The sequence below is a fragment of the Rhinolophus sinicus genome, chromosome X (genome assembly GCF_036562045.2).
Source record: "Rhinolophus sinicus isolate RSC01 chromosome X, ASM3656204v1, whole genome shotgun sequence".
NCBI classification, from domain to species: domain Eukaryota; kingdom Metazoa; phylum Chordata; class Mammalia; order Chiroptera; family Rhinolophidae; genus Rhinolophus; species Rhinolophus sinicus.
The window spans coordinates 73579632-73815033 of record NC_133768.1 but is presented as its reverse complement, the minus strand read 5'-3'; the positions used below and the strand labels follow the sequence as shown (position 1 = coordinate 73815033).

Genomic DNA, 235402 nt, shown 5'->3' with positions numbered 1-235402 from the left:
GTGAGAGGCCTCCTTATCACCTATTGGTGATGAAAGCCCCGACCCCATGCTAGGCCTTTCTGAAACCACCTTGGTGGGGGATTTGGGAACCTCCTTATAGCCTGGCAAGGTGGAAATCATGGCTTCCCACTAGGTCTTTGCTGGCATGGGGCGGGCCTGGCAGGTTTTCTTTGTGGTGTTTGTTGCCATAAACTGGTTATTGTCTGTAAGTTTTCCGTCTTGTTAGGCTGTCTCTTTTCTGCTCTTTTGCCTAAAGAGAGCTGGACTTTCTTAGGGCTTTTTTGTCTGCGGCCATTGGCATTTCTGGGTTCCCTGCCTCTCCAGCATCCAGTCCAGGATATATGAGGCAAAAAGAAAATCCAGGGAACTCACCACTGTTGTTCCTCAGGTCCTGAGGACCCTAGCTTTCCTCTCTCCATCTGTCTTATTTGTCAAATATATAATTTCCAGTGTTGTTATTTGACAGCCTGCATTTTTATTTTCTAAATCTGGCAACCCTACTCAAATCCATGTAGCTAGTTGAGGCAGTAAAGATGACTTGGGAATTTTGGATGAATTTTCAACCACAGGAGTGGAACAATAAGAAGGTTCTGCTTCACCCCTATTAACTCAGAAAATCGGGTTGTTGTTGTCATTGTTGTTGGTTTTTTGTTGTTGTTTTTTTGAGGGAATTAAGCTCAACAATTTTCTTGCACATTTGTATTAATCAAACTTTTACTGTGCTTCTAGAACCTTGACAAACTTCCTTTCCCATGTATTATATTTACCAGTGACTTTGAGTTTGTGCTAAGGCGGCCCTCTGCTGTCTGCAGAGAGAAGGGCAACGCCATAAATCTAGAGGCTGTGGCAAATTTCTCAGCAATTGAACAAGGTGGATCAGGAGTTCATAAATTCCATTCCATTGCGAGAGTAGCCAGCCAATCCCCAATGTTGGGGAGATGTAATGCCTTAACTCTGTTTAACTTCATGATACTCATTCCTTCTTTCCTCACAGAAATGTGTAATGACATAGTTTGAAAATAAAGGTTATGTCAAACTGCATTTTGGACATTTAGTGACAAAGTCTCCCCTTAACCCCCACATAGGGGTACTGGGAGCCACCTTGGGGCTTCGCTGAGGCAGACCTGGGCATGGCAGCTGGTACCATTTGCCAGAGAAAGGAAAACACTCACAGGGGCCAAGCTGGGGTATGGAGTTGTGCTAGCCTGGGGCCCTGCAAGACCTTTACTCCACCATATAAAGAGGGAAGTAAAATAAGTATTAGTGCTTGGGGCCAGCTAGACCTCAGGCTCTGGAGGGGGGCTGGTGTCCCATCAGCACTGCTTTGTGCTCCATGCAGGCCTTCGCTGATCAGAGTCCTGAGTAGGGGCATGAAGGGAGGCAGTGGGACCTGAGAAGGACACCACAGCACAGCTACTCTCCCCGCTGAAACTTTTCTCTCCCTCCCTCCAACCCACGAGAACAAAGTCACAATTGGTACCTTATTTGTTCCCTGGCAGGAAGGAAGGAAGAGAAGGAACACTGGGTGGCCGGAACTTTATCAGGTACTTTACATAATTTACATAATTTAATATCCACAACAGTGCTAATACTAATAATAGTAATACCTACCATTGATTGAGGGTTGATTTATGCTCATTTTAAACAGCTCACACCATTTTAACCAGCACCATTTTAAACAGCTCACATGAGTTGTTTCATTTAATCTTCACAACAATGCCACAAGCTCGGCACTGTTATCACCCTTTCTTAGACCACCTAGCGAAAAGTGGTAGAGCTGGGATTTGAACTCAAGTTCAATTCCAAAGCCCATGCTCTTAGTGACTACAGTGCACTTTTGATACATAATAGAGCTGACTTTTGAACCTGGGTCTGTGAAGAACTTTCAAACCTAAGGTGCCTGGGTGAGGAAATTGATAGAAGTTGTTTGCCAAAAGCCACAGGCCTGTGCTCAAGGGGACATGAGTGTACGTGCACACACACACACACACACACACACACACACACACACACTGGAGAGAGCATTAAGCGAGTTACAGTGGGTCTCAAGCTGTCGATGTCCTTCTGCTACACCAGCCAGGGAAGAGCCACAGAGGCAAGAGCTACTCTAGTGTGGAGAGTTGTGGCTGAAAGGGGGCAAGAAGGGACTTCTGGGGTGCTGGTAATGTTGTACTGGGATCTGGTTGCTAGGTATGTTTGTGAAAATTCACTGAGCTATAAAATTATTAAATGTGCACTTTCTTATGTGTTTTATGTCAATAAAAAGTTTTGTTTTTCAAAGACATACTGAGTTCTGGGAAGATGGAGTAGATGTACCTTTTTTGCCCGTTCCTTCTGCTAAGTACCACCAAAAACTCTGGACAGTATAAATAAAACGACCATAGAAGACTCTGAAAAGTGGAGAGAAGGGAGATCGACTAGGGGTTTCAGACTCAAGGAGCAACATGGTGGTGAGTTCCCTGGGTTTTCTTCTTGTCTCATATATTCCAGACTTGGCTGAAGAAGCCCACAACCCGGAAACACCAGTGGGTGCAGAACAAAAAAGCCCCAGCAAAAGTCCTCTCTCTCAAGGAAAGGGGCAGCCTAGGAAGACAGAAAATTGTAGCTATTTATCTCTCTACTGTCGCTAAGCACCACAGAAAAAACTATGGCCCGACCCCCACCAGCAAAGGCCTGAGTAGGGTGCAGAGACTTCAACTACAGGCTGTAAAGAGACCTCCCCAAGCTCCCACCTGTACCCCCTGCCACGGAGTGTCAGAGCAGGCCTAGTAGGGAGCTGGGACTTTTTTCCCTGCTGAGTGGTAATGAGGACCCCCCTTCAGGGGTATCAGTGGAGAACACATGGGGACCTTGGACTTCTCCCTCCACTAGGCAGTAATGAGGTGACCCTCCCCTTCCTAGATGGTTGGTGTCAGGAGTTCTAGTGGGGAGTTAAGACTTTCATGGTCACCCAGCAGTAATGCGGCCACACCCTCCCCATCCTGTGCTGTCTGGGGAGGCCACCTGGGGAGCAGCAAGGAGCCTACCCCTGCCAGCCAGGAGGTATCAGTAGAGGCCCAGTGGAGGCTGGGACTCCCGTGCCCTCCTAGCAGTAGCAGGGAGGTTCCTTATTTGGTTGTCAATGGGGGCTGAGTGGGGACCTGTACTTTGACCCCCAGCTGGCGGTCATGAGGTGGTGCCCCACGCCTCCTTCCCATGCTGGAATGATGTCCGAGGGAGCCAGCTGAAACACACGGCTTAAGTAAGATCCAAAATGATTTGACCAGACACTTCAGCAAAGGGGACATAAAGGATGGCAAATAAGCACATGAAAAAAATCATCAGCCATTAGGGAAATGCAAATAAACCACAAAGAGAGATTGCTACACATCTATCAGAGTGACACAACAAAAACCAAAAAACAAAACAGTGATGCCACCAAAGGCTGGTGAGGATGTGGAGAAACTGGACCATTCATTCATTGCTGTTGGAAATGTGAAATAGTATGGCCACTGTGGAACCAGTTTGGCAGTTTCTTTAAAAAAGAAAATGCAACTACCATACAACTCAGCAACTGAATTTCTGGGCATTTATTTCAGAGAAACAAAAGCTTCACACAAAAACCTGCACATCAATGTTCATAGCAGCTTTATTCATAATAGCCCCAAACTGGAAACACATATGCCCTTCAATAGGTGAATGATTACACAAACTGGTACATATAGACCATGGAATTCTACTTTCACTAAAAAGGAACAAGCTATTCATACATGAACTTGGATGAATCGCCCGAGAATTAAGCTATGTTTTGAAAAAAGCCAATCCCAAAACGTTACATCCTCTATGATCCTTGAAATGACAAAATTATGGAAATGAAGAACAGATTAGTAGTTGCCAGGGGTTAAGGAGGGGGCAGGAGTAAGAGGGAAGTGGCTGTAGCTGTACAAGGGCAACCAAGGGCTCTTGGTGGTGATGGTACTGCTTGTCTCTTATCTGTATCTGCAAGATGTTACCATTGGGAGAAGCTGGGTAAAGGGCATATTAGATCTCTCTGTATTATTTTTCACAACTGTATGTAAATCTGTACTTATCTCAAAGTAAACACTTTAATTTAAACAGAGGCATAGGGACTCTGTTCTGTTCTCTGAAGCCCTTGCCACCCTTTTCAATGAGGCCTTGATTGGCATTCCCTATCTGGATTGCTGATGTAGCCTTCTAAGTCTAACCTTGGACCCTGTTAAACTGTTACTGCAGATTTTCTTTAGTTAGCCTGCTGATGCTGCTCTTGCTTCACTCACGCATACCTTCCAAATACACCAAAATAATCATCATTGTGATGGGGCAGCAGATTATAGGTTAAGGCTTTTTACACACATTTCCCAAATTATCTGTAATGCTATTATAAACTGTCCATAATTTTACAAAGACCCACAATTCTTTCTTTTAGAGCCTTCTTTGTTGGGTTCTATTTACCTTTTCTTTTAGGTAACCTATAACCCAGATTTTCATCTTGTGCATTTAAAACCCTTTTTACCTTTCCTCCTTGTTCCCTAGCTTTGCTCCTGTTCCATAATGTCCCCCATTTTTCGTTGTCCTTTTGAGTCAAACACCCAGGATTCTGAAGGCCGGTCTGTAGAGCCCCACCGCTCCATGACCATCTGGAGAAGGTATGTCTGCAAAAATGTATTGATGACCTCAATCTATCTGTCACAGCAGCCCAGCTCCAGCGAGAGCTGTTGTTCACAATCTTAGCTGTAGAGGGTGCAGCTCACGGGCCCATGTGGGAATCGAACCAATGACCTCAGCGTTAGGAGCATGGCGCTCCAACCACCTGAGCCACTGGGTGGGCCCCTCTGTTGCATTTTCCTCCAAACTATACTGCAAATTGGTCTTCTTCTCTTTACCAGCACTTCTGCCACTATGGCCGCCTTCATCTCTCCCTTGGACGACTGCCTGGCTTCCTACTAACTGGTCTCCCTTCCTTCAGTCTTGCCCCCACTCAATCCATTCTTCACATTACTGCCAGTCTATTTTAACTGCATGAATCTGACCCTTTCAGTACCATCCTTAAAAACTCTCACTGGCTCCTCTTTGCTTCCAGGATAAGGTTCAAACTCCTGGGCGAGCCCAGTAGCTCAGGTGGTTGGAGCGCTGTGCTCCTAACGCCAAAGTTGCCGGTGCTACCAGGAGCCAGCGTGAGCGGCCTTGCAGCGGGTGAGAGCTGCCGTGAGCTGCCATGAGCTGCTGCGAGTGGCCGACCGACGACCGGTGACAGACTGCCTCAGCTGGGGGCAGCGCAAGGCTCATAATACCAACATGGGCCAGGGAGCTATGTCCTATACAACTAGACTGAGAAACACCGGCTTGAACCGTAGTGAGGGGGGAGCGGAAGAAGGGGAAAACAAAGTTCAAATTGCTTAGTATGTCTTACAAGTAGGGTTACCATATAAGAGGGTGACCAAACAAGGACACTGTTGAGAGTGAAAGGTGGTGTTATTAATAAGTACGCTGGGACAATAGGCCTCTGATCACTCTACTTATAAGATCCTTCATGATCTGGTCTCTCCAGCCCCATCCCTCTTCGCAGCTCCCCATCCTACACACACACACACACACACACACACACACACACACACACGAGCCCCAGATGTATTCTTTTGGGTGTCTAGGTGTCATGCAGGTGTCATGCAGCGTCTCAGTTCCTGCTCCCCACATAATAACACAGGACATGGTGAGGCCAAAAAGGAACACCCACGGAGCCATAGGTAGGGGAGTCATACCACTGGCAGCCGGGCAAGACAAGCGAAGTAGGAGCCACACTATCTGCAACATGCCATCATCCCCTTTTCTGCCTGCCAACCAGCCGACCAACCAATGCAATCATGGCAATTACAACAGTAGCCAATTGGCCAACCAGTTACAGCCAACGGCCAACCACCACCGGAGCCAGCACCCCCCCATGTGAGGCCGAGAGCCTGGAAACTGCTCTCTGGGACTCTGTCCCCTCATTCCACCCCTCCAGGGTCTTGCCTCACAATCTACGTGACAAGCATCTTCCGTGAGGGGCCCTGTGTGGTACTAGCTTATAGGCACCTATGGGTGGAAAGAAATAGTGGTCTTGGAACCAACAATGGCAAATTCCTTCCATCTGGGAGGATACATGCCAGCTTTTTGTCCTGGGAAAGGAGGGTCGCTGACACTGGCACCTTTCCCGGTTTGTGGTACCAGACCTTTATGGCAGTGCTTGGGGTTCCTTGCGTAGTTTCAACATGTAACAGAACAGGGGACCCCATAATAGGCCATAGTGAGAGCACATGGGTTCCCCGCAAAATCATCCCGGCATCAGGACCTCCATATACCACAATCACTTGCGGTGGTCATGGTGATTATAACTTCATAGATCTGCCGCCCCACATAGGGTGTAAGAATGGCAACCAAGGATCCAAAAGCACTTGCAGGGGCAGTATCCAAAACCAGATCTCTAATGCTGGTTGTAAAACGCTCGTCATCCGGCCTCCGCATATTAGGGTTGAACATAGCATGTCTCATACCCATTTCACAGATGATCTGAGTAAGTTCTGTATACGATTGCTATTTACTCACAGTGTCTGGCAGCTCGCCAGCCTGTCCCCATACTGTGCGTACTGCAGCAGTGAGCCACTCCATTAGAGTGTGGTTGCCCTGGTCGTGGGCCAACCTATGGCAGTTCTGTAACCTTTGTCGCAGGGACAGATGCACTGTCACGAAGGCTAGCTTTTCCATCTCACCTGGGGAGCAGAGAATGCTGTCTGCTCCCTCATCCCATAAACGTAATAGCCAAGCAGAGACTGGCTCTCCAGGGCACTGTCTGTACCGCCTCCCCAGCTCCTGCAACTCAGTGGGAGTGTAAGGGGTGTAGGCTGTGAACTCAGTCACAGCTGGGCTGCCGGCAGCAATGCCCCCCGGGGCTTAAAGGTTGCTCATGTTTTACCCTTTGCTTCAAGATTGGCTGGGCTTGGCGGTTGGGAGCTACACTGTCTCCACTTGCTTCCTCTACCTCTGCCTCAGAGTCTCCACTGTGGGGCCCCTCTTCTAACAGGCGGTCCTGAGCTTCCAGCACTTCCTACCGGGACACCTGGTCCCACACCTGGGCTATTTCATCAAGTGCGTCTTCCGTGTTACATGTTACGACACAAGGCAGTGAGGAACATCCAGCCCACATGGCTGGCTGTACCCTTCACGTCCTCCGGCAACCGCTCAGCCAGAGCCTGCAGGGCCCTCTCCACGCTGGCTGGAGAGCCATCCATGTCCTCCCACCCCTCCTCGGGTGTCCAACTTCTAAGAACAGTAGCCACCGGGCACCACACACTGTGTGGGGGCCACACATCCTCCTGCCCAGAGTCAGACGCCATTCCTACCTGGCCGGAATCCTGCTCACCGTGCCAGGTGTCTGAGTGGGTGGAGGCCTCGGTGCAAGATGTCCGCAACCCTCAGAGCCTACAGCAGCAGCAGACTACCAAGAGGAAGGTGACGCCTTCTATGGCCAAGAAGGTGGTGTGCCAGCTGGAGGCTAGAGTCTCCCAGGCAGACCATGCCTCCCATTCCTGGCGCAGCTCCTCACGGGCCTTCTGAAACTGAGCTTTCATACGTATAAACTGCTCCATTACCTTACAGAGAGTTTCGGCCGACACCAAACCCTGCTCACTGTGCCATGTGTTATGCAGGGTGTCACACGGGGTCTCAGCTCCCGTTCACCACATAAGAACGCAGGACGTGGTGAGGCCAAAAAGGAACACCCACGGAGCCATAGACAGGGGAGTCATACCACTATACTCTTGCTGGCGGCCGGGCGAGACAGACGAAGCAGGAGCCACACCATCCACAACCCGCCATCCCCTTTTCTGCCTGCCAACCAGCCAACCAACCAACGCAGTCATGGCAGTTACATCAGCAGCCAATTGGCCAACCATCTACAACCAATGGGCAACCACCACCCGAACCAGCAGCCCCCCACATGAGGCCGAGAGCCTGGAAACTGCTCTCTGGGACTCTGTCCCACACTAGGTAAGCATGTGCTATTCTACCCTTCTCTCCACTCCCTCTTTGGCTAACTTCTAAAGAACTGTTTCAAGAGCCAGTTTCCTCCAGGAAGCCTTCCATGACTTCCAACAGTGGCCTAGGTGTCCCTTCCTATGCTCCCATCAGACCTTGCTCGTCCCTCATTATAGGCCTTATGACACCAAGTTGTAATGTCCTGTTTCCCCCTCTAGAGGAGAGCACCTCAGTTTATTCACTTACACTTTGTGCACTTTCTTGTCTGCTGAGTGAGAATTGAGCACAGTGTTGTCACCCTGGCTGCTGGGGACGTTAAGGGGAAGAAGAGGGGACCTGGAGGACCTACAGGTGCTGAGGCTGCTGCTCACACCACTCCTCAAGCCCCAAGCCACTTCCCCCAAATATCCCTTCCCTTTATTCTCTGCTTGGCTTCCCCTAATGGCAGATGGGCAGTAGTGACAGGTCCCCAAGGACTAGGTACTGGGTGCAGGAAAGGGACCGGAGGGGAAGTGCTCTTAGCCAGGCTTCAATATCTGGGCAGCCCTCCCCTCATGATTCTCCCCTACCTTGCTGCAGCTCCTCCCACACACCACAAAGTCCCCACCCACTGTGTCATCAGAGACCCTACCCCACGAACTTTGAGGATGATGACAAAAGTTGGGCAGTGTGCCTCCAGGCTGATTTACTCGTATAAGTTGGAGGTTCGGAAACCTCTGCTCAGTGAAATAGATTAGTCACGCCTGGCTGCCCTGTCTTGTTTTATAGTCAAACCCTGAATCAAAACCACAAGATGTGAGTGAGTTCATGGAACTATATGGGTGAAGCAACAAGACCCAGCTGCAGCAGCGAGTGTAGACTGTGGCAGTGGAGACTTCAAGAATGTAAGAATTGAGCCAGTTGAAAAAACAAAGTGGGATGGAGAGGAATGGGAGTAAGGTCTACAGTTTCAGATATTTTTGCTTCAAAATGAGCTTCCCCTCCCTCTGTTTTTAATGTTATAGTTGGTAGCTGAGATACTGGAGGAAATATATTGGGGAAAAGAGCTCGGGAAAGGGAAAAGATGGAAAAGAATCTGACTCTTGTAACCAGTAGAGATCTTCTAGTTTCCCTTAGGACATAGGGCAGGGACAGTATGCTGTCACCAAGGGACATGCAATAGGTCAGCAACAAAGTATCACACCCACATGGACTGAGCAGGAGCAAGGGGCCAGTCAGCCTTCTGAGGCTCTGGGGCTGGTAAGGTTACCAAGGACTGGGATGGAAAAAGCTACCTTGCCCCCTTGTCTCTCCTTCCCTTTCACTCTGCAAGCAAAAATCCAAGGGAACATCCTCCAGGAGAAGAGGGCCTAAGAAACTTCATGGCAAGATGTACTCTGGAACCTCAAAGGCTGAGGGCATCCAGGCTTCCATTAGGAGAGTGGGAGAGAGGGGAATGGAAGGTGGTGGTCAGGAAGTGTCTTCTTCCTCATGGCCCTTGCTGCATGAGTCAGGAAAGCAGTCTCAGGAAGGGCGAGACAGTAGCAATCTGTCCAGGCCCTGCGACCCCTTTACTTTGCAATCTTGAGGGCCACGTGGAGAAGCAACTGGACAATCGTTATCACGGGTCTTCTGGGTCAAATTCAACTTTCTGAAGCTTTAAGGACCATCCCTTCTTCATATTACCCACTATATCCCTCACTACCACCACCAATTTGGATTCCATACTCAAAAGAAATGGTGACCTCCTTCCCCCATTGGAATGCAGCAAATATGACTGTAAGTCACTTTCCCGTTATGAGACTATGGCAAACTTTCAGAAACTGACTACACTGGCATTTCCTTCAGATTTGACCATTGACTTCTGGCCTTACTTCTCATTTAAATCTACCTTACATTCAATCTTATCCCTGAAGTAACAGGTTTTTTACATAGGTTTGTCTTAACAGCGTAAGGTCTGAGGCAGCTAATATCGCCTGCCCCAGCACAAAGATCCCAGAACAACCTGAGAACCAATGTTAAGGCCTGACCCTAACCCCCACATGCGTTTAGTACACGGGACCCAAATATGCCCGTTAACATATTAGCTCCCCTGCACTTGTCTCACAAAGACTTAGACTTTGAAAAAGGTGATTTAGAAGAAATGCTTTGAACCCAAATTCTATTGAACATCAAGCTTTATCTGTCATAATTTGGAATGGAATATGCTTTATTCTTAAGGAGTCTCAGACTGGCGAAAAAGATCTGCAGGAGAAAAACAGGCCTCAAATCATGGCGGAAAACGAAAGCAGGAGGGGAAGTCTTCAGCTGTAGAACCCTTTGCCTTTAAGCCATGACTATCATGACAGAAGCCACCTGTTTCAAGCAGCATTGTCCAGGGGCCAGTGAATGGTTCTGAGGGGAGGGAGAACGCCATGCGTGTTTTTGAATAACCACCTGCAAAATGCCGAGCCTTTCAAAAAGCCTTACCTGAGAGCCACCATTTGGCAAAAGGCAGCAAATGACTAGTAGGCATGTAATTGGTCAATCCTCAGTCTGGAAATGAGGTGTGAATGAACTTTGGGGTGTGTTCCCATCCCATGGTTGTGTTCATTCTAATCTTCCCTTCTCCCGTTTGTAGCTATGGAGAGGACAGTATAGATGGCCCTGGTGGTGACATCAGTTACGTGATATAGAGGACTCCAAAGACACGTGGCCCTCCTAGAACTGAACCTGTTTTTGTCATATTATGCACTGGGTGCAAAAGGTCGTCATGGGCAATGAAAATGAACCCTGGCCAAGGCAAAACAAGGGCAAACCAGAGGCAGAGGAAGCCAGGGCTCAGGGTTCCAGGAGCCAATCAACTGAAGAAGCATCTGGCTAAAGGCTGGAGGTTCAGACGAAAGGGTGACAGGCTGGCTCCATTTCCTGGCTGAGTGTAATGGCTATTCATAAATAGAGCACTTACTCCCTCAGGGGTCTCTAGTCTGAGTGGTGGGCCCTGGGCGGTAGTGCAGAGCTTCCTTCCTCATCCTCACTTTGAGTTTGTGGGGGAGCTGCCCAGAAGCCAGACTACTTTCCTGAGGCCTCTTCCCTCTCCCCCACAATTAAGAGCTTAGTCAGAGCGAAACGGTGGAAGGGCAGGTCACGGGGAGACAATGTTTTGTCTTAATTGCAAGCTTTTTATATGATTCTTAATAACCCTCAGGTTAAGGACTACATGATACTAATGTGCACATTAAATAAGCCCTTTAGCAGAAAATGCTTCTATTCCGAATCTGGAAGGACTAACAGCCCCAATTTGAGAAGAAATAAATCTTTTATAAGGGCATTTATAAGCTTCGGGACTTGAAAAGTTTACCCTTGGTCCAAATAATCTTCCTTGTTTCTGGTGGGGGGAGGTGAGGTGAGGGGATGTGAAATAAAACGTGGTGATGCCTTTTGTTCAAGTGATCCTATGCTCTCACGCACGGGTAGCTTCACCTGTGCTCATCCCTGCAACTCCATTGGCTTTCGTGCAGCCTCCTCAAACCCCACGTGTTCCTGCTGCTGTTCCCCAGTCAAGAATCATTAACCACTTGCCAGCCAGGACACCTGGGTCTCTCCCACTGGAGAAAAAAAGAATGGCCTTGGAGGTGCTTGTGACATTTTGCTGAGTGTCACAGGGAATTGAATACTGACCTTCCCCCAGGGTTAGGGATCAGAGGTCGGGACTGAGGGCCTCTTGAATGATCTCAAAACCTTATCCAAGGACCTGGATTACCCAAGGGGGGCGGGGCACAGTATGTTTTATGTCAAAATCTTCTGACATGGCAAACCCTGATCAACTGATTCAATACTTCAGGAAATAGCATTATCAGCAAATTACAACATTGATGCTCCATGTCAGCTTCTCCCAGAACAAAGATTTGGGGTGAGAGAGGACTAGAGGGTTAGAGCCACACTTTTCATATCTCACTTCCGTCCCTTCTGAATCACTTCTTCAAAAGACTCATTGTAAAACAGATATCCCAATATTCAACATAAAGCAAAAACAAACCAGAACCAGGCTTCAAAGATAAGGGAGCACTCTTCACAAAGCCCCAGAAGCATGTAGCTTCCCCAAATAAAAGCCCTTATTTGGTGAAACGCAAAGAAACTCACTTAAAACTTTGGAATGCACTATAATTCATTCTTAAGTTTTGCACATTTACCTTCCCCAGATATTTATTTAGAAGGGCTGAAATTAAATACCAAATGTATGTCAACTACTGATGTAGGGAAATTTTACCATATTTGGCAAAATTGGTTCAAAATGAATTATATAAACTATTCTTTTCCAATAAGAAAATACCTAATTGCTCTCCCCAGGAATAAGAACCAGACATCCAGCAGGCATTATACAGCCTGTAATTCAGGTATATTGCATAGAATTACAGTATATATATAGTTCTACATAAACCCCAGAAATCTTAAGTTGGATAAAACTGCTGCCAATATCTTATCTTGGCTTAATAATGTGGCTAAGAGTTTGGAAATAAAGAATAAGTATCATTGGGCAGCAAGACACCTAAACGAAACCTTTGGCAGACAGAGCAGTACAAATATGATATAGACCCACGGTCACACAACACAAATACTTTATTAGTTTCCTCTACAAGAGCTAGTGACATCAATCTTTTTAACAGAAACCTCAGGTCATTTGAGAGGCCAAACAGATCCAAGGAAGAAAAATGCAAATTAAATATTTAAATTAATCAAAAGGCACTACAATACCACCTAGAACCTTCTACCATGGTGGTAGTGGGCTAAGGAAGATTAAGCTACAGCGAAATAACCTTGTGTAAATGTTAAAGAATACATAGCAAGAAATGAGGTTTGCTTTCCAGAAGACTTTAGTACAATGTTCATTTGGGCCCAAGAAGATATTTGGCCAGGAAAAGGTCAAGATGGTTGAAGGTCAAGCCAAACAGAGAAGGAATAGGTACAAAAGCCTCTAAGCAGAAGTCTCCAAGCAGAGGGTTATGGATCAGGTTTTTTCCTCCAGAAGCATCCGCTGCACTGTGTGCTATCTTTCGTCAGCTCCCCCCTGCCCCCTCCACCACCCACCAAGAGCTGCCTGCCTTAAAGGGGCTCAGTTACCAAAGCTGGGTTCTGGGCTGCCTACAGCTCTTGTAATTTAGCATAGACCTTAGAGAACTTGTCACATGTTGTTTGTGTGTGTGTGTGTGTGAGCGACGGGGGGTGGGGTGGGGGGGCATTAGGTTGGATTTGCTGCTAGTAGTTCTGAACCAAGGAAACCCTAAAGTATTCACATGTGAAATAGTCTGAACTTCCCCCAAAACATTCAAACACCCCCAATACAACACCCTTCAAAGTCTGAAATGTTGCAGCCACTGAGCTGTAGTTAGAGCTGCAAGGCTCACAAAATCAAAGAAGCCAGAATAAGACAATGCAGGTAGGAAACCTGAGCAGTTAGTCTCAATCTGTTTTTCCCTGATTTTGGAGAAACACTAATATACCTGATATGGGATGTAGAAAGCTACTGGAGCAAGCTGGGTCTTCTGCTGAGTTTTTCATCAAATACCAAGGGAAAACAAGGAGTGGTGTTCATTTTATTTTTTAAAAGCCTCAGGAGTTATTCTATTATAAAGGGACATGGCTGAACAGATAGGAAACAGATTCCCCATTGTGAGTTCTCCGGATGGCTTCTGCAAGGATCATGGAGATGTCAATCACCTAGAAAGGCAAGAAAAGCACCAGGTTAGTATCACAGACACAGATGACAGGACAGTTTGCACACCGCTGAGCAGTTAATGAGAGTTCTTCCTCTTAAGACTGCTGCACTGTGCTGTTTCCCCTCGTGAGCTGGCACCCATTCCTCATAACATTTTAAATATAACCACATAGGATAGTCAAAATGCTAATGGATGAAAAGTTCTAACTCAGACTCACCAAGATGATGGCACGTTGGCATCTAAAAATTCTTAGGAATGAAAAAAATATATATTTAAGTTGAAAAAAAATCCTTAAGAATGGGGCATCAACCCTCCAATTCTATATATGTCAGAAAGCTAATAGATTACTATACACATAATTAAACAAAGGCCTTGTCTTTAAAATATATTCAGCATTCAAAATTGAGTGTTTAACAATTACTTGGAGAATTACTTTAAAGCAGTGGTCCCAGGACCTCTGGTTTTGCAGGTCTTGAATGGAGCAAAGTAATCTGCATTTTAACAAGAACACTAGGTAATTAAGTTAGGTTGTTTTCAGAGCAACTTTGAGAGACTCTGGAGTTCTAAGGAGTATACCATCAGTTTAAAGGTTTCACATTATGTCTTATTTTACTATAAGACTGGGTCTTTACTATAATATAATTAATATAATATAATATAATATAATAAATATAATACTGGGTCTTATATTAATTTTTGCTCCATAAGACTCATTAGAAGTGATTGTCTGGCTAGGTCTTATTTTTGGGGAAACATGGTAGAGCAATCTGAATTTTTAAACACACGTTTTTGTTTTACTTTTGGATCATAGGTCCTGATGACAGACTAAACCCTTAAGAACAAAGCAGGAAATCTGGTAATTCGACATATGTAACCACCTCCTGAATGCTTCGGTGGAGTTTTGTTTTGCAAGAATCTTGCCCTCACCTGTATTTTGGAGCAATGCTTCATCTTATCCTCCTGAGGTATGGTGTTGGTGACTACTACTGCTTCAAAGCATGCGCTGTTAATGCGAGAAATGGCTGGGCCAGAAAAGATGCCATGGGTCAAGATAGCATAAACTCTGGTGGCTCCAGCTGAGAGAAGTCTATAGGAAAAAGCAGAGTTGATTTGGGTTCATCTTGTCACTATAGAATCTGAGTTAGGAAGGAGCAGTGTATTAATCAGCTTGGCTGCCATGCCACAGTCCATAGCTTAAACAGAATTTTATTTCTCATACTTCTGGAGGCTGCAACGTCCAAGATCAAGGTGGTGGCAAGGCAGGTGTCTCTTGGCTTGTTGGCTCCTATCATCTCCCTGTGTATTCACACAACCACTCTGACCTCTTTGTGTGTACACATGCATGGGGAGAAGGGGGGCAGTGAGCTTTTTGGTCTTTTATTAAGGGCACCAATCGCATCATAAGGACCCCACCCTGATGACCTCATCTAAACTTAAATATTTCTCAAAGGTCCTATCTCCAAATACCATTGCATTGGGGGTTAGGGCTTCAATGTATAAATTTCAGGGGGCCACAACTGAATCCATACCAAGGAGAGAGAAATGGACTAAGAACTTATCTGAATAGGTTTGGATTCATGTAAAAGAGCTGTAGCAGACTGCTACATTCAACAAAATCTATTTCCTCTTCTCCCTGGGCATACAGCTGGACTACATTTCCCAGCCTCCCTTGCATAGTTAGGTGTGGCCATGTGACTTAATTCTGGCTATCAAAATGTGGGCACCACTTCCTGGCTGAGCTTATAAAATTATTCCATAGGTGAGCAATCTTTCCATGCTCTTTTCCCTTTTTGGATGGCCAAAATGGAAGTAAATGTCTTTGAAAGGATTCTTGGAAGCCATATTTTAAAGGATTCTTGGAAGGCACTGATGCAGTGCCAGAAGACTGAAAGAGGAATACTTGCATTGGAGTACGCCATGAACAAGAAACTGTATCATGTTAAGCCACTGACATTTCAGGGAGTTGATGTGGTATAGCAATTAGCATTACCTTACTAATACTAGAGCAAAAGGAATTTTATGAATACTCCAAGATCCAAATCAGGCCTCATTCAGCACACAAATACTTTTTTGGCACCCATTATATGCCAGGCCCTGTGCAAGGCACACTTGGAGGTTAAAAAAAAAAGTTATGAGAATATGAGAAACAGTGCTGTCTATAGTGGCTTGGATTGTAAGCACTTAAATTTTAAAGGGGGGACTGATGGAATCTAGTCTTAGGTTTTAGGAAGATTTGCAAGTGGAATGGCAAAATGAAAAATGAAAGATGGACTGAGGAGGTAGGAGACCTGTGACTGGCAGCAGAGAGAACAGAAGGGAGGCATTTTAGAACAGTGCATGCAAGAGATGGAAAGTAATTTGAATGAAGTTAGGAGTCTTACTTACTAAGAAGTAAGACTAGTGTTTTAGGCTTAGGTAAAATATAAACATGAGAATACAGAGGGTGCCAAAAAAAATGTATACACATTTTAAGAAAGGAAAACTGTATTAAAATTGTAATACTCAATACATACTGATAACAAAAGATGAATACAAGTCACGTTTGACTTCTGCAATTACAAGAGATGCTCAAAGTGGTTACCATCAGTGTCCAGACACTTCTGATTACAGTGAACTACTGCTTGAGCAACGCTGACCAGTGTCCACTTGTATACATTTTTTTGGCACCCCCAGTATATTTTTGTCTGCTTAGGCCTGTGGATTTCTACCTTAACTTCTTTAAAAAAAACTATCAAAAGTAGAGTATTCAGAGTGATGAAAAAATTTTGGAAATATAGTGGTGATAGCTGTACAGCAGTATGAATGTAACTAATGCCATTGAACCGTACAGTTAAAATGGTTAAAATGGCCAACTTTATGTTATATATCATTTAGCAAAATAAAAAGACAAAAAAACTAAGGAAATCTGGTGGGGGGAGAAAGAGCACTCATCAATTTATACATACTGCGATTCAAGCCTCGGGTGATGAAAAACTCCCAAAGCTAGATATCATCTCAATTCAGTTCCCAAAAGAATCAGCCGGCTTAAGGCACTCAGACAGCTGTCAGCTTTTACTTCTAACCACCAGCCCCACTGCTCAGCACTCACTTGTCAGCTGCATGGCAGATTGTGCCACAAGTGTCAGCCATGTCATCCACTAGGATGGCCACCCGGTCCTTCACGTCTCCCACCAGCACCATGCGGTCCACTTCGTTGGCCTTCTTCCGTTCTTTGTGAATCAAGGCAAAGTCCACATTCAATCGGTCGGCAATAGAGGTCACTCTGCAAAAGCAGGTATTCACAGTTAAAACCTGGGGAGAGTGGCTCCTAAGACAAAAGAAATGAACTGAAGAATGTGCTTGTTTTCTGAGGGAGAAAACATGAAACCCAACAGTTCCCAGGGCTGGAAGAAAACAACTATAATTTATTGACATCACAACTGGCTTTTATAGACTAATGCCTCCATATCCTGAGAGCAATTTATGAATATAAATTAGAATCCATTCTGCCTTACAGTAGGGGATAGACATATGCGCTCACCAGTTCCAGGAAGCAGCATAATGCTAAGGCACGTTCATTTAATGAATTCGCAGCAGAAGGGAAGAGAGAGAAGATTTGGTTAACTAATGCCAGCAGTGCAGACTGTCCCAGTTTGACATGCGGATGGGTTGAGAAGTGCGACTGAACCTGGCAGAAGAGGAGGAGTAGCCAGCCTGTTCCAATGCCTGTGCCCTCATCACACTCCCTCCAGTGATCCACCAACTGTCAATGTCAACTGTACCTGGGCACCAAGCTTGGGAGTTCCTTTAATGACGGCTAAAAAGAAAGTTATACCAATTAACTGGGCAAACGGGGCACCTCACTGTACAGCCAAAGTATCTCCAAATCAAAATAGGTTTTCTTTTTTTTTTTAATTACAAGAAAATACAAAGCAGACCAGGTGAGACAGAAGACAAATCTGTCTGGTGTCAGAGTACCACATGATTCACGCAAACAGAAATACATTCAGTAAATGACATTGTGGCCCCAGTGACATGTACATCCGTGCCCGACTGTGCCGTCCTCGTGTGTGACGAGGCCTGTACTTTGGGGCTTTGTTTTGAATGTACTGGTCCAACCAGAGCACTCTGTCCTATTTCCCTTCTGACAATGGTCACGTATCTGAGTTTGTGCTAGACAGGGGAGAACGTGTGACCACATAATAGAGAACACACAAGATTTGAGCCACAACCCAGTAGACACTGTACCCTGATCTAAATAAGCCACACCCTGTGCTCTCCATTACTACCTCGTGGGCACATAACATCTAGTCACCAATCTGCTTGGAATGATGATTCATCCAAGAGAAAGGCACGGTTACTTCAAGCATCCCAATCCATGCTTAACAGCAACAAACTTAGTGATCGACAAAGCATAAAGGACTAGAAAAAGTCACTACCTGTGCCCTTGAGGGGAGAAACCATGTACAAGTCACAACTGCACAGGGATCTGAACTCCAAATCCTGCCAACACAGAAGTGAGGGCCACTCACTTTGAAAATACTCCATCACTATAAGAAAATTATAAACCAAAAAACCCACATCATCTGCTAAAGGCAATTTTTCTGTACCCAACTTTGGAAAGAAAATCCTGCTTGTTTATTTCAGATGTGACTGTTTTCTAAGTCCCATAGCAAGATGTGAAAATAATGCACAAGTTAAGACAAGTATGACAACCACTATTAGGGGAATCTTTTTTAGGCTGTCTCTAGTATTACAGATGGTAACCAGCGATTACATAGCCTGACAAAGCCATACGTCTGGCTGGATAATGGAACTCAAAGTTCTCAGCTTATCAGTACTGTTGAAGTTACTGAAATAAAGAGATTGTTGAGAAACAGTCATTGAAGATTTGAATGGCTTGTAGAGAGATCTGAATTAGCTTTTCCTAATCATCTGTGTTTTGTAGCTTTTCATTCTATTTCCACAACAAGTAGAGCATGTGTCACTTTTGAATGCATTACTGAGTGACCCACTAAGGAAATAAAAAGCTCTTAGCACCATGTGAGCTGTAAAATATTGCAACTGGTAATCCCTGGCAGTTTGTTTAAAATGTTAAGGTCTGGGCTTTAAATAAAATTATCACGCCTTATTTTCCTTCCTGCTTAATACTTTAATCCAAAGGATCAAAATGATCTAACCAACAACAGCATTAAGAGGTATGTAAAAGTTACTTGTCCACTATTATCATGTGGTTTGACAGCAGGTGCTGCTCATTAGAAAACCAAATTTCCTCCCCCATTTCCCTATAGGTTCCCAGCAGTATTGTTAGGTCTGCGGGGCCAAGTTACTAATGGGTCACAGTCAGGCCAACAATAGGTACCAAACTATTTAGGGCCCCTCTGCTGCTGCCTTGTCTTTCAGGTAGTTACTCGGGCCAGGAAAGAGAAGTGAGTAAAACTATATCCAGCCTGTGTCCCAGCTACTGGTACATCCATTCTGAAGTACTACTTAAAATCTGTCACTTGGATAGAAAAGCATCGCTTTCTGACAACTGTCTGAAAGATTTTTCCAGTACAGAATAATACAAATTTCAGCCCCAATTCAGATCTCTTTTATTTTCTTTCTTTTGCCTGGTTGCACTGGCGAGAACTTCCAATACTATATTGAAAAGCAGAGGTGATAGGGGTCAGCCATGTCATGTTCCTGAACATAGAGCAAAGGGCTTCAGGTTTTCACCACTAATTATGAGATTAGCTGAGGGTTTGTCATATATGGCCTTTATTATATTGAGGTATTTTCCTTCTATACCTATTTTATTAAGCATTTTAATCATAAATGGATGCTGTATCTTGTCAAATGCTTGAAACCTATGTCACTTTACTAACCACTGTCACCCCAATAAACTTAAAAAAAAACAGGTAAAAAAACAACCTCTTACCTCTTAGCTCCCCCAGCATCAGGCGAGACAATAGTGCAGTTCCTCCACTCAGATATGTTCTCCCTTATCCACTTCAGGACAGCGGGCTCTGCGTACAAATTATCCACAGGGATATCAAAAAATCCCTGTAGGAAGGAGCTGGGTCAGTTTTGCTTTGTGTTCCTTCTCTTCCATTTATAAATGACTAACACAAAGAAAATAGTGACTTGTCCAAAGAATACCTTCCTGCACCATTCAGACTGAGTAGAGGGCATACTCAGTGTGGGAGGCTAAAAATGGCCTCCTCAAATCCAGGCTATGCAAGAGAGCCCAGGCACGATGGGCAACGCCAGCCCCTGGTAACCCACAACTGACCACAGCCACATGAGTGAACCCTTGGGAAAAAGGTCCATGTAAAGCCAAGACCAGAACTACCCAGCCAATGTGCAGACTCACAAGGTAATAAATACTTACTACTTCATGCTAATAAATGTTGGCCTGGCTTCAGGAGCAAAAGCTAACTGGTAAACCAGTTAGAGATGCTACGGCATATAAACTTAGTGGAAGATATTTATAATGAATAACAGTAACTAGAAGCCAGATCTGTGTTCTAATACCATGTTTCCCCGAAAATAAGACCTACCCCGAAGATAAGCACCAGTTAAGATCTCAGCATGAAGGACGCATTTAGTAAGTTATGACAACATTCCAGAAGATGACATGACTGTAATTGAATAAATATAGATTGTTGTACATGAAAAAAATAAGACGTCCCCTGAAAATAAGCCCTAATGGAGCAAAAATTAATATAAGACCCCGTCTTATTTTTGGGGAAACACGGTACTAGTTGCTATAGATTAGTTGTGTTCCTCTTCTGTGAAATGGGTATAATCATTTGCCCTATATAACTCACTGGAATGCCGTAAGCCTCCAATGGTAACGATTTGAAAGTCTCTTTAAAATGTATAAACATAAGGTGGCATTCTGTTCCCCTTACTCTGAGTTTATGCTAGAAAGTAGGTTGCAATATCTGTGCCTCTAAATTTAATGATGACATTAACAGCTCCCATTTATTTGGTTCCTGTCATCAGCCAGGTATTATACTATGAATTTAATATCTTACTTAATACTCACAGTAACAAAGCAGTGTATATTCATAACTCAAATAATCTGCCCAAGGTTATAAAGCTAGTAATCATCAGAGCCAGTATTCAAACTAGGTCGGAACCCAAAGCCTACTCTGCCCGGAATATATGACTGCCTCCCTTTCCAACCACCCCAAATGACTAAGACCATAAACTAAGCTTAAAGTGAGAATGTTTAAAAGGTCTAGTTTGAGCTGTACTTGAGCAGTTTTTTCTTCTCTGCAGTCTTCAGCATTATCAGTCCTCTCCTCCCCCCTTTCTAACTCCTAAAAATCTCTAAGCTAATATTTAACTTCTACTGATGATACCTGAATTTGAGAAGCATGCAGGTCCATGGTGATAATATGATCTGCGCCTGCTACAGAGAGCATATTTGCAACAAGCTTGGCTGAGATTGGAGCACGGCTCTAAATGGAGGGGAGAAAAAAAAATCCAAAAAGCCAATTAGAGAAAGAACTCCTTTGCTGAAGCAGCCTTTATTTACTGTGCACCTACTTACCATGTTTAAGGCACTGTGCCACGCAGAAAATCCAGAGAAAGTGACATGGCCACTGACTGAGTAGATCACAATCTAGTATAAATACTAGGTTGAACATCACTTTTCCAACTCAGGATACGTATTTAGTATAAGGAAATACCTTCCTACCTTTCATTTTCTTAACTTAATGTACATATTTTCAGTCTATTCAAGTGTTTCCAGTGCTCCATTTAAATTAGGCAGACTTACGTCTTTTTTGAAAGAATTTTCTTAAAATCTCTTTTAACACATATATAGTCAAAACTGTATAACATCTAACATGTCAATATTTGAAGATACCAGAGTTTATGTTGTAAATTATCATCTGGAGGTCAACCTTCTAGTGACCTCAAGCCCCTTAAGTAACAGGTAAACACATCTGCTGTACTGTAAAATGGCAAAGCCCATGCCCTTTACTCTACACTCTGTAGGAGCACCGTACTCTATTGGGATAAAACATCTGGCCTTCTCCCAGGCACTGTATGTAAAATTGGGCACTGATGACAATAGAAAATAGACTTGCAAAGTTTTACGTATATGCCTTATCCTCTAATATGTACCAGATAAACAAGGTGAGGTGTATGTGTGTGCGTGTGTATAATGAGACCAAGTATTCATGTAACAGACTTCAAGTTTTATGAAGAGGTCACAACGACAACCCCAAAAGGGTCCCAGAGGATCTACCACAGTTAAAAAAAAATTCTGTTCCATGGAAGCTGGTACTTAAGTCTCACTGATACAATTGAAAAACAGCAGTGAGCTAATAAAGTCATATACGTATGACTGGAATAAAATATACAGACTGCAAATGTGTTGCTTTATACCAGTTACATATTGACTGTTTTGAAAATTCGGTAATTCCTACCAGAATGCGAGAAATAATACTCTCCAAATGTATATCTGATGCTGAAGGGATTGTTTGGAACTTTGGCCAGTGCTCATGCTTCCCCTGATTTAAGAAAACAAAAAACAAACTTGTTTCATAAAGGAGATTATGCTCCTACCTTATCCTTCTTATCCTGCCGGGCGTAAGGGAAGCACGGTATCACGGCCGTGACGCGGCTGGCTGAAGCAATCTTGCAGGCATTGATCATAATCAAAAGCTCCATCAGATTGTCGTTAATTTCACCACAGCCGCTCTGAACAATGTAGACATCCTCTCCTCGTACACTTTCGCCAATTTCCACGCTACAACCAGGAAAGGAAGGACAATAAAAACAATCGATTTGAAAGCACTATATGAACTATACTTCCACACACAGTCAAGCCAAAAAAGCATAGCTTCCCTACTAGTACGCTATGAAGGGGTTACACCTGCATGTGGACGTTGATCCCCTCAGACGTCAGGAGGCTCCCTGGAGGAGCCCTTGTACCAGAAGCAGTCTACTGCCCCAGTTTACTCCAGTGCACTACACAAATATTACCTATTTTTATATGGGACACAACATGAAAAAGACTGGCTAAAGTACTCACAAGAAATTGAAACACAATTTCAGTTAGGCGGCTTATATCTCATTTCAGGTACATAACATGTGAATGCAAATTTGATACAGCATCTGTGACTGTCACAATCCACATATAACAAAAGTAGAAAGATCGTATAAGGAATGAATCACTACGGTTCTATAATGATGCCTTCCACAGAAGATCGCACCACACTTACCATATGGGCCAGTTCACTCAAAAAAAAAAAAAAAAAAAAAAAAAAGTTCCTATGCCAGTCACTGCGGTAGGCGCCAGGGATACAATGGAGAGTAAAACAGATGTGGTCCTTGCCCTCATTCTAAGCTAACTGTACTCTGGCCCAATCAGTAAGTCTTGTTTTTAAAAAATTCCACAGGAAGTTACTATAACTATGGAGTACAGCTATCTTTTATCACAAAATGAAAGTTTTCGTATCTATACTCAGATCCTTACCAAGAATAACTAATGATTAAAAAAATAAACTCTGTGACACCTCAAAACAACACCATCTTCCCTATGAATCCTCTAGGTGAGGGGTATTTGTGGGTGCACATAGGTGCATGCGTATGTAATATGTGTAGATGAGATGTAAACCAGAATGGTTGATGACACCTATTGACCAAGAGAAAAATTTCTTCAACAAGAGATAATTCCATTGCCAGAAGAAGCTGATAATTATTGTTTAATTATTAGGCGATAATTGTTATTTAATATTTATTCCTTTCCAAGCCAAGTAACAATGGTAAGGATGCTACATTTGAAAAGAATGGGGTTAGTTTATATTATGAAGCAAGAAAAATAAAGGCAAATGGTAAAAAAAAAAAATCAAACCAGAAACCAATTAGAACAGGGAAGCTGAGATTACTGGTAGCTAGAACAAAAAGGAAAACACATTAGTTTGTGATATCTGGAGACAAACCTTCATGCACTAAATTCAAGAAATATTTTATACTAGAGATCCTTATGTTAAAAGTGCCTTATTTGATCAAATCAATAATTTAAGTTCCTACGTCAAGAAACTAGAAAATGGGAAATGTAAAACCCAAAGTAAGCAGAAAGGAGAAAATAACCATAAGGGTAGAAATCAATGAAATTGAAAAGAGTAGAGCAATAAGAAAAGCCAATGAAACCAAAAGCTGGTTCTTGGGGGAAGGGGACTCAATAAAATTGATAAACCTCCAGGAAGACTGACCTAAAACAGCTTCACTGGAGAATTCTACCAGTTAAAGAATGAACATGAATTCTGCACAATCCTTTCCAGAAAACAGATGAGGAGGGATTGTTTTCCAAATCATTTTATGAGGCTGGTATTACCCAGATACCAAAGCAGAGAGAGGCAATATAAAAAGGAAAACTACAGAGGGGGAGAAGGGTAGGTGTGGTTACAAGAGGGTAACAGGAAGGATCCTTGCCATAGAAAACTTTTTGTATCTTGACTGCATCAGTGTCAATATCCTGCTTGATGCGTTATACCATAGCTGTGCAAGAAAACTGTAGTCTGGAAAAACTACTTTGGGACTTTGGGAAAACTGGGTAATGGGTACAACTGGCTCTCCATATTATTTCTTAAAATTGCATGTGAATTTACAATTCATTCTTCCCACTACTTGGAATGTTCTTCCTATACCTCGCTCGTTCATTTCTCAGGTCTCCAATCAAAATATCCTCCCTGACCATCTTATTAAAAGTGACTTGCCTAATAGACATATGAAAAAATGCTCAACATCACTAATCATCAGAGAAATGCAAATCAAAACCACAATGAGATATCACCTCACCCCAGTCAGAATGGCGATCATCAACAAGACAAATAGTAACAAGTGTTGGAGAGGCTGTGGAGAAAAAGGAACCCTCATACACTGTTGGTGGGAATGCAGACTGGTGCAGCCGCTATGGAAGGCAGTGTGGAGGTTCCTCAAAAAATTACGAATAGAACTGCCATATGACCCAGCAATCCCTCTCCTGGGTATCTACCCAAAAAATCTGAAAACATTTAGAGATAAAGACACGTGTGCTCCAATGTTCATTGCAGCTTTGTTTACGGTGGCCAAGACATGGAAACAACCAAAACGTCCTTTGATAGATGAATGGATAAAGAAGTTGTGGTATATATACACGATGGAATACTATTCGGCAGTAAGAAAAGATGATATAGGAACATTTGTGACAACATGGATGGATCTTTAGAGAGTAATGCTGAGCGAAACAAGTCAGACAGAAAAAGCAGAGAACCATGTGATTTCACTGATATGTGGTATATAAACCAAAAACAACAAAAGAACAAGACAAACAAATGAGAAACAGAAACTCATAGACACAGACAATGGTTTAGTGGTTACCAGAGGGTAAGGGGGGCGGGGGGTGGGGGGTTGGAGATGAGGGTAAGGGGGATCGAATATATGGTGATGGAAGGAGAACTGACTCTGGGTGATGAACACACAATGGGAATTATAGATGATGTAATACAGAATTGTACACCTGAAATCTATGTAATTTTACTAATAATTGTCACCCCAATAAATTTAATAAAATAAAATTAAAACAAACAAACAAAAAAAAAAGTGACTTGCCTGAGAACCTATCAGATTAAAAGTGACTTAAAAATAAATACGAACCAATAGCACTGTATGGACTTTCTTTGCATACCAATTTGAGCAAACTGTAAAACTAAAAACAAAAAAACACATTTATGAGACAAGGAAATTTAAACATTAGTTATTTGATATGAAAAGATTACTGTTAGTATTTTTAGGCAAGAAAATGGTATTGTGTCTACTAAAACATATATGGGTGACATAATACCTGGGTTTGCTTCAAAATAATTCAATTGCAGGCAGGTGTATGGAGAGGGAATAGGTGAAACACAATTAGCCATAAACTGCCATAAACTAGATTGGGTGATGGGTACATGGGGGATAGGGTAGGTGGGATTATGCTATTCTCTCTACTTCTGCATGTTTGGAATGTTCCACAATAAAATTAAATAACATGACCCTCCCCACTTATTCTTTCATCACCCTAGTTATTCCCTTCGGAACACTTATCACAATTTCTTATCACCTTATTTTTTTCATGCACTTCTTTATTGCCTGTCTCCTCCACCAGAATGCAAGCTCCACGAAGACAGGGACCAGATCTGTAATGTTCATCTGTCTCCCAGCCAGCGAGTGTCAATATCACACAAAGAGTGAATGAACGAATGTCCCTCAGGGTTAGGCTGCCTCTTGGATCCACTCACTTTAGACAGAATGTCTGAACCATCTGCAGGCTTGCTTACTGTGAAAATTTAGAAGATTGACTTTTATAGTCCCTCATGCTAGAGGCACGTGGGTCCAACATGTTTCCTCAAAAGGTTTTGACAAATCTGTTCATACCCTTTTACAGATACTCAGCTGACAGATAAGATACTTATTCTGTGGTAGAACCACAACTTGATGGGCCCAATAGGAGGTGACAGCTACAAAGAATTTTATGGTGGGATCCTGAAATAGCAATACTGAGCAATATAATGAACAATATAGCAATTTTGTGGACCCAGCTGAACTGACCAGCCTTGAGAAACAACCGAGTCTGTCAGCAACGTCAACTATGCCAAATGCCAAAATTGCTTTCTGAAGACAGTCTTCATAATTCAAATGGATGGGCTGGAGGGAGCCAAGAAGGGCTTTCTAGAAGAGCGGCTTGCATGTTTCCCAAAGTGTAGGCCCTAGAATGGTGCTGCCCCACATGGGAGTCACTGACCTCACGTGGTTACTGAGCACATGAAATGTGGCTAGTGTGACTGAGGAACTGAATTGAGACGTACTGCAAGTGTAAAATATACACTTTGTTTTTTGACGATCTAGTTGGCTTTATTAAGCCATCAGGAATCAGCCAGCATCCCATCTAGCATCTAGAAGGGCACTCCCTAAAATACATACCTTCCTGCTAACACAGTATATATAAAAGGAAAACTATCTCAAATTTTATATTGATTACATGTTAAAACTGTAATATTTTGGATATACTGGGATAAATATATTATTAAAATTAAAAAAAGCAAAAGTAGAAAGGACGAAATAACCCTTCATGGAGGTGAGTGTATTCTGCAAGGTACTCGTTGTGGTAGGCCCAATGACAAGAGGCAGTGGTAGCTTAGAGGGACTAACACTCCCTGCCCTTTTAAGAGATTACAGGATAAAAGGGTCCCTCCTATGTATTATGGTGCACAACTCTAGGGTCCTGACCAAGTACCTCAAATATTTGAGCCACTTCAAAACTCAAAGAAAATTTGAACCTCACCCACAGTCATCCCCCACACGTCACTTCCTTGACCGAGATCTTCATTCCCCTGGGGGAGAACAAAAGTCAGGCATGTTGATTTCTAATAAAAAGTCAACTGTGTCCTCTAATAAAAAGTCATCTGGTACTGGAAGCCTGTGGCTCTTCTTTCAGTCAAGTACACAGACAGTCACTTGCCAGAGTCAGGTTGTTTGATTAGGAGCTAGGGAACGGCAGTTTGACAATTGAGCCAAGACAACATGTAGCAAGGGATGGGCTAATTGACCATTCTCCAGTTTTCCTGTTATCAAGTAAGACTAGGAAACAACAGACTTAGTCCATGATGGCTTATCTGTCTTTATAAACGCTTCAACTATCAGATTCAATACAAAAACTACTAACAAAATTCCTTATATCGTCCATTATGTTACTCAATATAATTATTTAAGGATCCTTACCCATGAAATTCTTAGAATTTTGTGCCTGAAAGTTTCTAAAGAGTTTTATGAAAATAAAAACTACATAATCCATTGCATATGCCTTTATCCCTTTGGCTGCCAGAAAGGGATACAGTTAAAGTAACACTAAACTTCAGTAATCACTTTATGCCAAATTCTTGGCACAATTACTATCATACTTTGTTCTATAAGGTTTCTAGAGTATCTACTTAATGAACCTTTTGCATGTTGACTATCATGAAACACACTTCAAATCCTTTCTTGAAAGCAGGTAAGGTATTATAAAATTATCACTGCCAAGTTCAACAACAGAGAGAATTTGCTAAATACATAGCTTTAACAGAGGTGTTCCTTTAAAAATTATATTCATTCTAACTTTACATAAGGTTTGAAAAATAATTCTTAAAAAAATCACCAGTTACCACCCACCACAATCACTAGTGCCATTTCTGTGTTATCACCTGATGATAATTAACCAACAGTTCAGCCATTTCCCAAAGCCAAACCTAGACTAAAACTTCCCCTCAAGCACAGAAGCAGCATGTTACCACCAGGAATCCATCTAATAACTTGAAAAAGTTATTTAACGAAGTGGTGCAAGTAAACAAGGATAGTGCTTGTTCTACTGTGTGTAATTCTAAATTCACTAATACAGACCAATCTTTCCCTCCATTAGCATTTTTTTTTAGGATTATATGATACAGATGTTCACAAAGCCTTTAAAAGCCCATGAACTACCCTCAGGTCATACAGCTTGGTCAATCAACTGTTCAATGAACCCTCAAGAAATCTTAATATTATTATTATAGCTTCCTCTAAGAGATACGTTAGGCAGTGATTGATGGTACAACACTTATGCCTACCTAAAACCTGTTTGCTCTTAACATAATATATCAGGAAGAAAGGCCTGGTTTAGTTATTTGAAGGATAACAGGCCTTGTTCTCTCCCTCTAGCTAATGGTGTGTTCTCCAAATGGCTTTGGGCCAATCATTCTCCCAGCCGTTCTGGAGAGGCCAGGTGACTGGCTTTGTCCATCCAATGAGAAAACTAACTTCTCCTTTACCCTTTCCTTTAGCATCAGGCATAAGTGCATTGAATGAGCACAGAATGTTAAAAAACACAAAAAGGAAATAAAGTAAATCTAAAATGCAGGTGGTATTCTTAAGAAAATATTAAGAATTTAGACAGAGATGTTGGCATGTGCAAAACACATGGGATTAATTAATGAAAGGACATAGTTCTTAGGAAAATCCTAGGCAACCAAAATTAAGTTTTCCCCTCTCAGCTTATTGAGAGTAACCAAATAAACCGAAGTTTGAAGAGAATCAAGTCAAAAATTTTTGTAATTCAAGAGTTTTAAAAGCCCAATGAGATACTGTATCAACAAAAATGTTAAAGCACAGTAATACCCAGATTTGGGAAAGTTACTTAACCTCTGAATCTTAGTTCCTTCACTTGTAAAATGGGGATAGTGAGAGTAACTCCTCATAGCAGTATTGAGATGGTTAAATATGCTGTGTATAAAGTGTTTAGCATCTGAACTAGCATATCGTAAGCATTCACTATTCATTAATTATTATTAATATCGTTGTTATTGCTGGTGAGAATGGAAATTGGTTCAACTTTTCTGGAGAGCAATTTGGCACTAGGTATTCAAAAGCCTAAAAAATGGTATATACCCTTTAAGCTTAACGTATTCCCCTTCTAGGGATTTACCCTAAGAAAATATTCAGAAATAGGGAGCATTTGAGATCTTGCTCTCCGGCATATGCAGTTAGTCAGTTTGGCTCAAACTCTTATAAAAATTATCTAAAAAAAAAAGAAAGAAAATAATCAGAAACGGTCAAAGATTTATGTTCAGGATTTTCATATTAAAAGCATTAGATAAAAAATACCTAATAATACGGACTAGGTTATCTGAAATTATGGTAAAACCATTAAGACAAACTAACTACTGTTTAAAAGCTGTTTCACACCATGTCGACTAAATATTAAGGGGAGAAACTATTCAAACTATATTGTAAGTGAAGAAAGCTATACACACGTCTCACATTTTTGAAAAAGTCTATGAGCACACACACAAACACCTGGAAGGTCATACATCAAATGTGAACAGTCGGGCGGTGGAATTTTTGGGATGTCTTTTTTCCATATCATCTGCAGTGCCACCACCATCCCTTCTTACCAACATTTACTGTACATTTATTGCATCAGACGGTATTCTAAGAGCTTCAGTCCTATCTCAGTTCATCCTCACAAGAACTCCATGGGTAGTTACTACTTTACAGATGAGATCACTGAGGCAAAGAAAGCCTCAGGATACAATTCTAGGTTCTCTGAGACCAGAGCCTACGTTTTTAAACTCTCTTAAACTATTATATTTGTGTGTGTGAAACGTACCACTTATACGTATGCATGTTTCCCAAATAACTGGACAGCAAAGGATGATCCTGATGACTTCAAAAGAAAAGGCACTTTGCTCACGAGAGCATCAACTCCTGAGATTCTGCCAAATTGTAGCAAATAGCAGAACTGTCTCACTTGAGGATGGGCTCTGCAGTCCCCCATCTGATGACCCACAGTACCCACTGAGCTGCCCTGTCCACGACCTGTAGATCTCAAGAGTCACACAGAGCAGCAGTTACCATTTCTGCAGTGCAGAAAAGCCAAAGGTTGGCGGGAGGGGCAAGCTCCATAGGCAACATATTCGATTATGAGGATTTCAGAACATCTAAGGAACCAGAAAGCTACTGATTTAAGCCACAAACAAGGAAACCTAACCAGTCAGCAATTTTCCACATTGGGCTTAATCTTCCCCAATGTTTCCAAGCATGTTACTGTCCAGTTTTTTAAAAATGAAATCAGCCTAATATCTCAGTAGATTGGGATTGCTGATAAATTCAGATAAACCAATCAGTAGAAAACTAAGTTGTCCTTCCCCTCTGCTCTCCCAATATAGCCTCAGGTTCTGGTGTGTTTTGTTATGCAGAGGGTGAAGGGTTAACACAAGGAAAAAGAGTCTTTGTATTTTTCCTAGAAGCACAGGAAAAGCATTTAATAACCACAGTTCTCTAAAGGGACCAAAAAAAAAAAAAAAAACACCCTCTAAATGAAAATCATTCTCCTCCCCTAGCTATACGCCACTTGCAAAGTCTGGTCCTGTTTTGTCTCCTTTATTACAGCCTATGAGTCATAATGGTGTGGTCAAAGCTGAAGTCGGCAGCTTTGCTAGCCTCTTTCGACTAAGGTATTGCCTGGTTACAGATGGCATCAGTGTTTGCACTATCGTTTGCATCACAACCAGCGGCACAATAATCAAGCATTCAAAAGGAAACTGCCCATTCCAGATGAATGCTTTTTCTTTTATCAGCAGTGTCTAAAAAGTATAAGGGGAGTTACACTTTGGTAATAATTTTAAAGAAAGAAAAATGGAAATAAAAGCATTTATGAAAACATGTTCAAAGCAATCTTATTTAACTGATCATTAAGTTTGGTGCAAGTTTTCCCCTTCACAGATGACGGTATCTGTAAGATTTTGAGCACTGCTCTGATTTGGTCAACAGGGTTAACGACAAAAGACAAAGTAGGCCTATCAGAACCAGAAGATTCTATGTTTAGGTGGAAGGGGTACTGAAAAGCTCAGATAACCAAGTTATCTCTAAGATGGCCTCAAGGTGCAGGAAGACGGTGGGAGTGGGGTGGGGGAAGCAAGTTTAATTAGAAGGGCAAGGAAAAAAAAATTGAGTTGCAACGCACTATGCGATCCAGGTCTTCTACTCTGTTATCTTCCCTCAATTAACTTAACATTCAAAACTGTTTCCTAAATTTCCCATCTGGCACCAAGAGAAGTGGGTAAGTTCAGGACAGACTTTGCCAAAAAATATGCTTTTGTATTATCTGTACTAGTAGCTGCACTGGGGAAGGTCAAGGATTCCAGGATTAAGGTTCCCTAAGATTTTCTGGATGGCTCAAGCTGAGATGCTGGCAATCAGGATGCAGTTAATGCATCACACTAGCTGATCAACTAGATTTAACATTAAGTATGGCTCCAAGGCTAAGATTCTGAAGATGTGAAAAGCCAACGCTAGTCAATCTGAGGAAGTGTTCAGTAATACTTTTGGCGCCCTCAGTACATAACGTTAATTTCACTCAAAACCAAACCCAGCACAATTTCGAATTGAAAAGATGCTTCTTAGATTCTAGAAGAAACACCAGGAGGGCTCAGTTGTAGGACTGACACCCGTACAAGCTGGTTCAAGAGCTGAAGCGGCACCTGTCCAGCCTGAGTAGTTCAACAGTGAAGCCACAAGGCCACGTGTCCCCACAGCCGCGACTAAGCGTCCTTCCCCTCCTGTCGCTCTAGGCAGCCAATATCCCTAGGCTGGGTCCTCCAGCCCCTGCCTTCAGACCCAGAAGCTTCGCCTCAAGCTCCATATTGACTCCAACCCTCAACACGGTGAGAACCAATGTGACCCTTCCGCGAGAGGTGAAATAACGGATACAGCCGGTAGAGCACGCTCCCCAGAGTTGCCCCTTCCCCCACACGCGGTCCCCCAGAACTCACGCGGCGGCCCCATCCCCCTACCCTCTGCGTCCCAATCGTCGCCCCCGTCGCCAGGCAGGTGAGGCCGGTCATGGTCCCAGCTTCGCTCTTACCAGGTCTCCTGGTTGCTGAATTTCTTAGTCACCACCTTGCCTAGCTCCAGGCCCAGGCGGTCAGCAATTTTCTGGGATAAGTCCTGGTGAGAACTGCCGCTGAAGATTTTGATATTCGGCATCTTGGCCAACTACCCTAGACACTCTGCCCAGTGATCACTGCCGCTGCCGAGATGCAAACCGAGGTCGGCTCAGAGACTCAGTACTAACCGCTTGGCGTTGCTACTCCGCCATCTTACATTCCCGCCCCGCGCGCGGCTCTAAATTGTTCAGTGCCAAGGAGGCGGGGCCACCAGGCAAGTCCACACCCCGATTAGCTGAGCGGCAGAGAGGGGCGGGTCCTCACTGTAGCTTCGCCGGCCTCTGACACTCTCAGGTATTGGCTGGAAGCCATGAAAGGGGCGAGGCTAATAGCCCCGCCCCCTGGAGCTTGGCAGTCGGGGAGAACTCGGAAAGAGCGCCCAAGCGTTGGGCACTTGACTGGGGTTGGAGGGATGCCGGTGACGCGGAGGGCTAGATTGTTCCGCAAGCGGGAAACCACCCACGGTTTTTTTTTTCTTTCTTCAGCGCCAGAACGTAAGTCTACCTCTGGTTTAGTTTCTTTTTAAGAAAATCTATTTAATGCAATATGTAGATGATGTATTACAGAAATGTACACTTGAAACCTATATAAATTTACTAACCAGTGTCACCCCAGTACATTTATAAATAAATAAATAAATAAATAAATAAATAAATAAATAAATAAATAAATAAAATCTGTTTATCAAGATGGCAGCCACAGATCATCAGAATGAAGGGGAGATTTCTGAACATGAGTTTGCATGTTTCTGGACATGAATGATTTTTATCTCTGTATAAGGACCAGTCCGAATTAATGCACGTTTCCATCACAGAGACACCCATAGCATAGGTGCATCCAAAGGGTTTGTTTGCCCTTTGTAGTCGCACAGCCTCTCCTGTGCCTGGATGGCAAGTCCCAAGGGGAAAGTGATAGGGCACACCACCTGCATCATCCAGACACTGCAAGAGAAAAGCTGTGTTTTATTTCTACTGCTGGGACCAAGTATGTTCAAACAAGTGAAGGAGTATGGCTTTGTCAAAATATCTGGGCAATAAAGGTCTGATTTATCTAACCCTTGGAAAGGAAAGAAAATCTAGTATACTTACGGGACTTTGGATAAAGAGCCCTGAATGAATCAGAAAACCTGGTTTTTGGTCCTGTCTGCCTCATGTGAGCCTCAGCAGCAGCATCTGCTTATTGCTAATGTGGCCTTTTGTACCATGCTTTGTTATTTGTATGATACTTGCTAATTGGACCAAAGAGAGCCTTTATTCTTATACCACATTTTTGTTAGGTATATTCCAACCATGGGTTACAAGAGAGAAACCATACAATTTTAGAATCATACAAACTTACTTATGAACACTGTAGTGCTCATAATTACAAACTGTAAAAAGAGAAGAGACTTCAGAAATCATCTGGTCTACTAGCTGCATTTTACATACGGTGAACCTGAGACCCAGAAATGGGAAGGGATTTGTTTAAGTGGCAAGGGCCGAAAATACTCAAAGCAGCACCCTATCTTTCTCTTCCTGCCATTTTCAGCAGTGTCCATGGAGGACCTCTCCTTTTGACCTGTTTTCATACTTTCACAAGTTCAGAAATTTAATGTAGGCCCAGATGTGTAGGAATATGTGGAGAAGGAAGTAAACTCCAAGGCAGAATGTTGGTAGTCCTCCATCACAGTTCCTTTGTCAAATATTAATGTGCACTTTATTGCATACAAGGCAGTGTGCTAGGCATGGAGAGGACTATAAATTATTAGCCCCTGAAGAATTTGTAAAGATTTATTGAATACTGTTTATGGGCCAGGCCAGGTTCTGGGCACTGAGAATATAGCAGTAAACAATCAAAAACCCCTCATGGAGTTTACATTCTGAAACAACAAGCATGTACAAAAAGAAAACATGTACTATGTCAAATGGTGATAAATGCTATGGAGAAAAATCAGGCAAGGAAGTGGGATAATGTGCCATGGTGGTGGTGGAAGGTGGGAGGAGTATAATTTTAAGTAGGGTGGTAAAAGAAGGTCTATCTGGGAAGGTAACATTTTAGCAAAGACCTGAAGGAGGTAAAGGAATGAGCCATCAGGTTATCTAATTAGATTATCTAATAATCAACTCATTAGATTAAAACTAAAATGTCCCCTTAGAGCAAACACTAGGTAATCTGATCACCAAATTCCACAATGTAAATATGTGTGCAAATAATATTGTTATCCTTGTTCCTTTTTCCTTTCTGGAATGGTAACCAATATCAGGACAAGGGGGTAGGAGCTTACTCTTTAGGGGTAGATGGGCCTTAGACAATATCTACAGTAAGGTAGTCCTGAGGAGAAAGTTTAAAGAGACTTGAATTAAAATAATTTAGAAAAAAAGTGCCCTCAGACCCTTAAGGATGGATGAATGAAGACAAATTAAATCATCAGAAAAGGGACAATATATATGGGATCCTAAGAGGCGAGGATTTGAAAAGGAATGTGGCTGATTTATATGTAAATGGTGGTGGGTTCTGTAAGTTTGATATAATTGAAAAGAAATGTGCTGAGATCCTTCCATATGCCAGAACCTCTGGAAGGTGGGCACACAGGGAATGAATACTATACAATCCTTTCCCCCTAGCAGGCAAGACAGGTACTTACAAAATATGGGGGTGTGAGAAATGCAATCACATTGAGAGGATTTGGGAAGGGTCCTACAGGAAATGGGCCTCAGATTGCAACCTGGGGATAGAGAGCAGAGAGGATTTTAACAAAGGCGGAGGCAGGCAAATGTGGGGAGAGGTGAGGTGAGGGAAGGTGTGTTGAGAGCTCAAACAGGACAGGCAACTAACTAGAAGCCTAGGAAGGTCAAGTTTATGTGTCAACGTGGCTAGGCTGTGGTCTCAGTTATTGAACCAAACATTAATCTAGGCGTTGCTGTGAAGGTATTTTGTAAATGTAATTAACATTCATAATGGTTGTCTTTCTGTAGAAATTTTCCTAGACAATTTGGTTGGGTCTGATTCAATTGGTTGGAAGATCTTAGGAGCTGAACTTAGGTTTCCCTGAGGAAGAAGGAATTCCACTTGTGGGCTGCAGTTTCAGCTGTTGTCTGATAATTCCAGCCTGTCCTTCCTGATTGCCTTTCCCATGGATTTCAGACTTGCCTAGCCAACCCCCACAATGGTGTAAGCCAATTCCTTACAATAAATCCCTTAATATGCATCTCCTACTCTGGCTGTTTCTCCGGTTCACCCTGACCCACACAAAACCAGATTGTGGAGAGCTTTGAATGCCAGTTTCAGGGTGCTGAGGGTAAGGGCTAGAGTCCTGAGAGGCGGAAACCTGGTCCTTAAGCTAGAGAGAAAGGGGGTGGGAAATTATTTTGCATAAATTATTTTGTTCTAGAAAAGGCTGAAGAATGCCCTCTTGCCAGTATTTCATATTTCCAATTAACTCCAAAGCTCAGGGCCACTGGGAGAATTTTGTGAACACCCTCCCCATTGGAAGGGCTCCGTCAATCCCCTTTCCCCAGAGGGCAGGTCTGGTTTTGCCTCCTTCTGAGATCCCAGGCATTATAGGAGATTCTACATCCACCCATTTGTCAGTCATTTCTTCTGTAGGTATTTCTTGGGCAGCAACTATGGGCAAAGTACAGTGCTCAGACTTCAGATTACAGAAGTAAATAAAACACGCCCTTTTCCTCAGGAAGCTTTATAATGAAGACTTGTAAACGATACTGTAACAGAAGACAGAGAAAAAGAAGTCTTCATTCTCTCCTCCCACTCCTTGCAGGACTAGAAATAAGTAATTGCAGCAAAATCTCCCTTTGCTGGGCCGTCCACTTCAATCCCAGGGCACTGGGTTTATAATAGCATCATCTTTGACTACCTGGGTCTCCCTGTCACCTTCAAGCAAACTTTCCTGCTCCTTCTGGGTATTAGCATTTCTTTAAAAATATTTTCTCTTTTCTATCTCCCGCCTGTGTTCCAATTTTTCCCTCTGCACTCTTGTGTGACCTGTCCTCATTGTTCATATCCCTGACCTCACTGTTTCAGCCAATAGAAGTTCAATGCCAAACTGATGGTCAGTGGGTGTCTTACTTTTGTAAGCACACCAGAGGGTTTTCAAAGGCCAGAAAGGGCATCACATTTGTAGACTGCCTGATGTGCTGCAGCCCATGCTGAGCTCACCAGCTCAGGAGTTGGCCCTTCCATTGGGCTCTGGACTTCCAAACTCTCCTTTTCTGTCTTCAGCGAGCATGCAAGCTCTTTGAGGGTAGAGACCAAGCATCTCTCACAGCCCCATAGACCCAGCCTTGGGGTGGATGCATTTTAAATGCTTAAGGATTGAACTGAAAATCTGTATTGACACTGAAGATAAATTCCGAGGTGACTCGTAATGGCTTTTCAAAAGGATGCAATGTAGGATTCCTTTGAAAGATCAAAGGACACATATGTAATCCATGGTTTTATTAACATAACTTTCTTAAGACAAGATTTATCTCATAAAACAAAGTTTGCTTGTTTTACCTTAAGTAGGATTTGGCTGGACCCTTTGGACATGTTTCATTCTCCTAGGGTTCCCGTGAGTTTGTTTCCTGTGGATGTAGGCTTTATTATACAAGGTTGGTATCCCAGGAGTCTAGAATCATCTAGAGATTTAAGAGACGGGAGATTTCAGCCCTCTTGACAGAAGGGGATTTGATGAAAACCACATGGCCAAGTGGTCTCTATGGTTTGTTGTGGAGTCTAACTTTTATGAGCTAGGGAGTTCTCCCAGTTTAATTACTGACTGGGGAATGTTTGGGTGATGCTAGAAGTACTTACCTTTGTTTAAAAGATCCTTAAATGGAAGAATGTGTACTTTTAAAAAGCTAATAGGCCCTCTAGTTCAACCCACTCACTTCATATAGCAAGAAACTGATACTCAGAGAGGGGAAGTGAATGCCCAAGGTCACACACAGCTAGTTCTTGGATGAGCTGCATGTGGAACCAAAGTCTACTGGCTCCTGGTGTAGGGCTCCTGCTTGCAGCTTGTTACAGAGCCAAGCTAGCGTGGGCTCAGGGCTGCAGAAACTGCAAGTGAAATCAATGTCTCTTCCATTGTTTAGCATGGGGGAAATCTGTCCATTTTCTATTTGGTTCTTTGAATTTTTTCAGGTCCCTAGAGGCATTGTACATTCCCGTTGTGCCAGATTAGGAAAGAGGTGGGAATGCTTGTCCTTGCTCTCCCTTTCCTACCAATTCCTCTGTCCTTGGTGGCCAAGAGTCCTGCCATTGCCATATATATTTTTTTTTCCCGTTAAATCATAATAGGAAGCAGGAGTTGTAGTCACTTCCAAGAAACTGCAAATGGCTTGCCCATGCCGCAAATTTATCCTCAAATTTATATGAAGTAGGGGTGGCAGGCTGAGGGATCAAGTGATTAGGTTTCTAGAGAAGGCAAAGAGAACATATTACCTCAGTGGCTTGGACACTCCCCATTGTCATAATCCCATAATTGAGAGAAGGGATTTCCAACAGCCAAGGTCACACAGCATGCATACCAATTAAAAGATGAGATTCATTGCATTCTGTATTGGATATGACTATATCTAACTTTTCAGGAAGCCCTCAGCTGCAGCACAAATTGCTTTATTTGGTAATCAGAAGGCTCAAAACCTAACATAGGTCCATATTATTGGTCAGTTTTTTCTTGCGGAGAGGAAGAGAAGGACAAGGTCATTTTGAAGAGTGGGCAGGCCTAGAGGGTTGTCACTATTGTCATGCAGGGAGTCATGCAGGGTCTCTGGTCCCGTTCCCCACATAAGAACGCAGGACATGGTGAGGCCAAAAAGGAAGACCCACAGAGCCATAGAAAGGGGAGTCATACCACTATAGTCTCACTGGCGGCTGGGTTGGAGACACAGGAGGCAGGAGCTACGCGATCTGCAACCTGCCGTTCTCTTTTCTGCCAACCAACCAACCCCACTTGCTAGCAGCAACCCACCATGCTAACTGCAATCTGCGCTTGCTAGCTCAGCCACCGTCTTCTTGCTAGCCCCCATTTTTGGTGCTAGTGTAGCCACGGCAGTTATATTAGTAGCCAATGGCTCACTGGTTACAGCTGACGGCCAACTAGCCACAGCTGATGGCCATCCAATCACAGTTGATGGCCATTTACTACCTGAGCCAGCACCTTTCCACGTGAGGCCGAGAGTCTGGAAACTGCACTCCTGGCTCTGTCCCCAAAGTCCACCCCTACAGGGTCTTGCCTCACAATCTACATGACAAGCGTCTTCTGCAAAGGGCCCTGTGTGAGGAGCCTGGGGGTGAATGCAATATCCTGGACACAGCCAGGCTCTCTGGGCACAGCCAGGGTTTCTCAGGGCACCACCAGTCCTTCTGGGCACAGCCAGACTTCCTGGGCTTCTTAGGGTACCACCTGTCTTCCCGGACACAGCCAGGGCCTCTGAGGGCACTGCCACTCTCTCTGGGCACAGCCAGGGTTTCTCAGGGTACTGCCACTCTTTCTGGGCAACAGCCAGACTTCCCGGGCACAGCCAGGGTTTCTCAGGGTACCACCAGTCTTTCTGGGCATAGCCAGTCTTTCTGGGCAACAGCCAGAGTTTCTCACATATTCTCGACGACGGCCGGTCGAGACACAAAAGCAAACATCCGCCAGTTCCACTACATGGTGGTACGTTCCCAAGCAAAGAGTCATGCAGTCCGTCAAATCAGGGATGGAGCCCATTCCCCATAGTCCACAGTCATTCACCAGGGCTGTGCATTAGCCTCACAATGTGTACCCTCTCTGCAGGGCGAGGGCTCCAAGTTCTCCCCAACCTGGGGGTGAGGGTCTCAGCAAGCACTTCCCAGCCCACAGGGCTGCAACAACCTTCACTTTCTCCGAACTATGCTGGTTGGGGAACTGTCCATATCTTCCCACCCCTCCACGGGGGTGCAGCTGTCTGGCAGCTGCTCCTCCTGGTCTTCCTGAGACTGAGCTTTCATACCTATAAACTGCTCCACCGCCCTTTGGAAAGCTCTGGCCGGCACGGTACCCTGCTCGCGCCATATGTCATGCAGGGTGGCATGTGGGGTCTCAGCTCCTGCTCCCCACATAAGAATGCAGGATACGGTGAGGCCAAAAAGAAACACCCACAGAGCCATAGATAGGGGAGTCATACCACTATAATCTCGCTGGCGGCTGGGTTGGAGACACAGGAAGCAGGAGCCACACTATCTGCAACCTGCCGTCCACTTCTCTCTGCCAACCAACCTCACTTGCTAACTGCGATCCGCTCTTGCTAGCTCAGCCAGCATCTTCTTGCTAGCCCCTACTTTTCTGCTAGCGTAGCCACGGCAGTTATATTAGTGGCCAATGTCTCACTGGTTACACCTGACGGCCAACTAGCCACAGCTGATGGCCATCCAATCACAGTTGATGGCCATTTACTACCTGAGCCAGCACCTTTCCACGTGAGGCCGAGAGTCTGGAAACTGCATTCCTGGCTCTGTTCCCACAGTCATTCTGCCATGATGCTAAGAGCTGAACCACCCCGTCCCCTGAGGGTCTTTGAAAATAATTTCTCCTGCTGCCCTGGGCCTGTTGCCATGGGTTGGCAAACCGCTAGTGTGGGAGTGGGATGCATGAGAACTAAACACTGGGCACAGTGGATAGAACTCGAAGCTGTCATTGGGAAGCTGGCTGAGTTTGGAGTTCAAAGCCCTTTCCTGAGAGCTAAGCCTAAATGTTGAAGAAATAGCTGAAGTTCAAGCCTCCCTCAATTACAGCTGCTTCCAGCAAGAATGATGAAAATGAAGTGAGAGGAGGATGTCAGAGAAGCAAGTCAGGCTATTGGCTGAAGGCCAAGAAGAGCCTTGGGTCCACCTGACTGTGTTCACCCCAGGATGGGGGTTATCCACTGAGGTAGCAGGCAGGCTTCCCAATTTCGAAAGACGGGCTTGCGCAGGAGAGCTTGCATATACCTTCTGAGGGGAAGTGACCAGAAGATGGTTTTGACTGAGAATAATCGATATTTGAAGAAAACAGCCCTCCAAGTTTCCAGTTCCAGGTTCCTGGTGCAAGCTTCATTAGTTTCTGTGGACCAGCTGCAAATGGGGCAGTTTTATTTGTAGTTGTTAAGCTTGTACAGCTAGGACTCAGAATTTTTTTAAACTTTTTTTTTTATTTAAACGTGGTTTTCCAGGACCCATCAGCTTGGAGTCAAGTAGTTGTTTCAATCTAGTTGTGGAGGGCGCACCTCACAGTGGCCCATGTGGGGATCGAACCGGCAACTTTGTTGTTAAGGGTACCATGCTCTAACCAACTAAGCTAACCGGCCACCCAGGAACTCAGAATTTTTATAGCTGGCTTTCCAGCACCACCTCATTAATCCTCAGAAGCACAGAGGGAGGCCAGAGACTCAGTCATCTTCATTTTCGAGAACAGGCCCAAAGAGGTGAAATGATTTGTACCCGATCATATGGCAAGGCAGTGGCTGGGCTGAAAATAGAACTGAGCCCTGATTCTGGGGGGAGCTGCTCATCCTAGCCTCCACGTCTCCCTGCTTTGCTTCTCATTACAGATGCAGAAATCTCCGGCTTGGAGAGAATCTGGCTCCCTCTGTGTGTGGCCGGGGCTGACCCTATGCCAAAGTGTGTAACAGGCCACAGTGGGATGGGGGAGGGGTTGGAGCCTTTGCTAACACTACCCCATCTCCTCCTAACATTCCTTCCTGGCACCCCATCATGCCAGGTCTCCTAGTGCATATCCCTGAATTAGTGCCTGACCTCCACCTGTGCCCAGAGCCATGGAAGTAGGCCAGTCCTAGATGTCCTCTCCTTGGGACCCAGGCCACCAGTTAGACCCTGAGCATGTCCCGCATTTCCACCAAAATATGTCTGGTGATAGAAGAGAGTGAACCTGGATGCTGGGAGGCGGGTTGGGAATGTAGCCAGAAGTATCAGACACGAGTCTCAAGTGTCTGTGAAATGATATGTATTATTTACAAGGCATGAAACTTCTGCATTCCTCTTTATAGGTGTACATAAAATTATTTAATGTATCACCCACATATTTTCCTCCCAAATTTTTGAAAAAAATACAAATGCACCAGTATGGGCAACATCGTAACCGTGGCTTTTTGCGTCTGCTGGCACACAACCACATTCTCTGGGAGACTCCAGTTTGAGGAAACTGTGGTGGGGGCCCATAATTGTGATGGCGGCTTTTTGGACACAACTGCTCTACCCACAAATTTCCATATACATATACTGCTCCTTCCCCGGCTCCCAGATATGTGTGGCACTAGGGCAGTCCAGTGAAGAAAGGTGGCGGGGAAGGTTTCAGGTGGGCTTGCAGTATCCTGTACCTCACATCCCAATGTTCCCAACGACCTGTTACAACCCATGTACTGCCTGAACCCCAAGCAACAATTACAAGCCATCTTCTCATGAGTGTGGCTGCATCCATGCCTGTTTCCAGGGGAAGTGCTTCAAAGGTAGGGCTGGACTGAGTACTGTAGAGTAGCAGTAGAAAGTCTGGGCTGGGTTTGAAAACTCACCAGCTTACCACTTACCAGCTGTGTGACCTCGGGCTAGTGACTTAACCTCTCTAGGCTTCAGTTTTCTCCTCTGAGAAGTGTATCTGATCATAGTATCTCTCTCAAAGGATTGTTTAAGAAGATTAAATGAGATCATGCACGTAAAGTACTTAACAGTGCCTGACATATGGCAAGTGCTCATATACAGTTGTTTTTGCATATTTAAGGGCAGGGATCAAATGTTGAAGGCTCCCAACATAGTACAAATGCATATTCCTTTTAGTCAAAGCCGTGAAAATAAGAATGAGGAATCAACACCCAGAGGGAAAGACAGACATAGACAGGAGGGAAGGGAAGCTAAAATTGAGCTCATTCCTAAGTGATAGGTCCCGAACCTGCAGCTGGAAATGTCAGCGTGGGTGCCAGAGCACATCCCCGTGATGCTGGGAGCATGGGTAGCACCCAAGGCCTGGGTGTGTGGGTGTTTGGTATGGGTGGGAAGGAGTCGCTAAAACACTGAAGTGAAACAAGCAGTTCTGTTCCTGTGAGAAGGAGGGCTTCCATAATTTCCACCTAACAGTGGCTTCCAGCAGGTCGGGGCATTGGAACCCAGAGACCTACTTGGAATCCAGGACATTTTGCCAGGGCCCAAGACTGAACCCTCAAAGGTCATTTCCTCCCACTCCATGAAGAACCTCCTCCTGACTCCAGACACACACCCACAGCCTGGCTTCCAGCCTACAGAATGGGGAATGGGATGCAGTTATTCCTCCCATCCGAAGTCACTGCTTGGAGAAATTTAGCCTAAGACATAAATTCATGGCCTCTTCGCAATGCTGGCAGCTGATTCTCCCCTGCCCCTTTGGCAGTACAAGTTCTGGCTGAGGCAGTTTTTTTTTTTCAATTCATTGCTGATGAAATTGCCCATTATCCACAGTGCTTTGACAACAGCTTGAAAAAATGTGACTGTGCCAGCACCACAGGCATCCTGGGGCCCATGCCAATAGCATTAACCCATTTCCCTTAATTGGCTGAAATCAGAAAAGCAGGAGTCAGGCTCTGGGGACGTGTGTCTAGTATGGGGTGGCCGGAGAGTATCAGCTTCAAGCTCTGGCTCAGGCCAAAGATGGCGAGGAAAATGCTGGTGGGGAGATGGCCTCCTCCAGTGCTCTTGGTTACTGCAGAGAATGGCCCTGGGTCCACAGAAAAGGAGACCATTGGTCACCTCAGAAGAGTTTCCAAAGCTTTTGGAAATGTGTTGGTAAAACTCAGCTGAGTCAGCGGGACGCTGGATTACAGACCTGACTCCTCCGTTGCTGGGAGGTGCCAGGCTGCCTGGCCTTGTCCAACTGCACTGCCCTGGATTAACCATTCCCAGAGGAGAGAGGGCCCTTTTCACAAGGTCCAGGGGTCCAAGAGGGCTGTTTCTTGACAGTCATCTCATTCAACACTCATTTATTCAACAAATATTTACTGAAGACCTACTATGTGCTGGGTACTGTGTGAGTGGGTACCCTGTGTACAAAACCAAATAAGCATGCTTTCTGACTGTAAGGTGCTACTAGTGTAGTGCAGGACCAGGGTCCAAGATTCTGGACTGCTCAGTTGGGTCATTCTGAGGGGTACCAGGCCTCACTGTGCACTAGCACTGCCTTTTACTGAGTCCCAGCCTTGTGGGACAGGGTCCCTGGTGGGCAGCTTGCAGAAGAACTCTGCCAGCAGGGCTAGGCCTGTCACCTCTGTTGGTGTCCCGCACGCAGAGCAGAGCTCTGGTGTGGTACTGGGGAAAACGCAGAGCAGCCCAGCCTGACTGCATTGTCTCTGGCTCCTCCTCTGTGCTTTGCTTCTAAACCGGTTTAGCCACGACCTTTGCAAACATGAGAAAAAAAGAGTCTGTGCTCAATCTTTGGGAGGAAGTGACTCCTCAGGGCCACTGTGCATGGTTGTGTGGTTTCTGCACCCAGCCAATGAGGCCACTGGGGCTGAGTGGAGCTGAAATGACCAAGCCATGTGCGCACAGGGCTAGCATCACCCAGGGGTACTTTTATCAAAATCATAACGGAGGGATGGCAGCAGAGAACCTTTTTCTAGTTGGCACAAAGGCACCTCATAAATTAGTAGGCACCTGGGATTACCAGAAGGAAATAAAAGAACAGAGAAACAAAATGCCAGAGAAGTCAACCCTGCTTAGAGTCCTGCTGTTTCTATCTTATCCACCTCCCACACCCCCAATAAATTGTCAGAGGCCGTTGCAAGGGACTTGCTAGCTTAAACCACAAGGCAGTTGGGCTATACTCTGAGGCGACTGGGCACACTTCAGAAGGAGAGGTCCTATTTCCCAATTCTAAACTTACAGCTGGCCTAAAACCCTGTCTCCTGACTCCCAGGCCATCCAGTGCAGTTGGCACAGAGCACATTGTGTTTCTGCCCCCACTCCACCCACTTGCCCTCTTCAGCTCTGAGGTCACAGCCATGGTGACCAGGTAAGCCAGATGCCACAGGGTCAAGAGAAAGGATTCAAGAGTATCCAACTCCTGTGAGCAACAGGAGAGGAGTAGAGGGGAGGCGGGAGGGGCAGAGTCCTCATCACCCACTGGGACCCAGGTACATGGGAGGAGAGGTGCAGGGCAAGCATTCAGAGGGCCGCCACCAACCAACAATTCAAGGACACAAGGGCACACCCACAAAGAGGCACCGCCAAGACTTATTGGGATAGTAAGATGAATAGATTTAATCATTCTTGTTTGAAAAACAAGACATAAATTAGTATATATATATATATATATATAATTTATATATTTTATGTAGTATATATACTATATACAGACATTAGAAAATGTGTCCTCTCCGTGAGGTTAAGGGAGAGGTGAAGGATAGTGGTAGAATGACACATAGGTTGAGCCTGAGTGGCGAAGGTGCAGGATCAAGAAGTTGGGAGGAGAGGAAGACCACATCAGCACTCAGGCTTGCAGTGGTCAAGGGGGAAGGGTTCCCCACTGGCTGCATCTCTGGCCCACTAAACAACTTGGTCCTATGGGAGGAGAGGCAAGGAAGGGGGGAGCTGGCTTCTGCAGAAGGAACTCCCCTAATCCTTGACAGGAGAAATCACCACTCAGGGGTCTTTATTGCACTAGGGGATACCAAGGATGGGCGGGGGTTAAGCACAGTGTACATCTTTATAAAACTCACATAAGAATGGGAGATTTCACATGGGCCTCTCACATAGTGACGACGAGAGGAAGACACAGGGCATGAGTGTATGGGAAATGGGGAGGTATGGAGAGGTGGACAAGAAGCAATCTATACAGAAGAAACATTGGCTTTCTTTGTTCCCTACAATGGGACAATTGATAGGGACTCCGTGTCTTCACTCCTAGGAAGGTTGTAGGGGGGTGGTGACAGCAGCAGTAGATGTGTGTCAAGGAGGATGCTAAACAGTGTGAATTCCCTTCCAGATGAGTCCGGAGAGAGAGAAAGGTGCAGACTGCACCGGGTAAGGCGCTCAGCTTCTTTTCTTAAGAGAGACAAATCCACAGGGTCAATACACAGCCAAAAGCATATACTCAGGATTAACATATCACGCTAGCTTCCAGAAGTTTAAGATATAGTCATCAACACCCCCCATCCCCTACCCTTCCCCCCACCCCCCACCCCCCACCCCCAATCCATAGCTAAGTCGAACTCCTAAGGACAGTCTGTCTGGTAGAGAGATGTTGAGAGAGGAGCTGCATACCTGCAGCCACAGCCCCTGCACTACGCTGGGCTGGGCCAGGCGGGCTCCAAGGCCTGCTCTGGGTCTCCCCAGGGCAGACATTTCCACCAGGTACCTTATCCAAAACGAGTGGGGTGGTCCCAGATACTTGCTCCCTAGTGGACTGAGCTGCCCTGCCCATCAGTGAGGGGCAGGGCACTTTGGGGATGGCTGGTGTGGAGCTACTAGGCCTGGGGGCGAGGGCTCCAGAGGCTGCCAGCCTGTTGGGCCGGCTGCAAACAGCCCCGTGTGGCTGTTTTCTGCAGGATTACCACCTGGGCATGGGCCCTCTGGGGTGGCTTTGCCAAGTGAATGTGAGACCAGGGTGGGTGGGCACATCTGGGCTGAGTGCCCTCTCCCCTCCACTTAGCACTGTGGCCTGCTGCTACTGCTAATGCTCCCTGGAGGGGAACAGATGCCAAGAGGAGCTCAGGGACCTTGGGCCTGCCTGCTTTAGGCCCTGGCTTCCCTGTCCCCAAAAATGGAGCAGGAAGTTTGCCTGATGTCACCTCTCAGCCCTAGAGAACAGATAAAATACAGCTCTGTGGCCGGCGTAGTGAGGTGGAGCCTGGGCCCTCACAGTGACACCTAAAGGCCAGGGAAGAGGTGAGGACACCCAGGGCTGCAGAGGCCCCAAGTCCTCAGGGACAGCCTCAATGCAGGGAGTCTTCGCTCCCTGGAGACTGAAGACTCTTGGACCCTGACTGGCCCAGCAGAGACATACACTCACCACAGGATACAAGGACCACAAAGCTCAAACCTGGGGCCAAGGATGGGGAAGAGGGAGGCCTGGGCACATGCCCTACTTAATAAGGGTTTTTAAGGAGCGGGTGAATGTGCTCATAACAGTCGCTGAAGTTGGGGAGCCTGGTGGGTGTTCCAGGGCCACCCCTATAGCTGCTGCCACCTGCTGCTCCTGCTCCTGCTGCTGCTGCTGCTTCTGCTGCTGTTGCTGCTGCTGCTGCTGTTGCTGCTGCTGCTGCTGCTGCTGCTGCTGCTGCTGCTGCTGCTGCTGCTGCTGCTGCTGCTGCTGGTTAAGGTTCCGGGCTGTGGACTCCTCAGCGGCACGCAGCAGGAAGGTGTAGTTCCTCACCACCTCTTCTACCTTGGCCAGCAACTCTTGGCGTTGGGCCTCTGAACGCACGATGAACACCAGCCGCACGAAGGTCTCAATGAGGCTGCTCAGCACCTGGAAACTGCCTGTGATGGCTGCCAGCATGTGAGTTGGGCTCTTGTCCACGTTAGCCACACGGCGACAGGAGGCCCGGAGCTCCTTGAACTTGAGAGCCAGCTCAAGCTTGTACTCAGAGATCTGGGAGACATACGGCTTGGGGGCACGGGCCTCAGGGCTGGCTACACACTGCCGCAGGACTGTCAGCAGCTCGTTGGTGTCCAGCCGGGCAGCCAGGAAGCCGTCAGGCAGGCCATAGGCGTGGGCCCGCAGGGCATTGATCTTGGCCAGGCTCCCCTCGAAGGTAGACACCCGCAGGTCAATCTCCTGGGTGCGGGAGGCCTCAGGGCTGCTGCTGCTGCAGGTGGCAGCATCCAGCACCTGCAGGGTCCTACTCACTACAGGCACCACCTGCTCATCCAGCTTCATGCCGGGCAGAATCTTCATGGGGATGGAGTAGGAGAGCTCATCTTTGCCATCACTGGTGTCATCCGCCATGTCGCACTTGCGGTAGTAGAAGCAGTAGCGGATGGAGCAGCATTTGCTGCTGCTCTCACTGTCCTCATCCAGCTCAGCAGGCTTCCGGTACACCTCTTCTGGCAATGAGAACACGGCCATCTGCCTGGGGCCTTTGGTCTCAGGGGCAACCTGGACATATGAGGGGTCTCCCAGGGTTGGGGACTCCAGAGGCTTGCTTTTGGGACCCAAGACTAGGGGGAGGCCTGCCTCTACCTCCTTGGCCTCCCTGGGCAGCATGCCTAAGGGTGGATGTGGATAGACGTCTGAGGTCAGCGAGGCCCTGTCACCTTGGTCCAGCTCACTGATACTGTAGCGGCGCATCAGTTTCCTGTAGTTGGGAGCTCCCAGACACTCGCCCCCCGAGGCACACGTGGTCAGGCACGAAACACCACTCTCAGGGTCCGATCGGCACTCTCGGGATTCCAGGCTGGTGGAGCGGATGCGTCGGACATTGGTGGGACTGCTGAGGCTCAAGTCTGGGCCAGCCTCAGGCTGCCTCTGGGTAGGGGGGATCCTGTCCCTCTCCCTCCCCCGTAGGCCATGCACTGGTGTCTGGGGGGCCTGTGGCCGGCCCCCCCGGCAGATGCGTTTACAATCACAGCTGCGCCTCTGTTCGCGGGACATGCCAGGCCCCTGTTGCACGGGGCTGCTGCGTAGCTGACAGCTGCAGCGTCCTGGTGCTGGGGGTTGCAGGTACTCAGTGCCCGGCAGCTCCCCCTGGTTTGGTGGCTTTAGGAGTTCCTCAAGGAACTCCAGCTCATACTGCTTTACCTTCTGCAGCTGGGCCTGCCGTTCATCAGTCTCCTTCTTCTGGCGGGTTGGGAAGGTGGCAGAGAATAAACTGCGTAGCCGGAAAGGACCTCGAGATGATTTGGGCTTTGTGGGGCCTTCAGAGGTCAGGTGGGCTCCATCCAGGGTCGTTTCAAGCTTCCTAGAGGGCATGGTGCTCACCTGCCGACCAGCAACTTGGGACCTCAGTGGGCTCTGGCCTTGAGGATGGCAGCTGGGGCTCTGGCCTCGCAGCTGGCAGCTGGGGCTGTGTCCTCGAGAGTGGCAACTGGGGCTCTGCAGAGCCATGGGGTAGGCAGCCCGGGGGACCAGGCTGCTCTCCTCGAGCTTGCTGCTTTGGGGCGTGCTCTCCAGCTGTCCCTTCTCCCCCTGGCCAGAGACAGTGCCCTGCTTGTGCAGGGAAGACTTAGCACCCTCTGGCCCACCCTTGCCTGCCACCTCCCCTGTAGCTTGCTTGCTCACTGACTCTCGACTCGCTCGCAAAAGACAGCTTTTGGGAGGGAAACTTTGAACAGGCAGCCTGTCCCCTTGTGGGGAGAGATGCAGGCTGTCAGCCCGGCTGCCTGTGGGTGCTCTGGAGCTGGAAGAGACCTCTGGGCTCAGCTGCTGCTGGGAATTCCGTGAGGTCTCTGGAGCACTGGGGCTCATTTTGAACTTCAGATTCTTAGTGGCACTGCCATTCATCATGCTGACTTCCGGCCTCCCCACGCTGGCTTCCAGCCTTCTCTCCCCACTGCTCGGGGGGTTCCCCAAGGCCCCACCTGGGGTGGGTAGACTCTTGGTGTGAACCACCTGTGGTAGGGCGGTTGAGATGATAGCTGGGGTTACACTGCCCTTTGGGTCCAGGATAAGCTTGGGGCTCAACCTGACTTCTTTTGGCAGGTTCTCCCTTAGCTCAGAGACCTGCTCTTCACTGAGGGATGCTGTGGCTGCCCTCAGTGACATCTCTAGACTTGCCCTAGTGTGGCCAGGCCCTTTGTTCTCAGGAACTGGGGACAGCAGGCTCAGACTCTTCTGCTCATTAAGCTGTGGGGACAGTGCTGGGTGCACTGCCAGGGCATATGTTCGCTCTCGCTGTGGCTGGGCCTCTGACTGGGGCAGCTTCCTGCGAGCGCCAGGGGGACCAGGACTCTGGCCTGGGACAGCTGGATGGAGGGATGGGTTGGGATCCGTGCGCCCAAGAGAGTAAGGGGCTGTGAGAACGGCCTGGGCTGCACAGCTCTGGATCCGAAAGGGCAGGTCCTTGCGGGCCAGGAGACTGTCCTTATTGAGGTGCTGGGCCAAGAAGTAGGTGGTGTTTTGGTGTTGCTTCATGGCAGACATCATCTCCGACATATCCGTGAGCTCTGAAGAGTTGGTTTCATGGCCTGAGTCCAGCGATGATTCGGGGGTGATTGTGGCCAGCACAATCAGACCTGGAGGAACAGGGACAGGGCTTGCTGCACTGAACTCAGATCAAGTCCTTTCCCAACCACATACAGAGAGTTTATGGGGGCCAACATTAGCTAGTAGTGCAAGCTAGGGTAAACCAGGCAGGCCTGTGGGGACTGCAGGGCTGAAGGTGAGAGGAGTAGAGGGGAGAGGACAAAGAAAGTCAAGCTGGGAGAAGGGTTATGAAAGGCTGGAATCCGAAAGAGAAACAAAGGAGGCATAGAGAAGATCTGGGCAGTTTGATGGCAAATTAACATGCAAATCACATGCAAAACAACATGCTAATCATCATTATTTTTAGATTCCACAGCTAGGAAATTTTTGTTAATTGTCCTGAAAAGGGCTGGCAAAGAGAGGTCCTCTCGATCTGGGCCTCCTCATCTGGCCAGGCCTGCCTACAGTCCCTGCAGCTGAGCACATTTGGCTGAGCTTGTCCTCCCTCTGGCTGCCACATGAGCCTCTAGGCTGGGCGCAGTTAGTTCTTGGAGCTCCAGACTCTGAACAAAGAGAAATGCCAGCTGTGGGGGTGGAACACATGGGTGCTGTCTCACACCAAGGATGCCTTTACATACAGAAAAGGCAGGGGTTGGTACTCACCCTGGTCAGCCAGGCTCCCTCTGACCCCAACCTCTTCACCCTCTCTGTCCACACTTTCCACCTCACATGCCTTCTCATTCACCTCACTCCTCCCTATTCCTTTTCTGTCGCTGTATCACTGACCTCTTCCTTGTAAGGGGTATGTGTATGGAGGTATGTATGTATGACTATGGGTGCATGTCTAACACGTGTTTGTCTATAAGATGTATGTATGTGTGTCTGTAACAGGGAATAGCATGCATGTTGTATGGTTCTCACACCAAATAATAATAATAGCTACCACGTACTGAGTCCTTCCTATGTGCTAGGCAGTGCTTAAGTGCTTTGCATGAATGATCTCATTTAATCTTCACAACAACCATATGTGATATGACTATTGTTATCAAACCCATTTAAGATGACAAAAGTGAGGCTCAGAGAGGCCTTGCCAAAGGTCACACTGAAAGTGAGTGAAGAAGCCAGGACTTGGGTGTGTATGACTCAGAGCCCATGCTCTTACGCAGGATAAACACCTCTGCCTTAAGCAGTAACGGCTCCTGGCTACACTGATCGCAGGTCACTAGGTGGTTACTTGGTCGTTTTGTTTCTCTTCCAGTCATGTGCATGCTGGATGTCTTCTATATCTCTCCCAATTTTGCTCTGATCCTCTCTCCTGGTCTGGCTCTGTAGCCACCATGGCCCTAATCACTGGGGTCCATCTGGAAGACATTTCCAGAGATGGAATGGCGAGAGCCAGAGCTCTAGCTGGTGCTGAGTAGCAGACCCCTGTCACAGACTCGTTGCTCCCTGATCCTCTCTGAACTGCCTCTGGCCCATCCACTGCTCTGAGACACCACAGTGACTTTGATCTCTGCTTCAGAAGAAGCAGTGTCACCTGCTGGCCCTGCCTGGAAGGGGAGGCAAGAGAGGGCGGAGGAACGGGCTATTACCTGCAGTCTGTGGGGGTGGGGGGTGTGGTCCATCCTCTGAGGCTGCCAGGGCTTCCAGAGCCTGCAGAGTGGACACCAGGGCATCATCTAGCTCCTGGGCATGATCTCGGACTGTCCGGGTCTGCACACTGTCAATCAATGTCACCGGAATTTCATCGTACAGGAACCCACGCAAGTGACGTCCTTGCTCCTGGCTTTGGACAGCCCGGCGCTTGGGGTCATCCTCATCAGAACTGTTGTCTCGGAAACCGGGAGGTGGGGCAGCAATGGCAGGCAACAGTGAAGTGCTCTCATCTTCCTCCTCCTCCTCCTCCTCACTCCCAGGGGGTGGGAGGGACATCAAGTCTACTATGTTGTCACGAGAGGATCCAGACCTCCCACCTTTGCGAGGACCCAGCTGATCCCGGATTTTGGCTTTGCAAGAGTCACAGTAGAAATTCAGGGCTTCAGCCCCAAGAGAATTGTCCAGGGTATAGGACCGGGCCCTGCTGGCACAAGGCTCGTGGTCTAGGCTGGCTACATCAAAGTCATCAGGGACCATATCGTAACCTTGGCCAGAGCTTTTGGATGTGGGGTCAGACTTGGTCCGGGGCCTGGTCTCCTCAAAGAAGATTAAGTTCTCATTGACATCTGTCCGGCTTTCTTGCTCCTTCCTTTGTTCCCGCATGTGGAGGTAGCAAAAGCTGACAAGCTCAGAGTCGGCAGGCGGGGGCGTGCAGCGGCTCGACTTCCTGGGGCTGGTGCCCACGCCGCCCACATAACTACTCTCCTTTTTCCCCAGGTGGCCCCCAGTGACAGGGCGGTGGGCGCTGTGCATGTAATCTAAACCCAGAAAGAGAATCAACAGATAAGCCCTGGTGCTGAGGACTGTGGCTGAGCTCTTTTGGCATCTCTGGCCTGGGTCTCTGGTGCACAGTTGGGTGGCAGATACTGAGAGAGAGAGAGCCTTACCTGGCTGCTACGGATTAGGGGAAGGGGAGTCAATTGGCCACATTGTTGCCAACCCTGCAAGTAGAATGAGTAGAATAGAACGGCCTGAGCTGCTAATAGCCCCATCACCTCTGAAAGGGGAAAAGGTATGGGGTGAGGTGGGATGGGGCAAACACCTTCGTATCTAGACACAGCTGGACTCTTACATGGGTATGTCTGGTCTGAGAGTCAGCTGTAAGCGTGCTTAAAGAAGTGAGATTTATTTTATGTCCTTGTAACTGTCCCTGCTCCCACAGTGCTCTTTATTTCCAACCTTCAGTACTCTGTCACTCTTGTGTTATGTAGGATGTCTTCTAGCAGAAGGAAATAAATCTGACAAATTACTAGTGCTTTAGTGGGAAAGTGTAAAACAGGCTATGTACAATGTCTGAGAGTTTGCATTTCAAAGAAGACTGTTGGTAGAGGGACCCTAAAATAATAAAGCAATACTAGTAGAATTCTGGGCATCTGAAAGTGTAGAGATATGCTGGCATATGTATATATGGGGGAAAGGATGGGGGAGCATTCTTACAATTCTTCAAATCACATTATTTCTCTGTATTCATCATGCAGGGCCAGCCTGCCTACTTGCTACACATACATGTAGTAAAATAATCTAGCCAATAGCTTTTAATGATGGTAGGTCTGTGCCTCTGAGAATTGTCCATATCAAATGCTTCATTTCTGAATGGTGTCCCTCTCTTATCTGTGAGAATATGCTCAGACAATGCCAAATCACTTTGCTATCAGCAAATAGACATGTGGCAAGCCAGCACAAATTTAGGCTAAGGTCATCACACATAATCCCATTTACTCCTCACAACAACCCAGTGAGGTAGGTGCTATCATTACCCCCATTTACAGAGGAAGAAACTGATCGAGTTGATTATGTGATTTACCCAAGGTCACATGAGTCATAAATGGCAGCCTGGGGGACCACAAAGCCCATGTTTTTAACCATTATCCTATAGTTCATCATGGTGGTCAAAATATTGGAAAACAAAACTTCAAAATGCCTTTCTTTCAAATTCCAGTTTGCCCTCTGTGGGTTAATGTGTCAGCATTGCTTTTCACTATAGTTTACAGCCAGCACGAAATCATGGTGTTGGCACTTAACAGAGCCCCAAAATATATGAAGCAAAAACTGATTGAATTGAAAGGAAAAATACACAATCCAATAGCAATAGTTGGAGACTTCAATGCCCCACTTTCAATAATGGATAGAACAATTTGGCAGAAGATCAACAAAGAAATAGAGGACTTGAACAACACTGTAAACCCGTAAATCTATAGAACATGCCACCTAACAGCAGAATATACATTCATCTCAAGTGCACCTAGAATTTTCTCCAGGATAGACTACATGTTATATCATAAAATAAGCCTCAATAAATTTAAAAGCAATGGAATCTTTTTTTTTTTAGCACAACAGAATTAAATTAAAAATCAGTAACAGAAGGAAATCTGGGACATTCGTATACATGTGGAAATTAAATGAAACATTCTAAATAACCAATGGGCCGAGGAAGAAATCAGAAGGGAACTTGGAAAATATTTTGAGGTGAAGGAAAATGAAGATACAACATACCAAAACTTATGGGATCTAACTAAATTAGTGTTAAGAGACAAATTTATAGCTGCAAATGCTTACATTAAAAATGAAGAAAGATTTCACATCAATAACCTAACCTTCCACCTTAAGAGACTTGAAAAAGAAGAGAAAACTAAACCCAAAGAAAGCAGAAGGAAAGAAATAGTATAGAAGATAGAAAAAGAGAGAATCAATGAAACTAAAAGTTGGTTCTTTGAGAGGGAAAGGTCAAGGATGCCTGGAGTCAGCCTCAATTACCTTACAGGAAACGCTCGTTCCACTTTCAATTTCACACAGGGTTTCTCTGTAACTCGCCATCAGGGCAGAATGGTCAGGTTTGGTGCTGACCTCTGGCATGGAAGGCCCAAGACAGGCCAGTTTCAGGAGGACCTTGAATCACCTGGCCAAGCCCTGACCTGGGAGGGAGAGATCTGTGGACAGCCAGTGAGGCTGTGTGAAGTTCCTTTCTCTGTGCTCTTCCAGGCCCAAGGACAGCTTGCCATATATAAGGATTGTAAAAGAACCTTCTCCCTGTACAAATTATAGTTGTGTCATGTGATTTATGACAGTAAAGTGTCTCTTTTGAGCTGCCAGTAAAAAAAAAAAAAAAAGTTGGTTCTTTGAAAAGATCAATGAAATTGACACACATTTAACTGTACAGATAAAGCAAAAACAGAGAAGGTTCAAATTATTAAAATCAGGAATGAAAAAAGGGCCATCACTACTGATTCTATACGGAATTGATTATAAGGGAATATCATAAATAACTTTATGCCAAAAATCTAGATGCAATGATAACCTAGATGAAATGAACACATTTCTAGAAATATATAATCAAAACTGACTCAAGAAGATGGAAAATCTGAATGGGCCAATAACAGGAAAATATATTGAATTAGTAATTAAAAATCCCCCCCCCCAAAAAAAAAAAAAATAAAGCTCAAGTCCAGATGGTTTTACTGGTGAATTTTTCCAAATGCTCAAAGAATTGTTTATACTTATTCTTCACAAACCCTTCTAAAAAATAGAAGAGGAAGTAACGCTTCTCAACTCATTCTATGAGGCCAATATTACCCTGATACTAAAACCAGACAAAGACATCACTAGAAAACTATAGAGCAATATTTCTTATGAATATAGATGCAAAGTTTCTCAACAAAATACTAGCAATTGGAATCTAGTCACATCTAAAAAGAATTATACACCATGACCAAATGTGATTTATCGTAGCAATGCAAGGTTGGTTTAACATCTGAAAATCAATTAATGTAATATACCACATTAATAGCATAGAAGACAAAAACCATATGATCATCTCAATGGACACGGAAAAATCATTTGTGAAAATCTACCACCCTTTCATGAAAAAAATCAACAAGCTAGAAATAAAAGGGAACTTCCTCTACACGAGAAAAGTTATCTATGAAAAACCCAAAGTTAACATCATACTTAATGGTGAAAGACTGAAAGCTTTCCCAAGATCAGAAAAAAAGTCCAGGATTTCTGTTTTCACCACTTTTATTCCACATTGTACTAGAAGGTCTAGCCAGGACAATTAGACAGTAAAATGAAATATAAGGCATCCAGATTGGAAAGGAAGAAGTAAAAGCATCTCTATTTGCAGATGACATGATCTTGTACATAAAAATCTCAAGCAATCCACTAACAATAAACTATTAGAAATAAACAAGCTCAGCAAGGTTACAGGATGAAAGCTAAATATACAAAAGTCAATTGTATTTTTATACACTAGCAAAGAACAATCTGATAATAAAAATAAGAAACAATTTTACTTACAGTAGCACCAAAAATAATAAGATATTTAGGCACACGTTTAACAAAAGAATCACAAGACTTGTATACTGGAAACTACAAAATATTTGTGAAAGAAATTAAAGAAGGATTTAAATAACTGGAAAGACATTCTATGTTCATGGATTGGAAAGCTTCATATTGTTAAGATGGCAATACTTCCCAAATTGATCTACAGATTCAACACAGTCTCTATCAGAATCTCAGCTGACATTGTAGAAATTGACAAGCTGATTCAAAAATTCATATGGAATCACAAGGAACCCAGAATATCCAAACATTTTTTTAAAAACAACAAATTAGGAGGATTCACACTTTGCTATTTCAAAGCTTACAACAAAGCAATGGTAATCAAGACAGTGTGGAACTGGCATAAGGATAGACATATAGATTAACAGAATGGAATTGAGAGTCCAGAAATAAACCCTCATATTTATGGTCAAATAGCCTAATTTAAAAATTGGCAAAGGATTTGAATAGACATATCACCAAAGAAGATATACAAATGATCAAGAAGCCCCCGAAAAGATGCTCAACATCATCAACCAAGATGATGCAAATCAAAACCACAATGAGATACATTTCATGTCCACTACAATAGATGTAATAAAAAAGATAGACAATAACAAGGGTTGATGAGGATATAGTGAAATTGTACCCGCCAACCTTGTTGATGGGAATGTGAAATGGTGCAGTCATTTTGTAAAACAGTTTGGCAGTTTCTTAAAGTTAAACATAGAGTTACCATTTGACTAGCAATTCCACTCCTAGGTATATCCCAAAAAGAAATGAAAACATACATCCCTACATAAACTTGCACATTAATGTTTATAATGTTATTATTTAGAATAGCCAAAAGTTGGAAACAACCCAAATGTCCATCAATTGATGAATGGATATTACTTGTCATGAAAAGAAATGAAGCACTGGTATGTGCTACAACATGGATGACCTTTGAAAACATTATGCTTAAGTGAAAAAAAGCAAGCCACAAAAAGACCATATATATTGTATGATTCCATTTATCTGAAATGTCCAGAATAGGCAAAGCTCTAGAGACAGAAAGTTGATCAGTGGTTAGTTAGGGCTGGCATGTGATTAGGAAGGGAATAGGGAATGAGTATTAATGGGTACAGAGTTTGTTTTAGGAGGGGCAAAAATGTTCTAAAATTAAGTTGTGGCAATGATTGTACAACCCTGTGAATATATTAAATAGACTTAAAAACACTAAGTTGTGAACTTTAAATGGGTGAATTTTATGGCTTGGAAATTACATCTAACTAAAGCTGTTTATTCAAAAGAAACACAGTACTGGGCACATGATGAACTCTCCATCATTATAAAAAGAGCAAAAATGTGTTCTGCACTTGAAAGGACTTTATGGGTTTTACCTCACATGATCATGTCAATCCCTCACAAGGTAAGTAATATTATCTTCAATGTACAGATGAGGAAACAGAGACTCAGTTTGTGGAACTTGCTCATGATCATACAGCTAAAATACAGCAGAGTAGGGACTGGAACACAAGTTTTTGACTTCAGATCCCAAGCCCTTGCTTGCTTTCCATAGACCACATTGCCCCTCTAAATATAGTCAATGTAACGATACTGGGTGGGTTCAATTTAGGCCTTGGTGGCTATATCTAGGGAACTGTGGATCAGCTGGGGGAATAGTATGTAATGATCCTCTGAGGCTTAGGGAAAACGTGCTCCAGGGGAGCACTGAGCCAGGAGCTCGAATTATCAGTTCCGGAGGACTCTACTGCTAGACATTGCTCACAGGTCTGGGCGATGCACTGGGTGCTAATTACCTATGAGACAGCTGAACAATCTCAATTGGCTGCCACTAGAGGTGGCTCCTAGGGACATGTCCAATAAGGAGGTGTTGACTCCTCTCAGAAAAAGGCTGGAGGTGTAAGGGTGGCTTCCCTCCCTGCAAGATGGAAACATCTCCCAACACCAGGCTGTCAAGGCCAAGTGATGCGCAGCCCACCACTTGGTACTGTGATTTCCAGATCTGAGGAGCAGCAGGGGGCCATGCAGAGGAGAAATGTCCCAGGAGAATCCTAAATCTCCATACAGAAGGTTAGTAATACCAGTAAAGCCAGGTGCGGTGGGCTGCTAGCTGGGACAGCATTCCTCGCAGATTGTGAATCCGCTGTAAACTGCTCATCAGTTTTTGCCAGGGAGATGCCCTAGTATCCCTCTGTACTCATTCACTCAGAAGATTGACTTTAAAAAAAAAATGGTTGCAAAGAACAGGATGGTGATCCAACTGGAGCTATATTAAATTCTTTCTTTTCTCTTTCTTTCTTTCTTTCTTTCTTTCTTTCTTTCTTTCTTTCTTTCTTTCTTTCTTTCTTTCTTTCTTTCTTTCTTTCCTTCCTTCCTTCCTTCCTTCCTTCCTTCCTTCCTTCCTTCCTTCCTTCCTCCCTCCCTCCCTCCCTCCCTCTCCCTCTCCCTCCCCCCCTCACACACACACACACACACACACACACACACACACACACACACACACAGTCAACACAACTTTGATGCAACTGAGTTTCTATTGGCCTTGCTGTATTCTACAGTCCAATGATCATTACTGGCCCCAAGGTCAAACTACCTAGAACCTCATGTCCTTTCTGAATCATCAAAAAAAGTCTATTATGTTCAGTCTAGCTTTAGGACTCTGTGCATGTTGCTGGGTTTTAACTACATGAAAATCAGTAAGCCATGCATTGGAATATATAATGGCCATTAACCAGAATGTTCCATTCACCAAACCAAACTCTGTTTTCTAACAATAGGAGAGAATATAGAGTGAGTTCTTCCTCCAACTGTTATCTCAGTTGGGGCCTCCAAAGCCTTATTTCCCTGGATCCCCCAGGATATAGGGAGCCCAAGGCTGCAGAGAGATAGCAGCTGCCTCTGGATTTCCTATCTCCCCAGTACAGGTGGAGAGTTGGCATTTGTCTGAGACTTTCTCTAAGTTGTTCCCTCAAGACCAGGTGTTGTTCTGTTGAATTGCCTCTATCTAAATGTAAAGGCTTTTACTGCATTGGCATTATCCCTTTAATTGTCTGTCTGTATTCTTCCCACTAGATTGTAAGCTCTGTGAGGCCAAGGACCAGGCCTGTTATTCACAGTTCGACCTGCAGTGCCTGGCACATAATGAGTACTTCAGAAATAGTTGTTGAGTGAATAAGTGAAATACCTACTTTGGAAAAACTAATAAAGCCCAACAAATAATCTCTTCCCTTCCATGTCCCCATTTCACTCTTTCTCCAGGTCTCAGAGGAGAGGTGATGCTTTCTCTTTTCCAGTTGCAGGTTTAACAGCACCCTTTAGGCCCAGTCGGCTGAGCATTGAGTTGGGCTAGCTGGTAGCCAGCAGCTGCTATAGGACAAGAATATACATCTGGCTAGAGACCAGGCTATGAGAGACCAGGGCTGGAGCTTTAGCCCCTGAAGGAAAAGCCCAGATGAGGTTGGAAGGATGATTGCTCCCTATATATAAGCTTTTCCTAAACCACAGTTGGCACTGGGGCTTCTGTTCTGGGATAAAAGTAGGGGCTGATGGAGGAATCCGATCTCAGCTTTGTATCTGGAACTCATGGCCCCTCGCTGTAACCTGGGTGGAGGTCTCCTCAGTGGTGCCGCTTGCTGTCCACCTTTCCCATCCTTGGGGCCATGAGATAAGATATTCTCAACAGCCCCCCAACAGGCAAAGCCACGAGGCTTACGCTGCCCCACCCACCAAGAGCACTGGATAGCTGCTGTCAACCCAGAAACTAAAAGCCAAGTACTGGGCCCAGTCATTGGCCCAAGCCCCTAGGGAGGTCAAGCACTATAAACAGCGGGACACTACGGTGGTCCATCTGGCTCCTGCGTGGAGACAGGCCCTGTGCTAGAGGCAGCCTGAGCCCCCACAACTGCAGGCCCAAGGACTGAATCTCTCAGGAGTCAGGGAGGGGCTCTAAAGCCATGCCTAGCATTTATAGAAGAAGCCTCCTTTCCAGACTGCAATACCTCCAAGAGAATCCAATAAAATTGATTTGCTTTTATTAGGTTGGTGCAAAAGTACTTGCGGTTTAAAAGGTTAAAAATAATAGCAAAAACCGCAATAGAAAAGCAAAATGGATGCAACATGCAATGTGTTCAGTAAGACTGAGGGGACACAGTAAGCCCGTGTCCCTCATGTGGTGCTACTATCCCCACAGCAAGGGGAATACTTAATGACAGCACTGGCAAGGGTGCTGATAGGGTGACAGAAACCGTTTGGAAGGCAGGGTGGGACTATAGAGCCACCCCAGGGACCTTCTTAAAATGGACCCCCGCAAATAACCTTCACTTCCACATCTGGTCCTCAGCTGGGCTCCTGGCTCTTCCTTCTGCCTTCCCTTTCTCCTTTCTCCTTTCTCCGTCTCTATCCTGCTCAGTAAGAGGTATAATTTACTTGGGTGTGATGACAGAAAGGAAGTCCACAGGTGACACTGACAATGCTAATGCTGGCTTTACCATCATTTGGCCATCACAGGCGGTACCTATGGCCACTCACTTCGCAGCCATTTGCCTGGAGATGTGTGGCAATTTGGCCCTCTGGGTTCTTTCTATTCCAAGTCAGTTCTTTTGCTTCTCTATGTGGCCTACTTCATATGCCTCAGGGCCACCTATCCTTTCCCAAATCTGTGTTTGGTGGATTGTCTTCTAATTCCTGCAGAAAATGTTATGAAATGTAAATATGGCCTTGTTAGGATGTTCGTGATGAAGAGATCATGAGGTGAGAGGGTATGTGTGGGTACATAGCCCACTGGGTGCTAGGATATCTATCGGGTATGTGCTTCTACTCTCAAACTACTGGATCTAGATCAGATGTGATAGCAAGACAGCCTTGAAGAGAAAATAAATAGTTCAGCAGCAAGGCAAGTGGATGAAGGGTCTTCAGCATGTGAGGAGGGCAACTATTGGGTGGTAAGTCTCAGCTTCCCCCCATGATGTTTGGGTGCTAGGGTGGGGGGAGCACTTACTGTGTGTACTCGAGCCTTAGGTCTAATACGTATACCAGGAGTACCTGTTTTTTTCGGTCTCTTCCTCCTCCTCCCACTTTGGTCCAAGGCAGGAATACCTGGACTGGGCTAATTTCTCCCAAGGCCCCTGCTTGTGCCATCATCAAGACAGCTCTGAGGGGTGGCTGCACTGAGCTGTTTGGGGGCTGTACTTGACTTTGTTCTTAGTGGTGTTCCCTCTTATCTCCAAGCCTCCTGCTGGACTATACTCTGAGCCTGCACAGTCTTTCCTACCCCAGCCTTCTGTGGCTTCTTACTTCAGGCAGCTGTCAACCCTCCATGATGAACAAAAGAAAGGTTTTATCTTTATTTTCAACCTCTACTTCAACTAAGCCAGAACACCCATGCATCTCTTCTAGATCAATGTACCTCTAAAGCGTTGCCTTAGATTCAGTGTGATTCCTTAATTGGTTCTATTTATCGCTTGTTTGCTATTTTTATCTTACAATCGTTCACTGACTCAATCACAATGTGTTGTCACAGGCATCCTTTGTGGGACAAGCCCATCTGAAGGCCAGCTGTCTTTCCTACTGGCTTGTGCCAACTGGGACGCAGTGGTACAGGGCTGGCTCCTGGTAAACCAGGCGCTGGCAGAATGAAGTGAGAACTAAGACAGCGGAGCTCCTCCCTCCATGTCTCCAGGGTCCAAAGGGCCTCCGGCACATTGAAAACCGAGGCTGAGCCCTACCTGCCTTGATCATTGGAGGTGGAAGAGGCTGGCTGGTGGGCCTGGAGAAGACCATCTTCCTGGAATCCAGCAGGAGGCGGCAGTACCCCGCAATCAGGCAAGCAAAGTTGGTGGCTTCAGGCCACTCCATCAACAGCACCAGAGGCTAGGAGAGAGGTGGGAAAAAAACATGAGGACACAGAAAGAAAGGATACAGATTCAATTCTCTGGAGAATGATAGTGAAGAAAAGATGACTTGCATGGTTATAGGAACCATAGTTTATGAACCAAAAATTGAGGCACATGGCCTCAGAAATTTCTTCTGATTTAAGAATTTATTTATTTATTTACTTTTCCCCCCTTTTTCCACCTCCCCCCTCCACTACGGTTCAAGCCGTTGTTTCTCAATCTAGTTGTGTAGGACACAGCTCGTTGGCCCATGCTGGTATTATGAGCCTTGCGCTGCCCCCAGCTGAGACAGTCAGTCGCCGATCCTCGGTCGACCGCTCACAGCAGCCCACGGCAGCTCATGCCGACCTTCGACTGCTCACGGCAGCCCAGCTCCAGGGAGAGCCGTTGTTCATAATCTTAGCTGTAGAGGGCGCAGCTCACTGGCCCACGTGGGAATCGAACTGGCGACCTCGGTGTTAGGAGCATGGTGCTCCAACCACCTGAGCCACCGGGCTTGCCTATGTATTACTTTTTGAAGTTGAATTGAGTTACAGTGGCAATGTGTAGTATGACGTTTGCTCAAAAGATGGTGTTAATCAAATGAATGCTAGCATCACCACGCAGCAGGCAGGACAGTCAAAGAAAATGGAGGAAGCATGGTTGTCATTCGAGGAGTGCAAGCCCATTTTGAAGTGGTATTTGAAATTCGAGAACGTTATGGAAGTACAACAACAATGGAGGTGTGAGTCTGCAACAGAACCTCCAACACGCCAACAATTGCACGTATTCATGATACGTTTGAGACACATGGTGCTGTGTGTGTGATGTGCACAAGGGAAGATCTGGGAGGTCTCACACAGCAACAAGTCCTGCTGCTTCTGCTTTGGTGTTGGAACAGTTTACATGTTCGCCACAGAAGTCTACCGAACAGTGTTAGCCGTAATCAGGTAATCAGAAGTGTCTGGATGCTGATGGTAACCACTTTGAGCACCTCTTGTAATCGCAGAAGTCAAACCTGATTTGTATTCATCTTTTATTATTGGTATATATTGAGTATTACAATTTTAATGCAGTTTTTTTTCCTTTCTTAAAATGTGTATACATATTTTTGGCTCCCTCTGTATTAAGGCGCATTGTGAAACTTCAAGAGGGAGACTTCAGTATTCCAACTTTTCTAAATTACTTGATTAAAAAAATCTATTTTCATAGAACATCTCATGGTGTTCTCAGGATTTTTTTTTAACCCACTTTGGGAAATACTAGCATACTCTGTTGACTTCTGTTCCTGACCTTAAATCAGTCAAATTAATCCTGGGATTAGATAGTTGACTGCTTCAGAGACCTGGCAATGATACATCAAAAATGATGTAATAAAAATTAAAAAATCAGCACCTTTTCAATAAATCTTCCCAATATCTGTATTGTAATTTTAAAAGTATGCCTTGTAAATAAGTATGGATCAGATGGAAGTCAGCCATGGGAGCATTCTCCTGGGATAGGGCAGTCACCTCCAGATCAAGACCACTGAAGACTGGCTGAAGAGGGAGTCGTGGGGCCACAGGTCTCCTTGACTTTTGAGGGTTCCCAGACTGGGAATTAAGAGCTAAAAGAGTCAGAAGGAGGGAATGAGTCCCTTCTCTGACCGGTGAGAAGTCCAAGTGAGAGGTGATTATGGCCTCCACTAGGGTACTGGCAGTAAAAAGGGACATCATGATGACTTGATGGAACTTGGTCACCAACTAGACTAGCCTCTTTTAGCTGGACCATCACCTTGGGAACCATTCTGAATCCATAGCAGCTCAGTTTTTGGCTAAAGTTGCACCCGTTTTGTTTGCTATCTCCTAGGATCCCGACACATAGCTTGAATTGAATATTTTGCAGTTCATGAAAACCAGGGATTGGCAACCTTTTTCAATAAAGGGCTAGACAGTAAGTGTTTCAGGCCTTGCGGGCCATATAGACTCTGTTGCAACAAGTCTGCCATTGTAGTGTGCAAACAGCCATAGATAATCCATAAACGAAACAAATGGATGTGACGGTGTTCCAACAACACTTTATTTACAGAAACAGGATTGGCTCTGGTTTGGCTCATGGGTCATAGTTTGCCACCTGATCAAGAAGTGAAGGTTCTTTCCAGCTAAATACAGTAGTTTGTGTTCATTTTCACATCTCTCAGCTTGTTTCATTTGCCAACGGTAATCTCCGTCTCCTTTGGAAATTCTTCTCTTGGCTTCTGTTTCTGTGACGTGATACTGTGTTCTGCTTCTGTAATCTCTGGCTATCTCCATCTTGCTGTTTGGCAGGCTCTTCTTGCACAACCTCCCCACCTGATCCATACCTCAGGCTCAGTCCTCTACCCTTAGTTCTTCATCATCAGGGCATCAACTTTCAACTCTGTGCTGGGGATTCCCAAATTACCATCTCCAGTCTATTTCCACCTTGAGCTCTTTTCCTATTTCAGAACTTGTACAGTGCTTATGTCTACATCACACAATCTTGTGCTGAATTGAATCCTATCTTGAATTGTTTAATAGTTACCATACATCCAATTATACTGCGTGCCACAGTGAGGCATTTGGATTCTGCCTCTTCGGCAATGAGTTAGTGATGCTCCTATGGAGGTCAGGCAATACCATCAGCAAGAAAAGGAATGGTCTGTACCCAAGGACCAATGGCTCCTTTCTCCAGTGAAAAAGGGGCCTAACTGAGATGTTATCTTTAGTCATTATTAGGAAGGAGCTGAGGGGATGTCTGTACCTCCAGTTGATGGATGTTTCTGGATGTTTCTCAGTCATAACAGAATGGTTAATCTTGTGTATAACAAGGTAGACAGAGGGGAATGAAATGGAATGGGAGGGGGGAGAGAATGACATACCCCCTTCTGCCTCATTACCTGCCACCAATGGCAGAAGGATACACCAAGGTTTGGGAGTGAGTAGCTGCGACCACCATATTATGAGGGCCAAAGACTCGCTAGGCTTGCCTCAGGAGCCGTCACAGACATCGTGGCCATTCCTGCTGCCACTGCTTTATTTCAGGCCCTCATTATCTTCCTTCAAGGCCAAAACTCTGAAGGTATGTGTGAATGGGTGACAAGTGTACTGAGATCCTGAACCCTGCAGCCTTCAGGTCCTGTTGCCTCTGCCCACAAGCTGCCTTATCTGTTTATTCCAGTGTGCCATACAAATCATGACATTTTTTTTGTAATATGGAAAAGGTGGGGACACACTTACCTCATGACCTCCAGATAGCCTCCTGATTGGCCTCCCTGTCCCCAGTCTCTATCCACTTCACCTCCATATTGCTGCTTGAGTCATGTTCTAAAATACGACTCTCCCTGTCACTTAAAATCTTATATAGCTCATCACCTAAAACCCACTGCCTTCCAACCCACACAGACCCTTCAGGACCTGGACCCAACTTATGGCTCCAAGCATAACTCCCACAAACTCTGCCTGTGCCCTCCTTCCATCACAGTCCCTCATCTTATGCTGTAGCAATGGCACATTATTTACAGTTTGCCAGAGATGCCACGTTCTTGTACCCCTTCATACCTTAACCTCTGTTGGTCCCTCTAGCTGAAATGCTCCCACACCCCGCTCTGTCCACCCAGCAAGGTGCTACACACTGGCTAGATGGCTCATGGGCAGCATTACCCACTGAAAGATGCAGCCACTCATCCCAGAACAGGGTAACACATTTCCTGACCTCATGACACTTACAATCTAGCAGGAAATAAGACATAAACCAAATAATCATAAAAATGAATATGACTGCAAGGTGTGATAAGTGCTATGAAGGCAAAGTACAGACAGCTATCAGAACATAGAATGTCCTGGATCTGTGTGTGGGTGGGTGAGAATGTGAGCATGTGTAAATAATTTGGTTCCAGATGATGGAGAGAGCTTCTTTGAGGAAATGGCATTGGCTGACGAATAGAATGAAGGACCATTTGACCAAAGTACAGGCTGACTGCTGGACAAACTGATGGACTAGCTGGCTGCAGGGCAGTCTGACCCACTCCTGCCCTGGCTGACAAGCTGGCTTCAGGACAGAAGAATGCCTAACAACCTAATAGCCTGACATCCTGACCGGTTAAGCTGTCTGGCTGGCTGGTCGGCTGGCTAATGGACAGATTGGAGGCTGTGTGACTAACTGGCTGATTAAATTAACTGTCTGGCTTCAGTTTCCCCTCTTATCTCTTAACCCAATATAACCCGATATCAGTAATAAAGCAGCATGAAAGCAAAATCCTGTGTTCAGAGAGGGCCAAGCACATTCCCAGCTGGCTCAGCACAGCAGGTCAGGAACCTCTCCTCTGCATCACTGCACAGCCAACTGGGCCCCAGCACAGGCCAAATGCAGCTTGGAGAAGGAACACAAATTCACTTTTGGCCAGAAGGGGTAAAACTCAAATCAGACGTAGGCGATCAAAGAGATTGGATTAGTTTTCTTAGAACCTTTCAAAACCAACATTTTCTTTTAAATAGGATTTTAATGATCATTATGTCTAATGTAATGCTTATCCCTACAGGAAGCACTAGAGCAATAACGCTCAAAAGAGAATAGGAGACACACTGGGCCACAAGGGATCCCTTGGGACATTCCTTTGATGGCTTCTTTTCTCCCCTTGTGTACTTCCTTGGTAATGGGGTATGGTAATGGCCCAGTGCTGTCTCAGTACCAGACTGCTGTCTCTTGGAGTAAGAAAGATATTTGCACACTCCTTCGCATGTGCTCCACTAAAAACAAATAAGCTGAGTGAAAACTGTAACTAAGCATGTCCCAGGCCATCTTCAAATGGAGAAGGAGAATAGGAGAATGGAGTTGGAGGCATGGCCAGCCAGCTATGAAAAGGTACAGCGGAGAATAGTTTGACATGCTCCAGCCCCATCTGCTTCCTGGGGTGCTCTGGGAGCTTGAAGGCACCTAGTACTTTTTCTAGGATGCCAACTAAAAATGAGACTAGTCCTGAGGTAGTCTCTGCTTACCCTAGCATCCCTGAAAACAGGAAAAGGATGGATATCCAAGGGCCTTGAGGGGGCAAGGGGACCACCAGTACATTTGGGTTCTTGCCTCCATGGCATTGGGAAAGGCTAATTGGGCATAGCCAGACAATTTGGGGGTAAGACAAAATATCTTTTTTTTTTTTAATTTTATTTTATTAAATTTATTGGGGTGACAATTGTTAGTAAAATTACATAGATTTCAGGTGTACAATTCTGTATTACATCATCTATAAATCCCATTGTGTGTTCATCACCCAGAGTCAGTTCTCCTTCCATCACCATATATTCGATCTCTTTAAGGCAGTGGTTCTCAGGTCAAATGCACATCTGAATTACCTGTGAAGTTTTACAAACCTATATACTCCAGCCTCACCTCCAAACATTCTGATTTAAATGGTCTGAGAGGAAGGGCCTGGGTACCCGGTGGTTTTTAAATCTCCCACAATTCTACTATGCAGCCAGAGCTGAGAACTACTGCTTTAAGTGAATAATCTTAGTTTTACCAGGTCTTTCCAGAAAATTCCCAGACCAGAGTGGCATATCTAGGGAGAAATGGGCCAAGTCTGGCTTCTAACCTCCATGCTCCTTGTTAAGGAAATTCAGACACTCTTTTTTCATGTACCCTCTGCAGTGTGTGCTTGTAAACATTTAACAACCAATTCTCTGAAGTCCTGATTTGTAGTGTTTGACAATTTCCCCAGTGTACATACTCCAACCATAGCCACTTTCAAGTTATCATTGAGATGTCACTGAATACAGAGTTGATAGAGATGTGTCTAACTCGCTCTTATGCAGCTGTGCAAGGTGGCTACAGCATGACACTAACCCTAAAGATAGACTTCTATCTTTAAAGCCCAGGGAAGCCATTCTCCAGTAAGGAGCTTCCCGGACCCTGTGCTGTGAAATCCTTCCCATTGTGCACACATATGCAGAGAGGCACCACTCAGCAACCACAGATATTGCCTATATCAACTGCCCCCAGGAAGTTTCCTTAATTCTCTGTATTCTGACATGTTCTTGGTACCTATCCTACGGTAACCCCTTCAATATGCCATAAATTGGCAAACTACTGTCTCTCCTACAAGACAGTAAGTTTCTTGAGGTCAAGGATGTTTTTCCCTGTTTTATTTTTCTTTTCTTTTTCATCTTTGTATCTCCCAATGGATTTAGCATGCTTCCTAGCAACAGTAAGTTCATACTAAGTGATAGAGTGGTGGTAGGAAAAGAGGAAGACTGAGGGAGAAAAAAGATCCAGGTTTCCATCTGACAGCCGATTTATCTGAGAAAGATATAAATACTGCCCTGTCCATTACATAGGGCACTTGTAACTACTGATGCAAACAGCAGACATCTCTGATTATAGATGGATCTGATTTTGTGTAACAAAAGTTGGGCATAAACATAATATTTATCAATCAAATCATATCTTTAATGAGATCTTCCTACTTGAAGGAATCTCACCATATATTAGTTTCCTATTGCTTCTATACAAATTAACACATACATAGTGGCTTAAACCATATATATCTATTCTCTTTACAGTTCTGGAGGTGAGAAGTCTGACATGAGTCTCACTAGGGTAAAATCAAAGGTAGGCAGGGATGTGTCCCTTTGCGTTCTGGAGGCTCTAGGGGAGAATGGGGTTTCTAGCTTCTCAAGGCCACTCACATTCTTTGGCTTATGGCACCTTCCTCTATCTTCAAGGCCATCAGGGTTGGGCTGAGTCCTTACATCACATTGCTCTGACCTCTTCTGCCTCCCTCTTCCACTTAAAAGAACGCTTGTGATTACAAGGTGTGATCATAAAACACAGTGAATGTTTAGATTAAAAATATTATTACAGTAAAAGACACATTGCCATTAATCCCCCTCAAAATACTCCCTCTCACTTCGAACACACTTATCCCATCGTTCTTGACACTTTCTGAAGCAGTTCTGGAAGTTCTCTTTCGTGAGTGTGTTTACTTGCACTATTGTGGCTGCCTCGACATGCTGAATGGATTCAAAACCTTTACCTTTCATGGTCATTTTGACTTTGGGGAAGAGCCAGAAGTCGCACGGTGCCAGATCTGGTGAATAAGGTGCATGAGGACACACCATAATGTTTTTATTTGACGGAAATCGCCATACCAGAAGCGATGTGTGACACAGAGCCTTTCTCGTTGTGATCGCAAAATACGGTGAGTGCTGCTGCCGAGTGCCATCCAATGGAAAGACAGGGATCTTCAATACAGGTAACAGCACGTTGAACCTTAGTAACAGCATGTGTGACATGTTTCAACTTGTTCAGTGCAGTCAGTTGGGTGTGAGCTACGGTTGAGAGAAAGTGTGCTTTAAAGTGTGCCGTAAATCATCCTCCATCATGACAACGCTGCGTGTTACACATGGCTTCTGGTATATAACAGTTTCTGTCAAATAAAAACATTATTGTGTGTCCTCATCTACCTTATTCACTGGATATGGCACCGTGAGACTTCTGGCTCTTCCCCAAAGTCAAAATGATTCAGGACATCAAGGCAGCCAGGACAGCACAACTAAAGACACTAACGAAAGAGGACTTCCAGAGCTGCTTCAGAAAGTGGCAAGAAAGATGGGATAAGTGTGTTAAAAGTGAGGGGGATTTAACGGCAATGTGTCTTATACTGTAATACATTTTTAAAACATTCACTGTACTGTTTGATCACACCTCATACACTGGACGCACCTGGATAATTCAGGCTAATCTCCCTATTTTAAGATCAGCCGATTAGGAATCTTACTTCCATCTGCAACCTTAATTCCTCCCTGCCATATAACATAGCATATTCATAGGTTCTGGGGGTTAGGGCATGAGCATCTTTGGGTGGCCATTATTCTGCCTGCTGCACATAACTCTTTTTACAAAGTAGAAACATTATAATGCAAAGTGGATAATTCTCTTGTGTTTTTTTCATATGTATTTTAGTAGTTGCTTAAAGTAGGGCCTACCTGAATCATCTGCCACCTCATGGTTGCATCATCTACCTAACCATTCGCTGTTTCCCACTCAGCAAAGTGCAACCTTCTCCTATCCCCCTCCATTCATCAACAAGATCTTCCATTTATATCCTAATGTAGTCTCTCACCTCTCTACCCACCCATGATGTGGACCCTCTCTGTGCTGCATGTATAGTGCCATTCTTCAGTGCACTCAGGCTACATGCAGCAGGCAATAGAGGCTATGTGTGCACCATGTGTGCAAGAAAGGAATGTATGTAGGGATATGCATGCCCACTCTTAATGTCTGTACATGTTTCACATTCATCTTTCTTTTTCATTACCACTGCTGTTCCTCCAGGTCAGGCCCTTTTTTTATCACTTCACTCCTGCTCTAGCACCATGATCCCCTCCTTACCTCCCTGGTTTCACATTAGCCTTGCTCCCATCCATCAGGCACACTGGTCCAAATCAGCTTTCATTTTATCACTTCTCTGCTCCAGGGCCTACAGTGGATTCCCACTATTCTATCACATTGAATCTAAATTCCTCAGACTGGCCTTCAAAGCTTATAACTGGCTCGTTCTGCCCACCCCCATTCTCTCCAATCTCCTTTCTTGTTATTCTCTCCAGCCAAGCAAGTATGCTTATCGACCTGCACATATGGCTTGCTTATTTCCATGCTTGCTCTCTGCCTGTGAATACATCCCACTTTTCTCTGCTAAGCCATACCTATCACTTTAAAATCCAGCTTAAAAACAATCTCCTGTGGGAAGCCAGTTCTGGTTAACCCCTTCCTGTTCTTTCATTCCATGTTTCATGCTATACTTATCTACAAAATTTAATTGATATTAAATTTCTTTATTGCTGTTTTGCTTTTTTAAAAAATAACAGATCTCATTGTTGGGTATTTATGTCAGGCATTGTGCTAAGACATTTTACGTGCATTTTCTCATTTAATCCTAGATGACAACCTTTTGAGATAGGTACTCCATTTTGCAGTTGAGGAAATCAGTGCTCAGAGAGGTTAAGATACTTTGTCAAGGTCACACAGCTAGGAAGTGGTACAGCTGGGATTTGAACATGCTTTATCTGATTCCAGAGCTCTACACAAGTTCTGATGTTGTGTTATCAAGGCAGTTCATATGTCTTTGTGAGTCTAAGTCTCCCCAGTAAGAGTGTAGCCCTCCAGGGCAGCATTCATGCCCACAACTGTGGCTAGATTGCTCCTGGAAATAAGAACAGTGCTCCTCACTCAGGCAACACTGATCCTGTTTGGTCTGCTTCCTCCCAAAGCTCTAGACCCAGAGGTGAGTAGTTCTCAAACCTGGCTGTACTACAGAATCACCCGGGGAACTGGAAAATAAATAAATCCTGATGCCCAGGCTATACCTCGATCAATTAAATCACAATCTCTGGGAGTAGGACCCAAGCATTTGTATTTTTCAAAAGCTCTCGAGGAAATTATATTCTGCAGCCAATGTCACAGAGCAAAGAAGATTCAGTTGGCAAGATGTTTCTCTGTTTTAAACCCTTTTTATTTCTCAGGAAGCCACATCTCCCGCGCATGTCTTGTCTTTCCTCCCCCTTCCCTACCTACCTATTTGGCTTTTTACCCAACAACATCTGAGGAGGGCAGAAATCATTGGTTGAGGAAGTGGCCACAAGCCAATTAAATATCAGCTCCAGGCAGGTTCCTAAACCAATGGCAATCCTGTGAATCGCAGGTGGAAAAATTAACATATTAAAGCTTTCTGGGTTTCACAAAGACAAAAATAAATTAAATAATTTGCTCTTTTAGAAACAGCAAACACTAAACCTCTTAATGTGCTAACAACATCTCCCACTGGGAAATCCTTTAAGGAAGAAAAGTTGCACCTCCTCTAATAGCTTTCACCAGCTGGCAGACCTGCTCCCCACCCACACTGGTCACTGGGTATCCAAACAGGAGAGCCGTGGAGGAGGTGGTTGACCATGGCTGCCAGACTCTGCACAAGTTTCTTGCCAGGCTGAAGGAGCTGATCTATGGGAAATGTTCTAAGGTTCTGGAAGAGGTGGACTCTGGGAGTTGAAATTGGGACTACGTTCTACCTGCTCACCACTTCCCCAGGCCCCCTTGGTTCTGGCCACATACTCAGACATCCCCTTCTCCATGATTCCAAGCGGGTGTGCCTATGGCAGGGCTCCCCAAATGGTGTGCACATATCCTTTCAGCCTCTGGGGCAGCCAGGCAGCGCCTGGGGTGTCCAGGGTATCTGGGGACTGGTCCATTTACTGCAGTATTCCACATGAATGTAATTTCTTATGTGTGCTATGACACAAGAAAGATTTGGAAATGATGGCCTGGGTGTAGCTCCAAGTTCTCCAGTTCCTCTGCTCTTTGCTAAAAACCTCTTACGGGTTGCTTGGACACTCCCTAGCTTTCCCTAGCAATGGCTGACCTTAATACGTGGCCAAGAAGATACCAGATCCCACAGGGTTGAGAAGGGAAAGAAAGATGAGCCCAAAGGGGTTCAGGGTCTGAACCACTTCAGAACAACTGAACCTCACCTGATAGGCTCAAACGCCCTTTCTCAAGTTTACTTCTTTCTTTGTCCCCAAGGCCTGTCCCTGGAGAGAAGTGGGTCCCAAAGCTGGGCTTACCTTGGCATCCATGATGCTGGTCTCCACCCGTGCCACGCCCTGGTTCTCCCGGAACAGCTGGATCTTGCTGATCTTGCTGAACTCGGACAGCACAGTGGTAAGGTTGGTTTTGAGGTCAATAACATGGCTAATACCATGACGGGGTCCCACTAGGAGAGTCGTGGCTGACTGCTTCTCGTCCTGGTGCCCAAGTGTGGTGGGCAGCATTCATAGGAAGGCAGAGGAGATGGGGAGAGGAAGCAGGAGGAGAGAATAGAAAACAGGCATTGGACCAGTTTTGCTGGGAGGTCTGGAAACATCTGGGGCTCAGTGTCAGGGCAGAAGGACAGCCTTCAGGGGAAAATGATCTGGGATGCTCCTGTTCTCAGGTCAGGGCCCCAGATCATCAGTCCAAATGGGCACGTTAGCCTCAGCAGCAGCTTGAGTGAAGTGAACAGCAGCAGGGCTGGCTCTAGCAAAATCATGAAGTAAGCGAGCTTTGTTTCCGGGCCTTTACAGCACCATATTCCTATCGCATCCCAAGGACTTTCCATTTGTGGCTGCAGGCCACTCAAGGCCTCCACTCAATGCTCTGCCTGAACAGGTGGCATCCTGTGTTTGGTCTTTATCCCTCGCTGGACCAACAGCCACTCAAACTTGCACTTCTCACTGGGTGCCAAAAGCTAAAGTGAAAAAGAATACTCTGCCTAAGGTGTTAAGGGTTGATTGGGTACTTCATGTGGGGCGGGGGAGGTGGGTCTCCCTCCCTAAGAAGATATTTTCCCTTAATAGACACAACAGCAGTCTTAACCCAAAGGAATGGCCTATAAGAATTTCAACAGTGGCAGAAGTGTGGTGGGGGGGGAGTGGACGGAGGGGATAGTGGGCTGTCAGTGATCCTCAAATCCCAGTATGTAAATGGCTACCTCTGCACCAAATGGACGGAATTCCCTTAAGTGGTCCCGATAGGCTCCTTGGCTCCATCAGGCCTGAGTCTTCTGTGGGCCTATTCCCTGGTATCAGCATCATCTGGAGGAACGTGTTCCATCTGCTATAGGTTCTTTGATAGGCAGCTTTCCACTGGTGTGCCCACGCGCATGAACACAACAGCATGTTTCCCAGAGCCTGACAAGCACCTGGATCCAGTCAGCATGGTGTTGTGACTTTCCTTTCACCACAGCTTGCCAGGGGAAACTAGCCTGGGGCACAGTCTTAGGGGGGCCAGCACTCCCTCCCACTCCGCAGAGGGGTGTTGTTGCAATGGAGGCCCTGGGCAGACAGGGGGAAGTATGCTAACTCAGGAAGCCTTGGGTTGGGGCTGAAGCGGTATAAGGAAGGGCGATGAAACAGAGCAGGGGTCAGCAAACGCAGGCCCATGGCAAAGCTGGCCCACCATCAGTTTTTGGAGGCCCACGAACTAAGAATGGTTTTTCCATTTTTAAATGGTTGGAAAACGATTAAAGGAACCATATTTGTGACACGTGAAAATCACATGAAATTCAAATTTCAGGGTCCATAAATAGGGATAGCGGAACACAGCCACACTCATTTGTTTATACATTTGTCTGTGGCTTCTTCCATGCTACAATGGCAGGACTGAATATTTGTGACATGTGCACGGCCTGCCTGCAAAGCCTAATATATGTACTACCTGGCCCTTTATGGAAAAAGTTTGCCAACCCCTGAAATGGAGGAGAGGGGACACAAAAGGGTCATGGAGGGATACTGAAAACAAATATCGCCTCCTACTTTACGATTTTACCAGAGGCAGGACCAGAGCACCGTAGGAGGGGAGAGAGAGAAGGAGGAGGAAGAGGAGGGAAGGACTTTAGAAATATTTGCCGAGAGAGAATGCCCCCCTAAAGCTCTAATGGAATCCCTCCTGCTCTCCACCCAAGGACAACACACACAGAGGGCTCCCTCCCCCCCCACACTCCCACTGCCCTCACTGACCAGGCCCACAGTGTTGAACAAAACGCCAGTGAAGGTTGGAAGTTCATTCAGAATTCGAAGATACTGGAGCTTTGCCTGTATTGCAGAGCCCTGTAGAAACAACCCACCCAGAAATACGACAAACTTGAGACGCACAAAAGCAAACCATGTTCTCAGGAGGGAGTGTCATGATCTTAGGACAGGCACTAGTCAGCAAGCCACACTGTGGGAGTGTGAGGAGACCCAGGAAGGTTCTAGTTTGGACAGCTCTTGCCTCTAGCATTCCCTTTCCCTTTCTAAACCCTGCTTCTTCCTCCTGACCCTCGTTCCTTGAGAATTCAGCTTGCTTATTTTGTTCTTGGGTTAACTCCAACACTTTCCCCAACTGTGACACCCCACCTCATCTATACCTCTCTCCTGAGATCCCCTACAGCCACTAGATACTGGCCATCCCCAACTGGGGGTCCCTCTCAATACCTTTAATCCTGAGCACCCCTAAGTCCAACCTAGGAGTCACACTGGACTCCTCCCTCATCCTCTTACCTGAGAGGGCCACCAGTCACCAAATTATCTTGATTCCACCTTTTAAGTGTCTCTCCAAGCTATCCACCCCTTTTCTCTAGCCCCACGCTCATTGCCTTGATGCCCCCCGACATATGTCAGGGTGGCAGCCAGGTTACCTTCAGTATGACACTCCTTTCCCTCAACCTCTGCACACTGCTTAGTGGGAGCACCCTAAAACATTAGATTAATCACATCAGCTGTCTGCTTAAACCCTTCAATGGTTCCCGCTGCCTACAGGGTGAAATATAACTCCTTTCCCAGGCACACAAGACTCTCCATGAATTGGCTCCTGCCAACCTCTCCAGCCTCCTCTCTTGCACCCACTGCCCCCCACCCCAGTGCCACAGGAATGTTCCTTGAACATTCTCTCCTGGCTTATGCTGAACTATTTGCATTTCTTTCCATGTACCATGTTCTCTCATATCCCCAGGCCTTTGGCCAGACAGATTTCCCTGCCTGGGAAAGTCTTCCTCCCCCCAGCTCATCGAGCCAAACTCTTATCTGTCTGTCAAGACCCAGCTCTGGTGTCAAATGCACGATTCCTGGTCTTTTCCAGCTCCCTCTGGCGGGGTTGGGTGTTCCTTCTGCATGCTTCCAGAGCACGCACGCCTGTCGCACTGTGTTGTGACTATGTGTTTCCCCACTAGCCTGTGCCTGACTCGAGGGCGGAGACCAGGACTTCTTTATCTTTGTATCTCCAGCCCGAACACTGGGGGGCCTCCAAAAGTGTTTGCTGAGGAGACGGTTGGGAGCACTGATATTCTCCTCTGGGAAGAAAACAATTTGATTAAATATACACAGCAAGGTAGGAATGGTTTAACTCTGGAAAAATCTGCATCCTAAAAGGAGAAGCTATTTGGTAATGCAAGGAATCTGGAATGGGTGAAATATATGGGGTGATTATGTCCTGTGTCTACATCTGCATGCTGATTCCAGTGCCTCTCAACACCCTCCTGACTCCTGGGCACAAGCAGACTGAGCCTTACAAACTCCAGGGCTGGGGGAGCAGGGAGTGGGAGTCCTTCAGAGGGCACCTGAGAAAGTGCTGGAGAGCATAGCAGTGACCTGAGCCTTCCATGCCACCCAATCACCCATTCTCCGGGTCAGGCTTTGTTGCACTGGGCTAGGCTTTTATCTGCCAGAATTCCCTGTCCCAGGACTAATGAATTAGAAAGCTAATGAGGAACAGACCAGTCATTTCTATGGAAAACATGTACCTCCTCGGGGTCCAGTGATGTCCACAATGGCAGGTGTTCAACCAGCACTGACTAAATGGCTGAAATGACCCGAGAATTTTCTCCACCTGCATGTTGGCCCCTTTGCTTTGAGGACCCTGGGCTCACTCAGTGATTGGCCACTGAGCTGTCTGTCGGGGAGATTCAGGCTTGGGGGTAACCCCTTTCTGCAATCGTCCCTCATATCTGTCCAAGCTGGATGTATACCCAAGTTGAACACAGTGGGGAGCTTCTCCAGAAGACCAGAGCTGCGGGGGAATCATGCAGGAGCCCCCATGGCCACTAGTGCCTGAGCAGGGTGTCCAATAGCCTACTTTGGGTACCTTGGTGCTGCTGGAAGGATATGTTTGGTGGGCCTTAAGTTGCTGAGAGAGAGATTTTCGGAGGTTCTTCTCTTTGATGCCCTGCAGGAGGGAGGGGGGAAGAAAGGGTTCCAGGCCCCACTCCTTCCTAAAAGCACAAGAAAAGAACTTAGTGAGAGAGACAAACTGGGATAGAGAAAGGAAGATAGTAAGAGAAACTGAATGAACCTGAGAGGCAGAGATGCAGGAATAGAGCCTGGGAGAAAGAGAAAGAGAAACAGGGATGGGGGCAGGAGAATTACATTGGCCACAGTACCCTAGTAGAAGCTGTAGCTCAAGTACATCATGGTCTTGGTATGAGACACTCCAGTTGTCACCCCCATCCCAGACCTACATTCCTGAAAAGCATAGCATAGTTCAACCATTGCATCTTTTCCCTACACAGCTTTAGAAGGGCTCCCATCCCAAGGGCCCCAGCACAACTCACTCTACATTCTTGAGAGAAATCTTCTGACTAGGTCGAGTGGCTGAGACAGTGATATAGATGTGAAGGGCAGCAAGGCCCAAAAGCATCTCCGGCTTGGGGTCCATTCCGAAGCGTTCTCGGATAACATCATTTCGACTCTGTGAGAGAGGGCAGTCCAAACCTGTCAATTAAAGGAGATGTTCCCTCCCTACCCCACCCTTTTCTACTCCCTTCCATTCCAGAAAAACATCCTGTATCAGTAAATCATCCTAGGTCAAGGGGAAGAGGAAAATCCTGCCTTTGGGGAAGAGGTAACAGAGAAACCTTGGGTCTCAGAGACACTATTCATGTCATTCAGCGGATATTGGACAGCCTTCTTCCCAGTGATGGGTGCACACAGAGGCAAGGCACAAGTGGGCCGAACATCTAGGTCACTGCAAAAGTGAGACATAGCAACACTCTCTTTCTTTCCTCTTGTTACAAGAGACCCTCCCTGCCTTTTCTTGGCGGGGGGGGACCTATACTCACACACACACACCCAGCCATACAGGGTTGCTCTACTAGCTCAGATGGAAACAAAGGAAGAGAGACCTTGGGAGGGGCTTTCTATAGGGCTCTGGCCCAGAAACCTAGGGTGAGAGATGGATTGCAGGGATGGAGCAAATATTTTGTTCTTTGGGCTCTGAAGATCAAAAGCTGTGGTGAGTCACTCTTCCTTATGCTATCCTAAAAGGAGTTACTGGCCAAGGGTATGACAATCCCCAAACCCTGAGGGTCAGAGTCTCAGCTATCATTGATTCAGCCTTGGTTAGACCAGTTGCCCATTGTATTGAGGTGAATGAGCTAAGGGACTAGAGAGCCATGGTGGTATTACTACAGTATAGGAAAGAGTGGAAAAGGAAGGTTTCATCAATGATCATCTATGCAGAAAATCCAATGGAATCTAAAAGTAAAAGAAAAACTACTAGAACTAATGAGTTAGCAAGGTTGCAGGATATAAGAACAATGTACAAAAACAAATTATATTTCTACATGCTTGCAACAATCAGAAATTCAAATTAAAAATCAAAACCATTTACCAAAGCATCACAAATATGAAATAATTAAGGATAAATCTGTCAAAATATGTGAAAGACCTGTACACTGAAAACTAGAAAACATTGCTGAAAAAATTAAAGAAGACCTAAATAAATGTAAACGTGTACTGTGTTCATGGGTTTGAAGACTCAATATTATTAAGATGTCAGTTCTCCCCAAATGGATCTATAGATTTAACACAATTCCAATCAGAATCACAGCAAGTTTTTGGTAGAAACTGACAAGCGAATTCACACGGAAACGCAAAGGACCGAAAATGGCCAAAACAGCTCTGAAAAAGAAGAACAAAGTTGGAGGACAAACACTACCTGATTTTAAGACTTGCTATGAAGCGATAGTAATCAAAAGAGTGTGATGTTGCCATAAAGCTAGACAGGTAGATCAATGGAACAGAAGAGAGAGTTCAGAAATAGACCCACACATACATAGACAACTGATTTTTGACAAAGGTGCAAAGGAAAATCAGTGAAGAAAGGATAGTCTTCAACAAATGGTGCTGGAACAACTAAATATTCACATGTAAAAAACCCAACTTTGATCAATACCCTGTACCACACATAAAAGTTAACTCAAAATGGATCACAGACCTAAATGTAAAGCCTAAAATGATAAAACTTCCAGAAAAAAACAGGAGAAAATCTTTGTGACTATGGGTTAGGCAAATCTAGATATGATACCACAAGTACAATTCATAAAAGAACAAATTGACAAATTTGACTTTATCAAAATTCAAACTTTTGTTCTGTGAAAGACATTGTTTAGAGACTGAAAAGACAAGCCAGAGAGGCTGGGAGAAAATAACTGCAAATAACATAACCAACAAACAACTTGTATCCACAATACGTAAATAACTCCCAAAACTGGATAACAAGAAAACAAACAACCCCAATAAAAAAGTGGGCAAGATGTGAACAGAAACTTAACCAAAAAAAGATGCAGGATGGCAAATAGGCACATGAAAAGGTGTTTAACATCGTTAGTCATTAGGGAAATGCAAATGAAAACCACAATGAAATACCACTGTATGCTATTAGAATGACTTAAAAAAATGCTGATAATACCAAGTGCTGATGAAGATGTGGAGAAACTGGGACTCTCATACATGCCTGGTGGGAATGTAAAATGGTACAGCCACTTTGGAAAACAGTATTGGAGTTTCTGTAAAAAATTAAAGAAAGATAGATCTACCGTATGATCAAACCATTCCATTCTTAGGTATTTACCCAAGGGAAAAAAAAGTATATGTCATACAAAGACTTGTACGTGGATATTCATAAAAGCTTTTTTTTTTTTTTTTTGGAGTAGCCAAAACCTGAAAACAACCCAAATTTCCATCAGCAGGTGAACTGATAAACACATTTTGGTACATCCATACCATGGAATAAAAAGGAATGAACTAGTGATACACACAACAACATGAATGGATCTCAAAATCATTATGACGAGTGAAAGAAGCCAGACCAAAATAAGTGTACATACTATATGATTTCGTTTATATAAAACTCTAGAAAAGGCAAAGTACTCTATAGTGACAGACAGCAGGTCAGTAGTTGCCTAGGAATAGGGAGACAAATTACAAAGGAGCCTGAGGAAACCTTTGGGGGTGATGGATATGTTCAGTATCTTGATTGTGGTGATGGTTTCATCGGTATAAACATATGTCAAAACTTATCAAATTGTACACTTTATACGTGAAGTTTTTTATGTGTCAATTAGGCCTCAATAAAGCTGCTTAGTATAAAAAAAGAGGGAATACAGCCATGAATATTCCAATAACTATATATGGTGCCAGATAGGTACTAGACTTATCAAGATGAGCACTTCATAAGGTATATAAATGTTGAATAACTATGTTGTACACCTGAAACTAACATTGTATGTGAATTGTATCAAAAATAAATTTAAAAAATAATCTAAAAATGATTTAAGAAAAGGAAGAAAAAATACAGCTGAAATCAATATCATCACAAAGGGGAGAGAGAGGGTGGACATGTTTTGTCACCAAATTCCAAAACATTTGAACCAGGATGACCACCAGAAGCTTGAATGAAGAAATGTAGGGCAAATAAAATAAGAACTAAACTTATAAAATTCATAGAGAAACCACAACTCATTGCCCCGTAGAGTGCTGATAAAGGAACCCAAGGCTGTTTGAGAAATGTTCCTAACATTTTAGGTTGTCAGAAGGGGCAGCAAGGACAACCATGATGTCCCATAGCACAGCTCCAGGTGTCACCATCAGAGACATTGTCAGAGATGAGTTTGGAGAGTATTACCCCCTCTCTCATCAAGCACTCTATATGTCCTATTGGCACCTAAAACTCAACACATCTCAAAATGAACTCATCTTTTCCCCAAATCCATTCCACTACCTATATACCCTACCTTGGGCAATGATATCACATTTACCACTCGAGTCAAAGCCCATCGATTCTCCTTTTAAATATCTCTTGAATCCCATCCCTCCTCCATCACTGCCTTGATTCCAGCCCCCACCATTTCTCCTCTGGATAACTGCAATAGCTCCCTAGCTGGTGTACTTCCTCAGCAGTCTGCAGTCTTTTAACATTGCTCATCTAACCAGGCCACTCTCCTTTCAGCATTTCTGTGCCCCCACTCTACAGCAGGAGTTCTTTAGCTGCACATTAGAATCACATGAGGAATTTAGAAAATGTCACTGTTTGGACCTCATTCCCATAGATTTTGATTTATTTGGTCTTGGGTGGGACAGAACATTTTTTCCCCCCGCAAAGCTTCCCAGGTAATTCTAATGTGCCCTAAAGTAGTGGTTCTCAAACTCCATCAGGCATCATAATCCGCTAGAAGAGTTGTTAAAACAGACTTTTGGGCCCTACCTGCAGTTTCTGATTCAGTAAGACTAGGCTGGGGCTCAAGCATTTGCATTTCTAACAACTTTCAGGTTGCTGCTGCTGGTCCAGGGACCACACTTTAAGAACCACTGCCCTAAATAATTTTAAAGCCTGTACTTGTCATGACCTATCAAGACCTTCACCACCTGCTTCCTGTCTTTCCCATTTTATTTCCTATTGCTCCTTACCTCACATTCTCCACTTCAGCCATAATAAATCACTCGCAGCTCTCTCATCATGTTGTGCTGTTTCATGCCATGAAGCCTTTGTAGATACAAGTCCCTTTGCTTAGAATGTGCCTGTTCCACTACATCTGTGCACATAGCAAATATCTACTTATTCTTCAAAGCTAAGAGCATGTGTGCATCACTCCCTCTGTGAAGCCTTCATTATCCCCTTCCATGGAGAGTTGGCAAACTGCTTCCTGGGTGTCCCTACTGACAATTGCACCCTGTCATCATCATACTGCCTATCACACTATCTTATATTTATTTATGTACACATCTATGAGCTCTAGCAAGTCAGACAATTCTTTGTTCACCTTGATTGATAGCACTGAGCACAGGGCCTGGCCCAGAGTAAGTGCTCAGCAAATGTCTCTGGATGAACTGAATTGGGAATCATTTTCTCACTAGGCACTGGGGGTTGGGTCCCCCTGTTTCCCAAACTGACTTGTTAAACCTTGGGATCCTGTGATAGTGCTGGAACTACTGGTGTTTGCTCCTGAAAACTGATGAAATCTGTCTAGACAAACAGACAGGACTTTGAACCACAGCCAGCTCAGGTCACCAGACCAACCAAATTGGCCATGGACTACAATGGTAACAGAAAATGAAAGGGCCTTCAGAGCTACTTGGAGGTTGGAAAAACTTACATAGTGTCTTCATTGTGATGGCAGAACAGCCTGCCTGCTTGTTTGTCCATTGGTCTGTCTGTCTATGTATCCCCAATCAGACTCTACCTGGATGTACAGGTACTCGAAAGCAGCGGGATCCCGACGTAGCAGCTCCACCGGGTCTTTGGGAAAGAAACTTATTCGGAAGAGGCATTTCATTCCTTGATAGTGTGTCCGCTGCACCACCTGAATCCCAGGGATGAGAGGTTGGAGGCAAAAAGATCTGGGAATCAACAGCTGTGCTGGTGGGAGCCAGCTCAGTGGCTCCTCAAAGGGAGGCTTGAGCAAGGGTGCTGTTTACCATTCTGTCTCCCGGCTGGCCAATGCCTACTACCCTCACAGAAAAGTCATGAGGACCCAGGTATTTTCTGCCCTTCTGACATAAGGGACCAGAATTTTTGAATCACTTATCCAGGACATGGCTGTTATCAACAGTTGGGTCTAAGGCCCAAGATACTAGGTAGAAAGAGAGGGCTCCTGGGAACTTCTCTGGCTCTTTTCTTGCTGTGGGACCAATGCCTTTACCTTGCAGAGGGGCCCAGCCTCAAGCAGAATAAGTTGCTGATTAGAAGCTAAATCAAAGATTTAAAATCCCATTTGGAGGTATAGATAAAACAAGTTGGCAATGTATCACTAACTGTTGAAGCTGGCATGGGTTATGAGGATTCCTTATACAATTCCTTCTACTCTTTTGTATATTTAGTTTTTTTGCAATAAAAAAGTTTAAAATCCCATTTAGAACAAGAGACCAGTTGGATTCAGAAGATCTGTTGAGTGGTGGGGAGGCGCGTAGGCCGCCCTCCAAGCAGGACACCCACAACCTTCCCTTCATAGGGGGGAACTCACGAGTCCCTGGATTGCATTTGTCTGAGAGCTAAACTTGAAGAATTTTTCTTTCCAAAATCCGCAAATTTTTTGTGTCTGATTTTGGCTTTTGTTTCATTTCCATTTATACATTTCTCCCCAACGCCTTCCCTCCCACTCTGGGAGTATTGATTGGCTCTTCTGGTGTTTCACCGTTGGTGAAATACTATGCAGCAAAGCTGAATTTCCCCAGCCTTTTTCCATATGGAAAAGGCTAGGATGATAAGATGCTTTCTCCTACTCTGCCTTGGAAATTGATGTGGGTGACATGCTACCCATTCTTGGCCCCACTCAGCCCATTCTCAGATCACACTTGTCCTGGCCTCACTGCTCTTGCTAGACTCCACTTGTTGACCCTTCCTTTATAGCCTTCATCTGAAGGCCATTTCCTTTCAGAGGCAGAAATGTCTATCAGGCCCAGCTTCCAGGAGACAGGAGAGTTGACACAGCTCTTCAACTCAGCATTCAGGAGCCATGCAGTGACTCACCACTGCAAAGTTTTCCCACTAGAAACCAAGACTAACAATCTTCATGTCCTTTTTAGGTCACAAGGGACATTGCCAAAAGCCCTCTGGAGGTGGGTAGTATAGACCACTGTTGAGACCTGTGAGTTTCTGGCCGAGCACATCATTATGAATTTTTCCAGAAAGAGAGTACCTGGGGTCCTCTTCTCTAGCAGAGGCCACATGCAAAGCTATCAAGCCAGGGTAAAAGAGTTACTTACATAAGCCAGGGGCTGCTTGTCCTGGAGAAGCAGGAATTTGTGGCTCTGTTCTGGCCCAGCATACTCAAGGACAAGAGCAAAGTGCTCAATGTACCTCAAGGAAAGACGGTCTTGTAATGTCATCATCACATCCTGTGGAAGAGAAAAGTGCCTTGAGAGGGAGATCCATTCTAGCTCTGACCTACTCCAAGCACCAACCATGGGAGGGGGAACTGAACTCCCAAGAAAGAGAAGTCCTGGGGAAAAGACTGAAGCTGGGAAAGTGGGCCACACAGAGACCTCAGCCTTTGTGGTGGCCCAGGCAACGTCTCCAGGATGAGAGTGGTGCATGAGTGCTGTTCAGAGGCCTGGACGCTGAGGAATACCAAAGGTACCTTGGGAGGCGAGGGAGGGAAGTGTTTTTGAACTTGACCTGGCCAGGTATATAGCAAAAGAAGATCATGGTTGTCCGTCATTTCCTCTCTCTCCTTCCTTTCAACAGATTATTTCCTGAGTGTTTATTAAGTGCCAGACACTGTGCTGGTTCTTCTCACCTGAGTCAGAATGTTTGCTGTGGTCTGTCCATCAATTCTTTATTTAGGAATTAACACAAGCAAAAGCCACAATCATGATTAAAAATAGACTACTTCTGGATTCAAAATCTAAATGAAATGACTTGAGTTACTGGCAAAATGTTCATTTTTGATCGTAGCTGGCTTGTAGAGACAATCAATTTAGCAACTTGAAAAATGTGTCCACGCAGATGAACTATGTCACGTGTCTTGTGTACAGTCATAAATCTGACTAGTTCTGGGCTCTGTCTGCTCTGCTGCCCTACTTTTTTTTAATATTAGGGTGTCTGGAAACATATCTGTGGGGGCTGCCCACATGTCAGTTTGAGACTTCTGCCATCTATTTGCTGTGACTTCAGCCTACACGGGGCTCCAGTGTGTGTGTTCGTGGAGTCAGCATCGCTTAGCCCCCAAAGGCAGGGAAGAAGCAGGCTTGGGAATGCAAAGATCCCTTACAGCCAGGGCTGCCAAAGAAGCCCCTCAGTGAACATGAAAAAACATTGAGCCATTCAAATGTTCAGCTGCAAATTGGTGGGTACTTGAGAATATCTTTGTATTATCCAAGTAGTCACAGAGGCGCCAGTGTTGCTAGAGCTCTGGCAGGAACAAATGAGGTTTCCTTTGCAGTTCGGCTGCATTGGGATTGTGGACAGCCAAGCCGGTGAGTGCCAACTGGTGTTACAAGTGTAACAGCCCCTGCGCCAAGCTGTCAATTCATTCAGGTACCTCTCTGGGACAGTGGCTTGGCAGCCTGTCCAAGTTCCAATGAATAGCCACTGCACCCTCCCAGAAGTCAGGATGAGATCACAAGCCAGGGGACACTGCTGTCCTAGAAGGCTGGGGCTACCTGGAAGCAACAATGGTGGCAATGTTGTGAGGTGGGGGAACACGTGGAGAAGACTCCAAGGGGAAAGAGAGGAGTAAAGGGTCCAGTGTGGGGACAGGTCTACAGGGGACATACTGACCATGAATAAACACCAAGGAGAATTCTGACAGAGAGATATCCACATCTGGAGGAGGGGCATTTGGACTCCCCTGGGTGGCCTAGTTCCATTTCAATGCCCGCCCCCACCCCCACACTGAGACATTCGACAGACAAGAGACCATCCCAGGCACCCTAAGGAGTTCGTTTTGGTCCTTGATCCCATGGGGGACCTACCCAGGCCTAACCCTTCCAAAGAAACTCTTCGTTCAATCAACATGGATAGGACCAGTGTGTATCGCAACTCGTGTACTACTGGCACTTTGGCCAAAACAATTCTTCATAATTCAGGGGCTGTCCCATTTCCTGCAGGACACTTAGCATCTCTGACCCCGAGACACTAAGTGCCAGTAGCATGCCAAACCATGAAGGTGACCCAAAATAGCCTCAGACATTCCCATACTGTCTGGTAGGGGGCAGTGCCAACCCTGGTTGAGAACCACTGGCAAGGCCAATTCTAAACACGTGATAACTCCTGGGGAAAGTTTCCTGACCCAGGGGTTTCTTCATTTATAGGGTTGTTTTGACCCCAGCATTGGTTACATGGAAACGTTCATTCTGGAAATGGCGTTCTCTTTCTGGAGGGAGTTCAGAAGAAACAGGAGTGGATATTTCTGTCTCAGAGCACAGCTGAACCTGAAGGTTAATTCCCCGTTTCCCCGAAAATGAGACCTAGCCAGACAATCGGCTCTAAAGCGTCTTTTGGAGCAAAAATTAATGTAAGACCCGGCATTATATTATATTATATTATATTATATTATATTATATTATATTATATTATATTATATTCCCGATCTTATAGTATAGTAAAATAAGACCAGGTCTTATATTAATTTTTGCTCCAAAAGACGCATTAGAGCTGATTGTCCAGCCAAGTCTTATTTTCGGGGAAACACGGTATCATCACTTCTCCTCAGGACTAAAGGAATCACTACAACTTTTAGACACCTGGCTGAGCCATTAAGAATCACAGCTCAGTAATTGCTCTTTCTGTGAAAGGAATAGTCAAAGGGACTGTTGCTGGAGTTTTCAAATCTTGGTTCAGTGCTTAATTTAAGATCTGCTTGTTATTTAAAAAGCAAGGCATGGCTAAGCTAATCTCCCAAGAGACTGTGTTTGCTGATTTCTGTGTGTAAACTTGCGTAGGCGTTATTGTATCAATATAAATCACTTTTGCTTTATAAGTGGTTTAATGATGTTCACTCTCCTTAGCTCCTAAGTGTCTTGAAGGACCCAGTGTAACACCGACACAAAGCAGTTCATAAGTAGATGTGTGTGCACATGTGCATGCATGCACATGCACACGCACTCATGCAGGCACACACACATACACATTTACAATCGCTTGCACACAGTTGGGCAAATTTCCTCCACCACCCTCAGCCGAGGACTACATATGTATTTTTGCAGCCTGGTGCTCACAGCAGCAGGAGCTCAAAGGCCACCTTGCTTCAGCAGTGAGCAGCTCTGTGCAGACTCAAAGGAACTTGGGGACCAGCAGCTATGTGTGCTACGGAGAGGGCAACGCTGCCCCGAGAGAGGAGACTCTGTATGTACCTTAACAGTGGTCCGGCCATCAAATGTGAACGACTTGATCTGCCCGTTTTCTAAAAAAACCTTCAGGACATTGGGGATGAGGAGAAGAGCTTCTTTCTTCATCATTTTCTAGGAACAGGTAGGGGGAGGACAAGGAGAGGGGCTCATTTGGAAGGACGAGGGAAGCCAGAGGAAGGGTGTAGAAAGGAAGAGAAAGGAGCGAGTGAAGGAGACAGGAAGCCAAAGGTATGGAAGGACAAAGAAAGGAAAGAGCAGATCAATAATAATGTCACATGGAGACCAGAACCAAATTCTCCAAGATACGGGATCATATCAAAGTTCATCATTTCATGTCACAGTGCATCTGCATTCTCCTGTGGCTCCACAGCTTAGAGTGGCGCTTGGCCCACAGAGGCCACCAGACACTGAAGGGCTGATGGGAGGCCTCTTTAGGAGCCCCCCTCACTCATCTGCTTCTATCTCATGACACCTTCCTTTCCACCAGGCCCTTTTCACATCAAGATCAGTTCCATATCCATGCCTTTGCTTTGCCATTCTCCCTCCCATGTGGCATCCTAGGTCCTTTCTGAGCTGGCCCCTGCCAGCTTCCCCAGAGTCATGTCTTGCTATTCCAGGTACCCAAACTGCTCTTTCATGCCTCCGTACCACTGACAAGTTATCATTCAGGGACTGTGTCATTCCCTACAGGATACTTAGCATCTCTGACCCTGAGACGCTAAGTGCCAATAGCACACCAAACCATGGAGATGACCCAAAACACATTCAGGCATTTCCAAAAGTTCTCTGAGCGTGAGCACTACTGACCCTGATTGAGAACCACTGACAAAGCTCATTTTTGAACACCTGATAACTCTTTAGCAAAAGTTTTCCTGGCATAGGTGTTTATTTATAGACTGGCACATGTTTAGTTCTTCATAAATATTTGTTAAATAAAGGCTGTTCCCTCTGTATTCCTCTTTCCCTCCTTGGCAAACTCCGACTCAACTTTCAAAATCGAGCTGCGATACAAATTCTGTAGTAAAGCCTTGCCCAATATCGTCAGGTACTTGGACCTGGTGTTCCCATGTGTTCCAATAGCAACTTACACATATCTCTTCCAGTGCTCTTCTCATAGTTTGAAGAATGTCTTTCACAGTCAAACAGTGAACTCAGAGCACAATAACCATGTCCTATTCAATCTTTGTAGTCCCAACATCAAGCAGAGCTCCTGGCACACAGTTGGTGCTCAACAAATGGCTACTGAATATATGAGCATTAGGTGCTTGATATGTGCTTACTTGGATGACTGGACTCATCAGGAGAATCCAACCATTTCCCCAGGCCAACATCATCATTTCTATAGGAACTTAAAAGCTACATAAGATGGCCAGATTCCTTAAGCTGATGGGTATTCCCTGAGCCCTTACTATATGCCCAGCATTATGCTAAGCCCCATGAAGGCTATGGCAAAAAACAGAGGACCTGCGTGTAGTCTTACACTCTTGCTGTAGTGACCTGGCACACACGCATACTCACCTACCTGCCGTACCCCAACATGAATCCATTATAGAACAATTATAAAACCAAAACAAACCAACAGGTATAAGATAGCTAAGGTTTCCTAGACGAAGTGAATTGGATTTTGATTTTGAAGGAGATGGTGGGTGTGGACTATTAAAAAGGCCAGAAGAGAATAGTCCAAATCTAGGGACTGTCACGGACAAAATATTGAAACATGAACAAGCAAGTCCTCCTGAGTTAGGGTGTGGTTGGCGGTGGTAGGGAGCCAGGAGTCAAGCCATGGTGGAAAGTCACAGGACACAGAGTTGGAAAAGTGTGACTCCCTGGTTCCTTCCCTGATCCTGAGACACCTCGCTCCTGCCAAGCCCAGAGGCCTTGGATCCCCAGACTGATGACAGTCAATGGTGGCAGGTTTTATTTAGCACGCTGGGTTGGACTCAGATAATTACTTAATTGATTTTGCTTAAAATAGAGTTGGCAAGGAACTCCCACAGGATTTATTTTTGCTCTCGCTGCTTAATAAAGCCTTGGAACATGAAGAAAAAGGGATGATAGGATAGGCTGGAGTCACCTGGGCCTGGACTCCCCCAGGTCCCAAACAATGGTGAGGCTGCTATGGTCCACACTGGTGGCGGCGGTGGCGGGGGGCGGGGAGGTGCTGCTGTGACATCAGGCAATTTCCTGAGCCTAGATTGGTGTCTGTGTCTCTCCCAGATAAGGGTCCCATGCCTAGTGGTGGATCCAGGAGCAACAAAAGTAACCTGGGTGGGTCCTAGCTACTCTGGGGCATTTGCATTCAGGCTGGTCTGGACTGGGAGCTTGATTCTGCCTATGGCTAACAGACACATGGACAGGGAAGTCATAGTGGAGGAAGGAGAGAGTGGGGACGGGAGAGAGGAAGGGAGAGGAAGAGGGGAGAAAAAAAGGAGGGAAAGAAGGAAAGGGAGAGGAGGGGGGCGAGGGAGTTCTTCACGGGGTGGCTTAGCCTTGGTGATTATTCTGTAATGCTGAGATGGGATAGGTTGCACCTGTCTGTACTTTCAAATTCAAGTCACATTTCCTCTGGATTTTCAAGGGCTCAGGACATAAATATCCCCTTAGTGACTTGGACCTCAGGGTCTGCTTCACCTTGATCTGCAGGGACTCCATACTGTTACCTTTCCTCTCTGCTTACCAAGCCCCACTTCTCTTCAATCTCTTCTGTTAGGACTGATGGGAAGCCTAACCACCAATCATTCAGAGAGCTTACCAGTTGGGCCTTGTAGTACCTTGGGCTTTGCAGCCTTCCTCAAAAAGGGATGGAGGAGGGCCTGGGTTCAGTTTGGGGATGAGAGTCAGGGAAATGGAGACAGAAGACACCTGTGTCCTCTATCCCTTCTTCTCAGTGGCTCTGCCTCAAAGGACTATAGAAGTGCCTGGCACCCTGCTGATTTCACCACTTGGGCTGGGCCGGCTAGTTTCTCTCTACTGCAGCTGTGCCTCAGCACATACATGCCAGCGGCCTCCTGAGAGCCCAGCCCACGACAGCCTGCAAAAGCACATAGGTGCCTGGTAGCTCTGACTAGCCCCTCCGTACCCCCACCGCCACCAGGTATCACCAACTTCAGCAGATTCCTGGGGGACCCTGGCCATAATCCATGACTGCTTGCCACACATCTTTCTGCTTTCCACCCACCGCTTCACATTGGTTTATCTGGTGCAGACAGTTCAGCTCATGTAAATCCCACAAAGCAGTGAGAAAGACTGTAGGCTGGCCATGACCCTCCAAATTGGCCAGTACACGGCATGGACTGTCAAGCATCACCTGCTCCTTGAAACCATACCACTCAGTAGGGGATTCTGTACTGTCTCAATCTGAACCACTTGCCCCCTCCGTCCCCCACCCCCCAACATCACTGACAGGTATCCAGTAGCAGAGAATAGGTATTTGTTTTGCATCCCTTGTAGTGCTGGGAACACAGCAGGTGCCTAATCAAAGCCCTGTGACTTAATGAGAGTCTGGATCATTTCCCCTAGGCTGCTTCACCCTTCACCGCACAGTCTTCTTCAGTCAAGATGTAGAGTTGCAGGACCACTTCAATGTGAAGAGAGTGCAATTTCACCAGACGCTCTCCCTCCTCATCGTCAGAAAACCACTACTTCATTCCTGCTTCTATCAAGTAGCCAAGAGATGTTTATGGGGCACTTGTTCTGTGTAAAAAGCTACTGTGCTAAAGATGAAATTTCTCTAAGCACCACAAGGATCTTGAGTAAACTGATATGTATTATATCTCCCCACAATGCCCAGGGCCTCGCCAGATGCCACGTACCCCTCATTTGCTACCCACCCAGAGCACTGAGGTCCTCCACAACCTCTTTGTAGTGCTGTCCACTCTGAGGAGCAGCAGATGAGCAACTGCCCCAGAGTGAGACCTCCATGGCCAGGCCAATTCTGGCCAAGGGCTGAGGAGAGAGAGCGGAAGCTGCACTTACTGCATCTGTTTCTCCAACTGTCACGTGCTCGGAAAATCGAACCTTCACAGGATTGGATCTCAGCTTGGCCTTCTTCGCAGCACTGATGAAGGCAGATTTGGGGGACTGGAAAAAAAGAACAGAGGGCTGGTAAGTTCGCCATCCCTGGGAAAACCCGGACCTTTGTCATGCTAGAATTAAGATGTCTCAGTACAGGTACTTTCCCTTACTGACCAATAAGTCAGTAAATAAGTATTGATCCCCTAGTTAGGTGCAAGGCAATGTGCTAAATGATTGGTATGTTCTGAAAGACCTGGGCATGAATCAAATTTGAGTAAATTGAATGCTATTATTAATGCTCTAGGCCTAAGGGAGTTTGCACAATTTCTTTAGTAATAACACACACTGAATGTTTATGTATTTGATTTTCTTAATGTGAGACATACCTAAATGGTGGCTTTTATTACATCTGAATACAGGCATCTCAAAGGATTTACGGAAATGATCTTCTTCATCTCACAGCTATGTCCTGCCCCTAGGAAGACGGCTCATAGAAAATATTATTTTAGATGTGGGTCAAAGGGGGCCTACCACTCCAAAATGATTTATCCACAATTTTCACACTGTTCAGGACTAGAGACATTGGGGATTTCACCCAGGTGTCCTGGCTTCCTAATTATGGACTTGCTACCAGTTTGTTCATCCAATTCTATAAGAAATGCCCAAAGAATCAGTTAGGCTCTCTAGTTTTTTAAAACTGTCCCACAAATTCAGTGGGATGCATGGTTATCAAATGCTGAAACTAAGTTTTTCCTTGGGTTTGTGGAATGCAGGAGTCATATCCTTGGGGGCATTTTTTCATTCATGTGTCAAATTTAGGGAGGGCCTACTATGTGCCAGGCACTGTTCTGGGTGATGAGGGATTCTGCAGAGACAGAAAGAACAAGTATCTTTTAGGTACCAAATAAGGACTGAGAACAAACTGAGCAGGGTAAGGGACTACACGAGAGAATGAGTGAGTGAGGGTGGAAGTAATGGGGGAGTTATTTTACACAGGATGGTCAGGAAAGACCTCTCTGAGGAGGTGACATTTAAGTGGAGACCGGAAGGAAGTGAGGGAGAGAAGCCATGAGGGTATCTTGAAAAAGAGTCTTCCAGGCAGAAAGAACAAAAAAGGCTCAGAGGTGGGAGTACCATGTTTCCCCGAAAATAAGACCTACCCTGAAAATAAGCCCCAGTTAAGATCGTCAGCCAGACGGACGCATTTAGTACGTTATGATGATGTTACAGATGACATGACTGTATTTGAATAAATGCAGATTGTTGTAGTACATGAAAAAATAAGACATCCCCTGAAAATACACCCTAATGCGTCTTTTGGAGCAAAATTTAATACAAGACCAGCTCTTATTTTCTGGGAAACATGGTTGGAGTGGGGTGCATTAGGAACAGCAAGGAAGCCCGGTGTGGTCGCAGCAGAATGATTGATGGGGAACCCGGAGGGGTCATCCTCAGAGAGGCAGCTGGGGGCTGGGTCACGTAGGGCCTCGTAAGCCATGGCAAGAATTTTGGATTTTAGTCCACTGGATAGTTTTGAGCAGACAGGGTCTGACTTGCATTTCAAGAGGACACCTCTGGCTGCTGTGTGGAAAATAGTGTGGGAGTATGACGGCCAAAGTAGGGAGACCAATTAGGGGTCTACTTCAATAATACAGTTAAAAAATGGCGGTGGCTTGGGCTAGGATGGTAATAATGGAGATGATGAAAAGTGAGTGAATCCTAGATACATTCTGAAAATAGAACCAAAACAATATGCTGACGCATTGGATGTGGGAGGTGAGAAAAATAGAGTCAACAGGAAGAATGAGGTTGCCATTTTCTGAGATGAGGCAGACTAGAGGAAATCAGGTTTGAGGCTCTTTCAAACCACCTCCCCTACCAGCCTTGCCGTGGAGCCTGAGAGTCCTTCAGTTTAGAACACCTTTGTGTAAAGGCCCTGAAGGTCGCTGCCGGTTGGGAAGGCTGTACATTAAGCTATTTTCTGCCTTTAATGCTGTGGTTGAGACTCATTTACCAGCTCAGCCACAGGAGGGCAGGGCCCTAAGATAAAGACACACCAGAAACAAACGTCTTCATCAGGTCTGGGGCCCTGGTCCCAGCTGTGTTTTCTTCTGCAGCCAGCAATCTCATTCCCCAGAGAGAGAAGATTTCAGAAAGCCACCTGTGGGGACAGAGCCAGGAGTGCAGTTTCCAGGCTCTCGGCCTCACGTGGAAAGGTGCTGGCTCAGGTAGTAAATGGCCATCAACTGTGATTGGATGGCCACCAGCTGTGGCTAGTTGGCCGTCAGGTGTAACCAGTGAGCCATTGGCCACTACTATAACTGCTGTGGCTACACTAGCAGTAAATGGGGGCTAGCAAGAAGATGGTGGCTGAGCTAGCAAGAGCGGATTGCAGCTAGCAAGTGGAGTCGGTCGGTTGGCAGAAAAGCGGACAACAGGTCGCACGTCGTGTGAATCCAGCCTCCAGTGAGACTAGAGTGGTATGACTCCCTTACCTATGGCTCCGTGGGTGTTCCTTTTTGGCCTAGCCATATCCTGCGTTCTTATGTGGGGAGCGGGAGCAGAGACCCTGAAGGCCGCCCCGCACGACACCACCTGTTCAACCTGAGTCCAGCAGAATCTCAGGCAGTGGGCCTCAGTCCTGCCTGCATGGCAGAAACACTGAAGGTCCTTTCAAAACCCGATGTCCAAGCCCCAACACCAGACCAATTACATCAAATTCCTGGGCTTTGGGCCCAGATATTGGTATTCTTTTAAGCTTCCTATGATTTCAAAATGCAGCTAAGGTTGGGAACCACTGAGCTAAAGTAACCTTAGACTTCTCATTCTGCGCCACGGGGACAATTTGTTGGCAGCAGATGATGTAGCACAATGAAAGCCAGGGCTGGAGATCGTTGCAGAGTGATTACTCAAGTATTGATTGCTCAAGAAATGCCTTTGTGTGTTGTACAGCTTGGTGCTCCAATCCTGGGTGGGGGTTGCAGGCTGCAGCAGGGGCAAAAGAAAGGAGCAAGAGAGAAAGATATGTAGCTATGTTCATGCAGCTCTCTGACTCCATCTCCACAGTAGTCCAAATCTCCAGTCGAGGTGCCACAGACATGAGGAAGGTGAAATCTTTGTTCTACCTGACAGACACCCTCTCCTTTCTCTGCGATCATCTGTCATCAGATGCCCTCATGCACAGCATGGAACGAGGCATCTCTAGAGACCTGAATGGGCCATGCAGTCCACCCTTGGTTTTCACACGTGAAAACAGTGGCCTGGGAAGAGGATATGGTTTACTCAAAGTAATTTGGTAATGGAGCCAAAACTACAACCCTGAGTCTTGGATTAGTGATTGTTCCCCACAGCAGGCTAGAGCTGAAAGCCCATTCCTGATCTTTCACCCACTGGTTCTGGTTCTACTTTGGTTGTATTGAATGGATTCAAACATATGAAGAACCCCAACTGGTATCCTTTTATGTATTCACCTATGGGGAGGGGACAGCCTGTTGCTATCCCTATCAAAAGTCCAAGTTCAGATCCCATCCTAGAGATACTACTACAAACAAAAGACTCAGATATTTATAGAAGCAAAATCATGAAGGAGTAGAATTGCCTGTATTTTCAGGATTACAATAATTTTTGGTGTCTGTTGTAGAGTTATTTTCAGCTTGTTTGTGCCTCATTCTTCATTGACCCTTATCCTGTTGGTCTCTAAGGCTCCATCCTATTCTCAGTCTTCAGCCTTCATCGCTGATGGTGACTCACTCACTGCCAGCTGGTGTCTGCTACATGTCAGAGTCAGGTCTAGCCTTATGCTTCAACATAGGTGACACCTGCCTTGCAGTGTGGATATGAGGAGCTCTCAAAGGTCACCCTGTCCCAAAGCACCTTCAAAGCTCAGCTATGGGGCCTGAAGTTCTTCATACTGGGGCAACTTATGTGAGTTAGAATATCGATAATTGGGAAAGCGCTGGTCAAAATGCGAACCCAGTTTAGGGGCCAACGGACTATGGGCCAAATCCTGCATACCACCTGTTTTTATAAATAAAGCTGCAATGGAACACAGCCATGCTCTTCATTTATATGTTGCCTATGGCTGTTTTTATGCTATCATGTATGTCCTACAAAGCTTAAAATACTTACTCTATGACCTTTTTGTAGGGAGTTGGTGCACAGGCAGATGAGCTGGCCAGTAGTCAAGTTCTCCCGGCTCCATGGAAATGCTGCTTATTAGACACCCAGTTCTGTACGCTGGCCCAGCAGTCAAGGTTTTCTGGCTTCTTGGGACACTGTGTGCATGAGAGCAGGCCTGCAGGGTCTGCCAGATGATGTCTCCCACGGAATGCTCTTTGTTTTACTGTATCTGTATAAACTTGCTTCTTCTCTACCTGCATGTGGATCACTACCCCTCTGGCCGGCTGCCACTGGAGACTGTCCCTGGTCAGTAAGTCTCAACAAACCTATGTCCTGCATTGGGCTACCTGGTGTGTTCTTTGGGCCTGTGGCTTCTCAGGCACAAATCTGGGAACAACGTGGACTTAGTCCGAACACTTTTACAGAACAAAATTTGACGATCCCTGCACAAACTAATTAGCATGTAGTCACCCACTGTTTCTAAAACTTTCCTGATGGTAAGAATCACTGGGGAGTGCTTGTTAAAACACAGATTCCTATGTTCACATCAGACTTAAAAAGTCAGAATCTCTGAGGGGGGCGGGACCCAGGAATTTATGTTGTTGAAAATGTCCTAACCCATTAAGCAGAGATTAATTAAGTACCTTAAAGCTGGGACATCTGAGCTCTTCACTGACCCATTTTTCTTTCAAGCAGCTGGGAGTCTCATTTTGTAATAGGCACCCTTTCTGGCTAAAATGAATTTTGGCTTGAAACACAGGACTAGAATGGCTAAGTACCTCCGGGGCCACTGCAAGCCACTTGAAGCAAATATGAAGCCAGCAGCTTGGTGGAATAAGCAGTAGAGGAGAGAGCCCGCCTCTCTCTCAGTACTGAATTCAGCAGCTGTTGATTCTTTGGCCATTTTTAAATTTAGTGGCTCTACTAGTACAGATATTAGGGTTGTGTTCACTCATATCTTTGCCAAAGTCGGGTATATGGCCAAACATTTTAGTGCATGATAGAGCCCTACTTTCGTAACTATAAAACGATTTTTAAGAGGTTCCTGAAGCTTTGACAGCCTCCTGATTCTCCTTTCTATTGGCTCACTGTCTCTGATGCCTGAGCCTACTTATAAGCAAACCCATAGCAACCACTATGGGAGCCTGGGACAATGAAGGGCCATCCTGGTTTCATGGACTCACTGATAAGGGACCCAGAGGCTTTCTTTCTTTCACTCAGGACTGCCTAGAGGTGAACATGTCCTCTTCCTGGCTTCCAAGGCCCCTCACAAGCCACATGTGACCCTCATTCCCCATCTAACAGCTAGTCAGGTTGTTCTGCCCACAGCTCCCTGGACACACTGGGTTTCTTCTGCTTCTGTGCCTACCTCATACTGTCTCTTCACCACCCCTGCCCTTCAGGGCCTCTGCTGTCCCTTTTGTCAGCTAAATGACATCTCTAAACCCTAGCTCAAATTCTACCTTGGTCCTGAATCTTTCTCTAACTCCTTCATTCTCCTCCCTGGATTTCCTATAGTACTCCTCATTAATCCACGTGGCCATTGCTCAATTTCCCAACCAGGATGTAAAAGAAGAGACAACACTTTATTTTACTATATTCCCCCTAGCACCAAGCACAGAGTAGCATGGAAAAAAAACAGAATAGTTGATTGCTAAGGTTAATAATGAATTACTTAATCAATTCAGTAAATATTGTTAGAGTAATTACCATCTGCCAAGCACTGTATTTCAAGAAACACTGTGGAAAAACAGTTCTCCTGCAGTGGTTTCCATTATTTTGGCTTTTTTTTCTGGCCAGGTGGCTCCATGCAGAGGGGATTCTTTGGGTACAGGCTAAGTTTTAGAACGACAAAAATTACAGTTTCATTTGAAGGGGCTGTCTACTTGCTTTACTAGGGCCGTTCTAGGTCACAGCTCAGTACTTAACCTATTTTAAAATATTTACTGACGACACACTATGTACCAAGGTCTAAAGGTACCAAAATTAATACATATTCACTCAATCACGAGGAATAGTTTGTCACTCAAAGATTAAGGAACAAACACCGTTAAATACATGTAGGCTTAATAAGTGGTTATCTATGCAGAATGGTTTGAGGGGCTCTGGGAAAGGACCCCTGTGACTGCCCCAAATACCCCCAAATATTCTGCCATGGTAAGAGTCACTCTGTTAGAAAGAAAATGTCATCTGAAAGAGACCAAATATTAGACCAGTAGTTTTTGCTGTTTTTTGTTTGTTTATTTGTGTGTGTTTTTATAAACTTTATTGGGGAATATTGGGGAACACTGTGTTTTTCCAGGGCCCATCAGTTCCAAGTCCTTTTCCTTCAATCTAGTTGTGGAGGGCGCAGCCCACCATCCCATGTGGGAATTGAACCCGCAACCTTGTTGTTGAGAGCTCATACTCTAACAAACTGAGCCACACCTCCGGAAGCTCAGTGACAGCTCATTGTCTTCAATCTAGTTGTGGAGGGCGCAGCTCACTGGCCCATGTGGGAATCAAACCGGCAACCCTGTTGTTCAGAGCTCACGCTCTAACCAACTGAGCCATCCGGCTGCCCCTAAACCAGTAGTTCTTGATATGTACCTTGGCTGCATATCAGTATCATTTTGGGAGACTTTTCAAAAGACCAATACCTGAGCTCCATCCCCAGGGTTTCTAATTCAGTTGAATTAACACTTAAAAAAAATAAAATAGAGCCCAAGTATTAATATATTTTTTAGAGCTTCTCTGGTGGTTCTAATGCATAGTCAGGGTTAAGATCCACTCTATTAGGCCATTATCAGCCATGGAATGTTGGAGCTGGCAGGAACCTTAGAGATTGTTTGGTCCAATGTTTCTCAAATTCTAATTAGCATCAGATTTACTTGTGGCACTTATTAAAAATACAGGTTCTTGGGGCGGCCGGTTGGCTCAGTTGGTTAGAGCACGGTGCTCATAACACCCAGGTCGCCAGTTCGATTCTCACATGGGCCAGTGAGCTGCGCCCTCCACAACTAGATTGAATATAACGACTTGACTTGGAGCTGAGCTGTGCCCCACACAACTAGATTGAAAAGAAAAAAAGAAAAAGAAAAACAACGACTTGACTTGGAGCTGATGGGTCCTGGAAAAACACACTGTTCCCCAATATTCCCCAATTTCAAAAATACAGATTCTTGGGCCACATCCTGGAACTATCAGGAGATTGTCTTCTGGAAAAGTGGTAATCAACCTTGAACACGGCAAGGGTTTGGTAAGAGGCAGCAGTCTCTGTGCACCCATGAGATGCCAAGTGCCTGCTATGGACACAGTACTCTGTTCTGTGCTGGGGGTCTTCAAGAAGCTTTCACTATATGTAGCTTTAGGGAGAAGATTCTCTCAGTTGATTTTTGTTCCTCATGGTAGGTGTGGTCTGTAAAGTCACTTCGAAAAGTTAACTAATGAAGACTGAACAGTTATTCCTTGAGGAAGTGCGTGTGTGTGCCCACGTGTGTGTGTCACAGATTATAACCTTAAATTCTAAAGCCAACTCATCCTGGTAGACATTATTTTCTTTATTTCACCTAGAGAAAATGAGGTTCTGAAGTATTAAGTGATTTGCCTGAGGCCGCCCCACTAACAGGGGCCAGAGTTGAGATTCAAACCCCAACCAACTGTCCCCAGAGCCAGAGCTTCTTGCACTATACTGCACTGCCCCCTACTATCTCCATCCTCTGGACACCTCTGTATGACAGCTAAAACAAGAATTCAGAGCATCGCCTTGTTTGACCTCAGCTGGAAACGTGTGCATTGGGAGACTCAAATTTTTCATGCTCTGCACATGTCCACAAATGACCAGGAAAACATCGTTGAGTATTAATTTTGGAGTTACAAATACATTTTAGAAAGTAGGCGAATTTGCAAACACGAAATCTGTGAATAACAAGGGTCAACTGTACATGTAGGCAAGTTCGACATTCAGTCAGGATACACTGGTATGGCCACACTTGTAAAATATTGAGGGGTTCTTTCAAATTGATTGGTAAGTAGCCACTGCCCTAAGCTTTCTGTGTGCCACCTAACCTCTCCCCTGGGACCTCTTTCTAAATGACCAACTAAAGGGTTAACACCTGGCACATTTAGGAGGCCTCCAAGACTCTGCTCCAGTACCTATGACTGGTTTACATTCTGATTGGATGGCCCCTATTGTACAGGTTGCTAATTGTTTTGATTGTCATCCCTGTGTGTATGTGCTCCCCCACTTCTATATTCCAAGGGTTTAGAGAGCGCAAGGCCAAGAACTAGAATGTAAGTTTTCTGAGAGTAGGAACTACGTCTGTCCCATGCACTGCTATATTCCCAGCCTAGAAGATCACCTAAATTAGTAGGCATTGAGTAAATGTTTGATGAATGAATGAATGAATGAATTAGAAACTCTCACAGAGGTTAGTCAGGCTAAGGTGTTTGGAAGACACGAGTCTCAAGCCAAGTCTTAAAGGAAACGGCTGTCTATTAGAAGAGATGTGGACAGGTATAAGGACAGAAGTCCTCAGGGCAATAAGGACTAAGAAATGTACAAGGAGGAGAAGGACATCATCCTAGCCATAGCAAAAAAGCCATGGGATGGGACAGTGGGGCATCAGAAGTGGGGGGGCAAAGCGGTGTTGGGGGCACTGGGATGAGAGTGGGACAGAGATGGAGGGGAGTGTTAAGCTCTTCATTCTGCACCTAAATTTGGACACTTGAGTTTAGTTCAGGTTGTTGTGATGGCTGGAAGTTGGGTTTCCCTCATTCCTTCAACAAGTATTGAGCAAGTGCCTACTCTGTGCCAGGTGCTGTTCCAGGCATTGGGGATACAGCAATGAACAAAACACAATCCCTATCCTTGTGGAGCTGACATTTGAATGAGGGAGATAGACAATAAATGCAGATAAACATATTTCATGGAAATTTAAAATGTTATAGCCACTCTGGAAAATAGTCTGGTAGTTTCCTTCATAAACTAAACATACATTTAATGTATGATCGAACAATCACACTTTTGGGCATTTGTCCCAGATAAATGAAAACTTATGCTCATAAAAACCCTGTACACGAATGTCTCTAGCAGCTTTCTTTAACTAGCCAAAGCCTGGAAACAGCCCAGATGTCCTTCAGTGGGTAGATGACTAAACAAACTGTGGTACAGCCACACTATGGACTACTACTCAGCAGTAAAAGGGAATAGACTATTGATACAGACAACAACTTGGATGAATCTCAAGGGCATTATGCTGAGTGAAAAAAAAAAATCCTAAAAGGTTACTATTATTCCTTTTATACAATATTCTTGAAATGATGAAATTACAGAAACTGTAGAACAGATTAGTGGTTGACGAGGATTGTGGGGTGGGGAGGAGGTAGGTGTAGGTATAAAAGGGCAACGTGAGGGGTTCTTTTAGTTAAAGAACTGACCAGTATCTTGACTGTGTTGGTGGATACATGAACTCACACATATAATAGACTGACACTGAACCATAACCACACATTGTATTGATGTCCTGGCTTTGGCTTGGTTTTGATTTGTCACTATAGTTATATAAGACGTAGCCATTGGGAGAAACAGGGTTAAGGGTACACAGTGATGTCTCTACTAGCTTTGCAACTTCCTGTGAATCTACTATCAATTTCAAAATAAAAAGTTAAAAATATTTCAGTTATGATGGAAAAATTAAGCAGTATCAGGAGATAGTGACAGATGCTATCTTAGAAAGGGTAGTCAAGGAAGGCTTCCAGAAGAAGGTAACATTTGAGGAGACCTAACAAAGTAACCCACAATGGGTCTCTGATCAGAGTAGTACATTCTAACCACACAACAAGCATTGTTTTAGGGGAGAATTGGTGGCCATTTACATGAGTTGAACCTCATCCCCCTGTCTCGCACCTGTGCACTGTCCCTGGGTTTGCACAGAAACATCATCTCTCTCTGGAAAATCTTTCCCTCTGTCTCTGACTCTATCTCTGGGAAACCCTGCCCCATCCTTCAAGGTCCAGCTCAGGTGCATCCTCCTCAGTGAAGCCTCCCCTGATTTTATGCTTCTCATCCCCAATAGATGTGACCTCTCCTGAGGCTACGGGATGGGGTTGGGACATCAGTTCTGGGGTGCAGGGGAGTGTTGGGGACACTGGGAAAAGACAACCAGGCTGGAAGTAGAAGGAGGGCTCTGAGTTTTGCACCTGGATTTGTGCATTTGAGTCAAAATTACTAGAAGGATGTAACCTAGTAATGGGCACAAGGCCTTCTGAATCTAACCTTTGAAGGGAGGGCCTGGGAAATCTTTATTTTTAGTAAGTAGTCCCAGTGACTATATGATCAGGCAAGTTTGGGAAATACCGTTCTAGTCTAAATCCTCAATTTACAGATGAGGAAACAGGTTCAGAAAGGGAACTGACCTTTTAACTGGTCACACAGCCAGTTACTGACTGAACCAGGACAAAGCTCAGCCTATTTGTGCAACTATACCTCCCCAGCAACTTTAGGTCAAATTCGCCACACACAGTGTTGGTTCTCATACAGTGCAGACCATTTAGTCAATACCTGTATGAATGAATGAATAAGATTAGCACCTACCGTCTGCAAGGACTTTATGGAAGTTAGACACTAGACAAGTACATTTTGATGGAGCACAGCAAAAACGATGTAGAAAATATGTCTGGAACTGTGGCAGTGGACAGCTTAAGTGGGGCAAAGCGGAAGGCACAGGGCAGAACAGAGCACTTGCATAGCCCTACAAAATCCTCAAGCCATGGATGTGAAAGTAGACAAGATGTTCAGAAGGTATGCTTTAAGTTCACTCCTAAACACTTGGCTCCCAAAATGTTGGTTCTAGTCTCTCCTCCCACCCTCTCTCCCATGACTGTCACTTTCGGATAGAGGGTCCTCTCGTCTCAGGAGGAATGGCAGATGGCAAAGAGGCTCACTCACCTGATGAGTGTGCAGAACTGTAAGAACGATGGATTCCTTAGAGCTCCTACAGAGAAAAGAGGGAACAGGAGAGTAGTGTATCATGCACTGGGTATTCATCTGGCACAAGAAGTAACACCAGAATTTTCCCCTGGGCTGCATTCAGGTATACGGATTAGGACAGAGGGCAATCTGAATATCTGCATGGCTGCCTTGCCTCCCATGACTTGTGGCAGCTGACATAAACCATCCATATAGATTCACCCAGGCATCTGAAGATGGCATTACTGTTTTCTCTGAGGTTGTCATTTTTCAGGTCTTCTTTTTATATTCCTTATCACATTCTTTCTGTAGAAATCCCCAAACCTTAGGAGCAATTTTATTTGTAGGCTGGGAAATTCTCAAGGAAAACTAAAGGCCTGAATTATGGAACTCAAAGGGCACACAGTCAGAGTCTTGCCAATCACAATTATTGGCAATTTGGTATTTAAGTAAGAGGGGAAGTTCAAAGGAAAAACCCAAAGGAGGTCATTTGGTCATCGTGACTCATACTCAGCAGATTTGTTTGAACTGAAGGACCACAATATGAGAGCCAGAGAGCCAGAGATGGAAGCCAAGACTCCCCAGATAGTAAATATTCAAAAGGATGAAGAATTTGAAACTCTTCCGACAAGAATTATGCCTGTGATCAAGCAGGCTATGAGGTATGAACATTTTCTCCCAGAAATATGAGTATATAATCTTTTTAAAGAACTAAGAGTACTGGAAAGAGTTCGCCTTGAAGAAGTGTCCTGTCCCCTTGCTGGTGTTTTTCAGATATTTCTGGGAACAAAGGTATTGAAGAAGCAGGCTCGAGAGGCCCTTGGTTCTAGGTATTCAAGAAAGGCCAAGGCCCCCTGCTAATGGACTTAGGACATTGCCCATATTTAGTGAGGCAAAGTTCAGGGATGAATCAGCTCCAGAGTCTGGGAAGCTCCCAGGAGAAGGAAGGAGTTGTGTTCCAGGGAAAACATCACAGAAAAACATGTCTCTTGAACAGGACAGGGGCATAGAGTAAGTTGGATTATGTGACTTGTCTGCTCTGGCCCCGGCCATGTCTCACTACTTCATGTAGAACGAAGCCAAAGTCCTTACAGTGGCTACAACTCTCCCCATTCCTTACCCTACTCCACACACTGGCTTCTCTCCTGCTCCCCAAACATGCCAGACGTACTCCTATCTTAGGGCCTTTTCCCTGGCTCTTCTCTCTTCCTCCAACATCCTCACGTCCTTCAAATCTTTCTTCAAATGTCACCTTCTCAGTGAGGCCGACACTGGCTAGGCTATTTAAAGTTGCATTCTGCACCCCTGTGCCCAGCATTCCTGATCTTCTTTATCCTGATCTGCTTTTTACTCTTCAATAACATCCATCAACTTCTAGTAGGCTGTACAATGACTTACTTACCATGTTTATTGCTTACAGTGTGTCTTTTTCCACTAGAATGCAAATGCTAATGCACAGGGATCTTGCCTGTCTTATTCGCTGTTGTATATTCAGTGCCTGGAACAGTGTCTGGTGCACAGTAGACACTCAATAATAAATATTCACTGAATGAATGATAGAACGAATGAATGACCCACTAGCCCCTGAGGTTACCACATGAGTGAGCTCTATTTTGACACTGAAGGAGCTCTGGACTGCCTCACAAAATTGGGCTACGTTGTTCTAGGGTGCAAAGATATCCACTAGAAGCAAAGCAAAAATTTCTGAGGAGTTCGGCTGAAAGAACCACAACATGCCCTGGTGTGGTGGTGGAGGGGGAAGGGTGGAGGGTGGGGTACTGCAATGGACAACTGAACTTGCAGAAGAGACAAATTAAAGGTCACTGAGCTAAAGTGGGAGCATGTCAAGGAAGGCCGGCTGTTGACTTCAGGAGGGAGCATTCCAAACCCCTCTAGAGCTAGTGAGAGCATCTGTTCCATACACAGAGTGCTAAGTCTGCCTTTGAAGGGGAGGCAGGGGCTTGGGGGCAGGTGGGCTTTGGGAGAACAAGAAAGATGAGCGGGATGAAACCACTCTGAACCAAGAGGGGTTGAAGGAGATGGAGGCAGAGATGGAGAAGACTACACAAGGCAGAGAAAGAGAGTGAGAGAGAGAACATGGTTCCATTTGGGGAGAGATAGCCAAGGTCTTCTAAACTGAGGTTCGCCCATGGAATTTAGAAAATTCACTTCTATCCTCTCCTTCCTTCTCAACAAGTCTATGCACGGGTGTGTGCGTGCATGAGGTGGGTTGTGAGGTAAATAAGTATGTATGGTGTGTGTGTGTGTGGGGGTATGTGGTATGGTATGCATGGTGTGTGTGTGTGTGTGTGTGTGTGTGTGTGTGTGTGTGCTATGTGGTGGCACTGTGGTGTGTGTGTTGTGTGTGTGGTACGTGGTGTGCGTGGTGTGTATTTGGTGTGTGTGGTAGCTAGTGGCATGGTGTATGTAGGGATAAGGGAGGGGGCAAGTCAATGTGATTACTCCTACGTACAGATGGTGGTGGTCCAGGCACTCCATTCTCTCTCTCACCTGCCCCCATCTGTAGAGGGCACAAAGGGGTCACACACACCATGAACAAAGTCCACAATGGCAGGTTCCCTTCCTCAACCCACTGGTGAGGGATTCAGATTTTCTTCTCCTTGGTTCTTTTCTTTGGCGGGGTGGGTAGGAAACAATGTCTTGCTCACACTGTGCTTATCTCAGTCTGGTCTCCTAATGGCATGTTTGGTTCTCACTAGTCACTTGGTCTGTCCCACTGCACAGTAAGTCAAAAACCACGGGGCCTGGGTGAGGGGAGTAGCTGGGCTGAGGGAGTGAGGTGAGCTTTGGCAGGAAGCTGTTCTTTGTGTCTGCTCACATCCCTGGAGAAGGCTAAGCCACAGTGTGTGAGGGCCCCTGGGGCCCCAGAAGGACTGGCCCCTGAAGTTCTGGGTAGCCAGGAGCCCTGGCTAGGGCTGCTGTTCCTGGGAGGGCTCCTCTATCCTAGACAGGGAGGAGCACGGAAGCCCTATGCCACAGTCAGGGGACGGGGCAGTGCTCAGCTCCTACCAAGGCCCAGAAGGCCCGTTACCTGATGAGTTCTATGAACCTCTTCCTGGGGGCTTCACTCACGTCCTCCTCATTAATAGCCACAATCCGGTCGCCAGCCAGGAGCTTGTCCTCAGAGGGGCCTCCTGCAGAGGAGAGGAGAGAGGTGTGAGGGCTTGGGGTCCACTGCTGGAAAAGCACAGATCTGGGCAGCAGTCACCAGTGTCTAAGGGAGCTGAGACCCCCCCAGATGGCACAGGCTGAGTGGTGCTAGTGGTGTGGGTTGTGTTTGAGCTCTGTGCTGCTGCTGCCTGTGGCAGCTGGAGGGCAGAGGACTGAAGAAAGAGAATGGAGTGGCCCTCCTTTGGCTGGGAGTAGTATGGTAGCAAAGTCCTCAGATGAGGTTAATGAGGGCTCTCCTGGTTGGTTCTAGAGAAGAACACAGACTTTCATTTCAGCAGGAGGCATCCGCTCAGGCACAAACAATGACTTCCAGACTACTGGAGGCAGTACGGGTGATGGGAGGAATCTTCTTACTTCAACATTATTGATACTCACTGTTCCGGAATGCCTTAGGCATTCACTTGCCTGCAGACAGGCAGATGAACTAAAAGACCCAAAGGGTTTATTTTCTTTCAATTCTGAGGGATGCTCCTCTCCAATAAGTGTGTGTGTGTGGTGGGGAAAGGCACAGACCCTAAATCACGGGCAATTCAAAATTGACTTTCTCTCCTTCCCATCTTTACTGTTGAAGTTAAGAAAGCAGACCTATTTGAGGGACGTACCTTCTTAGTTGGGGTAAAGGGTGGGGGTGGAGGGGTACAGGCAGTGCTGCCTCTGGTGTTTAGCAAAGAGCTTCTTGGAGAAAAGCTTTTTAGAGATTCAGAGAGAATGAGATGTCAGACCCAGTCTTACTCAAACCTGAAAGAAATGTTTAATGATATGCCCCAATCTCAAACCAGCCTGGACTCTTGTTTGTGTCCACTTTAAAGGGCTAGATCCCAACTGCTCCTTCTTTCTACAAAGAAGTGTGCTGTGCAAATTCCAAAAACATGAACAAAAACCAAGCAGTTACGTCACTTGAGCACACAGCTCAATGGCTCTGGAATGTGGGGCCTGTGTGCTGAGGGTGGCTATGCTGGCTCCGCCAGCAGGGTTCACCACTCCGACTGCAACAGTTCTCAACCCACTCAGCCAATTCTCCCAACAGCACAGTGACCTCAGGAGCAGAGAGCGTGGTGGTGAAGAATCCACTGTGCAGCCAGCCAGACCTGCACTCTGATCCCAATCTGCCATTCACTAGTTGGGTGACCTTGGAAGAGACATTTAATCTCTCTGTCCTCATCTGTAAAATGGGAAAATAGCAGGACCTACACATCGTAAGAATGTTAGGAAGATAAATGAGATGATAAGTTTATACTTAAAACAGTTGATTGATGTTGGTAAGAATTTCATAAATGGTACTTGTTATATCCTCCAAGGGACAGTTCCGTCAACTAATTTAATTCTACCTCTGCCAAAAATGCCAATCTTTTAGGTGAAGGCCACTCTACCTATTCCCTCCGTCCTTCCCTCCCTTTGTGCCTTCCTTCTTTTTAATGGAGATGGTCCTCATGGAAGTCAACTCTTTGATGGCAGTGGTTAGGTGCTTCACACACTGATTTGTTGGCATGCTCAACTATAATCGATCTCCTATAGGATACCGGTCTTTTCTTACGGTCTCAAATACAGAACCAAACAAGTCTTCTGCATTTGGGAGCCACCTGGGCCAGAACAGCTCTGTGAAGCAGCCCAAGTCCTCACAGGGCTAGGCCTGCCAGCTCCATGGCTTTCTGTGGCCCTCACCTGTGGCATTCCTTCTCTCTACTTTTCCAGCTCTTCCTCTTCATTATACAAGCTGAAGCCCTGGTCTAGTGTACCTGGGGGCTTCCTTCCGCTCTGTGAATTCTGTCTCCTTTGAAGTGAAACAAGGGCTTTCTGGTGGTCTGTTACTAAGTTTTATCTGGTTCCTCTTACCGAGGACAAATTTGCTTTCTGAGTGGAGACTAAAAAACCTTTTGCCAAACTGCTTGAGTGACTTGGGAGCCTTAGGTCAGCCACCAACTCCTGTACTGAATTGTTTTTGTTTTTGTTTTTTTCCTTTATGCCCTCTAGTTGAAGAGAGAGCTAACAAAAATCTTTTTCTTTTCCTCTGAGGATTGCAAAATTCATCAAATTTCTGCTAGACCAGTTTGTACTCCGGCTGCTCCTCTTGACTGAGCGAGAAACTGTTGTAAACATCTAAAGCCTCAGGCCCAGAAAGTCAGGAATAAAGCTACTTTCTCTATGTCTTTTCTGTCAACGTTTAGCAGATTTGGAACAAAACAGTGCTTAGGCCCTTTTCCGTTTCATTCATGATGTCACGTTTCACACTTCAGGTAGGGCTTTCACTTGTTCCAACCCACATGGCCCATTCAAGCTCCACTTCTCCCACATGGCATCAGACAGGCTCAGGTGCAAATCCTGGCTCTGTTGCTTTCTAGCTGAGTGACCCTGGACAAGTCATTTCTCTTTGTCTCTGCCTCTGTTTCCTCATTTGTAAAATGGGAATGATATTACTTACCTTGCAGGCTTGGCTGTGAGGATTAAACAGCTGATGTAAAGCACACAGTAGTTACTTAATCAATGGTAGCTATTGTTATTGTCACTATAGCATTCAGAGATTTCATTCTCCTCTCCTCTCCTCTCCTCTCCTCTCCTCTCTCCTCTCCCACCTATGGTCGGTATCCTGATTCCAGTCTTCAATGGCTGACCTATTTAATGAATGAGTACCAGTCTCCACAGCCTGATGGCTAGATTCTTGGGAATGGGAACTGCCTTGTACTCCCCGACAACCTTGCTGGGCTTAGAGTAGGCAATCTAAAAATACTTGTAGAATTGAAATTAAATTTCTCATCCAAGGCACTGTGGCTCTTCCTTGAAAGTTCTATGCAAAGGGAAGCTTTATTAAGACCCAGGCTCCACTAAACCATCAACTGCAGCCTTTTCCTTAGAGCCCCAAGCAGCCTCAGTGATTTGTGTCAATCCGTCTTAAAAGACCAGGTCCCTCACACAGTGATTGGCTTGTAAGTCTTCACCTACTCTTCACAACTTCCTTGGAAACACGGTATACTCGGGAGCTCTGCTCTTCAGGGAAGATGTGTGGGTATTGGGGGATAGGAGCCAGGGCCAGGGGTACAGCCTGAGGGACACCTACCTGGCCTCACAGATCGCACCACCACAGGCCTCTCACTGCCAGCCACGAAGCCAAAGCCATATATAGGGTCTCGGTGAATGGTCACTTGTCGCAGTGTCTCTGCTGGCAGCTGCTCACATTCCATAGCATTTGCGCTCTCTTCCTGCATCACATGACTGGGGGAAGGGGAAGATGGGAGCAAAACAAGATGCAAAGGCAACTAAGCCTCAGAACCAGCTGGGAGGGACACCAATTAGGGTGCTGGCCATGCACCCGAGAATTCACACACTCAGATTCCTGCATCCTCTGGAACCAGCAGAGGCAATGACCGCCTCCTATTTCAGATTGGAGAAACAGGAGTCTAGAAAGGAGAAGCCGCTGGTCTACATGGCCAGAGACAACAGAGGAAACTGGTGCCACAGAGCCTGACATTAGAGTCAATCGTTTCCTCAAGATATCGGGACTCTAGAAGGAGCCTAAATGCAAGTATGTTATTCTGAAGGTTAATTGTTAGCACCCATTGAATTGGCTATTAGCTCCTTAAAAGAAACCAACACCTTGAGGAAAGAGACTACAAAACAGGCAAGTCCATGGGGAAGGACTGTGAAGTCGCTTCCAGATGTGGGGCACCTTCATCAAATCTTTGTGCGATTTTAAACTTGAATACCGTTTAGGTCATATACAACAATAAACTATTTAGATGGTGTATGTGTGAGGACCGCTGCCTTACACAACTGTACATATGCCAACTTATTTCAGTGAATGGGACAACCGGAAAATGACTCCTGTGGGCAAAAAGGGGAGCTGCATCCTGTGGCTGCCAGCAGAGCTGAACCCCAGATGAGCTGGGAGAAGAGAAATCGCTGCCCCAATACCTGGGAGGGATTACAGAGAGCTCTTCTGATGCTCACAAATTAAGTTCCTGAACCTCAGGAATTGCACAAGGAATTTATAAAGGTTTCACAGCAAGGGCCCGGGTGAGGCATACTGCAGGCAAGGGCGGGTCTGAGTGCAGTATTTGAATGAAGAGCCCTAAGGGGTTAGGGCCATTCCCAGGGGCAGGGAAGGAGTTAAAGAGGGGAATGAAGAATGGCCAATGGGCAGGACAGATGGAGGTAGAAGAGAGGGGAACAGAGTCAAGAGACCCAGAGCCTGAGCTCCCTGACTTGGCACCACTCTACCCTCTGAATTTCTGGCCTAATACATTGGTTGAGTTTCCTAGCCTCAATGTGTGTATTCTTGAAAATTAAGGTTCCAGGGTGAGCCCTTCTGAATAAGATACAGAGGGCCAGGAGCTAGTTAATCAAGCTAGTGTGAGGTTTGTAAAAGAAGTGGGAGGTTCTGACACTATGAGTGATTGTTGACTAGCTAAGAATACCAACTTCATCAGCAGCAAATGGTTTCAAGCAATTAGGACATACATCAGGACACAAATTCAGTAATTAGAGAGGAGCTTTAGGACTATTTATGGGGGAAAAAGATTTAGAGTAATTGCATAAAAGAGAAATTCATAGTCCTGGACTTGTCTCTATCATACTGTGTTTCCCTGAAAATAAGACCAAGCAGGACAATCAGCTCTAAGGCGTCTTTTGGGGCAAAAATTAATATAAGACCCGGTCTTATTTTACTATAATATAAGACCGGGTATAATATAATATAATACAATACAATATAATATAGTATAATACTGGGTCTTATATTAATGTTTGCTCCAAAAGACACGTTACAACTGCTTGTCTGGCTAGGTCTTATTTTCGGGGGAACACGGTAGAAGAACTCAGGAAGAAAGACAGACCATGGCTGATTTGAATCCAGCCACATCAAGTCTAGCTGCTTGGGGGAGAGGGTCTGTCTGTTGCCCGTTAGGGAGGCACAAAGGGCTGCTATGATGAGGTCAAGCCTCCTGAAGGTAAATTCAGAAACTGGCTCCTTCCCTCCCACACTGCTAAGACAAATAGTCCCTTTTCAACAGAAAGTCACTCAGAAGCTGGAACATGGCTGGCTGGTGTCCTGGATAGGGACTGTCCCAGGACAGGGTTCAGGGAGGGTGGCCTCAGGCTGGCACCTCTCTCATTTCTGCTCCCAGTGGCAGGCAGGAGCTTGGCCTTGAAGGGAGCCAGAGAACATCTCCCTGCAGCTGCCATCTTGCGTCACCCTCGGGGATGCTTCTGAAATGAGACCTTTGCCTCCTGTCAACTAACCTTATTGGCACAAAAGAGGCTTCTACTTGGGATGACACCAGCTCATTTCTGACACGGGCACCAGCCAGGGCAGGCCAGAGGATGAGAGCCTGTGGGGCTGTGCAGACTGTGGCGTGGGTAGCAGGGACACCAGCAAGGAAGATCCAGGCGCACATGGGAGCACTCCGTACACTGTCCTGTACTCAGGGCCCCCTGGCCAGTGCAGACTCAGTTTTGCCACCTTTTTCTTTTTCTGAATCTCGGGACACTTCAGTCTTCATTGGGCCTTCAGGTACTACTAATATTGATTAAAACAGACACTCCTGGAGCCAGAAGAACCAACACGTTAAGAGCCTTTTGTGACACGAGTGTTTTGCTTTACTGTTTTGACTCATGTTAATCCATCAATAAGTATTTGTGGAATGCCTACTCAGATCGTCGGAGCTCCAGGGGACACAAGAGAAGTCACAGATCTCTGCCATCAAAGAGCTTCCAGTCTAGTGCAGGGAGAAGAGACAAGTGTATACTGAACAAGAGAATCAGAGTGATAACTGAGAACAGTATATGAAGTCCATCATTAAGATCCAAGTTGTATGTTCAGAGAAGGGGTGGAAGAACTGGAGAAGGTGCCATGGAACAGGCAGAGACTGTGCTAAATGGCCAGGAAAGAGAGACAAGAAGCCAAGCTCTGTGCATGGGCAGCCCCCATCTTCCCACAGTGATCCAGCTATTTGTCCCACAGCCACAGACATGTCTCCAGGTGTGACTGGAGCACATTCATCCCTGGGTTGTCCCTAACTGAGTTGGACAAAGTGTCCTTAACTAGATCCTCCACAAATTCTGTAAGCAGTCCTTTCCTCACATTGCCTGGGCCTTTCCAGGCCTGTGTAGTCAGGGAAGAAACACCCGCATTGTCAGACCACCAGAAGGCCGTTTTACAATGCAAATGAAAGTTGTCCCTTTCCTCCTGGGGTTTGCATTTTCCATGCCTGCAGCTCAGTCCCTCTGAAATTTGCTAAGTGCCTGGAGAGTTGGGAATGACACTGAAGGCAAGCAGTGACAGATGACGGGAGTTCAGCTGTCCATGGGTCACGTGACTTCCCTCCTGGGGGAAATAGACGATTTGACTTTGAAAGACAGTTGGCTTCTGGTACCTTCAAACAGGGCAACCCTGAACAAAATTATGAAGTAGTCGAAATTTATGGTCTCCCCACCCCACTCGGAATTGATTCTGGGATCTGCTATTTCTTCTGTTGTTTGTCCCAAAGCACATGGTGCCTTCGCTCTGTCCCCTTCCTACCCAAGGCCCCCAAAGATAGCCCCTCACCCTATGCAAGGCTTGCCCTCTCTAGTCAGTGGCCTGGGTAAAGGCCTAGCCTTTTTCTTCTGCCTAATGATAACAACACTTCATAGCCATGTGGTTCTTTTCATTTTTACACTGATTACCTCATCCAAGAACAGGTGCTTTTACATCCATTATCTCCTCACAGTGTCTAACTATCCTACCAAACAGGCTAGGCGACTGCTCCTCATCCATCCCAGCTCCCAAGGTAGGCAAGGAAGAAGTGACCTATAGAGGTGAAGCACATTAGCAGCCCAGCTGGTGCCAGATCTCTCTGACAGAGCCCACAAACCTGGTACCCCCACCTACACCCACTCAGGGGCCTGGAACCTCTGGCTATTGAGTCTCCATCACAGGGCTGGCCCAACCCTGTGGCAAGCAGCACCAGAGTCCCGGTGAGGTCTGGATGGCCAGCCTACATCCTAATTAACCTGTCTCCGAGCCCATTCACTCAGAGTTGTTGGGAGACTGAAATGAGATCATGGCTACAGAAGCACTTTGGAAGGTTAAACATATCACGCAGATGCAGAAGTGGCGATTTTACTGGTAGCACTACTCAGAGTGGCCACAGAGGCAGAGAAAGAGAGCAGGAGATAAACTCCGCCTGCTTCACACAACCCAGACCCTTCCTCCATCAACTCCTTGCCTCTAAGAGGCAGCCCCAAAATGCACTCGGTCCCCTTGTTTTCCAGGCAGCTTTCTCTGACCCAACTATCAGTCGACCTGGCTCCCTGTAGATGCCTTGACTCCAGTTCCTCTGTGGCTAAACTGATCCCCTCCCTAGCTGTCCAAGGAGGGATTGGCAGCTGGAGCTCACACTGACAACTGTTGCTAGGCAGGATGTGGCTAAAGGACAAGTGAAGTGAGAAGAAGATGGATCAGATCTGAGCTGATGTTCTCTCCCTTGCACTTTTGGGCAGGAAGGTAGAAATATAACGGCTTAGGCTCCCAGGCATCAGCTTTCAGTTCTCCATCCCTCCTCGCCTTTGGCTCCTTTTTCTTTACATTTGGTTGGCTCCTTGGGGAGTCTTGTCACTCTGCTCACAACTGGCAGGATTTGGAGCCATGTGGGGCCAATTAGCCCTCTGATTCCAATCACAGGAGCCTGACTCTCTCAGAAACTCCAGGGATCCAGCATGGCAGCTGGAACCTCAGGAGATGCCATCTTCTCCTGGTGGCAAGGATGGGAGCCCCATCTCCGGGGCTCTGAAGTAGCTGCGCTGGGAGCCCTCTTGTAAGGAGCTTGAACACAAACCCTTCTTCCTGTAAAGGAGCCCTCACTTCTGCTGCTTAAACTTGAATGTGCATATGAATCACCTAGGGGTATTGCTAGAATGAGTCTGATGCAGTAGGTCTGGAGTAAGGTCTGAGATTCTAATAAATTCCAGGGCAGTGCCCATGCTGTTGGTCCACAGACCACACTGTGAGAAGCAAGCATCTAAAAGAGTGTTATTTTCAGACAATGGGAGGGCCACAATCAGGTGGGAGGACTGAGATTTTACTATTGGGGTATGCCATTGAAGGCCCCATTAAAACACAAATGGTATCTTGGAGAAAGGACACAAATTCATGCAGAGGATTCACTCACTGAATGAGATTTACCCCAGGAGAGAATACAGAGGGCTAGAAACAAATATGAAATAAGACAGATAAGGTTGCATTAGGGGAAAGGAGAGAAAGATCTGAAAGATGGGGTACTACTTAGCCCTACTGAAAAGTTTGTTGAGCAAAAGGACAGCCTGAGGATGGGAAACATCTGGGAGGAAGGCAAGGAAGATGCTGAAAGAGAGGACAGTACAGAAAGCAATAGCTGCCATTTCTTGAGGACTCACTGTGCACCAGGTTCTAGCCACATATTGCCTCACTCCAGCCTGACAACAACCCATTTTACAGATAAGGAAACTGAGATTTGGGAAGAGTATTAACTTGCTCCAGGACACACACTTGTATACACTGGTGGAATCACCATGTTAACCCGGGTCTGGCCGACTCTAGAGCCAATTTTCCTATGTGATTTTTGCCAAGCACTTATAGACTAAGCAGTTGCCCAGCAGAGGATGAGTAGGTAAACTGAGGGCCACCCCAGTGCTGTCTGTCAGAGCAGTCCTCCCTTGAGTCACCACACCAGAGGGCACATATCGGAGACCCCAGGCCCAGAACAGACTTCCTACAACACCTCTAAGTCCACGCTCCTGTATGGGAGATGCAGCCCATAAGGCCTCACTTGTCTGTCAGCTTCAGTCCCCATCAGGAAGAAGTCTATTCGCCTCTGGTCATCCCTCAGAGGCCAGACTCTCACCCCTACAGTAGTGTGTTCATAACCTAATGTCACCCTTCTCTTCCCTGCAAACCCTTCCACCGTGCCCGCTGGGACTCTCAGTCAATAACAAACTCCCCTATATCCTTAATTTATTCTCTGAAAGTGCCCTTTATCTTCTTTGCCAGTGGAGGCCTGGTTTATTCCTTGATGACATCACTTTCCCATCAGCCTTCTCAAGTGGAAGCTGTTTGTTGTTGTTGTTTTTTTTCCCCTCGCAGATCTCAAGACTTTCAGGACCTGTAGGCAGGGGAGGTGCCCTCCTTGCTTGCCAGGCCTCCTCCAAGCCATTACTCCTTCCTTCTGCAAACACATCCTGCTCCTTTGAGGAACATGCCTACCTCCCAACTCTATTCCTCTTCCTCCCTCCTTGTTGTTATCTACAACCTCCTGGGCAGTCCCACATTCACTGAGGACTTTAGTTCCCGGTCACACGTGATCTTCCCCTTTACTCCAACTCTTTTTTATTTTATTGTGGTAATATATTAATAACATAAAATCTAACATTTTAACCATTTTTAAGTGTACAGTTCAGTGACATTAAAATCATTCACATTGTTGTGCAACCAACACCACCATCCATCTCCAGAACTTTTTCATCTTCCCAAACTGAAACTCTGTCCCCATTAAATACTAACTCCCCATCCCCTTTCTACCCAGTCCCGAGCAACCCCCATTCTATTTTTTATCTCTATGAATTTGACTATTCTAAGAACCTCGTATACATGAATCAGACAATATTTGTCCTTTTCTGACTGGCTTATTTCACTTAGCATAATGTCATCAAGGTTCATCCATGATGTAAGCATGTGTCAGAATTCCCTTCCTTTTAAAATCTGAAATATATATATATATATATATATATATATATATATATATATATCACATTTTATTCATCTGTCAGTACCCACTTGGGTTGTTTCTACCTTCCAGCTATTGTGAATAATGCTGCTATGAACATGGGTGTACAAATACCTGTTTGAGTTCCTGCTTTCACTTCTTCTGGATGTATATCCACAAGTGGAACTGCTGAATCGTATGGTATTTCTACATTTATTTATTTATTTATTGAGGAATCACTGTACCGTTTTCTACAGTGACTGCACCATTTTACATTGTTAACTGCAATGCACAAGGGTTCTGATTTCTCCACATCCTTGCCAACATTTGTTATTGTTTTCTATTTTCTTTTTTTTTTCCAATAATAGTCATTCGAACGGGTGCACCCTCTCCAACTTTTGATATCATCATTGGTGAATTCAACATCCACACGGTGATGAGGAGGGCTCCAATAACTGCTGCCTCCGCTTCTCTCCGTCCCTCACACCACTGTCACAGCTAGATTTGGGGCTGTCATCAGATATTACACCACTTCCCAATCTCCCTCACCAGCATCCCCGTCTACCCTACCAGTTTACCTTTCATAAGGATTCCTACGGCAGGAATCGTCAGAACAGGTCATGATCACGTATTCACTTCCCACTTGGTATTTCCTTTTCCTGGAAATCTTTCCCTCCATTTTTTGCAGAGGCTACCCTTCACCCTTCAGGTCTCAGCTTAAAAGTCACCTCCTCAGAGAGGCTTTCTCTAAGCACTTGCCCCTAATTATTTACTTTTCTACTCCCTTTCAAACTCCTTATCTTCACTTCCCTTCATGTCCAGATTAGAGCTGCTGATCTATCATTATAATCATTCTCTTGCAAACACTTTCAAGTCCCTTACTTCCTCTTCCTCTGCTATACTCAATGCAAAAACCTCACTCCTTGATGAACTCAACCATATGCATTCTTCATGCCTGCTTCTGAGTAGCTTAAGGCAGCTGGAGAAAAACTTCAGAACTTGTAGATGGCTTTCACTTTATATTCACAGTCTCAAACCTGGTATGCATTCTCAACGCTGTCTGGCTACCACTTTCACGATCTCTAAGATGACTATTTCATAGCTCCTCTTCTCTCCTTGATCTTCCTCACCTTCCCATTTGTCCCAACAGGTCTCAGCTGAGGACATTTTTCCATATGTTATTGATAAAACAGAGCCATCAAATGAGAGTTCTCTCATCTGACTACCACCAAATCTACACTCTACCCTGTCTGCATCTGTAGCCACGATTCCTTTTCCGTCCTGTTAAAATGGAGGATCTTTCTTCTATCAATGGCAGATCTATTCATATTTGCTCTGGTACCATCCCCTCCCATCTTCTGAAGGACTTTGCTCCTTTCGGCATTCACTCTCTTACCTAAATCATCAATCTCTCTCCTTGTCCAGAATCGTGCTAGCATGCCAATGGAAATTATCCGTCCTTAAGAAAACAATCAGAAACCACCTCCCTCCACTCCACAGTTACCTTACAGGTGCCCCTTTGTCCAGCTCCCCTTCATAGCAAAATTGCTCAGGAGTTTTCTACACATATTGTTTCCACTTCGTCTCCTACTTGCTCCTCAAGCCACTATAATCTGGCTTCCACATCTCTATCACTCTACAGAGCCATTCTTAAGGTCATGAATCATCTTCAAGATCACGTCTCACTCCTCATCTTAGGCAGCTTCTCACTGGCTTTTGATGGAGTTGACCACTCCCTCCTTCTTGGAATGCTGGCTTCCTTTGGCTCCTGGGACTGTTTCCTGACTCTTCAACTACCTTTCTGCACAGTTTTTTATTAGTCTCCTTTGTGGCTTCTCCTCTTGTGCTTCATCACTAGACACTGCAGTTCTCCCAACTCAGTCCTGGGCCTTCTCTTCCCTCTCTACTCTCTTTCCAGGTGATCTCATCACTACCCTGGCTTTAAATACCATATAATCTATATGCAGACAACTCCCAAATTTGCATTCTACCCACACCTTTTCTGTGAGCTCCCAAACTCCTGTCTTCCAACTATTTATTCTGAAGTCTCCGCTTTTATGTCACACAGGAATCTCAAACTTAACATGTCCAAAACTGAACTCTTGATTTACGCCCCCGCCCCGCCACAAGTCTAGGCCTCCTGCAGCCTATGTTATCTCAGTACAGGGCACCATCATCTCTTCAATGACTCAAGCCAGAAACCTCAGAGTTATTCTCAAGTCCCGTCTCTCTCTTTCCCTCAGCCCCCATCTCTGATCCCTTTTCACAGTTGTTCGCTCAGAATCTGACCAACACTCTTCATCTCAATGACTATCACCTAGTTCAAGCCACTACCATTTCTCCCTTGGATTGCTGCAGCAGCCTCCTTTCTGGTCTCCCTGTAGCCACTGCTGTCCCCTTCTAAGTTTGGTTTCTACAGATATTGCACACGTTCACATCAGATCCTATTGCTCCTGCTTCAACCCTATAGATGTTTCCCACTGCAAGTTAATAACATTCAAACTCCTTTTCCATGGTCTACGAGGCCCGGTGTGACCTCCTCCTGCCCTCGTTTTCACACCCCTCTTATGCTGCTCTTACTCTTGCCTAGAACAATCTGGCTCCACTGGCCTCCTTTCAACTTCTGAACACGTCAAGTTATTTGCCACATCAGGGCCTTCCCACTTGGTATTTCTTCCTTCCTGGAAACCTCTCCATTCTTCACGTGACTGATCTTCCATCCTTCAGGTCATCACTTAAATATCACCTCCTCACAGAGGTCTTCCCTGAGAACTGTGCCCTGGTTATCCCTGTTACTACAACCTGTTTGCTTCCTTCATGAGACTCATCATGATCTGTAATTGTATATTCATTTATGTAATTATTTGACTGTAAACCCCGTAATAGTATTGACTATGTCTCTTTTGTTCAACAGCGTATCTCCACCGCCTACTATGGTACCCAGCTCATAATAGGTGCTTAATAAATATTTTCTAAATGGCTCAATGGATGCACGGATAGGAATGATCTTAAGGCATACAGATTTGAATCCTCTGGCCATTCTAATGCAGTTCATTATCAAATGCCTACTGGTTCTGCCTGTCTGTGAAAAACAGGTTTCTGGATGGGGAACCTGGTTGGTGGGAGAAATCCCTCAACATCTCTGGTGAAAGACGAAAGTTGGGAGAAAATGGAGTGAAAGGAAGAATAAGAGGAGGGTCACACTCTAAGAAGAAATGGGAGCCAGAATGGCTCCAGTCCTTTTAGGGATACCAGGGTGGGAAATCTAACAGCTGTTCCTTCCCAGGGAACAAATGTTTCTTTAAAGGACAAAGAACTTTTCTTTCAGAATGGCCTGAGGCTGGGGTGGGGGCAGGATGACTTTGGATAGTCCTTTCCATTCCTGAAAGTCTCTGTGTAGACAATCTGGGTACTTTACTAGGGCTACCTTCCTCTTTCCCTCCAGGTCTGCATGGCCCTGCAACTTCCTCCTCAGCTAAGCTTGGAGAGGCGTATTCTGGGAAACCTGCTGGTATCTGGATTCATTTTCGTATTGTCTAACCCGATGCTTTCCCCCAGTGGGCTGGAATGGAGATACCTGTCACCTGTTCTAGTAAGTCATGAGAGAGCAGGTAGAGAGACCAAAGCCATTTGTCCTTCCACAAATACCTGGGAGCCTGGAGTAACCTCCCAAAAGAATGACCCCCATGATGCTTCCGAGAGGACAGGACAAGAGGACACTGCAGAGGACCCACTTGGCAGCTGCTACCTCTCCTCCAGACTTCTCCCCTCAGAGGCTATACATCCAATAGACTCAGACACATTGTCTAATAGGCCCAGACACACTCCTAAACTCTCCCTGCTGGAGCTGCCAGCCTGGTGACAGATGTGAGGGCTGTGCCAGATGTGAAGCTGCTGCCATATGGCACCGTGGGTCACAAGGTCTGAAGCTGCTGCCACTGAGCTGTGGCAGAGTTAGTGCAGAGATCCTTGCAGTTTAGCCCTCACTCACCTGTCACTGGCAGAGGCAGTGAGGGGGAACTGGAGCAATGAAATATTCACGAGAGCTTGAAGGAGTTGTCATGTCACTCCAAAGAGCCCTGGGCACCCCAGCCCCCATCTTCCGTATACCACACCAAATCTTTCTGAGGGAGGAAGAGACAGAGATTGACTGGGCCAGAGGGGGAGAGATGAGGAATGGAGGGGAAGACAGCTGAGCAGGAAAGGGGGCCAGACAGAGCCGGGAGGGAGGGGAGGGGAGAGGTGAGGTGAGGCAGAGAAAACCAGACAGAAGCAGAGAAACTAGGCAAGAGGAGGGCCTTGGAGACACTGAAGAAGAAAGGACAGGTTTGGAGAAGGCAAGCCCGACAGAGAACCTGTGCCTGCCAGTTCTGGTTTGCGTTAGCTTTTTGGAGGCCCACTCCAGTGCCTCTTCTGTTCTCTAAATGCCCTTGCACTGCCCCTACCCCACCCCTGGGCTCTGCCCTCAAGCTCCTGCTACTGGGAAAGGGGCCACATGGTAATAAGAGCCTTCTGGTATAGGGCTTGCAGTGATCAAACTCTTTGGGGAGGGGGACTGTGATTATGACATACCATACCGACAGCATTATAGCACCCACCCTCTCTCACAGATGGGGATGTGGCAAGCAAGGGGCAAATCGGAAGCAGCGTGGAGAAGAGACCCAGCCCACTGTCCCAACGTAGGCCAATTCCCCAGCTACCAGAGGCTATATTTTTCTTGTGAAAGAGAATGAGATCAAGAGGAGAAAACAGGAAAGGGAGAACATTCCAGAAGGTGGGAAAGGGAATGGTCATGATTGGAAAAGTGGAGTTGGCATGGAAGGGAGCAGCAGGCCTGAATTCTCCCCCTCAGTAAATACATCTCTCTGAGGCCAGACTGGGCTGCAGAGTTCCGGCATAGAATACTAAGCCAGGAGAGGGTCCCTGGCCACCCAGATCTCTCTCTCCTCTTGAATCCTAGCCTCTAGTCTGCCAAGGGGTGAACTGTAAACAAGGCTTGGAGGCTGGACAGGGGGAGCAGGTGTGGGCAGGAGCTGCTAGGAAGTAGCTGCCTCCAGTAGCCAAAGACCCTCAAATAGCGTCCCTCTGGGGGCTACCTGGCAGGCGCCAGCTGCACAGGACTCTGGGCAAAGCCTTCTGAAGCCAAATGAGCACCTACTCTGCTGGCTGGCTGTGCTGTCTCCCTCCTCTCTGTGAGGGTACCAGGCATCGATGGTCTGAACCCCCAGCCTGGGATGCCCCCAACCCCTGACTGGTCAAACAGCCAGAGAATCCCAGAGTTTGCAGGGACCTTGGAAGTTTATTTACTTCACTTTTGTCCACCCTCTGCTGACTTCCAGAAGCAGCAGGGGAAGGCTTTCTAGAGGACTGCAGCTGGGTACTACAGAAGGGGCCAGACTGGGGCAAAGAGAGAGGGAGACATAGAGAACAGGCCCAGAGACAGAAGGGTAGCAGAGGGGCTGTGGCAGGAGGTGTGGAGACTACAGCCTGAGCGGGGCGGGGCAGGGTGCCGGGGAGAGGTTAGCTAAAAAGCAAGAAGCTGGAGTAGACCCAGGGAGACAGTGAGTAAACCTTTTCCTTGCTCCCTCTTCTCATGTCTGGCTCTGCTAGGGCACAAGTTCCTCTTCCCGGGGTCCTTTCGGGGAGCTTGTGTGGAGACGGGCAGGACAGTCTAGTCATAGCTGGACAGAGAAACGCACATCTATCCCGCTGCTTTGCCGAGATGCCCATCTTCCCCCTCCTTGCCTGAGATGATGCAAGTAGTATCTGAAGCCTAGGCACCATGCCCAGCAGGCGCCAGGCTGACCTCCTGTGAGGGTACAAACAGGAGGAACCCTCGGCTTCCGCCTGGTGTACGTCTCCAAGCTATCCATCCAGGAGTACTGGGTGGGGGCAGGGCAGAAATCAGGCCAAGAAGCAACTCGACAAAAGAGGTTATGTAAGCAGAGGCCTGGTAAACTCATGTCACCCCATCTGGAGGTATCCAGAGATGCCACCTACAGCCTCAGGACAATGAGACACTTTTTATTCTGCCCAACTTCATCTTCCTGCTGAGAAGGAGGAAGGAATTATAAGGTCTTTCCTAAAGAAAAGGAAAGATCCTATGGGATCACAAAAGGGAGAGCGAGGTTGGTGAACCTTCCCCCTAGGAATAAAAGCCAAAGGCAGGAACAGGTGCTGAGTTACTATCTCAGAGGGCATGAGTTGGCACCCAAACACTGCACCTCCCCTATGTTGCTAGTCTGGACATCCTGTTTCCTGGAGGTGGGTGCCAGTAAAACTGCAAACCTCAAAGGGCCTGTGGGCTTCTCTTTGGGTGGGGGTGGGGGCGGTGGTGGTGGTAGTAAGCAGACTGTACTCTACTCTACAACCAGGCTAGGGAGAGACAGACTCTCAAGGGATCCCAAGAAGCTGCAGGCTTCCTACTCGACAACACGGATTCAAAGATGGACCCTAGACTTGACTCACTAAGGTAGAAAAAGCAGACCCAGGCATTTCAGAAAGAACCAAAAAGGGTAAGGAAACAATTATTATTATTATTATTTTTTTTTTTTTTTGCTTAACCTTCAGTTACCCAGAACATTCTATTAACCAGAAAAGCCAAGCATTCAGGTTTTGGCATTACACTGTATTTGCATTTTTTCCCCCAGTGATTAAAATCCACAGAGCTAGGACTCTATTCCAGAATAATGCAAACTCAGCTCCCATCTCCCTTCTTGTAAGGGGAACAAATATCGGAGTCCCCTGCTGTGAGTCACAGCCTCCCTCCACCAGTTTTTAGATAGCATTCATATGCAATAAAATTTAACTGAGCACGTCCTATGTGCCAGGCATGGTTCTGGATACTGGAGATACAGAGATAAAATAGGCCAAGTCTGTCCCTTCGGGGAGGTTGCAGTCTGAGGTGGGGACAGGTATATAAACAGACAAATATAAAACCATGTGTTACCTGTCACCACAAGAGGCAGCAGAGGATGCTATCGGAGCACAGGGGAGGGCCCGTTTCCCCCCACCTCTTGACTCCCAGCAGACCAGGAGCTGAGTGGTCAAGGTGAATAGGAGCTCAGTAGATGGACAACATTGAGAAGGGCATTCCAGGAAAGGAATGTCAAACATGATAGCAAACTAATTATAAGGAAGATTCTGTAAAGACGGAAACCTCTAGGTATTTAAGCCACTGCAATTAGAAGAAGAAATCGTAGAATACATTCAGGCAAAAGTGAAGGGGAGCTTTCATTTCTGGTTGCACGAGTGATGGCAGAGGACTTGTGTTACCCACTGGCCCCTTCTGTGTGGCCTTGTGAGATGATGTAGTGCCCTCAGAAGAGGCCACAGATATAACCAGGGACACAGCCCAGCACTGGGGTTACCAGTCATACAGCCTACATACCCCCCAAAAGTTACACACGGAAGGCCCCCCTCTCACATCAAAGAAGGAGGCCAGAAGGACAGATTGCCGGCAGATGCATTGAGATCCAGCCACTACTGGAGACTAAAACCACGAAGCTCACGCACCCCACTTTGCCCACACTGAAGAGGGTCCCTGGAAGCCAGCTCTACGAATGGGCCAGGGCAAACGGTGGGAAGTTACAAGCAGCCCTAGTGCAGGACCAGGTGTGATGCAGGAAGAGCCCCTGGGGATCTGGCCACATTCTGTTCAGCTCACAGGGGCCAGCTTCGGGGAGGAAGGGATGAAAATCAATAGGCACAGCAATACCACTACTCAAGAATCAGCTGCAGTTCCTGCTACTAAAGTCCTGGCCAAGAAACAAACCCCTTCTCCCTCCCCAGGAGGTGGGAAGATGGCTTTGCTCAGCATTGCAAGGCTCTAAAAACTTTTTAGAAAATAATTCCTAACAGACGTACTCAGATAGAGCCATAATGTCAGATTAGCAACTCCAAGCCAGCAGACCAGACACTTGTCTAATTAATGAAACTTATAAAGCAGAACAACTTATTGATGTTACAGGCACGGCACTTAGTACAACAAAACCCCGTCTACGCAGCACGCTCCGTGTTCTTTAGGAAACCCTTTCTCCTCCAGTCTGCACAATCCCTTCTTTAATGCAAAGGGGGTTGGGAGAGGAGGGAATAGTGCAGAGCTCCGGGCAACTGGCTGGGGAGGGGGCAGTTCAAGGAGCCCAGCTGGCGAAGGCAATGGCACCAATCTGCCAACATTCAGTTCCAACCTGGGCTTTGGAAGCAGTGGCTCTGGGCTGGAATCCCAACTCTGTGGCAAATTACTTAATCTCTTGAGCCTCAGTTCCCTCATCTATAAAATGGGGCTCATGATAGTACCTACTTCAAAGTACCGACATGAAAATTAAATACACAAAGTAAGTGCTCAATCAATAATGGCTATTAACAATCATTATTATCATTGCCATGTTTAGACACCTACTAAAAGGATTTGCTGTACTGATATAGCCCACCGGGTTTGTCTTTCTCCACAGAATGTAATGGGGGTGATTTGAAAATTGGTTCAAATCTCTTTGGACCTTGGGCCCGGACTTCATATTTACAGAATCAGAGAAGTTTTGCTGTGGGGAAAACAAACTCTATTTAACTACTTCATTTAAGCCAACTCCTCATCCTATTTCTAGTGGTTAACAGTGGGGGTGCTGAAGTAAGCCTGGGTGGAAATCCCAGCTATACTTCTCACTAGCCGTGGGACCTTGGCTTGTCCATGTCTCAATTTCCACCACCTCCATTTTCTCATCTGTAAAATGGGGATAATATCAGGAACTACCAGACAGGTTATTGCAAAGGTTAAATATGATAATACATGTAAAGCACTTAAAACTATGCTTGGCACACAGAAAGTGCTGGGTGAATGCCAGCTACTGTTGTTATTGTATAGGAATTCTTCTTACCACCTAAAGAGCTTAACACAAAGCTTGGCACATAGTAATAGCAGCTACTATGATCATGGGCAGGCCAGGTAAAGATGAGCGGCTGGAGGGAGAGGAGCAGGAGATCTGGGTCTTTCTAAAAGGGGGACTAAGTTACTTAGGATAAACTCACCTTTGTGATCGCAGAGGCCCCCATCCCTTGAGTTTCACACAGCTCGAGAAAAGAAACTGACAGGTATGGGCCCGTGTATTCCCATTTGCCAAGGTTTTTACAAGTGAAGAACCACCTCACAGAGTGGGCTTGCCTCTCTGCCCCGCAAGGCTTCGTGAAGGCTGAGGCCACGCCAGGGCAGGCCCGCCTGGGTACCCCGGACTTGAAGACGCCTTGGCGCTGGGAGAAAACGCCTAGCAGCCCCTACACTTCCGACTCAGAGCTTACCCCCCCCACGCCCCTGGGGCGGAGCTTTGGGGCGGGGCTGGGACTACAGGGACCACCAAGAAGACGCGGCCAAGCCTGGAGGGTGTCGCCCCGGCTGCCCTCCAGGCTTCTAGCTCTCCTTTTGCCCCCTCCGGCAATAAACTTCCCGCTCACGCCGTCACTTTCTCACGGGCGTACAAAACCTCAGCACTGTGCATCTTGCCTTCCAGTTTCCTCACAGGCAGCTCCGTGAAGGGGCCCGTGGGCGGCCTGACCCCCTGAACTGCTCCTTGGGGGCTCAGGTGGGGGGTGGGGGATGTGGGCTACGGACGTGCCAACTCCGTCCATCGACTGCGGTCGCCGAGTGGATGCGCACCCAGGACCAGGAGCCCATGCCAGCACCGCCTTGAGTCACTTTGAAGAGCCGGCGAGGACCCCAACACTCTGCTGCCGACCCCCAACCCCACATACCCTAGCCTCACTTGCCCAGGCGCCCCGCTTTGTGGCCCTTTCCCAGGCGAGCCCAAAACCCGACTGCTCAGAGCTTGGTACTTACTGTCGGGGCCTCTCCGGGCCGCCTCCCCCTCGTGCTGCCCCTGGCTGTGCCCAGCTCCGACAGCAGCGGCAGCGGTGTCTGTAGGAAGGGAGAAATCACGCCTGCCTTAGAAACCCAGCCCCTGCTGTGACCAGAATCTTAAAGAAGGAGGCGACTGGCTCAGCCCCAAAGCCGCGGACGAGGTGTCGGTGTCGAACTAGCAAGGCAGCTGGTAAACAACGCGTCTGCTGCCTCTTGCCCGCCCGCCTGCAATCCCCGGGCGGAGGAGCTCCCCCCACAACACTGGACGGGACCCCCCGGGGGAGCCGGAAGCCAACGGGGGCTCCACTATACAGACTGACGGAGAATCCAGCTGCTGGGCACTGTGCTTTACATCCATTTTCTCATCCCAGCATCCTCTCCATTGTACAAAAAAATAACACCAAAGCTCAGGGGAGCAAAACCAATAGCCCCAAATACAGGAGCTAGTAATAAACGCTGGGGCCAAGATGTGAAACCAGAGGGATCTCAGATTGGCCGCTGCCTGCCTCAAAAGCCACTTTGTTCTACTGCAAAGCACATGTCTCAACCTCCTTTTTCCCCATTTTTCTGACAGGAGTAGGGATAAGTAGCAGCTTGGTGGAGGTGGAGGTGGGGCCCTGGGAGGCAGGATGCTGACTGCAGTACCTAGTGCCAGGCTGGGAGAGGCCCTCCCTCTTTACCTCATGTAGGATGTGCCAGGCCTTGCAGGAGACACACAGTGTAATGGGAGGTAGTCCTGGACCAGGGGCCATCCAGGAGACAGACACTGAGCCTGTGTGGTCTGGCTTGTGCTAGAGGAGTCAAAGGTGGGGTGCAGAGGCCCTAAGGGAGGGGGCAGTCACTGGTGGGGACAGGAAGAGAGAAGGGGCTTGCAGGGACAACATTGGGAGGGTGCTCTTCCCACGGGGCTGATTCTGACTCCTTCCTGGTACTGGAGTGAGGGCCCATACCAGCCATTCCTATTTAAAGGATGAGTGGAAAGCAGCCTTGCCGGGCAATTAAGCCCTGTGGCTGTTCCAGGGGAGCTATCCTAACCTCCGTGCCCTGGCAATGACATCTATGAAACGGGAAAGATCTCTTACTCCTTCCTTCCTCGTCAAAATTAAGAAATAACAGTATTCCTGCCTTTGTCTTCTGATCATGGAAAAAGCAGTTTGAGAATTTGTATTCTTCCTGCTTTGCCCCCCACTTATCCATTCAGTCATTCATTTAGCAAATATGTATTAGCATGTACGTAATATGTGTCAGGCACGGTGCTACGTGCTGGGCACCTCCATGGTTCTGTGTGGAAGTCTACACGGGAGGCGGAAAGCACACAGGGCTGGAAGTTAGGAAACACATTTTAAGTCCTAGCTCTTTTGACTAAATAGCTGTGTGACCCTGGATGAGTCACATATTCTTTTGCGACCTCAGTTTTCTTGTTGGTCAAACAGGACTAATAATGCCTTCCTGTCTTACTTCATGGGGGTGTTTTTGAGGATCAGTGGAGGTAATAGATGAGAAGGAGCTTTGAAAAGTATAAAGCCACTAGACAAATGTTAGGGATTAGTTTGTCTCCAAAGTGGGAGGGGGCTGCTGGGAAGTAAATCTTAAAAGAAATTGTGGCTGACTTCCAAATTGATTGCACTGGATTCCATCTTCCCGGAATCACTGATCCTGCACCTGGGCAGGAGTCTCTGCTCTGTGAAATATCGTCCTCCCTCAGCAGTACCCATGACACACGGGTTAGTGATGACCTGGCCTTACGCCAGGGGGATTATTTGGGGGACCTGAGTGGAACCAGTGGGGTAGTCTTGGCTTCCGGGTCTCTAATTCTTGGCAACAGCAGCATCCTCCCCCCACCCGAGCCGAGGACTGCACGTGTGTGAGTAGAAACCACTTGAGGCCCCCAGAGACACCCCTTCAGGAAGCACAGGGCTCATGCCAGACAGCAGAAGGTGGAGCTGAGGGTAGATGCTCTATTCTTTTGGAAGCTGGGAGTTCTGGGTTCACCCCAGCTAGCTTAGATGTACAACAGAACTAGTGGAGCCACTGGGACGGTCTCTGGCTTGCTCTGCTCACCCTTGCAAGCCATCCCAAACAGACCTACAATCTTAAATTACAATATTATTCTTGCTATGCAAAACGTAGCTTCAAGATGAATCCCCAATTTCCAGAAGCACTCTCCCCTACCCCCTCCTACCCAAAGTAAACACACACTCTAAGGAAACTTGGGGTCTAGCCAGGTAAACAGTTTCCAGACAAATCTGCTAGCCTCCCTGCTTTCTCTCCCTTCCCCCATCAGATTATCACCCTGAAGCCCCTTTGATATAAAAATGCTAGAACTAACGCAGAACAGGGAGGGCTCAGAGCCTGGGTACCATGGCCAGCCAAGCCCAGAGCTGCCCTGCACAGCTCTGGAGCCAAACTAGAATGGAAGTCAGAGGCAGCCATGGAACAGAGCCCAGCCGTGGGCCATGGCACCTTCAGCCAGCATGTCCCTGGGACAGGCACAGAACAGACAGACTCCACACCCAGGCTCCCCCTTGGCGGTGTAGGAGCCCATCCCTCTTGAGGCTGAGGCTCCTCTCAACGTCTTCATAGATTCCCTTGTCACATCTATCTCGCCCAGGCTGCTCCTCTTAATAAAGTGCCCCCGTGGACACTCCAGACAGCCTGATGTTATCCTTTAATCTCCTGCCCTTTCTTCCCAGCATGGGCCACACAGCAGTGATTCAGGCCTCCCAGGTCACAGGACAGTCTCCTGGGGAAATGTTTCCTGTGCACACCCCAGCCAGGGCATGACAGAAGTTTTGGGCGTGGGTGTATCAAATACTCCTTCCCTGCCTCATCTGGGTGGTCTGGGGCCCTGGATTCAGATTCTCACCTGGAGTTCCCATGCCCACCTCAGCCTGCATATTCTTTCCTGGGCTAGCTGCTGTTGCTCTCTCCCAGCTGTATATCTCAAGTCCAATTTGCAATGCCTTTCTCTCAATGATTGTCAATAAATCCCCCATCTCTATCCCCTAGAAAGACTAGAAAGCTTCAAGATCCAAAGGAATGAATCACTGACGGTGAAATTTCAGGCACAATGACAGGCAACTGAGGAGACATATTTGATCACATTGTGTTTACCTATGTGTAAGGCTGGCCCTGAGGATATTCTGGCATTTTCCCTCGACTATAATGAAGACTTGGAATAATAGCATAGAAAGCAACAGAAAATACAGCAGGCTAGGAATAGGGATATCCTGCTGCTCATCCCAGCTCTGGCACTAATTAGATCTATGACCCTATACTTCCTCTTTTCTAGGCCTCAGTTCCCCATATGTCAATAGAGAGTACTCAGTTAGCTGGTTGCCAGGGTCCCTTCCTGTTCTAACAGGCTCGGATTCTAGGCTATATGGCTCTGAAACACGCTGATGTTTTCTATAGAATGGGCCCTCATTCCAGGACACTGGGCATGGCTCTGTGTATGCACAGAAATTAGAAGGGTATGAAAGGTTGGCACCACGGGCATGAGCCTGGCACTGTTATTCAACAATGTAGCCAGTGTCTGACCTACCTCTGCTAGGGAGAAAAGGGAGAATTGTTCATTGTCCCCCACCCCATCTTGGGGACAGGACCCCTCCATTGCCCAGCAATAGCTTTCTGCCCACGAATCCCCTATGTCCTCCAGGACTGACTCCAGCGGCTCCAGGATTAGGCTGCCATTCCACCAGTGAGCACTCTACCACCATCACACTACTCAGATCTGATATTCCTGAGTTAGTGATCAATAAACAGCTGCTGCTCCAAGAACCTGAGTGTCCTCCAACTGTCCCCACCGCTTTCCGATCCAGCAACCAAAGGGTTAATGCTGGGGCCCTCCAGGACACTGTTCCAGTTCTAGAGTCATTTCTTTCCTGACCATTTGTCCCTGACCATTTGTCAAGGGCTTTCTGAATTGAGGTATGCCCCACTCCCTGCCTCTGAATCAGGTGGGCCCTGGTTGTTTCACAGAAGGAAAAAAAAGAAGGCAGCAGGGGGTGGGGAGCTGGCTCTGTAGTTAGTAGCCACTGTCTTCATGACCCTCTGCCCTGCAATTTGGATCCAGTTGCCAGAGGATGACATCAAATGTGTTGAAGTTGGAGGGACCCTCCTTCCCACTATTACCTGACCTGGTCACTGATTCTGTACCCCCACTGGCTCCGCGTTTCCAAGGGCTGTCAGGTGCTCCCGCCTGCTCCCCGGGCCCGCGGGGTACTTACCACCATTTTCTTTCCCTCGTTCATGGCTGACCCCTTGCTTTCTACTCCTGGGCAGAGCAATCCTCTCTAGCTTTGAAACCACCCCCCACCCACTTGGCTCCTGTCTCCCTCTGTTCTTCTACTTCCTTCTCTCTGCCAAGGCCTAGCTGCTCCAATGGGTGCTTTGACCCTGCGGTGCAAATGTTCTGTTCTCGCTGGGCCCTGTATTAATTTGCTCCCATTCGTGAGCTGCTTTGTTAACATGCATGGCCTTTTCTAGATGTGTAGTGCTGCTCCCTGCTGCCTCTGTTACCTCCCCCACCCACACCCTTTTTAACCTTGTAATAATGGGCCCTCCCCTGTGGAGAGGGGGTTGGGCTTTTTCAAAGCCCTTTCTTGTACCTGCCTTAGTAGTTCAATACATCCTCACAACCTCCATCGGAAAGGAAGTGGGCGTGATTACTGATCCCTACCGGATGGGTGAGGAAACCAGGGTTCCAGGAGGTGAGGAGGCCTGCCTGCGAGAATAGATACTGTGTGCTGGCCCAGTGGGCCTAACCACAGTTCTTTTCCATAGTAACCACACGTTTATGACACTCATCTTTACCTTCGGCACGGCCCTTTGAGGCCCCAACCAAGTCCTGAGAAAAGTGCACGCGTGCATTCACAATTGCGATTTTGGTTACGACTGTGTGAGGGGTCATAGAACCACTGGGGTCAGGCCCCTGCACAGTATTATTTAAAAAGGACCCAGGTGATTCTAATGTGTAGCCAGGGATGAGAACCACTGCTTGAAAGGAAGAGGTGAAAAGAGATGAGAGCGTAAACACTTTAGCAGCCGAGAACTTTCTTACAAAGCTTGGGCATCCCCAGCAAGAATTGAAGGTAGACTGTAAAGTGAACTCTGGCCTAGTTTCCCTGCCTCAGTTTCCTCCTTTCTGCCTAAAGGAAAATATTCCGCAGGCCTCCTCAGCCCCTCCCCAGCCCTTGACTGGCTTTGTAAATCAGTCACCACTGGGTTTGCTGTGTGAAGGGGTATAAAGAAAGAAACGCACCCCACTCCCCATACACACATGCTTGCCAATTGCTCTGTAAGCGTTTCCTTAGTGTCTTCTGCTGGCAAGAGTAGAGCTCAATTCCCCTGAATAAGGCATGGGGTCTCTCTGGAGGTGAAGGGTAGATTCTTTCATTTCAGTCACCTGGAAAGAGATACTCCTCAGGTAAGAGACTGGAACATAATGATCATCATAATAGCTATCATGCATTAATCACTTACTGTGTGACAGGCATTTCACTTCTATGACCTTGTTAATCCTTATTCTCCCCCTCTGAAGTAGGTATTGCTATTATCCCTATTTTACATGTTAGGAAAATGAAGCTCAAGAGGTGAAGTTATTTGCCCAAAGGTCACCCAGTTAGTAAGCAAATGTGTTTTGTTTGACCTGCAGAGTGTTTTCAATTTTTTAAAAAATTCATTGCTAACATTTAAAATCCTCAGATTTCATATAAGAATCCAGATTTCTGGCTTCTCTCGAAAAATTCTGGCTGGCAACCCTGGGGCTTAAAGTCCCATCCAACAATGATCAGCTGGAACAAAGTAGCAGTGCCCCTTCTGGATGAGGGATGGGCTCTCCAGGTCACCCCAGACCCCACCACTCCTTCTGTACCGTCATCATGGGGCCAAGTGTCCCCTGTCATTTAATATTGTCCTTCTACTGTTGTGTTGCTGTTTTCTTCTTAAAGGATAATAAAGAGAACGAAACATTTCTTGGGCATACATCTGACCTTGCCCTTGTGAATACATTTATTCCTTTGGGGCTGGCCCTGTAGGCATCTGAGCTTACGATCCCTGTACTCCATTCCTTTCCTCTGCCTCTTTAACATAAGGAGAAGGAAGGCTGGGCATCCATTTGGGAGAGCACTTGTTGGTGGCTGGGACTCTAGGTGGTCTCTGGCCCATGGAGGCAGGCTGGGAGTTAGGAAAGGGGAATGGGTCCCCAAGGACCCCTGCAAGGAAATATGACTGAGTGATACCTTCTAGGGCCGATTGTGTAGTTTATCTTCCTGGTCCTCATCTGTGAAATGGGCATAATGATAATAATAGTACCACATCTACCTCATGGGGTTATTATGAAGATTAATTAAATTAATATATATTACATATACATTTAGAAGTGCCTGGCTCAGAGGAAGTGCTCAACAAATGGTAGCTTTTTTTATTATTATTGTCCATGTTGGTTTCTATTTTGTCATCTCCTAGCCTTTACCTCATGGTTTTCTCTGAAAGTTTCAGCCTGATCTAAACAATCCTGTGGAATATTAAAGGACCTCTGTGATGGGTCAGTGTTACAGGGGGAGGTGAATCTTAGATTCTTAGTTCTTCCCGCAGAAATCGTCTCCTTCGAGGGCCAGTAGTGGAGGTCCTGGGGGACACTTTATTAAGGAAGACAACATTTCCTACTCTAGGGAGAAGGCAGTCTTTCCTTTGCTCATGGGAACCACACCAAGCTCTTTGACATTTCCATACTTCTACACTTGCTTCTTCTTTACCCAGAATGCCCTCAGCTATCTTGTCTACCGGAAACCTCCTACACATCCTTCTGGACTCAGCTTGAGTTACCTTCACTGGGAAACCCTCTCTGAGCCCCATCTGCCTCCCCAGGCAGAATTAATTTAAAAGTCTACCCTACCATTAGAATGTGCATTTGTGGAGGGCAGGGCAGGGCATAAGTCTTGTCCACTGTAATCCCAGTGCCTGGGGCAAGAATAGGTACCCTGCAAAGGCTGGTTGAATGAACTGGGAGGAGGTGTACGTGGAGAAGAGAAAGGTTCATGAGCACGTTCTAGCAGCCACATTTTCTGGGGCTCTCTGGCTTCCAGCAGACCTTCTAAGTCTGCATCTGAGTAGTCCCCCAAGTTCTTCAAATTAACATTACAAATTATCCCTGCCCCTCCCAGGCCTACTCTAAGGCTTACCTGTAAGGTAGGTGAATGTGACTCTTTTTGGAGCCTTTTCCAACTTTCAGTATGCCCTTTCACTGTTGAACAACACTTCACTGTAATGGACCCACAAGCTTCCATCCCTCAGGCTGTTCAGTGGGCCCCCCAAAGCATTGACCATTCCTTTGGGGATCCCTTCTGAGCATTAAAACTGAGATGTTTCGTGTCCCCATTTCTGTCAGGCCCTGCTCTCCCACTAGGTCTCCCTTCCTAGACAATATATTTTTATCTCCGATGTTTCTACCCAAAGTGGATTCCCAGCCCTGGGAGGCTAGCTAGGGAGCTGTTCTGGATGAGTGGGGTTCTAACACCCTTTCAGTAACATCCCACAGCCTATCCCGTAACTCAGGAGTGGATTTTTCTCACTTTGTTATAAGTATGAGTCTTTCACGGGAGAGCAGACTAACTCAGCTGGGGTGAGATTTGTATCATCGATCCTGCCACCCTCCATTAACAATAACACAGGGTAACCATGGAAGCCCCACAGCCCTGCTCAGCAGTTTTCTTCCTCCTACTTCCACCAGTGTGGTACAGGTCGCCATGTCCTGCCCCAGTGCAACTCCTCCACCCCATTTCCTGTTTCCAGTAGACAATCTGAGCTCCTCTGCCTGTGTGCGAAAAACAACTTGAGCGCCATTAACAGGAAACAGTATCTTTCAGAAAAGCTAGATGATTCTAAAGCATTAATGGACATCTTTTCAATCTTATCTCAGGAGGAGCTAATGTCTTGTGAGGTGGCACTGAGCCAAGGACTGCTTGGTACAGCAGCCCTCCAACTCTGAGAACACATGTCCTAGTGCCTAGGATGTGCCAGAAGAGCCAGGTGAGAGCCAGGGAGCAATGAGAAAACCCAGGATGTGAGCTCCCATAGAGTGCCAATTCCAATGCCACATGCGTGTGCACACACACACACACACACACACACACACACACACAGAGACACAGGTGGGGCCAAACCTTGGCACAAAAATACCACCCACACTCTTGCTATAAGACCCACATGTGATTTGCCAACAAATTGCAAATTAACCTCCTAGTGAACAGATTAATGGTATTCATGGTAATTTATACTCCAAGTTTCATAGCAACAGACTTTGAGCATTCTGGTTGCATAAGAATTCAAGGATTTTCAAGTTCCTGGAGACATTGTAGTAATTAACCTGATAAGCCTATGTGAATTAGCTCCAATATGACACTGTCATTTTTGAATCCAATATCCAGGGTATTTGCCCAGAAGGTTGCCCCTCACCGCTCCAGCTCCTTGGCTTGAGGTGCTAAGCTGACAGATGCCAATCTACATTTGTCTATGGAAATGAGGCCCCTGAGCAGAGCTCCTCATCAGATGCAGAAAGGGAATGGACAGTTACAAATGGTCCACTTGCATGGTGACAAGAATGGAGTCAAGGCATCCAGGAGAAACGGGAATTGGGCCTCAGTCAATTTGCACAGGACTGACAGCTACTTTTTTTAAGATCCTTTGGTTTGAGGGCAAAAATTCCTGACTTGCACAAGAGTTTGAGCTTTCCAACTGAAGGTCAGGAAGACGAAGCCTCCTTGTGGCATGTTGCCAAGTGCCACTGGAGTTTTTGTCTTTCCAGAAAGATCAGCTTCCTAAAATATAACCAAAAGCTGGGGTTCCCTGTTTCTTCCCAGGGAAAATGAAGTTTAATTGGCTCTATTTCCAATTTTGAGCAAAAAAAAAAAAAGAAAAATCACAGAATGTACTCAACTCCCTCATCAAATCAATCGACCTAACGGCACAGCTTGTGTCTGGACTGGTTACTTTGTAATAATGTTTAGCCTCAGAGGGTGGTCACTCTTCTGCATCCCACCCCTGAGGAGCTCCATTCCTGACCTCCTTCTTGTTTGATCTCTTGAACCACCAGGGCTCACTGAATCCCCTGGTTAATTTGCCCTGTGCTTCCTGCTCTGCAGGGGACAATAATGATGTGCATAGAGGAGAGTATCATTGCGCACTGGGCCTACCCACTACTGCTCTCAGCTCAGCTCTCCCCAGTACCTCAGATAGTTACTTTTGGTGCTGCAGCCCCACAGATTATCTCAGAAACAGCTTTCTGGAGCTCCCATTTGGGAATGGGGGAAGAGCAGGGAAATAATGTAGAGAAACTGTTCAGTCACCCATTCCCAACCTGCCACTAATGGGCTACCATCTGCAACTCAGAATTCTCCAGAATGCAAGGCCAAACAGGGTGACAATCACAGCAGCCTCACCACTCTTGAAGAGCTAACACTCAGAGGTGATAAAACACTTGAAACATACCAGGGCCATTTGGTGATAACTATCTTTATCTGTCTTCCTGAGCAACCTTTACCTAAGTCAGGATTTTAGAAGCGTTGGAAGGCCTCTTGTGACTTTCTCTCTGAATGCGTGCACGGAGCCATCATTCCAAGATGATGCCTGTGGCCACTTTCCCTCTTGTCTACCTTCCCTTCTCACCACACCAAGCCCCTATTCACCCAGCTGCCAACCCGTTCTTTGACTGCCAACAACACTTAGTGTCCACCACACTGGCCACCACACTGGAACTGTGGGCCCAGGGCCCCAGGGCCTGCAGCACACTGCAAGAGCAATGCACATCCATCCCCTTTGAAGCACTGCCTGTGGGTGTGTCAGTCAATATCCCACCATAATGAGGATACAATGATGAGGAGGAGGAGGAGGAAAAGGAGGAAGAGGAAGAGAGGGAAGAGGAGGAGGGGGAGGAGGAGAACAGTTCCTATGTGGGGAGCACATAGGAAAAAAATGCAAGTAGAATCACTGTTGGGGGAGTGTCCTAAATTTTTAACATTACCAATGGGTATTGATACTTAGAAAAGCTAGGAACCATTGGCATTAATGGGTTTGCGTTTAGCTTTAAACTGATGGGCTCTGAACAGTGGCATTGCCAGCGTCATTGAGCAGGTGAGAAATTCAAATGAAACCTTGGATCTTCTGATCCAGCATGGAGTGTTTCCAGGGTCTCCTTTCCTCTTTACTCTGCTGCTTCTGCTCTGACAAGAGTGTGAGAGAAATCAGAATCACAGCTCCAAACCCAGAATGGGCAACCTCTGGGGTTGGCAGGCCCGCTAGCCCAAGGGGCCTAACGGCATATGTCTTTCACTTTCACATATCTCTCAATAACACCCTTCTGCTCATGGCACCGCTTCTCCCTGCACTCAGAGCAGACAACCCTGGTCAGCCTTAGAAAGTGGCCACTAAGAAGGTGTTTAGTGACAACCTCCAAGAAACCTCGATGAGAGCTTCGTCCATGTCCTAACAGAGCTTGGGCATGTCAACACTTTTCTGTACAGAATAGTTGCATCTCTGACAAGTTTCTTGCAGATCAAATTTCACATACCAAAGCCTATTTTCCATTTAAGTTTTAACATAAAATTGGAGATGTATTTTTCTGAGGAAAAAATGGGGCCCTGAGATTTAATTTAAAAATGTGTTTATGAATGCAATGTAGTAACACACTTGAAAATCACAAATATGAATGAAAAAAATGACAATTTACATATAAAATATTAACCATGCCCCCAAATGAGTCACAAGATCTGAATACAAAATAGCTAGTGTTATTGTGATGTTTGGCACAATAGCTTAAAGGCCTAAAAGAAAAACAACAGCTTAAGAGAACAGAACATACTGGACTGAAAAGTTGTCCAGCTTCTATAAAATTGCCTTTCTAATAGTCTACCGCAGGGGACCATGCAACATTCTTTAAAGGCTCAGATCCTGAGCTCTAGTGCTCTGGAGAAACTGCTGGATTTAGGAAACAAACAGGTTGATCTGGGCCAGAGAACAGATGAAGGAGCACAGCCGTGGCACTGCTTAAAAACGCTCCAGGAAATGAGTTAATTGGGGATGGTGGTATGGGAAGACTTTCTGGTAACACAAGATTCAGAAGACTTGAAACTTCTGTAAAGTGAGGCTTTGGGTAAAGTATAACGAATCTGCCCCTTAATTTCTAAATGTTGTTTTGGCTAGTCTTTCTATGGAATCTGTGGACAACGAGAAATTCCTATGGAAGGGCTTTGCAGCCTTAGTACGATTGTCCCTCAATATCTGCAGGGGATTTGTTCCAGGACCCCTTGCAGATACCCAAATCCGAAAATGCTCCTGTCCCTTATATAAAATGGCATAGTATTTGCATATAACCTATTTTTGCATATGGGCTGCAGCAGGATATGCCTACACATCACTTCATTTGCGTGAATTCAGTGTAGTGCTCGGCATGTGGCAAATTCAAGTTTTGCTTTTTGGAACTTTCTGGGATTTTTAATATATATATATATATATATATATATATATATATATATATATATATATATATATATAATTTTTTTTTTCAATCCATGGTTGGTTGAACCCATGGATGCATGACCCTTGGATACAGAGTGCTGACTGTATTTCCCCAAGGTATGTTTCAGGGAATACCAGTCCCAGAAGAGTCTCCATAAAGAGGTCCCATGGATAAAAAAAAAGTTTTGAAAATGCCAGGTACTCTAAGTCAGTGCTTCTCAAACTTCAATGTGCATACAAGTCACCTGAGGATTTTCTTACAACGCTGATTCTGACTCTGTAAGTCTGGAGTGGAGGCCTCAGATTTTGCATTTCCAGGAAGTTCCCCGGTGATGATGTCTAAGCTGCCAATCCTCAGACCACACTTTTTGTGATACATCCTCTTGGAGAGTCACGATTCTCATTAGTATGTTAAGGCCTCCGTGAAACCCTTTAGTAAAGTTTAGCTTATCTAATTCAGCATTTGTCAAACTCATTTGTAACCAGAAACCTTTTTCTCCCCCATGGTACCTATTAATCCCTCACACTCAGGGTACTGTGGAAGCCAATTTGGGAAGTGCTGCTCAAGCTAATACTACTCTACCTGGAATGACTTCACATCATCTGAGAAGTACACATTTTGGATCATGGCCATAGACCTCATCTAGGGCTAGTTAATAGCCCTGCAGAGACAAAGATATGCCAGGGCTGTGAACTGCCATTGGTTTTCAAAGACTCCAAGCTCAATGACAGCAAAATACCATAAAACTCTATTTACCATCCTGCTATACTCACCACTTTCCAAAGTGCTTTACAACCTTAATGTGGCTTGAGCTGAAACGAAAACAGGGAAAAATGAAGAGATTTGGAGCAGAGAGGAGCAGGCATTTTCAAAACAGGAATGAAATGAGATGATGAGCAAATGACATTGAAAGTAGGCAGGAAGTAAAGGACTCAGGGGTTAGTTGGGGCGAGGAAAAAGGAGGAGGCATCAGCAAGAGACGCTAGTGAGCAGGGAAGTGCAATGACGAGAAAATAAATACTCTATAAAATCCAATCCTATAGAATGAGGAGGAAGAAAACAAGAAGAGAAGAGTCATCTTGTTTACCTGGCCTCTGCCTGTATAGGTCTCAGCTACGTATTTTCCCAAAGTTCTGCTGTACAAATTTTTTGGCCAGGAGGCCCTCTCTGAGCAGATTTCTCATTCTCATGGCATTGGCTGCCAGATGGAAAGGGCTTGGGTTGTCAGTCATGTAGGAGGGCATCTGCTCACACTCATGGTGGCCTGTCACTCCAGCCCCTATCCCAGTTAGCAGATGGATCCGAGAAAGATCTCCAATTATCAGTAGCCAGTAGCAGACAGTGCTCCCAAACTGGAAAAAAAAAGGTGGGGGAGAGATGGGAACCCCTGACGTGGGAGGCAGTACAGCATAAAAGTTCAGGTTCTGCAGTCAGACAGAGACCACACCCCAGCTCTGCTAGTCACTAGCTGTGACGTCATGGGGTAAATTAGCCTGTCTAAACTTCAGTTTTCTCCTCTGTAAAATAGGGTTAAAAATAGGATCTACCTCATAGCAACATGGTAAGGAATGATTAGGGAGATCCTGGTAAGACAGGATAGTGCCTGACACATAATGGAATTCAATAACTGTTAAGTGCTATTAGTATTATAGTTGTCCCCCCTTATCTGCAGGGGATACACTCCAAGACCCCAAGTGGATGCCTGAAATTGCAGATAGTGTCAACCGTGTGTGTAATGGTTTTTTCCTATACATACATCCTTTTTCTCTTAAAAGAAGCACTTCACAGCTTCTCTTTGGCATATCCAAATTGCCAGCATCACTACTCCTGCACTTTGGGGCCATTATTTAGTAAAGTAAAGGTCACTTGAACACAAGCACTGTGACACTGCAGCAGTTCATCTGATAACCGAGATGGTTACTAAGTGACTAACAGACGGGGAGCGCGCACAGTGTGGAGACACTGGACAAAGGGATGATTCCCATCCCAGGCAGGATGGGATGGGACGGCACAAGATTTCATCACGCTACTCATAACGCTATGCAACTTAAAACTTATGAATTTTTTCTTCTGGAATTTCCCATTTAATATTTTCAGATGGCGGTTGACCACAGGTAGCTGAAACAATGGAAAGCAAAACTGTGGATAAGGCGGTAAGGGCACTGTATTCTTTTTTATTATTACGAAAGCATTTTAGTACAGTTGCTTGGCACAAAGAAAGTGCTTGACAAATGATTGCTGAGATGATGACAGGATGACAATGACCATGACCATGACAACCATGATGCTGTTGTTGCTTCACCTCAGCTTTGCTTTGGCGGCTGACATCAGGAAGTAGTAAGCTTTGAAAGGCACTGGGGTCAAATACTCCTGGGTTTAAATCCTGACTCTGCTACTGACTAGTTACTGAGAAGTTTTCCCACTTGTAAAATGGGATGATGATGCTACTTAGCTCACCGTTATGAGGATGGAATGAGATAATGCATGTGAAGTAGTAAGCCCAGTGCCTGGTGCATTATAAGCACCAACAGCTGGTAGCCGATTAGCTAGTGATCCAGTGTCTGAGAATTGGAGAGCTCGGGGAAGCAAAGTTTCAGGAGTCAAGGTGCCCTCACAGTCTTTTCTGAGGATCACACATAGGCCAGTAAAAGGCTTATATATGCACCATGTGCCTTTTCACACATTACCATTCACACATACAAAAGGGAAATAATGTGTTCAGGTCCTTATACAGAAACCCACCTGTTTGCAGAGGAGAATTTCCAGTGCATAGAATTCTTGGCTCAGAGCTTACAGTGTTTTTTTCCAAAGTGCCTTTTAGCTCAACAAAAGGAGTTCAAAAAAGAGATTACTAAAACCCACTAGAAGTACCAGGCATGCAGGTTTGTGTCACTATCAAATCCAAAACACCTAGCCCAGTAGCTGGCATATGATGGTGCCCAACAAATATCCACTGAATAAAACGTCACGTTTTCATCCCAAAGTAGTTTTGTAGCATATGTATGTGTGTGTATATATATATATATATATATATATATATATATATATACACATAGACATATATATATATATATATATATGTATGTGTATATATATATATATATATATATATGTATATGTATATATATATGCATCAAGGACGTTTTTCTTTGCACTTAGGAAAGTCCTATCAGTCTGCAAATGGGCCAAATTTGAATATCGGCCATAAGGGCTAGACACCCACAAGTACACAAAGACTCCGCAAGTGGATACACAAACAGGCACTCTCTAAATGCTTTGCCAACTTTGGGCCTCCCCTGCAAGATGTGGGCCCTGGCTCCTTGGATGGAAATAGAGTGCGTCTGTGATGGTTCTCAGAGCCAGTGGAGATGTAACAATGAGGCCATCCAGGGTCCTTGTCAAAACCATGTGGATGTGGGGTGAAATTTCAATCATCTCACCAGCTGGCACCAGAATCCCTCTTAAATGGAGAACTGGGACTGTCTTTAGGAAAAGGTTTTGATAAGCTGCTTGCCTTGACAGCATGGGTAGGCAGGAGCCAAGACAACAGAGGAGAAAGCTTAACGTTGGGTGGTGAAAATGATCAGAACTTTGGGGCTGTGGAGGAGCAGAGGGGAGAGGAGTAGATGGAGGAGAGAGAGGGGAAGTGGGGAACATGATGGGAGGCTAGAGCCTGACTGGGAAAATGACAGGGATTCCTTAGGTCCAGGATTCCTAACTTTCCATTTGAAGATGTTTGTGCTGGCTACTATTAGAATCATCTGAGGGAGCTTTTTTTAAAAAAAAAAACACAAAAAAAAAACCCACCAAAAACAAACCTCAGATGTCCTTAGGGGGATGCTAATGTAATTAGTCTGGGGTGGGGCATGGCATCAATGCTTCTAAAAGCTCCCCAAGTGATTCTCAAGGAGCAGCCAAGGTTTAGAACAGTTGACTGGTCTAGATGAACTCTCTCAGGAGAACCAGGTGTTTGCAGTTGGTTGTGGGGGAGGAGGAGAAGGGAGGCCTTTCCTAGGAATGTGGAGATTTGGGAGGCCATAGATTAGGGAGGAATTTTATAATTTTATCTCAATCTGCAGGGTGAGCACATGGACACTGAGGTTACAGGGATCTAACAGATGCCAGTTGTGATTTACCCCCTCAGCTGTCCAGTCCTCTCTCCCAGCTAGCCCATTATGCTTCACCTTGTTGCAAACATATCCTCTCTCCCCTTCCCATGTGCCATTTGCCCTAAATCCCAATTCTTTGTGAACCTGCTTTTGACTGGTAAAAGCCAATGGATCCGATGTATGAAAACTTCTGTCAGACCAAAAAATATGTACATTTTAACAAGGGTCTTTGGAGGACAAGGCCTTGACCCACAAGGCCTTATTCTCAGCAATAATGACAAAGCATGAGAATATATTTTGTGGTGAAAGGGATCTGTGGAGGTCCTCAAAGCACACCATGTGGGTAGACGGCTACCCATGAAGCTGAATAATCAAAGTCCACATCAGAGAAATGTCTGGAACAGCTGGGCCCATTCTTCGGGGGTGAGATGGCACCTAGGAAAGATCCAGGCATACCCCAGCCTCATGGGGCTCTTCTCACCTCCAGCCACCAGCGTCTTGGTCCCCACTCTTCCAAGGCCATTCAAGCTGTTTACCCCTCCATTTTATGCAACTCTGAATAAAATAAGCTTCTGTCGTGTGGGGCGGCCTGCGGGGTCTCTGCTCCCGCTCCCCACATAAGAACGCAGGATGTGGTGAGGCCAAAAAGGAACACCCCTGGAGCCATACCACTATATTCTCGCTGGCGGCTGGGTTGGAGACACAGGAAACAGGAGCCACACAATTCTCAACCCTCATTGCTCCCCTTGCAGGCTCAGCCACCATCTTCTTGCTAGCCCCCATTTTTCTGCTGGCGTAGCCACAGCAGTTATATTAGTGGCCAATATTAGTGGTTACAGCTGACGGCCAACTAGCCACAGCTGGTGGCCATCCAATCACAGTTGATGGCCATTTACTACCTGAGCCAGCACCTTTCCACGTGAGGCCGAGAGCCTGGAAACTGCACTCCTGGCTCTGTCCCCACAGCTTCACAGGCCAAGCTACCTTGTTAAAAGCTTACTCCATCATGAACAAGGTAGGAGACAGCATTTTAAAGGCAGTTTAGCCGCAGCCAGAGAAGGGAGAGGCAGATTGCAGGGGCCAATTCCCTGGTTTGTACAGGCGCAGGCTCGAGGGATGGGCCATCCTGTCACAGCTCCTGAAGCTAAATGTGACAAATGAGTGTTCTTCAGTGGGAAAACCATTAAGCAGGATGGAACCAGGAAGGAACAGTTCTCTTTCCCTTGTACTCCTCCCTCCCTGCACTCCTGCCCTCCACACTGAGATAAGGCAGTTGCCTAAGGTGAGGCTTTGAAGAGCCTGAGGCCCCAGAGGCTACCAGTGGGTAGTGGTCCCAGCTCCCACTTCCCAGGATGACTTATTCAGGGGCAGGAACTTGAATTGAGTAGACTGCAAACTCTAAATCAGAATGAAACCTGTTCATTTGCTGAGCACTTCCCTCACAGAACTCAGGTTCCTTTCTTATTGAACCACAGAACTAGGGTGCTTTTCTAAATCTGGTGAACCAATTAAACCCAATAAGGAACCTGCAAATTTACTAACATTATTGAACCAAAGTTAAACTACATTTTAGGCCACAATATCTGAACAGGACTTGTGGCAGAGTGTGGATTGCGGATTCGGTGGCTCCAGTTTCCTGTGTCTCCAACCCAGCCGCCAGTGAGAGTATAGTGGTATGGCTCCGTGGGTGTTCCTTTTTGGCCTCACCATGTCCTACGGTCTTATGTGGGGAGCGGGAACTGAGACCCCGCCTGACACCCTGAGTGACACATGGTGCAGTGAGCAGGGTACAGTGCCAAAGGGAGGTGGAGCAGTTTGTGCATATGAACACTCAGTCTCAGGAAGACCAGGAGGAGCAGCTGCCGGAGAGCTGGACCCCCGTGGAGGGGTGGGAAGACGTGGACGGTAGGCTGGAGAAAGCGAAGGTCATTGCAGCCCTGTGGGCTGGGAAGTGCTTGCTGAGGCCCTCACCCCCAGGTTGGGGATGACTTGGAGCCCTCGCCCTGTGGAGGGGGCACAGATTGTGAGGCCACAGCCCTCGCGAATGACTGTGGACTATGGGGAATGTGCTCCATCCCTGATTTGATGGACCACTTGACTGTTTGCTTGGGAACGTACCACCATGTAGTGGAACTGGCGGATGTTTGCTTTAGTGTCTCAACCAGCTGCCGTGGAGAATGTGTGAGAAAGACTGGCTGTGCCCAGGAAGACTGACTGTATCCAGGGAGACTGGTGGTACCCTAAGAACCCAGGAAGTCTGGCTGTGCCCAAAAGGACTGGTGGTGCCCTGAGAAACACTGGCTGTGTCCAGGATATTGCATTCACCTCCAGACTCCTCGCACAGGGCCCCTCACGGAAGATGCTTGTCGCGTAGATTGTGAGGTGAGACCCTGTAGGAATGGAGTGTGGGGACAGAGCCAGGAGTGCAGTTTCCAGGTTCTCGAATTCACGTGGAAAGGTGCTGGCTCAGATAGTAAATGGCCATCAACTGTGATTGGATGGCCATCAGCTGTGGCTAGTTGGCCGTCAGCTGTAACCAGTGAGCCACTGGCCACTAATATAACTGCTGTGGCTATGCTAGCAGCAAATGGGGGCTAGCAAGAAGACGGTGGTTGAGCTAGCAAGCGGCGGAGTGTACCGGAGTGTGGATTGTGGATTCTGTGGCTCCGGTTTCCTGTGTCTCCAACCCAGCCTCCAGCGAGAGTATAGTGGTATGGCTCCCCTACCTATGGCTCCGTGGGTGTTCCTTTTTGGCCTCACCATGTCCTGCGTTCTTATGTGGGGAGTGGGACCAGAGACCCCGCAGGCCACCCCACATGACAGGACTAAACACTTAATTTGGTCGGTGATCCTTTTCAGAGGCTGGGAGATGCTTGTTTGGGGACCTTCTCCTCTGCCTCAACCTTTCCGCCTGCTCCCCATCTGTTTCTTCCCCCCAAAAAAAATCCCAACTGACAAGTTCCTGCAGTATGGCCCCTGCAACCCATCCAGTCCTAAACCAGATTCCTGAAGAAGAATTGCCTTACCAGCAGAGGAACCCAAGCTCCATGGTACAGGAATCTCTTTCCTTCCAGGGAGATGTCCCCTTTCCTCCCCGCCACCCAATTACTTGTTTGGCTTAGACCACTGGCGTGACTAAATTGGAACATTCTTCCAGGGTGTGTGGGTCTTTCCAAGAGAGTTCAAAGAACCAAAAAGCAGATATTTCTGACCAAGAGCAAACTGATCTGGGGTTCCCTCCTCATTATAACCCTCACATCTTAGCATGACCAGATCTTCCCAATTAGCTAACTCTGTCCTTTGGGATTTGCACCCATCTCTGGGGAGTAGACTGTGGTGTGAAAAGTGAGAGGCGGTGGGTGGTGATGAAGTAGGCACTGGGAAAACCAGCAGCTTCTCTTCCCTGAGAGGCAGGAGAGGGATGGTTATTGGACTCCACAAAGCTTGGCTCCCTGTCCTGTATCCATTTGCAGTTGGACAGGCCCTGGTCTGTAAATTCTCTTGCTGGGCCTCTCTGGGGATGGGCACCCCAGCCTTCTGCCTGGTCCTTGTCCAGGTTTGCAGTGCGTGTGTGTGCATGTGTGTCCCTTACTCCTCCTGGCCAGGACCCACATCCAGCTCCCCTCCCCCTTGCCCCAGGAGAGCCAGCTGGAGCCAGCAATGACGCAGCTCACCAGGGCAGGAGATTGATGGCAGGCCCTCCGCTTTCTTTCCCCGCCCCTTCTTCCACTGTCTGGCTTCTTCCAGTTCTGGGATTTGGAGAGGAAGGAGGAGTAGAGAGGGAAAACGCTTAGCTGTTCCATTCACATTCTTCTCAATTCAAGGGCTTTTGCTAGTCCTAACTTTAAGGGGCTCAGCTGAGATGCAGACCTCCCTGTTAGAGTAGAGAGGTTTAGGGAACATGGCTCCCTCCCTGTCACCTTCTCCCTGGCTGGCCCAGTGCGGGTCCTGATCTGAGGTCCTTATTTACTCCAGCAGCACACTTTTGAGTGGTTTGCTTCAAGCCCATCTGGCACCATAATTCGATGGCCTCTGAGAGGGCCCAGTGAGTTCATTTGGAAGCCTCAGGAAGTGGGGGGGGGGGAGTGCTTTAAGAATAGCCAGAAGTGGCTACTTGATCCCAAGGACCAGCCTGTCCCTCTCCCCCTCACGCCACTTGGGTTTCTACCTGTTCCTGGCCACAGACCCTCCCCTACAGCCCAGGAGGACAGTGTGTGTGTTTGGTGGGGGTCTTGACAAAGCAAGATGTGGACATGACAAAGCGCTCCAGCCGAGAGCCCCTGGCCACTGTTGTCCTCCTTGCACACCTCATATATTTGTTCCTTTGCAGTGAAAAGCACCAACAGGAGGCCTCCATCCAGATGGGCAGGCAGAGAGCGAGAGAGAGTTGGTGTGTTCTAGGTGAACCCCCCCACTCACACCTCCTCCCATGGAGGCCCTAGAGGCCTAGGGCCTAGGGGTTGTGTTCTGGCTGCAACAGCTGAGTACAGAGGGCCAGCTGGAAGGGAAGGGCACAGAAAACAGGGGACACAGCAGTCAGAGTCACGATTCAGATAAACAGTTGGCACCAGACTACCAGGAAGAGAACAGGCATCCAAGATGTGGTAGCTGAGCCAAACAGGTGGGCAGAGCACAGGAACAGAAGATGCAGGGCTGAGAGAGCTCAGAAATTGTGGAGTGTTTGTGAGGTGGGCCCCAGCCCCAAAGAGACCCACCTCACTGGATTTCCTGCCCTTGTGCTCAGAAGGTGACCAGCAAGAAGAAAAAGCCTGGGACCAGGGCGTACACAGGGAGGGCGAGAGCCTCAGTGAGCAACTCAGGAGCCTAGGGATGGGTCACCACAGAGCATGAGAGCCCATGGCTGATGGCAGCTAGAGCCACAAGTAGTCTGTTTGGTGCCTTTCTGTAAAAATCTTAGAAAATGCTACTTTTTCTGGGTGAACGCAGCACCATGAACAGCATGGCTTTGTCAGATGAAAAATGTACCCCTTCATCTACATGGACTCAGCTCTGCATCGGGGCACCTGGTTTGGGGAGCAGAGTATAGGCTGGATTTCTGCCCCTGCTTACACCATTGGCCAAGCATCTTTATGCAGTTCATAACCTCCACAACTGTATGTGGCCACAGCAAATAACTGGGAGGCTGGGCTGCTGAAAGCCTCGTCTGAATCCCATCCTCATTGGTTTAGAAGTAAGGAAAGGGCTGGGTCTCTGGACAGGGACAATGGTGACACCGGCTGGGGCACCAACAAACAGGAAGCTACACTGTGAGATCGAGATGGAGATGCCTCTTCCTTTTTGAAAGAGTTATTTCCCAGGTCCTTCTACCCATCGAGAACTTTGCAAAATTTTTTTTGTTTTTACTGTGTTTTATTCTGTCATGAAAGTAAGTAATACTCATGTTTTATGCATCCCCCAACCTACCTCTGCGGTGGACTGCCTATAAGCAGGCCCTCCGCCCAATCCTTTGCATAGGAGTGGGTACTCCTATGCAAACAGACTCTTAAGGGACCCTGCTCCCTCATGGTCTGCTCCAAAGTGGAACCTAGGCTACATTTTTGTGACAGTGATCCTCAGATTCCCTATCTATACACTGAGAGCAGACCAAGGTCCCTTCCTGTTCTGAGGTTCTGTGACTGAAAAAATGCCTGTACGACTTTTGCCCCCAGGTTTGCTCCCTGGCTCTGCCTCTCCAGCAACCCAACACGGGATTATGTGGCCCTGGAAGCTGGGGTGGGAGAAAAGATGGGCCCCAGGACAATCTGGTAGTCCTATGCTCAGAGTCAAGGTAAGAAGAGTTGGACCAGGTGCAGCATTGAGCAAGAACCTCGGACCAAGACGAGGGGAGATGGCCAAGCCTGTAGTCAGCCAGCGGCTGCCTACTAACAAGCGCTTCACTGATACTATCTTCATTTCAGAGTGGCCTTTCAGCAAGCCTCTGCTGACAAAGGAGAAGGAGGCGGAGTGGACTGGAGATATCTCCATGACCTACTGGAGCTTGGCCCAACTCCAGAGCATGGCCACCTTGCTGGGTAAGACAGGGAGGGAGGAGGGGCAAGCCTTTTCCAAGACCGAATTTCTGTCAGTGCCACCTTCCAAAGGTGTTTGAGAGAAAAAGAACTCTCAGCTCATGGGGTTTTGGCTTGCTAGCACAATGTGTGTTATGATTTATTAAAGAAGAACTGGATTAGGATTCAGGGGCTCCACCTGGACTAATTAGCTGGGTAGCCGTGGGTAAGTAACTTCCCCTCACAAGTCTCAGTTTCCTTATGTGTGAAATTAGGAAGGAAATTGAACTAGTAAATAATCTCTAACATTCTATCCTAGGCTCGTCTGCCCAGTCTCCCACCTGCATTCATTTGTTATGCTACACTGCATTAGACCTTGCTCACAACCTGATTTCTTTTAGCCCCAGACTATATTATTTTGGAACATGGCTATCAAACATGACTTGGAAGGAGATCTAATTTTCAAGAGGCTGGAGTCCCAGAGACCCAGGAGATGAAGAGATAGCTCACCAGGGATTCATTTTGGCCCGTTCTTTTCCATACCAACTAGCTCCCCTCCCATTAGGCTCCACTGCTTGCTCATGCACATTTTCTCTCTCTCTCTCTCTTGCTTTCTCTAGCTTTCTCGCTCTCCCTGCCCCCACTCTCTCTCCATCTCCCTCTCCATCTTGCTGGCTTGCTCCATTCTCTTGGTGGTATTTATCCTTTATGGTGATTAATGTAGACACCAGGCAAATGCTGGCCAAAGGAAAATGCAAATGAAGTCCCTGTCCCTTTCTCTTGTGTACTGGGAGGGTCAGTCAAAAGCCCTTCTGTCTGCTGAGGAGAGAGATGAGGCCCTGGTGGGACTGAAGCTGGGAAGGACTAACAAAGCAACAGCAGGGACAAAATGATCCCCACAAGTTACAGCTTGTGTAGTTGAGGGGGTGGGGGTGGTTTACACCATAATGGCTCTGTTCGTTGACTTCTGAACTGACGCTCAGGCCCTGCCAGCAGTGAGATGGATGGTACCTTCATACTCCAGGCAAGGACATCTGGAGGGCCCCAGCACTGGGCCAGAGTCCGCAACCCCCGTCCCCCATCCCTCTCATCAGCAAAGGCTCAAGTGGCCAACAGAACACACATAGGTAGGACCGGGTGACTGAATCACAGGTGCTTCCTTTTGATTTCTCCTTTCACCAAACCTTGGACCATCAGGCCATTATGGGTCACCTTTCAGAGAGCCCTTCTGACTCCACCCAGAGGATGTACAATTTGATAAGGTTTCGAGAGTGGAGCTGGGTGGCACAAAGCCAACCCAAATGAACTGATAAGAGTTTCGGCAACCTCTACTCTGCTTCATTCAATCGTGGACAACTCACAAGCATCACCATGGCCCCGCAGAGGTGCAGGGCACAAACTAGACAGTCATCCTCTGAGTAACTCAGAGCCCTTCAGATACCCCTAACTTTGAGCTGTGCTATGTGACAAACTAAGGACCCTCCACATAACAACTTTCCTGTCACCCACCCCAGGTAACATTCAGAGTAGACAACTGTCTCAGTTCTGCCATCTTACCTGTCAACTGACCAACAATGCCCAACCACACAGCCATCTCTCTGTTGCCTCCTCTCCATCATGCATCTTCCACATGCCCAAAGATGGGTCCCATGACTCATCTTTGGTACAATCTTTGGCTGATACAGACAGCCATGTGTCCATTTCTCCACAAGCCTGCTCACATTAAAAATTTCTTTTATTCCCTATGTTCTATTATGAATATTTTCAAATATACAGAGCTGCTAGAGTAGCTTTAAAAACAATGTAATAATAACCTTTATATTCATTGCCTAGATTCAACATTAATTTAATATTTTGCTACTTTTGCTGCATTTATCTCTGTGTGCATATTTATATATAATTTTATTGTGGTAAAATATCACAACCCAAAAGTCACCATTTTAATTGTTTTTTAAGTGTGTGGCTCAGTGGCATTAAGTTCATTCACATTGTTGTGTAACCATCACCGCTATCCATTTTCATAACTTTTTCATCATCCCAAACAGAAACTCTATAATCATTAAACAACTCCCCATCCTCCCCAACCCCTACTTCTGTCCTTTTAAATACTGTATCATTTAGAAGTTTCAAACATCAGGACTCTTCACTCCCAAGTACTTCATCATTCATCTCCTAAAAATTAGAACATTTCCATATAACAGCAATGCCATTCTCACACCGAAGACACTTAACAGCAATCTACTACTACCCAGTTTTCAGGGTCTTCTTTTTATTTTTCTAATATTTTTTTATTAGTTTCACAAAACAATGTAATAGACATTTATCATTAGTATCCCTCACAGTGACAACCCCTCTCCCCGCATCCACTACCCCTCTGACATCGCACACACCCGTTACATTTCCATTGTCTCTATTCCTAATGCTGTACTCCGCTTCCTGTAACTATATATATATATATATATATATATATATATATATATATATATATATATATATATATGTATATATATATATATATTTGTGTGTGTGTGTGTATATATGTATATAATTGTAGTTTATATTCATTATTGTTCAGCCTCAGCTTCAGGTGTACAGTGCAGTGATCAGGCATCTACATCATCCCTGAGGTGGTCTCCCTAATGAGACAAGTGTCCATCGGATACCCCACAAAATCTTTACAACGTTATTGATTACATTCCCCTAATTGACTTCGTATCCCTGTGGCAATCTTGTGGTTACCGATTGTGCTTTCTAATCCCCTTACCTTCCCCCTTATCCCCACCCCCTCTCCCATCGAGCAACCCTCAGTTTTTCCTCTATGTCTCCAAAACTGTTTCTGATTAGTTCATTCACTAATTCTTTTCTTCAGATTCCACATATAAGTGAGATCATATGGTATTTGTCTTTCTCTGTCTGACTTTTTTCACTTAACATGATGTTCTCTAGGTCCATCCATGTTGTTGCAAATGGTAAGATTTCTTTCTTCTTTATGGCTGCGTAATACTCAATTGTATAAATGTACCAGTGTCTTAATCCAGTCATCTACCGATGGGCATTTCGGTCATTTCCATGTCTTGGCTATTGCTTGGCTATTGCGTATAGTGCTGCAATAAACACCGGGGTGCACAAATATTTTCGAATTAGAGTTTTGGATTTCTCCGGATAGATACCTAGGAGTGGAATTGCTGGATCATAGGTAGTTCCATTTTCAGATTTTTGAGATGCCTCCATACTGTTTTCCATAGTGGCCGCACCAATCTGCAATCCCACCAACAGTGCACGAGGGTTCCCTTTTCTCCACATAAACAAAGGTTTCTACATACAAAAATAAGGGGAATGAGTCACATTTAGCCATTTGATAAACTAAGAAGTGCTATATAAATTGCGGTATTAATAACCTTATTAGATAATCTTGAAATTTTGCTTCGGTTCTAAAATTCAATTAGTGTTTATGATTTTCCAGAAGGTTCTGCCTTCAGATCAGTTTGTGTACCAGAGGTGCCTCTCAACTCCTCTGGGTGGGACCCTTAATTCCAACCCAGACTATTCTACCCTCACACCTGATCAGCAATAAACAAATATATCAAATAAATCTATATAAAACCCATTAGTGGCACTACAAAGAAGTTAAAAGGCCATAAAGTAGGTTCTAGAGACTCGAAACAGGAAAGGAGCCTTAAAAGTACCTGGCCACAGCCAAGGGGGCCTCTATCAGCATGTGGAGAACGGCAGCAGCCAATGTGGCCACGGGTGTGGGGATTCACAGGTGCAAAAGAAAGTGGGGTGCCAAGGGGCCTCCCTCCCCACATCTAGCACTGCCCCTGCCCAGCCCCAAACGAGGTTCTCAGCTCTTTTGGCTCAAACATTTGAGCTCCTTCGTTGCTGGATCTGTCACCAATCACTTGAGTTTTCAGCTGCTTTTTCCCCGGCCATCTTAACAATCAATTTCTGTATGATTGCATGGCTCGGCTTTGCAGTCTAGCACAACCAGGCACTGAGTCAAACATTTTCTTTATTTATACCGTGTCTTGTTTCAGAAAGGATTTAAAACGAGGAGACAAACATTTAGTAAACACCCTGGACCAGATGCTCAAAACCATGCTAGGTGTTGTGGGAAATGCAAGAGAGAACACGTTTTGTTTTGCTTTTTTTACACTCAGTTGAGATTACAATTCACTTGGGGACACAAGTCTCTCTTAGGAGGCAACTGAACCACAACAGTACTTGCCTGGGAACTGGGAGTCTGGACACCTGGGTTCTGATTCCCAGCTCAGCCACTGGCCATCTGTGTGATTCCAGAAAAGTCACCTCACCTCTTTGGGCCTCAGTTTTCTTACAAGTGAAACAAAGGGGCTATGTATATGTCTGCATGAGCACAGAGACAGATTGGAGAGACTGGTAATATTGGTTTTCTGAGTGGATGGGATCAGAGGGGCTTGAGAGGGAGATACTTTTTTTTTCTGTAAGCCTCTGTATTTTTGACTTGTTATAATGAGCATGTATTACTTTTGTGGTTTGAAAAAAAAAATCTAACATTTACAAGTGGGGATGGACGGAATTAGCTAAATTCTGGTTTAACTCTCACCATGGTCTGTGATTATCTGTAATTCAGATAATACTGAGCCTTTGGAGTTGAGAGAAGGGAAAGCACAATGAGGGCTCTGAAAGTCAGGGAAGGCTTCCTGGAGGAGGAGAGACTACAGGCAGGTCTTGAAGGACTAGCATGCTTTGGATTAGCAGAAAGAAGAAGAGGGCATCATTAGAATGAAGTGGAAATGGGCAATAAACTAGCTGAGGCCACAATAGCGGGTGTAGGGCAAAGAGGAGAATAACTCTTTCCCAAGGCACAGATGCATTGAGATTGAGGGTAGGGAGAGGGCATCCCAGGCTGAGGAGGGACCCTGAGAGCAGGAATACCCCAGCTCAGTCCCCTTCCCAGGAGGTAGCCCCCAGGCCCACCTGCCATGGCAATAGCTGCAGAATCTGAGCAGTAGAAAGTCTAGAGGCCTCAGCCTGGTGCTCTTGGATCACAGAGTAAGCATAACACTTGGGTATTAGCTAATCAATCTCATAAATTCATCTCCCTTTTACTGGGATCTGTCAGGAAGCTGATTAAATGCTGTGCGAGTGGGATTTGGCTCAGATGCTAGCCGGGAGCTTGGGGCTGAAGTTTTTCAATGTTCAGCTCATGCATAAAATTCATAGTTTATCATTACCCAGACTTGCTTATCTAGAACTATCCAGATGGGAATATTTCTATATGACAGTCGTATCCTGGGTGAGCCTGGCTTGGCCTCTCCCCACAGTTCTCTCTGCAGTAGATGCTGCCTCCGTCACCACCACAGCTCAGCTCTGTCTGCAGAATCACCAAACTAGGGTATCAACAGCCCTGGGGCACTCAGCTGGCTCTTCCTCTTTCCTGGGGTTCCAAAGGGATTCCCTAGGGCAAGGCCAGCACCCTATACCTCTGGTATCCTCGGGTAAAATTGGGGAGTAGGCTGGATGTCTTTAAGGAGCAATATGTATGCCACTGCTGCCACCCCATGCCCCAGTCCCTGGCTAGATGTCCTTTGGCTGTCTTTCTAGCATGCGTGCCTCACTCATCCCTGCTCTCCTCTCTCGAGGGCACAAAGGTCCCCAAGTGAACTAAGCCTGGACTCCTACCCTTCCTCTATCCCAAACCCTCAGCCTAACCAGTTGAAGTAATTCCAGCTAATGGGTAGACTGGAAAGGGCTGGGGGAGGGGATTGAGCCCAGACCACAACCTTCTTCAGCTTTTGCCTCTCTGCCTCCCTTTCTCCTACCTGCTCCCAAAAAGAGAGTGCTTAGACTTGCTTCTGGCATACTGCCTGATTTAGGAGCCTCTGAACTTAGTTTCCTCATCTGTCAGGTCTCTTCCAGCTCCAATATCCCCTTGTCATGAATATGCATACAACTCTAGCAGTCACGATGCCATTGAAAACCTTGTGTTCATTTCTATTGTCTTCCCCAGTGACTAGGTAGCCCCGGAAGAATAATGATACCAGGACCAGCAGCCACCAGGTATTAAACACTTTTGGAATGCCAGACCCTGTGCTTGTCCAGAAGTCTCAAAGCAGGGATCCTGTCTGAAGCTGCGGCCTGGTCCAGTGGTGGAGCGACGAAGGCATCAACGCTGGCACCATCATCAAACATGACTAAGCATCTATGAGGTGCTCACAACTAAACTGGGAGCTAAGGGTTTTAATGGTTTGGGGTGGACACAGTGTGTCCTCATGGGTTAACTTTCTGGTGAAGAAATGGGAAAAATGGTGAAATTTCAGCCACTGAAAGTGCAATCTTTTGATTCATCAGTTGATCAGATACATTTTTTTTTCTTCACTCAGCTGTTTGGAGAAAGAGGCAAAGCATAATGAAACAAGCCTGCATGACGGAATAATTCCAATAAGTAATTTCCAGGAGATAGTCTGGGTTTTGTACACATTTTCACCTACATTGTATCTTATAAAAAATAATACCACTCCATTTTATAGATGAGGAACTCAAGGCTTAAAAAGAATAATCCACCATCCAAAGTCACGTTGTTTGTATGTGGCTGCAAATGAAAGTAGAACCCACATTCTCTGACTTATAGAATTCAGTATTCTGATTTCTATATATAGCCTACCATCATCCTGTGTTCCTCAACATCGGGGCTGATATTTATAAAGCAAGGTCCTTAGTCATCAAACACAGAATCCATTTCACTGGGCCTTATATTCTAAGGCAAGAAAGAGGCCTCAGACTTTAGAAACAATTTCAACAATGAATTGAAATGAAAATATGATCCAGAAAACTGCATTGTAACTGCCAAATTCTGCTCAACAGAGGTTTCGTTCTATCTATGAACCATTCTCTTTTAGGCATTTAGAAACAATGGCTGAGCTGACATCTCATTGGCTCAGAGATTCTTTTCCAACCAATGAATGATTCCCCCTTCAGATGTTGTTGAGGAAATAGCAGCTCAGGCTAAGGTTGGGGAAAAGAAAAAAGGAAACGTGGAAGACAAAAACACATTGCCATCCAGGGCCCCTCTTCCACAGAGCAGGGCAGACACTTGAATGGAGCTCAGGGAAGAAGAAAGCTGGGATTAAAGGGCCTTCACAGGCCAAGGGAAGAGCCACTGCCACCTGGACAGCAGACAGACAGCATCATCCTTTTCACACACACTGTGTATGTTATCCACGGGTATGCAATGCATCTGTGTACCAAGAGAGAAAAAGTTCCTCTCTGGGAACACACACACAGATATATGTGTGTGTGTGTGTGTGTGTGTGTGTGTATATATATATATATATATATATATATACACACACACACATACATATGTATATTTATGCACGTGTATATATTCAGACACATTTGGTATCCTTACCCTAAATTCAGAGTTAGTCCTGCTGTTGGTGGAGGTGGGCCTGATAGTTCCCTAAAATAAGATTCTGAAATATATACCCATTCTCTTTTTGGAGTCTCCCATACCAGGCCTTCATTTAGTCAACTTGTCCTCTGCAGGGTGCTGAGCAGAAAGCCTCTATCCTGCCCTCCTACCCCCTTTCAGTGGCAGTTTAACCTGTTGTAGCCTTCATTAACCCTTTGTTCCTTTTTACTTCCTGCTGTCTGATTTTCTTCAATCTCATTTCCTCTGGCACACAGTAGGTAGGTGCTTAATAAATGTTGCTCATTTGTGGCAGTGGCACCAAACGGTGGTTGGGGAGGAACCACCCTCCTCCATTAATCTCTTAATAAGCACCTACCCCCCTGTAAGCTACCCCCAAGAAATATGCAGCCTAAGTAAAAACCATGTGCAAAGGCAGCTTCCAGATAAATCTCCTAAACCATCAACTAAGGACATCGTTGCCCCTACGTTTTTCCTGTATGAAAATTATGGAGGCCACCCTTCCATTATCTCTTTGCCTTTTGCAATCTGAGTTTGCCCTCCTTATCTTGCCTTCATTCCTTCATATCTCTCAAACTCCTTTCTTCCTTGATTCCCTCTTCCCTTTCCCTTAGCCTTCCTTGCAATCCTGGTGCTTCTTCTTCTTTATTGTCTTTGACCTCTCCAATCTATATACTATTCCTCACCTTGCCTCCCTCTCTCCAGACCAACCCTCAATTCTGGAATCTTTTCGATTCCTTATTCCTTGACTCCAGCCCCAAGGGTTTCAAGCTTTTCCCTCTCTGCAGCTATTGCAGATGGAGGAGAGGGTGAGTCTGCCCTAAGCTGTGAGGCCAGGGAAAGCTGAAGCAAACCCAGATCCCCACTTCCTACTGCAGGGACCAAAGTTTCCCTTGGTAATGAGTAGAGGGTACCTGTATCTCTGGGAGGATGACTGTGCTCTCAGACCTTAGCATTTTGAATAGGTCCTCAAACACATCAGCTTCCATTTCTTGATCTCAGAAATGTGTTCAAAAGGAAAGTAGCCATTTGGTAGAAAAGTGTGTGTGTGTGTGTGTGTTGGGGTGAGGGTAGGAGAGTGTCATTATATAAACTGGAACCTCATGGAGTACAGCATAGGGAATAGAGTCAATGGAATTGTCAGAGGGGTAATAGATGGGGGAGGGGGTTTATCACTTTGTGAGGGGTGTAAATGTCTATTACATTGTTTTGTACACATGAAACTAATAAAAAATAAAATTGGAAAAATAAATAAAATAAACTGGAACCTCTACTCCTGGCTCAGCCCTGTGAAGATGCAGTAGAAACTGTACTGCAAAGTCAAGTGTGTGGGGCTCTGTACGGTTGTGTAATCTGGACCCAAAGCCTTCTACCTTTGTAGCCCATCTCTGGCTCCACCTTCTACCTCATCGCATCTTGAAATCATACTCAGGTCCAAACAACTGTGGGTAAGATAGGAAAAAGGCAGATTTGGGACCACGACATTTCTGGGTTATGGTCCCAACTCTGTCACTTATTAGCTGGGTGCCGCAGAGCAAATCACTTCACCTTTCTGAACCTCAGTTTCTTCTTATGTAAGGTGGAGATCATTAGAGTGCCTAACCCCTAACCCGTGTAAATCTATGCAAAGCCCTCAGCAAGAGAAGACACTTAACATTTAGAGAGGTTTTCTGATTGGTTTGGGAAGCAGAGTCCTACGCTGGGAGCGACCTGCCTCATTTGGGCTGGGTGCCCTGAGTCAGAGCTGGGTATATAATAACAGCTACTGTTTATTGGAGCTTTACCTACATGAGCTCACGATTCCTCACAACAACCCTGTAAAGCTAGGGACTATTTATCACCATTTTGCAAAGGAGGAAATGGAGGTACTGAGGAATAAAGCAACTTGCCCTAGGCCACAAAATCAGCAAGTAGTAGAGCCAGGATGGGAACACAGATGGGAGGAGGCCCCAGCATGCATTTGCCGGCCCACAGCGTAGTTTTACCCAGCACTGGTTGGGCTCCCTCCCCAAGGCCTCAGACCCATCAGGCCCATCAGAGCCCACAGCCCACACAACCCTTCTTTACTATTAGCGAAACTCACCACCCTGCAGACAACGGCTTGGAGCTGACGGGGAGGCAGTGGCCTGTGGGAGGCAGCCAAGGGCTAGCTCAGCAGAAATGACAAACCCTCCTGCTTCAGCCCCTTGTGTGAAGCTAAAATTAACAACTTTCCCAACTGCAAACAAATGCAGTTGCTGAACCTGCATTCCCCTCGCTTGCTTCTGCTGCCACTGGGCTTCCAGGTCCTCATCCCAGCTCCCTCCACTCTCTCTGGCCATGCAGACAGGATTGGGCTTTGTAGGCAAGGACAGGGGAGGCTGATACCTGTGCAAAAATTCGGGCCTGCATCAGAGTAGTGTCCCAGGACATTTGGCAACTCCAGATGTGGGTCAAACACCTCCCAGCTACCATCCCCCCTACCTTTTGGTTCCTCTCTTTGCTATTTTCATACCCAATATCTTTGGCTACCACTAAGTCTAGTAACTATGCTAACCCGGATTACCCAGGGTATTTCAAGTTTCCACTTCACTAGGGTCTTTTTATCACCTACCATCAATCCTTATCCATCTGTGGTCAACAGCCTCTAAAATGGCCCCAATAACCTCCACCTCTTGATACTCACACCCTTGTGTATCCCCTCCCCCTGAGCTTGGGCAAAACCTAGTGGCTCACTTCTAATGAATAGAATATGACAGAAGTGTTGGAAAATAACTTCCAAGATAAGGTTATAAAAAGACTGGCTTCTGCCTCGGGCTGGCCTTCTCTTGGTAGCACAGACGTGCTCTCTCTCTCTCTCGCTCTCTCTCTCTCACCCTCTGATCAGTCATACTGGAGGAAGCAAGCTGCCTAGTTGTGAGCAGCCTAATGGAGAGGCCTACATGGCACGGCAAGGAACTGCAACTCGCGTAGCCTGCCAACAATCACATGCATGAGTTTGGTGGCAGATCCTTCAGCTGCAGTTGAGTTTTCAGATACTTCAGCCTGACCCACAGCTTGACCACAACCTTGTGAGGGCCTTGAACCAGAACCCCCCAGCTAAGGTGCACCCAGACTCCTGACCCACAGAAACGTAAGATGATAAAAGTTTGTTGTTTTAAATAGCTAAATTTTGGGATCATTTGTTACACAGCAATAAATAACTAATATACCATTCTGTGTTCTCCTTCAAAGCTCTGCTTCATACCAGGTGACAATGGTCAATACCTAATGGTCAATATTTTTAACAGCCAGATAAAAGGATACCTTAATTCAGTTAAAAATGCTTGAGTCTCTGGATTACCACTAAAGAACAATGAGGATTTTAGATGCTAGTAGAAGGTTAATTGAATACTGGAGCAGAGGGCCCACACTTAGTTTGCATACATTGAGTCCTGAGCCCAGGCAATGTTCACAGCTTCTTGGAAGCTCCAGCTGACCAAACTGACCAGAATAACTCAAGGTTCATAGCAGTATCCAGACTGTAACCCCTTATACCAGTTTCCTCCTTGGATAATGGTAACTAAAGTTTATTGAGTATTAACTAGCTATCAGGCACTTTACAATGATTAGCTCATTTAATCCTCACAATAAGCCCATTCTACTATGGATGAAACTGAGGCACAAAGCAGCTAAGTAACTAGTCCTAGTTCAGAGTCAGTATGCAGAGCTCGGATTTGAGCCCATGTTCCTCTATGGAAGCCCACATGTACCGGGCAGAAGGAGGGATTCTGGCTACCAAAAGTTGTCAGGACTTTTCCTTTCTTTCCTTCTGTCTTCATTTCCTTGCTCAAAAACTGACAGCAGCTTCCCACTGCCTACTGGAGAAGTCCAAAGCCCTCTTCATGAACCTTACCATAATTTGGCCCCCACCTACATGTCTTTCTCTATTCTCTACCACGTAACTTCTACTTCTAGTGTACAATAATCCCCTGATTTCCCCCACCCTTAAGCTATCTTCCTGATTTTGTCCTACCTGGAAGGCCTTACTGTTTCTAATTGGAAACTACTAGGTGTGACATAGAAAGGGTTTTATAGTCAGATCATCTGGAGAAACCCTGAAGACCCTTCCTCTCACAATGGTCATCTCCGATTCCAAGCAGAAGACTATGACTCTGCTACTGGAGTGGAAGTGCGTCTCTGAGTTTTGCCAGAGTGAAACCATTGTCACGAGGGTAGTGGTCAAAGCTCTGTGCCACGCACGTTATCCAGCCAAACCCCATCTGCTCCTGAAAGCCTTCCCACTTCCTTCTGCCCAAGTGATTTCTCTGTCTGAGGCATGCAGTGTGGACTGTCCTCAGGCCATTCAATTATCAGCTCAAATGTCTCCTCTGCAGAAAAGCTTTTCCTGACTGCCTCAGCTGAAATAGCTGTTACTCTCCATCCCAACCTCTTGTTTCTTTCTTTCCTGGCACTTATTAATACAAGTAGTGAAAATGTATTTGTTTGCTTTTTAAACATGTGTTCCCATGAAAACATACGTTCCACTAGGGCAGAGATTTTGTCTGTCCTGTTCACCATTGCGTCCCCAGTGCCTATAACAGGGCTGGGCACATAGAGGTACTCATTGAATATTTATTGCTTGAATGAAAAAGAAGTTTCACCTGGAAGTTCCTTTGTGTGCTTTTCCCTAGCTAGAGAATAAGTGTCCTAAGGGCAAAGCCCATGTCATAGTCTTCAGTTGCCCGTGGCATCTAGCATAGCACTAGATGCAAGCAAATCCTGAGGCCGTACTTATAAAGTTGTTGGAACACCTTGTCCATGTCTCAGTTTTTTCATCCATTTAACCACACTACCCTCCCTTACTGGGCTGCTGGGATGGGGAGATGTGGAACAGACATCGACTTTTTTTACTGCATGATGTTCTAGTCTTGAACTTTCCAAAGGGGTGATCTGGGGGGGGGGGGGGGGAGAGGTGCGTGTGTGGTGTTTGGCAGGTTTTCTGCAGTTTCTGGGTAGTGGAGAGAGTTTTTCCAGGGGAGAAGGTACAGCGAAGTCAAAAGGAAAGATGGAAGGGGCTCTCCTAACAGGCCAAAAGCTGAAACCCAAATGTCAGAATAAAGGAAATTTTGGTCCTAAAGCAGGAAGTAGCATTCAATATCCAAACTACAAGGTGGTCAGGACATTTTGAGGCTTCAAAGCAAAGCCTCAGGGGTCTCTGTGTGAGTAGGAACTGTGGACTATTACTGCAGCCTCAATGACCTAATGTGGGAGAGGGAGAGGGAGTGGGGACGGAGAGAGAAAGGGAGAGGGAAAGGCAGAAGGAGAGGGAGAGGGAGAGTGTTCGAGAGAGAGCCTGGGGTCTCCATATCTAAAAATAGAAAGAATTTAGTGAGTGGAAAAAAGCCCATTTCCTAACCTTAATGAAGTTAGGCATTGGAATAAAATGCCTAGCAAGGAGGTTGAGTCACTGGCATTACAAGCATTCAAACGAGAAGAGATCAGCTCCTAGGAAGGTTATCAGTACCAGGAAACCCTTCCTGGCTGCAGGCAGTAGGGGAGAAGGTGGGGGTTCAAATGGATCTACTGAGAAGCCTTTTTGTAGAGTCAGTCCTCAAAGGCAACCACATGTGTATGCACTAACAGCATACATATTCACATTCCTGCACCCTGCATGGAGAGAAATGACCCTGCTCCATCTCGTCTGTTTCATTGATGATGGAAGGGCTATGACACTACAGGGATTTTATCCCTTCTCCCTACTGACCAGGCACTTATGTACTACTGCAATGGTCCAGGTGTCCCTTAGACTTCTTCAGCCAGGAAAGATTCAACACTTTGCACATTTACGGTCACACACACAGCCAGGTACATACAGTAGTTCCCCCTTACCCACAGGGGATATGTTTTAAGAACCCCACTGTATGCCTGAAAATGCAGATAGTGCCTAACCCTCTATAGCCTATGTTTTTTCCTATACATACATACCTATGATAAAGATGAATTTACAAATTAGGCACAGTAAGAGATTTACAACAACAACTAATAATAAACTAGAACAACTATGACAATATACTGTAATAAAAGTTATGTAAATGTGGTCTCTCTCTCTCAAAATATCTTATTGTACTACGAGTATATGTACAGCATGGATACATTAGACAAAAGGATGATTCACGTCCCAGGCAAGACGGAGTAGGATGGTGCAAGATTTCAGCACGCTACTCAGAATGGTGTGCAATTTAAAAGTTATGAATTGTTTACTTCTGGAATTTTCCATTTAATATTGTCAGACTGTGGGTGACTGAAACTATGGAAAGCAAAACCTCGGATAAGAAGGGACTACTGTTTATACACAGGTGGTCCATGTACTTTCTCTACACATATTCTCTCTCATTCATTCATTCATTCATTCTCTCTCTCTCTCTCTCTCTCTCTCGCTCTCGCTCTCGCTCTCGCTCTCGCTCTCGCTCTCGCTCTCGCTCTCGCTCTCTCTGTCTCCAACCTGAGACTTCCAACAGATACTGGCTGCACTCCTTCACCCTTATGTCCCTCTTGTTCCCAGAGGGCACCCCCTGGCTTTCTGACCCTCAACTCCTCCTAGTTTCTTTTGGCAAAAGGTAGGAGTTTTCTCTGCCTCCAGAGGCATCTTTGGCACCTCCCCAAGGTCCAGTGATGGCTACAGAACTGCCCATTCCTGCTCTGAGGGTGCAGGGAAAATACAGACTTGCCCCAAGTCCTGCAGAAGAGGCCATGTTCTTTTCCTTGCCTTCCCCCCCCACCCCCATTCTCTCATTCCTTCCTTTGTTAGCAGAAAACTCAAATGCCTCTTCAATCTCACTGAAAGGAAGAGAAAAGAACAAGACCCTTCTGAAATGGATCAACTAGTAGACCGAGAAATTGAAACTGTGCCAGCGGCCCATGGAGGAAATGGAGAGCAGCGGGCAGGGAATGAACGTGGAAAGCCCCAGATGAGAAGCCAATGACCACAAATGGCACTGCAGGGTCCTGGCCCAGCCAGAGCTGCTCTGCTTTGCTCACTGTTGGCTCAGATGGCATCTATCAGGGCTGGTCAGTGGAAAAATTGTGAGGTGGGGGAAAGCTGGTCTCCAGCATCCCGTGTCTCCTTTTCCTCCCCATTTTGAGGTCTCCTCTCCCAGAATCCCAGTGCTTTCTCCCTGTCCCAAGAGTCTAGTACAGCCTCCCCCACAACAAAATTCACCCATCCCTGTCTCACTTCTGCAGAACTTTGGGTGCATCGAGTCATTTGTGCTCCCAGGTATGAAACGGTGGGTCACGGCTGAAAATTGAGTTCTCCAAAGCTGTTGTGAGGATGTTAATAGATTGTATTTGAGGAGGAAAAGAGAAGGATGGTGATCTTTGATCAAATACATATTGGAAACCTTAAAAAATGTTAGCAGGTTTCTCTACTGCAGCACTTCTCAGAGCCTTTAATATGCTAATGTGCATTGTGAAGATCTAAGAGGGGGTTATAGTATTTCTCAAACGTTTTTGGCCACACAATCTCCCCCCCCCCTTTTTGTAGAGCAGCTTACAGGACTACTATTTTATTTGATGTATTTCCCTTTTCAGATAACACAGTTGCATTTTCACAACAGTCTTTAATACTTGCACCACTGTGATGGTGGGAAAGTAGGCAGCCGACAGTTTGTGGAGGCTGTGTTAGCCTGGATTAACCACCAAGCAATAAGGGAGATGTTTTTGCCCACAGGACCCTGGTGGTATGACCGTCTCATGTTACACATTGTAGGTGATTGTTATTTACCAGTTGGCCTGCTCCTATCCCATACAGACCCAAGTACCTTTAATATTTAGCCTTTTTGTGCTGTGTCTGAGTGACTAGTATGAAGTGAAGAGAGGAGAGCATATCTCCCCAAGAAGTATCTGTTTCTCATGTTAGCATACTCATGTTGAGGATCTGGTCCTTCCTAAAGCATTTAACATTTGTGACCTTGCTCTCCGCTGATACCACCAGTCCCCCAAATTCTATCCTCTAAAGCCCCCTGGGCCTGCTGCCTCAAGAAGGGCTACCTGTGAGTCCCAGTTCTCTCTGGGTTTTGTCATACTGTGTTTCCCCAAAAATAAGACCTAGCCGGAAAATCAGTTCTAATGCGTCTTTTGGAGCAAAAATTAATATAAGACCCAGTCTTATTTTACTATCATATGAGACTGGGTATATAACATTAATATAATATAATGTAATGTAATATAATATAATATAATATAATATAATATAATATAATATAATATAATATAATATAATATAATATAATATAAAAAAAGATGCATTAGAGCTGATGGTCCGTCTAGGTCTGATTTTTGGGGGAAACATGGTATATGTGTGTGGACCAAGCATTTCTTTACAGTGCACAGAATTTGGAAAATGGGGGCACTGGAGAGAACTCAAGGGCTGTGCTCAGTCACATTGCTGCTACGCGAGCCTTCTAAGTGGCCTGACCAGACAAGTCCCCACAAGGGGCCTTTACTGGCTCCTGTTGAAAGAACTGAGATGCTCTACAGCATGGTGTAATGAGGGGTAGGCAGCAAACTGCTCTTTAGAAAAAGGTGACTTAGTCTTGGTGTGGGTTGGTTACCTGAGAACAAGATGTTTTCATACACCCATTAAACTGCGAGCTCTCCAAAACTGAGAATTCTGCAATACCAAGCTGTTCATAAAAGCACTGTGTCTATTGTACTCTATACTGGTTAGAGCACTCCAGGAGGCCTGTGTTCAGTTCTGGCCAGGACCCCTAGGAGGTCTCTTCACAATTTGGAGTGTTACCAAAGGAAAGAGACTAAGATGCTATAAGGTCAATAGCCCAAGGCCTCTTCTAGGTCCCGGTCCACTGCTGAAATCTATGAACCCTGAGGGAAGACCCATAGGTACACTTAACCAACATTTTACATACAATTCCAGAAGTTCATGGACCTCCAAGTTAACAAGCTCCGCTGTGGAATCATACCACAAAAGGAATCATTGAACAGATTGGGTAGATTTAGCCAAAAAAGTAAAATAACATAAAAGTAAAAAGACAGACAGACTTGAGGAACTGAATGTGATAGCTATACTCAGATATAGACATGGGCCGCAAAACAGTGTTTCAGTCAATGATGGATGGCATTATATGACAGTGGCCCCATGAGATTATAATGCAGCTGAAAAATTCCTATCATCTAGTGATGTTGTAGCCATCATAATATCATACATAGCACAATACATTACTCACGTATTTGTGGTATAAACAAACCTATTGTGCTGACAGTCATATAAAAGTATAGCACATACAACTATGTACAGTACATAATACTTGATAATGATAATAAACAACTATGTTACTGGTTTATATATTTACTATACTAGACTTTTTATTATTATTTTAGTGTGTACTCTTTCTACCTACAAAAAAAAATGTTTGCTGGAAAACAGTATGTTGTCTAATGCTGGCAGCAGCCTCATACATCTCGTGTTGACTGTCTCCTGATTGTGCTTGATTTTTATTCTCTCTTGCACTTGATTTAATTTCATGTTGTTTTGTACAGTAACACGCTGTACAGGCTTGTAGCCTAGGAGCAACAGGCTATGCCATAAGAGCCTAGGTGTGTAGTAGGCTCTGTCATTTAGGTTGGTGTTAAGTACACATTATCGTGTTCGCACAGTGACAAAATCGCTTAACGATAGTATCCCTGTCGTTACGTGGCCCATGACTGTATTTTAAAGCGGCTGCCAAGACGAAGGGAAGAAATTACTGAAAGACTGCTTTCAGCTCAATATTAAAAAACGTTCTAATTAGACTTGTTCAACAATGGAATAGGCTACCTTAGGAGGCAGTGAGTGCCCTGTTGATGAGAATTAAAAATTTGAGGAGATTAGATGATCTTTAAGGACCAACCTTCTTCCCAATTTAACATTTCCTCCCATTCATGTATTTGTCTCTGTCACTGAGATCCTTCATAGTTTATCACAGACCAGAGTCACAATGTTGCCAACAAACAAACCCCAAATGCGAGAGCAATGGGAGGTGGCCCCAAGCTCCAGACTGCCTGACCCTCTCACTCCTCCATTCCCACCCTATGTCATGTATCTTACTGGCCCCCTTACTAGGGCTCTCAGGGTTTTCTTGGCGCCAGCTAGTTAATCTGACAAAGTAATCTGCACTAATGGGATCATGACTGCTAATGAATTAATGTGTTATCTTCCCAAGTGATATATTTGCATTTTAACAGAGGACTTCAGGAGATAATGCCTTAACTCAAAGGAGTGATTAATGTTGAAATTTCAGCTGTTTGGCACTCTAGTAAAGGAGATAATTTTGGAAAAGGGAACCTTTTCCCACCCTTCATAGCATATCATCTGCTAGAAGAGAAAAAAAAAAAACACATGTCCCTGCCCTTGAGGGGTTTATAGTTTATAAAGTTGCGGAATTACAATGGCTGACATTTATTGAGCCTCCACCAAAGTGTCTGGCCCTATGCTAAGTGCTATATAAATATTATCTTTGAATCCTCATGACAACACCCCTCCGATGCAAGTATTTTGCAGATAAAAGGGCTGGGCCTCATAGAGGTTATGCAACTTAGTACTTAATTTCACTGACTCTAGATATGAGAGGCAACATTTTCTTAGGTTTCTCAGGAAAAAAAAAAAAGAAGCCGCCAACTAAACTACAATGCACCATGAATTGTAAGAAGCATTTCAGTTCAACCAAGAAAGTTACAGAGTCTGAGGTCAATGGCAGCACGTGTTGATGGGGACATGAACCTCAGTGGTGGAGAGAAAGGACCAGGATTCAAGGTAGAGGGTCTACGCCACACAGGGCCTGGGGCTAAGGTGGGAGGATGGTAGGTAGCAAACAACTTTCCATCAGGTACCCTTACATTAGGGAAGTTAGTTTTTGAGGGTATGGCACACTGGCTGGCTTGGCTCGAGCAGAGGGGTTAATTAGGGAAAACATGAGCGATCCCTTGTGAGATGGGAAAGGGAAGGAAAGTGAACTGGCAGATGGTCTTCAAAGGCCAGCATGAGAGATTTCGATTTGAAATGATGGGCCAAAGGGGGCAATTATTGATTCTTGCAAATAAATGCCAACACATTACAAAAAGCTCATTCTGGCCACCGGGATGAATTAAAGCTCTCACCTCAAAGCTAGAGGCCTTCTGGGGGGGAAAATCAGCACAGCACAAGTGGTTATGTCATCAGAGGCAGCAGAGTTCAAGGGCATTATGAACCCTGAACTCTCTGCTCTCTCTTAATGTGCAGTCCCCTCTCTCCGGGTGCATCCCTCACCTGAAAGAGGAAGTAGCAGAGCCCTGGCTGCCCAGGCATGCACCCTTCTCCTCATGGCAATGAGTACAGACGGATGATGTACAGCTCATCTCCCATCCATCCACTAACAAGTGTTTGTTGAGCCCTTACAATGTGTCCATGTGTCCAGCACTGTGCTGCACCACACATGGATTAAAGAGGCCACTGAAGAACTTACTCCTTCACTGAGGGAAAAGATGAATACAGAGGAAGTCAAGGCACTAGGAGTGCAGTCAAGTGCTAAATTGCGGTGGAAAAACGGTCTGAATTCCAAAATGGAAGAGGAAGGATTGTGGGCAACTATTTTCTTGTACTCTGTTTTTCTGTATTCTCAAAGTTGTCTACTGTACATAGGTATTACTTCCATAATCAGGGAAAATTGACAATTAAAAACAGGAGGGCAGCCAATGAGGGCTAAAATGATGAGGAAAGGCTTCACAGCAGAGGCTGAACTTGAGCTTGTTAGAGGATGTGATGGAAGGATTTGCAGAGGTGAAGAAAAAGGGGCCATTGCAAGCTGGGGAACAGCAGGAAGATGAGTACACACAGAGAGGAGCAAACTCTGAGTGGGGTGCAACAGGGCAGGGAGAATAAGGCGACTAGTGGAGGTTGGGGGTCAGGAAGAAATAGGTCAGAGAGGCTCAGCTGTTGTGGAAGGCAGGTCTCGGAGACCAGGGAGAGGAGTTTCTATTTAATATCGTAAGCAAAAGGGAGCTATTATAGGCTCTTGAGCAGGGAAGTGACATGATGAAAGATGTTTTAAGGAAATTCCTTTGGCAGCAACGTTGAAGGATCACTTTGCTGGGAGGGGGAGGCAGCGTGCAGAGAGACCAGGCAGGAGGCTGCTGCAGTAATTCGGGCCTGAGGTAAGGAGAGCATGGGCTATGATGGCAGCAGAGGGATGGTCAAGAAGGCATGGACTCATGAGGCACTTGTGATAGATGAACTGCCAAGACAAAGTGGTGACTGATGGGGCGGGTGACTGATTCCAAGGCTCAGCCCGTGGGCTACTGAAAGAGTGATGGTGTCACTAAGAGAGACAGAGATTCAAGGAAGGGCTCAGGGCTGGGGATCAGTGTGGAGGATAAGGTTGGAGAGGAGATCCTGAGTTTAGTTTTAGTTGTGGTGAATTTAAAGTGATGGTAAACTTCAAAGAGGAAACGTCTTTAAAGGGAATAATGAAATGGAAGTGGAGTTCAGGTTTAAGGCCAGGTGTTATTATTTCTAGCAATCAACCAGAATTCCAAAGCAAGACAAGCTGTATTTAGACTGAATGTGGAAACCTCTACAGACGGAAGAAGAAGAAAAAAAGGAAAGTAGCAAATCTAACAGCTAATTCTGATTTGGACTTTGCAGGTGACAGACTCCAAACAGTGTGGCAACAGTAGGCTGGTGGGTCTGTTTAAAAATCCCCCACCTTTTTCTCTATCAGTGAGTGATTTCCCTACGTATTAGAAAGATTACAGCTTGACTGTAGGTGACAAGATGAATATGAAACAACACTCACTTTGTTAATCATATCTGCATTCTCTGTGATTTCACTGATGGTGGCAACAGAAGCAGTGCGACACACAACACCCTCGCCAGCCCTTTGAGTGAGTCCCATCCCACAACAGCAGGTCCAGACTTCTGGCTATCTTGACATAGGATCGCAGGCAAATCCCATTAAAAATTAACCTGGGTACCTCAGTTTACCCCTGTGTCAACTGGAAAAGCATCTGTAACTGACTTGCTTGGGTGTGGGTTAGAAGTGGGAAGATAAGAGAACAATTACTGAAGGGAAAAATGTATAGCTGCAAGACAAAGCTTGGGAGAGAAGCAGCGAGAGCAGATTGCAGCAGGATTTCCAAATTGAGAGGTCTTGACACTTACCTGGTTGACTCCTAAGACAGTTGTCGCCACCATGCCCTCTTCTTTCCACTTTCCATGGGCTTTTCCATGTCAAGGGTTGTAAACAGGACAGTTGTACTAGTCAGTGACTTGCAATCCTTCTTCGCAATCCACCACCTCCACAGGCATCTTCCATTTGGGACACCTGTCCATTTCTCAGCCACCCACCTTCCAACCATCACCCTGACCTCGAACCAGCAACAGAAGACTGATCGGAAATCAGAACAGAGATCTTCAGAAGTGAAATGCTGGAGACCACTGGTCGACAGATTATGCAGCGTGTGTGTGTGTGTGTGTGCGCACGCGCGCATGCACGTGCGCATGTGGGTGCATGCGCACACACACATGTGTGTTCATCCACAGTCTAGCCATCTATTCCTGTTTTCCCAGTAGCTTTGGATGACAAGGAAAGAGAGGCCTGTTTGGGTGGTCCTGCCCCCAGAGCTGAACTCCCTTAGTGGTTAGAAGCGCACAGTCTGGGCAGACTTACTCTCCACTTATTCATCTTTAGAAGGCACAATTCCCTCCCACAAGAAGAACCACAAAGAAGATGGGGCCTAAAAATGTCACAGATATCCCTTTAGCAGTAGTTCTCTATTCCTCCTCCAACCCAGGAATGGGGCTCTTGGCCCAGACTTCTGCCCAGGGCTGAAATTCAGGGGGCTGGGCAGGGAGGGAAAGCTGGTGGGGGAAGCAAATGAGCAGGCAGAGGCCTCTAGTATCACCCTTCCACTCACCTGTGGACTCCTCACTTATTTCTCTCTAACCAGATGTAACAACAGGTTTCCAGCTGGCATTAAAGTGCTGTAGTAGCTCTGGCCGTGCCCTGGCACAGATGTGACCTCCACTGGGACAATCCCAAGTGCTGAGAAGAGTTTTAAAGGGATTCTACCAGGGAAGTTGAAAGGTGCTCCTTGCTCTCAGCAGCTCTCAGAGGTCTTGGGAGCTTGAAACACATAGCCCCAGCCTCCAGTCTCCCTGTTGGGGGTGTAGTGCTCAGCATTCCAGCTCAGCTGTCATCTCAGCTGGATTCTGCAGCCAGATTCCCCATTGTTCACTCCTTTAGGTCTTAGCATAAGAAGGCATTGAAGGCCCTGGTGCAAATTTACTGCACTTGTTCTGGTTAACTGATTAACACATTGTCCTAGCAACAGTGAAATTCTGCCACGTGAAGGCTTTGAGGACAAGGGACAAAGAATGTGTAAGTATTGAGGCTAAGAGAAGGGGCAGGGGGGATGAGACCAAAACAAGTCAAGAGAATCTACTTGGTGGTTTAACCGCCAGGCCAATGCCTTTAGTGCCTTTTGGATCTAACCCTCCTCTCTATGCCCACTGCCACCACCCCAATTACCTCTCACTTGGATTGCTGTAGTGTTTTACAAGCTGGTCTCAATCCCTCCTTATTTGAATCTAGTCTGCTTCCTATCGTGCGGCTAACCATCCTAAAACACTTTGCGTTAATTGTCCAGCAGCCGTCCAAGGTGTCTCCAAGTCCAAACTCCTCATGCTGACATCAAAGGCCCTCCAAACACAGATACCCCTTACCCAGTAGGTCATTTTTCCCCACTGTGCCTCCACACCAGGGCTCCTCCTCTAGCCAGACCTTCTTCTCACTCTTGCTCAATCATGCCATGACCATCCCCACCTCCGGCCTTTGCCCTAACTATGCCTCCCTCTTGGAAGCCTGCTCCTTTTCTAGTCAACAATCGCAACCTCACACATTATTCAAAATCTAACTCCAGTTCAACCTCTTCTGGGAAGTCTTCTCCTCCATTCCAGCCCATGCTGCTGGCTCTCTCTGTGCCCTGAACCCCTGCAGTGCTTACTGTTTAGCGTATATAATGTAGTATGTAATTGTTTCCCAACTTGTATTATTCTTAGTTGCTTCATATGAACAAGTATTTTTTTTTCTGATAAAATATGAATTTCTAAAGAGCAGGCCCTTTGCTGTCCCCTTCTCTCTATAACATTGGTATTGGACTAGCCTCAGGAATATGCAATAGATTCCTGTTCCCTTGCCTTAACTCCAAAATGAAGGAAGAATGAGGTGAATGAAGGCCCCCTGAGGATCTTCTCTGTCCATTCCCTCCCCTTTCTCAAAAGATGTTGCATGTGGTTGAGGAGCTGAGGCTGCCCAGAGAGACCTAGCCAGCCAATCAGCTGTTGAATCTCTAGTTTTCAATACACTCCCACCTTCTAAGACTTTCTGAGAGATCAATAATACTGCTTTAAGTGATCATTCTGAGACACAATGGGCTGCAGGGGCCAGTGTTTGATTAACTCAGAGAATAAATGTATGCTGGAAGAGACAGAGCAGGGAGGGAGGAGCAGAAAAGAAAGCAGGAAGAAAGCTGAGCTGGGGGAAGGTACAGGGAGAGGTTTCATGAATGAGGAGACCTAGGATGGAGCTGAGAGTAGTTCCACCTGATCAGACTCAACAGCTGAAGCAAGTTCTTACTGAGGCAACAAAATAATCTTGGGGCTTTCTCAGAGCCCAGTGAATATACCAGGGCTACTAGACAATCTTTGACCTTGGCAGGATCATTGTTGCCATGGTCCACTGAGGGCCTAAGAAGCTGCAGTCTCCATATTGGATAGAGAAGTGGGTGTGGGATCGAGACTTCAGGGAACCCTAAAGAAGGATTTGGGTCTTGAGCTACGCTCATTGGCTGAGTCTACAGAAATCCCAAACTCCGTTATCCTTCAGTCCTTCACCCCAGACTGGTGACACTAATATCCACGATGATATGGGACAGTTGGCTGATCTACAAGGGTGATATCAGCACTGCCTTCTCTTGGTACATGTGTGTACAGAGTCTCCTCCCAAGGCTCTGGGGCAGGATATTTACTTATTTGGCAGTTAACAAAAAACGAGTCCTTTTCTGAATTTTTTCTGGAGGGCCCAAATTTCTAGCTATACCATTAATCAAACATTTTCTGGGAAAGATAGTGTTATCTGGAAAAATTGAGTAGATGGCTTATTAATGTGAGAAAGTTCCTCTTTTAATCTAACCATGATTCCTGCTGTTCTCATTAAAAACCCATCCTTCACATATGATGGTATTATTATTCTCCCCATCATGTAGGCTCTGACTCTTCTTCCCTCCTCATCCCACTCATCCAATTATTAGGTAAATCACGTTTCTTCTACCTCAAAAATCCCTCCATTCATCTCCTCCTTTCTATCCACATCCAGTTATTGTAACACCTTCCTCGATGGTCTTCATGCCTCCAGCATGACCCCCTTTTAATCAATCTGCTAAAGTGGGGGATAAAAAAAGAAAAATAAACCTGAATCTAGTCAAGCCTAAAGCTAACTTCCACTCACAAGAGATACAGGGGATGGTGGAACAAGCGAAATGACAGAGGAAGCAGACAGACCAGAATGTGGGACAGTGCACAGAACAAGTAACATGCATTCTCTAAAAAGTCAAAGAGAGGGGACTGTTCAAAGAGCTTTAAGAGACATAACAACCAAATGTAATGTGTGGAGCTTTCTTGGATCTTGAGTCTAATAAGCCAACTGTAAAACATGTTTTGAGACAATTGAAGACAATTGATTATGGACTGGGTAATGGACAATATAAAAGCATTATCGTTACTTTTGTGACATTTATTAATGGTGCTCTGGTTGTATAAGAAAATGTCCAGTTTTTAAAAGATGCATAGAGAAGTATTACGGGTAAAATGACATGATTGATGTTTAAAATTTATTTGAAAATACTTCAGCAAAGAAAAAAAAATAAATGAAGTAAATATGGCAAAGCCCTGCTAATTTCTTAATGAGGGTAATGGATATATGGGGTTATTATACTGTTTTCTGTATTTTTTTTGAGAAACATTCATAATTAAGAACAAAAACAATAGTCATCCACTATACCCCAGTGTACCTTCCTGCTTTATCTTCCACTCCTACCTCATTTCTCTATGACACAGCTGTCCTATGTCCTTGCTCAAGTGATTCCCTCCACTTAATCATTAATTCATTTATTTACTCAGCAACTATCTTATCTGTTAAGGACCTCTTATATGCACTAGGCACTGTAAATGAAAAGATGACTGAGATGAGACTGAGGAAGACAACAGGCCTCCTTTATGTTAATATCTTCCCCAGCAACTAGCACAGCACCTTGCACATAATAGGTGCTCAATGAATGTTTATTGAACTGAGGTGCAGGGGGAGACATGACAAGATCCCTGTCTAACAAGAGCAACAAAAGTATTCATTCCGACCCAAAATATGCTTACTGAACACCTACTATGTGTAAGCTATTGTGTGCTATGGGGATAAAAAAACAGATGAAAAACACCAAGTTCTTTCCTTCATTGGACTTATAACGTACATAAAGCATACACCTATGAGAAGCTATATTTGTATGTGAAGATTAATGATTCAAGCAATAATAATAGGGTGTATTAGCAATGTACTTGCCAAATGTATTTTTGAGAAAGTAAGTGCAGGAGTTCAGAGGAGAGAGGGAGATCATTTCAGTCTAGAATGATCAGAGAAGACTTCGCACAGGAGATGAATTTGGATGTAAGGTTGAAGGACAGGTATAATGTTATTGGATAGGAGAGGAGCATAGGCAGAGAAGAGAGGGCATGAGCAGGTGCAAAAAAAAATGTAGAAAAGACATACTTAGGAGACCCTGAGGAAAGAAATTTGGCTGGAGTAGAGGGTCCATGTAGGACTGTGTTTCTCAAATAAACCAAGTACATCAGTGTCACTTAGGGAACTTGGTAAAATGTGTATTCCTTGACTCCAGCTCTCAGACCTACTGAAGCAGAAGCTCAGGCGGAGGGACCCAGGAATCTGCATTTCAGTAAGTTCCCCCAAGTGATTTTGAGACACATTAAATTTTGAGAATCCATGATGTGGACAAAGAGTAGGAAATGAAGTTAGAAGAATACAGAGTTAGGCCCACTCAAGGAGAGCCTTGAATGCCAGGCTAAGGAGGCTGAAATTTATCCCACAAGTAAATCTTAGGTATCACCTCTCGAATATGTTGATCAGAAGTATCATGAATAAAGGATATTTAGGAATATTAACCTGGCTGGTGTGTGTATTGTGGACTGGAAAAAGAGACGAGTGCAGTGTAGACATGAGGTGGTAGCAGGGGGCAGGGTGGACCAGGATAGAGTCAGAGAGGGTTCTGAGGTTTCTAGTCTGGGAGACTAGAAGCCCTGTGTAACAGAGAGGTCTTTGAGAAATAACGAGATGAGTTTGTGAGCGCTGAGTCTGACCTGATGGCAGATTATCCAATGGGAAATGGTCAGCAGGTAGCTGAAAATATAGGACTAAAATACGCATATAGGAGAGGAGTTGAGTTTGGGCTAGAGAAGTGGGAACGGCCAGTAAAGTGGTAGGAGGGGAAGCCATGACAGGGCTTCAAGTCCTAGCCAACAGAAGAAGTGGAAAGCAAGAGGGGCCAGAGAATACCCAGATTTGAGGTGTAGTAAAACAGAGAAAATAGGAGTCACTGGGGTAGAAGGGGACCCAAACAGTACAACCAGGCAGAGAGCTCTTCAAAAAGCTCGGGATGGCTAGCAGTGTGGCTACTGCCAAAGTGAAGTTGGGGCTCAGGAAAGGTCACTAGCTATGGCATGCATACGGAGAAAGCTGCTCATCCCACGTTCATCAACACAAATAGACACACTGGCTCCTGCATGTAACAGGCAGGCAGTGTCTCTCTCTCTCTCTCTCTCTCTCTCTCTCTCTCTCTCTCTCTCTCTCTCTCTCCCTCCTCCCCCCACCCCCCAGTCATACATACACTCTGATTTCCAAGCTCATTTTCTGACTGCCCAGGGGAGTAGGCGTTAGTGTGCCACCACTGAAGGATGGTGTTCTCAGAAGAGGGGACACTGCTTATCATGGGTGGGAAATCATACAGAACCCCCAGATCCCTGCCCTCTCCTTACCAGCTCAGCTGAGTGGGGACTGGAAAGGAGTGAAGATGGCTTGCTTCCCTCCCCTTGCTCCTTCTCCTCCATGCTCTGCCACTGCCCCTAGCCCTTGGATTTCTCAGCAGAGCTGCAAGGTCCAGTCCATTTTGAGAGTTGGCTGCTTCATTTTGGCTGCTGATAATGCAAGATAATGTTTTTCTATTTGAATTTATGGTAAGAAGGAAAACAGAAGTCCTTGAGAGAAGAACCAGAACAGTTTTCTGTTGTAAATTCCAATAGATTTAAGGCTGGCCTACAGCTGAAGCTAACTTGGGTATGCCTTCCTCCCAGGGACCTGTCCCAGCCCCCCAGAAGTGTTTTCTAGGACCTCTGTGAAGGCATGAGCCTCCAGAAGCCAAGCTTGTCTGCATACACCACACTTCCCCCAGTCTGCTCTAGGTGCATGTGTATATGTACGATGTGTGTACATGTGTGTAGGTACTGTGTGTAATTTGCATGTGTGTGTGTGTGTGTGTGTGTGTGTGTGTGTGTTATGGCTTCAGCTAGCCTAGAGGTTCCAACAGAACAAGGATCCTTCTTCTAGTGCGCTGGTGCTGCCCTCTCAGTGCCTTGTCTGGTGCTGGCCCACGGAGCCTAATCATTTCTGCAGCATGGGGGGGGGGGCACAGAGAGCTTCTGTTGTCCTGCATCCGCCCGGGCTTTCTCCAAGGGCTAAGTACAGACTACTGCAGTGGGTCGGTGCCTGACAAATGCCTCTCCTCCTGAGCCCCCTGTACTCACCCCCACACCCCAGGACTGCAGCTGCCTCCCACCCACCCCACCATTTCCCCAGCTTGCTGCTGTTAACAGCAATCCCAGGGCTTTCCTGTTGCACTTTTTCAACCTACCATTGATCCCAAAGGACCTTGTTGGTGGCAAAATTCCCCAACCAGGCTGCATAGCTTACTTTCCAAGACCCTAGGACTTTGTCACTCACCAAAGAGGGAGGTCCCCTGACTCATTCAAAATGGGACTGCAGCCTCCTGGGGGTCCCCAGCTCCCTCACCCAGAGAGGCAGAAGCTCCATCGTATGGTCTAAAAGCCACAATACCAACAGCACCACTAGCTTGTGTTCATGGGGGCACTTGCTGGCTTCAGGCCACCAGCCCCGCCAGTCTGGGTCTGGAAGATGCCTGGGGCTCCCACCACTATATCCTGGCCAGCCTCCTCTCTCAGGTGGCCAGCAGCCAACACTTGCAAGGCAACTGTGGTGGTGGGTGTCAGTGGGAGAGAGAGGGGAGGATCTCTCCACATGCAGCAAAAGACGGTTTCTCTCCCACTTGAATCATATCCCCTCCCTTCTCAGAATCCTGCAGTGGCTCCCAATTGCCTCTCACTCAAATTAAACCTTCTCTCTGTGGGACTCAAAGCCCTCCATAATTACATCCCGCCTTCCCACATCCGCACTTCCACACACACATCACACCTAACTTGGGGCCAGACATAGACAGTAGACAATGCCACAAAGGTTCCTGCCAGGATCCTGCCACAGGTGCCTGAAAGCCCCACCAACAGAGCCATTCCTCTGCCTCCTCTAAACATGCAAATGTTACCTGAGAGGTGAAGGCAGTCAACAATTATCAGCGATTAACACTGGCCAGACTGGGATTCAGTCATCAGTTGTGACCGCTGCAGGGAGCAAAGCCCCGCCTAAACGGTCTAAGTGGGCGGGGGAGGGGACCCAGAGGCGCCAGAGAGCAGCCAACGGGAGGGGTGCAGGAAAGGGGCTCTGACGTCGAAGCCATCTCCGTCACGACTTTACCAAGGGCTACAGTCTGGCTCCCGGTCTCTACTTAAACCAGTCAAAAGCACTAGCCACACACACCCCAATGTAGCTTCCCCCTCCACACACACATCATGGGTTATTTCACCTCAGCGGTACCCTCATGCCAAACTGCTGAAGTTGAATTGCTTCTCTCACATGAAAAAAATAAGCCACAAAATTAGGTGGAAGCTGACACGTCTGCTCAGGCATGGCCAAGTCTTGTTGAAGTCTCTCGGGGGAAAGCTGAGAGCCTTTAGCTCAGTGGAAATAGCAAAAGCTTCCAGGGAAGCCTCTCTCAGCAACCAGGAAGCTGGGAGCTGGGTTCCCCAGGCTTCTCCTGCAGTGAGCCTGACCAGCAGGGAGGGCGAGGGAGAGGCAGGGTCTCCCAGCTGAGGGCCCAGTGGCTGAACTGCCTCACCACCCGGGCCCTCCTGGCCAAAATGTGCGCCTTTACCCCAGCCTTCCATCGGGGAAAACTCACTTGTACCTTCTCTCTGATCAGCAGTCTCCCCACCTTCCACCCCAGAAGGGCGCCCCCAAGGGAGCCTTGGTCTTACAGCAATTTCTCCAGTGAACAGGAGTCCAGAGAGTACTCCTCCCTCCATCATCGCTGCAAGAGGCTGAGACCACCCGAGGACTCCAGGGCTCTGCAGCTGACTGAGACGCCAAGAGCAGGGGGCAGGTCTGGCAGCATTCAGTGTGCACTGTAATCAAGAGCTCTTTGGTGGCAGCTGCTTCTGGGAAGGTGTCAAGCATTTGCCCCTGCAGCGGATTCAGTATGTGTGTATGGGTGTGTGTGTGCCCGGGAGGCCCAGGAGCCCGGGTATGGACAGGCACGACTACAAGAGTTGGGAACGCGTTTTACCAGAATGGAGTTCCTAAGGGTCCTGGAGGAGGTGTCCACGGTAGCTTAGGTTGAGGGTTGGCTGTGTGTTTGCGTGGGTTGGGGGCAGCAGGTACTGGATCTGCAGTAATGTGCAGTTGTCATGTAGTTTCTAAGGTACACTCTGAGACAAACACACACACACACACTGATATATACACTGTCCAAAGCACCAGGCTGGGGAGTAGAGGGAGGAGACAGAGTGTTTAGCGGCACTGGGGAAGGGGTACGTGTAGCTGTAGCTGTAGCTGTATGCGTTTGGGTGACTGCTTTATCAGTATCCTGGTGGGAAGGGGAAAGTGTAGGTGTGTGTGTGTGTGTGTGTGTGTGTGTGTGTGTGTGTGTGTGCTTCGTCTTTGGATGGGGGTGACTGTGTAGCTGAGCGCCGGGTATATGGTGCGGCTGTGCGTCGGTGTCCGCGTGTGAATATGGCCCCGGGAATCACGCACATGCTTCAGACAGCTGTTTCTGGCAGCCCTGGCGCTCGGGCTTCTCCGGGCACACCGGTTAAGTGGCTACCTCCCGGTAGCCAGGCCCCACGTCTCGCCAGCTCTCCCAACTGTGCCCAAGGCTCCGGCGCTCACACAAAGGCTCCATAATGAGCGGCACTCCCCTGCGCTCGACATCTCACCCTGCAACCCCGGCAGCTGAGGCGAGCCCGCCAAGCCGGCGATTCACTGGGGTATGGGCACGCACCTGGCCGCTGCCCATACGCGCCCAAACTCCCGGCGGCCCGACGCTCGGCGCCCCCTGCCCTGGCCCCGGCACCCGGAGGCGCCTAAGCGTCAATCGCCCCCGAGCCGGCGGGGGCCGCACGTTTCCGCCGCGACCCACCCCTGGCCGGGCAGAGACTGCGGGCGCGCCCCCCTGAAGGCAGCGCGCCTCTTACCTTCCTCCTCCTCCTCTTCCCTGGCGCGGCGGCGGCGGCGGCGACAGCGGCGGGACTAGGGCGCCCGTGTCTCTGAGCTCTGCACAGGCGTGGGGCTCAGTGGCGCCGGGCGGCGGGGCATGCGGAGGTTGGCGGGGCGGCAGCAGCCGGCCCGGGACGCGGGGAGCTGGCGCGCAGGCGGCGGGCTGCGGGCAGGCTGGCAGCAGAGCGCGCGGGCTCCTCCAGCGGGCTCCATGGCTGCGCCGCGGGCGGCACCATCGCCGTGGCTCGCTCGTCGCTCGCTCTCTCCAGGAGTGCGGCAGGCGGCGAGGTGACGGAAGGCGGGGAGGCTGCCGGACGGCCGAGGAGGGGAGGGGATAAGAGGCGGGGGAGAGGGGGAAAGGGAGGGGGGAAAGATGGGAGTGCAGAACGAGGGGCCTTTCCGGCGCCACCCGACCCTCGAGTGCTGGCGTCGGTTTCCCCAAATGGAAAGGCGGCTTAAAGGCACAGCTCCCAGTTCGGGTCACAACTGAAAATAAGCACAAAATTGACAATTGGGTAAAGAATCTTCCAAGACGCCACCCAGCCACCCAGCCCGGCGCTGCCTTACTTCTTGAACCTGACCGTTCCGGCTGGGCTCTGCCGGGAACTGCTGGCAGCTAAGAGAGCAAACCAATTTCCAAAGTGAACCAGGGAAGGGTGGGGGAGTGAACTGCAGAGAAGAAGCAGCAACCGGAACGCTCGCTGAGGGACTCCATCCCTGGCCCCTGACCTTGCTTCCATGAGCTCCACCTCACCCGTTAGCTCGCCTTCTGCTGGGGTTGCCCTCCCTGCAGCTCCTCCCCTCCTGGTCACCACCTCCAACATCCACACGCACCTTGAGTTTCGTGTCTGGCTCCTGCTCGCAGCGCCTCTCCCCAGCCCTGGAGTGCGAGCTGTTTCGATCCCAGGCCCAGCCCGGGAGCCCACCTCAGGAAGGGAGAGCTCTGCCAGCTAGTAGCAGAGGTCCACTTAGACCATGCGATTGGTTGGGTGAGAAGGGAAGGAGGCTAAAGGGTGTGTGTGTGTGTGTGTGTGTGTGTGTGTGTGTATGTTCACCAGCAGATGGAGGGAGGGTCCTGCGCGCGCGCGCACGCGCGCGCGCACACACACGCCAAAAGAGAGTAGCTAGGCACACAGCACAGTGGCTGATGAATGATCACAGGACATTTTTTAGAGACACACTGTGAATACTAAACATGTAGCAGCAGCCTAGATTCAAGAAAGGCTCTTGGTCTCCCAGCTCGCTCCAGACCCCATTGGAGGAGTTTGGGGACCAAGAAGAAAGACCTTTCTCCCTTTTCCCCAAAGGGCAGCCCCAGTGGGGACCCAGAGGGACTGGGAAGCTGGACATTAGGTCTTGAAGGGCAAAGTTGGGGCCAGGAAAGAGAAAAGCAGAAGGAAGCAGTGGGGTTGAAGAGCCTCTGGTAATATCAAACGCACAGTGAATTTCCCAGTGTCGGAGGCACCGTGGAGAGATAGCTAACATTGGCACATCTGGGCCTCAGCAGTTCTAAGGTAAAAAGTGAGCCCTTCTCAATTTCTCTATGTGCCTGGACTCTGGAAGGAGGGCTGTTGGGAAAAGGGACCCATTACAGTTGGAATCTTGTCCTCACCTCCAGTGCTAATTAAGCATTTGGGTAAAGCCTCAGAAGAGGCTGGAGGGCTACTGAGGGGCCATTGTGGGGAAAGAGGATGGTCTTGTCAGCAGCATGGAATTTCCAGGATACAGAGCTCCTGATGCAGGGCTCTGTGGCTCCTCGCAGCTGGGCTCAGCAGTGGAGTAGCTGACTAGCAGATTTGGCCATCCATCCACTGAACATACTTTTTGCTTCCTTCCTGGCACTCCCTCCTGTGAAGAAAAGGATGGAAATTCCCTGCATCTGGATGGGGGTAGCCTAGACTGGGAAAACAAGCTGATGGAATTATTAAAAATGGATGGTGAGTAGAAGGAAAGACACACAGGGAGAGAAACACAGCATTTCTGGCAAATGCTCAGGCAGACCCACACCCAGAAAGATGCTCTGAGGAGCACAACATACACACACACACACACACAGACACACACACACACCACATGTGGGGCCACAGACATGCTGAGATAGTACAAAAAAAAAAAAAAGAAGAAGAAGAAGAAGAAGAAGAAGAAGAAGAAGAAGAAGAAGAAGAAGAAGACGTCTAGCCAGAGAAGTGACTCAGACTTGATTTCCAATCCTTCCAAACAAGAGAGGTGAAGAGAAGCAGGGAAGAGTCAGTCTCCTGTCTCCAGGGATTGGAGAGGGAGCCGCGAACCAGCTGTCCAGTGTGCATAACGCTATTTGCAGCCAGACAGTCCCTGACTGGTTTCCTTAGGATGGTGTCTCGGGTGGGGGGAATCCCCTCTGGAGTCTCCTGATCCTTACCCACTTAGTTCCTTTTTGATATTAATAACACAGGTATGAACAAGTTTGTATAAGTTCTTACAATAAAACGCAATGGGTTAATAATTAGATGCATTTTATGATTCTTGATTAGCCCTCTTCTGCTGCTTGCTGGGCTCACTGGAAGCATATATTTGGGCTCCAGTCAATCTGCTGTGCAGTAAAGAAAACTGAAAAAGGGGTAGTGAAGGAGGAGAGAGTATTGGGAGGGACTGTGTCACTGGACAAACGCATGTGTGAGGGTTCCTAACTGACCAGTGAGGCACTGTCCAGTTTAGAATAGTGATTAAGTGTACAGCTTTTGGGATTTGCTTATTAGAGGTGCGACCTAAGGTAAGTCACTTAATTTCTCTGAGCCTTAACTGTGGGTTGGAGATGATGGCAAAACCTACCTCCTAGAGTCATTGGGAGTATTAAACGAGATAATGGATGTAAAAGGTCTCGGAAAATGGTATCTGTCATTCTTTTTCAAGACCAATCTTCCTTCTAGTCATCTACTAAAAGGATTCTGGTTTTGTTCTTATTCTGTTCAATTTCAATCTGAAGTGATGGGGCATTTGCATTGTTTCTGGCTCTTGGTCAAAATGAGTTCTCAAGCCTGCATGCACATGGCTGATTACATTTCCAAAAGGAGAACTACCCACCCCTCACCAGAGAATCATAAAAGTAGGATTTGGGGGGGGTTGTTTGTTTGTTTGACAAGCTTTGCACTCCCTATGCTCAACAGAAATGAGGGAGGAGGGAGAGCAGGAGGCAGGGTACAGAGAAGGTTCTTCAACATTCTTAACCTTGTGCCATAATGCAGCAAAATTCACACTTGTGTGAAAACTGGGACCCTCGATCCAGTTGCACTGAAATTTAGTGAGGAATATCCCCTTGGGGTAAGAGTCCAATCTCTTCAAATCTCATGACAATTGGAAGACAAATGAAGATCTCCCAGCCAGAAGTCTATTTCCTGTCTTGTCATGCTGGATTGCCCCATCAGGACTCACAGCAGAACCAGCCGTACCCCTAGGTCCCAGAGGCCACCGGCAGCCTGCTTGGTGTGATATAGGCCTTCCTCTGACTCAAATTCACCAGCCCTCCAGCTGCTTGTGCCAGAAATTCTCCTTTGGGTTAAGGCCCAGTCTACATTGAGATGAAGCTAATAAGCGGCACTATTTTCCTCCCCCGCACATAGAGTGGAGGGAGGCAGCCCAGCCTCATGGCACCCTGGACGGAAATCATCGCTTAACTACTCACCGCTAACTAAGAATCCGGGGATAAATGGACAGAGACTCTCTTGGCTTCCAATAATAATAGTAATACTGACTACCATTTATCGACTCATCACTCACTGCAAGCTGGGTGCTTTGTAAACACTCATAGGAAAAGAAGGATGGTTCTTCATCCCAGGGGATACAATTAGTTTCACTCCCCTGGTAGGACCTCCAGCCAGCCCTGAGAGCTTTACATGTATTAACTCATTTCATGATCACCACAATCCACTTACTTTAGGGAGCATCACCTTATTTTACAGAGGAGGAAGCCAAGATGCACGCTGCAGCAAGTAGTGGAAGCTGAATTCTAACCACGCAATGATAATTAATAGTAATAATAATGATTGCTAACTTTGATCGAACACTTATTATGGACCAGGCGCTGTGCTAGCATTTTGCATGCATTATCACACTTAATCCTCACAATAAACCCGAGAGGGTAGGTGCTATGATTCTGACTACCGTAAGGGGAAACAAAGACTCAGAGGAAAACAAAGGCTTAAGTAATCTCCACAAGGTCACACAGCTAAGGTGTTTCCCCGAAAATAAGACCTAACAGGAAAATAAACCCTAGCATGATTTTTCAGGATGACATCCCCTGAACATAAGCCCTAATGTGTCTTTTGGAGCACAACTTAATATAAGACCCGGTCTTATTTTCGGGGAAACATGGTAGTAGGGCCTAATCCAGGATTTGGACCCATGCCAATTTGACTACAACAGCTATAGTGTCTCCAGAAAGGCTGTGACTACAAGCCTTCAACTCAGATTACACAGCAGAGACAGCCTGCTGGCTTTTCCTAGAGTCGTACTAAGCTGCCTGCCTCTGCTGCACCAGCCCAGCTACTCATTAGCACCCAGGAAAAGATGAATAAGTGAAGAGCAGGGTGTCATCCATGGCCAGAGTATGAAGTGCTTCCGTCTAAGGCAGCAAGAGGAACCCCCCAGGATAGTAGAAGGAGGGGTGGCATAATCAGAAAGATTAAGGAGGATGCCTACTTTATCATTTTTCAGCCCCCAGCCCTTTATTCTCCACCTTGCCTTTCAGCAAGAAACCCACCCATCCTAAAGCATCTGGGGCCAAACAGAACCCTGGTGTTTGGGAGAGTGGGTGGAGAAAAAGGGAGAGGGACGGTCCTGAGCTACTGGGGAAACTGGTACCTAGCAGGAAAGCTGGATGACAGAAAGAACGCCAGAGAAAAATGGAGAAGGAAAGGGCCATTTCTAAAGTTTCGACACTAAGAGGAAAGAGGACAAAAGACTGGGCAATTACGTTAAGAGGGCTTTTTAGTGGCCCTTTGTGTGCTAGCTGAGCGTGCCTGCCCCGTGTGGGCTGGGGGGCGCTGTAGGGAGCAACTCTGCGCTGCAGAGCTGCCAACTGCCAGCCAGCTCTTTCCCAAGCTGGCTGATGCCCTCTCCCCTCAAATGCAGCTGCTGAGCAGGCCCTACTGCTTGCTAGTAGTTTCTCGGGTCCCAGCTAGCTCCCAGCTTCCCTATCTGTAGTCATGCTCCCCTCCCCTGACACAATCTGCTGGGGAAGTGCCCAGTCATGGGAAACGGGATCCCCAGGTCAGAACTGGGGGTCATCCTACAGTGGTGTCCTGTGACATGAATGGGGTCACTCAGTTAGTTCTTGGCTCTTCTCTGGTGCTTGGAGTCAGAGGGACACTATTTGCATCTACAAAGCCCAGGCCTGTTTGACCTTCCTGCTTCTGCTCATCTCACTTACCTAATACATTCATATTAGTTGAACAGATTTCCTTTTGGCATCCCCTTCCCTCTTCTCCCCCCCACCCCGTCCCCTTTCCCCCCACACACCTCCCCTCAATAAGTCCCTTTCTTCCTAGACAGTCCCTCAGGCTCTGGGTGTTTTCTGAATGCAATTTCTGTCCCCCATCAAAATGTATCCCTTTCTTGTCCTAGTCCTAGTTAATCCCGTAAACTAATTTATACTTAAGTAAACACAGATGGTGATTTGCAGTGCCTCTCAACCTTTAAACACACACACACACACACACACACAAACAAACACACACAACCCCCACACACACACACACCCCACACACACACGAAATCTCTAAAAACAGAATACAGTGAGACTGGAGGTGAAGGCCAAAGTAACCGAAAGTGTCACATTTTTTCAAAGTTTCACATTTTGTTTCAAAACCATATGTGAATTTTTCACATTCTACTCCATGGTACGCTGGTGTTTGAGTTCCCATGTAAGTATCGCATAACTCTAAAATCCTTGCATAAACGGAAATTCCAAAAAGATGCTCCATGTTTATCATGTAGCTCTGAGTACCCCATAAGTAGTCTAGAGAGCCCCACTTGAGAAGTGCTGAATGAACGAATTATCCCAGACTTGCTTGCTTTTCACCCACTATCTCTATTGAAAGACAGTAGTGAGCAGAAAGAATGACTAGAATAGTTTGGAGTGTTGGGGTGAGGAGGTGTGTGGGGAGAGCCTGTCTTGTCATGCTGGATTGCCCCATCAGGACTCACAGCAGAACCAGCCGTACCCCTAGGTCCCAGAGGCCACCGGCAGCCTTCTTGGTGTGATATAGGCCTTCCTCTGACTCAAATTCACCAGCCCTCCAGTTGCTTGTGCCAGAAATTCTCCTTTGGGTTAAGGCCCAGTCTCCAGAAGGTCCTGGTAAATTGCACGTGTTATCTGGAATGGACAGCACATTAAGTCATTAGCGCCCATTAATGCACTCACCTGAATAAATCTATCAGATTGCTTGTCACCTCTCAGAGGGCAGAGCTGTGAGGGGTTGAGACAGTGACCAGGGACTTTTCCTTGGGTGCAGTGGGGTGGGGGTGGGGGAGTTCCAGTGCTGAGTTTCCTCAGCTGTGGGCCTTGACTCAGCTGCATCACAATCAGCTGTGAAAAGGCTGATTTCTGGGCCCCACTCCAGACCCCAGGACTCTATTTAACCAGCACTCTGGGTCAAGCTTGCATCAAAGCACAGCCAAAGCAGGCATGAGGAGAGGAGTGCTCCTGTGGAGGACTTGGGGAGCAGGGCCAAAGGAGGGGCCACTGAGGGCCAGGACTAAGAGGACTTCCCCATCAGCTTCGAGTTGCTCAGGACCCACTCTGGCGCTTCCTCTTTTCATCTCCTTTCTTCCTTTCTTTCTCTCTTTCTTCCCTCCCTCCCTCCCTCCCTCCCTCCTTCCCTCCCTCCCTCCCTCCTTCCCTCCTTCCCTCCCTCCCTCCCTCCTTCCCTCCCTCCTTCCTTCCTTTCCTTCTCTCTCCCTCTCCCTCTCCCTCTCCCTCTTCTTTCTCTAGAGACAGAGATTTTGCACTGCTGGCCCCTCCTCACCCACCTCCCTTATGCAGAAGGAGCCCCGCAGAAAGAGGGCCAGTGGCTCAGGAAGAACTTGAAGTGTGGGAGCTGAATTGACAGACTCTGGGGAATGGCCCATAGCTCCCTCATGTGCCTTCATTTCCTCCCCCCTGCTGGCATCTTAGGCATGTTTGCCCTCCTGGAGTTAGGAAGCAAAACACCAATTTCAACTGATGCTAATGGGAGCCTGTCAGATGCCACGTGCTTGCTGCTGCTGTTGCCACCCGTGCAGCTATTTCCCATGAAGAACTCCAGGCTTGTGTTTGAGACACTGCTGCCAGGAGCTGGCCTCCTAGCCTTTAGTCACCTCTGTCTGAGTAGGGGTAGGAGTGGGGTGAAATTTGGAAAGGAGAAACGGGATGGACAATAAGAAAGTTACCTAGGTTGAGTAGAGGACTGGGTGCCTCTGATAGGTTCTCCATCTTGGTTAGGTCTCTGTATGGTCATGGACACTTAACCTTTCTGTGCCTGAGATCCTCCTGGAACAACAACAACAACAACAACAACAAAAAACCCAAAGGAGAATCTAACATCCTCCCAGTACTTTTCACCGGGGTGCAAACCTACAGAAGAATGCACCTGGAGCTTTTGCGAAGGAAAGAACCACACAGAGGAAAATGTCCCTTGAAAGACTCTAGGGAAAAAAAGGGTGTTTAAATCCACCTCCCCTGCAAAGCCCTGGGGGGATCCCTGCTAATATTATAAATGAATAATTGATAATGTGCCCGGGAGTGTTAATGGGCCAATGAATTCCCCTTCCAACAGTTTACATTTTGTCCAGAGCTACGCTTTCAATGTCTTTCTCCAAAGGTATGATTAATAGTGGGAATGTTTGACACAGAAGCAGGTGGCTAAAAAGTTTGAGGGTTGGGGACCTTTCCTGGCTCAACCTAAGTTAATCCTTTACGTGTACACAGGGCTTTACAGTTGACTTTTATTTGTTCTTTACAATAACATTGTGAGGTATGTAGGGTTGTGCTAACCCGTTTTACTGTTGTGGAAATTGAGGATCAGGTTGGCTAAATGACTGTCCAGGGCCATACAGGTAGGGGGGCGATAGCCTCCTGGATAGAGTGTTCCTGGCTCTTTTCCATGCTAACTCCACCTCAGCAGGGCACAGGGCTCAGGAATATCAGGCCTGGATGCATCGGCAGGCTTCTGCCGTTCACTTTTTCTGTCTGTCACTAATTTCTCTTTTCTTCACTTTGACTTTTATGGACCCCATTTCCTGTTCCTCTGGCTGCCATTCACCAGACAGGGGAGGGGAAAAAGTAGCTTTGCAAGGAACAGCTGGATTTGGTTTGTACATCACAGTGGGATAAAGCCCCAAGCCCCAAAAGGCCTGACTAGAACATTCTCACTGCTGGTCTGTCAGTAACTTGCTGTGTTTGACCTAGAATCAATTGATTAAACTTTCTGTCTGCAAGTTCTCATCTCTTCAACCTGCATGAGCCTGGCTAGGCTCATGGTAGGGGGGCCTGCGGGAAGGAAGGGGAGAGAAGAGCAGGTGGGAGATGGGGATGGCTAATGAATAACAAGAGCTGAAGAGCACTTTGCAACCATTCCTAAGTGATGCATCGATATTTAATGGTATTCTTTGCCTCAAAAGCCTTGGCTCAGAAATGGGAGGCATTTGTTAACACACTGCAGGCAGTTCCCTGGTAATCCAAGAAGCCTCCTATGTAGCAGAAGAGCCTAACTGTAGCTTCTTCTTTTCTTTATCTCCTTCTCTTGTTCATTAAGACCAAAGGACATTTGCTCTGGAAATCAGATCTTGGTTTCAGAAGATTTCATCTCCTCCCACAAATTGGATTTCCCACCTAAAGTCAAATTCTCTGTTTGTAACAGACATCATCTGCCCAGAATTCTGTCCTTGGTATAGGCCTAAGCATGCGGAGATGTGCTTTGAACGGTGACCAGCTCCATGGGCTTGGTGGGCCTGAGGGAACTGAGGCTGTGATCTCAGGGTTTGGATCCCAGACTGCTCCTTTTGGAGAGACACTTGGACTCCAGCTGACTTTGTCAGCTGAGGCCCGGTCACTGACTGTGCTTGAGCACATTTTCAGTGGTCATGACTGTAGGAGGTTTCTTAAGGGCTGGAGTCTTAGGTTTGGTCTCCCTATCTCCACCGCTAATCCATGGCACCTAGACAGACCCCTCTTGCCAAAGTATGGCTGGCACCATGACACTCACCTGCTTAGATACCTTCAATGGCTACCCTCTACCTGTAGCATAAAATCCAAACTCCTCCACTGGCGTCCACCTCCCACTAGTCTGTTCTGAGAATGGCTCACTTCACCAGGTATGGCTCCTCACTCTCTCTGCCTCTATCCTGCCTCCTGCATTTTGGTCTTGCAGTATTCCCTGGCCTGTGTTGCTCTCCTTCCTCTCTGCCTAGCCACATCGCGTCCCTCCCCTGAGGTCTCAGCCCTCTTGCCTGCTAAGGCCGCATCCTCCTAGGAATGCTGAGCACTACTCATGCACTAGTCATTTGGCACATATCAGAGAGTGAATGCCTTGTTGCAGTGCTTATATTCTTGGCTTGGACTGTAATTTGTTCTTTTGTGAGCATAGTCCTGTCTCCCTACCTTTGTGAGCATAGGTCAAGCCTTATGCTCCTTTTGATCTCCCAGAGTGTCTGGCCCAATGCTAGGTCATGGAGGTAGCTGGGCCCAGGCTGCCTGCCCCTTCCTCCTACATTTCACAGTCTCTGGTGGCCACCTTGTTTTTAGCCTCCAGGGCCTCTTCCTCCCTATTCTCCACCCCATCCCCATTTCTTGCGCTTCACTAGGAGCACCTAGCATCATTCAGTAGCTTTTTACTTTTATTAATCATTTTGATGGCTCTGCTTTGGACCCTCAGTTTCTCTGAAATTAATCAATTCAGAGGCAGCCAAGAAAAAACTGGGAAGTCGGAGAAGTTTGTCTTTCATGTAGCCCTCCCTCCTCTGGTTGCTCAGTGTCTGCTGTTGACCCAGACAGCCATCGTTTTCACTTCCTGTTCCCTGAGACTAAACTTTACTTAAAAAGGCATGTAATGTCCTTTTTAAAATATTTTAAAAATCTTGATTGCCTAGCCAGATACTCTGAGTTCCAGAATCCTAGGTAACTGGAAGCCAGGACAAAGAGGTTGTTCCAAGACAGTGAGAAGATGCATTTCCTGGGGCTCAAAGTCAAGGGAGGGTGGTGGTGGTGGTGGCAGTGGGAATGGGTCCTTAGGGAAGGAAGAACATTTCTCTGTTCTGGGAGGAATCACTTTTAGTCATCTATCCACTCATAAGCCTTGATGGTCCAGGAAATTATTCAAATACAACTACTTCAGCCTGCCCTGGGAAATCTCTTTAATCAGATGATTAGGGTGGACTAGCTGGGGTAAGGGGCACACCACTGGTTGATTGGGGAGCAAGAGCCTATATTTACTGAGCCTTTTTTTAGGTGACAGTAATGGTGCCATGTAGGTTACATCCACAATCTCATTAAATCTTCGTAATAACTCTATGAGGTAAGTGCTTTCACCTTTGATTGTAGATGAGGAAACTGAGGCACAGAGAAGTTAAATAACTTTCCTAAGGTCACTAGCTAGTAAGGAGCAGCATTGGGATTCAGGCCCAGGTCTGTCTGATGCCAAAGTCCATGAACTTCACCACCACTCTATTCTGCTCTGACAAATAAAACTGCCTATGTGGAGCCAACATATACGAGGTGTGATCAAACAATACAGTGAATGGTTAAATTAAAAAAATAATTATTACAGTAGAAGACACGTTACCATTAATCCCCCTCAAAAGACTCCCCCTTGCTTTGAACACATGTACCCCATCGTTCTTGACACTTTCTGAAGCAGTTCTGGAAGTCCTCTTTTGTGAGTTTCTTTAGTTGCGCTGTCGTGACTGCCTTGATGTCCTGAATCATTTTGACTTTGGGGAAGAGCCAGAAGTCACATGGTGCCAGATCCAGTGAATAAGGTAAATGAGGACACACCGTAATGTTTTCATTCAACAGAAATTGCCGTATACGAGAAGCGATGTGTGACATGGAGCGTTGTCATGATGGAGGATGATTTATGGCACATTTTAAAACATACCTTCTCTCAACCATAGCTCACAACCGACTGACTGCATCAAACAAGTTGAAACTTGTCACACACTGTTACTAAGGTTCAATGAGCCACTTCCCATATTGAAGATCCCTACCTTTCAGTTTGATAGCACTTGACAGCAGCATTCACTGTATTTTGTGATCACAATAGAAAGGCTCCGTGTCACACTTCACTTCCAGTACAGTGATTTCTGTCAAATAAAAACATTACGGTGTGTCCTCATCCACCTTATTCACCAGATCTTGCACCATGCGACTTCTAGCTCTTCCCCAAAGTCAAAATGACCATGAAAGATAAATGTTTTGAGTCAATTCAGAACATCGAGGCAGCCAAGACAACGCAACTAAAGACACTCATGAAAGAGGACTTACCAGAACTGCTTCAGAAAGTGGCAAGAATGACGGGATAAGTGTGTTCAAGTGGGGCGGGGAGTATTATGAGGGAGATTAACGGCAATGTGCCTTTTACTGTAATACATTTTTTTAAAAATTTAAGCATTCTCCATATTTTTTTATCACACCTCATAAAAAAGGGCTACCTTTGACTTCTTTCAGCATACTGTTGAAAGCGTGCTTTCATGCTGTGACTTGTTTTTTCATCATAGTTCTAAAAACCACAATGTGCCCCATGCCCTGTCCCACATCTCCCTTACTTGTCTAGTACAGAAGGCCAGTGGATGAGAGCACAGGCTCTGGAACCAGACTGACTGGGTTTAAATCTCAGTTCTGTCACTTTCTAGCTGTGTGATTTGGGGTAAGTTGCTTAATCTCTCTGTCACCATTTCCTCATCTATACATTAGGGCTAGTAAAAATAATTACCTCACAGAATTTCTAGGAGAATTAAATGAGGGAATGAACATATGGTGCTTAGCACAGTGCTTAGTATATAGTAAGATCTCAGCAAATGCTATCTATTATTATTCTCCTCTCTTTTGCCCTTCCTTCCCAGGGTTTCCAGAGACCTAATGCGATCTTTGGATTACCAAGAACTTCCCTCCATGACATCCTTTCGGAACTGTTGATGTACTGCACTCTTTTGAACAACAGCCTTGCCACCCCAAACCTCATGCTGAGTCCCAGTCCCTCCCCTAATTGTTAGCCCTTAAAAAGCAATCCTATCTTCATCAAAATTAAAAACTGTTATGCATCAAAGCACACTATTAACATAATGAAAAGGCAACCCATGAAATGAGAGAAAATAATTATAAATCATGTATTTGCTAAAGGATTTATATCAAAGAATATAAAGAAGTCTTATAACTTAACAACAAAAAAAAGCAAACAACCCAATTAAAAAGTGGGCAAAGGACTTGAATAGACATTTCTCCAGAGACTATACACAAATGGCCAATGAGCACATAAAAAGATGACCAAGATCACTAGTCATTAGGGAAATTCAACTCAAAACTACAATGAGATGCCACTTCACATCCATTATGATGGCAACAACAGAAAATACCAAGTGTTAGCTAGGAGGTGGAGAAATTAGAACCCTCATATATACTGATAGTGGGGCAGTAAAATGGTACAGCTGCTGTGGAAAATGGTATGGTGGTTCCTCAGAAAATTTAACATAGAATCACCATATGGAGACATCATCAAAATGGCGGCGTGAGGTGAGCCTCCTAAAGCTCCCTGGAATTTAAAACTAATCGAACAACTATAACTCCACAAAGGACACCCTGCACAGCAGACAGGCAAGACGAAGAGGACTACTACCTAAAGGTGGGCGAATCGCGCGAGCGGGGAAGGAGGGAATGGAGAAGTGTGGAGACGGAGCTGCGCGGGTGCAGGACTCAGGCCTCGCTCAGTGCTCCGAGCTCGCTGCATCCCGGAACTACCGCAGCTGCGGGAGAGGGTAAAACTCAGACTGCTAGGGCTCCGCTTATGGCCCACAGGGCTGAGGGGGAAGCATATAACATGGCTGAACCCAACGCTCACGACAGAGACCTCGGAGAAAAGACTGAGGGAAGAAGGCTGAAAACGGTGGTTTAAGCCCTCACTGCAGAGCAGAGAACGGAAGCCTTAGGCACTGAGACTAGCCGCCCCCTCCCTACCCTCCCAGAGCTCGCCCCGCCCCCACTTGCCCGGTGCTAGAAGTGGAACAGCAGCAGTATCAGATCAAAAGAACAGAATATTTGCTGTTCTGAGAACTGTGGACCACAGACATAAATTCGCAGCCCAAATGGTTCCAGCAGAGGGGAGGGAGCTGTGGAAGCAAGACCGGCTGTGGTGGTGGTCGCCGACATTGCTCGGGGCCACCTCTCACAACTCAGCCCACCCCTGGCCAAACTTATCTCGGTGGATCCCTGCAGGAGCAAACAGAAGTGATGAAACTTACGGGCTCTAAATCTGGTGAAGGAAGAGCTTTGGAACTTCAAAAGTTCTCCGCATATCCACACGGACACAGCGCGCTGTGACCCAGGCGAACTATTAACAGAAGAGAAGCCCGTCCCCCAGGGAATCCCCCCATTGGGTGAGAAGCTGGAATAGTGCAGAGAAAACATAGCACTACCGTGTGAGAGAGAAAAAAATGTCTGCAGTGGGAGAGAAAATAAAACATTCTACCAACAAGTACTGGAAAACAAAAGAAAGACCTCTTCCTATTATCCTGTTGCAGAACCCACTCCTGTAGATGTCTAGGAAGAGAAATAATAAATCAGAAATTTCCATGAATAACCAAGGCAAAAAGACAACTCAGAAAGAAAGTGAAAAATCTCCAGAAAAAGGAACTTAAAGATATGGAAATATGTGACCTAAATGACAGAGAATTCAAGAATGCAGTTCTGAAAAAACTCAACAAGATGCAAGAAAACACAGAAAGGCAGTTTAATGAACTCAGAAACACAATCAAAGAACAACAAGAGCATTTTACAAAAGAGATTGAAATTTTAAAAAAGAACCAAATATAATTTCTGGAGATTAAGAACTCAATAGAAGAAATTAAGAATGAAATAAACAGCTTAGGTAGTAGAGTTGACCAGATGGAGGAAAGAATCAGTGACATCGAAGATAGAAACCTGGAAATGACACAGATGGAAGAAGAAAGAGACTTGAGACTTAAAAGAAATGAAAGAACTCTACAAGAACTTTCTGACTCCATCAGAAAGAGCAATATAAGAATAATGGGCATACCAGAAGGAGAAGAAAGAGAGAAGGGAACAGAGAATATATTCAAACAAATCGTCGATGAGAACTTCCCAAATTTGTGGACAGAACTCAACCCTTGAATCCAAGAAGCAAATAGAACACCTAATTGCCTCAATTCCAACAGGCCTTCTCCAAGGCACATTGTATTGAAGCTGTCAAAAAAATCAACGACAAAGAAAGAATCCTCAAGGCAGCCAGGGAAAAGAAGACGGTAACCTACAAAGGAAAGCCCATTAGATTATCATCAGATTTTTCAGCAGAAACTCTACAAGCCAGGAGGGAGTGGAACCAAATATTCAAACTATTGAAAAAGATAAATTATGAGCAAGAATAATATATCCAGCAGAGTTATCCTAAGATATGAAGGAGAAATAAAGACCTTTTCAGATGTAAAGAAGCGAAGGGAATTTTCTAATACATGACCTGCACTACAAGAAATACTAAAGGAGGCTATTCTACAAACATCAACAGGGACAATTTGTGGCAAACAAAGCATAAAACAGGGGAGAGTAAAGACCTGAACTGGAATATGGGAAAGGAGAAAGTAAGCATGCTGAAGAAAATGGAATACTCTAAATATCAAACTTTCTTTTCCATAAACTTAAGGGTAACCACTCAAAAAAATCCAGAACTGAAATATATACTGTAATAAAAGAAGAAACAGAGGGAAACATCATAGAATACCACCACACAGAAATAATAGACAACAACAAAAAGGCAAAGAAACAATGGAGACACAGCCTTACCAGAAAACTAAAGATAGAATGACAGGAAATCCTCACATATCAATAATCACCCTAAATGTAAATGGACTGAACTCACCAATAAAAAGGCACAGAGTAGCAGATTGGATCAAAAAACTAAACCCAACCATATGCTGTCTCCAAGAGACACATCTCAGCTACAAGGACAAGCATAGACTCAAAGTGAAAGGGTGGAAATTGACACTCCAAGCAAATGGTACCCAGAGAAAATCAGGTGTAGCCATAATGATATCAGATGAAACAGACTTCAGGTGAAAAAGATAACAAGAGACAAAGATGGACATTTCATAATGGTAAAGGGACTGTACAACAAGAAGACATAACAGTCATCAATATTTATGCCCCCAATCAGGGAGCACGAAATATACCAAGCAACTACTAACAGAACTAAAGGGAGAAATTGACCAAAACACAATTATACTAGGGGACTTAAATACATCATTGACAGCTATGGATAGATCATCCAAACAGAAAATAAATAACGAAATAGTAGCCCTAAATGACACATTAGATGAAATGGACATAATTGACATTTATAGAGCACTTCATCCTAAAACATCAGACTATACATTCTTTTCTAGTGTACATGGAACATTCTCAAGGATAGACCATATATTGGGACATAAAATCAGCCTCAGCAAATTTAAGAAGATTGAAATCATACCAAGCATATTCTCTGATCACAAGGCTTTGAAATTAGATATCAACTGCAAAAAGAAAGCGGGAAAATCACAAATATATGGAGATTAAACAACATACTTTTAAAGAACGACTGGGTCAAAGAAGAAGTTAGAGGAGAGATCAAAAGATACATAGAAACAAATGACAATGAAAATACATCTTACCAAAATTTTTGGGATGCAGCGAAAGCAGTTTTAAGAGGGAAATTTATCTCATTACAGGCCTATCTCAAGAAACAAGAAAAATCCCAAATAAATAACCTCATGTTACACCTTAAAGAACTCAAAAAAGAAGAACAAATGAAACCCAAGGTCAGCAGCAGAAAGGAAATAACAAAAAGCAGAGCAGAACTATATGAAATAGATAGCAAAAAGACAATAGAAAAAATTAATGTGACAAAGAGCTGGTTCTTTGAAAAGATTAACAAAATTGACAATCCCTTGGCTAGATTCACTAAGATAAAAAGAGAGAAGACACTAATTAACAAAATCAGAAACGAAAAAGGAGAAGTTATCACGGACACCACAGAAATATAAAGGATCATGCAAGGATACTATGAAGGACTGTATGCCACCAAATTCAATAACCTGGAAGAAATGGACAAGTTCTTAGAAACATATAGCCTTCCAAGGCTGAACCATGAAGAACTGGAAAATCTAAACAGACCAATCACCAGTAATGAAATTGAATCAGTCATCCAAAACCTTCCCAAAAGCAAAAGTCCGGGACCAGATGGCTTCACTAGTGAATTCTACCAAACCTTCAAAGAGGATCTAATACCAATCCTGCTCAAACTCTTCCAAAAAATTGAAGAAGAGACAGTACTCCCTAACTCATTTTATGAGGCCAACATTACCCTGATACCAAAACCTGGTAAGGACAACACAAAAAAAGAAAACTATAGACCAATATCTCTGATGAATACAGATGCAAAAATCCTAAACAAAATTCTAGCAAATCGAATACAACAATGCATTAAAAAGATTATTCATCAAAAATGGCGGAGTGAGGTGAGCCTCTGTAAAGCTCCCCTGGAATTTACAAAGAATCGAACAACAAAAACTCCACAAAGGACTCCCTGCACAGCAGACAGGCAAGACGAAGAGGCCCACTACCGACTGAAATCACCTACAGGTGGGAGATTCCAGTGGAGGGAGGAGGAAAGGAGAAGGGCGGAGACGCAGCTCATGGCGCAGGACTCAGACCCAGCTCAGTGCGCCGAGCTCGCTGCTTCCCGGAACTACCGCAGCTGCGGGAGATCGGACTGCTAGGGCTCCGCCAGGGCTCCACAGGGCTGAGGGACAGCATATAACACCGCTGAACCCAACGCTCACGGCAGAGACCTCGGAGAAAAGACTGAGGGAAAAAGGCTGAAAACGGTGGTTTAAGCCCGCACTGCCGAGCAGAGAACGGAGCCTTAGGCACTGAGACTAGCCGCCCCCTCCCTCCCCTCTCAGAGCTCGCCCCGCCCCCACCTGCCCGGTGCTAGAAGCGAAACAGTAGCAGTGTCAGATCAAAACAACAGAAAATTTGCTATATTTGAGAACTGTGGCCCACAAACACAAATCCACAGCCCAACTAGTTCCGGCAAAGGGAAGAGAGCTGTGGAAGCAGGATCGGCTGTGGTGGTGGTCGCTGCCATTGCTCTGGGCCACCTCTCACAGCTCACCCCGCCCCTGGCCCCACCTATCTGGGCGGTTCCCTGCAGGAGTAAACAGAACTGCTGAACAAAAGAAAGACCTCTTCCTATCAACTTGTTGCAGAAGTCACTCCTGTAGATGTCTAGGAAGAGAAATAGTAAACCAGTAATCGCCATGAGTAACCAAGGCAACAAGATAGCTCAGAAAGAAAGTGAAAAATCTCCAGAAAAGGCACTTAAATATACAGAAATATGTGACTTAAATGACAGAGAATTCAAGGCTGCAGTTCTGAAAAAACTCAACGAGATACAAGAAAACACAGATAGGCAGTTAAATGAACTCAGAAACTCAATTAAAGAACAGTATGAGCATTTTACAAAGAGATTGAAATTTTAAAAAGAACCAAATAGAATTTCTGGAGATTAAGAACTCAATAGAAGAAATTAAGAATGAAATAACCAGCTTAGGTAGTAGAGTTGACCAGATGGAGGAAAGAATCAGTGACATCGAAGATAGAAACCTGGAAATGACACAGATAGAAGAAGAAAGAGACTTGAGACTTAAAAGAAATGAAAGAACTCTACAAGAACTTTCTGACTCCATCAGAAAGAGCAATATAAGAATAATGGGCATACCAGAAGGAGAAGAAAGAGAGAAGGAACAGAGAATATATTCAAACAAATTGTCGATGAGAACTTCCCAAATTTGTGGACAGAACTGGACCCTCGAATCCAAGAAGCAAATAGAACACCTAGTTACCTCAATCCCAACAGGCCTTCTCCAAGGCACATTGTACTGAAGCTGTCTAAAATCAACGACAAAGAAAGAATCCTCAAGGCAGCCAGGGAAAAGAAGACGGTAACTTACAAAGGAAAGCCCATTAGATTATCATCAGATTTTTCAGCAGAAACTCTACAAGCCAGGAGGAGTGGAACCAAATATTCAAACTATTGAAAGAGAGAAATCATGAGCCAAGAATAATATATCCAGCAAAGATATCCTTTAGATATGAAGGAGGAATAAAGACCTTTCCAGACATACAGAAGCTGAGGGAATTTTCTAATACACGACCTGCACTACAAGAAATACTAAAGGAGGCTATTCGACCACCATCAACAGGGACAATTTGTGGCAACCAAAACTCAAAAAGGGGGAGAGTAAAGGCCTGAACCGGAATATGGGAATGGAGAAAGTAAGCGTGCTGAAGAAAATGGAATACTCTAAATATCAAACTTACTTTTACATAAACTTAAGGGTAACCACTCAAAAAAATCCAGAACTGAAATATATACTGAAATAAAAGAAGAAACAGAGGGAAACATCATAGAATACCACCACACAGAAATAATAGACAACAACAAAAAGGCAAAGAAACAATGGAGACACAGCCTTACCAGAAAACTAAAGATAGAATGACAGGAAATCCTCACATATCAATAATCACCCTAAATGTAAATGGACTGAACTCACCAATAAAAAGGCACAGAGTAGCAGATTGGATCAAAAAACTAAACCCAACCATATGCTGTCTCCAAGAGACACATCTCAGCTACAAGGACAAGCATAGACTCAAAGTGAAAGGGTGGAAATTGACACTCCAAGCAAATGGTACCCAGAGAAAATCAGGTGTAGCCATAATGATATCAGATGAAACAGACTTCAAGGTGAAAAAGATAACAAGAGACAAAGATGGACATTTCATAATGGTGAAGGGGACTGTAAAACAAGAAGACATAACAGTCATCAATATTTATGCCCCCAGTCAGGGAGCACCGAAATACACCAAGCAACTACTAACAGAACTAAAGGGAGAAATTGACCAAAACACAATTATACTAGGGGACTTAAATACATCATTGACAGCTATGGATAGATCATCCAAACAGAAAATAAATAACGAAATAGTAGCCCTAAATGACACATTAGATGAAATGGACATAATTGACATTTATAGAGCACTTCATCCTAAAACATCAGACTACACATTCTTTTCTAGTGTACATGGAACATTCTCAAGGATAGACCATATATTGGGACATAAAATCAGTCTCAACAAATTTAAGAAGATTGAAATCATACCATGCATATTCTCTGATCACAAGGCTTTGAAATTGGATATCAACTGTAAAAAGAAAGCGGGAAAAACACAAATACATGGAGACTAAACAACATACTTTTAAAGAAGGACTGGGTCAAAGAAGAAATTAGAGGAGAGATCAAAAGATACATAGAAACAAATGACAATGAAAATACATCCTACCAAAATTTCTGGGATGCAGCGAAAGCAGTTTTAAGAGGGAAATTTATCTCATTACAGGCCTATCTCAAGAAACAAGAAAATTCCCAAATAAATAACCTCATGTTACACCTTAAAGAACTAGAAAAAGAAGAACAAGTAAAACCCAAGGTCAGCAGAAGAAAGGAAATAACAAAAATTAGAGCAGAAATAAATGAAATAGAGAACAAAAAGACAATAGAAAAAATTAATGTGACAAAGAGCTGGTTCTTTGAGAAGATTAACAAAATTGACAAACCCTTGGCTAGACTTACTAAGATAAAAAGAGAAAAGACACTGATTAACAAAATCAGAAACGTAAAAGGGGAAGTTATCACGGACACCACAGAAATACAAAGGATCATCCAAGAATACTATGAAGGACTATATGCCACCAAATTCAACAACCTAGAAGAAATGGACAAGTTCTTAGAAACATATAGCCTTCCAAGGCTGAACCATGAAGAACTGGAAAATCTAAACAGACCGATCACCAATGTGAAATTGAATCAGTCATCCAAAACCTTCCCAAAAGCAAAAGTCCGGGACCAGATGGCTTCACTAGTGAATTCTACCAAACCTTCAAAGAGGATCTAATACCAATTCTGCACAAACTCTTCCAAAAATTGAAGAAGAAACAGTACTCCCCAACTCATTTTATGAGGCCAACATTACCCTGATACCAAAACCTGGTAAGGACAGCACAAAAAAAGAAAACTACAGACCAATATCTCTGATGAATACCGATGCAAAAATCCTAAATAAAATTCTAGCAAATCGAATACAACAATGCATTAAAAAGATTATTCATCACGACCAAGTGGGGTTCATCCCCGGGGCACAAGGATGGTTCAACATATGCAAATCCATCAATGTGATACATCATATAAACAAAATAAAGGACAAAAATCATATGATTATATCAATTGATGCAGAAAAAGCATTTGACAAGATACAACATCCATTTATGATTAAAACACTTAATAAAATAGGTATAGAAGGAAAATACCTTAACATAATAAAAGCCATATATGACAAGCCCTCTGCTAATCTCATAATTAATGGAGAAAGACTGAAGCCCTTTGCTCTACGTTCAGGAACACGACAGGCTGTCCCCTATCACCTCTGCTTTTCAACATAGTGTTGGAAGTCCTTGCCAGAGCAATCAGGCAAGAGAAAGAAATAAAAGGCATCCAAATTGGGAATGAAGAAGTTAAATTATCACTCTTTGCAGATGACATGATGCTATATATAGAAAACCCTAAAGACTCCACCAAAAAGCTATTAGAAACAATCAACGAATACAGTAAAGTTGCTGGCTACAAAATCAACGCACAAAAGTCCATTGCCTTCCTATATACCAACAATGAAATCTCAGAAAAGAAATACAAAAACAATTCCTTTTACAATTGCATCAAAAAGAATAAAATACCTAGGAATAAACTTAACCAAGGATGTGAAAGACCTATATGCTGAAAACTATAAGACTTTTTGAAAGAAATTGAAGAAGACACAAAGAAATGGAAAGACATTCCGTGCTCATGGATTGGAAGAATCAACATAGTTAAAATGGCCATATTACCCAAAGCAATATACAGATTCAATGCAATCCCCATCAAAATCCCAATGGCATATTTTAAAGAAATAGAACAAAAATCATCAGATTTGTTTGGAACCACAAAAGACCCCGAATAGCCAAAGCAATCTTAAGAAAAAGAACTATAATGGAGGTATCACACTTCCTGACTTTGGCCTGTACTACAGGGCCACAATAATCAAAACAGCATGGTATTGGCAGAAAAACAGACATATAGACCAATGGAATAGAATTGAGAACCCAGAAATAAAACCACATAAATATGGACAGATAATTTTTGACAAAGAAGCTAAAACATACAATGGAGCAAAGACAGCCTCTTCAATAAATGGTGCTGGGAGAATTGGATAGCCACGTGCAAAAGAATGAAACTGGACTGCTATTTGTCACCATGTACCAAAATTAATTCAAAATGGATCAAAGACTTAAGCATAAGACCTGACACAATAAACTGCATAGAAGAAAACATAGGTACTAAACTTATGGACCTTGGGTTCAAAGAGCATTTTATGAATTTGACTCCAAAGGCAATGGAAGTAAAAGCTAAAATAAACAAATGGGACTATATGAAACTTAAAAGCTTCTGCACAGCAAAAGAAACCATTGACAAAATAAAGAGGCCACCAACTGAATGGGAGAAGATTTTTGCAAACAGTGCCTCCGATAAGGGGCTAGTATCCAGAATATACAAGGAACTCATGCAACTCAACAACAAAAAAACAAACAACCCAATTGAAAAATGGGCAGAGGACTTGAAGAGACATTTCTCCAAAGAGGACATACAAATGGCAAATAGACATATGAAAAAATGCTCAACATCACTAATCATCAGAGAAATGCAAATCAAAACCACAATGAGATATCACCTCACCCCAGTCAGAATGGCCATCATCAACAAGACAAATAGTAACAAATGTTGGAGAGGCTGTGGAGAAAAAGGAACCCTCATACACTGTTGGTGGGAATGCAGACTGGTGCAGCCGTTATGGAAGGCAGTGTGGAGGTTCCTCAAAAATTACGAATAGAATTGCCATATGACCCAGCAATCCCTCTCCTGGGTATCTACCCAAAAATCTGAAAACATTTAGAGATAAAGACACGTGTGCTCCAATGTTCATTGCAGCTTTGTTTACAGTGGCCAAGACATGGAAACAACCAAAATGTCCTTCGATAGATGAATGGATGAAGAAGTTGTGGTATATATACACAATGGAATACTATTCGCAGTAAGAAAAGATGATATAGGAACATTTGTGACAACATGGATGGATCTTGAGAGTGTAATGCTGAGCGAAATAAGTCAGACAGAAAAAGCAGAGAACCATGTGATTTCACTGATATGTGGTATATAAACCAAAACAACAAAAGAACAAGACAAACAAATGAGAAACAGAAACTCATAGACACAGACAATGGTTTGGTGGTTGCCAGAGGGTAAGGGGTGGGGGTGGGGGTGGGGGTGGGAGATGTGGGTAAGGGGGATCGAATATATGGTGATGGAAGGAGAACTGACTCTGGGTGATGAACACACAACGGGATTTATAGATGATGTAATACAGAATTGTACACCTGAAATCTATGTAATTTTACTAACAACTGTCACCTCAATAAATTTAATAAAAAAAAAAAAAAAAAAAAAAAAAAAAAAAAAAAAAAGATTATTCATCAGGTCCAAGTGGGGTTCATTCCGGGGCACAAGGATGGTTCAACATCCGGAAATCCATCAATGTGATACATCACGTAAACAAAATAAAGGACAAAAATAATATGATTATATCAATTGATGCAGAGAAAGCATTTGACAAGATGCAACATCCATTTATGTTTAAACACTTAATAAAATAGGTATACAAGGAAAATACCTTAACATAATAAAGGCCATATATGACAAGTCCTCAGCTAATCTCATAATTAATGGTGAAAAACTGAAGCCCTTTGCTCGATGTTCAGGAACACGACAGGGCTGTTCCCTATCACCTCTGCTTTTCAACATAGTGTTGGAAGTCCTTGCTAGAGCCATCAGGCAAGAGAAAGAAATAAAAGGCATCCAAATTGGGAATGAAGGAGTTCAATTATCACTCTTTGCAGATGACATGATGCTATATATAGAAAACCCTGAAGACTCAACCAAAAAGCTATTAGAAACAATGAATGAATACAGTAAAGTTGCCGGCTACAAATCAACGTAAAAAAGTCCATTGCATTCCTATATACCGAAAGTGAAATCTCAGAAAAAGAAATACAAAAAACAATTCCTTTTGCAATTGCAGCAAAAAGAATAAAATACCTAGGAATAAACTTAACCAAGGATGTGAAGGTCCTATATGCTGAAAACTATAAGACATTTTGGAAAGAAATTGAAGAAGACAAAAAGAAATGGAAAGATATTCCGCGCTCATGGATTGGAAGAATCAACATTGTTAAAATGGCTATATTACCGAGAGCAATATACAGATTTAATGCAATTCCCATCAAAATCCCAATGGCATGTTTTAAAGAAATAGAACAAAAAATCATCATGTTTGTTTGGAAGCACAAAAGACCCCGAATAGCCAAAGTAACGTTAAGAAAAAAGAACATTACTGGAGGTATCACACTCCCTGACTTTAGCTTGTACTACAGGGCTACAATAATCAAAACAGCATGGTATTGGCAGAAAAACCGACACATAGACCAATGGAATAAAATTGAGAACCCAGAAATAAAACCACATAAATATGGACAGATAATTTTTGACAAAGAAGTTAAAAACATACAATGGAGGAAAGACAGCCTCTTCAATAAATGGTGCTGGGAGAATTGGATAACCACATGCAAAAGAATGAAACTGGACTGCTATCTGTCACCATGTACCAAAATTAATTCAAAATGGATCAAACAGTTAAGCATAAGGCCTGACACAGTAAACTGCATAGAAGAAAACATAGGTACTAAACTTATGGACCTTGGGTTCAAACAGCATTTTATGAATTTGACTCCAAAGGCAATGGAAGTAAAAGCTAAAATAAACGAATGGGACTACATGAAACTTAAAAGCTTCTGCACAGCAAATGAAAACATTGACAAAATAAAGAGGCCACCAACTGAACGGGAGAGGATTTTTGCAACAGTGCCTCCGATAAGGGGCTAATATCCAAAATATACTAGGAACTCATGAAACTCAACAACAACAAAACAAACAACCCAATTGAAAAATGGGCAGAGGACCTGAAGAGACATTTCTCCAAGGAGGACATACAAATGGCAAATAGACATATGAAAAAATGCTCAACATTACTAATCCTCAGAGAAATGCAAATAAAAACCACAATGAGGTATCACCTCACCCCAGTCAGAATGGCTATCATCAACAAGACAAATAGTAACAAGTGTTGGAGAGGCTGTGGAGAAATAGGAACCCTCATACACTGTTGGTGGGAATGCAGACTGGTGCAGCCGTTATGGAAGGCAGTGTGGAGGTTCCTCAAAAAATTACGAATAGAATTACCATGTGACCCAACAATCCCTCTCCTGGGTATCCACCCAAAAAATCTGAAAACATTTATCCATAAAGACACGTGTGCTCCAATGTTCATTGCAGCTTTGTTTACTGTGGCCCAGACATGGAAACAACCAAAATGTCCTTCGATAGATGAATGGATAAAGAAGTGTGGTATATATACACAATGGCATACTATTCGGTGGTAAGAAAAGATGATATAGGAACATTTGTGACAACATGGATGGATCTTGAGAGTGTAATGCTGAGCGAAATAAGTCAGACAGAAAAAGCAGAGAACCATGTGATTTCACTGATATGTGGTATATAAACCAAAAACAACAAGAGAACAAGACAAATGAGAAACAGAAACTCATAGACACAGACAATAGTTTAGTGGTTACCAGAGGGTAAGGGGGGTGGGGGGTGGAAGATGAGGGTAAGGGAAGGGGGATCAAATATATGGTGATGGAAGGAGAACTGACTCTGGGTGGTGAACACACAATGGGATTTATAGATGATGTAATACAGAATTGTACACCTGAAATCTATGTAATTTTACTAACAATTGTCACCCCAATAAGTTTAATTAAAAATAAATAAATATATAAATTAAAAAGAAAGAAAAAAGGAGAATCACCATATGATGCAGCAATTTCATTTCTGGGTATATACACAAAATAATTGAAAGCAGGCAGGGATTGAAACATATTTGCACACCCATGTTCATAGCATCATTTTTCACAGTAGCTTAAAGGTGGAAACAACCCTAATGTCCATCGATGGATGAATGGATAAACAAAATATGGTATATATATATATATATATATATGATGAAATATATATATATATATATATATATATATATATATATATCATATATATATATATGATGAAATATTGCACAGCCTTCAAAAAGAAAGAAATTCTGACACATCCTAAAACTTGGATGAAACTTGAAGACATTATGCTAATTGAAATAAGCCAGACACAAAAAAGGACAAATATTTTATGATACCTCTTATATAAGGTACCGAGAGTAGTTACATTTATAGGACAGAAAGTAAAATGATGGTTGCCAGGGCCTGGGGGGGTGGGGGGAGGAGAGAATAGGGGTTTATTGTTTTTTAGAGTACAGAGTTTCAGTTTTGAAAAATGAAAAGCATTCTGGAGAGAGATGGTGATGATGGTTGCAGAAAAATGTGAATGTACTTAATGCCACAGAAATGTAAAACTAAATGTGATTAAAATGGTAAACTTTATGTTATGTGTATTTTACCACAATTTAAAAGAGAAATCATTATACAAAAAAATTATTTAACCCTGTGATACTCTCAGGCACTGAGGACACTGATGAACAGGACAGACAATCTCCCTTCTCCCACGGAGCTTACATTCTAGAGGGGGCGGAGAGATAAAATATAGTCAACAAATGAACAAATAAGATATTTTCAGATAGCTATAAGTGCTCTAAAGAAAAGAAAACAGCGATGGGGAATCTAATTTCGATTAAGTAGTGCAGAAATGCTTTTCTGAGGAAGAGGCATTGTGACTTTTAACCTGAATTCTGAATGATAGAAGGAGCCAGTCATATGAGGATTTAGGGGAAGGACATTCCAGATAGAAGGCACAGCTAGTGCAAGTGTCCTGAGGCTTGAACTAGTTTAGTGTGAACTAAGAACCTAAAGAAGGACAGTGAATGTGGAGATGAGTTTGGAGAGATAGATAGAAGCCAGATCCTGCAGGGCTTTACAGACCCTGCTGAGGGTTTGGATTCTAGTCTAAATCCAACAGAAAACCATTAAACAGCTTTAAGCAGGAGAGTGACATGATCTGGATAACTGCCTTAATTAGCCCATTGGCATCTGTGTGGAAGAAGGATTCAGGTGAGAGACGATGCTGGTTGGAGCTAAGGTGGCAGGCAGCAAGGGAGATAGAGAGAAGTGGGTAGATGATGGATATAACTGGGAGCTTGACAAGCTCTGCTGAAGGATTGAATGTAAGAAATGAGGTAAAAGGATGACACTTGGATTTTTCCTGAGCAACTGGATAATTCGTGGTACCACGTACTAAAAATGAGGAAAAGGCGGGGAGGAGGAATGATTTTGGGGGTAGAAATTAAGAGTTCTGCTTTGGCTATGTTAAGTCTGAGATGCCGATGCAACACCCAAGAGGAGATGCCAAGTAGACAGTCAGAAATAATGATAACAACAACAATTAACATTTATTGATGCTTATTATGTGCCAAATACTGCCCCAGATGCTTTGCATATATTAGAACATTTAATTCTCACAACAGCTCTGTAAGGTCAGGTATTATTAAAAACCCTCTTTCATTTAGAAAAGGAAATGAAGGCAAGAAAAGGCTAAGCAACATGCTCAAGATCACAGTAAGACGTAGAGCCAGGATTCAAACTCAAGCAGCCTAACTCCAGAGCCTGTGCCATATGCTATAAGTCTAGAGCTCCAAGTGGAGGTGAGGGCTAGCTGTGGAAATTCAGGGTGCTTATCTTATTAATGCTATTTAGAGCTAAGGGACTGGATGAAGTGATCTTGGAAGAGAGTCAGAGAGAACTTTAGAGTTCAACCCTGGAGTACGTCAAACATTTGTAAAGTGGAGGAAAAGGAAGTGGCAGAGCAGACTGAGAAAGCACAAGGTAAGAAGCAAGCTAGGAAGGTGAGGCATCATGATAGCATAGAAAGGAGAATTTCTCAGGCTGACTGTGCCCAGTGCTGCTAAGAGGGCTGTACTGGGGACAGAAAAGTAAGCACATCAGTAGTACTACTCTTGAAGAGAAGAAAAGCTTGTTTCCTAATGCTTGCCTGCCAAAACTTGTGTAACACACTGCCCCTTCCCTCCTCTTCCTTTTTTCCTCCCTTCACCCCTTCAGTGTATTCGAATAATACACTGAGGCCCACTTCAGTTCTACAATCTATGAATTGTGGCCAAAGGGTTCAGACCTAGAATCTCACTGTATCCTACTTAGTCTCAGGTTGCAAGAGATAATTTAATTATGCCCTACCTGAAGAAGGCTTCCAGTGGGACAAGGCAGCCTTGGGATGTTGCCAATTTACTGAAAGTAAGGAAATTGGCACCAAACTCAGCAGCCTGGCCTCCTTCCTGCCTTCCTGGAAACAGCTTCAGGAGCATGGTACCTTCTAACTTTGTGGACAACTCTTCACAGTAAACCACATACAACTACCACTATGCCTTTCTGAACACATAAAGACTTTCCAGATTAGTTCACTCCAGTCTATTTCTGGTCACTGTCCAGCTCCCAGAAAAACGTGTTCTTTTTCTAGGAGCAGCTTCTACCTCTGGCCCCTGCTGAGACTTCCTTGAGCAATCAGTAGGTCTCCTCCACCTTCCAGGTCTCAGAGATACCTACACTGCTTTGTGTTTGCCTTCTTTTAATTGTCTTTTACTTAGTTGCCACCAAGAATAGTGGGACCTGTCTTTCATATTCTTTTAGGGTGGGGGCCTACTGGCCACACTGAGGGCCAGAGGGGCCTGTCCCCCAAACCAATTACACTATAGATCCATTTATGAGTGTGTACAAACCCTGTCATTTAGTATAGATATGCCCACTGTGCTAAGGCAGAAGGATGCTATTTGGAAAGGTGGAGGGTTCACTAAACTCTTCAAGTGAAACTAATTTTGACGATATATACATGAATATTCATACACACATATAAACAACAATACATATGCAAAACTATATATATAAAGTAAGATATACATAAAAGTATACATCTATTTATAGATTCATATCTATATATAAAACAAAGGAATGCAGAGTTTCCCCCTTCCCAAGACATGCAGTGCCTCACAACCTTCTGTGGTCCAACTTTTCCAGCAGGACAAGTGACTTGAAACCATTTTTGTAACACTCTCAGCATCCGGCCTAGTACCACATACGCACACACAAACACACACATGCATACTAGATCTTCACCAGGTACATGTTGAATCTACTAGATTTAAATGTGGTAGGCCTTGGCATCCCACGGTGCTAATATCCCTAGGGCTAGGTTGGGGTTCTAGTTCAGCGTGCTCTTTATTATGTCACTTTATCTTTCTGGCTCCGGCTTTTGATGTCTGCAAAAAGAACAAATTAAACCAGATGATTTATAAAAGGCCTTTTTAACTCTGGTAGCCGATGATTACCCAGAGTTTGGGTCTACAGGAGATGGAAAAGATCAAAGGGAAATCTCTTTTTATTTTTTTCCATGTATAACTTTTTTTTTTCCAGAATTTTTTTTTAAATTTTATTTTATTAAACTTATTGGGGTGACAATTGTTAGTAAAATTACATAGATTTCAGGTGTACAATTCTGTATTACATCATCTATAAATCCCATTGTGTGTTCACCACCCAGAGTCAGTTCTCCTTCCATCACCATATATTCGATCCCCCTTACCCTCATCTCCCAGCCCCCACCCCCCGCCCCCAAAACAACAAAAGAACAAGACAAACAAATGAGAAACAGAAACTCATAGACACAGACAATAGTTTAGTGGTTGCCAGAGGGAAATCTCTTTTTAAAGGGGGGCGGGAGGTGGGGGGTGGGAGATGAGGGTAAGGGGGATCGAATATATGGTGATGGAAGGAGAACTGACTCTGGGTGGTGAACACACAATGGGATTTATAGATGATGTAATACAGAATTGTACACCTGAAATCTATGTAATTTTACTAACAATTGTCACCCCAATAAATTTAATAAAAAAAAAAAAAAGAAAAGGTAGCACTGAAAGTCTCGCAATGTGTGGACAAGAATGGAGAAATTAATTGGGAAAAGGAGGAGCAGGTATCCAAAATGAGAGGAGCAGAGGAGTCCAAGAGAAAACAAAAAACAAAAAACTTTTCATTCCAAATAATAATAGCTAACATTAGTGAACCCTAACTAGGTGCCAGGCTCGTTATCTGTCTCATTTAATCCTCACTACCCAATGACTTAAGTACTGTCATCACTCTTATTTTAGCGATGAAAAACTGGCACAAAAAGTAAGTAAGTTGTGCAAGGCCACACAGCTGGCAAATGGCAGAGGCAGGCTGCAAACCCTGGCCGTCTGACTCCAGAGTGTGTATCCTTAACTACTCCTCTGTCTCCAGAGACAGAAGATTATTTCGAATGTGGACTTCCATTTGGGTTTTTGGTGACTAATTTGAAAAAAAGGAAGTCAAGTTACGTGCAGGAGCTGGGAAGAAAGCAGTTAGACATTGAGAAGAAACCGATGTTAAGCTCTGAATCACTTGCATGTGCTAAGGCTGTCGGCTTAGAGACTCCTCACTGCCCAGAGTGGAGTGAGTAACCACTGCTGCTCTCTGATGTGTGAGGGCTGAGGACTGCAGGGAAGCTGTGTTCTAAGAACTGAGACTCCCCATTGTCCCTGAGCCATTGGAGGGTAGTAGTGAGGACAGCATGACCTGACAGCCCAGCGGAAAGCTCTGTGCCTCCACCAGCTTTTTCAATCACTGTGAGAGCAGGAGCACCACATCCTGCCTTTGCCCTAGGCCTTGAGAAATGTGTCTAGCATGGCAGGGGCATTTTTCATGCTTCCCGCTCTAAGCCCTCCCTATTTATAAGAAATGGCTTCAGTGTTTATTTCTCTACTTACAACCCCCAATCCTTCCCTCACCTGAATGAATCTGTCAGTTGTCCTGTGAGGAGCCCAAGACTGAGCTACGTGCAGCAACAGTTCAAAATGGATCAAATAAACTCATGTTTTTGACTTACTCATTCCAGAAAGATTCTGAGTGACTGCAGTGCCCATTGATAGCTTACCCAGCCCCGGGGAATCTGGCCAGAGGGAGGCTCTAGGCACCTGGTAAACAAAGCTGAAACCCTGAGACACTTGCCTCCCTGGAAAAGGGGAGGAGTAAGTTCCAGGTGCTGGGCCTGCTAAGCAGGGTCCTCCTTCCTGTGAGACATCTTCCTTCCCACCCAGCTCCTCCAACAGCACAACCCGTAACTCTTCATTGGCCTTTTTCCATGTTCCATTCTTTTGGGTTCCCTTCATTAGAAGGAAGTTTTCTCCAGGAAAGCCCACCCAGCCCAAAGCGTTCCAGGGGGTTGTCTGAACTGCAAAATCTCCCTACCCATGACTTTCCAGTGTCCAGGTGTGGAGCTGAGGTCAGGAGGGAGAAACCTCACAGGTCAAGAAAGGAGGTCTGCCCAAACCATTCACCCAGCATTCCCCAGGTTCTTAGGGAAGTGGTTCTATAAGATTAGGACAGTCTGGCTTCCCCTGCTCCCTACCCCAGGGTCTCTTGTTTTGACCCTGAGATAATGTTCCACTCAGCCTCCAAGCAGTTTCCAGGCTCCTCTTTAGCGTCGTCCACTGAATCAACTGCTTTGATTGGACCCACCTCTGCTTGCTGGCAGGCACAAGCCCAGGCCCACTGAGAGGAGGCCATGTCCCTAACTGGTGTCAAAATGCTGGAGGCTCATCTCACCTAGGCTAAGAGATGCCTCTGCTCTTCTCTCTTCCTTACACTCCCTGCAGGAGGCCCATTTAGGATTTCATTTCCCCTTCAAGGCATTCTTTGGTGTTCTAATTTTTAAGAAGATTTCAGTGCTGGAGGGATAAGCACATCTCTGATTTTCCCCAACTCACACCCCCACTAGGGAAGATTTAGAGCTCTTTCTTTGGTACTGTTTGGCTGTGGTACTATTTAACTCTAATACCCATCCCTGCTCTTTCCCTTTGGGAGAGCACTGCCTTTCCAAAACAGGACATTATCCATCTCAGCTACCAGTTGGTCCCAGAGAAGAAGTTTGGAGAGTTCTTTGAATGTGGAGTTCCCAGGGTGATAAGGTGTGGTGAAACCCTGATGCCTGGGGCCATCTGTGCCAGGCCCTGGGGACAGAGTAGTGAAAAAGACAGACTGTTTTTGTCCTCATGAAGCTTACAGTCTAATGGGAAAAAAGACATTAACTGAATCATCACACACAGAACTAAAGTAATTACAAGTTGGGATAAGTGCAGTGAATGATACAAATGGTGCTCAAGTAGAGAATAATAAGGGCAAGAAAAGTTGACTTCACTTTTATCAAAATCACACAGGCATATGGTTAATAAAAATCAAACACTACAGTAAAACATAAGAAAAAAACAGAATCTTTTGCTCCAGTCCCCTGAACTTGCAGTTCCACAAAGCTGCTACTTTTGATCTTTCTCTTTTAATTCTTCTGCTGATTGACTTCTACTTCTCCAAATAATATATATTGTCCTTTTTCTTGATTTATCAATTTGAGATATTCATCTAATGGATTTCTACCATGATAGATCACAGTGCAGTGGTCAACAACACGCCCACTTCAATTTCTCTACGCCTTCCAATACAGGTAAATAATATTGTAGCTCTATTACTAAACATCTTTGTTACATTAAATAATGCACATACCCTTATATGTTCCATCAACTATAGACAGCATCTCTTGACTCCCTACTTTTATCAGATGGAAGTATTCAAGTCTATACCCTGCCCTCCACCTCTTTCCCATTTCTACCTCTAGTTTCTGTCAAACGTATAATTACTTTTACATTGTCAAGATTGATAACATTTACATTTTCTCCTGTAATTATGATCATATCTCCCATGCTTTGCCAGGTTGATTCTAAAAGTTGACAACCAATAAATAGTTATATTATTGTGACTTTGCAAATATAATTCACTGTACACAGAGATGTACTATGATTTTCATGGGCCTCAGACACTTTTGTTTTGGTGGGCCCTTCCTTCATAAAAAAAATAGGTCAAAAATGATATTTTATGGCTGTATCAGTATAAAGAAAAATATATTAATATCATGTTAAAGCATTTTCTTTGACCAAAAACCTCATATTTCCTTCTGATTCTAAAGTAAATTAAAACATTTTTTGGTCTCAGAGTTCATATAATGGAATCATACGTGTGTATCCTTTCTTGTGTGATTTTTAAAATTAAGTTAGTATAATTTTTATAATCTTTTAAAACAACTTTATGGAGGAATAAGTGACCTACAATAAATTGTATGTGTCCAGTGCATAATTTGGTAAGTTTTGCCACATGTATGTATCTGTGAAACCATCACCACAATCATGATATTGAACATCTCCAACACCCCCAAAAGTTTCCTTGGGTCCCCTATGTAATTCATTTCCCCCATCCCTAGGCAACCATTGACCTGCTTTCTTCACCATAGATAGAATTTTGTGTAACTCGAATAATGCAATATGTATAGTTCAGTGTCTGACTTCTTTCACACATCATATTTGTGAAATTCATCCATGTCGCCGCATGAATCTTTTTTTTTTTTAATTAAATTTATTGGGGTGACAATTGTTAGTAAAATTACATAGATTTCAGGTGTACAATTCTGTATTACGTCATCTATAAATCCCATTGTGTGTTCATCACCCAGAGTCAGTTCTCCTTCCATCACCATATATTCGATCCCCCTTACCCTCATCTCCCACACCCCCACCCCCCACCCCCCTTACCCTCTGGCAACCACTAAACTATTGTCTGTGTCTATGAGTTTCTGTTTCTCATTTGTTTGTCTTGTTCTTTTGTTGTTTTTGGTTTATATACCACATATCAGTGAAATCACATGGTTCTCTGCTTTTCTGTCTGACTTGTTTCGCTCAGCATTACTCTCTCAAGATCCATCCATGTTGTCACAAATACAGATAAGGAATACTACTCAGCAATAAAGATTCATGCGATATATACACAATGGAATACCGCATGAATCTTTATTGCTGAGTAGTATTCCATGGTCTGGCTATGCCACAATGTGTTTATCTATTTTCTTTTACTGGGCATTTATTTCCACTTTTTGACAATTGTAAATAAAGTCCCTAAGAACGTTCATGTACAAGTTTTTGTGTGGACATATTCCTTTCTCTCTAGGAGTGAAATAGCTAGATCACATACTGTGTTTCCCCCCAAATGAGACCTAATGAGTTTGGAGCAAAACTAATATAAGACTCGGTCTTATTTTCGGGGAAACATGGTAGTAGGTATATATTTAACTTTATCAGAAAAGCTGCTAAAATGCTTTCCGAAATGGAAGTACTGTTGTAAAATTGCACCGACAAACAATCAGAATTCTAATTGGTCCACATTCTTGCCCAAACTTGGTATTGATATTCTTTTTCATTTTAATTACAAGTAGCTGTGCAGATTTTTTTAACCTTTTTTTTAATTAGTTTCAGGTGCACAAGACAAAGTAATACTTAGATGTTTATCTTTTATATCCCTCACATTGTGTGAACCTCCCCCCCCATCCACTACCCCTCTGACATCGCACAGAGCCATTACATTTCCACTGTCTCTATTCCTAATGTTCTACTCCGCTTCTTTTAAGTACATACATATACATATACATACAAACTTGTAGTTGACATTCATTATTGTTCAGCTTCAGCTTCAGGTGTACAATGCAGTGATCAGGCATCTACATCATCCCTGAAGTGGTCTCCCTAATGAGACAAGTGTCCATCGGATACCCTACAAAATCTTTACAACATTATTCATTACATTCCCCAAATTAATTTTCAGAACCCCGTGGCCATCTTGTGGTTACTGTTTTCGAATCCCCTCATCTTCCCCCTTATCCCCACCTCGCCTCCCATCTAGCAACCCTCAGTTTTTCCTCTATGTCTCCAAAACTGTTTCTGATTAGTTCATTCACTTATTCTTTTCTTCAGATTCCACATGTAAGTGAGATCATATGGTATTTGTCTTTCTCTGTCTGACTTATTTCACTTAACATAATGTTCTCTAGGACCATCCATGTTGTTGCACATGGTAAGATTTCTTTCTTCTTTATGGCTGAGTAATACTCCATTATATAAATGTACCACAGTTTCTTAATCCAGTCATCTACCAATGGGCATTTCGGTTGTTTCCATGTCTTGGCTATTGTGTATTGTGCTGCAATAAACATAGGAGTGCATGAAGTTTTTTGAATTAGAGTTTTCGATTTCTCCGGATAGATACATAGCAGTGGAATTGCTGGATCATAAGGTAGTTCCATTTTCAGATTTTTGAGATACCTCCATACTGTTTTCCATAGTGGCTGCACCAATCTGCAATCCCACCAACAGTGCACAAGGGTTCCCTTTTATCCACATCCACACCAACACTTGTTGTTTGTTGATTTATTGATGATAGCCATTTTGACTGGGGTGATGTGGTATCTCATTGTGGTTTTTATTTGCATTTCTCTGATGATTAGTGAGTTTGAGCATTTTTTCATATGTCTGTTTGCCATCTGTATGTCCTTTTTAGAAAAATGTCTGTTCATGTCCTCTGCCCATTTTTTAATTGGGTTGTTTGTTTTTTGGAGTTGAGTTGAGTGAGTGTTTTATAAATTTGTGATATTAACCCTTTATCAGATATATCATTGGCAAATATATTTTCCCATTCAGTAGGGTCCCTTTTTGTTTTATTGATGGTTTCCTTTGCTGTGAAAAAGCTTTTTAGTTTGATGTAATCCCACATGTTATTTTTTCTCTTACTTCCCTTGCGCGAGGAGATATAACAGTAAAAATCTTACTCCGGGTAATGTCTGTGAAGTTTCTTCCTATATTTTCTTCTAGGAATTTTATGGTTTCCGATCTTACATTTAAGTCTTTAAGCCATTTTGAATTTATTTTTGTATATGCTGTAAAGAAGTGGTCCAGCTTCATTTTTTTGCATGTGTCTGTCCAGGTCTCCCAGCACCATTTATTGAATAGACTGTCTTTACCCCACCACACATTCTTGCTTCCATTGTCGTATATTAAATGGCCATGTAGGCATGGATTTATTTCTGGACTCTCTATTCTGTTCTACTGATCGATGTGTCAGTTTTTATGCCAGTACCATGCTGTTTTAATTACTGTAGCCTTGTAGTATAATTTCATGTCAGGTATTGTCGTACCTCCTACTTTGTTCTTATTTCTCAAGATTGCTGAGGCTATCCGAGGTCTTTTACGGACCCATATAAATTTTAGGATTATATGTTCTATTTCTGTGAAAAACGTCGCTGGTAGTTTGATAGGAATTGCATTGAATATGTATATTGCCTTAGGCAGTATGAACATTTTAACTATATTAATTCTTCCTATCCATGAACATGGTATGTGTTTCCATCTGTTTGTATCTTCTTTCATTTCTTTCTTCAGTGTCTTATAATTTTCTGAATACAGATCTTTTACTTCTTTGGTTAAATTTATTCCCAGGTATTTTATAGTCTTTGAAGCAATTGTAAATGGGATTGTATTTTTAATTTCTCCTTCTGATGTTTTATTATTGGTATATACAAATGCAACTGATTTCTGAATATTAATTTTGTATCCTGCTACTTTACTAAATTCATCTATCAGCTCTAACAGTTTCTTGGTGGAGTCTTTAGGGTTCTCTATATAGTATCATTCCGTCTGCATATAATGACAATTTTACTTCCTCCTTACCGATTTGGATGCCTTTTATTTCTTTTTCTTGTCTGATTGCTGTGGCTAGAACTTCCAGCACTATGTTGAATAGAAGTGGAGAAAGTGGGCAACCTTGCCTTGTTCCTGATCTTAAGGGGAATGGTTTTAGCTTTTCCCCATTGAGTATGATGTTAGCTGTGGGTTTATCATATATGGCCTTTATTATGTTGAGATATGATCCCTCTAGTCCCACTTTCTTAAGGGTTTTTATCATAAATGGCTGCTGGATTTTATCAAATGCTTTTTCTGCATCTATTGATATGATCATGTGATTTTTTTTTCATTTTGTTAATGTGGTGTATCACATTAATTGATTTATGGATGTTGAACCACCCTTGCATACCAGGGATGAATCCCACTTGATCATGGTGTATGATCTTTTTAATGTATTGCTGAATTCTGTTCGCTAATATTTTGTTGAGGATTTTTGCATCTACGTTCATTAGAGATATCGGCCTGTAGTTTTCTTTTTTTGTGGCGTCTTTGTCTGATTTTGGGATCAGGGTGATAGTGGCTTCGTAAAAAGTGTATGGGAGTCTTCCCTTCTTCTGGATTTTTTGAAAGAGCTTGAGGAGAATAGGTGATAATTCTTTTTTGAACATTTTGTAAAATTCATCTGTAAAGCCATCTGGTCCAAGGCTTTTGTTTGTTGGGAAATTGTTGATTACTGATTCAATTTCCCTGGTGGTAATTAGTGTAGTCAGGTTTTCTGTTTCTTCTTGAGTTAGCCTTGGAAGGTTGTACACCTCTAGAAAATTGTCCATTTCTTCCAGATTGTCAAATTTGTTGGCATATAGTAATTTCTTAAAATTTTTTGTATTTCTGCGGTGTCTGTTGTCACTTCTCCTCTTTCATTTCTGATTTTATTAATTTGGGTCCTCTCTCTCTTTTTTTTAATGAGTCTGGCTAAAGGTTTGCCTATTTTGCTTGTCTTCTCTAAGAACCAACTCTTGGATTCATTGATCTTTTGTATTGTTTTTCTGGTTTCTATTTCATTTATTTCTGCTCTGATCTTTATTATCTCCTTCCTTGTACTCCCTTTGGGCTTATTTTTCTGTTCTCTTTCCAGATCCCTTAAGTGTGAAGATAAACTGTTGATTAGTGATGTTTCTTGTTTCTTTAGGTAGGCCTGCAATGCTATGAATTTCCATCTGAGGACTGCTTTCACGGCATCCCATAGATTTTGGGTCATCGTGTTTTCATTTTCATTTGTCTCGAGATATCTTTTGATTTCTTCCTTGGTCTCCTGGTTGACCCATTCATTATTTAGTGACATGTTATTCAGCCTCCAGGAATTTGTGTGTCTTCCAGTTTTTTTTCTTGTAGTTCATTTCTAATTTCATAGCACTGTGGTCAGAGAAGAAAATTGATATAATTTCAGTTTTCTTAAATTTATCAAGACTTGTTGTGTGGCCTAACATACGGTCTATCTTGGAAAATGTTCCATGTGTGCTTGAGAAGAATGTGTAACTGTAGCATTGGGGTGAAATGCTCTGAAAATATCGATCAAATCCAAGTGGTCCAATGAGTCATTTAAGGCCATTGTTTCCATACTGATTTTCTGTCTGGAAAACCTGTCCCTTGTTGTCAGAGGTGTGTTGAAGTCCCCTACTATGATAGTGCTACTGTTGATTTCAGTCTTTATGTCAGTCAATATCTGTTTTATACATTTAGGTGCTCCTATGTTGAGTGCTTAGATGTTTACTAGAGTTATGTCCTCTGATCGGATCGATCCCTTTATTATTATATAGTGCCCATCTTTGTCTTTTAATATGTTCTTCATTTTAAAGTCTATTTTGTCAGACGTAAGTATTGCAACTCCAGCTTTTTTCTCATTTCCATTTGCATGAAATATCTTACTCCAACCCTTCACTTTCAGCCTATGTGTGTCTTTTGATCTGAGGTGAGTCTCTTGTATACAGCATATACAAGGGTCTTGCTTTCTTATCCACTCAGCCACCCTATGTCTCTTGATTGGAGCATTTAATCCATTTACATTTAAAGTGATTATTGATAGGTACATAGTTATTGCCATTTTTAAATTTGTAGTTAGATTGTTTTCATCTTTCTTCTATTTACAGAAGTCCTTTTAGTATTTCTTGCAATGCTGGCTTGGTGGTAATAAATTCCTTTAGCTTATTCTTTTCTGGGAAGCTCTTTATCTCTCCATCAACTTTAAATGATAGCCTTGCTGGATAAAGCAATCTAGGTTGTAGGCCTTTGTTTTCCATCACTTTGAGTATGTCCTGCCACTCCTCCTGGCCTTCAATGTTTCTGTAGAAAAGTCATTTGATAGTCTTATGGGAGTTCCCTTGTATGTAACCCTCTGTCTTTCTCTTGCTGCTTTTAGGATTCTCTCTTTGTCTTTAACCTTTGCCATTTTAACTATAATGTGTCTTGGTGTGGACCTGTTTGGGTTTATCCTGGTTGGAACTCTCTGCACTTCCTGGGCTTGTATGTTGGTTTCCTTCATCAGGTTAGGGAAGTTTTTGGACATTATTACTTCAAATATGTTCTCAATCCCTTGCTTCCTCTCTTCACCTTCTGGTATTCCTATGATGCAGATGTTGTTGTCTTGATGTTATCCCAGAGGTCTCTTAAACCATCTTCATTGTTTTTTATTCTTTTTTCTTTCTGTTGTTCTGTTTGGGTGATCTCTGCTAACTTGTCTTCTAAGTCGCTGATTCGATCCTCTGCTTCATCTAACCTGCTGTTAATTCCTTCAAGTGAGTTCTTTATTTCAGTAATTGTGTTCTTTAGTTCTAACTGGTTGTTCATTATGATTTCTCCATCCTTCTTTATGTTGTCTCTAAGCTCCTTAAACATTCTTATCATCAGTGTTCTGAACTCTGTCTCTGATAGGTTGGTTACCTCTGTTTCATTTGGTTCCATTTCTGGAGGTTTCTTCTGTTCTTTTATTTGGGACAGGTTTCTTTGTTTCCCCATTCTGGCTGACTCTCTGTGTTTGCTTCCATGTATTAGGTAGATCCCCTAGAGTTCTCAGTTCTTGCTGGGTTATCTTATATAGTACGTGTCCTTTATATTTGACTTGCACTACTGCGTTCGTCTCGTCTGCGTGTGCTCCAAAGGTGACTCTTGTGTTGTGTATATTGTCCTGTTAAAGAAGATCTTTAATTGCTTTACACTTGTCAGTAGGTGGGGTTAACTCCTAGGCTGACTAGTTGTGAGACTTGGCTCTGCCCACCGCAGGGTGTTCTGCTGTGTGACGGTTGACCACTTAAATGTGGTTTGGCCTCTATGGGCTCTTGTGCCTGTAGAGAATTCCCCCTGGGTGTGTCGCTTGTAGTTCATACCCGGTAGTACTCTGGTTTGTTCTGGAGTTTGCCTCTGGGTGTGTTGAATCTTGTGCCTCTTAAGCTGGGCCCTAGTAGGGCAATTTCAGAACAAAGCAAATCACCAAGCACAACAACAACAACAACAAAGAAAAAATCAAATACATTCACATGTAAAAACAACTGACAACCCACACTCAACACAGGAAAGATATCAAAGATATACAGACAAAACAAAACAAAACCAAAAGCAGCGCCAGTCTTGGCTTAAGCCCACCAAGTAATCTCCATTTTGTCCCCTGCTGTAACAAAGAGTCCTCTGCATATTGCGCAGGCTAGAGTCAGTCACCTGCTGCCCAGAGTGACGTTGGAACTGCAGATTTGATGCGGGGGGGCTGAGGGGTCTGGATGGTAGTTTCTACAAAGCCAGTACAGTTTCTGCCCTTGCCTGCACATATGCATACTGAGAGTAGCACCACCAGCCCTGTGTCCATTTCTCCTCAGTCTCAGGGCACTTCTTCCGTGTGTGTGTGTGTGTGTGTGTGTGTGTGTGTGTGTGTGGCAGGCGGGAGATTTCTGACCTGCTGAAAGCCCAGAGTTGTGTCTGCGGCTTACTGCTGATCCCTGGGTGTGCCTCTGCAGTTCTACTTGCCTTGCCCTAGGTAGGCCAGAAAGGTTTGTGGCTGGGGATGGAGGGGTCTTCTCTCTCACAGCCCAGCCGTGTCACACTCTTCCCTCAGGCCAGAGAAGATGGTGGCTTGCGGTGGAGGAGTCTCTTCTCTCCTAGCCCAGCAAACATCACACTCTTCCCAGCCTCTTCCCTGGGTCTGAGCTGCACGCCAGTCTTCCCAGAGCCTGAGCACTAAGGCTCCACTGTAATCTGACACTACTCCTCAGTTCAGAGGCCAGTTTAAATCTCTGGAAGGGCGGGGGTGGATTAGAAGAGCAGGGGGAGCGGCCCAGGTATGGAGTTTGTGTCCTTTGTCCCACCTAGGGCCCAACTGGCTGCCCCCTCAGCGGGAGAGATCAGCTGTGGGACGTAGGGAATGAGCTGACCTCCTGGCTTTTGTGTTCTCTGTTCCGTCCTGGTATCCCCTGCATGAAGTATGCCTGTATATCCCTTGATTTGGTGGCTATGTGGACTCGTTTCTAAACCACTGAGCAGATTTCCACTCCACTGTTCCTCGCTGCAAATTCTCATTTTCTGACTATTTCAATGTGTTTTACCAGCCATTTCTTTTTCTAAGAGACACTTCAAATCTATGGCTCATTTTACTGGTTTCCATAAGTTATTATGAGGCATCTATGAGGCAGCTCAGCTCAAGATTGTGGCAACCTTTGGTTGAGACCCCAGCCCATGAATCAAACCAGCAAGTGATGCAAATCTTTGTCATATATGTGATTTTCAAATTTTTTGTCAGTTTGTAGGTTGTCATTTCATTTTCTTTAGGTATCCAAATTAAAACTGTTTTCCAACCCAATGTCATGAATATTTTCACTTACGCTTCTACGCAGTTTTATGTTTTTTTTCTCCTTTTTTCTATTGATTTTCTTTTTCTCATAGGTCCTGAGATCTCCTCCACTGATCTAGCTGTGCCTATGTCACCTTCATTGAGATCTCCATTCATCCATTGAGGGACACCCAGGCTGCCTCCACATCTTGGCCATTGTAAACAATGCTGCAATGAATATTCCCATGTCCTTCTTTTTGTCTCTTGTTTAGCCTTACTTTAAAGTCCTGTCTTAAATATTGCTACCCAGCTTGTTTTATTGTTTTTATTTCCATTTTCATGAAATCATTCCTTGTAATACTGGTTTGGTGATGATAAACTCCTCTAGCTTTTCTTGTCATTAAAGCTTGTCATCTATCCTTCAATTCTAAATGATAGCTTCACTGGGTAGAGTAATCTTGGTTGTAGGTCCTTGATTTTTATCATGTTGAATATTTTGTGCTAATCCCTTCTGGCCTGCAAAGTTTCTGTTGAGAAATTCTATTCTGACAATCTTATAGGAGCTTCCTTATAAGTTACTAGTTGCCTTTCTCTTGCTGCTTTTGGATTCTCCCTTTGTCTGTAATCTTTGACATTCTAATTATAATGTGTCTTGGTGTGGGCCTCTTTGGGTTCATCTTGTTTGGGACTCTCTGCACTTCCTGGACTTGTATGTCCATTTCCTTTGCCAGGTTAGGAAAGTTTTCAGTCACTATTTCTTCAAGTAGGTTCTCAATCCTTTGCTTTCTCTCTTCTCCTTCTGTCACCCCTAAGATGCAAATATTGTCATGCTTGATGTTGTCCCAAAGGTCTCATAAACTATACTCATTGTTAAAATTCTTTTTTCTTTTTGCTGTTCTGATTGGGTGTTTTCTGCTACCTTGTCTTCCAAATTGCTGATTCGATCCTCTGCTACACCTAGTCTGCTGGTGATTCCTTCTACTGCGTTTTTCATTTCACTTATTGTAGTTTTTAATTCTGACTGGTCCTTTTTTATGGTTTCTATATCCTTTTTCGTGCTTGCTATCTCTTTGTTGAAGTTCTCACTAAGTTCCTTGAGCATCCTTATAACCATTGTTTTGAACTTGTATCTCGTAGGTTGCTTGTCTCCATTTTCTTATCATCTATCCTTCAATTCTAAATGATAGCTTCACAGGATAGAGTACTCTTGTGTAGGTCCTTGATTTTCATCATGGTGAATAGTTAGTGTCAATCCCTTCTGGGCTGCAAAGCTTCTGTTGAGAAATCCTTTTTTTTTTTTTTTCCCCCTGGAGTTTTCTTCTGTTCTTTCATTTGGGATGTATTTCTTTGTTTCCTCATTTTGGCTACCCCTCTGTTTGTTTCTATGTATTAGGTAGATCAGCTATGTCCATCAGTCTTGGCTGGGTGGCCATATATAGTAGGTGTTCTGTGGAGCACAGTGGCACAGTCTCCCTGGTCACCTGCACTGGGTGCTCCAGGAGTGTCCTTTGTGTGTGCCCTCCTGTTATAGTTGAGCCTTGGTTTCTATTGGCATATCAGTGGGTAGGATTGACCCTCAGGCTGATTGGCTGTGGGGTTTGGCTATGTGCACAGCTTACAGGCTGCTGTGTAGGGGGCTTACCCCACTGAGTGAGATTTTCCCAGCAGGCTCTGGTGCCTATTGAGAATGACTTTTGTGTGTGCTGCCTGTGGGGTTAATTGGTCAGTGCTCTGCTGTGGTCTGAAGCCAACCTCCAAGTGTGTTGGTTCTGGTGCCTCTTATGAGGGTCTCCATTGGAGGCCCAGGTCACCCACTGCCTGTGACTGGCTGGGGAACTACCTGGTAAGAGCTACAAAGCAATCCTTGGTTGTTCACTGCCTGTGCTAACCCTGGAGGTGCTTGGGAGAGAGCACACTGTGAACTGAGGACAGCTGCCACTAGCAACAGACCTGGGGTAGCTCTGCAAAATACCAGGACACCTTGAGGCCTGCTGTCACCTGCCGGCGCCCTTAAGGTTCAGCTGCTGATAAAGCCTTATACAGTACGCAAGTTGGGTAAGACAGTATCTCAGGGATTCACTAGAGTGGGAAGAGTTGTGGTCACCAGGTTAGTACAAACTCTGGTTTGGTGCTAGTGGTGAACCTGAAGCTACTCTGCAAATGTCTCAGAGTATACCAAGGCCAGTCGCCACCCACTGGGGTCTGTAGGACTCTGATAGTTTTCCAAGAAAGAGTACAATGCATGCTGGGCTGGCTGCTCTTGGAGAAAGTGCCTCCAGCTTTGGGGAAGTTGGGTAGGGCAGGGTCCCAGTGAGACAGCAAGGTGGAGCTGCGGAGCTCACCAGACCAATCAGGTGAAGATTTGGCCAAAAGTGTAGGAGCCAGGCTCAACACAGGAAAGATGGTGCTCACCTGTGGGCTGCACGGTAGAAGGAACTTCTCATACAGAAATGGCGACTGTCCTCCAGCCCTCAACCCACAGCAACACAACTCAGTAGGCACCCCCATATGTCTCCGACACCCACCCCCCCGAGTTACTATTCTGAACCCCAAGGTGAGTGCCTGGGAGTGAGAGAGTTTGAGCACAGTCCCTCTCAGAGGAAGCCTGGATTTCCCACCGCCTTCCATCCCACCCATATCGTCAGAATCCCCACTGTTTTTCACAGACAGATGTTGTGGGGACTCTTCTTCTTGGCATCAATACTCTGGGCTATGGAAGCCAGTGTGGGGCTGGGGTTTCTCGCTCCTCTGAGGGAATTTCCATGGCCGAGGTATCCCTCCCAGTGCTCTACCATCACACGGAGGTTTGGGGTTAGCTAGTTCCGCAACTGCACCTCTCCTACCAGTCTTGATGTGGCTTCTTCTTCATATCCTTAGTTATAAAACTTCTGTTCAGCCAGACTTCAGATGGTTCTCCAGGTTGACTTCTATAATTTAGTTGTACTGTAACTTTAATTTTTTCATGGAAGGGAGCAGGCACAGTGTTTATCTACTCCACCACCTTGGAACTCCACACCCCCTTTACCTTTTCTACCTCCTCTCCTCCCCCCTTTCCCTTGGTAACCACTAAACTGTTGTCTATGTACCTGAGTCTTTGTTTGTCTTGTTCATTAGTTGCTTTTGATAGACATCACATTAAGGCTATCGATCAGCTTGGGAGAACTGGCATTTTAACCATGTTGAGTCTTCTAGTCCACAAACACAGTATGTCTCCCCATTTACTTTGATTGGATTTCTTTCATCAGTGTTTTTTAGTATTTGACATACAAACCCTGAATATGGCTGGGAACTGTGGCTTTCAAAAAATTAATTCTGCATAATGTTCTGTTAGAAAACTCATATCTTCTGTCAACTTTGGGAAATTTGACTGTAGTAATCCTATGATAATTTTCTCTATTCCTTCTTTTTGGAATTTCTAATAGTTGGGTTTTAGACATTAAACTATTGCTTTTTTTCGTACTGTTTTCTCCTTTATTTCTCATTTTTTTTTTTTTTTTTTTTTTTGTCTTTTTCTTCTAATGCACTGCAGCAAGCAGAATTTTAAGACGGTCCCCAAGGTTCCTGCCACCTGGTATGCACACCCTGTGTAATCTTTACCCCTTGAGTGTAGATGGGACCTGTGAATATGATGTGATATTACTCCCATGATTAAGTTATATTGTAAAGGTGCAGGGATTTTGTGGATGCAATTCAGGCCCTAAATCAGTTTCTTTTCAGTTAATGAAAAGGGAGATAATCCTGGGTGGCATGACTTAATCAGGTGAGCTCTCTCTTTAAAGGGGGTCTAGATAGATCATCCAAACAGAAAACAAATAACGAAATAGCAGCCCTAAATGACACATTAGCTGAAATGGACATAATTGACATTTATAGAGTACTTCATCCTAAAACATCAGACTATACATTCTTTTCTAGTGTACATGGAACATTCTCAAGGATAGATCATATATTGGGACATAAAACTAGCCTCAGCAAATTTAAGAAGATTGAAATCATACCAAGCATATTCTCTGATCACGAGGCTTTGAAATTGGATATCAACTGCAAAAAAGAAAGCAGGAAAACACACAAATACATGAAGATTAAACAACATACTTTTAAAGAACGACCAGGTCAAAGAAGAAGTTAGAGGAGAGATCAAAAGATACATAGAAACAAATGACAATGAAAATACATCCTACCAAAATTTTTGGGATGCAGCGAAAGCAGTTTTAAGAGGGAAATTTATATCATTACAGGCCTATCTCAAGAAACAAGAAAAATCCCAAATAAATAACCTCATGTTACACCTTAAAGAACTAGAAAAAGAAGAACAAATGAAACCCAAGGTCAGCAGAAGAAAGGAAATAATAAAAATCAGAGCAGAACTAAATGAAATAGAGAACAAAAAACAATAGAAAAAATTAATGTGACAAAGAGCTGGTTCTTTGAAAAGATTAACAAAATTGACAAACCCTTGGCTAGACTCACTAAGATAAAAGGAAGAAGACACTAATTAACAAAATCAGAAATGAAAAAGGGAAGTTATCACGGACACCACAGAAATACAAAGGATCATCCAAAAATACTATGAAGGACTATATGCCACCAAATTCAATAACCTAGAAGAAATGGACAAGTTCTTAGAAACATATAGCCTTCCTAGGCTGAATCATGAAGAACTGGAAAACCTAAATAGACCGATCACCAGTAAGGAAATTTGAATCACTCATCCGAAACCTTCCCAAAAGCAAAAGTCCAGGACCAGATAGCTTCATTAGTGAATTCTACCAAACCTTCAAAGAGGATCTCATACCAATCCTGCTCAAACTCTTCCAAAAAATTGATGAAGAGACAATACTCCCTAACTCATTGTATGAGGCCAACATTACCCTGATACCAAAACCTGGTAAGGACAACACAAAAAAGAAAACTACAGACCAATATCCACGATGGAATACAGATGCAAAAATCCTAAATAAAATTCTAGCAAATCGAATACAACAATGCATTAAAAAGATTATTCATCACGATCAAGTGTGGTTCATCCCAGGGACACAAGGATGGTTCAACATCCGCAAATCCACCAATGTGATACACCACATAAACAAAATAAAGGAAAAAAATCATACGATTATATCAATTGATGCAGAAAAAGCATTTGACAAGGTACAACATCCATTTATGATTAAAACACTTAATAAAATAGGTATAGAAGGAAAATACCTTAACATAATAAAGGCCATATATGACAAGCCCTCAGCTAATCTCATAATTAATGGTGAAAAACTGAAGCCCTTTGCTCTACATTCAGGAACACGACAGGGCTGTCCCCTATCACCTCTGCTTTTCAACATAGTGTTGGAAGTCCTTGCCAGAGCAATCAGGCAAGAGAAAGAAATAAAAGGCATCCAAATTGGGAATGAAGAAGTTAAATTATCACTCTTGCAGATGACATGATGCTATATATAGAAAACCCTAAAGACTCCACCAAAAAGCTATTAGAAACAATCAACGAATACAGTAAAGTTGCGGCTACAAAATCAACCACAAAAAGTCCATTGCATTCCTATATACTAACAATGAAATCTCAGAAAAAGAAATACAAAAACAATTCCTTTTGCAATTGCAGCAAAAAAATAAAATACCTAGGAATAAACTTAACCAAGGATGTGAAAGACCTATATGCTGAAAACTATAAGACATTTTTGAAAGAAATTGAAGAAGACACAAAGAAATGGAAAGACATTCCATGCTCATGGATTGGAAGAATCAACATAGTTAAAATGGCCATATTACCCAAAGCAATATACAGATTCAATGCAATCCCCATCAAAATCCCAATGGCATTTTTTAAAGAAATAGAACAAAATATCATCAGATTTGTTTGGAACCACAAAAGACCCCGAATAGCCAAAGCAATCTTAAGAAAAAAAACAATAATGGAGGTATCACACTTCCTGACTTTGGCTTGTACTACAGGGCTACAATAATCAAAACAGCATGGTATTGGCAGAAAAACAGACACATAGACCAATGGAATAGAATTGAGAACCCAGAAATAAAACCACATAAATATGGACAGATAATTTTTGACAAAGAAGCTAAAAACATACAATGGAGCAAAGACAGCCTCTTCAATAAATGGTGCTGGGAGAATTGGATAGCCACGTGCAAAAGAATGAAACTGGACTGCTATTTGTCACCATGTACCAAAGTTAATTCAAAATGGATCAAAGACTTAAGCATAAGACCTGACACAATAAACTGCATAGAAGAAAACATAGGTACTAAACTTATGGACCTTGGGTTCAAGGAGCATTTTATGAATTTGACTCCAAAGGCAATGGAAGTAAAAGCTAAAATAAATGAATGGGACTATATGAAACTTAAAAGCTTCTGCACAGCAAAAGAAACCATCGACAAAATAAAGAGGCCACCAACTGAATGGGAGAAGATTTTTGCAAACAGTGCCTCCGATAAGGGGCTAATATCCAGAATATACAAGGAACTCATGCAACTCAACAACAGAAAAACAACCCAATTGAAAAATGGGCAGAGGACTTGAAGAGACATTTCTCCAAAGAGGACATACAAATGGCAAATAGACATATGAAAAAATGCTCAACATCACTAATCATCAGAGAAATGCAAATCAAAACCACAATGAGATATCACCTCACCCCAGTCAGAATGGCTATCATCAACAAGACAAATAGTAACAAGTGTTGGAGAGGCTGTGGAGAAAAAGGAACCCTCATACACTGTTGGTGGGAATGCAGACTGGTGCAGCCGTTATGGAAGGCAGTGTGGAGGTTCCTCAAAAAATTACGAATAGAATTGCCATATGACCCAGCAATCCCTCTCCTGGGTATCTACCCAAAAAATCTGAAAACATTTATACATAAAGACACGTGTGCTCCAATGTTCATTGCAGCTTTGTTTACGGTGGCCAAGACATGGAAACAACCAAAATGTCCTTCGATAGATGAATGGATAAAGAAGTTGTGGTATATATACACAATGGAATACTGTTGGGCGGTAAGAAAAGATGATATAGGAACATTTGTGACAACATGGATGGATCTTGAAAGTGTAATGCTGAGCGAAATAAGTCAGACAGAAAAAGCAGAGAACCATGTGATTTCACTGATATGTGGTATATAAACCAAAAACAACAAAAGAACAAGACAAACAAATGAAAAACAGAAACTCATAGACACAGACAATAGTTTAGTGGTTACCAGAGGGTAAGGAGGGTGGGGGGTGGGAGATGAGGGCAAGGGGGATCAAATATATGGTGATGGAAGGAGAACTGACTCTGGGTGGTGAACATACAATGGGATTTATAAATGTTGTAATACAGAATTGTATACCTGAAATCTATGTAATTTCACTAACAATTGTCACCTCAATAAACTTTAATTTAAAAAAGGTGGTCTAGGTGTCAGAGACCGAAGCCAGAGACATTCTCCTGCTGTCTTTGAAGAAGAAAACAACCATGTTGTGAACTGTCTAAGGAGAGTTGGCTTCTAGGAGCGGAGGGTCTCCTGATGACTTTAAGGAACTGAGTTCTGCCCACAACTTGAATAAGCTTGGAAACGGACTCAGATTTAGATGAGAACACATACTGGGGACACCTAGATTGCATTCTGGTGAGAACCTGAGTAGGAAACCCTGCTCTGCTGTGCCTGGATTTCTGCCCTACAGAAACTGAGATAATAAATGTATTTTTTTCAGCCACTTAGTTTGTGGTAATTTGTTATGCAGCAATAGAAAACTAATGCACCGTCTTTGACTTTTTACTTTGCCAATCATAGTTTTACTTCCAAGAGCTCATCATTTAAAGAAGTTAAACTCATTTATTTCAAATAAGTAATATTTTCCTGGTGGTCCAAAAATTCCAGCAATGTACAAAGGTTTGCATTGAAACGTTTTGCAAAGAGCTCAGCTTTATTCTTATTTTTTATACCTTTATATTCTTGTTTTACAGGTGTAATACATTTTCAAATTTCTCTGTGGATACTACTTGGAGTTTTATTTAAAGCTGCCTTTAGTTTCCTAAATTAACTCTGCTTGTTCCATTTATCTGGCAATTTCTCTTTAATGTTTCAGTCTTTCCTCATATATCTAATGCTCCTTGTTTCCTGTTCGTCTTTCAAAATGAGGCAATAGACTCTATTGAATAGAGAGTCTGACTGGGAGCTAGCTGGGTGTATAAGCAGACCTTGTCAATATGCAGATTTTGCTTAAGGACGATGAGAAGGGAGCTGATTATAAATCTTCTGTGGGGGCCCGGAGGGTGGAGGAGAAGAGTTCAAATACCAGACTGCAGAAGGCCTAACTCTGAGGCACTAACAACCAACCAGCTGCCCTAATTTTCTCTAGATACTTTGTTTAATTTCTGTAAAGAAGAAATTGTTTTTAGGCTGGCAAGTAAATGTTGGGCTTCCAGGTTGTCTCAATATAGGGGTTGAGGGTTAATTCTTCTTTGTGCAGACCTTCAGCTGTGAGGCCCTGTTGTCAGCCTCACTTCTCACTCCTACCCTTTTGTCCTACTTGTTACCGAGGCCAGTGCTTGCTAAGGGTTGCAAGGTAGGCGGGCTGCCTCTTTAGCTGCCGCACTTCCATACATAGTTTAAACTGATTGTTTGGTTCACTCTGCTTCATCAGTTAGCACTCCTCCAGATGCTTTCTGACTTCAAAATTTATTTAAATTTCTCATCCACTGATGCCTCCCCTCCTGTTCTTTTTATTGTGGTGGGTTTATGCATTTTAAAATTTCTGTACTATTATTTTAATGAAGTCTCTGGAGGGAGATGACTTAAATGTTTGTGCCCAGCCTACCATCTTGAACTGAAAAAAAACGTACAATGGGGATAATAATGGTGCCTATTACATCAGCTTTTTGAGGATTAAATGATTTAAGCAAGTAAATTGCTAGCACAGCGTCCGGCATGCATTTGATTATTTATAAACATTATTATTACTATTATTACTATTATTACTGCTACTACTATAACTATTGCCTTGGAAAGTAATTGGGGAATATAGTTCTGGGCAGGGAATCTTTTCTGAATGCTATTTGAAACCACACCAGGCAGGTGACCACTGCAGCCAACATCGAATCAGGGCTGGTCTAAGTCCAAGTTTCAGTGCTTTTGACTCCAAAATGATGTTTCAGGGAACAGCTTTAGGGGAGAAGCCATAGAGGTTGAAGGGTGGGTGGAGGGAGGAGCTGCATGCCCCAGGGGGCAAGCCCTGAAATGGAAGCAGCAAAGCAGAACCATAGCGACAAAAATCTCAATTTTCCTTTGCAGCAAACTGGGAGCCAGCTGTGCTGATGGATGGAGGGTGGTTCTCAGCAGTAACAGCAGCAGCAAGCTCAAGTAGAGACAAGAACCAAAGCAAAAAGGCTGAAAACAAAGGGCTCAGATTTGCCATGGACCCAAGGAAGCCAGGGGTGATGGAAGCTGGAATCAGGAGGTGAATGAATAGGAACTGGATTTGTTTTTCTCTGGGAAGGACTGGAAATCTTCCCACTAGCAACTCATCCCTCTCTGTGTTCATCAAACTCCCTTGCTTCCTCCTGAGTGATTGAGTGCAGTACGCCTGGCTGCACCCACTAAACCCTGATAGAGGCCAGAAAGGCAGGTCATTACAGACCTGGATCCTTAGTCCTTCCCTCCAGCAGAGCCAGCTCCCTGAGGACAGAACTTATCGTATATGCACTAGGAGGAGGAAACTTGGCTAGGTTTTGTAAAATCTTTAGCAGAGCTGCCCAAACATGATCCTGACCAGAGATACCTCCCTTGCTAGCCTGCTATGCTGCTTGAAATCCCACAGTTCCGTTGGGCTTGGTGTCTTCCGAGTTCCTAGTTAAAATGCAGTTGTGGGGACAGAGTCCCAGAGATCAGTTCCAGGCTCTTGGCCTCGTGTGGGGAGGTGCTGGCTCAGGTAGTGAATGACCATCAGCTGTGATTTGTTGGCCATCGGCTGTGACCGGTTGGCCAATTGGCTACTGATGTAACTGCGGGGCTTCGTTCATTGGTTGATTGGTTGGCAGGCAGCGAAGTGAATGGTGGACTGCGGATCGTGTGGAGCCTACTGCGTGTGTCTCCAACCCAGCCGCCAGAGAGACTATAGTGGTATGACTCCCCTATCTGCGGCCCCGTGGGTGTTCCTTTTCGGCCTCACCATATCCTGCATTCTTACATGGGGAGCGGAGCTGAGACCACACAGGCCGCCCCGCATAACAGCAGACATGGGAAGTTTGGTATTCGGGCATGAGTCCATTACCAGCCTGAAGACATTAAGTCTAATTTGTTTCTTCAATCAAACAGCACCCAGCAGGCTTCAAAAAAGAGGTTGGAGGGAAAGAAGGGGTACCTTTATCTGGCAGAGGGGATGGAAAGGCAGATCAGGAACAGTGGTACCTTCCAGGTAATCTTCCTAACTTGAATGGGAGGATGGAATGCTTTCCAAGGTCCCTTGTCTTCCACGAGTCCACATTTTTGAGATGCTATAGGTGAAGTGATTTGGCAATTCATCTTGATTATTTGGGAATTTCATAGTATCCAGTCACTTGAAAAAAGAGAGAAAAAAGAGATTCTTTTCCAAATGTCTGGAAAAGAATTTAGGGAAAAGCCCCGGGAGGCCCCTCTCCTTTACAACGCCTTTAGGGAAACAGGTAGAGAGCTAAGAGAGCCCTGAAACCTGAACTTAGGGCTATGATTCTAGCCCAAACCCACTCTATTTTCCAGGGCAATCACTTGCTTTCTCTTAGTCTCTTTATCAATACAATGGGTATGGCAATCCCTGCCCTACCTATCTTCCCACAAGACTGTTGTGAGGATCAAATGAAGTGACGGCCATGGAAAGGGTCCAAATCATGCAGAGTTCTTCAAATACAAGACATTTTTATGTATTAGGCTTCACAAGAACATAGTAGCTGGCCTCAATTTTAAGAAAAATTTTGAAAACATAACTTTTTTTTCTGATTATGAAAGTATTATATAATTACAGAAAATAAAGAGAGGTATCAAGAAAAAATGCAAATCATCCTTAATCCCACCTAGAGATAGGTACCTTTGATGATTTGGATTTTGGTGTACTTCCTTCCAGTCTCTTTTCCCCTGTGAGGGCAAAGACTGTCTGGCCCACTGCTATATTCCCAGCATCCATCACTATACCCAGCACATATTAGATCTTCAATAAATATTTGTTGAATTAATGAGTACATCTACTTATTTTAATTAAAATCTATTCTGTGCATACATTTTTATATCCATCGTTCTTTATCTAATTATAACCTGAGTACTTCCTATGACGTTAAATATTATTTAATAACATGATTTTTAATGTCTGCATTGTATTCCATTATATTAATGTATCAGCTCTTTATTATTGGACATTTGTGTTGCTTCCAACCATCTATTATAATCATTAAAACAGATAAATATCCTAAAGCAAAATACTTTTGCCCATACATGTTTATTTCCTTTGGATAAATTGTTAGTGGAGTTCCTGGGTGACATGGTAAGCACATTTGAAAAGCTTTTAATACATATACCAGATTGCTCTCCATGAAAGTTGTACCAATTTACTTATCCACCAGCAGTGTCTGTTTTTTTCTAATGCACATAAGTTTTTTTATTTCGACTTCCTCACATCTGTATTTTTTCCTTTGTGAGTTTTTCCATTGCATTTAGGCTTAGAAAGTCCTCAAGGAAGATCTTTTAAAACGATAGAAGGTCAATTTGTATGCAGTTCCTGCCTTTGCAATACATTGTATTCATGGAAGGTTTATCATAAGACAGGACCAAGTTCATGCATACACATGGCTGTATTCATCTATTCCAACTTGATTGGTTTCATCAGCAGAAACTAATGAATATGTGGGCAAAGGTAGCAAGGGGTGAAGTATAGGTGTTCCAAAAGCAGTGTTGCAGGGCAAGCAGTGAAAAGCAGCACTTGCCTCTTAGTGTTTTCTGTGTCTTCTTGGATGTTAGTAGTTTTTAAGCAAACTCAGTTCAGAAAACCCCATTCCAAAGCTGGAAGCCTCCTACAGTGCAGGACCTATGTGACCAGCAGGTGGAAGGGAGACCTAAGGAAAGCCTAGGATTATTGCTAGGTTAAGAGATGCTGGAGAGTACTAAGCACTTCAGAGAGGTTTACCCTTGACTCTGGCCTTCCTTGACAGGGAGTTTTGAGTGATATGAGAGCTGAATGGCTGGGTTTTGGAATGAATAAAGCTCAAGCTGGCCCTCAGCAGAGAGGTGGGACAGTGTCTCTGGCCAGTGTTTCCCAAGAAAGCCACCCTGTGGCTCACTCTGGGGCAGAGGAGGTAAGAGAGGTTCAAAAAGGAGATGTTCAGTCATTGATCATATCTATCCCTACAACACCTGGCAGAGTTTTGAGCACATAATAGACACTCAGTAAATATTTGTAGAATGGATGAGTGAATAAACCAGGATTTGCTTTGTTAGTCTATGCATCCAGAGAGTTTCTTGTCCACTCTCTGACATTTTCTGTACCTTGGTTTTTACCCTTTACCACCCAAACTTCCCTATCCTGTTACCTATTCTCTCAGGGAGCCTTTCGCAAGGTCCTGAAACTAGATATTCTAATTGTAACATTGGGTAGTGGTTACGAGAAAGGGTGCTAGGGCCATGTAGATTGAGGTAGCACCATCAATTTACCATTGATAGTGTGTGACATTGGGCAAGCTGTTTATCATTTCTATACCTCAGGTTCTCTATCTGTAAATCAGGGTTAACAATAGTATCTACCTCTTTGGGCTGTTGTGAGGATTAAATGAGATAATGTATGTAAAGGATTTAGCATAGTACCTGGCACATAGTGAATGCTCAGTGGTTGGTAGCTGTATTAGTTTCCTGTGGCTGCTATAACAAAACACCACAGATTGGGTAGCATATAAACGACAAAAATTCATTCCTCACAGTTCTAGAGGCCAGAAGTCCAAAATCAGTTTCACTGGGCTGAAATCAAGGTGTCAGCAGGGCCTTACTCCCTCTGGAGCTCTAGGGGAAAATCTATTCCTTGCCTCTTCCAATTTCTAGTGGCTACTAACATTATGTGGTTCATGGCTACATCACTCCAGTCTCTTTGTCTGCGGTCATGTTGCCTTCTCCTCTTCTGTTTGCATGTTTAATTTCCCTCTGTATCCCTCTTATGAGGATACATGGGATTGTATATAGTTTACCTGGATAATCCAGAATAATCTGTAGTGTGGGGCCTAAAATTTCATGTGCTACCTCAATATTTTACAACCCCATGGGCCTCAAAGTTCTAACTGTGCTTTCCTCTGCTTTTGCCATTGGGGAATGCTCCACACCTAGCTAGGTCCCCTATCATCTGGATCAGCTGCACCTCAGTAGGGCCAGTTCTCACCTTACTGAGTTTTACCCCTCTGACTTCCTGTGAAATTATTCAAATAAGCCAGTCACAGCCTTTCTTGGGAATTGAGGGGTACTCCACCCTTCTGTTACTACAGAGCCTACCTATAACAGTTCCTTCTGGTTTACTCTGTTCCCAAGAGCAACCCTTGTGTGGCCCTGCATGGCATGTGGTGTCCTCCTTCCCTGAGCTATGAGTATATGTGACTAATATACTTCTGTACATCTCATGTGTCCAGTGTCAGGTGCCATGTATTTGACCATGCCCAGAAGCCTAGAATGGTACTCCTTCCCACACCATTTGGGTGAAGAGAAGGGAAAGATAATATCTCCCCATCTCAAGATGATTCATTTAATCACCTCTGCAAAGACCTCCCCCATCTCTTGCCTTATAAAGTGGCATTTCAAGTTCAATGGACTGGGAGGTGGTTATCTTTTTTTTTTTTTTGGGGGGGGGCATTTTTAGCCTACCACAGTTGGTTTTATTAGTAGTAAAGAGATTGCAAGTTCACAAAACAACTCTAAAGGGCTGATTATTTAATGTAGCATATCTCTGCATTCCTGCTGACTTTTCTGTTGAGGAATACCAAGGACTCACTCAAAAACAATTTTTAAGAAAACTTGGGCATAAAAAAAAATTAAGATTAGTTTTGAAAACCACTTAATGGTGGGAATATTTTTTGCTAATTAACAAATCTTTATATTCCACTTCTCCCCTCATACCTGATTTCCAAGGCTGTGGCAGGGCCTGCTAGTGACCACCTCATATCCATTCTTCTTTTCTTCCAGAGCAATAACAATTTTGGCTGGGTACATGGCTTCCCAGAAAAAAAAAATTCTATTTCTTAGCTTCCTTTCTGTTAGAAGTGGCCGTGGGGTATAAGCCAGTGGTACAAAACATTCAGGCCTATGGGATATAAGCTTAAGTGATACGTGTCAGCTTCTAGGAAACTTCTTTAAGAAAGCTGCCTATGTGTTTTGCCTCTTCTTTGAACCCTTCTTCATTCTACTGTCTAGAACACAGACATGATGGTTGGAGCTCTACATCACCACCACGAGGACAAGGGCAACACTGTAGGAATGGCAGAACATTGAACTAGAAGTAGTCTGGATCCCTAAGTTTGACACTTGAGAGAGAAAGAACTATATTGTTTATGTGATGGTTATTTTGGGTTTTCTGTCAGTAGAATTTGAACCTCGCCCTAACTGAAACAGAATTTTCTCCTTTTTCTCCTCCTTTTCTTCCTCCTCCTTCTTTTTGGTTGTTGGTGTTCTCCAACAGGCCAATTTGCTAAGAGATTTCAGGCACTATGACTGCTCATTATCCTGTGTGACTCTAACATCTATGTGGACAACTCATTCAACTGGTCTCTCAGTTCATTGGTACCTCATTCCAATAACCGTGTTCTCTATGCCACCTTGGCCACCTATGACTGTTAAATCTCCAAAATCAGTAATTCAGACATCTCATTGTATGACCAAAGCTTCCTCTTCTTCTTGATTACTTATTCAACTATTCCCACTATGACTCTTTTTTTTTGACCTGATCAGCAACTCCAATATATTGACCCCTTATTTTTCTCTCAACTAACTCTTTTTCCCCCCCATTCTTGTTCAGCTTACATGACATGATTCATCATTTCAACATTTTTTGACTGCCCCAAACTCTCTTGTCCCTCTGATTTTTTTTTGCTGTCCCTGCCTGGTAAAGCCTTAATTCTGGATGAAATCTATTATCTATTTTCTTGATTCTTTAACCCAAGCACTGCCAAAGAAGTTACACAATAAGGCAAACTAGAATCACTATAAGTTTATGACAATAGATTATTTCAGTTAAACACAGCACATTTAATACATCTTCCCTTCATTAAAACCCATTAAATATTAGTAAAACTTTTTTCTAAAGTACAAGTTCTGACAATTAAGTTCATGAACTCATTCTAGGAAAAGTGCTTCATACCTCATTGCTGAATATCATTATGGTCACCATCGAAGTACTCCCCTTGGGAAGCTATGCACTGATGCCAGTGCCTAGTCCACTCTTCAAAGCAATTTCCCCCCTTTTTCCTCCTCCCCCCCGCATTCTGGTTCAAGCTGTTGTTTCTCAGTCTACTTGTGTAGGACACAGCTCCCTGGCCCATGCTGGTATTATGAGCCTTGAGCTCCCCCTGGATGAGGCAGTCGGTTGCCGGTTGTCGGTTGGCAGCTCATGGCAGGTCTCGCCGGCTGCCGGCCACTCACGCTGGCCACTGGCCTCTCCTGGCAGCACACGGTAGCCCACGGAAGCTCACCCCGGACCTCCAACTGCTCACAGCAGACCAGCTCCAGGGAGAGCCATTGTTCACAATCTTAGCTGTAGAGGGCGCACCTCACTGGCCCATTTGGGAATCGAACTAGCGACCTTGGCATTAGGAGCCCAATGATCCAACCACCTGAGCCACTGGGCCTGCCCCGAAAGCAATTTTGGAACTCTTTTTCTGGAATGGCCATCAGAGCTCTCATTGTATTACCCTTGATATGTTGAATGTCATCAAAATGTCTTCGTTTCAATACGTCATTTATCTTTGGGTAAAGAAAGAAGTCATTGGGAGTCAGGTCAGGTGAGTAGGGAGGGTATTCTAATATTTCTTTACTGGCTAAAAACTGCCTCACAGACAGTGCCGTGTGAGCTGGTGTATTGTTGTGATGCAAGAGCCAAGAATTGTTGGTGAAAAGTTCAGGTTGTCTAACTTTTTCACGCAGCCTTTTCAGCACTTCCAAATAGTAAACTTGGTTAACTGTCCAGTTGGTACAAATTCATAATGAATAATCCCTCTGATATCAAAAAAGGATAGCAACATCATTGCAACAAGTCCTCAAATTTAATTGTCAGACCTCGTATAAACCCATGAGACCAAAGAACAGAAATAAAAGACCAGAGGATAAGATGTGAACACATTTTTGGAAGATAAAAAGCAGGTGCAGGAGGTAGCAGAGCTGGAAAGGCTGCTCATCAAGCCCAAGTAAAGGATGATGCCAATGAGAAGCAATCCAACTCATCTATGAATCTCAGGAATTGGAAATTCTAGTTAATGAGTAAACCTGGGGTGGGAAATGAGTAGAGCTATAAAGGAGTTTGCCTGAAAAGCTGTATAAGAAAGAATGGCATCCTTGAATCTCTTCCCAATCCTGGTAGAAGATAGGAGATTTATTCTATTAAGAAACAGAATCAGAGAGACTTTGGTTTTAGGGATATCAGATACAGAGCATCGTACCATTTGGAAACAGTGGGATTAAGCAAAATCCCACATATTCAATGGTGAGACCCCCGTAGCTCTTGTGCCACTTAGCTCCAAGCATGATAACAGCTTGGAGTATGTCCCTACTTATATGTGGTTTTGCTTTCTGTGGGTTCAGTTACTGGTGGTCAACTGCAGTCCAAAAATATTATATAGAAAATTCCAGAAATAAACTATTCATAATTTTAAAATTTTGTCCGTTCTGTTTGAGACATGAATCATCCCTTTGTCCAGCTTCTCCATGCTGCACAAGCTTCCTGCCTGTTAGTCACTTAGTAGTCATCTCTGTTATCAGATCGACTGTCATGATATCATAGTGCCTGTGTTCAAGTAACCCTCATTTTACTTAATAATGGCCCCAAAGGCACACACATAACTTTTGCTACAGCAAGGTAACCCCATATAACACAGTTGTTAAGTTCCAAAAATGCCGTATTATGCAAATCCATGTTGTACGAAACAAACAACTAGTACAAAAAAGGGGGTTAGGCTTCAAAAATTAAAAAAACATACTATTATATTTTTATAATTAAGAGAAATATCTCTATTAAAGCAATTTTCACCAAAAGTATAACATATTAATATGTATTAAATAATGTTTTCTTTGTCATCACTATTAAGCTTCTACTGTGTTCCGTGTTGTTCGGTGATTTCCCTAATTTCGAATGAGATATTTTTGCTCTTAAAAACTCTTATTATGCTCCGTTCAGGGATTTCTTTAATTCTCAAAAAATGTTAGAGTGAAACCATGTTCTAGGATGCCGTGTTGTAGAAGGGTTTTCCCCAATTCTTGAACCGTGTTAGAACGAAACCATGTTATAGAAGTGTCGGGTAGAGACATCATCAAAATGGCGGCGTGACGTGAGCCTCTGTAAATCTTCCCTGGAATTTACAACTAATCGAACAACTATAACTCCACAAAGAACTCCCTGCACAGCACACAGGCAAGACGAAGAGGCCCACTAATGAATTCACCTAAAGGTGGGAGAATCGCACTAGCAGAGGAGGAGGGAAGGGAGAAGTGCAGAGACGGAAATGCCAGGGAGCAGGATGCAGACCTAGCTCAGTGCTCCGTGCTCACTGCATCCCGGAACTACCGAAGCTGCGGGAGAAGGAAGAACTTGGACTGCTAGGGCTCCGCTTATGGCCCACAGGGCTGAGGGGGAAACATATAACATGGCTGAACCCAACGCTCACAGCAGAGACCTCGGAGAAAAGACTGAGGGACGAAGGCTGAAAACGGTGGTTTAAGCCCTCACTGCTGAGCAGGGAACAGAAGCCTTAGGCACTGAGACTAGGCGCCCCCTCCCTACCCTCCCAGAGCTCGCCCTGCCCCCACCTGCCCGGTGCTAGAAGTGGAACAGCAGCAGTGTCAGATCAAAAGAACAGATAATTGCTGTTCTGAGAACTGTGGACCATAGACATAAATTCGCAGCCCAACTGGTTACGGCAGAGGGTAGGGAGCTGTGGAAGAAACACCAGCTGTGGTGGTGGTCACCGCCATTGCTCTGGGCCACCTCTCACAACTCACCCCACCCTTGCCCCACCTATCTGGGCAGATCCCTGCAGGAGTAAACAGAACTGATGAAACATACGGGCACTGAATCTGGTGCAAGAAAAGCTTTGGAACTTCAAAAGTTCTCCACATACCCACACGGACACTGCGCCTGTGACCCAGGGGAACTATTAACAGAGGAGAAGCCCGTCTTCCAGGGAATCCCCCCATTGTGTGAGAAGCTGGAATAGTGCAGAGAAAACATAGCACTACTGTATGAGAGAGAAAAAAAGGCTGCAGTCAGAGAAAAAATAAAACATTCTACCAGCAAGTACTAGAAAACAAAAGAAAGACCTCTTCCTATCTACTTGTTGGAGAAGCCACTCCTGTAGATGTCTAGGAAGAGAAATAATAAATCAGTAATTGCCATGAATAACCAAGGCAACAAGACAGCTTAGAAAGAAAGGGAAAAGTCTCCAGAAAAGGAACTTAAATATATGGAAATATGTGACCTAAATGACAGAGAATTCAAGATTGCAGTTCTGAAAAAACTCAACGAGATGCAGGAAAACACAGAAAGGCAGTTTAATGAACTCAGAAACACAATCAAAGAACAACATGAGCATTTTACGAAAGAGATTGAAATTTTAAAAAGAACCAAATAGAATTTCTGGAGATTAAGAACTCAATAGAAGAAATTAAGAATGAAATAACCAGCTTAGGTAGTAGAGTTGACCAGATGGAGGAAAGAATCAGTGACATCGAAGATAGAAACCTGGAAATGACACAGATGGAAGAAGAAAGAGACTTGAGACTTAAAAGAAATGAAAGAACTTACAAGAACTTTCTGACTCCATCAGAAAGAGCAATATAAGAATAATGGGCATACCAGAAGGAGAAGAAAGAGAGAAGGAACAGAGAATATATTCAAACAAATTGTCGATGAGAACTTCCCAAACTTGTGGACAGAACTGGATCCTCGAATCCAAGAAGCAAATAGAACACCTAATTACCTCAATCCCAACAGGCCTTCTCCAAGGCACATTGTAT

At 45.0% G+C, this 235402-nt stretch overlaps 2 protein-coding genes across 18 annotated transcripts; both read right to left on the bottom strand.

Annotated features, from left to right (window-relative positions):
- Positions 1-12570: 12570 nt before the first annotated feature.
- On the bottom strand, positions 12571-32316 carry PRPS1 (phosphoribosyl pyrophosphate synthetase 1). Its single transcript, XM_019715220.2, has 7 exons — positions 32065-32316; positions 22230-22413; positions 21017-21115; positions 19585-19709; positions 16774-16947; positions 14613-14772; positions 12571-13686 (listed from the first exon to the last, which is right to left on the bottom strand). Exons 1-7 carry the CDS (start codon positions 32184-32186, stop codon positions 13594-13596), a joined length of 957 nt encoding a protein of 318 aa, XP_019570779.1. The 5' UTR covers positions 32187-32316; the 3' UTR covers positions 12571-13593.
- A 12985-nt stretch (positions 32317-45301) lies between these two features.
- FRMPD3 (FERM and PDZ domain containing 3) lies at positions 45302-176316 on the bottom strand. 17 transcript variants are annotated; one of them, XM_074323518.1, is made up of 17 exons: positions 176092-176316; positions 175236-175743; positions 123518-123595; positions 107034-107188; positions 103842-103944; positions 100769-100814; positions 89683-89787; positions 85711-85818; positions 82621-82752; positions 81099-81218; positions 76191-76327; positions 75725-75851; positions 73624-73713; positions 71692-71871; positions 60935-61079; positions 50825-51646; positions 45302-49282 (listed from the first exon to the last, which is right to left on the bottom strand). In XM_074323518.1, the coding sequence occupies exons 4-17, from the start codon at positions 107179-107181 to the stop codon at positions 46191-46193; spliced, it is 5355 nt and encodes a 1784-aa protein (XP_074179619.1). In that variant the 5' UTR covers positions 107182-107188; positions 123518-123595; positions 175236-175743; positions 176092-176316; the 3' UTR covers positions 45302-46190. The 17 variants fall into 17 exon arrangements, with proteins under 17 accessions (XP_074179619.1, XP_074179615.1, XP_074179620.1 ...); XM_074323514.1 differs by lacking the exon at positions 123518-123595 and adding an exon at positions 171675-171833 and having other exon boundaries at positions 176092-176254; XM_074323519.1 differs by lacking the exon at positions 176092-176316 and adding an exon at positions 175825-176008.
- Positions 176317-235402: the final 59086 nt, after the last annotated feature.

What these genes read in the sequence shown, in the direction of transcription:
- PRPS1 (XM_019715220.2), bottom strand. Translation starts at nt 32,186, where the DNA reads ATGCCGAATATCAAAATCTTCAGCGGCAGTTCTCACCAGGACTTATCC. An exon ending in TTCAGCAACCAGGAGACCTG is followed by an intron (nt 22,414 to 32,064) that starts GTAAGAGCGAAG and finishes TCCTGGTTGTAG; the next exon opens with CGTGGAAATTGGCGAAAGTG. An exon ending in GATGCTGGGGGAGCTAAGAG is followed by an intron (nt 16,948 to 19,584) that starts GTAAGAGGTTGT and finishes CTGCTTTTGCAG; the next exon opens with AGTGACCTCTATTGCCGACC.
- FRMPD3 (XM_074323518.1), bottom strand. Translation starts at nt 107,181, where the DNA reads ATGCAGGAAGAGAGCGCAAATGCTATGGAATGTGAGCAGCTGCCAGCA. An exon ending in CAGTTCTGCACACTCATCAG is followed by an intron (nt 89,788 to 100,768) that starts GTGAGTGAGCCT and finishes CTTTTTTTCCAG; the next exon opens with TCCCCCAAATCTGCCTTCAT. An exon ending in ATGGCCGGACCACTGTTAAG is followed by an intron (nt 82,753 to 85,710) that starts GTACATACAGAG and finishes TCTCTTCCACAG; the next exon opens with GATGTGATGATGACATTACA.